The sequence below is a fragment of the Salarias fasciatus genome, chromosome 19 (genome assembly GCF_902148845.1).
Source record: "Salarias fasciatus chromosome 19, fSalaFa1.1, whole genome shotgun sequence".
NCBI lineage: Eukaryota > Metazoa > Chordata > Actinopteri > Blenniiformes > Blenniidae > Salarias > Salarias fasciatus.
In genome coordinates, this window is record NC_043763.1 from 18,212,610 (window position 1) to 18,438,327 (window position 225,718).

A 225,718-nucleotide genomic window follows, 5' to 3' on the forward strand; every position below is an offset into this window, starting at 1 on the left:
AAATAAGTGATTCCACAATTCTTCTTTTTATGCGAAACAATGGCAGCTTATTGACACCAGGCTTGCCTGCAGACGGAGGTGAACCGAAGAAGACAGCTGGGATCTCATGTGAACCAAATGGAAGATTCACAATCATCAAAACCAATCCACTGAAATGATGGGGTAGAATATGTTATTGACATAATTAATATGCACAAATAACACAATTTGACCTGAACATTAAATATTTGCTGCCCAATCAGACATTTTGTAAGAGAAACTGCCCTGCTGGGAATAAATGTATCATAATTGATATAGAGCTCAGCATTGGGAGTATGAATGGACTCCTGTACCTTTGTTGTTTCTACCTTTGATTCGTATAGACGGCAGTAAAGATCCAAATCACAAAGCAATTACCAGCTCATTACAACTACAACATTTCTTGAGGTTTTGATCAGTCCCTCAGCTTTAACACAGATGGTCATCTGTAATTCTGCCCTGCCTTGTGGGAGAAGAAATTACTCACACAGTCCCTCCTGAAGTTAATGAAAAGATGCATCTGTTTCTCAAACTCTGGTAGCAATGCGGGCCTTAATGGATTAAACTGCTGATTTCTGAGGCTGATGAATAATAAACTTCTCCCCTGCATCAACAAAAACATCCTGGACTTGTTTTTCCGAGAGCCATACTCCTGAGAGACGGGTTTCATCACAGTGTTTGATGGTCTCCCTGCCTGCAGAAAACCCTTTCAAGGACCATTTTTTAGAAACACAACTAAGCAGCTTTCAAACTTGTAATTACTGATTCATAACAATTCTTTCAGACATTGCTCCATTTCGACAAATGCTAAAAGATTCCTCAGATAGAAAGAGTGCGAATGATTCCAATTCCAAACAGCATGTTAACACTTTTATTGACATTATCAAAAAGCAAAGGAAAGATCCAGTAGAACCAGAACTGTTCATCAAAATGTCACTCCAGACGAATAAAGTTAAGTAGTTTCTGTCGAGTGTGAATCAGACTGGAAAACATCAATGACACTGGTTTTCTCAAAAAGACACAAGTCCAGCTGCTCGACTGCAAGTTTTTTTTTTTAACCAAAATGTTTGACATAAAAGGTAATTTGGATATTATTTCGTAGCTTTTCGGAAGAGACGGATACAAATGAGGTTATGACATTTGAACCCATTCTTACGCACTCAACCATTCAGTAGATCAGACCCACAGTTTATTTCTGTGTTTTCAATTAAAAAGAATGAGTGGCATAAAAAAAAAAAACTTCTAATTTACTCTTCTTGCGTTTTATTGAAACTTTCGTGTCACTCTCTCGCAGGTCTCTCATTTGAGAATTCACCTGAATACAAACAAAGGTTTATTTGCGCCGGTGCCAGGAAGCTTCTCTTGTGGAAAGGCTGAATTCATTATATGAAGGATGGGGTTTTAATGGAAAATCATAATACAAGTGTCGAGGGCACGGAGAGTTAGCTGAGGTTAATTTCATTCTCTCCTCCCTGTCTGGCAGCAAAACGCTATCTCCGCTCGCACATTTAAAAGGAGGAGTAATTGAATCATTTGTGTAGCAAAGGCATTTGAAGGCCACACATTTTAAAAACCAATGAGCATACAGTAAGAACTTCCAACTACAGTGTTTCAATGAGCTGCTTTCAAATGGGGATGATGAGAGTTAAGTAAGTATGATTAGTTTTCTTTTTTTTTTAAAAAAGGATTACAGCCACACGCGGCCAACTTCAGACGAGTTGTTTGACCTCAGCTGTAATGAAACCAGCGGCAGGTCGACAAGTCAGAATATCACGTCGCGCATTCGTCCGAGTCGGCCCTGACTGTGAATCTACGATAGCACAAACAGCGTTCTTGTGTTTGCAGCATATTTAAAATCCTCTCAATCGTCTTAGGTGCATGTTTTAAAAAGAAACTTCTAAATTAGCTGTAGTGGAACCAAAATAAGGACAGATCCAGCAACTCTTCGGAAATACTGTTAGCTGAACTTTTTTCAGTAATAAAGGAGAAAGTTTGTGACCGATCCAGTTTGAACTCCAGCAGCAGACGCCCTGAGTGACCTGCTGGTCGACACCGCCGTATCGCTGCAGCCGTCACCCGGCAGCAGGTCTCACACACACTCCAAACAGAGGCTGAGTTTGAATTGTGCTGTGACAATGCTGTATGTATATATCTTCCAAAGTGTCACTGACCCTCATGGCCTTATTTGTTTTTAGAGCATTCTGCACAGCGAACCGCTGCACACAATTCAGAGTGTTTACAGTGAAATGGTTTGGAGTTCAAGATGAGACGGGCTGGCAAAGCTGCAGGGAGGGTTTTATTTTCAGCTAAATATGGTTCCCGATGAAAAAGTCACTATATTACTTTTTTATGGGGGAGTTCTCAGGTTTGTAGCCTAAATGCATTGTTATTGTCTGGACTGGGAGTGAAGCAAGCCTGAGACTTACCGTCTAAACACTTCAGTAAATAAACAGAAGGTAAATATTAATGGAATTCTCTGCTTTTTGCACTTCAGTACTAATATTATTAATCACAACAATGTTTTTTAAACATGAGCAGAATGATCCTGATGCACAATTCAAACTGCTTTCACTTGTTTCTATAAGAAGAATAAAACCAATATTGATGATTTAGGAATGAGAGTGTCTGAAATCTTCATTTCGACGGCAACATTTGGAAAACAATGTCTTTTTACACAGAAAAGGCAGAAACGCTGAAAACAATGCAGTTGTCATGCTTGGCCGTGAGTTTTGCAATGAAACACAAGTGCAGAGAACAATATTTGATAACGTTAACAATGGGAGAACACAGACATTCATATGGACAGAATAGGATTTCTATCATAGTTGACCCTCAATTGTGAAACTATCAAGTCCCAGGAGAACATGGAACATGGGCTGGGAATCAAGACACTCTGGAAGCTGCCATTGTTGTTATTGTCCATCTACCGAGTCATGTGAAGAATAAATATTTACTATGGCCAAGGTGCACAAGTGTATTAGCATTTCAGAAAAGCTGCATTTTTCATATATTCGTTAGTCTGGATTATGTGTTATGTATGAATTATTTATTGTACAATATTTAATTCAATGAAAAAGCTCTATTGAGTTCAATTTTTTAATTGAATATATGTATTGTGTCTTGTTCTCTATTTTTTGTCTGACAGCTCCTCCAAAACTGTCAAATCAATGTCAACATGTTTTCACAACATAGCTCAACCCAGTTAACAAATCAGTTTTAGTAAAGAAATAACAGATTTGTGGTGTGTCCTCCTCAAGTCTTTAAGCTTTTCACTAGATGTGAATAAAAATAACTCCACAGTTTGCCAGGAGACATAAAAAAAAGGGTAAATCCTCACACCAGAAACATGATAGGACCACTGGATTAATGAAAAGCTTCTTTAAAGTATATCATCATTGAGCATAAAAGGAAATTTTTATCAGCAATAATAGCTATGGTGCTTCATTTTGCTGGTGGAACACGGTCGCTTTTAACAAAAAGGTGATTTTCTATTATGAATTGTAATATTTTTTCAATTATTTGGAGGGCGGCCATTCATATTTACCATAAAAACACAAGAGCGCTTTTGACCTTCTCTTCCGTTTCTTTTCAAATAGAAGAAGTGCGTCACCTGAAATGTCAAGCCCTTCCTCCAGCTATTCTCCGTCCTCCCAACACATCCAGGCTTTGCCCTGCTCTTCCATCCCTCAACAATAGTGTAGTAAAGCACTATTTTTTCCCCCCCACCACTTTTTTATTGCAGAGACAATTCTGTCAGTAGAAAATATATTCCTTTGCCTGAGTTTTTATTCAGAAACGAAAGAGAGCTGCTGCAGTCGGCTTCCTAAAAGCGAACAGCCTCGACAATGAGCAAGGACTTTGTCGCTGGTAAAAACTCGAGGTGACAGTAAAAGAAGTGATTCAGCCACAAAAGGAGACAGTAAAAAAATCAGAGAGGCTAACTCGACAGACTACTGAGCATTTGTCACATGTCATTGCTGCGGAGCAGCCGGGAAATCGCCGGGTTGTGACGGGAAGCCGGAGTTCAGAGAGCGGAAACAAGGAGGGCGCAGCGTGAAGTAATGATGCAGAGGAGATCAAATCCCTCCGATTTACCGCAGCTGCAAAAAACACAACGCTTGCCGACGAGGTGCTACCGTGTGCTCCCCTGCACCTGACAGAGCGCAGCGTGAGCTCGCCCCGTTCCTCCGCCGGCGCCGGTGACAATAATTAGCTACCAAAGAAAGCGTCTCGGAGAGCACAGACAGGAGCAGAAGATGAAAAAAAACACATGTTTCAAAAGGCTGTGAGGTTGGGCATTTATAACTTTGAATGCGAGAAGTAATTTGATGACTGAGTTTAAGTGGGAGAGGAGAATTATTCCGTGGGAGCGTGAGGAGGAATAGCGATGCCTCTTACCAACACTGTAACGTCAGTGTGTTGAAAACACACTCCTATCTCATGTATGGGATGTTTTACCCTTTCGGCTGTGAACACACTCAGCTGTTTACCTCCGGCTTGTGTTAGGGGAAGCGGGGTGGGGTTTACAGAAAGGTCAGGTCACCGTTTCATCCACATTTCAACATCAGCTCCAGCAAGCAAACAAGCCCCCTCCTCCTCCTCCTCCTCCTCCTCCTCCTGGAAATCCTCTGCACATCCACATCCAGCAGTTTTGGAGGAAACACCAATAAGCATCACGGTTGAACGGCGACTTCTGTTATCAAATAAATAAATAAAGTGAGCGTCTTCATTTTGAGGAGTCTTGCCTGTCAGCCACTCCAGTTGTTTTTTTTTTTTTTTGTTTGCATGATCTCGGAAGTGTTTTGACAGTTGTGGAGAATGTGCCAACGGATGGCAGACAGGGGAGCTCAGTATCAACAATCTGACACTGAGGACTCATCAAAGTGTCACCAGAGTGACAAACCAGTGCGAGCGTGTCTGACTTTACACACACACACACACACACACATACACACACACTCGCTTTCCAGGAACGGGAGCCAGCCCGCGGAAAGGTAGACCGGCCCAGTGACCTATTTCTTTCTGGGACAGTCGCTTTGACAATTGAGTTCTGAGGCTACAGTACGTGCCCTTAAATAATCCACTCCACCGCACTCTGCACCGACAAACGCACGCTGCAGCATTTTTACATGCTGTGATGAGTACAGTTCCAGGTGCTGGTGGCTGATGTCCTACTGAATGCCGTTTGAGGAGAGGAACAAGATGGAAATGAGGTAAAGATAGCAAAAATAAAGTATGAGTGAACATTGCAAATGCTAAACATCAACACTTAGATAAAGTGGTGTACGGATCACTTCTATTAATAAACACTGATTGCATAAAAACTTGTAATGAATTTAGGAAATGGAAAAGAAGATGGTTTTTTGGAAGTTTAGGAAAATCAAATAAACTGCTCTGAGATGGTCTTAAAGTCCTGATACAGACCCCTTGCACAAGTATGACCTTCATGGATTTTATCAGAACAAAACTTTTCCTGCATCTTCGCCACAAAATCCAGTATCACGAGTCTCAAAATGAAAGAAGCCTGGCGCTTTTCAGAATCACACACTGAACTGATAAAGGTAAAACTGAATGACAAGCATGAGATAAACTTCTAATCTCACTGTCCTCTGAGGTTTTGTAAAGTTATTCACTCCTCAAAGTTGAATACATTCAGTGAAATAGCAGACAATTCTCCAATAGGGCAGATATTTAAATATATGAGCATTGAACAAGTTGGAATGTACAAAAGCTGAACAGAAAACGGTTTGACCTCACTATCTCAGAGGAAAACTGTCTAGAAAAGAATATCAAAACAAGCTGAGGGAGAAGGTTCTGCATGGGATTTCAAGATTGTTAATTGAAGTCCAGGATGTAACTTGCGATTTTGGTAAGCCCCTCTACTCATTCAATCAAAATGACAGAGACAGAGATAAACCTAGAAGTTTTGAGTCACATTCAACAAGATTTCAAATGAAGTCCAGCCACATCCAGCCTCTGTTAAAACCTCCTAACGAGGCGGATTCCCAGCAGGTTTGAAATCACCACAGGTGCAACCAATAACTCCTGATGAGCCGCAGTGAGTGGAACAAGAGCCCAGAGTCTTTATGATCCAACAGTCTGTCAAACTGCAGCAGTCAATCCCTCACGCACCAAAAACAAGCAAAACATGTCAGAGATGTTGAGCTGAAAGGAACCAAAACCATGTGAGATCAGATTTCCCTTCACTTCCAAAAAGATCTTTTGGACACGCAATACCATTTTATTACATTCGATCTTCACCAATGAGTGAGAAAAAAAAAAACAAAACAAAAAAAAACAACAGTTCTGCCTTCTTAATGCCTTTTCATGATCTCTGTTAGTGTAAATTCTCACCACAGCCATTCATTCCAAATGTGCCTGAATTAAAAGACTTAAACTTCAAAATAAAGCACCTTCTGCACATATTTGTACAATCTCTACTTATTTATTATCATTTTGAAGTGACTTACAGTAAAGATCTACTCATAGTGTGCATTATCTTAACAAGAAATGGATTTTCCCTTTTGGATCTTGATGATATATCTGCCTGTAGATGTTATATTCAGATTCATATAACTATATAGATTTAAAAAAAAAAAAAAAAAAGGCATGGACTTCATGAGGCTGGATATTAAAGCACATAGTGGCATTTTAGCCCATCAAGACACATTTATCCATTTAAATCGGAGTAACGAGTATCCACACTGAGACCTGGCGCTGTACAGCTGATGATCATGGGACCAAAGGCGTCGTCTCACGATATCAACCCCGCCATCTAAAGTGCTCTCTGATGTGAATACATCACCCGCAGCCACGTCAACTGTGGCACAACCAGAAAATGGAGGTGCTATTTTCGCGCGCGGGTTCGTCTCTGCCAGCTGTATCCATTCGCAATCCCTTAATTGCTTACTTTAGCCCCGCTGCTGTGAGAAGGCAGATGTGTGGAAGTGCATCGCACTCAACTGGCCGCCCTGATTGACAAGCAATTAGAGGCAGAAGCACGCGTCTTGCCGAGGCACCTTTCAGTAAAATGAAATGCATATTAAGCGGCGCTGCTGCCGGCGTCACAGCGAGAGAAACCCTGCCAGGAGACGGGCCCAGAGAAACATTCAACATCCTGATGAGAGCTGATTGTGCATTGTGTTGTGTGATATTACAATGCTACTTTGATGTCGCCCAATCCCAGACATGCCGACATGTGAGCAGGCAAAAGTAGCAGCATGCTAATTATTGCCACATATCCAGGGAATGTGTTCACTTGGCAACATCTCAGCAGTGCTGTGATAAAACTACCGCTCGCTCAGAGGGTTTGGGAGTGCCTGTGTCTCTGTTTTTTAACCCAAAAGCCTCTCAGGCTGCATGCTCAGCGCGCGGTGTCGCACTGCCCTCCGATGGCGCGGCCGGGCATCCCCGCCAGCCGCCGCTCCTCAGAAATGTGTGTCGCTTCGAGAGAGCAGCATTGTTTCCAGTAAAATGGATTTGCTGTTGAGTGGTTCCATTTTCAGAGCCCACTTTATTCCACAAAGATGAAAGCTATAACATGAAAGCACATTACTGAGAACGACGTGGAAATGGACCACACAGGATCCTGCCACTGCTGAGCCTCGACCAAATGAGTGCTTTGACATATTGTTGCTGTGGTTTATGTGTTATTGTTTCCCAGTCACTGCTGAGTGGGACTTGTGCCTGCGAGGCTTGACTGAAGGGCAAAAACCAGCTGCTCAAGTGTCTGATTCGCTTTGCAGGTATGTACAGTGAGACAAGATTGAAAGACACATTTGAACACTGACTGGCGGAGGTGTTTTTGCAGTACTTTTCCATCACTGTTGATGCCTGCAGTCTCCTCTCCTGACAAATACTGTAGATCAGAGGTCTGCGACCCCACAGATCTGGAGTCACACATGTCTTCAGGCCTGCTGGAGTGACTCCCAATAGATTCCAAAAAATATGAGAGAATAAAATTCTTCTTTTTTTGTTTTTTTTTTTTATTTATTTGGACAATAGATTACTTTTTGAACAAATAAAAAAAGCTTGAAAAGACTTGAATGAAAAAAAAATGCATTAATAAAATAAAAGAGATGGAAAAGCCTTCCAGGAAAACTACGTTGTTTTCAAGCATTTCTGCCATCTTCATGTAAATGGATGTCTGTCACGGCCGTGGCCACATTTTCCTCCGCTATGTGTGTGTGAGTGTTTTGATCGTGCAGTTCTCAGGTTGCTACTGCAGCAGGATCTGAGCGTTGCTTCATGGGGTATTTTCACAGCTTCACTACTTCCTGAAAATAGCTGTGCACATTCATTTCCTGTCTTACATTATTGGCCAAACTGATTAATCCAGGTGTGTCTGGTTTAGACTGCTGCAACAAGACACACCTGGATTAATCATTTTGGCCAATAATGCAAGACAGGAAATGAATGTGCACAGTTAATTTCAGGAAGTAGTGGAGCTGTGAAAATGGCCCATTGCCTGCTCCTGTGGAGTCTGATTGGAGAGCAGTTCGTTATTCACATTAGCCAATCCTAATCCTGTGAAGTCACCTGCCAGCTGTACCCCGTGATGCTCACGTGCCGCTCATATAGTTAGGAAAACGCTGTTAGGTATCGTGGCACTCAGTTCTTTGTTGAGTAGTTTTGGTCTTAGTTTCCCTTAGGATTTGTGTTCTGTGTGGTGATAGCTCAAGGTGAGAGTCTACTTTCTCTTTATATGACTTCTTTTACCCAACAAATTGGTCGTAACACAGGGCCGGGTCTACGCAGGGGCAAGAGGGGGCCTGCCCCCCTCAAATAAATGTTGTGCCCAATCAAACTAAATCCCCCAAAATATATTAGCACGAGCACGCACCACACCATCCTCGCTCCGACGCTACATGCGGACCCCCCCTCGCTGAACGCACATTTGTGCCCCCTCATACACTTGCAGGGTTGGGGAGTAACGGATTACATGTAACGGTGTTACGTAATCAGGATACAAAAAAATTGTAACTGTAATCCGTTACAGTACACGCAAAAAATATGTAATCTCGTTACAGGTACTTCTGATAAAAACACGGATTACTGAGCGGGATTACTTTTGAAAATCAGACAACACACATCCGCGCCGTATACAGACATCGTGACACTTTACGACACTTTACAGCACTTTACGGCACAAACCGCCACACCGTAGATCTATAAACAATAGACACCGTAGATATAGATGGACGCCGCATCGACCGCTGTCTTGTACATCTACCCAGACATACAGTAGGTGGCGGTATGCACCTAAGTTGTTGGTCGCCACCCGCCATTGTCCCAAAGAAGAAGAAGAATAAGAAGAAGAAGACCGCTGTCTTGAAGCAGCCTCCTGCTCTACTGATATGTTTAACCGTGAATGAAACAACCCGCGCTGCCATTGACTTTACCCCCTGCTGCTGGAGTCTTGGCTGCTCCAGGGAGAGAAACTCATTCTTTGGCTGGAAACGTAGACATTTTGTATTTAAGTCAGATGAGGACCAGGACTTCTCTGTACGATGTAAATCCTGCCTCCAGCTGTGAAAATGCTCTCAACATCCAGGAACTCATCTGAGTCCCTGGATCTGAAGACACATCTTTCTACAGGTATGAAACACACCTGAACTCACAGTGAAGCTGAAGTGTTATTAGCCTGCTAACCTGTCAGTAACCTGCTGCTGAGAACCACAGCCTCACCAGGCTGAACTCAGAAGAATCTGATGGAGGAAATAATATCTTCAGCCTGGATGGAGGGTTTATTGGAGATTGCATGTTTCCTTCTGTCACTGAGGAATGAATCAACTCTGAACTCTTGAAAAAATACTTCGTATGGCATACCTGAAGACAAACCCTGCTCCTCACTACAGCAGTACAGCGACACAGCAGATTGAGTATATACAGTATAATATAAATGTGTGTTAACAGTGTCAATGCAGCTCCTGGTGCTGCTGCTGGACTGTAGAGCTACTAGAGGAACACAGTCTGAACGGATGGTTCTGATCCTGAGTCAGAAAGAAAGAAAGTCAGATTCTCAGTAGGTTTAGAGGATGTCATGTTGTTGGTATTAATTGGGGCTGAACTTCCGAGTTCAGCAGAGTTCAGAACACTCAGAGCATTTAGTGTTTACTGTGTAGAGTTGTTAATACACTATGAGGACGACACATTGCATTTGTCTTTATTTTTTATGTTTGCTGGTGAAGTAATCAAAAAGTAACTAAAAGTAATCTGGTACGTTACTTTTTAATTGAAGTAATTAGAGTAAGTTACTGATTACATTTTTTGGCAAGTAACTTGTAACTGTACCGGATTACAATTTAAAAGTAACCCTCCCAACCCTGTACACTTGATATGCCCCCCCTGAGACGAATGTCTGGCAACGGGTCTGTTTGGGGGTCGCCTGGTCTCCCTCAGCCTCTGGCTCTCACAAGTAGATTTGCACGTGTTAAGAAAGTCCAAAATGAGAGGATTTTTACTAATCGGAGAAGAGCTGGGGAACTTGGAGTGGATTTAAAACCGATTCAGTCTACAACTGTGACGGTTCTTGCTGATCCAGTGGAGTCCCGGTTCTGACCCCAGACCTGAAGGAACCACCGATCAGCTGATCAAGATCCACATTCTCCATTATGAAGACACACGTCTGTTTTATTGAAAATAAAAAGAATAAAATAAAAGAAATCCATCGGCTGGTCGGTCAGTAAATACCTGCTGGAAGAGTCTAGAATCCAGTCACCCCTGACTGGAACTCTGGCCACATGTCGGTTTCAGACCCCGTTTACACCAAAAACATTTTCAAGTGAAAACGCAAAACTTTCCACAACGGTGCAACTGACCTTTTTTGACAGCTACTCCCAAAGTGGAACTTTTCGAAAACGGTCTGTCTCCATGGGAACGAGGAAAAGCAACACTTTGTGGCAACGTTTGGGTGGCGATGCTAACGTCGTTTTCAGCGTTTACGTGTAAACTTCAAACTTTCCTGAAACAAATAAGCTAAAACTTTGCGTTTTCACCTGAATCGTCGTCGTGTAAACGGGATCTTCCTCTCTTGGTTCTCAGAAATGGACAGTCTGTCAATCAAAAGACGTTTCCTGATTCGTTGCTCCTAACTGAAGGTGTTTTTGTCATGTCCCGCACTGCAGCGGCCTTCGAGTGGTGCTGTGCGGGTTCTGGTTTTGTTTTTCAGGTGGGTGGAGCTGGGGAAGAGGTTTGCTGCAGCGGGGGTTCAGCTCGTCAGCGGGATGGCTTTCAGCTGCTTGGAGCCCTGGCACTATTTAAGTGACGTCCGAGCTGGAAGTCAGCGCTGGATCGTAACATCAACGCCCGTGTGTGACGTGTGTCAGTTCTTTCAGCTTTGTAGCCGCTCGAGTTAACCAAGTTATTCCTTGTTTGCAGTTTGGAGTCTGAATCAGCTCGCCACAGCGCCCAGCAGCTCTCTGCCTCTCCAGGTCCCCACCTGCCCCGGACAGTCTCAAGACGCAGAGCTTGGACCAATTCCGAACCTCGCCACTGACAATTCGGAGTCTGCCCATTCTGACCTGCCGTCCGGACTCGTCGCTTCCTGACCCCCAGAATAAACTGATCTTTGATCTTTCTAGACCCGCCTTCGTCTTGCTGTCTGCGTCTGAGCCTCAGTACAGACCGTAACAGTTTTAGTCTCGTCAGATCAGACTGAACATTTCAGACTCTGGTTCTGTCTCCCTCTCTTCGTGCTGGTTTGTGCTTGAACGATGACCGAGCTGCCGCTCCTCTGTGTGTGTGTGTGTGTGTGTGTGTGTGTGTGTGTGTGTGTGTGTGTGTGTGTGTGTGTGTGTGTGTGTGTGTGTGTGTGTTTGGCCACCTCCCCCCCTCGCCGTGTCTTTTCAGTGGACTGTACATAATGCTGCAAACTGCCTGGTTCTCCAGAACCCCGGGAGAACCCATGCAACGATCTTTAAGAAGACAGGCTAGCTGGCATGTAGTCCTGAAACTATGGGAGAAAAGTGAGTTTGATTTGTTTACATTACGTTTACAATAGCACAGTTGTCATTTGTAAGGATATATCTGTAGGTATAAACAAATATTTGCATATTCATTGCCTGAGGTTAAATGATATGATAAGATGTGTTTTGTGTTCTCACATCTGGAATATAATGTTACGGTCCTCACCTCTCTAAAGCCGGCCACACACTACAGGATTTTTTCAATCTTCCCCGATTCAGACACCACACACTACACGACAGCAGAGGACAGATCGTACCCGATCTTCCTCTCCTGATCGTCTAGTGTGTGGTGTCACTCCGGAGCAGACCACACACTAGCAGATCCTTCAGCCGAGAATCGGCTCCTCATTCCTCCAAATCTCACGTCGTCCGACGTGACTTTGTGCTGTTTCCCTTCATTGCTGTTTTTACATTCATCTCCACTTTCAGTAATAAGTGGAGAACTCATTCGTTCCCTCAGTTCATTCATTCACATTGGTATCGCTCCTTCAGTGCAGACCCCCACCCGCCGTGCGCACGGAGCACGGACTGTCAGCACCTTGTTAGAAAATTTAAATGTTCCAGTACAGAAGAGGGAAACATAGTTTCAGATCATTTTATTATAATTTACATTTAATAATAATTCAGCTTATTAGCTAATCTGTTTGTGTGTTTTTTTTTTTGTGGTTTTTTTTACTTTTGAGTCCCGAGTGCAGCAGTAGAATAAAGTTATTAGCAGACCGTGTCAAATAAAAGCTACTTTTTTAAATCATCAAATATCTTAAATCATTCTTTATGTCCACAGATTTGATAGTTTAAATCAGAGTAAAAACACGTTGAGCTTTGATTAGGAAAGTTTCATTATAGTCCGCTCTGTCTCTGAAGGCACGGAATCAGTGGAAAGTTTTTTTTTTCTTTTATTATTATTTTTTTCTTCCCCATTCTTCCGTGATGGTTAATAACGGAGATTAATTAAAACATTGGGATTATTGCAGGACTGGCGGAGATGCAGATATTAGATCGGAGTTTGGGTCTGAATGGAGGATCCAGTTCATCCAGGAGCGACAGGATTAACCATCACTTTCTGCACGGCTGAGTTTAGGAGCTCTGGCTTTTCTGTTTCACTGTCATATATAGTGAATATATTTCACAGACATATATTCATCATCCAGCTCTGACAGCTGTGAGTGGATGTTTATAATCAGCGGCACCTTGGTGAGACGGAGCTGTTCATCCAATCAGAGAGCTTTATTTCGAGGGTGTGGACAGCTCTACTCAGAGCTGATCGGCGCCTCTCGGAGCGCACCACACACTACAGGATTTGCGATCGGAAATATTGAACATGTTCATTATCTCCGATCTCCCCTTCCGACGCCTCCCGAGAGGCTCCGACCGGAAAAAATCTCTCGGAACACACCGCACACTACACGAAGATCGGACCCGAACTCATTTGCATACTCCCGACAATCGGACCCTGTCGGCCTCGATCGGGAGGAGAGGATCGGGGCAAAATTCGGCCCGATTATCCTGTAGTGTGTGGAGGCCCTTACTGTCTTCTGGATGATTTTTGGTCATTTTTAAGACTACTAAGTGACTGTTTTCTGTGCCTTTTTATGGTTAGAATGCATGGTTAACTATTTATTATGATTTGGAGTCACTGACGTGTATTTTTGTATTCTGAATAAATAAATGGTTCAGCTTTTGTTGTACATTTTGGAGGTGCCTTAAAAAAAGGCTACCGATTCATATCTCTCTTCTTCAATAAAACCAAACACAAGCCGAGTGTTTCAGACTCCTTCTGTCCATCTTCAAGGCGTTTAGCAGGAACAGCAGTTGAATGATGTGCAGCAGTGGAAACGATCTGGCCTGACAAGAAGAGTTTTATTGGCATGAAGTAAATTCCACTCCCTCCTCCACTCAGCCTCATTGTTTAAATCACTATGAGACTCCCCTATCACGGTCTCACCCTGATCCTGCTCCACCCGTCCCTCCACCTCACCATCAGACGTTGGACAGGACGACCCGGACAGCCGGCTGGACCGGGACGAACCTGTCCCCGACTCCACCACAGCGTTGGCCTGCTCCACCTGGTCCAGCAAGATCATCACGGCGCTGTTCATCCCCGCGACCGACTTCACATTATCGTCGCCCACCTTCTTCCCCACAGCCACGTCCTCCACGCCGCGGGGGGCGGGGCCACAACCCGGACACCGTGTCTGCGGGTGAGCTGTCTGAGGTTGGTCATGGCTGCAGCCAGACCCCCAAACGGACGGCAAAAAACCCACCAAGAAACCCGAAAACGATATAAACTAATAAATGTGCTCTGTGATTAATAAACCACAGTGAAAGCGAACATTCGCAATTTAGACAAACAGAAAAAAACAAGCAAAAAGCAACGCCACACACACCACAATCTCACACACTCCGACTACCAATCACTCCCAGCATGCACTGCGAGAGAGAGAGAGAGAGAGAGAAGAGTGATGATATGGAGGAAGAACAGGGAGTTCAGGAAAAATAAGCAGGTTTTTAACCAAAGAGAAAGGTTTTGATGTGGTTGATTCCCTGAGAGGGATTCCCTCTGCAATCTAAAAATTTAAATAATCTAGAAATTATATTGATTTTAAAAATTAAAACCAAAAAAAAAAAGCAAAACAATGAATGTTTTTAAAAGGGGGAATTCATTTAATCAAAATAAATTCCTGATTATATTAACATTTGGTCACAAGAAAGACAAACTGTCTTGGCAGAGTTTTTCCATTGTTCATCTGAGAAAAGGCTTTAAACGTAGCATTGTATGAGACAAATCAAATAAGATGGCTGCTACAGACAACACAGTAAAGCATCCATTGGTTAAAAGAAATAATACTCTGAGGAGTCTATCTAGAAACATACTTTGTACTCCTAAGTATTTTTCTGACACCAGCATTTTTACGTGCAATTGAGCATTAATCAGTGTAGCAGTATTTGTACTTCACGACTACATTTTCAGAACTCTTTCCACCTCTGGAAATTTGTCAAAATAAATTTCTATTTTTTTCATCTTCAGGAGTTGAGCAGTGGCCAGAGGATCCACCTGTCAGCCGTTTCCTGGATAATGCTGCAATGCATGTGATTCAGGCCTGTGTGAGAAAACTGATTTGCCCAAGACTGCCAGCTGAGTGCAGGGTCAGAGGTCACTGCTTGAGCCATTGACAGGTTTGAGGAAAACCCTCAGGATGATTATTCAGGGTTGAAGAAATCAGACAACCTGTATTTGCAAGGCAGTCAAATTTTTTGAAAAATGTTTACCTGCATGGTGTCTGTTTTAAAATGACATGAAAAAGCAATTTTTATTTATTTATTTTTTTTTTTTTTGACAAGTGGGGCTGAGACTGCAGCGTCATTTCCAAACTGAGATCTGATTGGCTGCTGCCAATGTAGGCGGGTCCTGATCGCAGACGGTCCTGATTAGTGATTGACAGACAGAGGGAGACGCTAAAGCTAAGGCTAACAGTCGGAAATCAAAAGGAATGAAGGTCGTCAAAGTTTATCTAAAAAAGAACCGCCGTGCGCCTTTCTTTGAAAGTGAGTCTGCAGCTTTGGTGAGTGAAAGCATATTAAGATAGGCCGCATATAAGAACTTTTACAATTTGTATAAATCTATGCACATGCTAACCAGCATGGAGCATGCGCAGAACAGCTGGGTGTCTCCATGACAACAGACTGTTGATGTCATCACAAGTTTAAATCTCCCTGAGGTTCTCTGAGACCAGGGGAGAACAGGGTCATTCTGTCCGTCTAGCGAGTCCAGCGAGTCGAACAGCGTCTTTTTGGTGTCTTTGCGTGTCTTTTGAAGACTTTTCTGCGGTTATGATTAACCATTCAGTTCTGCGGAACATGAGTTCCACCCAGGCTGACCAGGCCTACAGGCCACGGGTAAGAAAAGAGCATTCAGTTCTTACAAACACAATTACAAACACAACTTAGAAATGCTTTATCGATCTTTGAAGAAACGAGACCAGCACTCTTTTTTTGAGTGTCACATTTCTTCCAGACTACAGAATGCATATTTATCTCTCTGTTTTCCCTCTGCAGAAATGTGTGGATGAGGAAGTCCAGCTCCGGCCACAGGGTTTTGGTTTATGGGCACAGGGATGCCGTGGATGGACTCCAGCTGGCAACTCTAGTGAGATCTCCTCGATTTTTCTCTTTTTTTGTGATGAAATATTTTATTTTATTAGAAAAAACTGCATATAATAAGTTCCATGTATACGACGTGAAGAAAGGAAAGAGTCTAGGTGCTGATAGTCTAGGTCATGAGTAGAATTCCAGCAATTTGCCACCATTTTCTTTTCGATTTCTCTCTTTTGTTGAATCAGAAGATGAAAATTAGCTTCTAGCTATATCTGGTCTGTGCAATACCTTTATTGTGCAATATCCTTGTCAAATAAATAAATAGAACACATGCTTTAATTAGGGCTGTCAGTTTTAATCACATGAATTGAAATTATTATTTCTGTCTTTTTCTGTGATGTGCTGCTGCATCTGAATGGTGATAATGTGGCTTTTCCTTGATTGATGTCTTGCAGAATCAAGAGTTTCCCAGGCCGCCGGCCCCAAACCAGACCCTGTGGATGAAACCATCCACCTGTGCCCACAAGGTCTGGGATTATGGGCTCAGGGATGTCGAGGATGGTCTGTAGCTGGCGACTCTGGTAAGGTCTCCTCCTGAGCTTAGGAAACTCATCATGGAAGAAAAACCTTTTTTTTCTCTGAAATTGTGTCTAAAATCTATTTCTTCCTTGATTTCTCTCTTTTGATGAAGCAGAACACTTGCAGAGACGAACAGAGGCCAGAGCGACAGCAGTGATGGAGCGAAGCAGGGTGGAGCCAGGTGAGCTGACGTTGTTCAATACCAAACCTGCATGATGCAAACACACGTTTCAATTTGATTGTTTCCTCAAAATCAGAGCAGATCAGAGCAGCTTGACTTGCTGATTGTTATTTTAAACAGTGTGTAAAAACCCCTCAAACTCACTACTGTGACTCTACATTTTCTGTTGACAGGGAAAGTGGTTCAGCCAGAGGACCCCGTGGAGCCTGCAGAACCAGTGGTGCCACTGGATCTGGTAGAGCCCGTTCAACCGGTCCAGCCCGTTGAACTGGCGGAGTCCATTGACGGATGTCATGGACGGACTCTTGCTGGCGACTCTGGTAAGGTCTCCTCCTCGATTTGTCTCTTTTGTTGAATCAGAACACATTCTTTAATTAGGGCTGTCATAGGGCTGGACGATATGGCCAAACATTTTATCACGATATAGGTCTTAATTTTGGTCGATACAATATAATTCCGATATCAATATAAATAATACAAAAGCCTCAGAAAAACTGTTAAGAATCATGTACATAATGTACTACCTGTAAAACTAGAAATTATTTATCCAGGCAGCTCCTCCAGTATAAGATAATAATAATTAAAAAAACTACAATAAATTAAATGTTTACCTTTTATTTAAGAAATATGAAATCACTGTCAAATAAACGTAAGTTTAACCTTTTTCAATATAAATAGCTTTAACTTTACACTTAAATACAGTTATGTTATTGTTATAGATTCAAACAAAGGTGCTCCAACCAAGAAGAAAAATAAAAGTGCTCAGAATTACTGCAATAAACAGAAAAAGTGAGCAACAACAAACATGAATATTACTGGGACAGGGAATTGAAATAACTTCCATACACTCACCTTTTCAATATTAATAGCTTTAACTTTTATACTACAACACAGTTTTTTTTTATAGATTTAAAGAAAGGTTCTTCAACCAGGAAGAAAAATTAAAGTTCTCAGAAGTACAGAATTATTTAAGGTTGTAGTGATTATGGTGACACTGCAGTGAATCCCTGTACTGTTTTTTTTCTTTTTTTTGTGGAATTTGTCTTCACTGTTACAGCGTCTTGTAAATTGTAGACAAGCCCTGAATCCAGTAGCACTACCAGCTGCTCATAGAAATCAATATTGTTTCTGATGCTTGATACACACTTTTAATAGAAATGAGCTTGTAGCATATAGTCCACCTGACAACGGTGGGAAGGAGGCGCCATTTGTATGTTACTGACGTTTTGTGAAAGAGTTATTGAGACTGAAAGTCTGCATCTGTCAATATGCTGCCAACTTTACTGGACTGTTCAGTGAATGATATACCTAATTCGTGGCCACGATTTATTATTTCGTGGCCACAAACTAGTTTGTGGAAGCTTGTTCAGTCACGTTTACATCACGAGTTCTCATTTTGGAACTCAAACTTACTGCGGTGGAGCTTAGCTTGTATCATGAGCTGAGGACGGCCAGCTGTGGTGTGAATGCTGAGTGCGTGATCACTCTCTTGTGGCGCTTTCTGTTGGGCTTGAATAGCAATTAATGATTGTGAAACGCATACTGTACTGCACTATATCGAAATATCGGAAATGTGTTTAAAACTCATATCACCGTTGTTGAATAAAAATATACCGCGGTATATTTTGCTATCGAAAATTTGTCCAGCCCGAGGCTGTCAGTTTTAATCGCATGAATTGAAATTAATTAATTTCTATCTTTTTTTTGTGATGTGCTGCTGCTGCATCTGAATGGTGATAATGAGGCTTTTCCTTGATTGATCTCTTACAGAATCAGGAGTTTCCCAGGCCACCAGCCCCAAACCAGACCCTGTGGATGAAACCATCCACCTGTGCCCACAAGGTCTGGGGTTATGGGCGAAAGGATGTCGTGGGTGGACTGTAGCTGGCGACTCTGGTAAGGTCTCCTCCTGAGCTAAGGAAACTCATCATGGAAGAAAATCCTTTATTTTTCTCTCAAATTGTATGTAAAATCTATTTCTTCCTTTATTTCTCTCTTTTGTTGAATCAGAAAACGTACAGAGACGAAGAGAGGCCAGAGGGACATCAGCGATGGAGCGAAACAGGGTGGAGCCAGGTGAGCTGACGTTGTTCAATACCAAACCTGCATGAGGCAAACACACGTTTCAATTTGATTGTTTCCTCAAAATCAGAGCAGATCAGAGCAGCTTGACTTGCTGATTGTTATTTTAAACAGTGTGTAAAAACCCCTCAAACTCACTGCTGTGACTCTACATTTTCTGTTGACAGGGAAAGTGGTTCAGCCAGAGGACCCCGTGGAGCCTGCAGAACCAGTGGTGCCACTGGATCTGGTAGAGCCCGTTCAACCGGTCCAGCCCGTTGAACTGGCGGAGTCCATTGACGGATGTCATGGACGGACTCTTGCTGGCGACTCTGGTAAGGTCTCCTCCTCGATTTGTCTCTTTTGTTGAATCAGAACACATGCTTTAATTAGGGCTGTCATAGGGCTGGACGATATGGCCAAACATTTTATCACGATATAGGTCTTAATTTTGGTCGATACAATATAATTCCGATATCGATATAAATAATACAAAAGCCTCAGAAAAACTGTTAAGAATCATGTACATAATGTACTACCTGTAAAACTAGAAATTATTTATCCAGGCAGCTCCTCCAGTATAAGATAATAATAATTAAAAAAACTACAATAAATTAAATGTTTACCTTTTATTTAAGAAATATGAAATCACTGTCAAATAAACGTAAGTTTAACCTTTTTCAATATAAATAGCTTTAACTTTACACTTAAATACAGTTATGTTATTGTTATAGATTCAAACAAAGGTGCTTCAACCAAGAAGAAAAATAAAAGTGCTCAGAATTACTGCAATAAACAGAAAAAGTGAGCAACAACAAACATGAATATTACTGGGACAGGGAATTGAAATAACTTCCATACACTCACCTTTTCAATATTAATAGCTTTAACTTTTATACTACAACACAGTTTTTTTTATAGATTTAAAGAAAGGTTCTTCAACCAGGAAGAAAAATTAAAGTTCTCAGAAGTACAGAATTATTTAAGGTTGTAGTGATTATGGTGACACTGCAGTGAATCCCTGTACTGTTTTTTTTCTTTTTTTTGTGGAATTTGTCTTCACTGTTACAGCGTCTTGTAAATTGTAGACAAGCCCTGAATCCAGTAGCACTACCAGCTGCTCATAGAAATCAATATTGTTTCTGATGCTTGATACACACTTTTAATAGAAATGAGCTTGTAGCATATAGTCCACCTGACAACGGTGGGAAGGAGGCGCCATTTGTATGTTACTGACGTTTTGTGAAAGAGTTATTGAGACTGAAAGTCTGCATCTGTCAATATGCTGCCAACTTTACTGGACTGTTCAGTGAATGATATACCTAATTCGTGGCCACGATTTATTATTTCGTGGCCACAAACTAGTTTGTGGAAGCTTGTTCAGTCACGTTTACATCACGAGTTCTCATTTTGGAACTCAAACTTACTGCGGTGGAGCTTAGCTTGTATCATGAGCTGAGGACGGCCAGCTGTGGTGTGAATGCTGAGTGCGTGATCACTCTCTTGTGGCGCTTTCTGTTGGGCTTGAATAGCAATTAATGATTGTGAAACGCATACTGTACTGCACTATATCGAAATATCGGAAATGTGTTTAAAACTCATATCACCGTTGTTGAATAAAAATATACCGCGGTATATTTTGCTATCGAAAATTTGTCCAGCCCGAGGCTGTAAGTTTTAATCGCATGAATTAATATTAATTAATTTCTATCTTTTTTTTGTGATGTGCTGCTGCATCTGAACAGTGATAATGAGGCTTTTCCTTGATTGATCTCTTACAGAATCAGGAGTTTCCCAGGCCACCAGCCCCAAACCAGACCCTGTGGATGAAACCATCCACCTGTGCCCACAAGGTCTGGGGTTATGGGCGAAAGGATGTCGTGGGTGGACTGTAGCTGGCGACTCTGGTAAGGTCTCCTCCTGAGCTCAGGAACCTCATCATGGAAGAAAAACCTTTATTTTTCTCTCAAATTGTATGTAAAATCTATTTCTTCCTTGTTTTCTCTCTTTTGTTAAATCAGAACACGTGCAGAGACAAAGGGAGGCCAGAGCGACATCAGCGATAGAGCGAAACAGGGTGGAGCCAGGTGAGCTGACGGTGTTCATACCAAACCTGTATGAGGCAAACACACATTTTAAATTGATTGTTTCCTCAAAATCAGAGCAGATCAGAGCAGCTTGATTTGCTGATTGTTATTTTAAACAGTGTATAAAAACCCCTCAAACTCACTGCTGTGACTCTACATTTTCTGTTGACAGGGAAAGTGGTTCAGCCTTTGAAGCCCATGGAATCGGTGCAGCCATTGGTACAAGCACCACAGGTGGAGCCGGTGGAGCGGTTGGATCCTGTGGAACCAGTGGTGCCACTGGAGCCCATAGAGCCCGTTCAACCAGCAGAGCCCGTTGAACTGGCGGAGTCCATTGAACGGGTGGAGTCCGATGAAGGATGTCATGGATGGACTCCAGCTGGCGACTCTGGTAAGGTCTCCTCCTCGATTTGTCTCTTTTGTTGAATCAGAACACATGCTTTAATTAGGACTGTCAGTTTTAATCTCATTCATTGAAATTCATTAATTTCTCTCTTTTTTTGTGACGTGCTGCTGCATCTGAATGGTGATAATGAGGCTTTTCCTTGATTGATCTCTTGCAGAATCAGGAGTTTCCCAGGCTGCCGGCCCCAAACCAGACCCTGTGTATCAAACCATCCACCTGCGCCCACAAGGTATGGGGTTATGGGCGAAAGGATGTCGTGGGTGGACTGTAGCTGGCGACTCTGGTAAGGTCTCCTCCTGAGCTCAGGAAACTCATCATGAAAGAAAAGTGTGTTGTTTTCTCTCACATTGTATGTTAAATCTATTTCTTCCTTGTTTTCTCTCTTTTGTTGAATCAGAACACGTGCAGAGACAAAGGGAGGCCAGAGCGACATCAGCGATAGAGCGAAACAGGGTGGAGCCAGGTGAGCTGACGATGTTCATACCAAACCTGCATGAGGCAAACACACATTTTAAATTGATTGTTTCCTCAAAATCAGAGCAGATCAGAGCAGCTTGACTTGCTGATTGTTATTTTAAACAGTGTGTAAAAACCCCTCAAACTCACTGCTGTGACTCTACATTTTCTGTTGACAGGGAAAGTGGTTCAGCCAGAGAGGCCTGCCGAACCAGTGCAGCCATTGATACAAGCGCCACAGGTGGAGCCGGTGGAGCCGTTAGATCCTGCAGAACCAGTGGTGCCACTGGAGCCCATAGAGCCCGTTGAACTGGTGGAGCCATTGGAGAAAGTCGAACCGGTGGAGCCGGTAGAACCGGTGGAGAAAGTAGAGCCGGTGGAGCCGGTAGAACCGGTAGAGACAGTAGAGCCGGTGGAGACAGACGAGCCGGTGGAGACAGTAGAGCCGGTGGAGCCGGTAGAACCGGTAGAGACAGTAGAGCCGGTGGAGACAGAAGAGCTTGTGGAGAGAGAAGAGCTGGTAGAGACAATAGAGCCGGTGGAGACAGTAGAACCGGTAGAGACAGTGGAGCCATTGCAGTCGGTAGAGCTGGTGGAGACAGTAGAGCCGGTGGAGCCGGTAGAGAAAGTAGAACCGGTGGAGACAGAAGAGCCGGTGGAGAGAGAAGAGCCGGTAGAGACAATAGAGCCGGTGGAGACAGAAGAGCCGGTGGAGAGAGAAGAGCCGGTCGAGACAATCGAGCCGGTGGAGACAGTAGAACCGGTGGAGACAGTAGAGCCGGTGGAGACAGAAGAGCCGGTGGAGAGAGAAGAGCCGGTAGAGACAATAGAGCCGGTGGAGACAGAAGAGCCGGTGGAGAGAGAAGAGCCGGTCGAGACAATCGAGCCGGTGGAGACAGTAGAACCGGTGGAGACAGTAGAGCCGGTGGAGACAGAAGAGCCGGTGGAGAGAGAAGAGCCGGTAGAGACAATAGAGCCGGTGGAGCCAGAAGAGCCGTTGGAGCCGGTAGAGAAAGTAGAACCGGTGGAGACAGAAGAGCCGGTGGAGGGAGAAGAGCCGGTGGAGCCGGTAGAGAAAGTAGAACCGGTGGAGACAGAAGAGCCGGTGGAGAGAGAAGAGCCGGTAGAGACAATAGAGCCGGTGGAGACAGTAGAACCGGTAGAGACAGTGGAGCCATTCCAGTCGGTAGAGCTGGTGGAGACAGTAGAGCCGGTGGAGCCGGTAGAGAAAGTAGAACCGGTGGAGACAGAAGAGCCGGTGGAGAGAGAAGAGCCGGTAGAGACAATAGAGCCGGTGGAGACAGAAGAGCCGGTGGAGAGAGAAGAGCCGGTCGAGACAATCGAGCCGGTGGAGACAGTAGAACCGGTCGAGACAGTAGAGCCGGTGGAGACAGAAGAGCCGGTGGAGAGAGAAGAGCCGGTAGAGACAATAGAGCCGGTGGAGACAGAAGAGCCGGTGGAGAGAGAAGAGCCGGTCGAGACAATCGAGCCGGTGGAGACAGTAGAACCGGTGGAGACAGTAGAGCCGGTGGAGACAGAAGAGCCGGTGGAGAGAGAAGAGCCGGTAGAGACAATAGAGCCGGTGGAGCCAGAAGAGCCGTTGGAGCCGGTAGAGAAAGTAGAACCGGTGGAGACAGAAGAGCCGGTGGAGAGAGAAGAGCCGGTGGAGCCAGAAGAGCCGTTGGAGCCGGTAGAGAAAGTAGAACCGGTGGAGACAGAAGAGCCGGTGGAGACAGAAGAGCCGGTGGAGAGAGAAGAGCCGGTAGAGACAATAGAGCCGGTGGAGACAGTAGAACCGGTAGCGACAGTAGAGCCGGTGGAGACAGAAGAGCCGGTGGAGAGAGAAGAGCCGGTAGAGACAATAGAGCCGGTGGAGACAGTAGAACCGGTAGAGACAGTAGAGCCGGTGGAGTCAGAAGAGCCGGTGGAGACAGAAGAGCCGGTGGAGAGAGAAGAGCCGGTGGAGACAATAAAGCTGGTGGAGACAGTAGAACCGGTAGAGACAGTAGAGCCGGTGGAGCCAGAAGAGCCGTTGGAGCCGGTGGAGAAAGTAGAACCGGTGGAGACAGGAGAGCCGGTAGAGACAGTAGAGCCGTTGGAGTCGTTAGAGCTGGTGGAGACAGTAGAACCGGTAGAGACAGTCGAGCTGGTGGAGACAGAAGAGACTGTGGACCTCGTGGAGCCGGTTAAAAAGTCAAGCCGATGGAGCTGGTGGAGGAAACTGTTCAGCTGCTGCAGCGGGAAGAGCCGGAAGAGCTGGAAAAAGTGATTTCTGTCCAGTTCGCTCAGCTGGACAGAAATTTGGAAATCGAAAGGAAACTGGGGACGGGGAAAAAGAAGACAGAGGGAAAGATGAAAAAATTCAGAACAAATGTAGGATAAAAAAGAAAAAAAAGAGAGCAACATTCCCTGGCATAATTCGGTAAAACCAAAACAAAAAAACGAGCTAATTTCTTGGCATTATTCAATGAAACCCCCCAAAAAAAGAAAAAAAAGGCACAAATAGGTTAAAAAAAGTGTCTTTTATTAAGGAACAACGACGCTGGAAAAGAAGAGGAATGGACTTTACGTCACAATGGGTGTGTGTGTGTGGGTGTGTGAGGGTGTGTGTGTGTGGGGGTGTGTGTGTGTTTGTGCATTAAGGAAAAAGAATAAAAAAAAAGAACATTATAAATTGACCAAGACTGCAGGATATTTTGTCCACGGTTGTTGCTCATATTCTGCATATATGAGGGGGTACCCAAAAAAAAACGGAATTTGGTCAGAAAACAATAATAATAATGAGTTCCGACTTCTGGCCGTCAGATGTGCTGCAGGTAAGCCTCATGCACATCTGTGAGAAATCTGAGCTCCGAGAGTTACACTGACGCCTGTCAGGAGCTATTTATAGCAACAGAGTGCAGAGGCGGTCTGCGATTTTTTCCAAAATGGCGACATTGACGGTGAAGCAAGAGCAGCGCGTAAACATTAAATTCTGCTTTTTGCTGGGAAAAAACAGCAGCAGAAACACTCACCTTGTTGCAGCAAGCCTACAAGGATGATGCTCTGGGGAAGACTCAGGTCCATGAGTGGTTCGGGTGGTTTAAGAAGGACCAGATGTCCGCGCGTCAGGTGCGCTCAGCCATTAAAACAATGCTGAGCTGCTTTTCCGCTGTCCAGGGTATCGTCCACAGCGAATCTGTCCCTCCAGGTCAGACTGTAAATCAGGACTACTACATGGAAGTCCTCAGACGGCTCCGTGAGGATGTGAGGAGGAAGCGGTCCGCGTAGTGGCGGAGTGGAGCCGGTTGATCCACCACCACAGAGCGCCAGCAGACACGGCGCTGCGCCTCACGCAGTTCCTGGAGAAGAATGAGATGAATCTCCTCTCCCATCCGCCTTATTCGCCAGATGAAGCCTCGAGTGACTTTTTCTTGTTCCCCAAGTTGAAGAAGGAGCTGAAGGGACAGCGGTTTGCAGATGTGGAGGAGGTGACAGAAAAATCGCAGCCGGCAAAAAATGGCACAATTACGCGCGGGTCTGACGACGCATTTGTGAAGTGGGAGACACGGCTGGAGCGCTGCATTAATGTGGATGGAGACTATTTTGAAGGCGACGGTGGTGTTTTATTTTGAAATGTCATAAATAAAAAGTTATAATCAAATTCCAGTTTTTTTTGGGTACACCCTCGTACAGTAGAGTTGTACAGTCTGACAGACAAAACCAAAAGCTTCCTGCGCCCGTTCATTAATTACAGTGAGAATGTGTGTGTCGCTCCAGTCCATCAGAGCAAATATCGGATGTGTCGCTGCTGATAGAAAAGCAACAAAGAGAAGTTGTTCCATATCAAAAATAACAACAGAATTATTACTAAATGTAGTTTATTGTCTCTGACAGGAAAAGATCAGATATTGTTTGGATCAGAAACAGTCGTCTCCAGTTTGCTGGTCGCTCCACCATGTTTCCATAACAAACATGAAAGCCTGAACAGCTGAGCTGCTGGAGGAACGAGTTTTGTCCTTGAAGAGGCTTCTGCTTTTAATCTGTGCGAGTACAGAGCAAACCCATTCATTCAAAACCCCCTGCGTGATCAAGGAGCTTAAATCACTTCAGTTTCTTGAAAGGCAAGAAGCACAATCTGTATTGTGACATTTGGCAAATTCAGTTAACTTTTTATTTGTGTGTTTTTCAAGAGTCCACAAGCCAATTCACAGATACGAATGACTTATTGATTTCACATTTAATGATAGGATGATCAACATTCTGAAACAGGTACCAACTGAAATGACTGGATCAGACTGTAACTGGGTTTTTATTTCAAGGCAGAAAAAAACACAAATGCAGAGATTTAAATTTAAGACGTGAACTCTGGTGGATTAACTTAAACTTTTCTAATTCTCACACATTTTTGTGGTAAAGGTGTGTACATTTTTGTGGTTTTTGCAATGATCAAAGTTGCTGAACACATGAAACATGAAATACATTCCCTTTCACATCTATGTCTTCTTCTGCAGAGAAGCGTCCAACAGGATCCTATTCTGTGAACTCCACTGACGCTGTTTTGTAGTTTTATATCACTTTATCTTATAATTCCATTAAACAACAAATCACATTTCACTCGTCAAGCTGCTCCAAATTTCTCCTGTATTTTACATGTTTTCTATTCAGTCTCTTTGTTACCTAAAAAACATTTTATTGCCTTCCTGGTAAACAGTTTACTTCTTCTTGTAGTCCTCCTCCAGTTTCAGCTTCTCCGTGTTGTTGCTGACGAACGCCGGGTTGTTGCTCGCCTGCACTTTGTCGAAGAACTTGAAGTCGGCCACGTAGCGGCCGCTGGGCGTGCTGAACAGCACCGGCTTGAACTCGTTGCCCCACAGGATCTCCTGCGGGACGTAGGAGGTGCCGCTCTGACACGTAACCGCCGTGGACTCCATGGTGGCGTTGAGGGTGACGAGCAGCTCGAAGTCGCGGGTGAGCAGGTTCTCCACTGTCAGGCCGGACAGGGGGCTGCGCTCGTCCAGGACGTGGTAGAAGGTGAGGGGCAGGATGAGGAACGGGCACTCGCCGCTGGAGTCCATGTGGAAGTCCACCGAGCTCTGGTGGATCTGCGTCTTCTAGCCCTCCTCTGTCTTGTTGGACTGGAACAGCTTCCCTGTCAGCTGGCGCTGGATGAGCAGGCTCTAACTCATGTTGGCCACCCTCAGCATCAGGCACAGCTGGCCCCGGCGCCGGCACACCACGGCCGACTGGCTGAACTTGATGGTCTCCACCCGCTTCTTGGGCCGCGCCAGCTTGGCCAGGAAGGCGCCAGTGATGAAGATCTCGGCCAGGCCGTTGACGAAGATCTCGGCCAGGCCGGTGATGACGAGCTGGGCCACCAGGGTGAAGATGGCCAGCGGGCACTCCTCGGAGATGCAGCGGAAGCCGTAGCCGATGGCGGTCTGAGACTCCAGCGAGAAGAGGAAGGCCCCCGTCAGCGTCTCCGCGTTCAGAACGCAGGGCGTGTGGTTGGAGCTCAGGCCCGGCTCGAAGTCGCCGTTCCCCATGTCGATGAAGTCGAAGATGACCCCGAAGATGAACCAGGTCACGATGAAGGTGGAGGCGAACAGGGTGAGCTTGTAGCGCCACTTCATGTCCACCGCCGTGGTTCAGATGTCGTGCAGGTACAGCTTCACCATGCCCTCCACGTTGTCGATGCGCACGTTGTTGTGGCCGTCCTTGTTGACGATCCTCCTCAGGACCGCCGACTTCCTGCCTGCCATGCTGCTCCCAGTCAGAGGAAGATGAATGAACGGAGGTTTGGCTTCGGCTTCAGCTACAGACGAGCTGACGGAGCAAGAAGAGGAGGAGGACCTTCGTTTGAATGATGCACACAAGCTTAAAATCTGAACAGGAATAGGTTTAGAATTCCTCACCAAGCTGTTGAATTTAATATGAAAGGCACGTCTCAGTTACAAAGCTACAAAGAAATAATGTTTCGATAAAATGCATTCAAGTAAATGTGAAGGTCACCATTTGGACAGTGTTTCCGTCTTTTAAACTGATCTCATGAGCTGGGTGTTACAGAGACGATCTCATCGAGGGTCTTCAGGAGGAGGTTCCTCCACCCTCAAACAGCTTGACCAACTCCACACCTGCTCTGTCTCGTGCCAAATAATCAAATGTTTTTCAGATGCTTTAATATTAGTGTTTATGAAGCATATTTTCTCCATTTAGTTTGTTTCCACTGCAATCACAGGAAATTCTGTTCTAAAATGTGTTTTTTAACAAAATGATCTTTTTTTTGATCCTGATCATTAATCAGTAATTAAATAACAAGAAGTTCTGACAGGAAAAGATGCCCTCCAACCCTGAGAGTTGAATTTTCCACTGATAATCTGATTTAATGACACAGTACTGTGTGATTTTTATCACACAGTAGTCTTTATTACTGTTATTCATTCTCTGCCGCTTTATCCCTTTCGGGGTCGCGGGTGGCTGGAGCCGATCCCAGCTGCTGTGGGCAAAGGCGGGGTACACCCTGGACAGTTAGCCAGTCTGTCACAGGGCTGACATATATAGACAAATAACCATTCACTCACACATTCATACCTCGGGGCAATTTTTAGGGTGATCAATTAACCTACCATGCATGTTTTTGGACCGTGGGAGGAAGCCGGAGCACCCGGAGGGAACCCACACACACAGGGAGAACATGCGAACTCCACACAGAAAGGCCCCGAGCCCCGGCCGGTATTTGAACCCAGGACCTTCTTGCTGTGAGGCAAGAGCGCTAACCACTGCGCCACCGTGCAGCCTATTACTGTTATGTTGTTTGTTATTATGCCAAAATTGTACAATCAAGGAAGACCAAAGTGTATACTGACTGCAGTTCACCTTGAAACTCGGACTACCTTCAGATCTTCAGAAAAAATGAAGAGTTGATGTATGAAAATACAGAATTGGTGGATTAAATTCTGCACAGAGCCGTCACGGCGTCCACATCCCGACAGGACAAAGTGACTCTTGACACAACTCTCTTTCTGTGTCACAGACACATGAAGTCCAGGATGAGCAGACATTCAATGAAACACTGAGAAACAAAGTCAGAAAGCAGCAAGAAAACCAACCAGAAAGGGAAATCAGTTCAGCTGAAGAAGAGAAGAAGGTGTTTAAGTTTCAACACAACTGTAAAGACATAAAAGGAGCTCAAGTATCGACCAGCCAGGGCAGTCAAGGGAGAAAAAAAGAGTCTGGGTTATTAACTAACAGCAATTTAAATGGTTAAAGTGTGAATGAAGCTGAAAAACCAAATAAGTGGTGAGTGGAAAATCAGTCTGAAACGAGTGTTTCTGTATTATTGTTACATGAAGAGGACGAATAATGAGGCTTAATTAGTTCTAATTATGAAGAAAATGATTAAAAATTGAAAGTAAAAGTCTGAGCCATGAAAGAAGCTTAAAAAAATTAAGTATGTTTCACTAATCATTCTTGTATCATAAAAACTGGACAGTAATCATATGATACAAATAAATAAAAAACATGAACATTTTAGAGTTCAAGAAAAGAAGCCTACAAATGCCCAAGTACTACCTTTTAAACCTGAACTGGCTCCATGAACATCTCTCAGAATTCTGACTTTATTCACAGAATTCTTATTGAAGTTACTCCAACTGACTGAATTTTCTTGTTGCATCTTAATCATTTTTTCACACATTTCTGAATAATTTTTCATCTTCTATGAGAGAAAATGACATTTCATCAACCAGATAAAATCTGCTGATTTTAAACTGAAAATCAAAAATCAAACCATGCTCAAATTCCAAACCTGTCTGATGTGGTCTGAATAATTACACACTGTAAAAATAAATAAGTTTTTTTTTCCCATTTATACATTTGCCGTTTTGTGAAGACCCGTTCATTTTCTCTATTTCTTATCTCTAATATTGTCATTATCAATCTGAAGTAAAACTTATATAATTAAAATAAATATATTATATATAAATATAATTAGTACTGAAAGCAGTTCAAGTGTTCATCAAAACATAAGAAGTGAACTTTAAGACGAAGAAATGAAAGAAATGACTCGGATTTGACCGATGAGAGGAGTTAAAGTGCTGAATGAAGCTTCAAAAAGGAGAAAATTATCTTCATAAGAGAAAACAGAAAAGTGTAAAATTACAAGAAAATGAATGACTTTAACCCTCCTATTATGCTCATTTTTTAGGGTCAGCAGTGATGTTCCTGGGTCAGTTTGACCTGGTGCATGTTTATCTATCCAAAAGATGTCCAAAACCAAAAAAATCCTAAAAATCATTGTTAGTCTGTCATTATCAACTCAATTACTAGCTATTCTATCAATATCTAGTGAAATGGTGTTCTTTGCCTCTCACAGGTAGTGGTTCAATTAGGATAATTCACTCGTTTTTTCTGGAAAAAATACAAATTCAAACATTATTTTATTTGTTTCACCTCTTCACTGCTTTCGAAAGACCAACAAATAAAACAATAGTTTCAGATGGCATTGAAACATTACATTTGAATTTTTCCCTGATTCTTCTCTGGGGCTCCTTCAACTGGATTTCCAGTGTAAACCTCCATGTTCAATGGTGTTTGCATTACATGCTGCCCAGTTTTTTTTACCCTATATTCAGCTTTTTTTGGAAGGCATGTATTGCCTAAATGGGCAGTGACCTCTGAACACCTCCAGCCTTTCCTCCACTGTGATATGAGGGTCTGGGTTATAGAGTAGTGGAGGTGGTTCTTCCCACTTGTCCCACACTGTCCTCAGAGCTCCCAGGTCGTCTCTCCTGTCTACCAGCCCTTGTCTTTGGCTTATCAAATCGGATTACTCTGGAGAAAATGTGAAAAGTCTCCAGAGACATTGTGGCTCAAAATCTGGCCCAGCCTGTCTCTGCATCCCACAGACTGGCTGTCGATTCATCCTACGACCTATAGAGCCCAGCCAGGATGAGGAGCCCCAAATACACTCCTAAATGTGTCTTGTCCAACTCCTTCCACTTCTCCCCAAAAACACACCTCAGCCTTTAAAACGGCGATTCCGCCGACCTGCTGGTGGATTCGCGGACTTCTGGGAGCAGCTCTAGTTTCTGTCAGGCTCGATCTGTTTCTGTGTTTCCTTTAACGGAATATCTAAACGGCACTTTTCTATCGGCATATCATAGCATCCAATCGACAGCAATGCTTGTCAGTGTTGTAGAGTTGTCGCTGGTTGCGGACACGGCATGCATTGTCAACAAGCTCACACCTTTGATTGTGTAAATTACACCTTAACTCCTGTGTGTTTGTTTCGGATCTCTTGTACATGATATTGCTGTCGTAATCTTATGATGGTGCAATATTTCCTCTCCTGTTTTGATACTGTCTTCAGAGCTTTCCCCCATTGCGTTTCTCACTCGAGGTGTTGGGGAGGGGAAGCAGGAGAAAATGAGATTTTTTTTCTACATACGCTATTGAGATTTGAGGATTTTTAGATGAGAATCCACCTTAATTATCAAGCCTGCAGATTTTCCTCCAGTGGCACACTGGTTTGTAGTTTCACTCCTCTGTGCTTCCAAGGTGATCCACTGGCTGGGTGGGTGTGGGGCGGAGTGGGCGGGCCTGGCTGCTGTGAGATATGGCGGTGTGTTCAGGTGTGTGACGGCTGTTGTGTCGCCTGACGGTGTGTTCAGGTGTGTGACTGTGTGTTTCACCAGCAGCTGTTAACAAGAGGGGGCCTGGCCCCCTCAAATAAATGTTGTGCCCCCTCAAACTAAATCCCCCAAAATATATCAGCACGAGCATGCACCTGAATATACATTTGTGCCCCCCCATACACTTGATATGCCCCCCCAAACAAATGTCGAGCAACGGGTCTGTCGTAACATCGTTTTTAAAACAATGCCCGCTGAACATGAAACTTTTATGAAGCAAAGAATACAAAAATGATACATTTTCAATTAAGAAGTCATATAAATGGGGCAAGAGAGCAGCTCAGCAGAAACACCCAAAAATTGGTAAATAAACAAATACTGTTACGGAGTCTAAAACAAAAAGTCTGCAGACCCCTAGTCCAGATAGCAGAGTGGCTCATCACACCATCTAGTGGAAGAGGGAGGTACTACGGTGCTGGATCCACTGTGGCTTGTTGAAACTAATAAAATAACACGTAACTGTATCTATACATGGATGTTTATCCTTCATAAAGATTGTTTTCCTCTGGATGTGGGTAATTTTATTCCAGTTACTAACAGACGGAGCAGCGTTATGTCTGATCTGGCTGTTTCATAGTTTACATTATTACTAATGGCAGCTTATGAAATGTTCTGGTTAGGGAGCGCAGCCAACAAACTGCCTTTGACTTCAAATCATAAATTAGAATATTAATAAGAACATGAAGCACAACTGCTTACAGGAGTTCAAATTTTCTGTCTTTCAGGTTTTGGGGAAATATTTCAGACATATCACACTGGAATACAGCTGTCAGACACTTGCAAGAACTGCTGTCAGAATGTGTGTTTTGTCACTATGTGTTCCCCTTTTCAATGAGCTCCTGTGGGCTTCATGATTTTCCACATGATATGTTTGGCCATTTTCAAACCCAAAAAAACATAAATGACACTCTGAATATATGGCCAGGTGGACAAAAAGATTCCAGGTCTGACAAATCTGCATCAATTCTTGCTTCACCGAGGAGAAAACATCCATTGATTGATTCAGACTGCGGCTCCTGGCGCCCTGCAATCAATTCCCTCATCTCTGGGTCGCAGTGAGAATGGCTGCGACAGTGGCACAAGTTGCGAGGGACCCTTTGTACCTGCCACGTCCCGTATGTCTGGCAATTCATCTTTCTGTTGATACCATCATCCAGGCTCATAATTCATTATTTGCCGCCTTCTCTTCCGCGTTTGCAGACTCTTATGTGACGGCAGTAAACGGAATTGTGTGAAAGTCTGCGGCGACACCTCTTTCTGTGTTGTTCCCACTTTTCTTGTGAGTCCTTGTACAACAAGGCGAGCGTGCACCCCGGAGGCCCCTCGGAGCACACTGTGTAAAAATTAAACATCATTTCATTCTGTTCACCAACCCACAACTCTGCTGGAGAGATTAAATTTAGTGTTAAATGAATGGCTTTGCACGCAGGAAGGTAATTAATCATTTGTCGAGTTGTGTTCCTGCCTCTCCAGGCCCCAACTTAAAGCCCCCTGCTCCAAAAAAAAAAAAGAAAATGTCCTGACATTTTTGTAATTACACCTTTTCTCCCCAGTGCAAAGCAGCACGGGAGCTGTTGACAAACTGAGAGCCCACATTGTTGCAGAAAGGATGGACAAAAAAAAAAAAAAGGGCACTGCTTTCATCCATTTAATCCCACTGGTCACAGCAGTGACCATTAAAACCTGGGTATTTCCCAGCCGATAAATTTACGATGAAAGATTTTCTTTATGTATCTTACTACCCATTTGTGCCTCCGGTTCACCGTTCAGATGCCTGCAGCCGCCGTTACCGAGGAGCACTTTGAAGTTAACCCATAAACTTTAATGTGATTCTAAGAAAAAGTTGAACACTGTGTTGTTCAATGTAACCTTTTTATAGTCTCACATTGACAGTCGGTGTACAAAGGTGTGCACACCCCATGAAACTGTTTTCCTTGGAGTGCTGTATCTGTTTCAAACCGTCCTGATTAATCTCCCTAACAAGTGGAAGAAATACATTTTTAATGTACCAATATAAATTAATGGGATGCATTTGTGTGGGGAAAAATATATATAAACTTTCAACATCTGACAATCTTTGACATTATTTAGGTGGAATATTGGACCATTTTTTCACAAGATTCTTTCATTCATCTCATCCATCCATGACATTTTGAGTTGCTCAGAGACTTATTCTAGGTTGAAATTTCAACTTGTGATTCTAAATTGCTGTTAGATCTGAATATGAGTGAGTTTGTCACTGGAAACCTGCTCTGTCTTCACTCAGTCAGCTGGGAGCGGCTCCAGTATCCAGCAACAGCATATTGGATAAAAGGGTGCAGAAGAAGTCTGGATTTATTTAAATTAGATGGATAAAAGAAGAACCTATAAGACATTATGACCGCTAGCGCCTGCATTTCCCTCCCCACACTAATCTACTCTGGAACATCAAAACTTTAACTTTTGGGACACATATAGACACACAAGCTCCTTCATACTTGCTCATAAAATATTCTTCTTTATTCCAGAGATTATTTGAACCTGATGTGAGGCTCCAACAACATGAAAGTTACCAAGTCAAATAGGTTGAGATCTTCTCAAGTCTTTTTATTTAAAAAAAAAATCCCTCTCTTAGCTTCCACAGTGTTTCCCTGCTGGGCTGCAGCGCAGAGCCAATTAAAAAGAAAGAGAATTGTGAAAGCTGTGTTCAGAGGACACTTTGACTCATCAGAGGGCTGTTCGGGTAAATAAACGTGCAGCCAGTGTTCACCTACTGGAAATACCGTTTCACCGCACCCAGCATGAAGGGATCTCGTGTTTGAGGGAAACACAGCGTCAGAAGTAAGTGAAAGCTTCAGATTGGTTTTTCTAAACAAAGACGGGTTTTTCTGCAGCAGATAACGGCGAGAATAAAGCTGTCAGAGACGGCGATGTGGAAACTGGATCTTCTGTTCAAAAGCAGCAGCCGGAAAAACCAAAAACTGGACGGATCTTCAGAAAGTCATTTCAGCTTCACTCGCTGAAAAATAGCAAAACAACTTGTTCAGACAGATTTTGGTCAATTATCATTTGATGGTGTTGTTTACACACCTTCAGAAAGCAGAACATTGAATCGGGCCAGACAATGCTGGTTTACAGTGTTCTTTTCATCATGCAGAAACTCGTGTGTGTGTGTGTGTGTGTGTGTGTGTGTGTACACAACTTCCTATTGAAGAAGAGAGCAGCAGGTTGCACAACAAAAAGAATGAAAACATGAGCCAGGAGAGGCAATCCGATCGACACACAACAGCCATACGCCTGGTTCAGCAAAGAAAGCACAGCCCCGTAAAGATTTAACAGGAAAGATTTGAGGAACATCACAAAAATGGGATTCAGCCTCCAAATTTACTCCATTTAATTTAAGATCAGACATCTGTTAAATTTGCAAATTGCCTCTTAACGTTAAGAACTTGGACCTGCTGCTTGGTGCAGCTGGTGAGAACAGCTTCCTCCCTCTTCATTTTTTAACAAACATTGCAGTAAGTCTAAATTTGAAGTTGATTGAATGTGTTTACAAAGAACAAGCAAGACTGTTGGTTAAGTGGCCAGTGTTCTTTTCAATGAAGCTGTAATATTATATTTGGTGAAATATGCCGCTTTTAAAGGATGTTTGTATCGTTAGTTTTCCCCACAGAAGTGCTGATCGCCTCATTTTCAGACCTGCCGCTGACTTCAGCCTTACACCCAAACAGCGACGGAGACGAAGTCAAACGCCAGCGTTTCCTGACAGCCCAGAAAATAAACCAGGACCTGGTGACTCCCATAGTGATTATTAACGCTGACAAGAAAAGCATTTCAAAGTCTGGGAGATTTATTTTGTTTTGTGGCCACCTGGGTCTCGCGCCACTTCAAATCAAATCGGCCACACATTTTTTTTAAAAATAAAAAACAAAAAAACAAAAACTAAAAACAAATCAACCGTGAGTGCAGCTAATTGAATACGAACACACGTGACTCCACCAGCAGTGCCTCCCACAGGCCCCGCCGATCGCCGGCCTAATTATGAAAATGGAACAGGGCAGCACAAAGGAAAATCACATGTATTCAAACAGGGCCTCTCATTCGGCATGCAGAAATATGCACGGCATAATTAATTTGCCATTAAGGTTGGATTGATGTTGCCTTTGTGATGCAGACAACCGAGCCGTAATTGCCTCGGGTGTTGCATTCACAGCTCTGCCTCGTTACTGAAACAGATGCTAATTTCGCGGAGAGGTTTCAGGTTGACAGGTGTGTGTACGTGTGTGTGTGTGTGTGTGTGTGTGTGTGTGTCGTTCCGCCACGCTGGGCAACGTGGAAGCCAGAGTCGCTCGCAGAGAGGAAAGCGAGGACCTGGAAATGCATCATCATGCGAAGCGGCGAGCTCGTGAGGAAGAAAATGTTTTTGTCTCCGGAGCGTGTTTTTATCATAATCAATGGATGTGGCGGTAATTGGTTGGCGAGGAGAAAAGAGTCATGATAGCGTGGGGAAACAAAGCAGGCTGCTGAATTATTAAGCCGTTAACTAAGTGATTTGCTTTTGGACCTCTTAGTTTCCTTGTTCTTCAATTTATTTGGGTAATTGAAAGACTTTTTCTACATCTTCGGGGTAAAATTAATACAAACCGCTGCTTCAAAAGATGTTTTTTCTTTTTGATAGTTATTAGAGCTCGTAAAAACAAACTAGAAAAGCTGCTAAATACATCCTGACCGCTGAAGTTATTTCTTTTTCACAAAGTCCTGCAGTCCATTTCTCCTGCCGCTTCACATCTTCTTAGCCCGTTTCTTCGGTCTCTGGTTGAAGACGGGCGACGCCCCCATCAGGGAGTCGGGCGAGTGCGAGGCGTAGCTGGCGCCGCCGTCGGACGCCGCCCCGCCCGGCGACGGGGCCATGGCTCCTCCCCCTCCGGACTCGCTCATGGTGGACATGGGCCCCGCCTCCTCGAACACGTCTCCGCCCAGCACCGGGTGGTGGTGGTGGTGGTGCTGGTGATGGTGGCCGGAGCCCTGGCCGTCGTCGCCGTCCTGAGGCTCCACTTTCACCTGGGGCCACAGCGGCGAGTTGCTGGCTCCGCCTCCGGCTGGCAAAGAGAGAGAACAAGACTTTGAACTTTGCTATAATTACATTTTTTAATTTTTGATTTTCTTTGATTGAAGTCTTCCTGTTCAGCGATTGACAGGCGGCTCGCCTGCTGCTCTCCCCGGCTGAATGCACAGTGCACACATCTATACAACGGCGTGCATATTTATTTGCAAACAAACACGCTGAGCTGCTCATTAAATCACGGTTTGTTATTTTGCTCTCGGAAGATGTTTCCACAAGTCGAGCCCGGCTGTGAGAGAAAAGGCACAGAGTGCTGTTGGTCTCACCTGCAGCGTGCGGGGAGTGATCGCCGTCCAGGCCTGAAGTCAGCCTCTCGGCGTGGGCCCCGAGGACCCCCATCGGCAGAGCCTGGTCCCCGGAGGCCAGGTCGGCCTCGGGTTCCTCACTAACGGGGAAGGAGATGTCGTTCATGGGTTCCTCCTTTATCCTCGGGGGCTTGGAGTCCTCCAGAGCTTTCTCTGGGTTCACCAGCCGTTCGTACTCCTCCGACAGATCCTTACTGACCTGAAGGGAAAAAAAAAAAAGTCTATTTTTACCCTTTCCACTAATTTAGCAGCAGGCACTCGTCTCCCTCGCTCACCTGCAGCATGTAGCTGTGGTAGTCCTTGATCCTGACTTGCCAGAAGCGCTGCAGGGCGAGCACGCTGCCGATGCCCACCTCGTGGAAAACCTGCTCCACCACGTCCGGGAAGGGGCTGGCTCCCAGCCGCGCCTCGCGGTCCACGGCCACGCGCAGCAGCCGGGTCACGCGCAGGTAGTGCTCGTGGACCAGGTCGGTGAGCGTCTCCAGCACGCTCTCCTGGGCGCACTCGAAGCCGGCGTGGGCCAGGACCGTGGCCACCGACTGGTAGAGGAGCTGCCTGCAGGACGGCCAGCTGAGCTCCGTGACCGGCTCGCCTTTCCCTCTGGAGGAGGAAGATGAGGGAGATTAACTACGAAGAGCAAAATCGAGACCGGGAATCTGCATCCTTCAATCCGTCTGAAGATGTAGGAAAAAAAAAAATAGACATTTTAGTTGTAGCTACTCGGAAAATCTTTTGAATGTTTTTTTTTTTTTTTCTAATTTCTACATATTGAATTAAACCTGAATAAACAATAACTTTAATAGCATTTTAGTTGAGAGTTTCTTATTAACCGTGAATAAATAACCTGTGAGTGAAAAAATGTGACGTTCCATTGAAGATGGGCGGACTCATTTGTTTGCAAATGCCGAAGATGCTGCTTTATATATGTATTTGATACAAAGAAATAAAATGAGACAAAGAAATGACAAACTGGCTAAAACAGCCAAAATGAGCTTAAGCAAACTAAATTTACAACAAAAACTGCTGAAATTGTTAAAACGGCTAAACAGCAGTTGTGAATTGAACTGCTCATCATTCCAAAATGCCTCTGTAAACCACAGTTTAGGTATAAATAATGAAAGTATATCATTAAGTTTGAAGTGTTATTCTTCATTTTGAAGGTTGAATTTTCAAAATTATTTTTAATCGTTAGAAATGGTGCACAAAGTGAAATTCCGAAGTATTTGAGGTCTTTTTGTAAAATTTCAACAAGCTCAAACCAACGCAACATAATTCATACAAAGGGATGAAAGAAAGAGGAATAAATTGAACTTGATTCTGCTCAGTCACTTTGTGAAAATTACTTAGTCAAGACCACTATGCCTGATTTTTTTTGATAACTGTTCCTGTTGTTGCTTGCTCTGCATGTTCTGTTTGATAATGGGAATTTAAACTAATCTCTGATCAAAATTCATTGCTATTTCTGTTCTATTTTTACTTAAACTCAGGGTTTGAATGATTTGTACATGTTTGTCTTTTTTCAAACTGTAAGAGAATGAGGACTTCAAGCTCAAACTTACTTATAGAAGTCACTCTCGGGGTCACTGTGGCGGAGCTGGAAGGGCTGTCTGGGGGCTTTGCTGTCCGCAGGCAGTAGATCATCTGGCATGACAGGAGGCGTGGGAGGACGAAGGGGCAGGCTGACGTCTGCCTCCTCCATTTTGGCTCCGCCCTCAGAGAACGCCGAGCTCTGACCCTGAGCCTGGGCGGATGCCAGGAGCCCCCGGAGGCGGCGGGCGTGCTGGCACAGCTGGACCGTGTGGATGGTGAGGCTGCACGGCTCCGACGGCACGTCCAGCATGGTGGTGGGCCGCGGGCGCTGCGCTGACGGCTGGTGCAGGGGCGGATCCTGCATTTCCACCGACCGGAACTCACGCTGGAGCAAGTCGAAGGAGCTGCGGCTGGGAGGGGCCCCCGCGGGTCCGGGGATCTCGCCCCAGTAACGCATCATGTCAGCGGGTTGAGGGTGTGAGGCTGATTCAGATTTGATCTGAAGGTAGAAATAGTGAAGTACAAACACATGAACTTATCCAAGAGTTCAGAGTCAATCAAGCACATTACAGGTTGTCTCCACACACAGTGAACATGCAGAAGATAAGTTTGGGATTTAGTAATGACATTATAATGTCAGTAAGTTTTATCCAACTTGTGAAAATGAGTCATACACAAAAATAAAACCTTCACATTTTAACATTTTTCTGATTACCACAAAACTACTGAAGACTATAAGTTTCTCTCAGGTGTCAAACATAAACCCAACAGTACCTCGCTTAGAGCAACTACGAGGAAATCAACCAGCCTCAGTTACAGAAAAAAATAAAAATACATATAATGCCTCCTTTGGCCACTTGGTGGTGCAAGAATACGTATATCCACAGCCAGTTTCTTCAAAGAAACATTAATTATGACAAACATAGATGTCTCTGTTAAGACACCATTAACTATTATAAAAAGCAAATACAGTGGATATAAAAAGTCTACACACCCCTGTTGAAATTCCAGGTTTTCGTGATGTAAAAAAATGACAGCAAGACAAATAATTTCACAACTTTTTCCACCTTTAATGTGACCTGTAACCTGTACAATGCAATTGAAAAAAAACTGAAACCTTTAAAAGGGAAAGACATAAAACAAAAGTGAAAAAACCTGGTTGCGCAAATATGCACACCCTTAAATTAATACTTTGTTGCGGCACCTTTGGCTTTTATTACAGCACTCAGTCTTGTCGGGTAGGAGCCTACCAGTGTGGCACATTTTGATGTGGCAATACTTGCTCACTCTTTTTTGCAAAACTGCTCCAAATCTGACAGATTGCAAGGGCATCTCCTGTGCACAGCCCTCTTCAGATCACCCCACAGATGTTCAATGGGATTGAGGTCTGGACACTGGCTGGGCCATTCCAAAGCCCTAATCTTATCCCGGTGAAGCCATTTTTTTTTTTTTTTTTGTTGATTTTGATGTGTGCTTTGGGTCAATTTCGTGCTGAAAGATGAAGTTCTTCTTCATCTTTAGCTTTCTAACAGAAGGCCAAAGGTTTTGTGCCAGCACTGACTGGTATTTTGAACTGTTCATAATTCCATCCACCCTGACTAAGGCCCCAGTTCCAGCTGAAGAAAGACAGCCCCAAAGCATGATGCTGCCACCACCATGCTTCACTGTAGGTATGGTGTTATTTTGGTGACGTGCAGTGTTGTTTCTAATCTGCACCAAATGTACCTTTAGGAATTATGTCCAAAAAGGCCAACCTTGGTTTCATCAGACCAGAACACATTTTCCCACATGTGTTTGGGGGAGATTTCAGATGTCTTCTTGCAAAATGAGCAAAATGATTGGATGTTTTTCTTTGTAAGATAAGGCTTCTGTCTTGCCATCCTGCCCCATACCCCAGACATATGAAGAAGACGGGAGATTGTTGTCACATGTATGACACAGCCAGTACTTGTCAGAAATTCCTGCAGCTCCTTCAGTGTTGCTGTTGGCGTCTTGGCAGCCTACCTGACAAGTTTTCATCTCGTCTTATCATCAATCTTATCTTATCAATAAACGTCCTGTTCTTGGTAATGTGTTTCATGGTATGTTTAATCCCTTGGAAATTATTTTGTAGCCTTCGCCTTGACTGATATCTTTGAAAAATGAGATCCCTCTGATGCTTTGGGAGCTCACTGTGGATCACGGCCTGTGCTGGAAGATGCGGCTACAAAAATGTCAGGAAAATCCTTTGAACTTTATTTGGGGTTGATCAGAGGCACTTTAATTGGTGACAGGTGTGTGCGTACTCCACTTTAACCTGAGTTTAAATGCAATGGGGTATTTTCACAGCTTCACTACTTCCTGAAAATAACTGTGCACATTCATTTCCTGTCTTGCATTATTGGCCAAACTGATTAATCCAGGTGTGTCTGGTTTAGACTGCTGCAACAAGACACACCTGGATTAATCATTTTGGCCAATAATGCAAGACAGGAAATGAATGTGCACAGTTAATTTCAGGAAGTAGTGGAGCTGTGAAAATGGCCCATTGGTTAATTCTGAACACTGCTACATCCCCAATTACAAAAGGGTGTGCACATTTATGCAACATTATCTCAGTTTTTTATTTCTACTTCACCTCCCTGAAAGATTTTTGCTTGCTTTTTCAATTGCATTGTACAGGTTACAGGTCACATTAAAGGTGGAAAAAGTTGTGAAATTATTTATCTTGCTGTCATTTTTTTACATCAAGAAAACCTGGAATTTCAACAGGGGTGTACAGACTTTTTATATCCACTGTAAAGTGTCTGATACCTGCATATTGGCTACATCAATCAAGCAATAATAATAATAACAATAGCAATATCTATTTCTGGTTCACGATCCATTAGGGGCATGTTAAAATATTAATAAAAATCTTCTGTTTGTTTTTGATGAAACAAGACAGCAGCGACGCAAAATATAAAGGGATATTTGATAGATTAAAAAAGAACACGGTGATATTGATGTAATTTAGGGAAGCCGATTGAAAAGTGTAACGTGTTAATTCGCTCAAGACTGATCATAAAGCGTTGCTAAGAAATCATTACAGCCGGACAGCAGAATATTAATAAAAAAGTTGTCAATGTTGTTGTTTCTGCATGGAGTCTGGTACTGCATTAGCATACATGAGCGCGCTTTGCAAGCAACAACTTCACGAGGAAGGAGCGGAAAAACAAGCCAAAACTGCTTAACACGAATGACTAGCGAGATTATTCAAATATCGTCAAAATATAAAGAGTGTTACTCACTTTCTGAATGAAAATACAGGAGAACCAAAGCAAGTGGTTTACTGTTATCTCAAAAGGAGGCTGAACCGGAAGTACGTGTCGCAGAAAACTCGGAGAAACAGCGAAACACGCTGATAGTTCCACAACAAATTGATATTTTACTGTACGATTATGGTGAGAACTTCCCACCACGCGCTGGAGTCTAAAAATATCTTGATTGAATTTACAACCACTTAAGCCCGGTAAATGTTTATAGCTGACACGTTTACGGTTATTCCAGGAGTGTGGAAACCCCGGAGACATTTAAAGGTAGCACAAAATAAACATGGCCGCCTCCTTACAGACAGACGTTATGGCGAGTGAAACAGAAGAAGAAATGAGCTCTGCGGCTCAAATAGAGGTTACAGAAATCAAGAGTGACCCTGGAGGGGAGGATCTACCTGAAACCGAGCCACCGACAGAGGAGCCTTTCAAGAAACCGGCTCTCTTTGTGGCTCCTTCGCTCGTTAATAAACGCAGCAGCAGCGTCGCAGCTCCGTCAGTTCGCACCGAAGCTCCAGTTCGAGAGTCAACGAGTGAGATCAAAACATCAGGGGAAGACAAAGAGGACAAAGGCTGTGACAGTAATGAGGATGCTGCTCCTGTCAAACCCAAACAGGTGGTTAAACAGAGGACACTCCCTCCTAAAGGACCGCCGGCCGGAAAGTTCCCCCCTCTCCCGTACGCAGAGCCTCCCTGGGGAGGCGCTCCTCCAGAAATCCCGTACGCCCTCGAAATCCTTAAAAACGGCACCATAGTGGACACGGTGCCCCTCACTCACAGGAGCTACTTTGTGGTCGGACGATTACCCGTGTGCGACGTCTCCCTGGAGCACCCCTCCATCTCCCGGTACCACGCGGTGATCCAGTACCGTGGGCAGCCCGGGGACGGGGACAGCGTCGGGGAGGAGAGAGGCTTCTACGTCCACGACCTGGGCAGCACGCACGGCACCGTGGTGAACAAGAACAAAGTCCCACCCAAGACGTATATCAGGCTACGGGTTGGTCACGTGATCAAGTTCGGCGGCAGCACGAGGCTTTTTATACTCCAGGTAAATAAAGCTGGAAGGAGAAGTCAGAAACTTGTTGCAATCCTGGCAGTGAAGGATATCCCTTCTGTGTTTATGTGGCATCCGATCTATAACACTGTGATATAATTTAATCAAGGTAGTTTTAAACATGTCTTGTCTCTTTCATGTGTCGTTGGCACTAGATCGAGTGGTATTGGAGCATTTCCTGGCACTCTGGTCATGTTCTGTGTCATCAATGACTTCTAATGCCCTGTGTGGTAGTCTAATGGCATTTCACACACTGCAGTAATGTGACATACACTGTCATCCATGTGGCATCTAATGCATTAAACCTACAGTGTGTTGTTCTATGATGCTTGGAGCATTATACAGCATGCTGTGGACTTTATTGCCTTGTGTCCATACTTTATCAACATGACATGTAGTGGCAGGATTGAAAAAAACGTGACAAATTTAAGGCACAGCCTTCCTCTGCTTCCACAGGGACCAGAGTTTGATGAGGAAGAGGAGTCAGAGCTGACGGTGACGGAGCTGCGGGAGCGAGCCCGCAAACAAAAAGCAGAGCTGGAGAAAAGAATGATGGGAGATGGCTCTGATGATGATGATGACAATGATGAGGACAACGCCAAGGAAGATGCAGAAGGGGAGAGCAACCGAGGCAGAAGCAAAGGCTCACATGAGGACTCGGGCTGTTCGTGGGGAATGGGTGAGCCGTATGCCTGTAGGACAGATGTGGAGTTTTTCCAGTTGTATTTGTGTGTCAGCTGAACTAAATTCTTCTTTTTATTCCGTCTGCAGCCGAGGAGGCGGCTCCAGAGGAGGACGAGAACGAGGAAAACCCCTTCTCAACAGAGTTTCGTGAAGACCAGGAGGCAGCCTACCTGAAAGACCCCAAGAAGGCTTTACAGGGTTTCTACGACAGAGAAGGTGCGGGGAAGAGTTGCTGTTTGACGTCTCATGTTTGTTTTTTTTTGTTTTTTTAGTTTTGTTACAATGTCCACCTCCTTCTTTCTAGGGGAGGAACTGGAGTTTGAGTATGAAGATAAAAGCCATGGTTCTTGGCTCTGCAGAATAAAGTAACTACGATAAGACCCTTGATGAGTGTGATATTGTGAAGTGCTTGTTAAGCTCCAAAGTCTTTACCCTCCAGGCTGCCGGTGGACGACGCCTTGGGCCGTCAGCTGGTGGCCGAGGTGACCCACACAGGGAAGAAGAAAGAAGCGGCCGTGCAGTGCTGCCTGGAGGCCTGCCGAATGCTGGAGGCCAGGGGGCTTCTGCGCCAGGAGGCAGGTGAGCGCACGGCAAAGCACTGGAGCCTGATTGCCGTGGCGGGGAAAAGAAAATGAGAGCCGTGCGTTTTGTTGTCAGTGTCTCGGAAACGCAAGAAGAAGAACTGGGAGGACGAGGACTACTACGACAGCGACGACGACACTTTTCTAGATCGAACTGGCACCGTGGAGAGGAAGAGGCAGGAGAGGATGAAAAAGGCGGGAAAGATTGAGGAGAAGGTTGAGACTTATGAATCTCTGGTATGTAAACACTGAGGTCACTGAGGTTTTACACATCAGTAACTCTGATGGAGGAGTCAGATTTCTGATGCTCTTTTCATGTCTTCAGATGGTCAAACTGTCAGAGGTGGAGAAGGAGCTGGTAGACACACAGAAAAAGCTCAGCGCTGGCAAAGACGGTGAAGCACCATCACTTTTCATGACGGCATCCTCTGAACAGTTGACGGAACGTCTCACCCAACTCTCACCCTCGCCTCAGGCTCCTCGGCCTCCTCTGCCGAAGACTCGCTGGACGCCTTCATGACTGCCGTGAGGCACGAGGCGGCGATGGACGCCGTGGATCGCAGGAAGCTGCACGTGCACGTGGCAGACTTACGCAAAGAAGCTCAGAGGCTTCGCAAGCTTGTGGAGCTGACGCGGCCAGCACAGATGCCTTCTCTGCAGCCCAGGTGAGGCGGTCGGAGTTTTCAACACCTGTTAGTGAAAAGTATACAGACTTTTTATATAAGACCTGGAGTCATCGAACAATGCCTCTGTGCCGACTGAAGATTTTTACCTGCAGCTTGAGTGAAGCTCACTTTGCCTCTGTTGCTCTCCTCGGTCCAGCTCAGAGCCGGAGAAGACGAAAAAGACTCTGCCGCTTTTTGGAGCCATGAAGGGAGGGAGCAAGTTCAAGCTGAAGACGGGCACCATCGGGGTAGGAGCTCTTATCATCGTCGCCTTATTTTTTTAAAGTTTTCTTCTTTTCTTCCTCTGTTGTTTACCTGTTTTTATTGGATTTCTTTTTTTTTTTTTACCTCTTGCAGAAGTTGCCTCCAAAACGACCAAACCTGCCTGCGGAGCTCTTCAACATGAAAGAACTTCCATCTGGTGTAGAAGAAGAGGAAGAGGAGGAAGAAGATGAGAGCCAGGCTGAGGAGAAGGAGGCAGAAAAACTGGAGGATAATGCAGAAGAATCTTTGTTAGACGAGAACGACCAAGATCAAGCGGCTCATGTTCCTGAACCGAAAGGTAAAGATGTAGTTCAGCTTAACGCCACTGGGTGGCAGTAGATATTTAATATATCCATGTTGAACTTTGACAGTAGGGCTGCACGATATTGGAAAAAACTGACATTGCAATTTTTGTGGGGCTTGCAATTTATTGCAATATATATTGCGATATCAAAAATAGAAGAATTTTCACCAGATGACCTGAATAACTCTATTTGGGGAGAAGGCCACTTGAGCGAAATACGTGGTGTTTCATACCGCTTGTCGAGCATACGGATCATTTTTTTAAATCCCTCTTTAATGATCCACGGTGTTCAATGGCACCATGTCTTTCGCTAGGTAAAAAGTTATTGCATCCGTGATTTGTCGATGCTGTTTGGAGTTCCTATCATACGGTGTTATGCCGGCAAAGGCTTCTGTAATTGTTTTTTGAGAAGAAGTTTCACCTGGGGTCTTTGGTTTTGCACTGGAAATACAGGAGGTTGTGATGGCGTTTCAAATGGTCCAACAGGTTTGACATGTTAGCTCGTGTTGAGGCAACCACGACGAGGCACTGTCGGCGGAGAACGTTTTTTTGTTCAGTATCGTCTGTTTTATAGCCGAAATACTTCCAAATTTCACATGTTGACCTTCTTTTGGGGACTAAATCCTCTGTCGCTTCCTCCTGCATGTTTCCTGTGTTCAGAGTGTAGCCTGAGAGCGGCCCCCCCCCTCTGCTGTGGAGGAGGGAGGGGGGCCGGTGAGTACCGAGCAGGAGGGAGGAAGAGAGAGCGGCTGTGGGGAGCATGGAGCAGCTTGCTGCTTTTACCAAGCAAAACAAAAGTTCAAAATAATAAAAAAATATTGCACATCCTGCGATGTGACTATTGCACATGTGCACATTGCGATGGCGATGTTCAAACGATATATTGTGCAGGCCTATTTGACAGTATATTGACTTTTTTTTTGGCATGGTGGCTCCAGAGTGGGTCAGTGTGAAACATTTGTAGGCCTCACTGCCATGTCTTTTTTTTTTTTTTTTTTTTTTTTTTACACATCAGATCGCAGACAGAGGAAGAGGAAGAGCGAGGAGTCAGCAGGGGCAGCGACACAGAGGTTTCCTGCAAAGCCCAGCAGCAACAAAGCGGCAGCTCCCGTCGTCACAGGTGGAGCACAGAGTTTTACACTTGATGAGTTTATCACAACCCTGTCACCATTATCCCTTGTTTCATTCCCATCATCCTTCAGTCCAACTCCAGTAGCTCATGAGCCTCCCTACTATGGCTTTGGATTGTGTGCAGGAGGCCAAACCCACACACAAGTGAAGTTGGGTCAAGTGAGAACGCGTTACTTGTTGTTTTCTCTTTGTAATAATAGCAGTGATGTAAATGTGCAACACAAGGTCAGCAAATAGGTTTGAATAGATTGCGACGGCTCATTCTTCAGAAAAACATCATCTAGTGATGATTCATATCCACCTCCTTGTTATCGCTTCAAAAAAACAAGTCATTTCCAGTTTTACAGGGTCAGGAAAGACAACGGGAGTTCTGCCCTGAAAAGATTTTTCCGTTAGTGCCAGAAACCAAAGACAAGGAGTTTGGTTGATGAGTAGCCCACAGATTTTCAGAATAACAAGGTTTGTAATGTCATCGAGAAGTTGGGTTCTGATGTGTATGTGAAGTTAGCAAGAAAGTCAATGAGAGGAGTGTGAAAAGTGAGAAACATGGCAGAAGTGACTCAGTCGGAGAGTGTCTCAATAATTCTGAGCAAAAAAATACAGCTCATATATGAAAGGCTGTTTGTCCACAGAGTCCAGGCCAGAGGGCGGAGAAGAGCCGGCGGCGGATCATGACCCCAAAAAGAAGCAGAAGAAGCGGGTGATGGGCCCCAGCAGGGTAGGGACTGACACCCGGGGGAAAGCCAGTGTGGGACAGACGACTGTGAACGTGACTGTCCTCCAACATGTGTCTCCACAGCCACCGGTGCAGCTGTCATCACAGTATCCAGACGACGACCCCGATTATTCAGTGTGGATGCCCCCTGCAGGTGAGCAGGCCAACACACACGCACACACACACACACACACACACACACGCAGCAGGAAATTCAACTTTTTAGCACATTTTAGCTGAAGTTTCATTATTTTTGTTTTCCCTTCATCTTTGGTGAATTGTTGACGCCAGCGGTACGTGCACGGAGGAGCACGTGCGAGCTGGCGTCTGAAGTCAGAACGAGACTTTTGGCGCTCGCCGAGGAATGCAGATCTGAAGCAAAGTGATAAGATAAGGCCGGAAAGAAAAAAAAAAAAAGAAAGGGGAAAAAAATCAGCTCGAAGCCGGCCGCTTGCGTTCAGGCTGCCGCACAGCTGCACTGGCCTGCGATCAGGTCCTCACTGCGGTATGCAAACAGCATCTGAACTCTGCTGCGAAGGCAGGCAGCCTTGTTTGGTTTCCCATCATGCATCTGTGTGGGACAACCACTGCATTTAGGGAGGAAAACGGCCCTGGAAAAAAAGATGACCTACAGTGCAGTTTGTCTTTACGTTCCACATTCTCTGCATTTCTCTCAGCTTCTTAAGATTTTAACTTCAACTTTAGCTTCACTTGTCTCATTTTATTCTGAAAGACTTCTTAAAGCAATGTCCGAGTGATTTTCTGTTGAAGCCATTCACATATTTTCAGTTTTACACTTCAGAGTGAAAATGGATGCGATCACGATTTGACTGACACCCACCGTCAATGGTGGGGGCGGGGCTTAATCTATTGAAACCCCCACCAAAGTGCATGATGGGCCATCAAACATTTGAAAAGGTTATTTGGGAGAACAGAGTTTGCTGCCAAATGTAATTCAGTCTTGTTTTTTTAATAGTATTTGGCACGGATCAGAAAATAGAGGAAAAGTTAGATTGAAAGCTGGGTAAAATCATTTTTGTATGGCACATGGTCCTTACATTTTTCCTCTTATCTGTTCCTCAGATTTATTTCTGTTTTGAATCATACTTGATCTCATTTCATAACATTTGCATGTCATGTCATTCCTGAAGTTTTTCATTGGAATTCTGATAAATTTCAACCATATCATAATTTTTTTATTCCAACTTTATTTCAAATTTAAATTCAAACACATTCACATATATTCTATTTTAAACATTATGTTTTCATTCAAAACTGATGACTTTATTCTTATTGTTCTTTTTTTTTCTGATATTTGACGTCATTCAAAAAAATATTCCTCTTCTCATCATTTCCTCCAGTCAGAATCTCTCTTGTTAATGTTTTCCTCCATGGTTTTCCCCTGGAGTTTGTCTTTTACGATGTTCCGCTGGTGTGTTGTGAAACTCTCGTTCCTTCTTGCAGGTCAAAGTGGAGACGGACGAACGCACCTCAACGACAAATACGGTTACTGAGGGGGAAGCGCCGAGGCAACGACCAGCAGGATAAAGATCGGACCATGGACCCTCCCCACCTTCATCAGCCCACTCACTCTGTGTGTGTGTTTGTGTGGGTTCATCTTAGAGGAATTGTGCACAATAACACCTTTTTTTCCCATACTTGTCCCTGGAGGAAAATCCCTGGCTGTGATGAACAGAAAGTGCATGGTTTGAGATCGGAGCGGACGCCGGGCAGTCGGCCTGCTGGCACCTCCTCCTCCTCCTCCTCTCCGTACCAGAGAAGAGGTCGCATTTAGACTCTGCCTTTCTTTTTAAATAGTAGGAAACATAAACCGAATTGATTCTCATCCGAGCAAAAAAAGAAGAAAAGAAAGAAAACTGCAGAGGCAATGGAGGATCGACTTTTGGAGCAATTTGTAGTTAAAATCCACCTGACGTCCGATCTGCGTCCCTCATGTGTTTAGCTCAGTCGATAGCAGTCATAACCTTTTCTTTTCTTTTTTTTTTCCTAAAAGGAGTGTATGAAGCAGGGAGAGGGAGGGAGACAAAGAGAGAGAGAGGGAGCATTGAAGCAGCTTTTCTGACCATCTGGACACTTGGATGGCTTACTGGATGAAACGCAAGCTGATAATGACTCAAGCTAAGTGGAGTGTGTGTATGTGTGTGTGAGCGAGTGAGTGCACAGACACACACAAAGCTGCAGCCTTCTCAAACTTCTCTTTTTAACAAGATTGTCGGTGTGCGTTTGCCCGGAGCAGGATTCCTCACCCTGTGAAGTCCCACTCAGAGTTGTTCTCTTGGTTTGCTGCCATGCTTCCCACCTTCTTCCCGACTCGTCTTTTTTTCTCTAAGCAACACTCGTCAAGAAATGTAAACTCAATTTTGTTATATAAATGTCTAATAAAAACAAATTGTAAGCGATGCTAATCGATCCCAGTTTTCCTCTCTGCGTTTTTTTCCTCCCTCCCCTGAAAAACAAGAAAAAGTGTTCCCGTCTGCAGCGAGGTTCCTTGACGTCACTGCCGCTTTTCTCTCTGCCTCTGTGTCCACAAAGAGAGCTTTCACGGACACCGTCACAAAGGAGCTCGTGGTCTGGGCCGCAGGATCCTTCCCTGACCCACTAACCAGCGACAGAACGCAGAGGGACACATGAGACACGGCAGGAGATCCGACATGTTGACCTTCATTTCACACTTTAATGAACTATCAAGTGACCAGTGGAACTGGAGAGGCTGCTTTTCATTCATTTATAAGAAGTGTCAAAACACATTCGTCATTTATTTTGCAGCACGTTTTCAGTGCAGAATCCTGCCGTTTAGGTTCTCCGTTTTCTTATACAGGCAAATTAGGTACAGCAGTTAGTTTTTGTTGAGCCAATAGAGAACTAAAGAAAGCCCATCTGGCACTGAAAAAGGTGAAACGGTTCATATGTTGAAGAAATACAACAGTCATGTCCTAAACAAGAGGCCACAGGGCTTTTATTGATTCATTCATGTGCAACAACGGACAAGAACATGTCACAATGTTACATTCACTTCGGTTTTCTTCTTAGTTACAGTGGTGACATTGTGTTTAAACCGTTCGTCAGCTCTTCTCAAACAAGGTTCATTTAAACACAAAAAAGAATGTCATTTCAAGGCATTAAGAGATCTTTAAGAAATACTGGGACGACTCAGTTACGCCAGCGGCCCTCTCCTACCTAGAAAATATTGAGGTACAATATTGGAAACAAAACAAAGTAATAATAATAATGGCACACTACAAGTAGGCTATGCAGAACACAGCACAGGTTACACTTGCTGAATGTGCAGCAAACTATTGTTGCACTTCCTCATTTGCACGTAAAATCTCTCTTTCTGCGAACCAGCAGTGGGATTCATGCAAGAAAAGAGGACGGGAGTTCTTAAAGGGGGCCTACTGTGTCCTGGTGCGATTTTCTGCCATGTTCATGAAGTTCCAACTCAAAGTTGTTTGAACATAAAATAACGAGGCTATCATCACCTTCGGGGAGAATGATGAGGCTGAAGCCAAGATAACCTCTGTCATGACTGTGCACAGTCATCCATTTCCAGCACGCTCAGTGCGTGGCCACAGCTGAGCAGACAATGAGGCTGGCGACAAACTACAAGCACCCATTGCTTATTCATATGATCGCCTGCTCCAGGCATGGTACATCTCAGGTATAGCAAGAGCTTGAAAACACAAGTATCCCCGTTGCTAAATGTCAGCAACACAGCCTGATCAAAGATTTACTCAACAAGTCGTCTCCTCCAGACGCAGGGCGTTCCCGACACTGCAGCAGCCAAGCAGGCAATGAATCAGGTGCTAAATTACACTCAAAGAAACAGGTGCTGCAGGTCACTTGGATCAAATGTCTTCGGAAGCTGGTTTGAAGTGAGCACAAGGCTAAAGTTACCAGAATCAACTCGCTGCAGATTGAGAGTGAAGATAAATAATCTGTTTAACAGTGAATCCTGTGATGAAGCATGCAAAACATCACAACAGGTCCCCCTTCTACTCCCACCTGAACAACAAGTGACAGGCTCATTAGGAAACGCACGTCGTCAAAATGTCAATGATTCACCTGCACTCGTACATGTTTGTTTTAGGCCAACCTTACGAAACACGTAAACCGGCGCTCCTGACCGCGATTTACCAAGATATCAAGCGACTCAGCTTGATGTATTTAGGATATGATGTCAACCAAGAACGTAAGATGTCCAGTGATCTCACTGAAGGACGAAACCCTGGAACCATTTGATTGTCTTACATGCATTTTTTTATTTTCAATCTTAGCCTAGATTTGAACTCTGCTTTCCGAAAGCTTGGTCTTGCTCGTGCACCACCGCCTACCCTGCAGTGTTTGTGTTTTTCACCCAACCACAGAATCCTTTCACAAGACTCCAAGCGTCCTCAGAAATGTTGGGTCCAGCCGCTTTCGCTCTCCAGACTCTACACCCTGGAGGGCGACGGGCGGGCGGGTGGAGGAGGGGTTATACCTGAGTGTGCAACAGTCCACCATACCAACCAAAGTCTTTCACCTTGGTCTCACTGCAGAAGCCACAGAGAAGCAGCCGTCTGGGAATGAAGAAAGAGCGAAAGGAGGGGAGCCGGGGGAACTATCTGGCGGGTTGTGGCGGGACGGGTTTCCTTATGAGCCCGGAGGATCCTCAGATGTGGTCAGGGGGCTGCAGGGGGGCACGGTGCTCAGCGAGCGGAAGGCGAAGATGGAGGGGTCGTAGGTGTATCTCGGAGCGGGGCGGCTTCCGTTCAGGTTCTGCGGACACGGGGAGAGAAGGGAGAGGAGTGTTTATGGAGGTGTCAGAAATAGGTGTTTGGGTTAATCCAGCCTTCAAGCTTTATCCGATAGAAATGGCAAGGATTACCTGCTGCTGTCCTTGACTCACAGCCTTTTTGCTCAGTTAATGCAGAGCCTAACGTCAGCTTTCTCTCGCACTCTGTCACTGAACACCAGCAATAGCTTGTTGGACCATTTTCACACACTTTTTTTTTTCCTACTCTTCACAGCAGGTTTACAGACATTAATGTTTTTCCACTTGCACAGAACCCCCCTCCTCTCTCCACAATCCTCCTGGCTCGACAAAACCCTCTATCTAAAATTAGCCCTGGTCATTTTCTTCCCTGCAGGAAACGACAGGAAATGACTTTGTTGAATTTGGCAGTGAGGCAGCACTTTCTCCAGAGCTGCTGCTGTCGGTGAGTTTGGGAGAAAGTGCGCCCAGACACAGGAGCTGCAAGGAGGCCTTCGACTCAACCAAGTCATCAAAATGCCTCTCCAAGAGCCCTGGTTTGGTCATGTAGGGCCAGTGTGATAAACAAAGCTAGACTTCAGTGCTCTAATATTTAAGGAATTGGTTCATCGTACCCATTTTCTCTGAGTTTTATGTTTATATTGACAATTCATTGCAGGAGAGATTCTGAGGCTTTATGTGATCTAAAGTTGATTCATACGGAAACTTCAATATTATCTGGGGTATAATATACAGGACTATATCATTTTAAATCAGTAGTTTCTATCAACACCCACCCCATACTGCCTTTGAGTGGCTTGGCATAACAATGGGCTTTGGTGTGGTCCACGGCACCACCCCATAACTACAAGTATGAACCTGAAAGACAATATTTTTGTTCCTAATACCTCATTGTGGAGGATCATTGGTGCCTTGCCCTGAAACATTCGTCATCTTGTTAAGCCTACGATGGGAATGGTCACATATTGAAAGGAACAGAAAGTACTGCGACGCAGGGTGGACTAACAAGCACACCTTTGCTAAGTTTGTGCATAGTTCAAGGTTTACATTCATACCTTCAACTAATGGTATAAATGTAGACAACTAAAGAAGAGAGAAGTTGTCTCTCAAAGAGTGGATGGAAGAACAGTGAAGTTAGTGAATAATCCAATCAAACTGAATGTTTAACAGTCTATCGATACACAATATAAAGAATATTTGTTCACAAGAGACATCACAAACATTTCCCCAATGACAAACCACTTAGCGCTTTGTGCCACTGTGTTGTGGAACCAGGAAAACAAAACGTAGAAAAATGCCGTCACTGTTTCAGCTTGTAAAGCAACAAATAGGTATCATCAAAAAACATTGGTAGACATGTTTTGTTGTCACTTTGTGTAGTTTGAAAGCTTCTATCAAAATTAGTTTTTGTGACACAACTGAAGCCCAACCTTTTAAAATAATATTGAAATATTTGCATCACATATGGAATCACGCCAACCAAACAAAGTATGATTCCATTTTTACAATTCAATTAACCTCATAACGCACAGGACATAAAGTTGTAAGATATTAGTTATAGACTAGTTTAGTGACTCAACATTAGCTAAACCAGACAAAGTGGCTGATTGATCTATCAGGACAATGCATCGTGAGGATTGAGATCAGCACAGATGAAAAAAAAAAAAAAAAAAAAACGCATATGTGAGTCTATAGGTGTTGCTATGACTTCAGCCGACACCTACAGGGATCCGGTGCTGACGACTGAGGAGCAGTAACTCAGTGACAATTCCCAACTCCACTTAAAGCTGTCTTTACACACCCCTCCCAAAAAAAAAGAGAGGAAGACATGTAAAAACAAATCACAGCCCCAGAAAAAGTTACAGTCCACCAGATAGATGTGAGCTGTGTGCTAAGATGTTCTCCATATGGTAGCTGCAGGTCCATCCAGCAGTGAGGAGGGAGAGTCATCCATCAGGACGCCTCCGTGTCCACATCTGCACTGAGACGGACGCTCAGGCTTCTGAGGGTTCAAACTCGGTGCAAATCTCAGTGTCTGTACTGGAAGACTGGCTTTAATAAAAAAAAAAAAAAAAAAAATGAATTGTTGGAAAGATTTATTACTGTTATTTCCCCCCCGTGTCTGATCGTTCATTGAGTTCAGAGTTTGTAAAATGCAAAAGTAGAAGTTCTTAAAACCTCAAAGTCACATTTTTAAAATAATGTTTAACAAGACATGTATTTAAGGATGTTAACATACTGGATGTATTCACAGACTAAACAGGTGAGTTGCCAGAAACTCAGCACATATATTTTTTTACTATCTTTAGAAATCATTTTTTATGCACCTTTCTTCAGGTGTTATAGGCCTGGATGTTCTCAAGAAATGTTGGTGACATACTTTGGGGCATATCAGTAAAGGTTAAATCTCAACAGTATTTTTTCTCAAGGACATAACAGGTCTTGTTTAGGTTGACTTGCTTGAGTGCATATCTCCCTGAATGGAAATTAGCAACTGTACAACACACCCTCCTCCTTCGGCGGCTATACTGAAGTGGGGAAAGTGTAGGCATCCCATGGCAACCAGGATGTTTACATGAACAAATAAAGCAGCTGGAATAAAAACAAAAGGTGCAGTCTATATGTTTGACCCAGCTACTAAACAGTAGGAGCCAAAACACTGTCATTAACAACCTTCTGTTTACCAAATGAAAATGAAGAACTTAAGCTGCTATAATAAGCCTCAAGCTTTCTTGTTTTATAGACGTTTCAGAAATGGTCTCAGCCAAAACTCTTTTTTCAGTTTAGCTTGTTTCCCCCACCCCGTTTCCCTCATCTCAATCAATCCTCACCTTCCTGTCTGCCCATTCTTTCTGGTGGCTGAAACCAGACGCCGTCACTCTTGGCCTCTGCAGCCTGGGAAGCTCCCATCAATACACCCTTCTATTCACCTCCAACCCCTGGAGGGGAAAGGCCTCAGCAGCAGCTACAGTGGCCAAAACAGTGTGTTTAGCTTCTGCTTCCTCAGCCACCCCACACACACACACACACACACACACACACACACACACACACACACACACACACACACACACCGTCAACACCACCGACCTCCTCAACCTCCTGTACAAATTCCCATGCTTGAATGCTTGAATACAGCCTCAAAGCCGGGGCCCCCGTCCAGATCCAGTGTCTGTCCTGGATCCCGGCCAGGAAACCGAGGGTCGACAGATAAAAGAGAATGAGAGGGAGGTGGAACACGGGAGGCGCGCAGTGCGGGAGCGACACAAAAGGTAGAAAGAGTCAAACATGAGCTTCCAAATGGCTCATCAATCCAAAGACTTGTGTGCTTGCTTCAAATGTTTATTAAAAAAAGAAAGGAAAAGAAAAGAAAGAAAAGCTCTGAACTTGGACAAACCCAATTGCCCACAGACGTCACTGACAGAGACAACAACACTAGCGGCTACACCAGCGAGAACACAGGATAATGAGCAATATCTGTGTGTATCAGCGCAGCTAAACAGATAGCAGCCGGCCAGGCTATAAATGGAAGATGACTCCATCCCTGGAAATACACCACGAGGGAACCGTGAACACTCCACCTCCTCTTCCTCCTCCTCAGCTCCATCGCTCATCACCGCTCTCTTCTTCGTCTTCCTACAAACATCATCCTTTTTTTGTACACACATTTGCACTTTAGTGCATGAACGGAGGATTCCAATGTACAGCTGGTGAGTGCATACATAAACAAGAGTTTGATCAGGTTCCACCGACACTATCCCACACAACCTGACAATAACGTCACTCTTCTCGCCACACTGTGCGTCCTTCTGGAGTGTCCCGCTCCCTGCCAAGATGCTGAGGATCGTTCCAGTCCGCTCGACGACTACAAACAAAAGCCATCCCTTTTGCACGGTTGTGGCGCTCAGTCAGTATTATGATTACTGGAAGTTGTGTTTGGGAGTAAAAACACTTTGAAGGAAGATCAGTCAGGACGCAATCTTGGGAAAGTACCTTTGTGTTTAAGAAGCTATTACGTGCAATTCTGAGACCACTAAGTAAAAAAACTGGGCTATTAAGGGCTCTTGAGTGAGATCAAACAAGCGGGGGGAAGAAAGCTAAGATTATTCCTCTTCCTTTTTAGTCTTACGCGCCATTGGTAAACAGAGGTTTGGCCGGGTTCTGCTTGCAAATAGGTGCTATCAGGTTTTCAGGTGCCTCGGGCATGGCTCTGTAGCTAGCAGGGCATGGGAACAAATACTGTAGCCAGATGCTGTCCCAGTATGCAGTTGGATGGAGATCAAGGTGCTGGTGAAAAAGACAGGCCGGGCTGTTCACGGGGGTCGAGCAAGTTTGCAGTCTTATCACTGCTGTGATGGACACCCTGATCTCCACTCGTGTGTTGTCTGCCTGCAGGAAAAGGGAAAAGGTCCATGTGTGCAGAAAGAATCTTCTGCCTTTATGATCTCAATCATTTACTTGTTAAAAACAAAAGATAAAAGTGAAGAATGCAAAATCTTGCAGGGCAGCAGGACAACTAAAACTGAAAGATGAAGTTAAACTTGGAACAAAGACACCAACATACTGGCTTGAATGATTGTGTTGCAGAGCGTGAAACAAACTGGGAAGCAGGGATGTTCCTACACTGGAGTGGGAGAATGCAACTGAATGATAACTCACCACATCCCACCTGGGAAGTGGGAGTTTTCTGAGAGCCCTGAGAAGCATGTCTGACGTCGTTCATCACGGCAGTGGCTGTATTTATTGTTCTTGATGATTCACTCTGTAGTCACATTCATATTTTCTGAGCGTCAGAAAGCACAACAATGACAAACAATATGCACTGAGTGGGAACGGCGCTCTCTGTGCCTACCTAGTTCACCAGCTGTGTTGTGTTTCCTCACACCAAATCTGTACATCACCAAATGAAGAAGTATGAACGTATCGTTGATCTCGTCACACACGTTTCATTACTGTGTAGGTTTAAAAGGGCTTTTGGATGCCCAGGATTATACATATGGTGCTTAGAAAACCCTCTTGCTAGAGCAGCATAAAGCTGTCTTTCCTTCGATCTTTATGTGGAGGCAGATTAAACATGGCTGTAAGGCAGTAAGTTTTATAGAGAAACAGAAGACTGCTGTTTATCTCGGCAGTCTGCTGACCAGACGCTCAAAGACGGTCAGGTTAAGTACGCTGAAGACATTCAACATATCATTATGCACCCAGAAAGTTTGAGGACTGACACGCCTTGCTTCCATGAGAAGCATGACGGGTGAAGGACACAACGAGCACAACGAGACTTGAACCTGCGAACGACTCGTCTGCCCTGTCCAATTCAGGAATGAACAGACTCAGCATTTTCAAGGCATGGCAGCAGAGCGAAATATCATTGATGATACATTAAAAAAAAAATAATTAAAAAAAAATCCACAATCTTGTTGCAGAGTTAAAGCTAAGGTTGTGGCACTGGTGTAGCAGATTAGTGAAACTATTTATATTGAAAAGATGCTTTCAATAAAAACTCTTAAATTGTGACATTTCACCTTATCAAAGTTTAAATACTAACATTATAAAAGTAAACTTACCCGAATCTTTATAATCCGTGTTTTCCCCCCGCAATTCTTTTTGAGCAGCATTTTCTGTGAAGAACAGGAAAGCATGATGAGTGCGGCAAACATTAAAACCTCTGCAACACCTTCCAGAAAACCTTGCATTGTACTATAATAAACACTTTGAGTTCATTCAGTGTCTCAGAATACCGAACCATTTCTAAACCTTCATTCTGACGTCCATGTTCATGTGCGGTCAGCGACATACAGTATATCGTGACAAGGAGCAACACAAAGCTGACAGTCAATTAACTCAGGATGATGAAGGAACTGAGGCAAATCCAGCTGTCTCACTAAGCTAAACAGTTGTTCAATGAAGCTTATGCAATATCCTGTTGTCCCCCCCCCCACCCATTCCCCTCCATATCCAAGCAGCTCCAGCACTGTTCTCTCTCTAAAAAAAAAAAAAAAAAAAAAAAAGTGGGGGTGGAGGGACCACACAATCATGGAATTGTCTGGAGCTGGGGAGGTAGCTTCTAAGGGGGAAGGGAGATCAGGAAAGAATGGAAACACAAGACTCCTGCTGTTGTGATGTGGGAGAGAGCCGGTGCGCACTTGCCCTCCTGTTCACCTCCTGCCGGCTCTTATCGTTTTTTTGTTGTTGTTGTTGTTGCTTTTGTCTTTTTTCAATAGCTCTACTGTCCTTTCGGAAGCAGACTGCTTGAGTGGAAATGAAAATACATAAAATTCATCTTCTGGAGAACAGACATGCACTCAATGCATCCTCTCAGCCTCTGTTAACATGATGTGCTCGTCTCTGCTATTGTTCCTTCCTACTCAGATCCTAATCAGACTGCAGCAGAATCAGTCTGTCCACCAACACGCCACACCAGCCTCCATTCATGTCAACAGGTCACGACTCACCGGCTAACAAAGACTTTTGGCTGGGATGTGTTTCTTCATGGAGCACGCGTGTTAACTGGACACTCCTGTAACTTTTGGTGACTTTTCCAGTCAAAATTAAGGTTCCTTTCGCTTGACTTTTTTCTCTTTTGATTAGGCCACTTTAATTAATTTACAGAGTTGCATTATTGTGGTGTTGCTGCGAGTTGTCAGCACTCTGCAGGTCAGTTCAATGACGAACTCACTCATTAAGTTCGGCTGAAGCTTCATCAGGTAATCGGAGAAGTTCCTCTAACACCTGGATGTTAGTGTTTCTTCAAATAAAAGATTAATGAACAAATGACAGAAATAAACTACTGCCATACAGACAATGGGGAAACAACTCTTAGAGAGGAAAGCTAACGACAGCCTCACACATACAGGCCAACGTTAATGTTCCACTTCCAGTAAACAGGAGTGACAACAACACACACCCAGGACAGGGAGAGGAGCTCTACAACTGTTAATTACACAAAACGCAACGATAATAGGCCTAAAAAAAAAGTAAGTAAGTAGATTATCACAAACACTAGCCTTCATTAGAAAGTCCATGCAGTGAATTTAAAGTAGCAAAGGTTTGTTTTAGGTTGTTTTAATGCACCACATATAAGCAGCACCTGCCACATAAACCGTTGTTCCTCCTGTAAATAATCTGACCACAACAATAGCGCAGCCTCATATGAGCAACTGGACAGGGATTAGCAAGCGAGAGGGATTAGCTGAGACTTAAAGAGAACGGATCAACTGTAATGTTGGAAGTGACCATTTAGACGATGCAGATGCAGAGATTTGTAGCTTTTGCAGTTAATTGGTTCAATCAAATGTGCGCAGCCGTCGCTTTGACCATCACAGAAATAGTGACATTACTTTCAAGGGATATTCTACAAAATCTAGCAGTGCTTCTGGAATAATTAGACTTGCAGCAGGCAGCCCAACGCACAGCCAATACACACGCTGTGGCAGCATTTTCGATTAGAACTACCTCCACAGTGGCAGAGAGGATCAGCAAATAATTCTACCTTTCTTCCGTCACGCCACTCAGACATTCAGAAGTGCTACAATAAAAAAAAGGTAAACTTCTGTTATTTTTGTCAAAAGTTTGCTATTGCCAGAGTGATCTCACTTTGTGCATCCAAACCATGTACAAATACAAGATTATTATTACATTTCAGAACTCAAAACACAAAATAAAGTGCAGTCTGTATAAAATTTGACACGTTTTTCTAATGATTTGTTGAAACTGTATGCTGATTGAAGATTAAGAGGGTAACAGGTTAAAAGATTGCCCAGTTTTTCACCCCCACTCTGATGGGGATTAGAGTGGGGGTGCTGCATTGTTTTCCTTGTTTTTTATCTTGCACTTTATGCTCTTATATATGACTATGTACAGCTCTTTTTGCCAACAGTAGTTGTTTTAAAGTGCTTTAGAAATAAAGCTGAGTTGAGTTGAGTAGCCACATTTTAGCTGTGTGCCAGACACTATTCAATAAATATAGACAGGAGTTCTTTGAACTTGAACACTCGCGCTACATTTATGGAGAATTCAACCTGCAACCACACATAGTCCCAATGAATATGACTTGACTTACTAATGTTGGAGTTTGTTAACAAATGTAACAGTGCAATTTGTTTTCAACTACAATATTTATGTAAACCAAATATACAGAACAAAATCCTTCAGGTTTTTCAGCGTTCCTCCCTCACCTTCCGAAAACCAAATCCCCTCTGGTTCTGACACCCTGAAATTGCATTTTTAACAACAACAGATTAACACATCCCTCCATCTTTGGTTTAAAACCCCCAGAGAGCATGTGTGGAAGAAGCTGCACGATGCCGGGGCAGGCTTTGTGGAGGGAGGTGTCCAGCTAAAGGGTTAATGGGAGACTCTGACTGTGTCTGCTGGCTACCTCTGCAGGCCCCCTTTTGTGTTCCCTGCTGCACCTCCCATTCCACTTGACTGAGTGTGCACACACTCTCCCACATGTAGACGCGCGCACACACACACACACAGCAACAACCTCGCAGAGGGAGGATGTACGCATGCAGACTCAAACACACAGGCAGGATGATAGATCTGCGCGCACGCACACACACACTCTCTTCCTTTTTTTTTTTTCTTGTCCTCCTCACCCCTCTTGTTGCCACTGCCCGCTGTCTCTCATCATCTGTTCTTTCCCTCTAAAAACCCTGTGGACATATGGACCCCTGAAACACACACACACACACACACACGCACGCACACACTCTTTCTCGTCCATAGTGTGGACCAACAAGTCTATTGGATTTTAATGATTAGTGGACCAGCTTCTCCATGACTCATTAGTGGCTGTCGTTTTTCTGTTGTTTATTTAATCCTCTCCTTCTGCCTCCACCCCTCCATCGTTTCCCCTCGCCCACCAGCCTTTGTGAGAAACGAGGGCGGACATCTGCCATCCGTGCCTCCCTCTCCTTCATCCCTCTCCAGCCAGACCACCGTGGTGGCGGGCGTCCGGCGATGGAAAGGGAAGACTTTGTTTGCTTGTGCGGGCCGCGTGCACTTTTGTGTGACCATATGCGTGTCTGCGTTTGAAGGAGTCGATGCGTTTTTTTGGACCGAGTCCTCGACCCGACAACTCTGTTTGATCCGCTCGGGGCACTGTGAGCTTCATCTGCTGTTTGGTGCTTTGAGTGAGACGTACAAACTGCTCCAGTGGCAGGATGAAAAAAACAAACACGTCACATGTAACAACTGCATTCTTGTTACACTGGTTGATGCTGTTTAGACATGTGGTGTGACACCAGCAAATGTTGACATGATTACTAGCCACACATCGCCCAGTACACAACACTATGACCAATATGAAACCATGGATGCAGTATTCAACAAAAAGCAGAAGACATCCAGCCACTGATTATTCATTTTTAACAACTAACCTGTTGCATTTTCTCCAAGTCCAGACTGGGTCTCCCTGGCTCCCCGCTGTAACTGTGTCGATACTTCCTGTAAGGTGCTGATTGGTCGAAGTGGGTCAGGATGATGGGCCGTGCCACGGGCTGCACCACCTGCAGCTGAAAGCGCATGGGAGGTGGCCTGAGGCTACGCGGCGGACTGGAGCTGAAGAGCACCGGGCTCGGCGAGGCGGCCAGACAGGCGCCGGGCTCCACCAGCGGCCTGGCCGAGGGCGTGACTGGCGACCGGCAGCCGCAGAGGTCCCGCACCTCCTCGTCGCTGGAGGCGCTGCTGTGGTGGTCGCCGTGCCGCTGCGGTAGGGAGGACACCCACTTCCTGCCGTCGCCGCGGCTGATCCGCTCCAGCTCCTCCTCGGAGGAGTGACGGTCCAGGTTGGCGTCTAGGAGGAGGCGGAGACGCCGCAAGCGCGCAGGGGAGAGGGGACCTTGGTTATGCTGCTGGCTGGTGGCCAAAGGGGTGAGGGCGCAATTTCTCCGTCTCTCTGGGCGAAAAGGAAGAGACATTGACAAATAAGAAATTTCATGAGGGAAGTGTGTGAACACTGGAACAGCATGGACACAGAAAAAGCTTCAGGCTGAGCAGAACAAGTAGCAAACACCAGGCACCAAAACAAGCCAGAGCTGGTCAAAGAAAGTCACAAAAAAGCAACAAGCTTTTGAGATGTGCCACAGTCTTCCCCAGAGAATGCTGCATCTATACACGAGACCAAAGTAGAACTCTATGGAAAAGTAAATCGCTTCATTGGTGACCAAATGGAGCTAAAAAAAAAGAAAGGTCCAGACTGTAAAACACGGTGGTGGAATCATCATGCTGTGGAGCTATGTTGCTGCCTCTGATCAGGGAGGTAGGGATGGATGTACAGTCTTCCGACAGGACAATGAGTCAAAGCTCATGTCTCACAGCATTAGACGAAAAGATGGACTGTTTTAAAGTTACCAGCAACGAGCATCTGACCTTAATCCAACTGTAAAACTTTGAAAAGAGCTCAGAGTGTAACTGTGATATCGGATGAACAAGCAGTTTGAAACGATGTTGTCAAACACTGCAATGACAACATGATTTGCATATATACAGACATGTAAGTAAAAGATGTTATTGTCTTTGGGCTTTGATACTGGTTCCTCTCAATAAAAGTGTTGTTGCTTTAAAGATGTTTCAGTCAATGCATTGTGTGTATTAACTTGACATAGCTCCTATGAATAACAGACTGTGCTGAAAGAAGGCCGAGCTGCTGCGGTGCACCTGCGACTCGCCAAATCCGTGCCCTTGTTGATCTTTTTAAATGTTAAACTTTGTTTCAGAAATGTTATTCACCCTAGGAGCCACCATTGTTATTGTTGTAGATCTACTTGCACATGTAGCAAAACTATTGACTGCAACTGTGGTTTTCCTGTAGTGTGTGTTTCAAAAAGTTTTTCTGGAGGCGCACTGAAAAACTCTGGAAAGGGTTTTCAAAGTACTGCTTTCAGGGATTGGAAAAGCTTTTGTCGTGTAAACAAACAGCCAAAGCACAATGAAATTTCACTGTTTTCACTTGGAAATATTGAGTAAAGGGTGCCTTGATGTTGAGTCATGAGTTCTTTGGCCAGAGTTTCCTCACTCGGCTCTGAACTCACACTCTGTGACCTCAGAAACATCGACCTAGGTGGTAGGTGACTGACCAGATATTTTCCATGCAAAGTATGGATGCACAGTCAAAGGACACAATTTATCGCGCTTCGCTCGGCATTCTGTGATATGTATATTGCACATGGATATTATGATAATGATAAATGTGAACTGCATGCTGCCCTAGAAGAAACTTTGAAATTGCAAGAGCTTCAACAGCTTGAATGCCTCTCCATGGAAGTGCTGGAAACTAGTTGCAGACTAACGCAAGAAGTTTCCAGATCGACAAAAGACATGTGAACTATCCATTAACGGCAGTAATCCAAGCAATAACTGCGTCCAGGATCCATTTTTAGATTATCTCCCTTTTTTTTTTTTCATGGTTTGCAGTAAATTCATGCATCTTGTTCAGATGATCTCCCATTAAAAATCTGTTATTTACATTTGTGTCATCTTTAAAGTTTTCCAATAAATAAGTGATTTAGATTATTGCCTGTTTGGGGCGGCAGTGGGAACATACCTCTGTCAATCTGTGCAAGCTCCTGGTTCTCCCCTTCTGAGTCATCGCTCTCTCCTCCCTCAGCACTGCCATGGTAGGAAATCTGGAAAAAGGATTCAGTCTGTATTGTAGGTCAAGTATTCAATGGCAAATTAACCCCATAACCTCTGCTGTGACCATTTTTAATGTCCAATTTTCCTTTAATTTGATTAAGCCTCATGAATTGTTAACATAAAAGCCTTCAAACAAAACATAGATTCACTCAAGAAAACAAGTTAACAATGCAATCGGGACACGAGGCCGTAGTTTATCTTTCATATTTGAACACAGAAATATTTTCCCACAGCCTGTCGCTTTAAAAATCAATCTCCGGCAGCAGTGACAATACAGATACCCTGCAGACTGTAACGCTAAGAGTTAAGTAATGCGCCTCACACTCAGTAATTACCACTCTGAGGCTTCGCTGAGCAGCTGCCATCTGCGCTTGTGCGTGTGTGTGTGTGTGTGTGTGTGTGCACATCCACACAAACATGCCCAGTGTCCTCCCTTCCACTCGCACTCACACACACCTCCTCTTCTTTCTCTTCAAAAAGAGTGAAAAGAAGGGGGAAGGAGAGCGCTCTGAGGCCTAATAAGGCAAAGACATTATTCAATTCATATTAAGTGGAAATTCCAATCCATAGTTTGGTAGCAGCTCGGATCCGTCTCTATGGAAGTAAATCTGTGCCATCTGATTTTGAATTTGAATTTTTAGACCTGAATTATTTTTGCATCGAAATCTGACTTTGAATTTTAAAAGCGTTTGAATTTCCAGCACTGATTTCTTTTAACTGTGTAAAAAAATTCATTGCAAAAAAATTCAATGTCTAAAAAAATTCATAGCAAAAAAATTCAATGTCTAAAAAAATTCAGTGCAAAAAAATTCAATGTCTAAAAAAATTCAGTGCAAAAAAAATCGACGTCTCGAAAAATTCGGTGTAAAAAAATTCGACGTCTCAAATTCAGTGTCCAAAATTCGGAGTCAGAAATTCGCAGGCAACATCCGGGTAACTACGTCCCTACGGAAGCCCTAAAAGGACAAGATTGATTTTTTTTTTTCGGCGAACCGGAAATCACAGGCTTTCGCCAGACAGCGACGCTCCGCTGCCCCGGACCGCAGACAGAGGTGAGTTTGTGCTGTTAATGAGTTATTTTGTGCTGTTGCCCTTTCCTGAATAACTTATATGATGCACGCAAATCAAAACTATCTGTCCAGAATCTGCACAGTGCAGTAGCCATATTTTGCCTCCTAATACACGGACCTGTGTGTTCTCTTGCTGCTGTCTGTGTTTTAGAGCAGGACGAGCTGCAGCCTTCCAAAGAACGGCAACAACCTCACCAAATTCACCAGGTAGCTTTATGTAAATACTACTGTTTCCATGCTGTTTGATACATGCAGACAGACGTGGGACATGCGAGAAAAATAGTTGAGCAGTGATTTAAAAGCTGATGGTGACTATATCAAAGACAGCAAGCAAACTACTGGAGAAACTTGTTCCAGGAGTTCTAATCAGTGTTAAACTTCAGTGGAGACATGGTTGACAAAGGTTTCCTTCAGTTCTGCTTTCTTTTGTTTTTTTCCCCCGATACTTTTGATTTTCATGTTTCATAATGAAAGGTTAGGAAAAAAAAAAACGATGGCATAAGAACATAGCTCAAAACACAAACACACCCATTCACACCTGGTAGACCTGCATCAAAAGACACATATATGCACACACATGTACACACAACATGCACAGAACACTGATAATGATAAGAAAGAAAATAGTAATAGTTTGAATGTCATGTCCAGTTCTGCTTTGTTAATGTCATAAAGGTGTCATCTAATTGCATTAACTCACTCACTCACATGCTCACTAACTCACTTTCATTTACTCACACATTCATGTTTATTGACCGATGTCTTGTGTCTTTTTTATTTTACAGAAGGAGCTGGATGTCGTGATGAGAATGTGGAACACCCAGGGGATCCAGCCAGGCACTAAAGGACACGATGTGTTCCATGGAAAACCTTTCCTCTGTATCATGAACCAGAACTTCACCAAGCACAGGACAACCTCCAGCCAGTGGACAGAGGGAACATTGTCTTGGAGGACATCTGTCTTTGGAAACCTGACTTTGTCTGTGATCCAGATCTTCACCAGCTCTGCCTTGTGGTCATGAACAAAGTGAATCTTGAGGCAGGTCATAAGGCTGCTGGTAACCAGACTGTACAGACAGCTGAGGTTTCAATGAGAGCACGGCTGTCAGAGTCAGATTAACCCCCACCTACCAAAACTGTTCTCACAACAGCTATTGTTAAAAAATGTAGCCTACTGTGTTGAGCACACTTCCATTTCCAGTGTTTTATACACACCTGTTTTCTGATTGTCTCTTTTTACGGTGTTTGTATGAATTATTCCATGGATGCCTTGGAACAAATAAATGTGTTTAATTTTAATGTGGGATGTTTGCATGTCCTCTAAGTCCAACTATGCTTCACAAATATCCACAGTTTCTAAAAGAAAAAATCCATTATTCCATTGTATATGCTTAACTTACACTGCTGTGCTCAGCTGTGGCATTCTTTAATACTGAAGTAACATTCAAGATCCATGTGTGCTAAGCTTTTTTGGAAAGGTCAAACCATCATCAGGTAATGTTAATTTTTATAGGACAGTCTCAGACAAATGCCTGAATGTAAATCATTTTTGTAGATATTTAGATTTTCACCTCAAAGATCTCAGACAGAGCCTAATAAAGGTTGATGTCAGCTGGTTTATCTGAATCTTACACCTGTGTGGCAACAGTGTGACGGAACAAATGGTTAACTTGAAACCTAAAACCAGGCATTTCAGTTTATGGTACAGCCAAATCTACACCACGGCTAAATTTCAGTTAAGATCCATAAATTTGTGTGAATGGAATCTCTTGTTTTGACTGATTTGAGTCAGTTTTTACGAAGAGTATCTCTTTATAAAGATAAAACTGTCCAGAAAGGATTATTGAATTGTTCTGATATTTATACCCTCAAATGGAGGCTGAATGGACTCAAATATTTGTGACAACCTCTATAGTCAGTGGCTGCATACTGGTTCACTCTCTATAGAGTACATCTGTACTTAAATTCCTCCTCATCTCTCTAAGGCACACACATCAATGGATGGCTGATGCCCTCGTGCACACCACCCATGTGGGCTCAGTCGCACAGCTTTTTGTTATAGTTTAACACACAACCACATCCATGCACACACTGATAACTGACAATCTGTGAAGTTTTTTTTTTACATTTTCTAAATAAACAGCGTTGAGCCCTGCATCCTGGCCTCTTCGCCGGTCTTTGTTGCAGACTTGGAGCTCCTGGTTGTAAAACACACAACTTCACTGCGAGGTAAGGCTGGGCTCTGTACAGGTAGGTAAAACAGTCTCTCTGGTCTCTTCAATGCTTTAAGAGCATCAGAAACCAGTATTCTTGAAATCAGAGATATGAATCAATATAATTAGACTGGGAAATATAAAAGACTGACTTGAGTTTGAAACAGTTTAATACAAAAATAGAATCTTTGTTGACAATGATATTCTGCAATAAAATCATTCAGGAACTGACAAGAGTTTGTCGAAAATAACACTGCATGAAAGTGAATAAGAGAAAACACAGCAGAAGGTGTAAAGCTGGCCTCCACACAGCTCCAGGATGAGGAGGAGACTTTGACAGGGTTTCCTCATCCTTCGTCCCACCAGCATCTCCGTCCACCTGCCACAGTAAAAACAAAAACTGAAATTATAATAGAAAACACCACTGAACAAGCCCTAAAATGCTATATTAATACAATATACAATCAGGAAGCAGTCTTGGTTGTTTCATCAATAGAATAACGGCTGTTAAAACCAACAAAGCAGAACCTTCTTGCAGTCAGCATCAAGCAGAACATTTTTTCAATTCAGGAAGACCTTAAATTTCACTGTGGCTCATTTCAAGCCCCCATTTCTCATTGACTGTGTCATAATTGATTCATTTTAACTTAATTTTGTAAAGAAAAAAAAAACAAGCAAAGAGTATGCCTTTTTTGTTTCACTATGAATTCAGACAAAACATTAGTGAATGTATTTTATTTTATTTGGATGTTTCAGACTTCCAAACACATCTAAAGTTTCTCAAGCAGGTTTCAGTCACCTTGCTCTTGTAAGTTAACATTGCCTGTGACTGATGATTCTGTCAACATAGAATCATTTGAAACAGTGACTTATATATCTTTTTTTGTAATGAGCATAAGGCTATGGCCATACGGCTGTATGTATGCAACTGCAAAAACACCAGAGTGTAAGGTTGTCAGGATGGCAAGCACGGAAACAGCAGTATTTGAATATTACATAAGTACATAAAGCTACCTGGTGAATTTGGTGAGGTTGTTGCCGTTCTTTGGAAGGCTGCAGCTCGTCCTGCTCTAAAACACAGACAGCAGCAAGAGAACACACAGGTCCGTGTATTAGGAGGCAAAATATGGCTACTGCACTGTGCAGATTCTGGACAGATAGTTTTGATTTGCGTGCGTCATATAAGTTATTCAGGAAAGGGCAACAGCACAAAATAACTCATTAACAGCACAAACTCACCTCTGTCTGCGGTCCGGGGCAGCGGAGCGTCGCTGTCTGACGAAAGCCCGTGATTTCCGGTTCGCCGAAAAAAAAAAAAATCAATCTTGTCCTTTTAGGGCTTCCGTAGGGACGTAGTTACCCGGATGTTGCCTGCGAATTTCTGACTCCGAATTTTGGACACTGAATTTGAGACGTCGAATTTTTTTACACCGAATTTTTCGAGACGTCGAATTTTTTTGCACTGAATTTTTTTAGACATTGAATTTTTTTGCACTGAATTTTTTTAGACATTGAATTTTTTTGCACTGAATTTTTTTACACAGTTAAAAGAAATCAGTGCTGGAAATTCAAACGCTTTTAAAATTCAAAGTCAGATTTCGATGCAAAAATAATTCAGGTCTAAAAATTCAAATTCAAAATCAGATGGCACAGATTTACTTCCATACGTCTCTCTTTCACACGTCGAACGTCAACTGCTGAACGGCAGCCTGTTCAAAATCAGACATCTCCTTCTGTTGTCAGTAGCCTCTTTAAAAGTCATTCATGAACTTTCCCAAAAATGAAATATTGCAAATGTACCTGCTCCTGCACATGCAACGCAATAAAGCAAAGCAGAAAGTAATAAAACACAGGAAGCACGCAAAAATGCCCGACAATACAACCGCATGTATCTAACAGTACAGGAAAGGGTGTATTTCCAGACAGATAGTTGAGGAAGGCCCCGTTCCAGCCTCAGTGGTACATGCATGAGCTGTGGGATGGATTCTCAATGAACAGGCCCAGAGCCAGCATACAAGGCAAGGGAAAGAAAAAAAAAAGCCTGAGCTCTGAAGGGCAGGCTCCAGTTAAACAGCATCGATTCATGAACTCCGCAGGAAAACGACACTGAGGAATAACTGTGAGAGGGGGATGTATTTTGGCAGTTATTTGGAGTTATTGTTGGGCAGCTTCCACCAAACAGCTGAAATCCAGTTAAGAGTTACTTCGACAGAGTAGTGAGGACGGAGGGGCGTTGGTGGTTCATAAACTCCTCGTCCTGAAAGCACTCAGAAGGGATGTGAGGTTAGTCTCAGATGTTGAAATCTGGCAAGATGACGGCACATTTTTTCCATGATTCTTAACCATGTACAGCTACAGTGCTGACTTTTGGTACAACCTGAAAGTCGGAGAGATTCTGCAGAGGAGGTAAAAAAAAAAAAAAACACTCTCTGAAAAACAAATACAGTTCAATGCGGCCTTTCACATGCATTTCAGAGATTGACGATAATGGAGGAAGAATCTCAGGAATTCTTAATGTTCTTTTAAGTCTCAATGAAAAAATGTCAATTAGCCATCTAGCATCTCTTATCGTAGCTCAACTATGTCCATAATGGTTTTGGTTTAATCTTTTTGTGAACGGTTAGCGTTTCATCTTGCACTAATCATTCTTTTTTTTTTCTGTCCTACTTCATGAAATACGTTCATTTCTGAACATGTGGATAAAATCGTAGAAGATCCTTTGTTTTAAAAACATATTTCTTGAAACTGTTTGAGGTCAGAAGAGAAGTGACGAAAATATTCTTAACTATACAATATTATCATCTATATCATATTACACTTGCGTTAGTACTGACAGGAGAGAGCTGCTCTAACGAGATTATTGATAGTAGTTCTGATGTATTTGTACAATCTTTTGTCTGTTCAATCAGTCAGTAAACATACAACTTTATATAATTCGTAGTGGACAGACGACCGAGTTGGATTTTAGTTGAATCTCAACTATGAAACCACGAAGTCCCAGGAGAATATGGACTGGAAGCCGTGACACTCTGGAAGCTGCCTTTGTTGCATTGTTGTGATCAACTTACACATGTGAAGTAGCAGCATTTCGGAAAAGTTGCTGTTTGCATGAAGACGGAGCGTTTTCAAAAAGTTCAGTTTTCAGTGTTTCTGAGTACCACTGTCAACGGAAACAGACACCCGAATGAATCGCAGTGAAACTTTTCCATTTTTACTTGAAAATATTCTCACGTAAATGAAGCTGAGAAGTATTTATAACGAGCCTCACTTTACTGTGTATTAATCAAACAACTTTTTTTTTTTTTTTAATGTACCTCTGATACCAGCTGTTGGGAAATCCTATGGACGGCAGCACCCCATTTGCCGAGTTGCTCCAGAATCTAAGCTTCCACTGCTTATGCAAAGCAGATTCCCATCAGCAGACCATCAGAAAGTTCAACCATGCAAATCTCATGTAAGAGAGAGCAGGTTAACTCCTTCAAGCCCTGAGCTGTGCCTCAACCTGGCTGACAGTTAGCTGATATCAGAACATAAGCAACCAATGTTCCTAACGCTATCTCGGCTCTGTGCAGTGTGAGAAAACTTTGCATGTGCTTTTCAGTGAACCTCATCTGATATGCTTTGGTACAGAGAACCACAACAAACACCGCGTCCCTGGATTTCAGTTTATGGTTCGACAGGTCGGCACGGTTTCGGTTTGGAGGAGAGACAAGAGTTTGTGCCGCCATCTTTGACTGGAGCACCGGTTCTCACAGGATTTAAAGTCAACAATTCTGCAATATTTTGAGTGTGGTCTGCACATTGTTACCACAAGGTGAAGACACGTTTATGGGTGTATTTAATCAGAATGTGCTTTACAGGGAAAAGCTGTAATTTCTCACATTATTAAAGCATACTGTGGAATTGTTTAGGTCTTCTCTCTGTGACCGTATTTTTTAATAGGTTTGTCATAGGTGTATTTTTAAAGCTTTTGTTGTTTTTTGAATTACAAGTAGTACTCAGAGTAGACTGAGCAAAAACATCTGGATTTACACAAGATGTCCAAATAATAATAGTCCCTGCATACCTATCTTCTTTCCAGGATCTCTCGGCATTTCTTCTTCATTTTTGCAACCAGGAAAAAAAAAATCTGATTGTGCCAAAGTATTTCAAAAGGTCATGGTACCATTTGTAGTAAATCAATAAAATATTTGTGCGAGAAACTGGAAGACTTTCAAGTCAGGAGAAGAAAATGGATTATTTCTGAAAAATGTCTCCTAAAATGAGTCCTATAAAAACTTACTAACAATACCTGATTATAGTTCTTTTCTTTGGTATAGATTAGATGTTCCAATAATGTCACAGTAAAAAGAAAACATTTGAATAAAACATAGAAAACACAACAGAATAGAATAAGATAGAACAGCTTCATAACTTCATTACCGTCGGCTACATTTATCAGCTTTTCGGCTTTAAAAAAAAAACAGCAACCAAGAAATGCTCAAAACGTTTGATTGTTATTAATAAAACCCTTAAATTAGATTTTCTTGTGGGTTGCTCACAAAACCTTTATTGACTTAACACTTTTGAGTGGCTATAAATATTTGCCTATCGTGGACTATGAGCACTTCTAAAAGGGAACAACAGAGTGGTTAAAAAAAATACGAGAGAGTCAATTTAAAAAAAGTCACTATGGAGACACAAATTCCATTTTAAGAGTATACTGTCTCTGGTACCAGCTACAATTCAAAAAAATGTGGCTAAAGTTTAAAAATTTATAAAGCATGCAAAATATATAGCAGGGACATAGTATCCAGGTAATGACTAAAACAAAGCAATAAGAACATAAATGCTTAGGCTGCCCACGGACACTCCTTTTACCACTACATTTCTTCTGTCTGCATCGTTCACGTACTCTCAGATATCAAAGCGACAAACCGACTCGGGAGTTCTGCGACACCGAAATGCTGATTCACACTTTGCCGTACTCGTGTCATCGTCTCACATCAGGACGTGTTAAGGACAAGATATTATCGTCTACTTGAAGCCATTCAGAGCACTCGCGCAAACAAGCCAAGTGGCTGCCAGACTGCATGGAGAAAGCATAGAAAACTGCTTCTGTGCATGCATGCAACGACGCACAAAGAGTTGTGTGTTTGTGTGTCAAGAACAGTTGAATGAAATCCTTGTCAGTCCTTTGCATCACTGAGCAGCTTGCTAAGCTGGATCAATGGCAATGTCACAGCGTACACACACACGCACGCGCACACATACACACACAAGCAGCCAGTTCACACACATATATCAGCTTTTCTCCGTCCTTCCACCCTTCCATGGACACTGTCCCACTCCATTCACTCGGCCTCGTGTTTAAAAACACACACAAATGAAGCAGGGCTTGAGATGGTGCTTTTCCATTCGTCTTGGCAGATCACCGGATCTTCCCTTCCTATAGTACAGCTATAAGTGATCTTGATCGGTGTAAGCTCCTGGAGATCTGGGCCCTCAGCGTACCTTCAGTCCTCTTTCGGATAACCTGAAATAGTCACTGTGACCTGAGCTCGCTACAGTGCAGCGCAGCACACCTCCAACTCAAATACTGTCCAAAGGAAAACAAAAAATCTGAACCGAACCAGAATCAAAGGTCTGCTCTGATTGATCTGAAAAGTAGCAGTGCAATGTGAGCTGAACTATGTTCACAGCTATCTGAGGGCAGATGCTCTTAAAAGAAAAAGAAAAAAAAAAACTACACAGTCCTGTTTTTCTGCTGGTAACAGAGAAAGCAAACTCACAGTTGAGCACACATGTTGAACAGTAGCTGATCATCTGCAATCTGTAACTAAAGCACAGTGCAGCTGGCTGAACGACTTCTGAAAGCTTCATATGAGTTGTCATGTGGCATTTTCTCTCCCTAAAGGGATCGTTTCCCATAAAGATGACCCTTAACAGAGTCAACAGAGTAACTGGTCCTTGTCGTTTTGGTATACACTCCAACTAGGACTCCGTGTCAATGCTTTGCTTAATTTTTAACAAACATTTGTCAATCACAGGGCAATTTGTGAGCTTTGTTAAAGTCTATTCTTCAATCATTTGAATCTATTGGTTGACACAGTATTAGGTCCCGTTTACACAACAATTCAAGCGAAAACAAATCGCTTTCGTGTTTTCGCCTGAGAAAGTTTCACGTTTTCAAGGCAACGTTCTGAAAACACAGAAATGCTGAAAACAACTGAGTGTTCATGTTGGGCCACTGGTGAGTGCTGTTGTTCGCATGGACAGATAACCAAGCTGAATTGTTATAGGATGACTCTCAATTATAAAACTACCAGGAGAATGTGAACTGGCAGTCATGACACTCCGGAGGTCGCCATGTTATTGTCTATTTACTCTTGAATGTGCAGAATAACTATGCACTCTGGTGCACGGTGTGCACAGTGACTCCGCAATAAGTTCCATGTCAAATAATCACTGCTGAAGCACTGTAGCATAATAAATATGTCATATCATGACGGAAAATGTATTATCTCCCATAAGCAATATCAACATGGGAGTTTTAATTCTCAGACCTGCATTGCAACGAATAGCATTTTCCAAACTGTGAATATTTTTTGAAACTTCTTCTCATCATGCAACTGGAACTACTGACATCCCGAAACCAAAGTGTCTGATTTTTGACCTTGGATTTTCATGGAAACACACGTTATGCTACTCAACTTGTTCACTCTGAAATGTTCACATTATTCTTCAATTCAAACGCTATTCTCTGAATCTAATCTGTAATCTGGATTTGTTTTCAAAGTTAAAACTCTTTTTAAAAAATGTCTCAAGATGACGAGTCTCCATTCTCGACTGCTGTTCTTCCTTATTCTCAGAAATCCCATCAATACTCTCAGTGTGGCATATTGGTTCTTGAAGTTCTGTTTTTAATGTACACACTTCTCCTTCTGTCTCAACAATGTTTCTGTTTTCCAATTTCCTCATCATTTTGTCTTTTTTTCCTAAACCTTAATCTTAAATCATTCCTGGCAATTTATTAGTAGAACATTGTTTCGACTGGCAGCTTCATGTGTAGTTAGGAGTGAATTCAACATTTAATTCCACTTAACTTTCCTCTTGACCATTGTGATCTTCATCTTGCAGCTCTATTCCCAGTTCAATCTTTAATCTCAATTAAAGAAAGCACGCTACGTCTGTTACAGCCGAATGTTGGTCCTGGAGCAGGTCTGCGTTCTCGCCCTTCATAGTCTGATGTCAGGCAGGAATGCTTCCTGCAGAAATACCTGGTAAATGGCCACTCATGGAGGCATCAGTCTGGCAGACTCCCAGCTCACTTTCCCTGCAACACTAACCACTTTCAGCAGGAAGGATCCTTCCACTGAGCAGAGCAATAAACACAAACAAAAGTAGACAATGGGGATGGCACACTTTCCCCCACTACCCGCATTCAGAGCCGGGCCTTTGAAACAGGGGCGCACTTTGGCACAAAATGGCTGCCATGCGACTGTACAGTTGGTTGACGCACAATAGTGTTGTGGATGGAGCAAGTTAGTGACCCATGCAGGATACAATTCACCCTTCCACTCACCAAAAGGAGAGTCATTATGCAAGCCATGCAGGCTCGCACAGCTGAGGAGCCCTCACATGAAAACGGATGTGGGGACAATAATAGCTCAGTAAAACACATATTATGTTCCACAAACGGAGCATTTGGGAATGATCAACCCCGGGACAAGTTTGTGGAGAGGTGGATGTGGCAGATCACCCTGAGATGAGCGAGGACGCATCTCTTGGAAAAGTCCACATTATGAGTGCCCATCTGCTTGCGTGGGAGAATCTTGTTTGCCTGCATGGCCACATGTAGCAATGTAGACCTTTGGTTTCTCCTTGCAAACATCTGGCAGAGTCCTGCCAGTCAGGAGGGTGGGGGGGAGTGAATTCCTTCTAACATGGTAATGAATGGGTTAGAAACAGAGAGTAAGTGGATGTTTGAAAGCAACATGACATGAAGGTTTCCAGAGGGGCAGAGACACAGTTGAAGCCTTTTTAGACACAGGTTCAGGCAAGGCTGCGTGTTTGTAATGTTTAAGCTACGTGGTCAGGTCACGAGACAGAGAGCATTGAAAAAAAAAAAAAGAAAGAAAAGAAAATCAGCTGTGTAAGTTGTGGGGAAAAAAGAGAGCTTACCTTGAGCTGGAAAGGATGGATTTCATTCAGTGAGTGTCTTCTGAGCTTCTTCGTCAGCGTCTTTAGCATTTTTTTTTATTTATTTTATGGCTTTTCTCTAACAACACAGCGACTCTTCACTCTGTTAAACTGACATTGGAGTTGTTGAAAGAAGGGAGCATTTAGGCTGAAAGCGGGCGGTGTGGATGTCGTTGTCAGACTGCGCTAAAAGCGGCTCGTGCGCAGCAAACTTGTTACATTGGAGTTCATCACGGTTTGTTTTCTTTTCCTCTCGCTACCTCTCATTCCTCCTCCTTCCTCCTCCTTCTTCCTCCTCCTCCTCTTCCTCCTCCGCTGCGTTACTCTCAGAGCTTTCACCAAGGGGGGAGGAAAAAAAAAAGAAAAAAGAAACGTCGGGCTGAAGAAATTTCTAATTAATATCAACTTGTTCACACACACGCTCACACACACTCACTCACACACGCACACTCATTTACTCACACCGTGAAGGCTCCTCCACAGCCTGGGAGCGTTCTGCTCTCTGATTGGCTGAGCCGCCGCGGTGATGTCATGGTTTCCTCGAGGAGGAGGGCTGAGGGTTTAAAGCGGTACTATCCGCTGAGTTTACTTCATATCCGCACAACAAAAAACAAACACAACAACAAACAGGGTGACAGCAGTGGTCTACAAGCTTCATGACCGAAACAATAATTTCCTACCAAATCTAATTTTTTCTTAAGCTGCAAAACATGTTATTAATGATTATATTGGAAAAGATGGAAAATCATTTCATGTTTTTTACTATACATATAAAAAACTTGCACTGAAAGTGTCAAAGGTACAATATCGATATATATTATTACATTTTCAACTTTCAGTGGCAATTTTCAGTAATTTTTATCTAATAATTTATTAGCATTTTTAGCTATACTAGCAATTGTTTCCTTTTCTCCTGTTTTTCTTGTACCATTTTTTTCTGTTATCCTGTTTTTCCTTTTGTCTTTTAATGAAAAAGAAGCCATTTTAACAATTTTAATCAGCATAGGCCCCGTTTACACGACAATGGTTTCAAGCAAAAAGGCAAAACTTCCATTGCATTTCAGGTGCAGGACAGCAGTGGTTTAGTAATTTTTTTTTTTTCAGTTTTTTTTTTTCCTCAGTACATGCATAATTAGTTGAACAACAATGGCAGAGTCCAGAGTGCCCGGAATCCTGGGGCTTTGTAGTTTTATAGATCAGAGTCACCTGTAATAGCAGTTTAATTACTACTCCTACTGATATTAATTATTTCATTTGTAGCTTATTTTTCAAAACCATAGTTACATCATGCTTTACATAATGAAAAAAAAAACTGCTAGAAATAGAGTAGTCTAAAGGAATTTTCAAAAATTATTATGAAAGACCTCCAATAAACGCAAAACTGACTTTGTCACCCTGAGAATCTTGAGTAATCTGTTCCACACCAGAAGAACACAAACAGTAAAGGCCTGGTTACCCCTCAATAAGAAATCAGGGGTTTTGCGTCCACTGAATGGAAAAAGTATCAGAGGATCTCAAGCAATTGGCTCATAAAGAGTTACAAGTTCTCATGAAAAGGTGAACCTGCTCATTTAGAGATTTCAAAATGAGTAATGAAATCATCAAATCACCACTGAAACTCTTGAAAAACCAATGAAGTGCAACAAGGATGTACATTATGCAAAAAAAAAAAAATGTTTTCTCACACCAACTGAATTGCTGAATTCTGGCATTTCAGTCACACTTTCTGTCACAGGTGGATAAAAAAGGCATTTTTGGAAAATGTGAATTTGGCTTGGAGGCAGTTTGGTGATTGCTTGAATATGCTGGGATATAGTAAAAATGTCAGAACTAACTTCTTTTTTCACCAAATGAAATTCTATGCAAAATGACTGGGATACAGCTACTGAGATATAAAGAAATATTACAAATGTTCTCCCTTCATTCTTGTGCTGTATTTTTTTCATGTTTGTATTTGTGCCATAAAAGTTCATTACAGTGTGAAACACTGAGCAGCCTGACTGTAGGTGTAACGAAAGAGTTTCATGTTGTCGCCTCTCTGCGTTCTAACTCGCTCACATGGGTTCCTGCCTCACATAAGTGGACATGAAGGCATCCTAATGAGTTAATCAGTTACATCTGTGCTTCTCAGGAAAGGGCACCGAGCAAAACTAGACTTCAGTAACACAGAGACTGAAGCACGGCTGAGAAGCTGCTGACTTTCTCTTCTGCACTGAAGATATGTCTGCTGATCCACAAGGCAGAAATCTGTCTGAAGCAAAATATCTTTTTTAAAAGATAGCAGATAGCAAGTTTCAGTTCTTGGTGCAAGAAAACAAGTGGAAATACAAAAATTATAGATGTCAAAGAAGCAAGATTACCAAAATAACATAACAACAATGAAAAATCTGACTACAAAAGGATAGACGCTGACTCAAAAACATAAAAAACTATATCAGAAACAGGCCAAATAAATAAAAAGAAACAAAAATGACCACAGAAAGACCCGTAATGAACCACAAATAAAACAAATGACCAAGATAGGCCCAACAAAGACCCAATTCACAATAAACCGCAAGGAAAATTTAAAGCAACTTCAAAAATGTGTGAGAAAAATCTCAATCCAAAGGGAATAGAAAAAGATTACCAGAGAAAAAATACTAACAACTATTACAAAGACATCACCTCTGAAGTGAATGAGTTCTTAACAGTGACAGGGATTCAGATTGATAACAGCACCATCATTCAGTAAACGGAGTGATTCTGGCAGTGGGGACGACTGATGATCCCATCTTAAAGGTTAAAGTGTTATTCAGATGATTCTGAGGTGTGACAACCAGCCCACGCATTAGAATCAGTGAAAAAGCACGGTTGACTTTTGCAGAAGTCTGCAGACACTCTGCACCACTTCCGAAGCGCTGCAGCTTCAGGACCAGCCGGCACCCAGCAGGCCTCTCTCACCAGAGACCAGAGGGAGATGTGTGTGCAGAGGGGGAGCATGTCAGGTATAATTGGCCTAAGTGAGGCATCCGATTTCAATGATGTCATTCTCTGCAGCAGCCGCTGACTCCGAGATGTGGATGCTGCAGATGTTGGATGAATGTCTTGCACTGAAGCAAGACGTCATGTGTTTCAGTGCATTTCTCTTCAGGTTGTCTATGTTTCACCAGTCAACCAGTTGAGTTATTTAATATTTTAGATCCAAACTCCTGCAGACTTTCCTCTGCTTCTGTCTGTATTTCAATCCCACCAGTAGAATGCTGTTCCCTTTGCTTCCCTTGTGTGTGTAAGTGTGTGTGTGTGTGATTGACAGAGAGACTTTCTCACTTAACACCTCCGGTCAATGTCCTGGTAAACTTTTCAAGCAACCTCTGGCTCGGCTCCAGGTCAAGCTCATTGCAAATCCAATTTACCGCCGAATATAACCCAACCAGTCAACATTACCCACGACCTGCGTGACCTGAGCCAGTACACACCGTCCCACCTGTCAAGCAGAGGGGGAAGGAAGAGTGCATCACATTTATATTCATATTTTGTAAAGGAGACAGATAAATTCAGAATTGTTTGGGCCAGTCTTGATATTTGTGGCCACATGAGGGCAGTATTTAGCTTCTTTGAGGAGAGGCGACTCAATGGAGGAAGCCATGAAGAGGCATGATGATCAGAGAAGTAATCATCGTTATTCCCTTTTTTAACTTTTTAATCTGTGAAATACTTTAAGTAAGATTAACATCATCACGTTTCATAAAATTGTCTTTATGTTCGGACCGGACAACCCCAAATCCTCGCTAATGTGAGCTGTGGTCATATTATTTCATTGGTCAGAATTGATTGGACCGTTTACAAATTACATGTATCTATTTTGGATGATCAGAATAATTTAAGAGTTACCGATACCAGCAGAAAATGTATTCAGAAATTGTGAAAATCCATACAGAAAGTGTGATCTGGACTTAATTGGTAACCTCGATTGATACTTAATTGCTTACTGAATATTTGAACATTTCTTGTTTTCAAACAGAAGCTTCATGCTCAGATATCCAAAAGTTTTCAGTTGGATTTTGATCAGGACTTCAGGCAGACACTTAAATACAGCCCATCTCGCCCTTTTGCACTTCTGGATTTGTTTGTTCTGCTCAAAGACTCAAGAGTTTCACTTCAAATCCAGTTTTATGACAATATCCATGTCAAATGCACGTGTTAAATAACCTGTTAATCTTTAGATTTCTTGTTTCCTTTGATACTTTCGATGATTCCATTATAAGAGGGTACAGTTTTGTTTCTGGAACTTATTTGGTTCTCTCCAAACAGACTTCTGCACTGCATTTCCAAAGTGCTCTGCTCTGACTTTATGTGTTCATAAAATGTTATCAGTCAATATCGCTCCCACTGATCCTGACACTAAATGCAATAAGCAAGGTCATAAAACGATAATGAAAGCGTCAAATGTGCACAAACAAAGTTGCTTATCATTGAGAGTGATGCTCATCAGGAACCTCATATTCATTTTATATTTCAAAATATTTCTCTGATTCAAAATTGTAAAATGTAATGACTGAATCTTGAAGGCCCTTTGATATCAGCCACTGTGTGCACATGTTGGTGTTGATGTTTTGAAGGGACTGATGTGATGTTACCTCCTGTCTCCTGTGATCTGACATATCCAACAAGCACTAGTGTCTCCTGTTGGCCCTCTGCTGGCAGCTACAGAACTCTACACCATAAAGATTATAGGAAACCCCTGAGAAACAGACAGAGAGAACATACAAACACAGGAAACAGCATCCTCAGAGGCAACTTAGTGTTCAGCATCTCAATCAGTGAGGAACTGAACCGCTAAACTTCAGATTGTGTGACAACCTGTGGCACCAACTGAGGCATAAGCACAGATTTGGTCAAATACCTACATTTCTTTATCACTTGACTTGACAGCAGTGCAACACCAACATGTTAAATTAACTAGCACTAAATGAAAACAGAGTGTTGCAGAGCTGCTGTCTCTCTTTGCTTCTCTGTCCTCTTTCTTTGCTGACTGCTGCCTTTTTAGTAGCTATTTCATTAAATTCCACAAACAAATTCTTGCAATCGGGTTCTAATTTTTGTTTCAGTTCATTTCCAGCTTGTGGTCGGTGATATATAAAAGATTGTGTGTGTATTTCTGTGTGTTTGACTGTGACTTTCTGCTTGTGTAATTGTGTGCAGAGTGCATTGGCAGTCATGAGGAACGATTTAGTGCCAGTACAGTGTGGTAACCTGCTGGAGGAAGCTGAACCAGTCGTTAGGTCTGTTTGTTTGCTCGTCGTTCTGCAACACAGGAACGCACGTCATCCGTACGGTCCTGGCAGGCCGTCACATGGTCATCAGGCAATTTCCTGTCAGAGGGCAAAAGTCAGGCCTGCTTTTTCTCTTCCTCTCTGTGGCTTTTGTCATTTCTCTTCAGTTTGACTCCCATTAATTTCCGCAGACGCTCACTTTTAGCAGTTCTGTGGTTTCAGCCTGGAAAACCTGAGAACTCCACATGAGAAGAAGAAATGGAAAAAGATGAAAAGGGCAAAGTGACAAAAGGAAAAATAAAAAGAGCTTAAAAAGGACTGAAGTTAAATGAAGAGAAAAATAACAAAAAGACAGGAGCTGTTGAAGAGAGTGCACATCAAAAAGGAATAATTTGAAGAAAAGAATGTATGCAAAAGAAAAGAGAAAAATATTAACCATTTTTAAAAAGAAAGAAATCAAAAGAAGACATAAACTCATTAAAATGAAGTTAGAACAAGGCAGGAAGATTAAGACAAAGAAAGAAAACAAAAAATAAGAAAAAAGTACTGAACAAGAACAAGAAAAGATGATGAGAACATAGAAAAAGAGTAAACACATCAGAAAAGCGAGGCCCTGCTGTCGTTTGAAGGGTCGCCAGAAGGTGGGGCTGTGCCTCCAGTACTCATCCTCTCTGACCCAGTGGTGACCAAATATGTCGAAATCCCTCAGTCCAGGAATCTGAGTTCGATTCCCGGGCCGCACAGATTGCAGGGTGGTGGAGGAGGAGGAAGAGGAAGAGGAGGATGAGCTTCGCTGTGATGTCAACATTGTGTTGAGGATTGCTGAAATTAGCTGCTGACGAACCAGCCGGCTGACCTCGGAGCGTCATCGCGGCTGTTTTTAGCCGCCTCGGCCCACTTGGCCTCAGAAGTCCTTGTCTTTCTCTTTCCCCGCTGCCCGCGTCGCCCACGCGCTCCCCTGGATAGCGGCACACGGCCACGGCCTCTCCTCCCGCCTCCGCTCCCCTCCACTCTCCCCTCACCCACTGACCCACTGGCGGAAAGCGTGGGGGCCATCTGTGGTGGAGAGGCTACTTTTAGTCTCCCAGGCTGCTATTTTCTCTCCTCTGTTTTCTAAAAAACACAAAGCCCAGGCTCACTTACGCAATAGTCCATTCTCTGGTTCCCTCTCCCATTGCTTCACTCTGCACATGGACTGGAACAATGATCAAACACAAAGCACAGGCTCTGACAAAAAAAACCCACATCAAACCAACTTTTTATACTGTGCTGCAACTTCATGTGGCAACTTCATTAGTTTTCATTGGTAATTTAGTTCCTAATGATGCGGAATACCACTGATCTTGTTTCAGATCCGATACTGATACTGATACTTTACACCAGGGATTTTCAATGATAAGGCCCTGAAGGTGGAAAAAATCACAATGATTCTATGTATTCCCTCCTTAAAAATCAATAAAATTACAGGAATTCATCAAAATAAATGATTTGAAATGGACAATTTGACCACAGTTTTCTTCCATAAAGGCCTGATTTGAGTGTAGACTGGTAGTCAACCGGTGGACAGAGTGTTTCTCCTGAGCCGCGGATCTCTACAGCTTCTTCAGAGTTACCGTGGGATTCGCGGGGTTGCTTCTCTGAATGACGCTGTCCTCGGTCCTCCAGTCACTTCACACGGATAGGCTTGCACTTGTGCCAAACTCAAAACTGTTTTAACTTCATGAAAAGTTTGAAAAATATTTATAATTTTACAGTTACGTGGCACATTGTGTTGGTCTATTATCACATAAAATCATGCATTAAATTGAGGAAAAGTTGAAGAAATATGAATGCTTTTGCAAGCCATCCACTACATGATGTGAGAGCACTAAATAATACAACTCTTATTTTGTGGCACATACCGTATACAATAAAAAACATTCTGAATACCAAGCTTGATAATTAACAATGTCAAATAAGTATTTGGAGAATTTTGCAACACTTATGAAAACCAATATTCCTGATCTGTTCATGTAGCTATCTATAGATTTCCGATACATCATCACTCAGCGCTTCATGAGAATAATAACTTAAATGCTGTGTGTAAGTGTGTAAAAAGCACATGGTGCATGTTTTAACAAGATGATAAAATGCATGAGGGGATCATAATGGTCTGAAGTAATAACCTGAAACATTTGTGATGACTGTTGAGGAAAAAAAGGGCGCACAGGCAAATAGCTGATGTACGTATTACTGAAGATAACCACAAAAAGCAGCATCCTCCCTTATGTTGCAAATTTGTACCGCATGACATCATTGAGAAAGAGGAAATCACTTCTTCTTCTTGTTTTTTTTTTTTTTTCTTTTTTTTCCAGCTGAATTGTAGGTTTCTATTTCAGTCCGCTTTGTATGCCACTTTTGTCTCGGTTGATCAAACAGAAGAAGTCAATGTGCACACGCAGTGACACCTCCTTTGAAAGATCTCTGCAGGGCTGAGGATTTAATTGTAGATGTGCAACCTTTCCTTTTGGCTCAAAGTTACACCATACTAGCCTCTGGAAAGATGAAATAAAGAAAGAAAAAGAAAACCTTTCCCTGTGCTGATTTATTTCTGTTTCTATTTTGTTCCAGTCATGTTCATTCTGGAAAAACAGAAACAAAACCTGGATTCATGGTTGAAAAGTCACACATTGGGTCTGTTAGTGTGCACGTGCATGCATCTCATGACAATCCAAAGGAGCCCGATTGTGCTTTGATTGCTGGTTGAAGCAGCGTTTATTCCATAAAGTACTTCCATAAAAAAAAAAAAGGAAAATAATATTGGAGATTATGACACTTGCATTACTGAAGGAATTATTTTTACCTATGTTCAGAAAAAGAATGTCAATTAACCACAATCAAACCACAATCAAACCCCAAATCAAGTGCAAATATTACTTATATATTGTTCAACTAAATATATTTACACTAAAAAAATGACGATATACAGGCAGTTTGATTGCGTAACTTGAAATTTAACCTATGCAGTTTGATGGTGATGTTAAAATATTTGCTCCGACCATCATACAAAGATTACATCTTGACCCTCTGGTAAAGAGGATGACTTTTTGTGTCCCTTATGATGGTGAAGTTGTCCTTTTCTCATTTACATTCTACGTCTACTGTTGAAAAAGTATGAATCTAACTAATGTACTGCTTTTGTGTGAAGTAGCTACATTTGTGGCTGTTTCAGTGAGCTTATTCGAGTTGCAGAGCTGCTGTCTCTAGCTGTGCATTCGCAGAAGTAATTTGTAATTAAAATTGGTGAGAAAAAAAAATCCACTTACATGAAAACATAAGCTCTTTTGAAAAGCATTGGTCATCTTTGTTAAGTTTAATATCAGTTCAGCAGCAGCTTGATTCATCACTGTGGAGCAGAGAACAAGAGAGGGCAGCAGAGTGTTTCGCTCTACTTCTCACAGACCTCTGCTTCAAGCAGGAGAGGAGAGAAGATTTAACGGGAAACGTGAAGTGCTATAGCGGCTCCCGTCACCAGATCGGTATGGAAGCTTTGCACTTAGATGACGGATGGAGCCGGCCAAGATTAACAGAGGCGGGGGGGGGCCTCTGGGTGCTACTTCCTCCCTTCCTCTTCTCTTGGCAGTGGCATAATTGCTGAGGTTGCCTAGCGACCGGAAGCATGGAAACAGAAGGTGTCACTTGTTACCTCAGAGCTGGATTTAGCCAAATTGTAAAATAGCCATCGATGGATCATGAGGGGGATGGAGTTACTAAAGATAAGTGTGCAGAAGGCAAAGGGAGAGGGGAGGATCAGAAAATAGACAGAGGTCACTGTGAGGGCCATTGATTCATAACAGCGGTGTGTGACACAGTGCACTGACAGTAACATCGAGGGATGTCGAAGAACATGACTTCATTCTGACAAAAGAAGTTAAAAATATTAAAGAGCCTCATCAAAATTTGCGCCATATGAGCTGAGTGCTACTCATCGCAGTCCCCTCTTTAATTAATTTGCTGGGATCAACTCGAGGCCGTTGAACAGATGGGTGTAAGGTGCATCAGTTCCAACACATAGGAGGAGATAATGTCTGTCAGCATTAATGCAGCCTGCAGAACATCAACCAAACAAAGCCATATCAATTAGTCATGTTCTCATCAAATATTTACTAAAGCAATTAATCACTTTAAATTGCCCCAATTGCATTAAAGGTCAACCTATATGTGCAGTACATTCTGGATACATTTCTAGTCACGAACGCATGCAGCGTTGCACATCATTTTATAGCTTCTGTTGGCTCACTGTGTCAGTTTTAAAGCTTTATTACTGCACTGTTTGGTGTATTTCGAATTTCGAAGTATAAATCACTCAACAAGAACAGGAAGCAATAATCAGCCCCTCAATAATGTCCCATGCTTATTGTTATTCACCTAAAGGTCTATAAATACAACTTCAGCTACAGTGTGGAATCAAAATGAGATGTAATATTCAAGAGAATATTAGCAGTTGCTCATACAGGACAGGCACAAAAGTTGTTTTTACAAGCGGCTCACAAACTATTCTTAAACAGATTTTCCAACTGACATTCATGAGTTCATGTTTTTTTTGAGTCACTGGAAGGAAATACTTATTTGGAAGAGCATGCATGATGGTATAGTTGACGTGATGGAATTGTGATGTGGTTAGTTTTCTGGCCAAATATTGGCACAATTCTTTTTACTGGTTGATAATTAGCTTTAAAAAAATCCCGAAACTGTTGTTGACTTATAAAGATAATTTTGCTGAGAAAAAATATGAGCTTAGACAGCTTTTCAGTGGTCAAAGATCAATATTGTTGGTTTGTCACGGAAACAAAGCTTTGAGAATCAACAGGATGTTGAGGAGAGACAGAGGGTGGAAGATGTAATGCATGTATTTTTAGCCCTGTTTTTTGAACAGTCAATGATGTGGTTATTATTGTAATATCTCTATCTTAATTGTTGGCATCATCTTTTCCGAACACTACACAGACAGTTCCTGTTTTGTAATTATGACGACAGCGTAATGATATGCGTATTTAAGATCAAACCATTACATTTCCATGGGGAGGTTGGTGACTGAAACTAACCACAAAACAGCTAAAAAGTTAGATAAAAAGTTTATATTCTTCCATCATTTCAACAAAAAGTTCTATTATCCTTTTCATATCCTCAGGAAACACAAGGCATTGTACTGATAATGGGCAATATGTTGTGTCCGATCGTCCCCCAAGAACTCCAGTTTCCTCCCACAGTTCAAAAACATATATGTCAGGTTTATTGGTGATTCTAAATTGTCTGTCGATATGAGTAGGAGTGTGTGTGTATCTCGGTGTTTGCTCTATGATGGAGTGGTGACCTGTCCAGGACGTGTCCATCGCTCACCCATTGTTAGATGGCTCCAGCGTAACGTGACCCTGAATGAAACAAAGCCGTACAGAAGATGAGTGGATGTTGTTGATAACAGCAAACAAAGTTTAAAGTGGTCTGAAAATGTCCTTGCTACCCCATATGTATAACCCACAAATCTCGATTTGATTGAGCACAATCAATTTCATGTTTCTTTCAGCACACTTTAATCTGCATTGATCCTGAGCTGATCTGCAGCTTCTCACTCTCATATTTACGCAGTTAAGCAAATGTACCCAGTGCAGCAGTCGTTTATTGAGTTAAAATCATTTCTTCTGCTATTTATATCTCTAGAAAAGTTGTGAACACTCAAATCATCGCCCTTGTTCTAAGTATTACAATTAGAGGTTGTGACCTTTTTATATATTTTTTCTCCACACTTCCCAGGTAAAGCAGCAAATGGAAAATCTATTTTTCCCAACTCTTCTGCCTTCCATCATCTGTCCACAGGATATGGTTCAAGGCCCATCCATACAAACACTGATTTACTTCCTTTCTGATTGGTGCTTTCACATACTCACAGCCTATTCTTCTGCTCCCCTATCCTTATCTCCCCCATTATTAGCCTCACTCCCCCACCACACTTGTCCATCCCTCCACCTCCTCCACTTTTCTATTCATCCCCATCATTTACTTCTCTCCAGATCTATCCCTTTCACATTTTTTCCCCCCCTCCCTCCCCTTGAGCTTCCACTTGCTTTTGTTCTAAAGGCCCTTCTCTTCCCTCCAACTCCTCTCTTCCTACCAATATACCTCCATCTCTGCCTGCCTCCATCTCTGGTGCGTACACAGCGGATGGCGGCGGCCCACTCAGTCCTCTCAGGGAGCAGAAGGTTTGTCCACTCCCACTCAGGCTTTGCGTCATGGAACACAGAGAGATGGAGACAGAGGAGAGAGAACAGATGGGAGGAGGACACACTGGCTGCCTGTTTTATAACATTACTCCTGACGACGCCGCGGTCATCGGCGAGGCTATGTAAAGTAGCGAGCTGTTGTGGACTCATCAGCAGAGTCTAAATATAGACCCAATATGGACAAGCAGGAACTGACACCTTTTTGGTGTGAAATCAGGGGACTTCGCTCCACACCTTGTGTAAAGTAAAAACCTTTCAAGGTTACTTGTAGAACATGTGTGAGAGAGAGAGAGAGAAAGAGAGAAAGTCACAGTGCAATGCGTGGCTCCCTTTTTGTTTTATTTTTAGGACTTCCTCCCATCTACCGGACACAACCTTTTCGGGCCATAAACGCATCCTCGCAGACCTGTTGCCTGTGTGGAAATCCAATCCCAGGGCTTCATTACTGCCAGATTGATGTCGCCATGGCGACCTGATGCACATCAGAGCGTGACATCATAACTGACACAATCGCTCCCATTTACGCAAGTGGAAAGACAATCCAGACCATTATTGTTTTTATCTGTGCCGAGCTCCTGCCTGTGACTTTAAACAAGCATTGCATAAGAAGCTGGGGTTTTTTTTTGCAGATGATAATAAAAATGCAGTTTTTTTTTTCTTCTCCTTTTTTTCCTTTCATAAATGGCACTGAGGATACTAATAATACAGCAAATGCAAATGCTGTTTGCTGGATTTACACACGAACAAAACAAAAATGAGATTTGTAGCGCCGTGTAAACAAGAGATTAGATCTTCTCGCAGGAGAAGCTGAACATGAACAGTCAAATCTGGGTCAGACTGAAAGAAAGGAAAAAAAAATCCACCCTGAGCAAGAGATTTCCCATGTTCTTTATTTCCCCCCTCTCCCTCCAATGGTATCAGACAGCTGGATTAGGATCCGCAGACAAGTTGCTTGAAAGGCTCCTGAGAGGAACCCAGACTGGTGTGATTGCGAATCTTTTTTTTTTCTGGAACAGTCTCACTGGTAATGAATTAGAAGACCGAATTTGAGGAGACATTCGCATTCAGTTTGCAAAGCGAGTGGAAATGTGGGTGTGTGAACATCATGAAATAATTCTGAAAAGTCCATGAAAGCACCCACCTATGAATTGTTGTGCATCCACAGTTTAGCTTGATTTCAGCATTGTGTGAAGTGCCGAGGTAATTATGAGCAACAGAATTAAATGTATAATTAAACACGCTTTTTTTTGCTTCTCGCTTCAAACACAAATGCTAATTGACTTTCTACAATGAATTTCCAATTAAAAAAATATAAGCTTGACAATTTGGCTTCTTCTACAGAAAACATCTCTCAAGCTTTGTTGTATATTGAGGGAGTAAAAAAAGAAACACTACTTCTTTCCGTTAGTCTCGGTCTATTTCAATATTTGAAAATCAGCTAAAACAACTTTGACAGTTCTGAATTAATTTTGTTTCCATTTAAGTTGGACCAAACTTTGTAGACTTGTGACAATCGACATAGGAATGCTCACACAAACACTCAGTTTTTCTTCTTTTTTAAATTATTTACAGGAAAGCCAGTCAGTTTGAGCAGTCTGGTTGCTCTCCGTGAAAAGATCAGCATTTTTCCATTTTTTTCAGTGTTTTTTTTTTTCTCTCTCTCTCTCTCTTGCAGCAGGGGATCATGTTAATGTGACTTTATGTGACCTGAGGCCTCTGAGTCACAGCCGGGCTGAGCTGAACTAAACACTTACTAAACAATTACAGCTTTCTGCACTACGGTGTGTCATAGCCGCTGTCCGTGGTGCTGAATCTGGGACCACCAGGGATGAAAGAGCTGTCTGGTATAATTACCATCCAATATGTGCTGACAGGTGGAATTCTTTCAAGAAAATGAGACTTGCAGCACCAAATGCAGATTTTTATCTTTCCCTTGTTGTTCCCTCAGTGACTTTGATTTCAAGCTGTTGTATTTCACCTGTTGAAACCTTTTGCGCGGAGATACCAACAGGAGGTATTTAAAAACAACTCAAAGGAATGTCTTGACTTTTATCCCTGTGATCAGATTGAAATAAACAAAAAAGTCTTCCACTGTAGATGAGAGGTTTTCAAAGCATTAGCAAGTATGGAGCAGAAACAGTTCAAAAAAATGCAATCTTTATTCATCTTTGTCACACGTACTCTACTCGCTCTCACTGGAGAAGCTAAAAGTTAGTCACATTCATACCTGAAAGTCTCCAACAGGAAGACATTTCATTGTGTTTTTGTGTGAACTTGTTTAACCTTTGTCTTTTTTGCATTTAGCGGCAATAACTTCGAGGCATAGTGTTGAGGTAAGAAATGCAATAGAGACCCGAACATGACCTGAATATCTGACATGCCCTAATTTGTCAAGGCGTTAGCTGATTGTTACTGTTTACTGATTCTGCTGTTGTGTAAATCATGCAAAAACCCACACTAGTTAAAATAATGCAGTAACTGTCCTAGAAGGATGTTCCATTGTCCTCATTTCTAACCAGTATATTTCCAGCTAACTTCTGGGTTTTTTTTTGTTTTGTTTTATTTTGTTTTTGTTTGAAGCTCCAGTTTCATTGTAGAAACTGTGTACCTGTCAGGGCGCAGTCACTACGTACTGCTGCTGACATGTCTTTTCATTTGTAGAGAAATTGATTTCGCTAAATCTTAGGAGGTCAAATCCCCAACATCTCCAACTGAATGGCAATTCTTACTGAGTGAAAAAGTTGTGAGCACTGTAAGTTCTTTAGAGATATTTCAGAGTTTTGTTGTTCGGCCTGAGTGTTTTTCCTCTGGATGGCCTGGCTGTCTCAACAATCCATAGATACAAGGCTTTAGAATGATCGGTGATTAGAAATCAGCCCTAAAAGTCAATGTGTGTGTGACTTTGTGTGTATCTTATTGCTACTTGTGTGACAGATGGGTGAGATATCCAAGGTGTATTCTGATATTAGCCAGGATTTACTTGCCTCGTAAACCAGCCCCGCCCACTCCTCATCCACCTTTGGATTTTGGAGTTGAGCTCAGTCTGGGTAGGAGCCCATAGAAGGGGATTTCACTCGGTCGTCAACGGCTGAGCCAATCAACTTTGCCGCGTTTTGTTTTCAAATTTTTTTGGGTGAATTCCGGTGGCTAAACCGGAAGTGACGCTATCGCTGCGCGTAGCGGAGATTACGGACTTTAACCATCGTCTGAAGGCTGCAATAAATAAAATTATAGCCCAAATACCAAGTATTACAACAATCAAGCAAGAGCAAGAGTCTGCGCTTGGTGAGTTTCTTACAGGAAAAGACGTTATCGCGTGTCTTTGCGTGTGGGGAAGCTAGAGCTAATGAGCTAATGCTAACTCTTAGAGAAGCGAACACATTTTGATGTCGTATTTGTTTTGAAGCGCTGATTGGCTGAAGTGCGCTGTCAGTCAAAGGACTAACAGACACCCCCTGCAAGAGGTTTCTATGGGCTCCTATCCAGACTAAGCCCAAGTCCAAATCCAATGTGGATGAGGAGTGGGCGGGTCTGGTTCACGAGGCCAAGGATTTACAGCCCAGGTGAAAATAATTCGGACAAATAAGGACAGGGTGATGTTTACTGCTGCTTGTTGCAGGGTTTTTAGATAAGATGCTGCATTTACCCCTAACTCCCTTTAACTTAATCCACATCCTGCAAAGACAATGTTCCTGTTGTTGTGATGCTCTGGAACATACAACAGTTCTGCCTCAAAGCAGTTTAATCAGGTCAAATGAACTTAGTCGTGTGCCTTCTAAGACATTTCACTCCTTGTCCAAGTGAATTCATCAGTTCATGCTGTTTCCTTGTCTAGCCTGGAGAGTCTAATGAAATAAGGCTCATAAAGAAAACAAAGAGCTTTTATACTTTAGCCCAAAGGTGTTCCTTTGGAAAATTACTTTCCTTTAATTCTCAGAAGCTGCAGGGAGGTGGACACCTTTCTGAAGTATTAAATGAAGTTTTTGGCCTCAGACCTACTGATGAAGACCTTCAGATCCTCTGCAGCCTGAACTGACTGAACAATGAGGTGATCAACTTTCACATGAAGCGTGTGGCGCTGCACACCAAATGTCTGCAATTTAGCCAGATTTAAAGCTAGTATATAAACCAAAAAGATGGTCATCCTGAGAGGAGGAATCCATCTTCGGTCCCAGCTAGTAAAATTAGCATTGTAGTGAATAGGATTGAAATAAAGATTACACTCCATTAATATTCAAACGGCAGTTAGCCTTATTTAGGCACGTCCCGTTTCATTTTATTCTCCTAACGGCTGAACAGATGAGCCCAGAGGATACATGTTAATGACTCTGAAGTGATGAATGATGAGGAAACCTCCAACACTTATAAATAGAAAAGTTGTTCCTCTGTTTTGGCTGTTGTCGTCCTACAGACCACAGACCATTTGCTCCTTAATGAATGGTGAAGATTCAGACATGGTGGAGTGAAAGACATTAAAAAAAAAAAAAAAAAAAGTTATTCATTCCTTTCTTTTTATATAATAATTAATGGGGCACCGCGATGACGCAAGCCATGGAGTTGTGAACCAGCGTGTGGTGTTCGGTGCTTCCGACTCTGAGTGTGTGTGTGAGTCATCGTGTCACCTACTGCGATCTGTTTGGTAGGTCAAAAGAACAGCAAATGGCTGTTGTGACAGCTAATAATATACGAGCCGAGGTTTGTTTGGTGGAGGTGGAAGGAGGCTTTCTGTTTGCGCAGGTGTGTCTGCTGGGCTCTGCACATGCTGCTCAAATCATTAATAATAACTAGTCATTAGCTAATGTGGAGTCAGCAGCAGTTAATATATTTTTATAAGCCTGGGCTCTGATAGTAATCACATTAGTGAAATGCACTGCTGAGTTTATTTAAGACACCATTTTCCACTAAAAAAGATTGCTTCTTATTGTAAAATTATAAATAATTTAGGACTGTCTCCATCATATCTTTTGAATGACAGCACTTAGTACCGTCGTCATTGGAGCAAAAATAGATGACAGATAAAACATTTTAGTGTTGATGGGAGGTCATAAATGAAGTGTAATGCACATGGACAGTGCACACATGGAGCAGAGTGGCAGAGCCGCCATATCTCAGTCTGAATGTTTTACATCTGATTCTACCTACCGTCTCTGTTTGGGACATCGCCTCAAATGGTGCATGAATGGGTGACTTTCAACAGAGTGAAATCCATGTATGCAGTGAGCCTGATCTACTAAAGTTTTGTGATTCTGAAATGTATTACAGTAAAGTAACACGTCTTTAAATATACTCACTCCATATTAAATAGCGTCTCACAAGGACAGACTTGGTCGTGTCCGTATGGAGTAACTACGGAGATTCACTCCACCACAGCACAGCTGTGTTACGCTGGCTGTGTCCCCCATGTGTCTCCGCTGAGCATCTTGTGGATCGTTCATTTTGAAAGGTTCTGAAACAAACCTCACTTGATGGTGAAAAATGGAGAAGATGCATTCAGGGTTTACTAAAAATAAACAGTCTGACAGATTGAATCAGGCTGACTGCAGCCGCATATTCACATGTCCTGATGAGCAAAATGTTCATCTTGTGCTGATAATGAAGTTTCATTTCCCAGTTTGGCTTGCATACTTAGCTCGTATGATTATAAACACAGGATGAACATGAAATGTGACTTGTTTGTGTGCAGCGTGTTTCTACTTTTTGGCAGGCAAATTTTCATTTGTGGTTACTGAAAAGTTTCATATGACTGAAACATAAATGTACACAGTTTTTAAATTAAATGCTCAGCAAGGATTTCTGTGTTTCCTTCATACATTCTGTGCTTTCATGAGTTTGATTTGAAGTTAATGTTTCAAAATGAACTTTTAACTTTGAAATTTAAAGCTTGTTTAACTCTGATAATTCGGTGTCTGCTGTTTGGTTTTGTAGCTCAGCAGCCACCCATGATCACACCTGACTCCCTTCAGAGGAGGAAACCTCAAAACTTGCATGAAACTGAGCGCCGTACCTGTTCATTTGTGGAGAACATCCGTGTGAGAGGAAGTTATGAAATAATAGGTGGCAAATGAAAAGGAAGTGCGCGTGTGATAGAGTGAGGGGTGTTCGCACAGCGGAGTGGGAGAAGGAAAAGAGTAGCTAACGTCCGGAGTGGCTGGGGAGAGTGCTGAGTGGGTGGGGGTGGGGGAGGAGGAGGAGGAGGAGGAGGAGGAGGAGAGCCGAAGCTGGAGCTTGTGGTCTCAGCCTCCTTCTCAGAATTATCCCTTCCGTGACGCAAGCTCTTCCACACACATCCTGACAGCTGCTCCCTGCCTGGTTACAGCGCTCCTCGGCCTGTCCAATAACATCCATGCTCATTTCCGCTTTAATGCGCGGCCTTCCCCCTCTGGGTTTACCAATACGGCTCCACTTAGCCTCATTAGTCCATGTTCACTTTGCTACCTTTTTGTTTTCATCTAATCTGTGCACTGGTGGGACCGAGGTGTCGCACACACTGGATCTTCCTCTTTAATGAAGATAAGCTGTGGAGAGAATAATCCATTAGTCTTATTCCGCCGCTCTTCCTGAGTGGCGACATGGACCAAAATACACCGGATGCTTGAGAGGTAGCTGAAGGGCCCTCTGTGATTGCAGAGACAAGCTACCCCTGTTCTCTCACCATTTAGAGCTCTGCAGCAATATAATAATGAGTTTACTTGTTTTGTAGCAGTCCCTCAGTTCTACACTTCACAGTCCATGTTACCTGTACAGACAGTGAACCGGTCAAAGGCAGGAAAAAGCATAACCTCTCAGAAGGACCTAATATGTGTGCAAATGTACTTTTAAGAGCTTTGTTTCAGAAGGTAAGTTCCTGTGAGATCAAGCCAAATGATCAAGCCATAAATTAAGCCATGAATTTCATGCAGACGACTTGAAAACTCCAGTCCAGTTCTACCTGCAACTGTCTGTGATTGCATTATCATATAAAGGTGGTGAGGCAGGAGTCAAATTACGAGGATTTGATGCTTCATGTCAGCAGCCACAGGTCAGGAGTGTGCACCTTGTCAGAAGGAAAAATGTTCGTAAAATGCTAAAAACTGTACAAAACAGATGAGTTAGTTCTTCTTACATGATTCAAAGAAACTGATAATGAGACAGAAGCTAAATTATTTGGTTCAGAGAGGGTGAAGTGAGGGGCTATATGAAGGACAACTATAAGTTAGTCGGAGAATTTGAAATAAACCTGGGACTGTGCATAATACAACCAAGTAAAAATGAATTATGATGATTTTTTTGGAGGACACTGCAAATGCGTTTCATAATACTTCCAGGAATTTGCCCACTGAGCACTTTCTTAGGCTTAGCATACTCCTCCGGCTCAGTTTGGTGGATTCCATGACTCATTCACAACCTTTCTGCAGATTTAAACCTACTCAACTGCATCCGAATGTGTTCAGCAGGACAATGATCTGACCACTGGACCTGAGTTTTGCTTTCTGAAATTCATATAATATCAAAAAATAACCAAGGCCTTATTTGTTTACATATTAGAATATTTTATTTTGAATTTATGGATGGATAAATCTCTAAGCCACATGCAAATAAACAGATTGTGTTTATGTGAGTACCTTTTTTCCCAGTCTTTACAGTGATTATTATTAGAGCTTAAAAGTGTTAACGCACAAGAGCTCATAGTTATAAAAACAACATCCTCCTTGGAGACTTCAACAATGAAATCTGCTTCACAATGATAGGAAGAGCCGACATCGAAGGATCAAAAAGTGACGTCGCCATGAACCCCTGGAAATAACTACTTGAACTCTTTCTTCTAAAATCATTACCAACATGAGAAGTACAATCTCTGCTGGAGTCGATGAAATCTCCAGTAAAATCCTGAAAAGTATTTTTATATCATGAAAATAGAACCTTTCTCTAGTCTCTTTAGTAGTGCCGTAATTGGCTAAAATAGCACAAGTTATACCAGTCTTCAAATACGGTCCCCGAATAATTTGAGCAATCATCTCTCCTTCTCCAATTTGCTGATCACTCTCCCCAAAGTCCCCCAGGGTTCCGTATTAGGACCACGACTGTTTAACCTGTACTTAAAAAAAAACAAAAAAAAACTTTAATTCCTCGTCAGTATTACACAGACTATTATTCGCTGATGACGAAAAACGTATTGTTTTCCCATAAGAATCCACACATACTTGAATGAACAATAGATCGCAAAACTTGTGAAACTGGACACCTGGTTAAGATTCAACAAACTTTCTCTCAAAATCAGCAAAACAAACTGCAATGTGTTTCATACTTACAAGAAAAAAAAAACAAGATATTAAGCAAATTTGTCTCAGCATATATGGATGTAGTATTGACAGGGCCAGTTCTTATTGTAAGGATATCTGGCCAATATCTTCTATCTCGTGTGTTATCACGTGAAATGTTGGGACTGTTCCTCCTACCTTAAGCTTTAGTTCCCTGCTTCCTTGGGGTAACACTTTCACTCAAACACCTATGTAAAGTTAATATATGTACTGCATTTTATGTGGTGGTGTGACTAAATTACATTTGAAAAAAAATTAATAAAATTGTAAACAAAGAAAATGGTGAAGAATGCTCCATTTTCACCATTAAATTACTGAAATCGAAGGTGAAGCCGTGCTGTTGGAAGACAAACAGATTGTTTTGAATGATTATAACAAGAAGAGAAATACAATAGCTGTCTCACTTACAGGGACACAATGCCTTGTTCTAGTATTTGGATTCCTGATTTGGTGTTTTTGCATGCTGACAATTCATTAACAGCTTAGAAATGTGTAAAGGAGAAAAAAAAATGCTGAAGAAATTCCATTGCACAAACCAGTGTAGAATATCTGTTACAAGGATATAATATCTAATGGCCAGTCAGTTGAAGTGTTGGTGCACTGCAGGGTTTGGATGGTTAAGTGTTAATACAATTTGCACGTTCAATCTTAGACTTAAAACTTTAATAAGTGGCTTGATCAAGCTTATCGTGATGACAGACTTAACCTGGACAATTTTCCCACTAAGATGCTGCAGGTTATGGTCTGGTAACAGATCTAACTCAACCAAATCGTATTCATATATTCACAGATGGACTGACAGCTTCACTGTCCTTTCATCAGCATCAAGGTGTGTGATGTTCACACAGGCAGGTAAAACGTCATGGGAGTGAAACCGATGAGAGGCGTCATCATGTTCCTCGTGCAAAACTCTCTGCTTTGGATCACTATTTCTCTGCTGCTAGAAGTAAGGCTATTTAGTTTCTACTTTCTCAGGGCTTTGGGGGATTTCCATGGTGCCGCTATCAGTGTCGGACCCATTCATCTGCCTTCAAGAGACTGGCTCCCACTCAAGTTTTGGGACATTCCAAAAAGTCCTTGATCTATTTTCCTATAGCTCATTCATGAAATGTGAGCTGCTCGCCTCGGGCCATCGATGTAGCGGCCACCAACAACTAGCATCTTTGTGAATATTTTCCACGGCTCTGATAACTTTGTGTGTTCACAGAGTTAAAAATAAAACGAATTGAAACGAGATGAAGCAAAACGTGCCTGGGTGAAGCTACAAAAGAGACTGTGTGTGACATTTCAAGAATGAATGTCATCATGTGATCACATCCACTGTGAGGCCAGCTTAATGGTCTCATCTTGATCTGAAATGTTGATCATTTGCTCTCATGGCAACGACTAATGTCTCATTTCAAAAAAGCCAGAAACATGCACCAGAAGGAGCTCATGATTCCCCCCCCACCCCCCCCCCCCCCCCACCCCCCCACCCCCCCAAAACCCACACACACACACACACACACACACACACACACACACACACACACACACCAGCAGCGGCTGTTTGTGTAGATATGGATAGAACTGGGGAAAAAACAGTTTGAAAACATGCTCCACCATTCAGCAGGTATAATTGACTGAAGAAATAAAGAAGGTGATCTGAATTCTCTTCATGAGATGCATCAACCCACTTACTGATTTCCCCATAGTTCCTTGGGAGAATACTAAGAAAGACATACGTAATTAGATAGCCTTCAGATGATACATTTGCTTTGTAATCACAAAATTCAGTCTTTCTATTTGTGTCCTGTAAAGGACATTTTGTGTTGCTAATGAATCCGATGATTTGCCTGACTGCGAGCTTTTCGCAGACTGCTTCATGCAGTCATCTCTTCCAGGATCTGAAGCTGGTGTCAAATTACAACCTATTGATTCTTCACGCAAGCAGACTCCGCTCAGTCCAAGTGAACATATCACCAGACAAGACAAGTGGTTTAACAGACAGTGAAGCACAAGGCAATGCTCTTTTCTGTTCTCTTTTGGGGTTCAGGCAATTATTTGCCCCTGAGCTCACTGGGTTGACAAAAAAAAAAACAAAAAAAACAAACAAAAAATAAAAAAGTCAAAAACTGTTCCTAGATCAAAATACACTCAAAGAAACCTCCATTCAGACCATAAAGTAACAACCTAAACAGTTGATTACGAGGCTGTGCCCTCATGCTGCCTTTGGGTTTTTTCCAGAGCAAAGATACCAGGATACAAGCACATTTCAGACAAGCGAGAGGAGACTGACAGTCTAGTGAAAGACACCAGAGGTTTCTGTAAAGTTATTTATAGATAATGTAGCCGAGCCACACCCCCTGCATGCAGTGCTCCATCTGAAGACACCAGGGAGTCTCCACTTTCTGATTAAATCAGCCCAGACACAGACCAACATGAAAATCAGTGTGAAGCTGCAGAAACTAGCAAGACTGCCTGTCTTTGGCTACATTTATTTAACCAGTGATACGCAAATATACAGGCTGGGCCTTTTTATCTGTGAAAACAAGAGAATTTTTTTTATTTCTTGTGGCTATTTTTGGTATTTCACATCAGTTTTCACGACACTGCACTGAGATTCTGGCTTTGACACTTTCTCGCCTCTCCACAGGAACAAATGTCAAATGCATTTCCAATGAAGCAGTTACAGGTCAGGCGTTTTAGTACCATTCTGCCCCATTGTAGCAGTGCTGTGAAAAGCTTTTCAGTGACATACACCTAAAAAAAGAACTGCTTAAGTTCACGATACAACCATCTGAAATGGTCCCGACAGGTGTGCTAATAGTTTTACAGCAGCGGTAAAGATTTTCTTTTTCTGTGAGTCATTCAGTCTGTTGACATGGAGATTTTTCCTCATCGTGCTCTTTGCTATCACTAAAATAAAGATGAAAAAGGACATAAAAAGGAAATTCCTTCATTTTGTAAGGAAAAATTCTATCAGGTTACATTTTTATCCACATAAAGTAAGCACTGCTGTCTAATTTAGCAGAAATTATTCCTGTCAACAGATTTGTTAAAATCTTTTTTCTTGTAAGCTTTTCTTTTTCCGTTTGTCCAATCACTTGCTTTTGTTTCTAATATGTTCAAAATAAAGATAGATAAACATGGACCTTCTTCAGACAAGGGTTTCAGACTTTTTTTTAGAATAAATTATGCAAATCTTGATGGAATTCAAATTGGAATCCATACCATAAAATGAGGAAATATGTGTTTGTTATTTTATTAAATCTTTTCTATTATCAAGTCAAACTGGTTCGCGCAGTAAATCAGGAAGGTGACGGGGGTATAGATATGTTTCCGTTGCTGTGAACCGTGACACAATGAGAGAAGATTGCTCTTCACAGCAGGAGAGCACAGCTCAGCCTCTGGCGGTCTGTGGTTCAACCTGACAACCGACTCAAAGGAGGTTAGTTCGTTAGTTCCTCTACAATCATTGTCATAGGGACACCATATGGGACAAGCAGATATTTCCTATATCCCAATGGTCATTCAAGATAGGAGCAGTAACTGGCAGTCAAGTCGTAAGGAAAGCGAGCCAGTGCCACCAGCCAACTGATTTTCACAAATCTTATTTGAGCTTCGAAAAAAGGGTTTAAAGTGGCGATTGCATCATGGGTGCAACATTAGGCCGATTGCTTTATTATTTTTGTCCATGGGGTCTCAGTGGTTCAGACGAATGATGGGCTATTACTCTTGCTGGAATAATGTCTTTTCTCTCTGTCGATGGACAGGTAAATGTTATCTTGGTCACTTGAAGCTCACCTACTCTTGAAAGGAGCTAAATTCTCTGTCACACTTCAGAATAGGTGCATTCACTGCACAAATAAGTGTTGCTTGCAGTCTGTGGGAGAATGGTTAGGCACAGAGAATAGTTAAGAAAAAATTGAGCGAAAAAAGGGCGCAATGTAGCAGTGCCTTTTCTCACTAGAATATTCAGCCTTTAAACTCTGACTTGCTTGACTTTTGAATATTTCATAAAACATTTTTTTCAAAAACTCCTTTCATTAAATCTTGTTTTTATTAACAATTCATGATGTGCAACTTGGAATAATTTATGCCAGTAGCATATTAAAATGACCAAGACATGCATGAAAAATGAATTAATGACTTTGTTTTCTGACCAAAAAGTTTAAAACAATTTAAACAAACAGTATAAATGTATTTAAAAAGAAGAAGTACATACCTGGTCAACTCTGTGCGAAGGACATGTGTTGCACTGCATGAGGCAAATACAGTAAAACTGCACTTTTTTGTGGTCAGTCTTTACTCTCACCAAAGAAGCGCACACGAATTTAGGCACATTTGTTAACTATATTTGAGAGGAATGAACGTCTTGAGTACGCAGGTAAATAAGGTTTAATCTTTAAATCCAGCTCGTGAAATGTTTAAGCGATAAAAAGCGTTGTGTTAATATTTTTTTTGTTCAATTTAATATAGCGAATTTGGACGGACTGCGCCTTTAAGACGACCCGGAAGTGTTTGCGTCTGCACCGGAAGCAGCGCTGCTCAATGTGACCCGCGCTGGCTGATTGCGCTGCGTTTTTATTCTGTTTTGGATAATTTAATAAAGTCTCCGAGATGTTTTTGACCACAGTGAACTGTGAGTATTTTGTCCGCTGAGTGAGCGTTTTTAAGCTGAGTGGCGCTGCGTCCCTCCGGTTCGCTCCAGTCACTGACAGCGGATGATGTTGCCCGCTTCAACTCCACTTTTCTTGTCGTTAGACGTGAATAAACATGCTCTGGGTTTGACGAGGGTCCAGTTTATGACACCCTTCGCGTGTTTGTTGTTCATTTTGACGCGTTACTTCTCAGCTGTGCAACGTTTACCATTTGCTTTATCTTTGTATTGTTTGTTGAAAATCTGGTTGACAGATCACATGTTGTCTATATGAACTTGACCTGGCCTCCTTCATCATTGGTGGCATGGAAGTAATCACCCTGTGCTCTTCTGGTTACTTTGATAGCGTCCTTTATCTTATTTGTTTTTTTTATCATCTTCCTCCAGCTATCAGTCCACATATCGTCTGCAGGGATCAGTTTAGATCCGCCCAGCCAATCAGAGCTCAGTAATACTATGGTCAGTGAGCCAGATTTCAGGTATTTATGCCACTGTGGACTTGTGGAAAATACTGTTGGGAAAGGAAATCAGCGTCTCCGCAAATCTTGGAAACGTTTACACTTTTGTAATAAATAACTTGTGGAAATTTTCACAAATTGCCTATTAGTGTAGTTTCCCAGTGGAGAAGTGGTGAGCTCTCTCGCCTCAGTTTGAGAATGTTGTGGGTTCGTGGGCCTTTCTGTATGGAGTTTGCATGTTCTCCCTATTTCTACGTGGGTGTACTCCAGTTTCCTCCCACAGTCTAAAGACATAAATGTCAGGTTAGCTGGTGATCATAATTGTGTGTGTTTACTTTGTGATGGCCTGTGACCTGTCCATGGTGCATCCTGCCTTCGCCCATAGTTAGCTGGGATAGGCTCCAGCGCCCTACAACTCTGAACAGGAGGGTCTCGGCAGGTATAGAAGACAAATGGAATGATTTAGAACAAACCGTTTGGCTCTTTCAACCTGACCGTCATGTAAACCATTACAGAAGTGGCTGATTGTGCTGGTAGGGTACAGAAATGTTCACTTAAAGTAGTAATATGTGCTAATGAGTAATATTTTTTTTCTCTGCTCTTTCATAGTTGCCAAGGCAAAATCCAAGTAAGTGTGAAGTTTAAATCTAGAGTTAGCTTCATAATTATATGCAACAGTTACTTTCAGTAACGTCTACTGGTCTCGTCATCCTCCAGGACCATTCTGGTGCAGATGTTGAGCGCCGCCGGTACAGGATACACCTTCAACACGAAGAGGAACCGTCTCAAAGATAAACTGGTGCTGCGTAAGCACGACCCGTTTGGTAAGATGCCGGTTTGCAGCTTAGCCAGGACACAAACATTTGTGCACAATTGATCGATGACGTTCTGCAATGGGTCCCTGCATTAAAGGGATTTGATCATTCCACCGTTACACATAAAGCATTGTCCTGAATAATTCCTAAGAAGGCAGTCCTGTACTTTAAGACACTGTGATTCGCATGATGAGTTTTCATTATTAGTTCCTCATCATTTGAGTTATAATAAAATCCACTGTCTGCAGTGTAGTTAGAAAATTAACACGATAATAGAACTGTGACACTTTGTGCATCTGAAAGCATCATCAATCAAATTTTAAACTGTCAATCTGGTTGCCTTAACAGCAACACTGTAGTTTTCTAACAAAACTACCAGGCCTGATCGCTGGTAGTGAAAGATCTCACTCTGAATATGATCGATGCTGTGGTGTGTGTATAAGGGGTGAAATACGAAGGACGTTGGTTTTTTACTTGCTTCTTGCTTTCTGTTTTCACAGTGAACAAGCACGTGCTGTTTTTTGAGAAGAAGAAGATCAAATCAATCTAACAGCATATGGACAAAACAGACTCTGAAGGTTTTACAAAACCTTTTTTTTTTAATTGTGATGGATTACAAAGCGTTCATCAGTCACTGTTTCTGATTGGCTGGCTGACGTCTTGTCAGAAGACTTCTCCTCCATCAGCCTCCCACTGCAGATCAGGATGATGGAAACCGATGGTCCCGATTACCGACGATTAACGAACTTCTGATCAAGTCAAGAAGTGATGGTATTTAAGAAGCAGTCGTGGCTTTGTGCAGTTTCCATCTGCGATCGTGTATCAGTGATATGTGAAATATTGAAATCAGTTGTTTTGGAGTAACTCAATAAAGAAGGTACATGTGATCGAACTCTTCTCCGTGGATTTGTTGATCAGTTTAATTATATGGGGGGGTGAAGGCCTACGAGGCTCAACCCCCCTCCTCCTCGGTGTTTACTGCTCTGCAAACAGCTCAGCCGGCACGTCGCGCCTGAAGGGGAACGACGACTGCGTGCCGACAGCCCGCACGCTCAGCCCCGCCACCTGATTGGCTCTGTGGGCCATCTCCTCCAGAGGCAAGGCGGGATAATTAGCCATGTAAAACGCCAGCGCTCCAATAAAGCTGTCTCCAGCACCCTGAGGAAAGCAAAGAAACAATAATCACAACACTGGCTTTATTAAATTCCACCTGCGGTGCAAAACAATTTCGCCGTACACATGCAAGCTGCCATCGCTCAGCGGGACCCCTGACGTCTGAGTGGGCAGACTGATCCAACTGGTGTGTCTGCAGGGTACGCGCACATACTTAAAGAACATGTTTTATCTCTTTCAAAGTACTTTAAATCCACTGAAACTGAAAATGGGCCTCATTATTTGGACTGTCATGCACTTTAACAAACACGCAGAAGATTCCATGGGTAAATAATGTTGAACACTATAATATTTGACCAGTTTTAGTTACTCAGTCCTGAATAACATAAATGTTTATTTAGTAAGAATCCATGGAAAACATGTTTTTCCAATACTTGATGCTGCACTTCACTTTAGTTTGGATTCAGCCAGCTGTGAACAGTAGGGGGTGCTGTGGCATTTGTCTGCTCCTCTGAGCTTCCTCCAGTTCAGAGTGTTTCTCAGTCATCCTCCTGCATTAAAACATGTGCATTAAAGCTTTAATCATCCTCACACACTCGAGTCAAAAGCCCATGACTTCTCTTAAACGTGGAATCGCTGCTCCACGACGGTGATTCACAAAGTTTCAATAATGCCAACACTTTGGAATACTTTTCCAGCCAACTACCCTCTGACCACAGCAAAGCGTTTGTTGGCAGACAAAGACGGCGCACATTAAAGAGGTGTGATGGAGCACAGTGCGGCGTCAATACCGATAAACAGTTCAGGGCAAATGTAGTGGAAACCTGTGCTCAACTTTTAGGTTTGGAAACTTTTCTGCAGATTGTTCATATTGTGTCAACATTGTTTCATCAGGTGTCAATAGTTTTTTTTTTTTGTTTTTTTTGAGATGGATGGTAAATTGTGTATGACTGACCAGAAAAAAGGATGATCTGAAGATAGTTTCATATACTTATTGTATAATTGTACTTAAGGTCTGTGTAAATTTATATTTATCCCAAAGATCTGGGATATATTTTTATTTCTTTTTGAATCACTGGGATGTAAATGGCTATTATAGCACATTTGTATGTGTGCGCATTATGATATTAGACTAGTGTGAGCATAATTCACTTTTTTACATGTAATGTTTGATGTCTGCACGCTGAGATCTGCCGATGCCTCTGCTCCCACCTCAGTCACATACAAGTCTCTCATCCATTTACATTTTTAGTGTATTTGCTCTTCCATCATGACAAATTAATCTGTCCTGATGGTTTCATTGCCCTCAGCTGAGACTTGCAGGCTTCCACTTATCCTTCTTTTTACCTCTTAACAAATCTGTGTGTGCACAAACACATCTTAGACACTCAAATATCAATGATCGAGCAGAGATCTGGGTACAATTCCGAACACTCACAAACACAAGCTGTTTTGTTAGTACTACAGTTCCGTCAGTGAGACAGAAATACTATCAATTCCTCAACAGATGTAAACAGTTTGGACGAAACATAAAAATAATGCAATAAAAAAAAAAAAAAGTAAAATAAGTAGAGCAGAAAACTGAGAAATGGAACAATTGCTAAAGCTAAAACCAGGAGAACCGGGAAAGAAAAAATAGCTAAAGCAGTCCAAATAGCTAAAACAATTAAAATTGCTTTAAAAAACCCCTCAAACTGCTTAAACCACTACAATGAAGTTGAGTTAAAAATAATGAATTAAAAACTAAAAATATCTACAAGTGAAAACTGAAAATCTAGTAAAATGTTTCCTATTATTAATTGTAGTTCGAAAACTTCATAAATGTAATGTAATACTTGTTATATGTAGAAAATAATTTCATCTAAAGTCTACGTCGTCTTCATTCTGGATGCAAGAAACATGTTTGGTGACTTCAGATGAATTTCATTTGGTGAAAAGTGGTAAAAGTGACTCTTGAGATCATGAAGTTTGCTGAAGGGTGCCGTGTATCACACCAGTACATCACGTCCCATTAGGATCACAGAAACATATCATAAGGCAGTATTACATTACCGGAGAAACCTCGCTGGCCAATAATCTGTTGTTAATTGTTAATTTGTGTTTTTTTTTTCCCCACTAGATAATCATAAATAGAAAAAGAAAAAAAGAAAAAAGCGTGGTGAAACTAAAACTCCCAGTGGCTCGGCTAATTGTTTTCCACAATCAGCTGAACAGCACATGGCTGCTCGGCGGCTTCACCAGGCGCTGCCAGCAGCTCCGGCTTTGGCTGCTATCGCTGCGAGTACATAAATCATCCCTCCTCCTCCTCCTCCTCCTCCTCCTGTCTATTGATAAAGATGGAATGTGCCGTCTACGCCCTGGAGGGGTGGGGGGTGGGCAAGTGGTGAGGTCTGACGAGGACTGGATGCCGAGGGAGCGGGTGGTTCGGGATGATGAGGAAGGAGGGGAAGGGGGAGGGAGGGGGGGAGGGGGGGGGGCTCGCTGATGGGAAAAGGCACAATGGTATGTGGCGACACGCTCATGTCTAACCACAAACTGCCCCCCCGACGCCAGTTCTCACAAGCCCGCTCCATTACTCATCACCTCGGCTCTCAAAGGAGTTCACTGCAACTCTTGTTCAGAGCACCTCTGTGAGACCCCCCACCCCCCCCCACCCCCACCCTCCAACCCCGTCTGATTGCAGCCGTGGTTTGATGATGATTTGAGCTCATTGACGTGGTACCAGTTGCATTTCAACTGCTGCTTTTACTCCAACCAGCATATATCATATCGTGGTAGGACTGGGTTTTTTTTTTTGGTCCCTTCCCCCACTTCAGTGCTCGCCAAGAGTCTCCTGGACTCCTGGAGATGGTGGAAAGAGTGAGATCAGACAAGAAACATTTCACAGGCCTTCTGGAAGTTCCATGTTTAAACCTGTTGTGTGTGTTTATGTCTCCTGTCTGGTAAGCTGCAAGGCTGCAACCATCCAGTCTTTAAAATACGGGCCCACCGTGTTGGAAAGGACACTCTGGGTGAAGCAGGTCCGACTGGTTTTGGTCCAGGAACCGTCGTTCAGATCACACATTTTCCTGTGGCGTTTCGGGAAAGAGGGTGATGGGCAGTAGTGCGCTACAGCCGATAAGAACGAGTCCATTTCAGTCGTCAAAGCTTTAAAAATCAGTGATTTCTTTCTCACCAAAAGCCACCTTTGTTTTCTTTCATATCAGACAAACATACACATCGCAGTAATCTAGCAAAACCCTGCAAAACCACTTGCCTTTGTCTTGTCACAGTGCAGCAGGGTGGGGCGGGAACAGGTTTCTCACAGTTAATGTTAGCATCAGGAAAACCTTTCATCCGCAGCTCTTTTAATATGTTGAACTAAGTGTCATCACCAGTATCTGGCCTTCAATTGTGCTCATGCAGAGAAAAAGTTGCCAAAAACACTTCAAATTTCCCGTAGAATACAGCGTTATGATTTCAGATATATCCTACATTGTCTCAGGCTTTCAGTGTTGACCCAGGTCATCGCCTCGATCACTGTTTCTGTGCAAAATTAAGATTCATCCAATTTAAAAACACAGAAGAGAAGTCAGTCTGAAGCACGTGAAACCTGAATCATGTTACTCATGGAAAACATGCATGAGCAAGGAATTTAGCATGTTCTATTTATAATCTCAGTAAATCCTGCCCACATATGCCTTTTCACATAAAAATATTGATGTTGAATAAAAATTGGACAGAACGACCCTTAACTTAACTTTTCGTGGTGGCCTCTTCACCACTGCTTGAACAGAACTCGCTAAAGTTCAAACCGATTTTTTCTGAGTCACGATAAACTTGTTAAACGTAAGCATTACGCAACTGGCACAGCGCGGAGGACATTAGAAATCTGACTGCTTTATCATAACTGATAGAACCGATTTATACGGATTAATGTCAGGTTAAAAAAAAGCCACTATACATAAGATATGAGAACAAAAAGAACAACAATGTAATTACACTGTGAACAAAATGGGACTTGATTTTTCCAGGAATAAACTTCAGCTCCACTTGACTGTTTGAGCCACTGTCCAACCTTTCTGTGTCTTACTAACGTCTCCTTCCGTGGAACTGGCATGTGACGCTACCGGATCAAGTGGCTGAAGCTCAGCGAGGTTGACAAGCGCTACCCCCTTCAGCCTCGCCGCCGCCGCCCTCGACACAGTTTGGTGAAGGTTAGATCTGGAGGCCCGTCAATCAAGTGACACAAGCGCTCGCCGTGGATGAGCCGTGATGCTCTCGCCGGTCGGCCCCGCTCCGCCGCGCCCTGACCTCGGCGCCGCTGGTACTCACGCCGAAGTTGGAAATTTAAAGTGGCAGACACCTCTGTGAGGAGCCGCAAATTAACAAAGTGCGCTTTTGGAAAACTCCTCTTTGGCTTGATGCGTTTGTACGGTGGCACGGCGGAGAGCCGGTGGAAAATAAAGGATAAATTACCTCGCGAGGAGTCGACTTGGGCAGATTTAGCGCAACAGAGACGAATCTACTGCCTGTGAAAGCTTTCCATTTGCTGCTGTAAACACCTCTATATGCAGTGGGCTGTCGCTGAAAACTGCGGGGAAGTGACCTTTTTAATGCTACTTACAGAAGCACAAGTGCTGTGTGTTTGGAATAAAGAGAGCTGAACGGTTAACACAGGCAGCGGTTACTGCCACAGCTGCGCAGACAAACAAAGAAGTGCATACAGACGCCGAGAAGTCCATCAACAGAAAATCCAAACACAACCGAAGCGCCCACACGCTTTGATTGACAAGTGATCTTTGCAAAGTGCAGTGCTGAGACACTACGGCGAGCGCCAAGCACTCGAGACAGACACACACACACACAAAAAAAAAAAACCACAACAACAAAACCTATAGAAAATACAGATCTCAAAGTAGAATGCCACATTGTACTTCTGTCACAATCTGCTGCACACACTAACTCTCTAAAGCCTTCCCATCATGTGATGTTCCCAGCTGCAGAGTTCTTTCCATTTCCACTTGTTCATAAAAGGTTTAAGTGTAGATTTAAGTTAATTAACTGATTCCGTTGGGGAAATAATTCCTCTGCATGCGACCCATCCTATTCATGATGAAGTGCAGGTATGAGAAGAGGTGGTTATGCAGTGTGCTGTTCACAGTCAACGTCCTTGTCCTGTTAAATCAGCGGATAGCAGGATGTCGATTATTGTATCATGAAAAATGTTGTCTCGACCAGCTCTATGGTGGTGATGTATTTCTGTCCTCCCCCAAGTCCCGTATACAAAAAGAAAAAAACAAAACAAAACAAAACAAAACAAAAAAAAAACACAGTTTTTGATACACTTTTGACTTTTATTTTCAATTATCAGCATTGTTTGATGATGTTCTGGGTTCTTATTTGACATACAAAATGGATAAGCATAAAACTTTCTGTTCATTTCCTGAGCGCTCACAGACATGGATCGACAGAGCAGTACCGCCAGTAACCGCAGGAGCAATGCTGAGATAAGCAGTAAAAAACTGAAGTTCTGGAAGAGTGGCTGTGTGACACCTTGAGATATTTAGCAGCTTCACAGACCAAACTACCTCCAACGCTACCTCAGATTGATCCTATTTTTCAATATCAACATCTGTGTGACCTCCTAACATCACCATCAGAGTTATTGCTGATTATATTCTTCTTCTCTCCTTAGTATTGGTCAGCGCGTTGATTTTGAGCCACAATCTCAAGTTAAATGACCCTCATTTCAGCTCATTTCAATACTTTGGACACACTGAAGTATAAAGACGGTCACATTCAGCCCATTTGAAAAGCACATGTGCTTTTGTAGAGTGTAATGGAGCCTTTAGTGTGACTGGCAAATTACTAGAATATGATAATTTTACCATTTAGAAAACTTCCATTTATGATGATCTGATCTGATCTGATCTGTCACGTGATTCACCTCTGCTGGCAACTGCTAACTGATATCAAACTTTTATATTTTTGTTTGCACTTGAGGGAGGCTCTTCAAGCTTGCATGATTTGATATTTTCCCCTGAATAATTTGATGCTGCTACTCTTTTGTGCATGTAAACTCATACTGATTTATATTCCTGTTCTGATGTACAGTGAGGTCCTCTGAGGTGCACTGTGTGACAGATCCCGATTCTGTAACCGAGGCTTTTCACCCGGAGGCCTCCGTTCTCCACTCCTCGCCCTGGTGTGACAGATGGAGCTCTCTGCAGATGGAGTTTAGTGCCGTCAGTTGCTGAAGCCTACAGCCTTTGTCAATGAAAGGCACCCCAGGGAGAGCAAAGAACCAACTGAGGGGCAGCGATGACTCACAGCGGGCTTCCACGCCCGGAAGCTTCCAGTAAAGACTCACAGACAGCCGGTAACGGTTCCTCTGAAGCGGCGAGAGAGGAAGGCTTCGGAGATCAAAAAGACATTTAATTGGACCAATTAGGCCGCTCGCATCTTTGATCCATCCGCGGCGCTTTGTCTGCGCCCCTTTTCGTGTGCAGCACTGATCGGCATGACTGTGCACTGGCAGAGAGGCCGGGCAGAACATCTGGGTCGCAGCAGCAGCTGCTGCAGCACGTGCGATCCATTAAAACCCGGTGATGTGGCAGCTTTTCGTCTTGTGTCACGCTGACCTGAATCTTTGCAGGGTCGAGGAATGCGTCGCTCAGGAGGTATTCCCTTACCATCGCGCTTCCAGGAAGGAGTCGTGCATCGGGGTCGTCCGGTCACCGGAGCAGACTGGGAATAATTTGATGGTCCAGACTCGCCGTGCACCTCTGTAATGTCTGGTTTAGAGAGCACTGTCTACCTTTCGCCCGACGCAGCGGACCTCCCGGAGCAGCGGAGGCCACCCAAGACCTGCCGAGGCTAAAAGGCTGCGCCTGTGTGTTAAAGTCTAATCACACTGTCCACACAAAAAACAGCTCAGACTGTGATCTCTGTTAGAAAAGTCTGCACTTAATTAAAAGGGGATACAAATGGAGAACGGGGGGGGGACTGGTGAGGTGGGGGAGACCCACAGCGGATGAGTGGATTTACTTTGTTATTCATCCAGACTCCCGTCCCTGACTCAGCCCGTAAATGCTCCTGCTGTCTCACTGTGAGAGTTGCAAGAGGAGAAGGTGATGAAATCATGAGGATGGATGATTTAACAGTCATGTTGGCAACTTAAGGCAGATCAATCGACGGTACGCGCTCCAGCTGGGACAAGCTGCAGCAAAAAGTGATGAAACGGTAAAAAAAAAAAAAAGAAAAAAGGAGGCTTTGCTTTGCGATTCGTGCAACATGCAGCTGAACCGGTTTGCTGAATTATGAAAGAGCGTGATTCACTGTGTTGATATTGAAAAATGCTGAAATAGGGACTTTGGGGACTTTGGGTCATGATCTGAGGCCTATGACCATGTAAAAAAAAATGCTGCAAGAGAAATCCAATCTGGTCCTCATGAGCTTTCAGGGGCATTCCCACCACTGCTGCTGGAGCGGGAAAACGTCCTAGTCAAAGCAATAATAACACAAGATGTAATGATAACGAAGAGACTCGTTTTACCAGAACTAGCTGAGATGAAGGGAATAACAATTTTGGTAACAACCTGTTGTTTTTCCCCCCTTGCTCCGGTAAAAAAAAAAAAAAAAAAAAAGAGTCTTACTGGAAGGGGGGATTATGATGTCCAAAAGAGTTAAACACAGGAGAATTTATGGGCCCATCAAAGAACACAAAAGGGTCGGGTGAAAGAGAGAGGGGGGGTGTGATCGGGGGGGGAACCACAGCTTTGTGCTGACTGATGCAGGCCCGAGAGGTGAGTCATGGGTGAGGGAAGGGGAGAAAGCTGGTAAGAGCCTCTGGGGACTATTGGGAAGTCAAGCCACACTAATAAGGGTAGTTATGTGTGTCGACGGGGGCAACCGGGAGGACGTAGATGGAGCAAACACCGTCAGAGTTTTGATCTCAAGTCCTCTTTACAGCCTGCTTTTCATTCTTAGTGTTGATCTTGTGCTTGAACTTTTTTTTTTTTTTCCACTTTAACCTGCACAGCAACTCGGAAATTATCGCACAGTAAAAGTCCCCGGGGTGGCGGCTTCAGCGAAAGAATCCATTACACAAACAATTAAAGCCGAGCAGGTTTGATTAAAGCAGGGAGGTGATTAACACCGCTGTGTGATGACGTGCTCGGTCGGTAGAACACGCAGCACCGCGAAGCCCGCCGCGGCAGGAAACGCGGGAGCACAAGGAGCCGTGTGTGACGGAAACAAGCCGTAGAGGCCGGCGAGAAATGACTCAAAGCCAGGCTCGGCCTCTTCCGAAGGCGGCCGTCGGGGAAGGGGAAACAGCTGGCGGCCGCCACATCCCCGGCCGCCTCACACCGTTCTGCTCGAGCAGCAGAGACGGGAACGAAAAGTGTGAAGGCTTTTTCTTTTATTTCCTCTGTAAGTGGAGGAATAAATCTTTCCTCTAGTGTCTTTGACAGTGACAAGTCGGTTGGATTGGCTGAATTCTCATTGAAAATACATTTACATTTTACAAATGTAAATGAAAAGCTCAAAGCAGCAATCTCTGAGATATTACAAAACAGACCAAAGTCAGATCTTTTGAAACAGTGAGTGGATCCGTGGTTCTTACCGTTGTGTCCACTGCGGTGACCGCAGTCGCTGGGACGTGTTTCGATGTGGACTCCTGTGCCTTGAATACCACACAACCCTGAGGTCCCAGAGTGACGATGACGGCCCCGCAGCCTCGCTTCAGCAGCTCCTGACCTGCTCGATGAGCATCGCTCACCGTGGACACCGAAAAACCAGTGAGCAGCTCTGCCTGTAAGGAAAACACAGGTTTCTTTTTACAACCTCTTCTTTTTTATTTTATTTTCTGCATCAGAAAGGCAGCATAATCAAAGGTTAGGAAATCGAATTAGAAATAAAGAAGAGAGAAACACCAGCAACTAATGTATGTCTAACATGCAGGATATCGGAGCAATAGTTTCACTTTCGTTTGTTTTCAGCCTTTAATGAACAGAGTTAAGCAGATCACAACCGTTTGTGTCCAAAGCATCCTAATTAGAAGCCTATTGCTTACTTTCTTCAGCTCACTGTTCTGTGTTAACAGTTTGGCTGTGAGTCAGCTCTTAATTACACGTTGACCGTGGTCAGACAGACTCATAAAACACATCCCGCCTGTGAAGATTTGCTGGATCTGTCAGCAGTCTGCAGGCCAAACACTTTCAAAGAGTGGATCTTCTGACTCTGCCGCTTCATCTGGGTCCAGAATGACTAAAAGAGTGACAAAGCAGGACTGAACAGCTGATGTTTGGGAAACTTCAAGGAGACTCCGAACCGCAGCGGTTCGCTGCAGAGTAAACAGCTGTCTGGATGGAGATGAGTTGCAGCTTCAGTCTTTGGAGTTAAGAGTAATCTGCGTGGAAATAGGCCGATTTCCTCACATAATGAGAAACACTCTAAACCAACGTGGCTTTCTGATTTGCAAAAGTATGAACACAAGCACCAAAACGGACATAATTCTGAGCGCTTCATTAAAATTGTACATGGATACAGTTTTAATGAGTGGTGCGATGATGTGCTTTTATCCTCCCTGCTGACGTACGTCGCCACTCCCCACGTTTTCACCACAGACGACGATTTTAAGTGATTTTAAAGTGACGTCATGAACACGAGGGAGAAGAACTTCAGTAGAAAACAACTAAATTATCTTACGAATGAACATTATTAGACCAAACAAACTCCTTGCAGCCTGAAGAACTTCTTTTTTTTCTATGTTGTTATTTAAATAAATAGAGATTAGAAATACTCCACATAGAACACAAGTCACAGGGGAAACGAATAAGACAGGGTCATCTGTCGGTGTCAGACACCCTCAGCCTGCTGCAGATGTCGAAGGACCTCAGCCGCCTGGAAAAACAGAGACGGCTTTGGCCCTTCTTGCAGAGGTGTTCAGTTTATTGTCCATGAACACCCCCAGATATTAGTACTCCTCCACAATGTTTACTCTGACCCTCTGGATGGAGACGGATGACACAAACACCTCCCTCCTCCTCAATCTCGCCACAAATAGACGCCAATTAATGCTGTAGCTACTATCAATGGAAGTGGGCACCCACACAAGCAAAAGCTGCAAGGTAGAAAAGAAGAGTAACAGGTGAAGGCTTATATAATCTATGCAAGAGGTCAACAGTCTACAATATGCAAAACACTGAACAGGTATGATGATGTGCATGAGAAGCTGCTGCTTTAAAAAACAGAAATAAATAAAAAGCATCACCGAGCATCTGGATACTTCATAAAAACTCTTGATTGTCAAGAATAAAAGTCTGTTTACAGACGCAGGTTACTATGAATACTGACCGTTCCTGTTTTAGCTTCTAAACAGCGGTCAGGAGACGTGGAGGGATTTCCTCTGCATGATGGCTTCAGTGCTCTGTCGGCCTCACCGCGACTCTTTGCACTGAAAAGTACTTCCAGCATCAACTCACGATGGCATCGTTGCCTTTCCATGCAGATCGGCTGGGAGACGACCAGAGGAACTGTTCAGCTGCTGCAGCCAGCTTATGTCACTGACTCATAATGCAACTAAATTCAGAGCCCACCCAGAGGAAAAAAAAAGTGTCTTTTGTATGTTTATCACATCATATGTTCATCAAGAAAAAAAAATCACAGTTTTTGAGTTTATTGATAACCTTCTAGCCAAATTATAACCTTATTTGTATTGTCTCATAAAGTTTCACCTGATTTGTGAACATTTTTTAAACATTTTCTCTCAGTAATTCAGCGAGGCGGCAATCATGCAAGCCCTCAGACTAAATACACAACATGTGATGAATGCCACAGTGCAATTTCACAGGTTCTCCTTTCATTAAAAGGCAGTATCTGCTGCATCTCCGTCCTTCCGGGTGAAGGTCTCTTGCCTCTTTCGCACCGTTCTACCTATTCTACTCTTCTTTGCTGGAAAGCGCCCTAAAGCACATTCATCACTGCTGACACTGTGCTATGCAGACAGTTTTTTTTGTTGTTGTTGGCACCTATAGAGTATATGCACCTATTCATTCTTGTTATGCTGTTTTTGATGAAAACAGTAAATAAGAAATGAAAGGTTTCAGACGATTATGTATTGAATTTGCATTTGAAATGCATGGCACTCTTCCTGTTCTGACTTTCCTCATGCACTTGCAGGTTCACGGTGACGATGCTTTCAAGGCGACGGGAGCGTCAAAAACAAACCTGTATCCGTCACGCTCACGCTCGGGTGTGATCCGTCCGTCGCACGTCTGCAGCTAATGCGGCTTAATTTTTGGGGACCGGTGAGAGGGTGGGGGTGGGGGCGGGGGCGGGGGTCAGGGTCGGGGAGGTGGTCCTCAGGTTGGACATCAAAGATGATCCCACATCACTGTAGAGCACTTCAGAGTAGCATGTGGGCCGAGGATCAAAGAGCGCCTGCACTCTGTCATCCTGAAACCACCTCTGTGGTACAGTGAGACCACCCACCCACCCACCCACCCACACACACACACATGCACGCACATACACACACACCTGTGCAGGATGTGTCCCGGCTAGAATCCCGGAGCACAGGGAGGTCAGGGCGCCGCTGACACTCGTAGCGCCAACCTGGAAGGGAGGAGTGAGGACTCTCCAGCCCCTCCCCTCCCTCTCCCCCTCCACCTGCTTTTTTGTGTCTGTATGTGTGTGTGTGTGTGTGTGTGATCTGTCAGAGCCAGCAATGACCTTGGACAGTTCAAAAATAAAACCGCAGAGTGTATCGGTGCTTTCAGAGCCCGCAGCCACCCCGGTGCTGTCGGATGCCAAAAGAGAAAAAGAGCCGTTTTGTTAGTCATCAGCTTCACACCAGGGCAGGGAATCAATCTACCTCCCTCTGTGTACAAGAATATGAGAGCGTTGAATTACCTCTGTGTGTGTATGCGTGTGTGTGTGTGTGTTTACCGCACATACACACGCATGCACAAACACAAGCAAGCCCCTATTGTTGCATGAAGAGCATAAATATGTTGACGGGGTGGGCGGACTTAGAAAGGAGTTTGGTTCAGGTATACGAGCAGGAAAAGCTGCCGTCATTACAGATGTTCTGCGTATTCAAGTCGTTCTTTTTTGCTTTACATGCAGGATGATTTTCAATGTTCTCACACAGTATTTATTCTCGCTTAAAGAGTTTTTATTTCCCACTCATTTGGTTTTTTTTTTTTTTTTTTTTTCCTCCAAAATAACCTCAGGAAGGAGGTTTCTCTTCAGTGTATTTAACAGCTTTTTGCCAATTCGATGGCTTTTGGAAAACAACAAATGAGAGTTTTTGCATCTAAACTAGGCCGTAGGTATTAACTGCTTTATGGAGCGTTGACTTAAATTCCAAAGCACAGCTTAGATCGCTATTTAAGTATACATTCTAACGTTATTGCAATACCTTTGTGTGCCATTTACACAAGATCAAATATGCTGAAAGGCATAAAACTGATCAAAATCATACACAATTTCTCTATTTTTGTCTTTATACGTCTCTAAATTGCACACATTCCTTATTAGTTTATTCATCGTATCTTCAAATTTAATACTTTTTGGCAAAATTTAACCAGCAGGAAGCATGTTGGTGTTGACTGTCAAAATTCAGTCATGTTTTATATGTATAATTATTTTTTAAAAAACAGAAGAAAAATTAAACTGGAAGGAATACATTAGTTATTAAATATGATCATATGCCTGATTAAGAATAAAAAATATAAACAATTTTTTTTCACCTCATCAAAAGCTTTCTTCAAATGAAATGTTTTCTTCATGTCCAGCAGTGACATGATAGAAATATGGAACATCGCAAATAAAATAACCATGAGTTAAATACATTCTTCTGGAATAAAAACTCGCTGTCTCTCTGAGTATGAATGCCGTCTGCTGAAGAGCAGCTGAATAGATGCTTCAACTTCCATCGTGTGGAAAAGTATGTGTACGTTGCAAACATTGGTAAAATACTAGCACTGAAATATTTAATATTGTGTTGCAGCTGAATAATGTTTTTCAAATGATTCAGAAGGTTGTAATGTTAAATAATATCAAAACAACATTGCATCTTTTAAGACCATGATTCACAAGGATGTTTAGATTGAATTTTATCCACTTTTTGGAGCAATTCAATCATGACTATGTCAAAGCTCACTGATAAAATCAATTTAAGAAAATATATATTTTAACATGATACTGAGGCCATTGTCGATTCACACTTTATTTTCTACTAGAGCCAATTTGCAGCACAGTGAAACATGGAAACACAACAACGATCACACATGCATATGCACATATGTGCCTGCGTGCGTGTGTGCATGCAATCTTTCAATAACTTTGTGACGTTTATTGTGCCTGATGGTTCAAAACCGATAGGCAGCGATGCCTGTTGATGAGCAGAGGGTTTCATGACTGGGCCTCCACGGTCCAACACGCTCACCGCGGCGCTGTCGTCAACTCTCCCTTTCATGTTCCCACACCTGGCTACAGCGGCGCCTCTGCACCCTGCATCCCCACATCAAAAAAGGCCTCCGGGGCAAACTCTCATCCCCTGGATCCCTGAGGGAGGTGTTGAGGGGGGGGGGTGAACTGACTCAGCCAAAGAGCACATCTGCCTCGTTGTTTTCACTCCAATTCCCGTCTGTCATCTCACAGTCAAGACGCAGTTTTTACTGTAAAAGGGCGGCGGCCTTGTTATCTCCTTACGCCAGAAAGTTGACAGCTGAAGGCTGCTGCAGGTGAAGGGTGGAGGTGGGGGTGGAGCTGGAAGTGGGGGGGGGGGGGGGGGGGGGGGGGGGGGGGGGGGGGGGGGGTTCAAGTGGGAGGTTGTGACCCGGTAAGCACAGGTGAGTCAATGTGAAAGAAGAAGATACACGTACATGTGGGAGCTCGAATGCCTTGTCTCTGTCTTTGCTCCACCGTGCTGATTGGATATCTGTAAATGATCTGATGAAAATCAGTGTTTGGAGGAGGAGGAGGAGGAGGAGGAGGAGGAGGAGGACGGAGCGTTTTCTCCAGCCTTTCCAAAAACACAAGAGCGAGGTGAAAGGCAAAGAAATAAAACAGATTTTTCTTCCACATATGAAGGCACTTTGACAACTATTTAATAAGCGTAAGCAGGACGAGAGACGAGCAGTTGCTGAAAATGGGCATTTTCAACTTTGCTGTGTATAGTTTCAGTTTCCCCTTGTGAATGTGAGCTTGTGCAAGGAGGCATTAATGCTGCTGTGATAAATACTGTGAGCTGTGAGCTGTGTGATGTGTGTGTGTGTGTGTGCGTGTGTGCGTGTGTGATTCATCACCTCAGACTCATTACAGCAGAACACATCAGAGACTCGGTAGAAATCTGGATCCAAGTCAGGAGCGGCAGGCGCTGGGTTGAATATTGTCTTCACTGCAACAAGAAAGCAAGCGGTGATCCATTTTATTGGCTCGCAAGTGTCAAACCTCCTAATCCACAGGTCACTCAGGATAACATGCAGTCATTAACAAGGCTTAAAAGAACCGAATTGTTCCCCTGATAATAAGCCCGGCTCTGGCTGTCAGCTTGCTTTCCAAAGGATTCAATTTTTGACAATGTCCCCGAGTGACACATTTTTACAATTGTGAGATGTTTCTTTTCTTTTCTTTTTCTTTTTTTTTTTTTTTGTCTCTCTCTATTTCTGAGTCTTCACTGCCAATTTCTGGCAATACCTTAATTAAACTTTCAATGCGAACAAAGGCTAGTGGGCTACCGCTGGGGACTGCTCTTGCGAGGCAGAGCTCAAGTGGATAAGCTTCTATAAAAAGACACCTTTTAAACAATTAAATTAGCATTCCCTAGAAGAAAAAAAAAAAAAAAAAAAGAGGCCCTGGTGAAAAGACCCCGCATCCCAGAGAGCACCCCCGAGTCTCTCGCTGCTCCAGGATTGTGTGTGGACGTGCGCGAGAGCGCGAGCTTGAGCATAATGCATACATATAACCCCGTGTGTGAGTGTCGGTGTGTGGGTGAGATGAGTTGTGACCCTCTCTGTGTGTCGAGGAGCGGCAGAGGGGGAAGCGAGAGCGGGGAGTGTTTGTCAGAAGTAATCCTCTGTACGTGTTGCACATCACTGTCTGATGCATATTCATGAGCGGAGAGCATTAACGCATCTAATACCATGATTTCTGTGTATGTGTGAGGATAAGCCCAGCTTGACGAAGCGATTAATTCTGATATCTCTGTGTACAAAATAAAGCCTCATGCGAGCGCGAGCGTGCGCGCCGGGGAGAAATATATGTTCAGCGTTGGTGACATCAAAGTCTGTTGTGCAAAAAGAAATGTGTGTGTGTGTGTGTGTGTGTGTGCGTGTGTTTGCGTGGGCACATAAGAGAGCAGCTGCGTGGGTTTGCACAGGGCTTTGGCCACCTGGCGCTTTGAGGTGGATGCTGGGCTGCTCGCGAGTAAAAGTGGAAGTAATGTCTCCATTTTTTTTTTTTTTTTTTTTTCCTCCAGCACACTGGTACTGTAACCGCCCGCGCCGAGGCCACGTCGCAGGAAAAGTGACACCAGGGTTCTTTTTCCGACGCTCCATCTTCTCTCCCTCTCTCTCTCTCTCTTTCCGCAACCAATTTACACCTCATCTTCATCACTTTGGTTTTTCTAGCAAAAGCTCTGAATGTGATGGATGTACTTCCTCTGACAGCTTGTCCTCAGGGCCCCTAATTCCTGCTTTATTTAGGAAGCAGCAGTTATTGGATGATGAGGCTTTCAGAGCAGGTGGGGGGGACGAACACACACCAAGAATGCTTATTTTCAAGTTGAACTTTTTCCATTTCTTAGGTTTTACACTGAAGCACTTGTTCCCAACTAGGGGTCCTCGACCCTCATTGATACGACGCCTGAGATCAGAGAGATCACAGGAGGCGCCTGAGGCTTTGCCTGCTCTAAGGCTTTCAAATTAGACGTGCAAATTCAAATTCAACCATGATAAGTCAATTTTAGAACAGACCTGAGCTGCTGTCGCTTCTCGTCTTCCAGCGTTTGGCTTCACTGTAATGTTTTAGCGTATCAGAGATTAAAGAGGGTCTGCAGTTTGTCTTTGGGGCATCTGTGGGGCTCCAAGGAAAAAAGGTTTGGAATCCACGGATTTATTATCGTGTAGTTAGTTGACTGTTCGCCCGCTCACAAAGCACGTAACCCCGTCACATCTGAAGACCAACGCAGTCACATGGCACTTATTCGTGACAACATAGATGATTGTTCTTAATTACAACGCACATAGCAGGCAATCACTCAGTGGTAAACAATCAGTGAATCTGAGTGTGGGCGTGCGTCTCAGCAAAATAGGTCAGAAGCCACGGTGAGAGAGTATCTCTTAATAATTCTCAGTTTGACAAAATCCGTACTGACCATATACCAGGCCTTTGTAGGCATCATGGTGTTTTTATGGCCTCCAAAAAGTAGTCAAAACTGTCGACAGTGATGACATGTTTATACTTTTTTGAAATCGTATTTTACTTAGATTTTAATTTTGACACATTTCAATACAAAAACCTCTTTATTAATACCCGAATACATGATAATTCATAACCTTCTCTCCCTTATTTACTTCTTGCTCCCTGTTTTCCACTCAGAGAAGCAATTAACAGCCTTTTCCTTTTCCTCGCCACGTTCTTCAGTCGCTCACATGCATGTCAGACACGTGACTGTAATTAGGTGCAGCAAAGCGAGGTGCATGTAAACCTTCTCCTGACTGTGTGACTTTAATTACGCCGCTAATTGAAGTAATTCTCATAGCATATGATAAGTAGTTTGGTGGCATCAGCAGACAGCCAGCAGTCATAACATCCATGCACTGGATGCCGTGCCAGGAGGGATGAATCGACAAAGTATCATTGAAACATGCCAGAGGATTTACAAAGGATTACTCACGCCGTTGTCTCACTCAGGCTATTATCAATGACTACAATATTATTTATCATGGAGGACAGGCCGACGCAGTCTTTCCTTTCAGCTGCCATCTGTGGCGTGACCACAGTGTTTGTGTCACAAAGCCTTTGAGTGTGAAGTATTCACCGCCTTGGATGTTTTCTGCCTTTTTAAAATGGGAACCACCGATAGTGTAATATCTATTTGAGCTAAAAAAAAAAAAAAAAAAAAAAAAAAAATCTTTGAATTGATGAGCTAATTAAAAAAAACAAGTAGCATGACTACATGATTGATTCTACAAATATTCACTGTTGGAGCTACGTAAACTGACTTATAAGTGTCAGCAGTACTGTTCTGTTTCTGTCAGAATGCATGATGGGAATCCAGTGTCAAAATCTGATTTCGAAACTGAAGTCTTGGCTTTCACTCAACAACTTCCACCTCATTTTAAAATATTTCTTGTTGGACCTTCCCCATGGGAGTCATACTGAATCAGTTGTGATCTCTCCTTGATTAGCTGTATATATTTCATCTCCTACCTTCACGAGTGTTGCAGGACCTGCTGCTGGCAAGCTTCTTAATGTACGATGATTCACGGGAGAGTGATGTGTTCGTGTTGATATGCCGAGTCCGATATCAATTCAGCTTAGCATATAGTCATGGTGACCAAAAAGCTTCCAGTTGACCTCAGAGTTTCCCACATACCTTTAGGCACGCTCCAGTCCAGACTGAATTTACACTATTTTCCAACAGTGTGTTTCATTTTGCCACTATCCCATCAACGCTCGGATCATATCCATCTCAGCTGCTTAAGTTTTGGACTCCTTCAGAGAAGACAGTGATGTGTTTATGGCATCTATTCCAGAGGATGTTTGTTGTAACCGTCATCTGATTTTACTTTGAGACAACCTTTTACAGACTTTCTTGAAGAATGCTCTTTATCCTCGTTGCGTAATTGTAGCTCGTAAGAATAGATGACTAATGACTCTAGATTCCTCAGCTCATTCATCTCCAGTATCCTCTCAATGTTAATTCTTAGGTGCTAAGAAAGTATTAGTGGTTCACCATTTAAACAGCTACAACAAAAACACTTTCCCTTGATATATTCGGTCAGAAGTCTAACTCTCCGAGCCTCTTTTAATTTAGATGAGGTTCTACACATCCTGTCCGAAGAGCTAAATAACAGCAACATTTAAGCGCAGTAAAGGTGGAAAAAATGTCCAAATGATTTTTGCATGGTCTCTATCATCAATAACTGCATTAGTACTTGCAGGACTGGACAGATTAGAGCTGTCTTTCCCCTTTTAGCTGCCATCTGTGGTGCGACCAGAGTATCTGCGTCAAGTATGACCCTTCAAAGCTGAAGTCAAAATGCAGAGGCAATAAGAAGCTAGGCTGCTAAGGACTGATAATCCTTCACACACCGATGCATGAAGGATTCCTCCGAATCTGTGAGTCTCAGGTTGCTGTGTTTCGCTCTCCAGGTGTTACTTAAACCATGCAAACGCACACAGCTGCTGGGACAGATGTGGTAATGCCGGGATGTGCTTGCACTGAGTCACGTCTGGCAGCGGAGCAAGTGGATGCTTGTGTGTGTGTGTGTGTGTGTGTGTGTGTGTGTGTGTGTGTGTGTGTGTGTGTGTGTGTGTGTGTGTCATGACTCTTGGTTTTTTTTGTTGTCGGCAGGTTGAAACTCCGGCTGCGACGGAAGAGAGCTGCACAAAGTAATGGGGGGAGGTGGGGGGGGGGAGAAAAGAGCAGCAGATCTCGTTGCTGCAGTGCATTTTAGGGAGGAAAAGGTGAACGGGAAAACAAGAGTCGAGCGAAAACAGAGGAAGACAGAGATCACTCACACAATCTTGCATGCACTGCATACACACAGAAAAGAAATGAGTCATCAGTGAGTGTGTGAAAGGGCTTTAAGAGGCTCTAATTGCATCTGGTGAGAAATATAATAGCAGCTTCTTGCTCAGACAAGGAAGGAAGGGGGGAGGAAGAAGGGGTGAAAACGGAAGAATGCAGGAGCGAAACTGCACAACCCCTAGCATTTCCTCCGCTCACTTATTTCCATTAACTCCTCAATATTAAAAGGTAGGTGGCAAGAAATTATGTGTGCGCGTGGTTTCCCCGTCGAAGGGCTACATACGTGGAGACGAAACTTTTCCCTGATAGGTTATCTTGACAAGTGTTTCTAAAGAGCTGGCATTCGCAGTACGTGTGGCTCGATGGTGACATTTGCGTAATTTGAGCGGCGCTTCACCCCCGCGTCATTAAAAAAATCCCAGCCGCCAAACCCATTAACACTCCGTTCTCTCCAGAGAACGCCATTTACGCAACGGCTCCGGCCCGGCAGCGTCAAGGAGAGCTGCCGGCGTTTGCCAAGCCTCCCCGCTCGCCTTGCCTTCTTCTTCTGGCGCCACATGCCGATGCCTAATCCGGCGGCGCGGTAGAGGCGGCGAGGAAGGAGGCAGCGGGAAGGGGGGCTCGGGGAAAAGAGGGTGGCGCTCAGCGAGGCCATCTGGGTATCCCATCTGCAACACGGTTACGGCTGCGACTCTTTTTCGTTCTGGCAACCCGCAGCGAGCGATCGCGGACAACAGGCCCTGATGACAGGGGCGAGAGGCTCCCCAGACATCTCGAGTGACGCGCAGGGGCTGCTAATAATAGGACGCCGCTCGAGATGATTAGCTCAGTAACCTGGTTATCGAAGAAAGGTAGAGGGAAGAGAGTGTTTGACGCCACGGGCCTGCATGGAGAAGTGTGTGCAGACACGGCGGTCGAGGGGAAAACGTGGCAGCAGAGATTCGACAAACAAATTGAAAACATCACTTCTGGCCTGTTTCGCACAGTTTACTTGGTATAATGCAGAAAACATCGTCCAATATTGTGAAGGTTTTTTTTTTTTTTTTAACTACAGGTATTTTCTCATCCACGGTGTTCTGATACAAGACAAGAAGGACGAAATAGGACAAGATCAATCATCTTACAGCTAATGGAGGCTGTGATGGAATCCAGATTGAAAGAGAGTTGATGTGGACCGAGTGTAAATCCGACTCATTTGGAGATGATTCAATGTGACTCTACAGGTCAAGGGAATATTTCACTAAAACACACTTGGAGCAACAAGAGCCATCCTCCATGTACCCTGTCCTTAAATCTGATCAAAAATAATCACAAACATCACCGGCAGTGATAATGGCTGTCTGGTGCTCTCTCGCCTTTTATAGAAACTTTTATTGTTCAATTCTTGCACATGTGCAAGATCACTTTGGAATTGAACCACCAACATTGGCATTAAAAGATAAAGTGAGATAAGATAAGAGTGATGGATTGAAGAGATTGTTATAGTATTATTTTCAACCTATTTGTGAGTATTTTCACATGTTTAGTTGCATTTTCAAAGTGCTTTACACTGTGAAGGCAGATCTTTCTATGTTTGGGCAACTCAACATTCATTATCTGCATGAATGTTTTTCGTCACCAACAAAAAAAGAGCTTCGGACTGAATCACGAGACTGGAGGAGTACCTGTTCAACTACCTGAACCACAGCGGCCGCTGTTATCAACGACTAAGTCATCGGCTTTATTTATAGAATATTTATAAAACATCTTATTCATTTTGACTTCTTCGCATTAAGCTGCGTTGAGTCTTTAATCTAACCGTTGATCTCCTTGTTTTTCCGTGTACATGGTTCGAGAAGTAGTTTCTATATACTTCCTCCTAAACGGCTCGGTATAACAACCTAATCCCAGTTGGTTTTAACTGGATTCAGCATTACAAATAAAAACACTCCCTGAAACTGGAGCCTGTTTGAATATATTCCAGGGCTGAAATGCTTCAACAATGATGTTTAAAACAAGTTTTTAAGCTATTTGTACAAAAAGGGTTTTCCATAACAGTTAGATGCTTTATCTGAGATTAAAATCTTAATAATGGGAAAAAGTAGAAGCACACTGCCTATCCTGTCTTTCTACCCTTTTCTCTTTCTTTCCCCTCAACACGGTAAGATATTCAAAAAAACCCCACCAAACTTGTCCAAATACCATCTCATGGTCAAAGCAGGAGGCTCAACTGGGTCGTGAATACAGATTAAGACCGAAGCCATGTATATATTGATATCTTGGCGACAATACGAGGGTTTGGAATATAGCGGGTGCACAGATGGCGTGCGGAGAAGCGGATTATGTTGCACGAGTGGTTTGAGAAGTTTCTATGGACATTTTGATACTTCTGCGGAAACAGTTTCTTCCCTCGCCACTGCAGCAGTAAGAAGCCGCACTGACCAGCCTTCATTTCACTCAACAACCATCTCATCGCCTGTTGAGTGGTGCGATTGCGGTCGTCTCCTCAAAAGTGAGAATGCAATCTTAAAGTAGACTAAAGAAAACTATATTCACAGATAGACAGACAAGAAATGTACTGGAAAAAAAAAATCTCATCTGTAAATTGCATTCTTGCACAATATATGTGAATAAATACCTGTGATTTTCTGGTCAAACAAAGAACTACTTGAGCCTTTAAAGACTAAAGTAACAACAGCTGGTGCAAATAAACACAGTTAATGGAATGCAAATGTAACCACCTGTTCTGTCTCACGTATATAAGAGTGGCATTTTAACTCCTCTCAAACTTCATTGCTGTTTTCTCAGAAACAACTGACTTTCTGACTTCAGAAGCTCAGGGTCATGAGATGTGGTGAGCCTAATCGGATTCTGAGCAATATAGATAACAGCTCAAAGTACAAAAATAGCACTTAGGCTTGAAAGAAGTCCAGTTTATGACTCTGATTTACAAGTCAAGTGATTTTATCTGGTTCATCGTGCAAAGGTCTGTTTGAAGGACAATCAAGAGTTCAATCTAGGATTTAAGATTTCTGTGATTCCGGGTCTTCGGGTCTGGTTAGAGGTGTAAGAGGCAGGGTAAAAAGTCTGGGTTGGTTTTGCAGAGTCTGATCTAATAAAATAAGCTGTCTGGTTTAAAGAGTTGCAGTTTTACTGGGAAGGATTTTTGACAGGTTTAAAGAACCCAGATCTGGTTGAAAGACTTCAGATCTGATCTAAAGCGTCGGGGTCTGGCTTTGAGTCTGATGAGATACAAAACATTCGTCTGACAGATTAAAAGAGTCAAATCTGCTTTAAACCGTCTGTGTCTGGTTAAAAGAAATTGGGTTTGCTTCAAAAATACTTTCAACAAGTCGGAGAAATCTGGACCCAGAAAAAAAAGCAGCCCCATTCCAAAGACTGGATCTGGTTCAGGACTAATATGAAGAACCCAGATCTGAGATAAAGGATCAATGTCAATGTTTACATGCATCTGCTCTCAAATGACAAGAACAACAACAACAAGATCCAGTACAGTCACCAACTGACCTTTGTGCTCACGGGCCATGCGCAGAGCCTCCAAGGACGTCTGCGGACTGATCTCCAGCTGGCACACGAGCACTTTAGCGCGACTGATTGCTGGAAGAGCGCGTCGCAGCTCCTCTCCACCCAGCAGCATGTTGGCTCCGGCCACGATCACGATGGCGTTCTCACCTGCCCGAGTGAGAGCATCGTGAAAACTATGAAACCGACTGGAAACTCTCAAGTCCAAAACTATGTGACAATATGAGAAACTGCTGGAACTTGGTAAACATTGGCTTACACAACCTTTTAACTCCAAGAGGGAAAATTTGATCTTTCTTCACCATCAATCCAAAGTAATATACTACAAACATTAAAATCCCTTGAAAAAAAAAAACATAAGAAAGGCAGTGGAGTTCTGGGGTTTTCCCACCGACTTCCTTTTACTGATTTGTGAAAATATATTTAATAAGACAGACATACATATTAATACATATTCAATAACTGTTAATATTTCATTAGTACTCTTACATCTTTCATCTGTTTGTTTACTGTTTTTAATACTGTGTGCGATCATAATTATTACTGAAAACCACTTTGAGTCGCCACGTTGCTTCAGTGTACCGTCCAAATAAAGTTGCACTGCCTTGGTTGCGTTGCAAATATTGTTGGTCATACACTATTTTTAGATGATTTTTAGCAGTGATTAATGGACATATTTTGTTTTCACAATAAAACAGCTTTTTATTGCAAAACAAATTAATGGATGAACTTTAATTTCCTATACAATGCATTCTCTACATATTTTTACATGAAAACTGTGGCAAATACAACTTGTATGATTTTTTTTTTTAATACTGCACATGTGAGTCTTTAACAAATTAAAAAAATACTCTATTCCACACAGTTTTTAACACTGAAACCCTTCTTTTTATTGGAGGATCTGATTCACAGTTGAATAGATTCATTGTTTTCCCCTGAAGCACATCGTGAACGATACCACAGCCTCAATGAACCACTCTGAGCCGCTCGAAGCCTCATAGTTTTACTCCTTGAAATTGGTAAAAAAAAAAAAAAAACTAATGACAATCTCCAGAGCACATGTTGTTTTTCATGACAACACCTTTCTGAATAAAACAGGCTCAGATTTCACCAGATATGGTTAGAAGCACTTGTGTATCTCATCATAGCCGGTGATTACAAACTCTTGAGCGGTGGTGAATCAATGGTGATACGACATGCCGATGTGTGTTATTGAGCAATTGTGTAGTAAAAGAGAAGAAAAAAAAAACACCCTGCAGAATCCTGATAGGCTATGTGTGCTCTTGGCTGATCCATGATACAATTTGAACAACTCTAAAGAGCTTTTAACATCTTGGCGGGGGCAGCAAAGCGTTTACGTACCTGCATCGTTGACGGTGATGGAGGCAGCTCCCGTGGCTGCATCTGAGGTCTGCCCAACAAAGTCTGAAAATGAAAGAAACCATGAAACTAAAAACAAACAAAAATATATATATTTTTTCCTATTCTGCACAAGGAAACTATTTTGTTCTGTTAGTGATAAAAAAAAATCTGCCTCTGGAACTAAAAATCACCCAATCAAAGTGTCTTACTCAGAACTTTAAACGCATTTGGTTTCCTAGAAGCCAATTGATTTTAAAATCTGACTTTATTTCAGATTAAGACAGATGGCTTCACTGTCATCAGACAAAACAATAAGACCAATTTACCAATGTATAAAGCACAACTAAAAAAAAATTCAAGAAATTATATTTAAAAAACGTCGCTCAAAACATGAACTTTTTTCAATGTACGGTAGAAATGGAAACCAATTTGGCATGCAATGTTAAAATCCATCGATCTTACCTGTATGCACACCATTGTCCTTGAAATTCTGGATGTAATTGTCTCCAAAGAAGTCTTTACCAACCTAGAAAAGATTGAAGGCAAAACGATTACAACAAAGAGGGGTGTCAAGCAGGGTCAGACTTGGTTAGCGGCAACTTTTGAAAAGTGGTCTACTCAAATCTCAGTTGGGCTGAATTTTCGTGTGCCCTGCCAGCATACTGGCATGGTGCCGCCGCCGAAAATGTGCAAAAACGAACACACAAAGTCAACAAACGCACACACGCGTGAACACACGACCAGCTGCGCCAAGCCTTGAAGACACAATAACCCCGCCTTTACGCCTCTTCATAGCCCACCTCGCATTCGTTTTCCTTCCCAGCTTCCCCTCTTCCCCTGATCCGCTCTGGGATGTCCACATCTGTAGCTACTTTGGGTTGTGGAAGGGGTCCCCACCTTGCCCCGAGGCACCTACTTCGAACCCACGCTTTCCAAAAAACGTGCCAAAATACGGGCATTTCTAGCTCCCTGTGTTGATGGGCTTGGATGGTATTGGCTGCTTGGCCCCATTCTCTTTGAAGAACGGCCTTCCGTCTTGGATGTTTTTGACAAGCCCGGATGTCTATTTTTGGGTTCTCCCCATGCCCGGAGAGCTCCTCCCGCACTGGGTTGTTATCGATCGGGCCTCTTTGTTCTGACAGAGGTGGGGCTTCGGTGCTTTACTGCTCAGGTTGAAAGGCCGCGCTGAGCCTACTGATTGGAGACTCTGGGTTGTATGGTATGGGAATAGGCTTGTTTGAAGGCGCTCAAGCGTGGGTGGGCGTATGCATGCAGTATGGTATTGATCAAGTGAAAATGAGGCGCAGAGAGTTGATGTAGCGAAATGACTGAAGTGTGAACGAAGCTAAAAGGTTTTTTACGAGTTGTAACAACTTGTCGAGCTCCAATAGTTGATGATTATCTGAGTAAGACATGGACGAGCCAGAGGTTGAACAAGCAAACGCAACTCTGATTCCAAGTGAAATGCAAATGCTGAAGCTAGAATCCAAACTAATGCCCACCGGAACCCAAACTCAAACAGTGCAGCAGCAGTATTTGGCTTAAAAACTGTGTGCAGCGTCATACCTTGCAGACCATTGCGGTTTTGACTCCCAGTCTGGCAGCCTGTACGCATTGGTTGGCCCCTTTCCCTCCAAAGCCGATGAAGAACTTGTGTCCATGGATGGTTTCCCCTGCTTTGGGGAGCCTTGGTGCCTGACTAAGAGGGGGGGAAAAAAAACAAAAAAAACAAGTTTTATAAAAATGCATATCTCCAGAGAGAACATGGGATGAAGAAGGAAAGTAAAAGACTCCTCAACTTTGCTTGGATTTCAAAATTTAAACCCTCGTTTCATGTCTTCAAACTGTCGATAAAACTTGGAAAAACTACCATCAAACTTTATTGAAAAAAGTTTTACTTGGCACTGCGAGTGTCAAAATGTGAAGACAACCCTTCAGGGCCGAATCCTTTGCTTGTTAAGTTCTTTATTTATGTCTGGAAGCAGCGCAGAAGCACACAAACAAAAGCTTCCTGCTGTGTCTTCTGAGGATTGGATCTTTTGAGGGTCTTTCACAGAAAAGGTCAGTAAAATGCAAACAGTAGCCGGCGTAAATGTAGCAAAGGTAACTTTTTTCCAAAAGTGTTTTTAAGAGTTTTCCATACTTAAACACAATAGCAGTGAGAGAAAACATTGAGCCCAAAATTGCCTCATCACTTTAAAAAGAGTACTTAGACATTCGGTCATGTATGCCAGTGACTCCAAAATTTGCAAATCCGAAATGATGCAACCAATAAATCCCAGAGATGTCTCAACTTGATGCCGGCTGCAAGAGTAATGCTTGACTCATTGGGGTTTGGTCAGCTCACGCCCCTCCTCTATTGGCTGATAGATCACAGGTGGGTTGCCCTCAGGAGAAGCTGTCTTGTTTCCCAGATTCCTCTGATCACACAACCGCAGTGGGCAAGTGAGTAACACGAGGCAGAGACAGCAGACAGCTTCGTGCTGTAATGTCATGACTACGTGGTTTGGCCCTGGGCAGCGCTGGCCTGGGGCCAAAGGGTTTGCGGGTGGCAAAATGTTGTCATAAACTTGTTTTTCACCCTGTTGTTGCTCTTTTTCTTTTCTCCCCCCCCCGCCGCCTCTGTGCGAGCGTTGTTTGTGGCAGGTGTGCTGTTACAGTAAGTTCACTCAATCCCAGGATTTCCAGTAAGTGAGACGCCGGTGGCAAACACTGGAGGTGGTTATAAATGCCGCTGTTTTCGCAAGGCCGTGTGAAAACACTAAAATACCCAAGGCAGTGGCAGGATGTAGGGTCAGCGAGGCTGAAATGTGGTTCCAAGGAAACAGAACAAAGGTTGAACACATGAAAAGACACGCACGAGCAAACACATACGCCCTCTTCTCCTATACATTCATCTCCATTTTTTTTCCACCTGTGTTCAATGGACAGAGAAAATCTAAATCAGGTCAATAAATTTATATGAACATCAGGAGACCACTTTTTTTTTTTTCAGGTGAAAATCAGTGTGATAGGCATTTGTTATGTCTCAGTTCTGGCTGCAGTGAAACAGCTTGAGTCAGAAGGATTAAATTATTATATTTGGCCCCAAACATCACAGAGACAAATTTTCCAGACATATTGATGGTCACACTGAATGGTATTACATACAGGATTTATCCTTCAACTCCCACATTAAACAGGTCTGCAGGACTGCTTTCTTCCAGCTGTGTAATGTCTCTAAAACTGGGAACGTGTTTGCCCAGAGTGACACTAAGAGACTAACTCATGCATTTGTTTCTTCTGGGCTGCAATCATGTCATTTCCTGTTATCGGAATGTCCACCTCAGTCTTCGAAAAGTATCTGACTAAATCCAAAATTCTTTAGACTTTTCTATTTATTAAAGCTTACATGTCAACCCCTTAGGTTTTGACTGCTGGGAGACCTTCACTGTATCAGGTTTCTCTTTTCTCCTTTTCCACTCTCCATAGATTCACATATCATCTTTGTATCTCACTAACACTCTGTCTTTGTAGTCCGTGCTCTCTCCGTCCTTCCTTCCTGCATCATCTCCAATATGTGGAACTGCAACTATTTCATCTGCGACTGCTGTTTGTTCAGCTGTTTGTCTACAGCGCAACATTTCTCTGGATGAGATGATCTGATCCTTGCTATATTACTAAGCTAAGCTAATTCATCCAAATATTAATAGGCTGCATTTTGTCAGAGGGAAACACAAAGTGCACTGTGGAAACACAATAATACACACGAAAAAGTATACGTGACAATGGTGAGTGCCCAGTGTTTAAGCCGGTCACTGACAGATATGAGAAACTTATGTGCATCCTGTAATTTAATGGTCAGATAGCTAATGTGCTCAACAGCCAAAGATGTTTAAGCCCAGAGGATGTTTTTATAGTTCTATAAACCTGGAAGGGTCATTGCTTTTTAACTATTTGTGTATGATGTGTTTGATGTCCTCAGAAGGCTGAGGCTCCTCTACCTCGGTTGACCGTTTTTTAGTCCCAAGGTGAACTGCTCCTTCCTCTTCCTCACAAGGAAGAAGTGTGGTGTTGTAAAATACAGGCACACCAAAGAAGCATGGGAAACTGCTATATATAAATCTGAATGTAAACAACTCGATAAATGATTTCCGTTCTAGGGAAATTCACATGAGCACTTCTGGTTAGCCCAAAGTTTATAGGCTCTCATAATACAAATACAAAACATCTGCTTCTAGCATAAAAGATGCACATACGACATGAAGGATCAACTTCATAAGAAGATAAAAGGGTGTGTAGTGAATAAACGCAGTGTGAAGTGCTTCAGTTTTGTCATTTCAAGGTACCCAGGGGTGCAAAAGGATCAAAACACCAGAGAGCATTGCAGTTCAGGAGAATCATTCAAGCCGGAGTGATGCTACTCAGTCAGTTCAACCTAACGTGGATTATTCATGACTATGGCGGATTGATATTTGCATTAAATGAGGCTTATTTTTCCAAACCACAGGGTTCTTCAGTACTCTGTTTTTTCACATCACCAGAAATACGATGAGTGCTTATGAAAGTTTTGTCAACCTTCTGAACAGTTTTGCTCCATGATTGTGACGTGCAGAGAACAATATCTCACTTCGATAGATCTATTGAGCCAGAAAACAGCTCAATGTGTTGTCAGACTTAAGTTGCTTTTGAGATCTGGGCCTCATCACCACTGTGTAGACTGATTTATTACATTTTTAAGATCTGTACCATTGCCTACCAGAATGACTCTGTTGAGTTTCCCGGTTTTTGTTGTCTTGTTTTCTTTTGCATGGATTTTCCCAACATTCTTATTTCTATTCAGAGTTTTTATGTTTGTTTGTTTTTTTTTTTGCTTTTATCACTGATGCATGGAGAGTAATTCATCTTCCTTAGATATTGAAGCATACAAAGGAAATAACAAAAGCAATTCTAAAATAGGAATGCACATATGCATATGTCCAAACCTACTGAACTGCTCTTCAAATGGTTTTCTCTAACATGTCACTGAAAGCAGTACTGCCAATTTCAGCACAACTGCAGCTATAGCAACTCGCCTTTTTCTGAGCTTTCTCTCTAGAAGCGCGCAATGGAAGTCAAGTGGCTGACAGGAAGGATGTTGTAGGTCTGGAGGCTGAAAGGATCATTTGTCTGTGTCCTTCCTGCACAAGTTCTGCCTTGCTTTTTCATTACGGTGCTTACAAAAATGATTTGTGATGTTCGCTGGTTTATGTTACGATTGCACGCATTTAGTGAGATATGCAGAGGATCTGAATAAACAATGAATGCGACCCATTGTGGTGATTCTACAGTTTGAACGTCATGACTTCACGTTTGGCTGACAGCCGCCTGAGGCCAAATCACTGACGTGTAAGATAAACAGATTTCCAAATTCTTGAGTAAGAGAGAACGAGAGAGAGAGAGAGGGAGGGAGAGAGAGAGAGAGAGACAGACAGACACTTGGCTATTGTTGTCTGTGATGACTGCGTCAAACAAACAGGGCAGTTATGTGCTAAAGTGCAACCTCGAAGCGTTTTCTCCCACGGAACCAAAAGGCCACAGCAGGTGTTCAGTGACGTGAAGTGTTTGCTTTGGGATGGGCGGGTTCTCTGCCCCCCCTCCAAGCATCTTTCTTTTTTTTTTTTTTTTTTCCAATCAGCAGTGGGGAAGCAGGCATGAACACATGCAAGCTGAAATACTGTTCTCACAAGTCTGAAACTTCTTCTGGCTGTTCCAAACATGAGGGTGAGGTCAAGTTCTGCTCTGTATTGATCAACATTTCGTCAAAGTATGCTTGTCACCTGCTTTTGTGTGACGGCCTTCAACTCATATCCACTCCTGTGTGTGTTCTGGAGTAATTTTTCTTGCTCACAAAGGTCCCTTTAAAAGGATGCTCTAGTAAATCTACGCAAGGTGAGGCAGAACAGGCCAGACGAGAACAAGTATGCTTCTTGTGGACACGCTGAACTGCGTTGCTCACAATGCCGTTCTAAGACTGTACCTAGGTGTTTATTTTTGACCACCTGTGCTGCGCCATTTGTTGCAAGTGAGCGTACGTTGTCATTATTCACCCGGCGGTCTGAACAAGCCCGTATCAGGAAATGTTAACAAGCCACTTGCCGAGCTGTTCAGGATCTGAATTGGTTGGCTCTGTGCTCACATTTACGCACATGCAGAAAAAAAGGCTGAAGGGCATGCTTTTGAGGAATCAGTTATAGAAAACACTGGAACATGTTGAAAAAAAATAACATAGCTGAATGACTTCTTTCAGCTCCAAAAACCTGGATCACTTGGAAGACTTCCTCGAAGTAACCATTTTTACAAGTAAACCATAAGTAAACCAAGCAGTGGTGGCAGTGAAAGCCAATGAGTGTGTCATCTATGGCTAAAATTTCATACTTTGATTTACTGCTTTCATTGTGATTCATTCATGGTTAGCTGACTGAGGTATGGAAATTTGAAATTCCCAAAGTCACAATCACTTTGTCAATCGGGGAAATAGCAATGAAGGACCAACTAAACACATGATAATAGAGGGAAACTTGAACATCCAATCAGCCTAAAATACGGAGACCCTGAGGAAAAAAAAGCAAAACAAAAAAAAATCCAACATCATTTGCACAGGTACAACATGCATCGACACACCACTGTGTCGCCCCAACCTTACTTTTACACTCATTAATCAGCTCAGTACAGCAGCCCATTGAAACACCGTAATCTTCTGAACTATACAAGGAAATACCAACTAACTCAACAGGGTCTAACAGTTCAAGTTCATAATAAACAGGTGAAAATGTCACCAATGGCATTCAAGATGTAACATTAGAAGATAAGGCTGCTGAGGCTGCTTAAAGAAATGCTACAAATGCCAAATGAAGACATGCACTTTTTTTAAATTCAATTAAGACATCAAAATCCACATTTTCTCTATTGTGCTTTGGGTGTTACTAATTTTAGAATTTGGATACATATATAGATATATAAAAGAGAGCAGGCAATAAAGAATATTTGGTCACCATCGTCATCTGTAGATATCGTTACTCAAATGATGATGGAGGTGTTCCCTTGTGAATTCAGGATAAATAGTAGCCTCTGTTTAAAAAGGTGCATGTTGCCCATGTATTATACTGATATTGTTAAACTGCCGATATATTGTAGTCTACATTATGAGTAACTAAAATCACCACCTAATTTAGACATTAACAAAGGTTTGGTTGGTGCACCTCTTCAAACTGAAGTCAACTCTGCTGCAAATCCCACAAATGTGTGACCATGGAGTCTCGTGCTTGTGTGAAAACTGCCTGTAGGAAACGGTGAACGCTGGAATGACATTAGATTTCTTTCCACACAGTGCTTGACTCCAGAGGAAGCCCCGTTTGCCACAATCTTTGTAATGTCTTGCCAAATAATTGTTCTGTTCCTTCAGTGTAGATTCAGTATTGGTTCCAAACCATTGTGTGGCTGAAGCATGGTGTAACCCCCCACCCGCCTTCTGCAACCTTGGAAAGGATATGTCTTTTTTTCCCCTGAAAGCACCCTAACCAGTATGATAAGTACAATATAAACTTTTTTTAGGCTTCATATATTGTCATTACAACCAAAATACAAACTACAGGTAGCTAGATGAGAGTTATGCATTGAATTAATGAAGAAATATAAATGTTTAAAGTGATTTATTTCAGTTTTCATTGTAATAAAATCACCGCTTTATTTTTGCATAGACTTTTACTTGCAGTTGACTTTAGACAGGCCTGAGTCAAAATACGAACCAGAAGCAATGAGTGTGTGTGGAGAGGAACCGTCCGGCCCTTGGTTTGTGAGAGGAAGTAGAGTTTAACTGAGCAGGTAACACTGAAGCAGTGTTTCCACTCAGTGCAGTGGAGCAGCAGGGGGCACTGTACGGCTTTGACAATGGGTTAAAAACCCTGATCGCTGTGCGCCTCCTCCTCCTGCTCCTCCTTATGCAACTGCAACATATTGTAGCAGACAATTAAACATAACCTCTTACTACCTACTGACATGCCGAACGGCGTGGATGAAGCGCTCAGGAGCAAACACTGAGGGAGAGCTGCTGCACGTACGGCATTGGTGAACACGCGCGCACGCGCGCGTGCGCCTGTGTGTGTGTGTGTGAAATGTTCTGCCACAAAAATGCTGCCTGCTCAAGACAACAGGATTTTTAACTTCAAAGCCATGCATATCACTTTGAAGGGCTGCAAATGTATTTTTCTACCCGCAGTCTGACCTCCATCCAAAAAGCCCCAACACCACACACACACACGCACACACACACACACACCAAAAGCAGACCATTTTCCGTCAGCTTATTAGGGCCTTAATTGACAACTCCTGCCCTTCAAAGAAGAAACTCTGGCTGAATTGCTAATGAGCGACTGAGTAAATACTCCTCCTCATGAAGGGGAAGGCATGTGTTTCTGATAAGTGGGGACTTGTGGAGCAGTCTGAGGGACAACTCCAAACTTTTGGGACAGCACGGAATGTTTATTCAGATCCTCATTTGCCAGTTGACAGTTTTTCTCCAGGGTTCATATTAAAACACCACAACCTGTTGCACATGCAGGGCGAAGACAGCTCACAGACAGAGAGGATGCTCATTTCGTTAAAAAAAAAAAAAAAGGAAAAAAAAAAGACAAAAAGTGTCTTTTTCGGCTTTTGTCAGTGATTGCAAAGGTTGCGGTAAATGAAGGTGACAAATTGTTTTTCAACTAACCCATTGTGCACGAGCTGATGACTAACCATTTGTGGGAATGGATCCTACTTGGCTCAACAGATCGCACCACGAATAAAGATGATGCAACGCTGACATTTCAGAAAGCAGTAATTATACCAGATCATCTGCATGCTGTTGAGTCTTCCAAACCTCGGCTGGATTCATCAAGAGATGGCCACACCTATGTCATTCTAGACCACAGATCAGCAAGTGATTAGGTACTGGGCCAATGCTTGAACGCTGGAGCACACAGTGACTGCTCCTGTCATTTCCACAAGGATTTCTGAGCAGCAACTCGTCCAACAGCTTTGAGGAAAGTCATTTCAGTGTGCATGGCGACCCTCAAACCTTTCTGAAATTAGATTATAAAAAAGATGCTGTTTCCAGCTGATCCTTCTCATGCAAACAGTTCCTCAGTCTAATGTCCATTTGTGGAACTGCTTCTAATGTTTGTTTCAATGTTTGTTTGTTTAAACCAAAGTTCAAGGACAAACACAGTGAGACAGAAAGACAGACAATCACATGCACTCACATCTCCACCACCACAGTCCACACACGCACAGGGAGAACATGCAAACTGCTCACAAAAAGGCGGCAGCGCTGTGGTGACATAAATCAATGATAAATTCATCTCGACAGATGTTGTGACTCTGCAACGTTTAACTTGAAGAATAAGCAAACGCCAGTGTTTGAAGTATGCTTCAAAACAATGGTATATCTTTATGCAATGCACTTCTTTGAAATAAGTTTTCTTTTTTACACTTTTTGTATTTTGTTTCTTTTTAGGGATTTTTTTGTCCAATTCAAAGAGTCTTTCTTACCATTCTGTGGGTACCCAAATCCGACAAACCCTACTGTGAAAAAACAACAAGTCCTTTAGTGTTGCAATCTAACGGCCTAAAAGCTGGGAGAGAACCTAAACACTCTCAGACCATAATGTTCTTTGCAAGACACACACTAAAAAAGCAGCACTAACTTCAGAGCACTTCCTCTATTCTTGTGCAGGCAGGACTGGGCAGCACATTTCAAGAACACTGTGGAAAACACCCTGATGTCCACATGGCATATTTTCCACAGGTTAAAATAAATTTGCTGAAGGAACAGGGTGCCTGCTGCAGTTAATATTAATAATAAAGAGAAGTGTGTTTTACGTAAGGACAACTGTCTGCATCCTGTGTGTCTGCGGTTATGAAATGTTTTCATGTATTGTTCTCCATTTGAACATGCTTGCAGCTACAAATCTCAGGAGAAGAGCAGATTATCAAGCAGGAAAAACCATCTAACAACGTTGTTGTGAAAATCAGGGTGTGATTGATTTACCAAATCAATCCAATAACAACCCATGAATGCACTGAAATTCTGTGCAGCGTAATTTTACACATTATTGTTGCCTCATCTTGCGATACATTTGGTTTGTGTAAACTAATGATCAAGTCAATGCGGGTTTAGAAAGCTCATACCGGCATTGATCAAATGATGTGCATTTTCTGCACAACAAAATTGATTATTTATCACATGGAGGAAATTCAGTAAGTCAGGCTTGTTGTGTTTGCGGCTTTCTGCTGAGGTCTGTGGTGCATGGTGGCCTCTTTAAGTCATGGCCTCCTCACCATGATGGTATGCAGACTAAAGTTACAGTTTTATTAGTGTTGTGGGTGCTATATTACTAAAGTGTTATTGCTTCCTGCTTTATTGTTGTTGGTTTTCTTTTGTATAAATGTAATGATATTCTTGAACGACACTGTTTTCAAAAAAAAAATTACAAAAGAGTGATTCTGAAGTCTTATTTTTTTCCATTCCCAGAGGTTAAAATAAAGATGAAGTGTCAATTATGAATTAATTTAAAGAGCATTGTGTAAACTTCACATAATATTGTATGAATGCTTAATTTTCTTTTCAAAACTTTATCATCAGCAAGTGAGGGAATCACTCATTTAGAAGCCAGGCAAACAAGTTTTTTGTCCATTTTTTGAAAAACGAGCCACATTTCTCCAGAGATATTTTCTCCAATTCTTTAAGAGACACATATATGGACATATTATTATGATGCATTTCAAGTTTTACAAAGGTTTGCTCCACTTTCCATATTGAGGAGCATGACATGGGGCGACATCTTCTATATGGAACTCTGTCATGCTGGAGAGAGAAACTCTGCTCTTTACTTTGTACGCTTGTGCTCAAAAGGCAGTGGAAACCTACCCAAAGTACGGCTTCCTCTCAGGTCCACCTGAGGAAGCCGGACAGTTTCCTGCAACCAGATTCAGCTGGACATTTCTCAACTCATAAAATGTGGGATAGATCTGCACTCACAATTTTATTTTTCAAACAAAAAGAGGTAAATAATTGCTGAACTGACTCACCTCACCAAGTCAGTCATACAGGAGCCAACCACCACAACGTCAAAGGCCTCTTCACTCATGATCTGCTGATCGAGAAACATACTTGTGTTAGCTGTGAAGAAAACTAAATCCCTTTTCATATTATGAAATAACCCCCCGGGGATCTTTGGATTCTTCAACATCAATCAAGCATCTCCCGTGAAACTCTCTGATAAATGAGGACGTTTATCTCAGGCACAGCAGGGGCATTTAAGGCAAAGTATGTAAACTAGTTTCTCAGCAGCCTCTGAACAGAAATCACTTGATTTTTATTTATCTCCCACATTAGCATGAGCTTGACTGAAACAAGGAAGAAGGTAAAAATAGCACATTCACCGCTTGCTCAGTTGGACAAATTCCAATCTCACTGGAGGTGGGAAAAGTGGGGATGTGGATGAGGGGGGGGGCATTTCAATGCTACACCATGAGAATGCTCCACAAGCCCTGCAAAGTCTGTAATTAATTCAATCCTCAGCTTGTATCGGAGCTAATGCTAGTGTGTTAATCTCTTCAAATCTCTTTCCTAGGCAAGTAGAAGACTTGGAAAGCTTGGCCGCTGGCTGTAGGACAGCTCAATTCTCTCTCCCACATCTCGCAGGGTATATTGTTTTCCCTCTGCAAAGTTGGCCTGGAACCTTCCCCACAACAACAGCATGGGAGCAGCACATCTGGCTTCTTGAAACCCCCTTTCAAATTATCACATCACAGCGAATCAACCTGTACGAGTGTCTGAATGTGCAACATTTTTAGTTCAACAATCCATCCACTCATACCGCTTTATCCAATTCAAGGTGGAGCCTTTCCCATCAGACAAGCTCGATGTGACCAAATGAACCTTTATGGCCTGAGGTGAATGAGACTGAAGTAAAGACAGAAAGCTGGGTTCACCCTGGACAGGCCACCAGTCCGTCACAGCACAAACACAAAGATAGATGCACACATTTACACTTACATCTAAGGTCAATTTTAGAGTCATCAAATAACCTTAAATGCACATTTTTAGACTGTGGGAGGAAACCGGAGCACTGGGGCGAAACAGTAATCAGAAGAACATGCAAACTAGACACAGAATGGCCCCCAGCAAGAATCTGACTGTGAATACGATATTCTCCCTGCGAGGTGAGAGTGCTCGCCATTACACCGTCATCCTGCTCTGGAATGACACAACTTAACAATTTCACGAATGAATCATTTAAAAAAAAAAAAAAGGAAAAACAAAATCAGCAATAGCATAAAATCTGATTGTTAACTGTTTGGACTGTCAGACAGAAACTTGCTCCGTGGACATGTGTGTTAAGAACAAAGATCTCATCTACAAGTAACAATGCACCGTGCCCAATTCATCAATAATCGATTTAACAATGAAATATAAAACTGGATTCAAATCTTTAATGTTAAAGAACAATCTCGCTAATTAACAACAAATAATTTACATATTATGAACAGCCACTCCACAAATGTCTGTCTTTTCTGATCAAAGTTAGTTAAGGTACCTGTGTCATCATTATAAAATCATGTCTTATGTTTTCTTTGTCTTTCTTTTCAAACAAAACTGTACTTAAAATGTGAGTTATGTAAAATTAGGTTTAAAGTTCATTTGTGTGTTGTGGTAGAAACTGATTCCATTTAGTTGCCAGTATGTGTGTGGTCGACCGTCAGACTGGGAGCTGCAGTATCCTCAGGATCACTACTTCTAAAGAAAACATTGCAGATTCAAGTATAAAATACCAATCCTCCAAACTTGGGCCTTTAATAAATGAATGCACTTCTTCATGTCTACATTTGGAGGAAATTCAAATGTAAAATCACAGCAGCACACTATGTTTTAACAAGACAAAATCCTGTCACACTAGAGGGATTGAAGTTGTCACAAAATATTACATTATTGATTAATAATTACATTATTACCTTATGACCATCTATTTATCCAACAATTTTTTCAGAACTTTAGATACACTGTAATCACTGCAACTCCTCATCCCTCCATGATTCAGACCCACAATTGCTTAGTTTCGCTATTTAGTTAGTTATTTCAAATTCCAAACATCATATTTCCCTGACCATTTAGTCCAGTAAAACTAAACTGCAGCTGGATGCTGAATAAGTCGTCATGTCTTTGAATAAACTACACCAGTAACTGTTGGGTGATAACCCAGAGAACATGCTTCTACTGAGGTTGTTTATACTGGATAATTTTGACTCTGAATCATACCCAGGAGTGTGGATTTTCCCAGTTGTGAATCAGCTAAACAACCCTTGTGTGGAAAACACCAGCAGTCCTGATTCACTGATGTAATTTCAAGCTTCTGAGGTCTTTTTTCTATCATTATTTTGTAGATGGATGTGTGTGGAATGGATGTGTGTGTAATGTACTGGTATGTCATCTCATGGTGCATACGTGTTCTAACATACCTTTTCTTTTCTTAATCTTGTTGTGCTACGAAAGTATACAGAGAGAGAGCTGGTTGAATTAGAAGAAAATTGAAATTCTTTTTCCTTACTCTGGTTTTGTATCTTCGCAAATTGCAGCTGGACAAAGTCTAGCAAAATTTTCCTACGGAGGCAATAAAAGTATTATCTAGTCTTATCTTGTAAATCAAAGTAAATTGTGGTAGCTTTTTGAAATGTCATTCATTCTCGGATGATCTGTGATGATAATGTAAAAAGAAAGGGGGGAAATCCATTTCCTTTTTCCCAAAATACACACTGCAGAGAAACTTCTTGAAGTTTAAAAACAGTAATGAGAGAATTGTTCACTTGCTATAACGTGCATACGTGAATTTTTGCGTCGTGAGTTACAATGATAAAAATGTTTGTCATTATAGAAGGAAATGTGTTTAACTATCTGATAAAAGCTCAATTACCCCTATGTGAGGTTTGATACAACTCTGTGCAGTTCAGTATTATGTCTAGAAGCCGTAAATTCTCGCCACAAACCACTTGAATCAAAAAGCCATTGTGTATCCTTATAATTAGCTGGATGCCAAAATAAATAAGGCTTGTTAATTAGACATGCTTCAGAATAATTACCTGGAATTGAAATGTGTTGTTGTAGAGTGGAGTGAACGACTAACCAGCTGAGAGAGGGCTGGTCAAAGTGCAGGGTCCCAGCTGACTGACGGCAATGCTGCTGCCTGAATCATTATATTCTTAAATCACAGAAAATACACTTATAAGCACAGCATTTTTCTTACATACAATATACAAGACTACTTCAAGTAAAACAAACATTTATCGCACTAAAACCTTGGTTTGATTTGGAAAATGAAATATTTTAATCAACAGGCATTATTAGAGACGGCTATAAAAGGACTGACGAAAGACCCCAAACACCATGTACCGGAAAGTTTGGATTGCTTGAAGTAAACATTGGAATTAAAGCTACAATTCCGGCACTTTCAGCTCTTTCAGGTACTTCAACGCACGTAAAGTGGTGTAAATGAAATGACGACAATGAGATAGTTATGTACTGTGCGTGCTTAATGTTGAAATCGAGCCAAATGGACGCATCTGACTGCAGTGAGCTAGCAGTTGCTAACAATATCCAGACAGAAATGTTGTGTCTTTTCGTATGGCAGAAAGCCCACAAATTCCAGGATCGATTGTTTGCGAGGTGAAGTTGTTCTCCAACCTGAGACTGTGTTGCATATAAAAACATTTCCGTAGCACCAGGAAATCTACGAGCGAACTCGTATGATAGCTCTCCCTGGCAGCAGCTCAGAAGAAACCTGAGCTCTCATCAATATCGACTATTCTATCAACCTTATAGATGGATTTTAGACGCCTAAAATATTATCCACGTTTGTCGTCTGTATCACTTTATCAAACCAAAGTTGTAAATGTATTGGTGTGTTGGAGCCGAGACCACCTGACCCAAGATCGAGTCACGACCAAGACCTTGACAATGTGGGGTCTAGACCTTGGCCACTCTAAAGTACTGCAATTTAAAGCGCTGTTGGTCGCTTTGCACGAGCTACTAAATTTGTTGCATTTTACCACCAATTCAATTTAGCACGGAATGGTCTATCACACAGCTCTATCAATCTTGTGCATTTTGACAATTTCCCATAAATGTAATGGTCGTGTAAGTTGAAACATCAAGACTGGAAACATGTTTCAAAACGTCACCCACCTGTGGGCTACAGTTTGTCAGCTTCATGCAACAGTGAGCTTGATGGTACAGAGAGTAAAAGAAGAACCCCCCCACCCCACACACACACACACACACACACACACACACACACACACACACACACACACACACGCAGTCTCGTATTTCTATCCTTGTGGGGACCGTCCATTGACTCCCATTCATGTCTAGCCCCTAACCCTGACCCTTACCCTAACCCTAACCCACACCACAACAAAGCCTAACCCTAAAGAAATGTTTTTGCACTTTTACTTTTTTCAGTAACAACAACATGGTCAAGAAAACACTGTTTCTCCTACTTAGGACCGGAAAAAGGTCCCCACAAGGCACGTCGTTCCACGTTTTGCTATCCTTGTGGGGACATTTGGCCCCAACAAGGATAGAAATATGAGAACACACACACACACACACACACACACACACACACACACACATATCCGGGCAGCCGAGTCTGTGGGGATTTTTAAATCCCAGCTGAAGACCTATCTCTTCTCTCTGGCTTTCAACTAGGTCTCAGCTTGGTTCTAGTTTGTCCTTGTGTTTGTGATCAAGATGTGTTTTATTGTTTTTATTAATTTAGATTTTTACGCACCTCTTATGATTGTTTTTACTGATTGCACTATGTACAGCACTTTGGTAACACTAAGCCATCTGTAAATGTGCTATGCAAATAAAATTGACTTGACTTGAGAGAAGAGAAACTCACTGTATTAAAGTAAGTCTCACAACAGTATAAACTTATAACAGCTTAACTACAAAATGGTCAACAGTGATCTGAGACAGCTAAAACTATTAGACTAGACTATGAGTCTAAAAAGTCATAACTGTGTTGCACTCGATCAGCCAATGCGGAACTCAAAGATTTACTCTGATTGCGAAAGACACCTGTGAAAACCTATGCATTGAGATCATGTCAAGTTCACAATAAATAAAAAAATATCCACACATCAAGAATCAAGCAGCTTTTATAGCAACTGAACTATCTTTAAAAAACTTTAGGCCTCTGTTAAGAAACTTCTTTAAGCTTTGACCTGCCTTAGTGTCATGGTTTTGACCCAGATGACTGCACCAGATTTGACAGAGTGGAATTTAATGCCTTACAGTCAAGGTCTGGATTAGTGAATAACAGAATTCCAGTTTTGCATTCCTTGTAAACACAATAACGGCACATTTTGTAAATAAAGCAGCACTTAGTGTAATGCTTTATGTTTTGATGATGTTTATGTTGAACTTTTCCTGGATGTCCACAAACTCCTCAGTGCAAAGAAGATGAACAACATGTCTCCTGAGGTGGCGCTGCACCGGATCTCACCTGAGCTGCGTCCGCTGCTCTGCAGCGTGTTGAGAAACGGCCGTGTGGGACTGGACTCCACAAACTGCCTCCGGGTCACAGATCTCAAAACTGGGTGAGGTGAATGTCGTGTACTACATGTTTACTTTGATAAAGATCTAAGTAGCAGTTATTTCCGTGTCAAGGAGTCACAGTGACAAGATGTGAGAAAATCAATGGACCCCAGAAACACATCAACAGCTGCAAGCAAAGTCAATAGCAAAGCAAAGCATGATCAGTCTTTATTGAATGAAGTTGTAAGGTAGAAATTAATAGAGATAATAAGGTTTTGATAGATTTCTGTGAATATTAACCTCAAACCTACAGCAAAGAACTTTCCTCAATAATACTTTACATAGATATGTAATTTATATCAACATTTAGGTATAAACATTGCAGAATGCTTGGAAGTAAATTCTTAAATGGTGTTTTCAAAAGCAGAGTTTCAATAAAGAGTTTATTACCGAAAATAAAGTGTAAATAATTCTTCTCGTTAGACTTGTCCTGTATTATTGTTGCGTCTGTGTCGGTCAGTTTAATGCAGCTCAGCTGAAATAAGTTAGATGCAGGATGATGCTGTGTGTTATTTTGTGCCATTTTCAATTAATCCAATTAGTGAACAAGTGACATAAGTTCCAAAATGTTTGAATATTTTCTTATATTGAATATAAATGCCAAAAAATTATTCATGTACTGGTGAATTTAGTAATTAAAATGCCTTCTGTGGAGGGCACGTCTATAAGTTAAGCTCATTTTAATTATATTTGATGTTTCATTGCTTTTGATGAGCTACTCTTCATACTCTGCTTTAATTCCTGTATTTTTTTTTACTGTTAGCTTACATTTTTACTTAGTTGCTATCATTAGGTCTGCTAACTCAGTGAAAACATAAAACTATCCAAGACTTGTAACAAAGTATTAATAAGTTGTTAGTGTTTTTTTTTTAATCTGCCCATGTATTTATTTTATGATGACTTCTTACTTTCAGTGCTACATGAACACAAATATCTCTGCATTTTATACTCTTTACATCCTTCTATCAGGCTTATCTCAGGGCAATTCAGAGTTACAGTTAAATAATAAAAGCAGCTGACTGGAGCAGTTGTCCTGCAGAGGTTGAAGAATTGGAGTGAATTTATGAGTTTTATTGTTTTGATTAAATAATTCACTTTGTAAGCTGCCACGTCATATATCATATATCACCTGACTGTAATCTTCTTCAAGATGTGAATGACTTAATGTTGGAAAATAAACCCATTGCTGTAATTACACAATCATTTTTTTATATATATATATATTTGCAACGATTAGAATCCATGCCTTGAGAGTTAATCTCTTCTCAAATATAGGTTCTTAAATTTCTAATTCCAAATGTCTAATTTTGTTTTTACCAGATGTACGTCCCTCACTCCCGGACCTTGCTGCGATCGCTTCAAACTGCACATTCCCTATGCTGGAGAAACCCTGAAATGTAAGTAAATGAGTCACAGCCTCTGTTTGGCACGTTGTGTGTTGATGGTGTACCGAGCTAATAGCCGCTGGGGCCCAGAGGTTGTTCTTATTGCTGGATTTAGAGAAAACTGTTTTTTTTTTTTTTTTTTTTTTTTTTTCTGGCAGGGGGAGGGGGGGGATCTATGAGTAAACATCGCTTTGCTTTATTAAACCACAAAATAGCAGTGGAAAAGGCAGCGCGGGTCAGCTGAGGTTTTTCCAAAGACAGTCGCCTGTGTGTTGCTGCACACTTTCCAATTAATTAAAAGCGAATACAAACAGAGGAGGAACAAGTCTAATCGCACTGATTGCACATTTAAGTCCATTTGGATTTCATCTCCTACACTTATTTGTTACCTCTTTGTGCCCTGACAGACTTTCAATTTGCAGGTTGCAAGCTGTTCCCGGGTTAATTGATTCATTGTGTGGAGCAGTGGGCCCCGCGCAGCGTCGCAGGCTGAATAATTTCATCTCACATAAAATGTTTTCAAGCCTGATTAGTGCTGAGAGATCCACTTGGGCCTAACAGCTGGCTTGGTTTTAAGATGAGTAGGTGGTTTAAGGTCGACACCGACGCGCATGCAAAATCACAATCGAAAGTGTACTTGAAGAGCCCGTGCACTGTACGTCCAGATGAATTCATTCTCATGAGCACAGAGCAAAATGGATCGGCAAGATTCCTTTCTAAATGCATCAGTTTGAATTTGTGCCACTACAGTGGTGAAGTTGAAGAATTCATTTTTAGTTAGTAGTTGTTTGAGATGTCTGCGTTCAGTTTGGGTTTTAGTCTTTAGTCCCTCAAGAGTCAAGAACCAGCAGACCTGATGTTGTTTACTAGCAGAGGTTTGTATTTGTTACAAAGTTCCTCTGCGGTTTAGCGACGGTCCAGTGTGATGAGACAATGCCGGAACGGCGCTAATACCTCTGTTTGATACAAACTTCAAAATACAGTGTAACTGCTCTGTCTCGTGGCACCGTGGGAAAGTCTTTAATCGCAGTTGCTGTGTAAGAAGCAGGACCAAAAGCACCTTCAGGAATTCATACAACTACAAAAACAAGACGACCGCCCTTCTCACGATGGCGACGCATCATTGTTAAAATGATACCAGTAAGCATGCTGTTGTTTCTGCCACTGAACCTTTACTGGAAGGATCTTTTGTCTTAATCGGGTCCCCCACATCAGAGCCTTTTCCCCTTGGAGCGTGCCTCCATAAATGCCTGGCGACGGATCTGTCTCACTGTGATAATAATCATGAATTAGGTTGGTTTTAACTTGCTCCTACTGGAACTGTGGTGACTCAGGAGAGTCATGTCATGAACACAGGAAGCTCCTGTCAGTCATCGACCGTCAGCAACATGTGGGCTGCAGCTTGTTTTCATTTGTGATGCTATCTCAAAAATGTAGACTGTTCACTGGAATTGAATGGTTAAAATAAACGAACTGGTGAAGTTTATAACTCATCCTTATGCAAATGACACAAAACTTAGATCATTCTTTGAAAGAAGTTTTTTTTTTTTTTTTTTTTTCTTGAGTGGAACAGGCTGTGACACAAGACTGACAGATCAGCCAGAACCAGTACAAGCAAGTGGTGATATGATGAGTATTGTTTGATCAATCTCAAGTGTGTACAATCCCATCAGATATGTGTTAATGTAGCCTAACAGAAGTATGTTAGAAGAAGTTTGGATTTGCTTGTCTTGCAATATGAGGGGAAAAAACTGAAATGCAAATTAGTGTTTTGAATAAATCTGATTAAAAAAAAAAAAAAAAGGAGAAGCAATGTATCATTACAATATTAGCCCAGTTGGAAAAACATCAAGATCTCTAATTGTCTAACCTTGAAATTGTTCATTTTGCTTATATTTATCACTTTCTTAACATAAATGGACTGAGATATTGTAAATTGAAGATCACACTGCTTTAGCCTGTTGACTGCACTTACAGAGCCGTTTTTAGTCGACACCTGCTACCGTGGTGAGCAGTCGCTGCTAAAATGTCAGATTTAACTGCAGTTTATTTAACTGCAGGCTGATTGTGGTTGACTCAACTGCAATCTATTTTAGCTTCTGTTCTAATTCTTCACGAAGCAGTTCCCCACAAGCCTTCGAAGACTTTACTTTTTTGCGACGGAAGTTCGCAGCAGCACCTTTTTTTTTTTTTAAAACCGAGCTCGAAGTGTTTGAAGTGTTGCGAACACAGAGTTAGACAACCGCGCACAGTCATTAAGCAGTTCAGGTTGGACACCTTGGTTGGTCTGCACCTATGAAGCCCCATACAAAAAAAAAAAAAAACTGTGATGCTGTGTGTTCTGACACCTTCCTAGAACTTCTCACCCCAAAGGCATCGATGAGCCACCTGAATCTCATCAAAAGAAAGGAAAGACCCCACGAAAGCTTCAGTTTTGTAGCTTCTTTGACATAATTATCTATCCGAGGTTTATTAGGAATAGTTACAAGCTAATTACATGCATAACTGGCATTTTTTAACTCGAGCTTTCTTCTTCTTTTTGCGTGTGGCTTTTAAAACGTCGTATTCTTTGGGGATGTCTTTACTTTAGTAAGTAACTCAATCTCTCACGAAACGCATCAATAATGCCAGGAAGGTATCATGGTTCAAAAGTGCTTCCGTTCGATATGATTGCATTTTGCAGAAGCCTTATGAAACGTATCCTGAAGGTAAGCGACGTTATGCAGCGTATCTGACATAGGCTGTGGACATTTTTAATTCACGGAGACAGGAAAGCGGCGAGAACTAAGAACGTAGCATTAAAAAAAAAAAAAAAAACAGCTCTGGCACGGCACGCCACATCCATGCAGCTGTTGCACCAGTCGCTGGGCTTTCCTGAGCTCTGGCCCCAGGAAAAGGGTTTGTTTAATCAAGGATGCAGAGCCGCAGGTTGATCTCCGCCACTCGGCGGACGTAAATACCGATAGCGTGCAAACAGCATGGCACACTCTGCACACAGCAAAAAGCTCGAAGAATCCAAGCTCCGCCCCCCCCTCCCCCAATCCTTCTCCCTCCGCCCGCCTGGTACCGCTCAGCAACAATTTGTGGCCTCTGCTCTTACACACGTTGTCCTCCTGACTTCAATAAAACATCTGGCTCAAAACACAGGATTCTGTCGAGAGGGCGGGCGTCGTGTCTTGCTCCGTAGTCACAGCCGAACAAAGCAGCAAATGAAATCTGTTTCTCCATTTCTGACCTGTGGAGCTCGCGCTCCGGAGGCCTCCGTGTCCCTCCTGGAAGCAGGCCAGCAGCTTTCTGACAGCCTTCCAGCGGGTTTGCAGCAGGTTCGCTGGGACGTTTCCTCGTTTGACTCCTCAACCGCTGGAAAAAAAACACTTCCATGTGTGTACGTTGGTCTGTGGAACAACAGCAACAACAACTTAAAAAAAAAAAAAAGCAGAACAGAACAGTCTTGCAGCCACACAAATAGAATTGTGTAACATAATATCAGAACATTGTGAACCATAAGCAACGTGTTATGTGGTTATGATTTTTGCCTCGGTGAGAGCCTTTCCCAGTCTGGCTCATTTTATTCTTTTATGGCCGCCCTCTGTTTCAGTCCTCTCAGACTTTAGATAAATTGCCTCAAACTGGATGTAAGCGTTGCCCTTTGTGTACCATCATAAAAATACCATCGCACTCCTCTCCAAGACAGACCTGTTTGGCAGGATGTGAATGGCTTCAATGGTAAATGTCAACTTCAGTGATTACAGTAGGTGGTTAGATTGGGGGAAAAAAGGAAAAACCCTGGAGCTCAAATGCATATTGAGCATTTGTAGTAAAGCAGAGCTTTTCTAACAAGTCGCTTCATGTCATATTTGAACTGGCGGGTTTAACATAATGTGAAATTGTTCCCACCCCAATTGCACAAGAAAGTCGTTTTATGAAAACATAAAATTCTGCAGATTGAGGAAGTGTCACTGAAAGAAACATGCTTGTTTTTACCACCTAATGAATGGATGCAATTGCATTTTGGACATGTTTCAGCTTTTTAAAGAGAAGTGTCTCACATTTTTTCAAAATGAAGCTATGTTTAACTTCTCAGTGTAACTCAAACCCTTGTCCTTTCTTCCAGGGGACATCATATTCAACGCACGGTATCCAGAATTACCTCCAGATTTTATTTTTGGGGAAGATGCTGAGTTTCTGCCAGAGCCCTCAGAGCTGCCAGTGAGTATTTTGGAAGAATGGAAACCGCTCATTATTTGCATTGAACACTGATTATTGATGGTAATACATGATTATTTCCCCCCACTTTGAGCTGCTGGCAATGCAGTTTGAGGTTGATGTCAAATTATAAAGTCCTTCCACACTTGGAAGGAAATAAGCTTTTTTTTTTCTTTTCCCAGAGACACAATTATCTTGTGTCTCTGGGAAAAGAAAAAAAAGCTCTATAATAGGATCTATAAAAAAAAATAAGATGAATTATGAAACGTCACTTATGGATTATTTACCATCCTTTTAAAATCGTATTTTATTGAGTATGAATTTTGAAAACTGAGTTTGAAAATCCAATCTAACAACGGTTCAGAGTTGGTATGTGGTGTTACCGAGCTGGAGATGTTGCGGCTGTCATTACATGAGCTCACAGCTCTGTTTTGACTTAGAGATTCAATCTGATCATCTCTGCAAAGTGTGACTAACTGGAGACTTAGCTGAAACAAGATGAACGTGCATTCCCTGTTTTGATTTTGGCTTTTGTTTTAATCTGATATTTTGCAAAGAAATAAGTGAATATTGTAGTTTCGTCACAATGGCGTAGTCAGCTGCAGCCATTTGTGGGCTCACTACCATAGGGAGGTCACCGCTGATGAGCCAAACGGCATAAAAATGACAAAAAGGCACCCCGGGTGGGAAACGGAATACTTTGTCACTGACCGATGAGAGCTCTGCTTTTTGTGGGTTAAATACTAAATGACTGAGTGATGCTGGTGGTCACTATTTGGGGGGGGATGAATCAATCCCACATGATGGAATCCTCATTGTCAGGCATGGTGTCATTCAACTGACGGAATCTGAGGATCACACAACTGTCTGTTTCCATGTATACACTGAATACCATGCAAATTACTCACGGCGCGATCACTGGCAGGCCGAATTCCATGTGACTGATGGTTTAAATCGCCACTATTGAGTGGATCTTTATTATCAACCAACATTAACAACATCTTGCTGTAAGATGAACCTCTGACCAACCAGACTCAAACCAGAGGTTTTTTGTTTTTTTTTTTGCACGGTGCTGCAGAATGCTGTGGTTTGCTGTTTTGGTTCAGGACGCCTCTCACTCTGCACAAGCCACAGACAGCTGGATCTAGAAAAACAGCCCCAGCCCATCACACCACCTCCTCCCTGTTTGACGGCTGATGCCACACACCGTGGAAGCATCCTTTCTCCTTACTCCAAAGATTCTGTGTGATGAGCCGGACGTTCTGAAATTTAGATCCGCCAGTCCATAATGCTGAAACTCACCCTGTCAAACCTGCAGCTTCTCTTCACAGCTGAAGCGGCGGGCTTGCTTGCGACGACCGCTTTTCAGCTGCACTTGAAGCTGTTGTCCTGCGAGCCACCCATCACGCAAGCTGTTAACTCTCGAAAACTTGTTTTTTGATTCTGTTGTGGCTTTGGGTTCTGCCAGACCGCTTCCTGCCACAGTTTCAGTTTCTGAAAGCGTTCTGATGGTGAAGGAAACTGTTTTCACTCACACCTTGACTTTCTTTGCAATTTCTATGTAGGAAAGACCTGCATTTTTAAGTATTGACGATGGTCTCTCCCTCGTCCATTTTTAAATACCATTTTTCTCACCAGCTTTATAGCAACACACTGCTTTCTGCAGTCCAGTGCTGTTCAGCTGATGCTCAATCTGGTAACACAGTGTTCCAACACTGCTTGCAGACATGGGAGGTTGATCAACATTCATGCTGCAGAATATGTTTGGGATGTTAACCCATTTCTTATTCCTGAAATGTAACTTATTTTTTCGGTTTTGAGCAATCTTACCTGTTCTAAAACTTATTGCCGTTCTCCACTTTGTCAAAGCTAGGCGTTATCACTCCAGAAAGTGTGAGCGTGTTGTCATGAGAGGGACTCCAGACAAAGTCAGGAACAGACAAGATGTTGACGCTAATGCTAAATTACGCGCACTGGGAGAAACAGAAGCTGCATCGGGTTCTTCAAACGGAGGATTAATTAAACAGCTGCCTAAACAACTGCTAAGATATTTTTAACCGTGATTCATGTAAGACTACGTGAGCTTAGTTCCCAATTATGAAAACATTCCTGAAAATTAGCATAGCAGGTTCCCTTTAACAAACCATTGACCTAAGAAAATAATATCTATCGGTTATCACTGAGTCACGACTGTGTTGGGTCATTAGGCCTAAGTAGAAATTTGCACCCTGCTGGCTCCTCTGGAGCTGCAGCTATTTAGCTGCTACCATGTAGTTATCCACGGCTATTTTTGACCCAGCCTAGCACCGAGAAGCTAAATTCCCCTGCTTGTGTCAGAGTCTGGGAGGAGAGAGGGGAGTATTGCTCACCGTCTCATAAATCCAGCTGTGCACATAGGGGAAGTACCTCTGCTGAGCCAGTGCTTGGCAGCCCATCTCTTGTTTATTTTCTCACTTGTGCTCTCGCTGTGCTTTTGCAGTTCGTGCTTTTATAATCCTCCTTCGTCTGTCTCTCAGACCGAGATCCACTTCTCCCACCCCCTCCTCTTTTCCTGTACACTTGCAGTAAGTACTTCCCCCTCTTAAAACAAAACAAAACAAAACGGTGGAAAAAAAACAAAAAAAAAAAAGAAAAGCCACGGACCCTAAGAAAATTCCTTTAAAATTTCCACAATTACTCCAGGGAAGTTTTTTGAACTGAATTTTCAGGAACTTGTATTTATTTTAATAAAATACAGACATTCAGTCGCTGACCGTCAGTGATGGTTAATCTGTGAGAAGTAGAACTCACAAGCAGTATGTTTCTGGCCTTTGTTACCCAGCGGGGGTAAACATTAGGCTAATTTTAGGTCCTCTGTCAGTGGCTGGTTTAATTCTTGATGTCTCAGCAACACATTGCTCTTGTTTACCGCCAGCCAAGGGTATCATTAGCCTCTCTGTTTAGGCTTGTGTTTTTCCCTGCTGTCACCAGGCCTCCGAGTAGGTTTGTTATCTGCTGCTTCTGTTTAGACATTGAGATGCATTGTTGCCGCACGGGTAAAACATGACGCTTACGACACATGGCGGACGGTCAGCATGGCGCGGCTGCTCCGGAATGAGCATCAGAATGAATTCATTTGTCAGGTCCGTGATGCAGCCCGGTGTCCCCGGTCGTAGATTTTAAGTCTTCGCACAAGTCTGGGGGCTATTTTTAAAAAGACACAATTCGGAGAAGTCGTCAAAGTCAGTGCAAATGAGAACAACAACGACAAAAATCAATAAGAAAGCCGGTAAGCTGAGTCTCGCTTCACTCACTGCAAGCTAAAACTTTCAGAGTAATGAGTTATTTCGCAGTCGCTTTCTGCATAGTGTCAAAAAGACGGATAATACGGCCGGGCGCCGAGGACCAGCAGTACCTTCTAAATCCAGCAGTGACAAACCGGTATCCTCTCCAGGCCTTTCTCCACCCGGTTCGTTTCATCCTGTAGGATCGGGCTCAGAGCACGCCGTTGAATCCCTCATCCGTCTTCACTCCTGGATGCAGCTGAAATTCATGTTCCTGCGACTGACCAGCTCAGTTTATTCACTATGTCACCCAGCAACAGAGTCTTATGTGGTGTGAAATGTAGCTTCTCCACACAGAAATGTTTGTTTGCAGGTTGTGCAAACTAAGGGTGGTCCAGCAGATCAAGCAAATCACTCTGTGTTTTCTTAATCAACTTAGTTCCACAGTTTCAATTTATTCAATAGTAAATATTTAGTGTGAGATCCACACATTTCAGAATTCTACCATGTTATGTTGCAGCTTAATGAATGAATGCTATTCGCACCTAGTTTAGTCTGAATACATTTTTAATAAGCTTTTCAAATGTAACAAATTGCCTTGACATGTATTTTTCAGTTCATTCAATCAACTCATATGATCAGTCTGTAATGGTATTCATTAGATTGTGAATATTTCATTCAGCTGCATTTTATTAAATTATCATTGTAAATAAAATCTGCCTGTATGGTCTGTTTTACATGAGCTGTTCGTGTTTTGCTTGAGAAGCACACACATTCACATATCTATTACTCTTTTTTTTTTGTCCCGTCCCAATATTCAGGATTCAGGTACATATAGTTATATTACACCATTTTTTTTCTTTTTAGTTGTCATGTCCTGCTTGTCTTCCAGAGTGGACAGACTCCATAGACCGTAGTAATGCCTGATGCCTGCACTTTTTCATAATTGCTAAAGATGAAACAGTGGCGCAATTATTTCTAAATTTAGAGCCAAATTGAAATCTAATAATTAAAATAATGAAGAAGTAATTACAGGTATGTCAGTAATGGAATTATTATCAGTAAATGTCAACAGTTTTCGGATTAGTATTCATTGTCTTCCAGGGGAAGCCTGCCCTTCGTCTTCTTGTCTCTATTTGAAGGTGTAGTAACTCACGCATGAACTACCTCGGCAGCAGCGGCTACAACAGAATCCTCCGCCCTCCGTGATTATTAAGAAAAGCCCTTTCAACATTTAAACCACAATGGACGGGGGATGAAAGCGACTTAAACGCTCCAGCTGGATGATGAGAGGCCGCATGTCCCACAAATAAACCTTTTACGGCAGAACGTTTCCATGAGCCACGGAATACGAAGCGCCGCTCTGCCGAGGATTTACTGAGGCTGACTGGAAAGTGTAAATGTAGCCTAAATGGTAACCAGACCAGCGTTAATTAGCCGCCGGCGCAGCTCCCCACCTCTCCTCATGAAAGGTGGAGCGTAAGGTCTGCTCATAAACGGTCACTCCCGTTAGCCCTCGCACCAGCTTAATGATTCTGATTATGTTGCGGTCGTGGGTAGTCACTTTCCGATTTAATTAATTCAGTTTATTCTGAGCAACACGCGAGCCTTTGTTCCTCTTCGAAGGTGGAGAGAAACCCTGATTAAAGCAGCGATTGGCCCCCGTAACTGTATCCCGCACTTAACCACTCCGAGACTCGCTGACTCACCTTAAGAGTTAATTGATACCGCTCAGGAGTGGAAAGGCAACTTATCAGAGATTGATTAAATTGCGGTGAGCATGCCGAGATCGTAATTGAAGCTGTAAATAGTACACAACATGCTGTGTCGAGTTTACCATGCGAACTGAGAATGAATGCCAACCTGTGGCAGCGACTCGCTTGGCTGGCCTGCTCTCTTCTGTGTGTGTCTTTACTGCTTGTGAGTGTTCTTTTTTTTTTTTTTAACTCTGTTCCCAGTTAATTTGTTGCATTAAGTTGAAAAGCAATGGAGTCCAACAAAACAGACCTTCCATGCAGGCTGTTGCAGTAGCTCGCATGAGGTGTCGTCCAACTTCATCAAAACGATAAAATGTTTATACTTGTCATCACTGGAAGCATTTAAAGCCAATTGCACTAATAGACAATCTGTACCCAAATTTATTTTGCGACACTGTGGTCGTTTTCCTGCCAAAGTTGTTTGTTTGACAAACAAACTCGGTTTATGGGAAGTCGCGTTGGCTGCGCGGCCACAGATCGAAGTCGTCCTCCAAATGAAGCACATCAGTGTCACTTTTAACCAGAAATGAATCAAAATAATGCTCTGAGTGGTCCCTTCAATCGTTGCTTTTTTGTGTTAATAAAAAAAAAAAAGAAAGGATTCTTTCTTTTTGGTTTAAAAGCAGGGCATTTTCTCTGCTTTAAAAGGGATTTTCGGTGCGATCAGTCGTGCATCCAGCAGTGTTGAGCAGCAGGTGTTATGTAGAGGGGGGGGGGGAAAAAAAGCAATGATCATTTTTTTCTTGATATATGAGGAAGGCATTGTGTTTTAGGTTGCTTCCTACGCAAAGATCTTTTCATAATGTTATCAGTAAATAAATTTTTTGGTTTCCACTTTGGAAATTTCATGAAGTACCTGCAGCAGGGCCTGTATTTAAAGTAATAGTTATTAAAGCTTATAGGCAAACATTTCACATCAGAAACATTTTTTTTTTAATCTTTATTACACTATGATAGCACATGAGTTCAGAGAGAGTGTGGCGTGGAAAAGCATGTGCTCTCCAGACTTACTGACAGGAACATCACTGAGCAGGTCGACCTACTATTTACTGGGAAAGAATGAGCAACGAGAAGGAAATGACAAAGACAGAAGCAGGAAGGGAGTCAAGGTGGACGGCAATACTTGTTAAATTCTTTTGCGTAGATGGTCTTGCATCACACGGCTATTTTCTGTTTTTTCTTCCTGGTTTTGGCTTCATTGTCTGTAAGCGCAAAGGCGGAGTAAAGGAAGGGGAAAAAGAGAGAGAGAGAGAGAGAGACGGAGCAAAGCCGCCTTCTGTAATCACGTTCCAGCATGTCTGGTTATGATTGTTATGATGGCGGAGTTTACCTGTTTATGTTTCACGGACGTGTTGTTCTGTAATCTGGAACCCATTCCCTCGCCGTGCGCACCCACAAGAAACCCGGCGAGCTTTAGGTACCGCGACACGTGACGTCCGCAAAGCACATGCAGGTTTCCTGCGGTTCGGCTCGGGTAAATAGAAATCACCAGCGCCTCAGATCTGCCCGATGCTGATTTGTGTAAACGCCACAGAAAAGCCGGCTGGGACAGGACAACCTACTGCGGGACAAGATGTTTTTGGTGCTGTCTGCAAGCGTAGCAACACTGTCGAGATCAAGGCCTTTTTGGCTTTATTGCTGCTGTCTTGATGCAGACTTACATGTCAACAACAAAGAGCACAAAATACACTCTTTATCTTCTTTATCCTCCCGTGACATAAGAGGAAGCACATAAGAGCAGTTACCTCTAATTGCGCTCTTTCCTTACCCTCCTAATACTGCTGTTTGTCTCCCCCCCTGCCCCCCTTTTCTTTGTGCATAATGTATCATTTCTCTGGTCTAGACTTGCCCAGTGATGCGTGTAGGCACTAAAACATTTCAGGAGTTCCCCGGCGTTTTTTGCGTCCTAGACCCCGGGTTAGACTCGGCGGTCCTCTCCACAACATTTCTCTTTCCTACAACATGTTTCCACTTATCCGTGCCGCCTCTCTTTGCTGGAAGGTTCAGTGGCGCCCTTTGTTCGTCACTCTGGGAATCTCAGAAGTTGTGTCTGTTGCAATGTAAGGATTTGTTGTGCGAGAACTTTCTATACTTCGTTTGTGCGAACTGATGATGGAGTCCATAATTCTCTTCCAGTTACATCATTCAGTCAGCTGTGTGTTAAACATTCATCTGTTTGTGTTCGGTGATTCCTCTTTTACCTGTTCTTCTAGGGCCATATAATGTGCCACCACTCACCCACAGTGTCAAAAAATCAAAATGAAATTAATCCAACTTAGTATTTTTAGTTTTTAAAAGGTGCTTGACTTCATTGAAATAACCTGACCTACGTAACCATAATCTGATTGAGGTATTTCATGGCAACCACAGCAAAAGGATTCCGGATAAGTTAACTAGTTGATATTTTTTACTTGCAATTTTCGACCACTTGATGTCATTGTATGGCAGCAGTTTACCACCAAAAAACCTGTATTATTAACATGTTCAACTTAAGGATACCGATAAAGATACCCAAAAGATAACGCCACACAGCAGAAACTACAATAGAATCATTTATGCAGCAGAAAATGAAAGCTAAACCTCTGAAACAGAGTTCGGAGTGTCTGAGAAACTTGTGAAAGCACAAGTTTCGACTGGTGAAAAGCAGAGAAACTGTTAACCGCGATAATGAAAAACAAAGAAGCTAGTCATAGGCTACAGTGACCAGCGCTGGAGGAACAAATTCACACATTGCTTCTTGAACACCTGCTGCTGACTGAGGCTTATCGGCAGATCACTTGACCCTAGACATGTCGACAAAACAACTTATACACCGTTTTCCCTCTCACTAATGTTTTTTGTTGTATTTTCGTAACCAGAGTTGTTGGTGTGTTTTTTTTATTCAGAAGGAAGGTTTAGTGAATTATGGCAAGGTGCATGATTGGGGTATTTCTAAATATTCAGGACACGTGCAAACAGGTCAAATGAAAATCGGCTTATTAAGAATTTAGTTTCCTCTGCGTTTATTTGACACCTGCAACAGGATCTCGAGCTGCTCGAGTGCAGACAGTCTAATTCAGTCAATGACAGGACAACAGAATCCATTGGGATCAAATTGAAGACGATGTTTTGCTATTCACTTTGGATAAACGATCTGTCGACAAATCAGATCATCAGAATGTGGCTGCCTACAGTCATGAGCTTTAGCTGTCACTTTTTCATTCCCAGTGATTAGCCAGTCTTCGCTTTATACCTGCAAAACTCCTTTGATCGACTGAAAGATTCAGTGTAAGTAGTTTGGTGGGATGTCTTTTATCGTCACATTACTGAGGGCGGATCTCTTTTTTTTAAGGTGACTCCATCAATCAAAATGACGAGAAGAATGCACAAGCACAACTTTCACTACAGCTCCTTCAGCCATGAATTGTATTTTTGCATGCGGATGTTCCAGAGGGGGAAACGTGAGCTCGGGCACACCTGAAATGGACAAACGCCTTGGGCTTTAAACAATTGGGAAACTTTATTTGTATTGTTTATCCGAGAATAACTCCCACAAAGAAAATGAGAGTCTGAAGTCAATCGAGGACAAGGAAACATTTCCGGGTAAATGTTACCTTCTGGTAAAGCTGAATGCCAAGCCTTGGTGAGCACTTCCTATCTGCCGTTCCAGCCCGTCCCCTGTTACTGTTCAAACAAAAGACCTCAGATGGCACGTAAAAGGCGAGATTATGTCAACGTGGGCACAGTGTACCAACTGTTGCTGCTGCTTCCTTCCTGCTTCAGGGAATAATGTGTTCTAGCTTTTATTGGAGTTTATTATTGGCAGCGTTCACTGACAGGTCTGGGAATGCTTTTAGTGGGCAGGGTATTGTTTGCTACGAGAGATTGCTGATACAAAGTTGGGAAGAATAGAGGGGGGGGGTCTTGAAATTTCTTAACACAAAGTTAATGGAGAGGAGAGAGAAAAGAGACACAAGGTGCCCAGACCATGCATCAACTCCGTTTTGGCGGTAGGGTAAAGCCATGTCGAAACCACATCAAAAGTAGTGAGAAAAGTGCTATTTCTGTCAACAAGTTGCACTGTGTTCGACTTGAACTGCACGGATCACGGCAGAGAACAAGAAAAAAATACATTGGGCTGAGAATGCCAAGTGTCTTAAACACATGACAAGAGCAATTTAGCGTGATCTTAGACTTGGCACTCTCCGGGGGCGAAACAGGGTGTGAGCCCACACTTGAATTAGAGACTAACAGAGATTAATTTAATACTTGGGAGTTTTTTAATGCCTCACACTTTCAAGTCTACAGCGATTTATTGGATCAGGTTGCCAGCATCTATAAAAATCACATTTAAGACATAAAAAAACAAATATCTGCTCTTGGCCTATATAATTATCTTGCGTTCTCAGATGCCAGTCCCTCTCTCATTGGCCTAAGATAAATATTGGATCGAAGATGGCACAGACGGATGGCACAGGAAGACATAATTCTGTCAACTTGGGTCTATTCAGTGTGAAGATGCCCAATTTAGGTGTACATTTTGTTCTTAAAGGAAAATACTGTTTTGTTGAGTTCTACCCCGACACATCGACAATACCACCCTCAGTCACTGCCACATGACATAGGTGGCCTTTCTTTTTTTTTTTTTTATGTGATAATGTGTGTGGCCTTGAGTTGAAGAACACTAGTTTTCAGGTTACCGCTTGAATGCAAATCCCTACGATGAAGGCGCACTTCATGCAGACTTAAAAGCTCCGGTGTCCGCCACCTCCGTGGCTTTCTACGCGAGCCTGATATTGACCGTGTTGAAAGTGGAGCTTCGAAACAGCTGTGAGGTTTTCCTTTTGCAGCGGCCGCGTTCAGACTTCATGGCGGTTCAGCTGCTTCACCTTACGCTGTGTAACCATGGCAACCACCGCAACTACAGTGACAGGAAACGGTAGAGGAGCTGATGTCTCCTAATGATATACCTGCAGACAACACAGATGAGTGAAACGAGACGATCGTGGCATGAAGACTTCAGCTCGGAACAGTTTCGATTCACCTTCAATATGTTTTTATGCTAATTTGCAACAGGTTTGCTTCCCTGTGTTTGAATGGACTGCCTCACATTCTGAATGAACTGATCAGCTCTTAGATTTTCTTATAGAGACCACCCAGCATGTATGGATGAAGGGACATATATCCAACAGACGACTTTCAAGCACAGACTCGCCTCAGCCTACTGTCGTATTAGATTAGTCAGATCATAACAGGGTTTTAAATGTTTGTGAAATGCTGAAATTGATAACTTTCTTGATCTCAGTATTTCAAAAGCAAGAGTGGATCGCCATACAACTGATGCGATTACTGAGTGTTATCCATGATGAAACCATAGAGCCTTGTAAGTACCCTACACAGATCACGTTAATTCTCTTCCACACTTTAATGTCTTTAACACTTAATTAACAAATCACCATTAAGCTCTAATCTTTAATATTATCTCTTAACTTTTTCTATTACCTGATGAACCGTCTCTGGAATATCAAACCAGCTTCAACAGAGTAGTTGACTTGCTCTGAGAGAAGAATTTACCCTCTCTTTCGGCAAAACTGTGAAATGAAATAAATTGTTTTAGTGAACCAGATCATGTTTTATCTGCTGATGTCTCTTTGATGCTCTCAGGCAGAAGTTCTAATCTGCGTCTCATGAGAACAAGTCCTTTCTCGTTGTCCTCCATTCCCCCTGCCGTCTTTTTTTTTTTTTTTTTTTTTTTTTTAATCAGTCGCTGGCTTGTTTTCTTTATCAATGCCTTTTATTGTTCTCTTTTGATACTTTTATTTCTTGTCTTATTATATTTCTTCGTGCTTTTCTACTGTTTGTGGATAAGTTCACAGAGTGATTGGTGGCTGTTCGTGCAGATTATATATAAACACAACAATGGTCTAATAAATTGGTTGGAGTCTATTTCTGATAAGGACATCTTGCGTTCAATACCGAAAGTGTAGCTTTTCAGGTCAGGCACATGTGGATGGCAGCAGCCTGTGGTGTTCAGGCTCAGATGATCCGGATAAACTTTACTGGCGCTCATAATTCAAACTACAGAGCGCCGGTGTTGCCAAGTAGCAACAGAAGCAGTATTCACGTGGCGTGCAAAGCGCATATTTGCTTGCGTCGCTTGGATTAAAGTATGTCTCCAAGCAAATATTTCAAAAACTCAGAAGCTTAGCAAAAATAAAAAAAAAGTACATATATTGAAAATATACTATGTGTTATGGACATTTCTTTATTGTGTGTATTGTAGTTTTCAACTCGCCAGTCTGTTCGACTCAGAATGTCACGTTTCCTCAGTTTACTTTCAAGGACGAACTGTCAACGCTAAATATCACGCACTGCCAGTCGATCCTATTAGAAAAGGTGTAATTTAAGTAAATTAATCAATAGGCAGGGAGAAGTAGCATTTTCTTTTAAAAGGCGTAGAGTTTGGTAATTTTTGTCTCTACCAACGCTGCTATTTTGACTCTGTTGTCAGTCTTGGCATGGACACACCTCTGCATGAATACCCAAAATGTTAAATCCTAATGCTAATCCAATATATTTTTAATATGCAGTTTTTAACATTGATATTGAATCAAATCCTAATATCTTAAGTTAATACGATTATGAATTGCTTCTCGTACAGATAGGAGGCTCTTGTCAAAAAAAGGAAGGTATCAGTGGTTTATTTATTAGAGGCAGGTTTTATCATCAGCCAAGGTTTGGCTTATTCATTTGACACAGGTTTAGCCAGTGTGTTGTGACAAAGTAATTGGATTATAAGGTCCAGGTCGAACATGGGAGCATTGTTGAGGACTACGATATCAACCCCCTGTGGATAAAGCCCTCAGAAAGACGTTCCTTCCATGCGCACTGATCTAGAGGACACATTGATAGATTTTTATGTTCCTCCTCATTTCATCAAATGTTAAATCTCCGCTTTTAAAAAGCTTGGATTGTGACTGTTGCTTCTTTTGTGGGTTTTTTTTCAAGTATCAAATCTGTACATTTTCCGCAGGGCTTATCCTATTCATGAAAAAAAAAAAAAAAAAAACCCGGCAAAAAGCACATAGATTTGTTTTGGCACACACAGCCTTCAGCAGAGCGTGCAAAATCAATTCAGTGAAGAAGTCTGTACAGACTCCACATGTTTGCACACAGCCACACACTCAGTGCAACACATGAACATTGCTTTTTGGCTCAGTGCTTTTCATTCTCTCTGCCTCCGTGTTCGACCGATGCTTCGCCGCCGCATCGGAGCGCTACCTCGTTCACTTAAAGTCAGAACACTCAGTACAATACACGGAGACTGGGGCACAGGCCCGTTCGCTGGTCGGAGCTGTGAATTCACAGCCATCCTCGCAGCTCAGCTCTTGGAGGGTGGACACTGAATCTGTGCAGAATGAAATTTTTCAACAGCGACTGGATGCTATGAATTATTTTATTTTGTGGCCCATAGATGCTATATCCTGCAGGTATTGGTGATTATCGGTCTAATGCTATGACACAGTGATGACTTTTCTAGAAAAGTGTTTCATAAATGGGTGTACTGATAATCAGAGTATAAATCCTAGACATTTTGGTGACGTTCTGTGTGCAGATCATGACTTGAATGACTTTTGCTGAAATTGTAATTCATATGTATCACACACGCTGAGTGATTTGTAAGGCTGGTGACCTCTCCAGGGTCACCTTTCCTTCCGCCCTATATTAGATGTAATATGCTGCAGGAATTATAACCATACCCTGGAAAAAGAAGCTGTAAAGTGTAGGTGGATCAATGGATGGGTCGTGCACAGTTTTCAGCCTATGACACACTCGTAACCTGTCCAAGATGCACCCTGCCTTTTACCAGTATTAGCTTGAATAGGCTCCAGACTCCATTAAGCAGGTGTGGATGGAGAGAAGGACGAGGCAAAATGAATGACACCACATGTGCAAGTCTCTGTTTGATCTGGTTACAAGCATCCTCGCCCTTCAGCAATAATCTGCTCCACCCAAGAACCGCCCAGTCCACACTCAACCCTCCTGTCATTGGCCAATAAATAGCTGCGCCAGGGCAGTTGAGGTTAAGAGCGAAGCTTGAGGACATGTTGCTGTAATTACTTAGGGTGTGCTTCCTGCGCAGTACTGTCCTAACACATGTGTCTTTCGAGTCGCTTTTTCGAAAGGGTTGTTATTCCAGAGAAAACATACTTTATTCACACCTCAGTCACTTCTGTGCATCACAAATATAAAAAAGTTGTACCACATCTGGCCACACATCATTTGTTTTTAATGTGTGAAGTTCAGTTTCTCTTTATTACAGCTGCAGTGCAAACAAAGCTACAGTCTCAGTCCGGTTTGCATTGGCCTTGGCCTACTTGAGTGAGCTGTGCAGCTTTTTTTTTTTTTTCTTTTTTTCTTTCCCCACTGCTCATACTCCCACCTCTGATCCTTCCTCTCCGCCTCTCGTCCTCCTCACTGGAGTTTCACTGATATTTTGTGTCACACTCCTGACACAGCACTTCCGCAGTCTCTCCTCGGTTTCAGCCCGCTCCTGCCCCGGAGCACCGGCTGCTGCCACTTTTGGACAATGCCCATCCTTGTTTGCGTCGCCCCCTCATTTCGGGAATCCCGGCGTTGCTGGTAACTACTGGTGGATCGGCATGATGAGGTCACTGTCTCTTTTTAGTCTGCTGTTACCATTGCACACCCCCACTCCTTCCACTGGCATGCTGAGGGTGGGGGGGGGGGGGGGGGGGGGGGGGGGGGGGGGGGTGCTGCAGTCTGGTCTAAAACAATAGGAGCTTTCTCCATTGGCCTGATATGGTCTGCTGGAGAGACGGATGAACTGGCGGTTAAGGGAAGCAAGCGAATGGAAGCCAAAGACGCCCTGCTTCTGACACCTTAATGTAATGGCTATTAATGGTAACACCACTTGCAGCACCTATTAATTCCAACACCCACTCAGCGCACACTGAAATGACTCTCCATTGTGGCTCACTCATCATTTCGGTTGACCCGTGTTTAATTGGCCTGGAGAGCTGTAGCCAGACGGGAAGTTTACATATTCACTTTAAATCTGCAGTTATGTCATCAAGATGTTGTTTGTCTGGTATTTGTATTTCACTTTCAGAATGAGTTGAGAAAAAGAATCACTTTCACTTTTCAAAGAGTGGAATCTTGAGGCACTTATGGTTGACCATAGTTGATTCTGTGGTTCAGATTATGACCCTAGAAAGTAATTTTGAGGAAAGTCACTATCACTTTAAATCTTAAAGTTTCTTTAAAACTACACTTTTAACTGTAAGCTATAAGCAAATGTTTAAATGAATTTATTATTTTGCTGTATTTTTTGTGTGTCTTTGATCTTGATTTGCATGCTCCGTCATGAAGCTCTAAAGGCATCAACTCTCCAGAGCTCAGCCATCCATTCATCCTGATTAGACCTGGCATGTTCTCTGCTATTTATTTTTGCCCAGTGCCATTCTCATTAATTACAAGCAGTTCAACCTGTGCACATGAATAGACAGACGTCTTCTTTCCAGCTGAGCAGAATCTGGGTTTGGTAGATTAAAACCAATTAGGTGTGTTTGGTCGCTTCTGTTCACTCATATTTGACACATGGTTGAATTTGTGTGAATTTGATTGACTTCACAGGGTCAAGATATTTAATATAGTTCAGTTTATTAATGAATTAAAGCAGAGATAGTATGCAGTCTATACTCATTAAATACTTTTTGTCAAGATATAGGCACAGCTCAACACTTTCCAAGAAGATTTCAGGTTTAAAAACATGTGAAGTATTTAAGATGCAGAATAATCTGCTGAAGCGTCCAGCCCACTCAGCAGTGACCGTCATCCCGGCAGTGGTCGGGACTATTGCAGGATATTGTCTGAGTTTTAAACTCAAGGAGTCCAGAAACACATTGCCTAAGAGCACACAGGGCCGCCCTTCTTATTGGAAATGCTCCGTTTGCCGGTAGCTATGAAGCAATGACTGCAGGTTCTCAGAGAAAGTGGAGTAACGTCAGAATAACAACATTTCCACGACAATCTCCCACATTTGCTGTGACAACGCAACTCTTTGAAATAATTTAATTATTCTTAAAGTATCTGTCTGGAGTAAAGGCCGATTCTTTTGTCTGTCTCTATGTTACAGATAACTGCAGTTGGACAAAACTGTTAATTTTGTGTCAGGAGAAATTTTTGAACGCCAACCATGGCGTAGGAAGTGGCGTACGTCACTTTCAGGGCCCGTTTTTAACGTAAGCAACGTATATAAATGAGGTCCCAGCTCTTTGAAATCTCCACGGCCTTATTCGTATTTAAGAAGAAATGTTTTTAAATCAGTTGTCGTCCTTATTATTAGCTGTACACTAAAGGCTTTATGCTCTTCAGAGGTGAAGAATTGAATCGATCATTTTCATTTTTAAAATACAAATTTTTACAAAATTTCAACCCGGTGGCCTTTTCAATTAAAATAACTTTTCTTCTCCTGGTAATTTACAGATTTCACACTGCTGTAGGTAGGAGAGGCTCCACTCAGTACTTTTCCATCCAGGTTTTTCATCCCTCTTTTGGCTACAGGACATCCTTTAGCTCAACCCTTTCCTTCGGGTCTTGTAATGGGAAGCGAGATTTGTTCGGAATCGGCTATTAACAGACATTCCTGTAATTCCTAGGAAGAGAGTATTTTTCCATGATCCAGCTGTTCCCAGCTACGAGTCTAACTTCCCTTCTAATGAAATCTGTTCATGTAGCTTCTGTAAATGGTCAGAAAGCTGGTATTCATCCCTATGTGTCATCAGTGGATCTTTTCAGGATCTAATCACTGAGAGGCATTTAAACCTTTTATCTGTGCAGGAACACAGATGTATTTGCGATGAACTGCTAATCCTCTCAGTTCTACCGACCCCCCGATTTTTGCATGTGAACTCATCGAACCCTTAAATGTAGAGGAGTGGTGTGTTTTCAGTTGTTCTTACACTTCCTCTGTGATCTCTTCTTCAGCACCTTGTCGAGTGGGACGCCGGGAACCCAGAATGTTTGCTCCAGCTGGTGAAGGAGCTGATCCAGCAGTACCATCAGTACCAGTGCCAGCGCCTGCGCGAGAGCTCCCGGCTGCTCTTCGAGTACGACAGTCTGCTCGAAGATCCCAACTACGGACGCAACATGGAGATCTACGCTGGGCGTAAGAACAGCTGGGTAAGGACCCGGCCAGAGACTGTTGAGTTTGTGTGATAATGATTAAAAAATACCTCCCGAGTGCCTTTATTCCTTCAAGGTTATATTTTTTTCTGATTGGCAAGACAGGTAATGATACATGAAGCCATCTATTTGGAGCTCCACCTGATTGAGGCCGTTTTCATGGGAATGCTTCATGCCTTTCTGTGACCATTTAGAAGATTAAAACTTCATTTCTTCAAGGCATTTCTTCACCAATATTGCGTCAAAACTATCTGCTTTCTCATCAAGTTGGCGCTCTAACCTCTCATTCCCCGTCCTTCTTATTCAAGTGTAATATTTCCAAATACTTACCTTATGTGCGTATTTCTTGTTTTTCATATTTTTTTCCCCCCTCTCTCCTTCTGCTCCGGTCTCACCCCAGCCGGTGGAGGCAGATGGCCGCCCACTTTTTGAGTCTGTTTCCATTGGAGGTTTCTCCCTGTTAGAAGGGAATCTTCCCTCCCAGCAGTTGCCGCAATCTCACTCAAAGGGGTCATAGTTGAGCGCCGAATTACCCTGATTGATAAATGCACACTGCCATAAACAGACAGAAATTGTGTGATGGATCAGACCGAAATAATTTATCCCCAAAATTGAACAGGTCGAGACTAGTACTGGTTTCACGGTTACTGCAGTGAGATTCCAGCGTCTGAAATAAAATGACTCGGTTTTTCCGTGAAGGTTTCAGGAAAAAAATGTCGCATCGCATGACTTGGAGAAAACTGTGCCACCTTGTTGGTTTCTTCTGCGTGTGTGCGAGCCCCATGTAAAGACTCATTCTTAACAAAACAATGGCAGTCCCTGGCTAACAATACATGATCCAATTTTCTGCCTCCACCACAGGTTGTGCATTTAGATGCAGTTGTTGGCCAGGGAACGTCACACTGAATACGTTTGTGTCGCGCACACAATGCTTATAAATACACGTCCTGTATAATTCCAAATGAAATGGCTAATGAGCACAATGGGAGAATTAATAAGCCAAACTAATGGCCTGAATCACATGTTACAGTGAAATCTGCTGTTTGAATAAAGCTTTAATGCAACAGGGTGACAGGTTGTCAATGTGGAGGAAAGTCACATATATAGAACAGACTCCTGGTTTGCCAGCATCTTTTTATTTCTTTCTGTCTCGGAATGGCATATTTCTGTGTTTCCACTCTTATTTCTCTTCTCTTTTAGTCAGAAATTCTTACAGCAAATCTAGAACAAATAACGAAAAGTGGTCTTCTTTTTTTGGCCATCTTTGCAAAACTCAGTCGGCATGATCCATTGATCGATTAATTATTTAATCATGTTTTCTGCAGCAAATAAACTTGACCAGCATCTGCAATAAATAGCCATATGATTACATGGATTATTGTATTTTATTTATTTATATGTTTAGTTTTTTTGTTTTACTTTTTTAATAAAATAGCATCAAAATTAGTTTTTAAGTGTTTTCTGTTCTCCGTTTTTCTAAATTACTGATTTTCGTTTATATTTTTAATTTAAAGTAGTTTTGAATCCTTTCTTTTCTTAGTCATTATTTAGTTGTTTTTTTTTTGACATATCACACATTGTCGTTTTAATGCAGGATATGACTTGTGTTTTGTGTTCTGCCTGTGTTCTCAGACTGGAGAGTTTTCTGCCCGTTTCCTCCTCAAACTCCCGGTGGACTTCAGCAACATTCCTGTCTATCTAATGAAGGTCAGTAATCAGCGTTTCAGATCCAGTTCAGTTGTCAGTAACAGTTTGGACATATGACAAATCACCTTGCTGCAGGTATTAAATATATTAACTTTGAAATTAAATATTGTTAATGTCCCAAAGAAAATATTTCTGCCAACGTGATGGATGGATAAAATGAAGCTTCATTTAGTGGGGGGGCACAGGGATGGTCTTCCTGTCCTCAAATGGCTTCACACTGCCATTTTTCTGAGAGGTTTCCTTCACTCATTCACACCTTTTTTTGGAGTTATTAAGACCTAATCCAGGCGTTGCTGAGGATGGATTCATCAAGAAATCAGAGAGTAAACATTTCAGGTCGAAGCGATGTTTCATGATATTAATAACCTGTGACAACTAACCGGTGTGAAATAGAGAGGAAAGAAAAAACAAAGCAAAGCATCGTCTGTTATTAGATTCCAATCCATTATGTTGTCTGGTTTTAGCCAGTCACTGTTGGAAATAAGTCAGTGCACCAACCCTGTGCCAAACCACACCTCGTGTTGAGAGAAGCACGCCCAGGCGCGTTAGCTGTTTAAGTACAGGGGCTGATGGTTGTGGTTACTTGTTAAACCTGATACATTAGTTGAGTTGCCAGCGCTGCGTGGGTCAGTCTAACTGGTTCACTTGTTCGGTTCAACTGATGTTGCATCAGCCAGTCTCGAGGAAAATAATTTGAAATGAAATCCAGGATTTCATCAGTTTTTGAATTTAAAAAAAAAAAAAAATTAAGAATCGAAAATCGTCAAAATGAAGCAGCAACAAAACAGATTTGATGAAGGGACCAACGTGCATACAGCGCCAGAGAGATTATTTAAAGGTCAACCAACATAGTTGCTTAATGCATCACTGTGATTGCAGCTTAAATTTAGATACTATCTGACATCCTGGATTTTGCTTGGAGGAAGATGCAGTTAGTTTAGGATTAATGAAGCGTTCCTCCCCAGTAAAGAGCAGATTGATGGAATAGTAACTGTGAACACAATCAATAACGCCGCTGCTCAGTGAGAGATAGGAACTGTGTGGCTTCCTATATGTATGACGTAAATTCAACTATGGTATTTTCAGAATAAAACATGATAATGCAGTATTCGAAACCCCCCTGGAGCACCAGACGTAACATAACTCTAGCATCAAAAAAATAAGCCCTGCTTTCTTTTTTAGAATTTTTAACATCGCCTTGGTGCCGGTGCTTCAGTTCTCGCTCAGGCCCCACATCAAAAGCATGCAGTCATGGCTGCATGCAGACCCACAGAAAGTCACTCATCACACGAGCCTCCTTCAGATATGATGGCATTCCTGGCTGTTGCGTGTGCGTGTGTGTGTGCGCGCTTGTGTGTGTTTTGATTATGCACAGGGATAACAGTAGGGTTTATTTTTAATGAACTTCAGTGCAGCTTTGTGTGTGTCTGTGTGTCCGTGTGTGTGTGTGTGTGTGTGTATTTGTGTAGACTCCAGTCTTGGGGGCTGTGAGTTGACTAATCAGCAAGCCGTCACTGTCGATCTGCTCTGAGCCGTGTGGTGTCTGGAGGCAGCTTAGCCCCAACTCTCTCTCTCTCTCTCCCTGTCCCTCTCTCTGCTCTCGCTCTCTCCTCCATCCCTACATCTCTTTTAACCCCCCTCCCACCCCCTGATCTATCTTCCCCGCACGCTGGAGGCCCCAGCTCGCTGGCCTTTTCCAGCCTGGCCTCTTGTTTGTGCAGGAAAATGATGGTAAACATAAGGGAAAAAGCAACCATCATCAGCCTGTGTGCATCCCCTCCCTCCACGTCTGTCAGACCTGGAGCCCTGAGATCCGTCTCTGTTTGCAGGCTCTTTTTGAACGGACTCATCCAAAGTCACATTTCACAGCCAGCAATGGTGGAAGTTTTATTTATTTATTTTTTCCTTCTCTCTCTGATTGTCTGGAGGCAGGAAAGTTTCCAGACTCAGCCCTCAGGGTTTCTCTCTTGGTAGCTTTTTTTTTTTTTTTTTTTTTTTTCCTCAAAACGAGGCAGGCACACTGTCACTTAGAGAAACGAGGCACACACTGACACCTTTAACCAGTGGGCGGTGGTGGTAGTGGAGCCAATGAAACAATATTGTCAAAGAAGGACTCTCTGTAATATTTAGTGATTTTATTAGAGGCGAAATCTTGGATGTGGATGAACATTCCTGTCACTCTAATCATATCATTTTCTTTGCTTCTCCTATGTACGTACACACACACACACACACTGGCAGTATTATGCTGTATTTGGCAGCTGGGGTATACATAGTATCACCAAGGGAGCGCTTGAAGACTGAGGAAGAGTATCGACTGGCGGAGAGGAAAGTAATGAACATCAGCCCACACCTTGTCCACCTACGCATTACAGAGGAACGGGATTATGCAGCATATAGGCTGGACTCTAAGAACATAAATGTACTGTACGCCGAGCCAATGACCTGAATTCTCAGTTTGACAGTTGTCATGCAATTAGCTCTGTCAGTGTGAGTGCAGTCTCCAGTCAGTTTTTCTTTCTTTCTTCTTTTACCCCCCATGCGTTGCACATATCCGCGCCGCTGTCGCACACTGTTGTGGAACGGTTGAAGTGCAATTAATGAATTCCTACAGTTAAGCCCCTGACTGAGCACACAGGCATGCCCTATATGTCCCTATATGAGGAAACACTGATCCTCACAAGTGTGTTGAAGTGAAGATCATCTGTGCTCTGTTCTTTAATGGATTACACTTCCTACGTGTCGATTTGTGGGTAAATGCGATATTATCCCCGGCTTGTGGGTCAGCGCTGAAGCCGAGCAGGAATGATTCAGTCTCGGTTGATTAGGTTCGAGATCCTCCCATGTTTGTTGGAGTTGCAGATCCCAACAAAAGAACATCTTGAGGAGGAATGTTTGCTTATGTGTGCGTTTCTCTATTCATTTGCAGATTCAGAATTTCACTTGTTTAAGTTGCATTTCTCAAGACTAGTTCATAATAAGCGTAACGCAAGCAATTCAGTGCCTGATATTTAATAAGAGAATTGATCACCAGCATCTCAAAGTGTCTTTTCAAGCAGACATGTAATAGACGGCGCAGGAAATAAAAGCTCTCATCAAGTTAAAGCCTATTTTTTTATTTGTCCCTTAAGAATGCTTTCATTCTTGTCGACTTTGATTCTATAAGGTATTCAGAAATGTCCTCATTTTTCCAAATTAACAGGACAGTGTCACACAGTTAAAGCAGATCTGTCACCATCCAAGAAGTAAATCTGACAAATAAATCAGCCACATTTTAGAGTTATGCACAGGAGGAGCCACCGAAAAGACACTGAACCCCAACAGTGTCTGAGCGCCTTGCAGGGCAGCCATTAATCCTGATGAGTGAGTGGGCGCGCAAATAGGTGCATGAGGGATCATATAAAGCTCGTTGAGACTGCTGAAGCCATAAAACGCTGTAAATAAGTAAAGTTTTCATTTGTTTGCCGTCTAATGAATACTCAGGTCTATGAATCCTTGATACTGTATTTCATTGTCTGAGCAATACCTGAAGCAACGTGCCAGCGCCGGCTTTGTGTTTTTTTTTTTTTAACACATGGATGTTTTGGTCTGAACGCCCACTACGCCTTCAAGATGAGTTGCATCCTACTTAATAGAGGTTCTTTGGGAGAAAAAAAAAAAATCAGTACTTCAAAAGTCAGAGAGGTGACGCTTTTCCGACAGAATACATGCCATCAGCCAGGTGCACTAGGTAGAGGTCAGACTGTTGACCCTGATTTGAATCAACCCCGCCATCAATTGGGCGGCCGTCCTTGCTTGAGGAGGCAGGGTTTGGCAGTGAAGCGGAAATCTGTTCAGACACAGGCTAGTCCGCTCTGCGGATGAACGCCGAGATGTTGCTGGTGGGCACGGGGCTGTGGAGGACGACTGTTACCTGGAGCGAAGCATCCGCGTGGACTGAGCTCACCACAGTGGACATGTTTACCTTCCTGCATGGACTGCCCTGCCTCGGGGAGGAGGGAGGAACACTGGGCTTACAAAAAAAAAAAAGAAGGAAAAAAAAAATCATTATTTTTAAGGGGGCAGCCTGTCACAGTTCAAATAAAAGAGTTGGAAGGACACTGAGATTGGAAATGAAGGGAAGTGAAATGCACACAGATAGATGTTGGCAGTTTTCTCCCCCTTTAAAGGCCAAGTTGCCCTCTTGGGGCAGTCTTTTACTGTCTCATCCTTTGATCGTACCTTGACCTCTTGCTCGTCACCCATACGACACAGCTTTTTCTTTACTCATCCCCACTCATTTAGCACCTGGCCTTTGACCTCTCACTCACACTGCATGTTTGCGGTGCAATAAGACACGAGCGCAGCTTGTTTGTTATTTCAGCCATGCCTGTTTTTTTGGCCTAACCATCCCTTTGACCTTTACTTTAAAAATCCCCTTTGCTCATCTGCCTGCCCGCCGTTGCTTATAGACTACATACATGTGCAGCGGCGGCTTGCCTGGAAGTGTCCACACCGATCAGCGCGGAGTGACGCCGCGTTCGTGACTGAACCCTCTGCTCTCGCTTCAGTTGAGCTTTGTTTCCCCCCACAAGCACTGACCCATGTCACTGGCTCCAAAGTGACTGCAGAGTGTGTGTGATTTGTGTCTTCGTGCATGCGTGTTGCGGTTTGCTGCTCCAAAGCAGCTGTCATCGATCTAATAGGTTGTTTCAGGTGACTCAAGCAACACGAGGCAATTAATCCGCGGCGTTGTGTGTTAAAATGGAAGCACAGGGGTCAGTGGGAGTGTTTGCATGCTGCACCGTCACACCATTGAGCCGTGTCATGAAACATCCTGCTAAAACCACTGCCTCTTGAATCTTTTTTTTCCCACAACACAACAAAAACAGTACCTTTTCTGCTAACCTCACGGACCTAATAGCTCATTTGAAACATTATCAATAAATGTAGACTGACCATTAAATAACAAGATAGTTTAAGAAATTACTGTGAAATACTGTTCCGATGAATTGTTTCTGATGAATTGACCGGTGAAGCGTTAGTTTTGTGGCATTCTGTCAAGCAGTTGTAATCTCATTGGTTGGTTTGTTGACCAGCTTGACCGATGGTCATTTTGATCCTTCAGCCGGCGTTGTAGTTTTACAGGCCGATGTGGGCTTCAGTGATCAGGCGAGGATGCGAGACACTTCACTGACCAATGGCTCATTCATTATCAGATCAAATGAACATCAGCATAACATGTTAATTACTAATTTGTTCAAGTGTAGTCAACCACGATTGGCCGTGTTCCCTTCATCCAGAACGGAAAAATGTTTTCCCCGAAATGTTACACTTCTTCTTGAAAAGCCGGATGAAGCGTTGTACCTTTAAAACCTGTTCGGTCCTCGCGGTCTTTGATGCAAAGCCTTCATCTCTCCCCGTTTGCTCGCTGCCGAGTTGACCCAAGGCCGGGTTGCATCGAGCCCTGGGCGTCCCTCTATCCTCATTTTGTCTGCACAAGCTTTGCATGCTTCAACAAGAGCACTTGCATCTAATTATTTGTACTCTAATTATTTTTGGTCTTGCATCCTCATACCCCTCCCCCCCCCCCTCCCAACACACACACACACACACACACACACACACACACACACTCACACACACTCTTTAACCTTCGAAGCTTCACAGGCAGCAACTGACAGGGGAGGGTTCAGGGTGAAGCAGAGCCGTGGGCTCTCGCTCTGTCTTCTCATTTATTTTGCCAGCGTCACAGACTTGATTATTTTTCTACTTCCTGTTCCTCTCCCGTTTGGTTTTGGGCTTTTTTATTTTTTTTTTTTTAGTTCTTTTACCTCTCCCATTCACATATCAAGTCTTGGATTTGCCTTAAGCAAATGTAAATTCAGGCATCGACAATTAAAAATTGAATGTTCATTTTAAAAAAGAAGATATACTGATGCTGAATGTTGATCCTAAATGAATATCCTTTCCATCAGTGTTATATGTGGGTCTTGAGGCTTCTTTAAGCTTCCCCGCTTCCCTCTGAATCCTACTTGTAATGCTATGGATCACCTTTGGTAAACACTTCAATGAGCAGGTGAAAAGAAATGTAAATGTCCTCCTCATGATCCTTTTGAGAACGTGTTACTGAAGCTGCTCAGGGTCTTTTTCTTGCGATGCTATGGTTTTCACCTTTGCAGCCTGTCGCCTCACCTCTTCCCTCTGTTAGGGGCACAAGTGGAGGACTCGAGGACAAAGAGGGGCCCAGGTTCACGGGAAAGCGTAGAGCGTCGCGGCCTGGATGTTAGCACAAAGGAGTGTTTTCTTGAGGGCCCTCTCCATCGGTGCAGTACGACAAGAAGCATATCATTTGCTTGTGGTGAATATTTCAACGGTGCTTTCACCTGGGGCCTCTTTTAACACGCCCCCACCAGCCGAAGAAAGAAAAACACCCTAATGACCTCTGAGCGCCGGCCTGTTGACAAGTTCTCCAACCACTTCAGTGTTAAATGGATTATGAAGCATAGCAGGAGCATTAGCATTAGCATTAGCTTGAGGTCAGCTTTTGATTAATGCATGGGCCCGATCATGTAGGTGTTTATTCAATGCAATTGATTTTACCCACCCACTGTTTGACTCTTTGTATTTGTTGGTTAAGTGAGGATTTAAAATAGATCAAGGATGTTAACAGTGGTCAGTCTTTCACAACCAACAAACCTAATTGCAGCAGATAATAGTCGTCGTTTCAACTGTTATATTGGTGATGTTATCTAGTCATTCTTCAGTTGTAATCAGACCTGTGAAAGACGCTGAAGAGAAAAATATATACTATTCCATAGTTTGCTTGGATCTCCTAACATCAGATGACATAATTTATATAAAACGATTAATTAGTGATGTAAAAAAAGGTTGCAATTGGTGTAAATCAGTCTGCACATTACCTTGAATCAGGATGTCGGGAATGAAGTAATTGTGGTGCATGTTAATGTAGATTCTGGGTAATTTTGTGGCTTTTTCGGTAGTGTCACAGTCGAAAAACGTAAACCTTAACCTCTCAACTTGTAGCAGCTTCACTAAGAAAATGGTCCAGGAAGGCCTTAAACCAGCCTTAACTGTAGACTTTACTAAATAGAAAGGTCTTAAACCTGGTCTTGAAAGTAGAGACTGTCGGCCTGTCTAACTGAAAGAGGTGTGATGATCCATGTGTTTCTTTCTTTTTCTTTTTTTCTTTTTTTTCTGCGTCGTAATCAAGAATGTTGCTCACTTGTCTTTAACAACATAAATGACTCAGGATTTCTCTCATTATTTGTTGAGTCAAATCCTAAGATTTGCTCTCAAACACAAGTGATTTAGCTAAGAACCTTTAATAATATGTGCACCACTGCTTTAGATAATGTTACTCCGCTGAAACGTTTATCTAAATCCTATTCATTTATTGTACCACCTTGGATTACTGGGGAAAAAAATAAAAACCCTGTAGCATCAACAGAGTGTAGGAAGACAGAATGCAGAAGAAATCAAAGCTTACAGTACTCTCTTGGTACATTTTTTTTTTCTTTTTTAAATTAAAATCACATCATGGTGAAATGATTCAACAAAAAATATTTGTCAGTACTTTTCATGGACAGCCAACTAGAGCCCTGGTTTGTGATTAAAAACATGTTTCGTTCAACTCTGCATCTCTTGAGCTTGCTATTTTTTTTTTCTCATAAATGCTGAGGTTTGTAACCTTTTAGACGGTCAAGTTTAAGGACGTTCGATTGATGACTGACTCAAGGATGAACTTAACTCGCAGGTCCATGACATTATTTCCGTTAGAAATATTTATTTGTGTGTCTTCAAGTGCTGATGTACTGCTGACGGCTTGTCTCCACTATGGTGTTTCTCAGGACGTCGTTGTATAAATAATGTTATTTCCTCCCTCTGGGCTGTATTATAAAATGGTACAATGCTTCCCTCTGTTCTTACACTGACAATACTCAAGCTTTCTTTGACTTAAATCCTCCTGAATCAAGTATCTTCTTTCCATTGACGACAAAACATTTGTTTTCATCTATGAAATAGCAAAACTTTTTGTTGCTCTCCGTGTTGCCACCCCAACCACAAGCAGGATAGAAGTTAGAACTTTACACATGCATACAACACGTCGTGTAACTTTGCTTGTTGGTTTTCCCGCCATTCCAGTTGAAAGTCCTTGACCCAGCTCTTTGTCTCCTGGTGCTTCAACTGTTTGGCGCAGATTTTCGGACGAGTTCACCTCCCGTTTTGAGTTTGTATTTGTTTTCAAAATCGAAGCTTTTCACTTTAGATGTTGTACCAAAAAAGTTTGCGATACACCGTCTCGCTCCAAACCCCCTCAAGGTCACCAAGGCTGCTGGCTTTGGACGTCCATCCAAATGTTCCTTCAAGTTTACTTATCCGTTTATGCCAGAGACATCCTGTTCTGGTACAATGAAGGCAAAACAACAGTAATTAGATTTAAGGGGTTGGCATGCACATGAAAGCACTTTGGTTGTGTCGTTGGTTATGTGGGTCACTCTGTTTTGTTTTGTTTTTGAAAAGCGAATTTCAAAATTCTTGACGATGTACAAATCGTTCTCATCATTCATATTATTTTTAATAGTATGAGACGTGCATATGAGTTTTGAAGAAATGATTGAAATTTTGAAATACCAAAAAGTACAACCACGGAACAATGGTACGTCGTTCATCGCGCTGTTTATTTCTGCTGATTTTTTTTGTTTTCCTTAGCGATTACACAGAACAGGTTTATTCTTTCACAACACATATCTCAGCTGCCAGTCAAATCCCTGTTATCTAAGACAGACAATTCCCCTGCTCCATGATGTGTTGTCTTCCCCAATAGCCATCAAACAGCAGTCGAGGACTTCCTGCTGAAAGCGCTTCGCGGCCCAACTGCCTGGATCTCCACTGAAGATGCTAAAATTGAGTGTTTAGTAAATATGAGCTATGATTTCTTCAGACAAATGGTTTTCATTTATTTCCTAATAAATCATTGCAAATTTAAAAATCTTACAAATTAAAAACAAAAGTAAAAAAAAGATGGGCTTTCTTTTGCCATGATTCTCATAGTCTCATCAATATCAGCACCTGGTTACTCATTTCAAATCACTTCAAGTCAATAATTTTTCCTAAAGCGAGAAACCAAAAACATTAAGAAGGACATTGCTGCTGTGGTTACCTTAACTCTCTTGTTGCCACATAATTGCTTTCTCAATCTACTCGGGAGGCCCTTTCGTTGTTGTGGTTTTTCTGTTTGAGGTCCCGTCCCACTCCTATTGCATGGCAGTTGGGCTTTTAGAGAAGTCGTAACTGAAGATAGCTCCCTGCATCACATGATGGAAGTCTTTTGCAACTCTCCGTGCAGAACTGGAAAACAAATATGAGGATGCTAAATGTGCGTTTTATTCTCAATGTGTTTGGCTTTCGTGATTGGAGTTTTTGAAGAGGCTGGAGTTCTGCAAAGTAACAATTTCAAACACTCTTACCGGCTTAACACACTACTGACAACTGTTCACACAGCATTATGCTGCCACCACCATTCTTTATAGAGTACATGATGTCCAAAAACCATGGCACAATTTGGTTAGAGCAATTATTTTAACTTTGTTTGGTGAATAGAGTTCATGTCTTCTGGATGACTCGGCTCAAAATGGCACTACCATCACCAAATCCGGCCACTGCATGACCGACGTTCGAAGTTAAAAAGAGGGCAGCATCAAAATATCACCTACTGACCACTTCCATTGCATTATAATTTTGTCATTTCATTTTCAGCATTTTGTCTGCGACGTCGGGAGAACTCCTCGGCCTGTGCGTGACTGCCGAGCGTTTGGTGCCAAAGTGAGTGGTTGTAATTTGTGGCCTTGCCGTGCCCTTGCACGGTAAACACTGACTAAGAGCTCAGGAATCTTAAGAGCTATAAAATAATTGCAGGTTACTCCCATAATGCTTAGAGCGCGCTGCTCCTTTGCCTGTGCTCTGCCTCTGCTGCATCATCTCTCGTTCTGTTCAGCCTCACGTTAAAACTGAATTTTTCCACGCTGTAGTTGTAAAACCTTTGGCTCATTGCAGTAGCTCCTAAACGTGCCAAAATTGATTTTGTGCATAACGTGTTATTAAGGCTTACCAAATACTGTTTAATCTATTGCAACTTACTGGAAGTGCAACTTACTGGAATCCTCAGAGATTTTTTTTTTTTTTTTTAATAACTTGAAAAAAGTTGAAATTCTGACATGAACACTTACTGAAATCTGTATTTAGGTTGAATCTTGCGCAGTTGAACCAGTACAGGATTAAAGCAGTATCTCAGTTTCATGTATTTCAGAGCGTTTGATTGTCTCATCACAAGGTTTTATTCTTTCTCAGCATTAATTGAGAAACATATCGCAGAAGATAGAGTTCTTGAATCCATCTTAAAAATCAAAATAGACACAAAGAGCATATTAGTACTGTCGGCAGAGTAAAGACAGCTTTGATTGAATATGTTCCTAAATTCTTATTAGAGCTTTTGATTTGGTAGATTGGAGGAAACGGCAGTTGTAGGCTTCTTATAGGGGTGCAAACACAAAATGTTGTTTCCTTCTAACCCTGAAGCCTCTTCGCCTGTGAAGACTGCGGCTGTCTTGGAAGCTCGGGGTCTCGGTGCCTGGCCAGCGCTGCAGTCTGAATCTCTGTCACCTCCACTGTAAATCTGTAAGATCACAGATGGATGATCACCTGGAAGCCACCAACCACATGCGATGTTTGATGGGCACTTTTGACCACAGACTCAGGCTTACCCAAGAATGTATTTGTCACTTCTGACAAAGCATTAAATGACTGTTGGAAAAAAAACCCAACATGTTGTCCACACTGTGATTTGGAGTTCCTTCACTCTGCATGTCCTAATATCTCTTTTTCCGTGTTACATTTCTTGCTTCCAAGATGTGAAACATGAAGTCGAATCTCCAACTGGGCTCTGTATAACATCAGAGCATATCAGGAGTCTCTTACCACCGGTGCACTACTTTCTGAAAGATTGTTTGAAAGTGTTGGAATATCCGCACAAATACTGAGACATGGCATTTTGCAGGAAATCAACTTGCCCAAAAGACATCATCAAGTAATTGCCAGTTTGCGCTTCACTAATGTAGTGTACGACTGAAATCTGAAAAGGCCAGCCAATGCTTCCATGCAGATAAACAATTATGTGGCTTTTAAACGGTGGATGTATTATAGCTCAGTATGCTCTCGGAGATGAATTTAAATGTCATGCATAAAAGGTCTAAAACAGAAATATGAAGTGACAGTGCGGAAAGTGTTAAAATATTTCCTGTGTGCGTGCGTGTGTGTGTGTGTGTGCCTCAAGATTTTATCACTCGGACAAAGGTGTGAATCCAGATTGCAGCGCTGAAGAAAAGTACATTTCCAATAAGTTGTTACCAGTCGGTAATATCTACTTCTCAGTAGCTGTGAGTCCTCGCTGTTGACAGGAAATGCACACCCTCTCCTCAGTTTGCTGACGCAGCAAACTGAAACTTATGTGTTGCAAGATGCTGGAATCAGTTGCAAAAGAGAAGGATACAGTGAGGCGGTGGGTTGTGGGCCATTATCCAACGTAAGTGTTACATCAGAGTGGAGGAAAGCGGTGGCCTCTTTGACTCAGGCCAGCAAAAAAAAAAAAAAAAAACCCTGTATACACTGAAAGTGCTCATTGTTACTGCTGCTGCACTATACAGATAGTACACCGTTTCTCCGAGGATCACTCAACTAGATTGATATAGAAAAATCATGGTTACAAAATAGGATTTATAGACTCGGTATCGTCTATGACAGTATTGACTGACAAAAATCAAGGGCCACACTTTGGGATGTGATCTGTCGTGCTCACAGAATCTCTTTTTTGAGGAGCCCCGCTGTGTTACTGCCAGATGTTAAACCATCTGGCAGTAACACAGCGTTCAGACTTCTGAGCAAAAAAAAAAAAAAGTTGCGCAGTCAGAAAGTTAGAGGAAATCTGGAAGACGCTTGTTCGTGGTAATAATAATGTGCTTTCATCTCCCTCGTGTTTCGGGGCGGTCATGAAGAAAGTGCAGGGCAGCCACCCAGTGTCCACAGCTCCAAATATCAAAGGACACCTGTGCAATAGCGTGTAAGCAAATAATGATTGGGGCTAGTTTTGATCGTCAGCACACACGAGTGGCCTTTAAGGCCGCCCTGGAAAGGCACCTGTTGCAGTAAAAATGTTTCGGGCAGAGGCAGCTGCAAGCGCACTGCTTCTCTCAGAAGAGAAAAAAATTGAAATGTTGGCTGTATGTTACGTTTATGTCAAGAGTGGAGGAAACATGAAGAAGCTCTTTCAATTGACAGTTTGCTAACATTCACTGGCACAAGTTTTGAGGTTGGAACTCTTGGTTGTTCAATGAAACTATAAACCAGGTTTATATAGCAGCCATCCATCCATCCATCCATCCAGCCTGTCTACAGGCGGAGATGAAGGATTCTTTCGCTGAGGTATTGTCTATCATTATATCAAGAAAAATAGAAACACTCTCGATGAAGCCACCATCGTACACAACAGCCCAACAACACGGGCTTTATTCATTTGTGGATGTACTTGAGAGACTTTCAGATACTTTAAATGACCACAGATGTTCATTATGCTTATCGGAACTGTGTTGAGAAAATCTCTGAGTTGTGTAAACTTCTCTGGAAGCATCACTCCTCCACTGTTCTCGTCAGAGAATGGTTTCCTGTGAACTTTCGATGGGAAGAAAGATCCCAGCCTTGCTGTTGTGTTACCATATGGTGTCAGCATGCAAACCTCCTCAGTGTAATAATTCATCGTACGGATCATTACGGCCTCTGCTCTGAGAAGTCTGGTGGACTGAGGTCATTTCACATGACTCCATAGTCTGACTCGGGCATTTTACCTCTCATAGATATGAATGCGCATGCAGACGCCTGATATACTGTAACTGTCATTTGAATGCCTAAAAATAGAAATCCCATGGAAACCAGAAAGAACTTGATCCACGTTCTTGTAAATATCAATTTGTGGTAAGTGATGTCCACACCCTGAAACACCCACAGATCCAAATGTAAATATTTGAGCCGGTGACATAACCATTACTGTTCCAGTGGCACTCTGCTGCTGTCGGGACTTGTTTTTAGGTTAGAAGGACGCCATGGAAGCATCTAAACAAAACAACAGAAATAAAGGATCCACACATTTTTTTAACAATAATTGGAGTTAAGCTTGAATGCAGAGTTAGTGAGTGAAAAGTTGTCCCACCCTGTAGATGAGCCTCATTTCAAATGCATACACAAGGAAGGAAAACACCAAACATAGTACAGCATGTACAATGCTGAAATACAGCAGTATACCACTTATACCATATAAACAAGACGTGTGAAAACTGTGTGGGCATGTGGAGGCTGTGCTTGATACACATCTCCCTCACCCTCCTGTGTTGTTGCATTAGACAGGGCAGGACAACCTTGGCAGGAAAATCAGGCAGAACTTGAAATCATGCGGCGGGATTATATGCAAAGTCTGCTGCAGTTATAAAACTGCACCGGCTAACAATAGCTAACAAAAGTGGATAATGATTGGCCTTTTTGATAAAAGCTGAAACATAATTGTTATCCTTTGGCTTTGTACAGGATTAGAAACCCTCCAGTTTGACATCTCGTATGTAGAAGCGTTTCCAGCGTGCTGTTAAAAGGTTCCTTTCCCAGAGTCCAGCTGTACTGCATGTTTATTGTAATATTTCACTGATTGGGCATTGCTGTCTTTATTTGATGGGTGCTGATGGAGTAAAGGACGAACTGATTAGTGTGAGCCCAGACAGAATATACAGTCAGATGATCTGTTTTTATTTAAGAGCAGATCAGTTTTTTTTTAAGTGGAGTTCAAATGTTTGAAATTGCAGAAAGCGATTTAAACTTGGAATTATTGCTTTTTTTTTTTCGGACTTCATAGATAAGTATATCTAAAATTCTGTGGAAGGATGCCTTTGACTTTTTCCCCAAGGCAACTGGGGTTATGGTAACTAGTTTATAAATAGCCAAAAAAAACTAGTTTTTTGGCCTCTAACTAATCTCAGAGCTACAAAAGAAATCCTACATTCTCCCGCCAGCTGGAGTTAACAGTACAAGTACAATATTTTTGCCCAAGTGTGGGATCTGTGGGTTTACGGAATGCTCTTCAATTTTCCCAGGCCCTGCAACAGGTTTGGCTTGTAACCACAAATTTACTGAAATTATATGGCAACTGACTTCTGTCCATTGTTTTGTTGTTCCAGCGGAGCCTCCAGGGTAGGGCAGTTTTCTCAGCTTTTGTTTCCTCTCACTTCATCTCCACCTCTAATTGTCATCATTGCTCCTCCTCTGTCAGATATATTTTTTTTTTAAATATACGTGTGTGTGTTTATTTTCATGCCCTGGTTACATTGAGGTGCATGTATATTGGCGACAGGGTCAGAGGGTTTGGTTGTTCACCTGGATCCAGGTGGCACCTGCTTTGTGTTCCCCGTCCTCGCCTCCGCCGCACTTGCGTCTGCTGACCCGTCCCTTGTAGCGTCGGCCTCGGTGGCTGCATCGACAGACGGGGCTGTCAGAAAGGTTGCGCCCCCGGGTCGAAGGAGTCAGGCCTCGTCCCGTCACTGGCGCTCGTGACACACGACCGGTGGCGCCGAGCGCCGTTGCATGACGAGCCGGCTTAGCAACAGCGGGGAACACGAGCCCCTTGACCTTTTCCCTTCTCCCACCTTTTCCCCCTCTCCTCGGGTTTCCGTCGCCTGGCTCCACACAGCAGCACCAAACCGAGCTGCGTGTTCTTCCCTGGAAGTGAGGATTCGTCAGAAACACCTTGGCGGGCTCCCATTTCACTGATGATCACGATGATGATGATGATGACACACATTTGGCCTATTAAGTCTTTCCGTATCATATCATAGCTAGGTGTGGGACCATATGCAGTGACTAATACCACCGAATGCTTCTGACGCTGTTGAATTGATAATTGTTTGCACATATTCCTGGCTGCGTCTGAGTCACCTATTGCATCATGACGTCGCAGCAGACAGGAAACATGGAGCGCAGACGTTCTCATCTCCATGATGATGACACCCTGGGCATTTGTTTGTTTGCCACTGGTAATTAGTCCTTCATCTTTGTTGTGCTTGTTTATTAAATGAATAAAACTCAGTGACTGTGGCGGCTCTTTGTTAGCCCTGACTGGTCTGATATGAATGTTGGCCTCCCCAATAATTAAAAATGATTAATTTGTTATTTTTTGTTAAGGAATTAAATGGGGACTGATAGTGCTGCCTATGAGAAACATTCTGTAAATACCTGCTGAGGAGTTGTTTTCTTCTTATGCTTTGCTATGATTTATGCAAACTTTTGGAGATGTTGTCACATTAATAGCGATATTACCACTGTCTGGTAAAATGGAATGGTGACTGAATATACCTATAATTTATTAATAATTTCACAAATAAACACACCAAAGTATTCTTTTTTTTTTTTTGTATCAATTTTGGACAGTTTGGAAACGGCTTTCACAGACAAAAGAGACTGATTTGCATCTGAAAGAAAAGTCGGTCTGCTGGAAAACCAGAGAATCAATTTGAAAATCACCATTGAAAGGTTGGAATAAATACTAACAAAAAATATTAATTAAAATTAAATGGTTTTTCTGTTTTTGCTTCAGCAAAATGCTGCTATGTACTATAATTTCATAGAAACAGAAAAATAATAATAGACAATATACACTTTAATTAAACTTTAAATATTGGAAAATATGACAAATAATCAATAAATGTATTTAACTTAATTGAAAAAAGGCCTTTGAGATAAATGTAGACCTGTTAAAGGGTAATAAAAGCAATTTCAAAATAACTTGAAAAGTAATTCAGTCTTTAATGGAAAAAGGTACCATATAGATTAAACTTCATAATCTGTTAATACTAAACAAGCGCGTAAAATGATTCCTGTGTTCTGTCAAAGAAAGGAAAATGTGTCCATAAATTATCAGGAAAAAGAAGGAATATTTATACCTCAAAAACGACATGCACCGGAGGAAATTTATTGCAATTTGCAAATGCTGATGTTTTGTAAAAAGTTGGGAATGATTTTATTGACGATTTTAAATGTCATTTGAAAAGAACCCGAACTGTAGCCAAACCTTTGTAAACTACTATCAAACATTTTCTATTACGTCATTGTTATGCGAGACAAGAATGCATGATAAAGACATGAGTAAGAAGGAAATTTTATGTTTTGCTCCTCCTTTTATCAATGTTTCTAACATCCCAAGAGTACAGATGGATAGATGAAGAAGCCAACGCCTCCATGAGGAAACGATGAAACATCACCCTGGCTTTGAGGAGCTGTAGTGCTTGAAGCTTCTGTCACCCCCGTTTGCAGGGTGGGAGTCGATGGCAGGAGCATGATGGGAGGACATGAAGGACCACTGCAGAGCGAGGGAGTCAGGGAGAGAGAGCACAGCCTCAAGTGTTTAGGTGCTCCGAGAGCGCCGCTGCTCCAGTGACCCCAGTGTGACTCCTTGATAACAAAGGTCACGCCCGCCTCCCGTACGCTACCCCCCCACCCACCCCTCCCCCCTCCCCCCTCAGCAACTCCACCATCCGCTTCACCCACAGCCCTCCTCCAATCGCCACCCACACCGCGTCTCCGCGCGATGATTCCCACCCACCTGCACGTATCCCCCCAGCTGAGCATCAGAGGTTTCCAGCTTTGTGTTCTCAGGAGAATACCCCCCCCCCCCTCCCTTCCCCTTCCCCCCCAAACACCACCTACCTCCTCCTCCTCCTCCTCCTCCATCACCCTCCTCGCCCCCTCCCCACTCTTCCCCACGCCTCCATGGAATTACTTCCATCTGGCCTACTTTCCGCCCTCGCTCTCTATCAAGTTGTGCATTATCTATATATTATTTTTCTCCAACACCTCCAGATGTTCTTCCTCCTAATCCTTTGTTTTGTTTTGTTGTTTGTTTGTTTTTTTTCCTCCCCTTTTCTTCCTTAACTCCAGTCCTGCTATCAGTCAGTTTTCATTTAGCTCTCAAATCTTTGCCTTTCCTCATGTCTTCAGGGTAAAACCGCGGCCCTATATGTTGCCTGTCCATGTTCATTTATTAGTCCCGGCCTTTGCCGTTCTTAAAGCTCCACAATATACGAGGCCGTCTCTACCGAGGTTAACCATCCCCCCCACCCCACCCTCCACAGCGTTGTATGGGAAATCTGAAGCCGAATCGGAAGACTACACGCCCATATTAATTGCATGTTAAACAACTAATATTTTTCAAGCTAGTGGGCGAAGCTGCTGGAGCCCTCTGTAATGTCACGCAGCAGTTGTATCAGACACATCAGCTTTCTGAGGGGAACTACAAAGAGAATACGTGGGATATTTTAGTCTTACAGCTCTCGTGGGGTAGCACAGATTACAGCTGTGTATTAACACAAGCAGTAAAGATCACGAGGAATCTGCGGCTGTCAGCAGTCCGTATCAAATTGGTTCGGTTGCTGCCTTTTGTTTAAGTGGCCTCTACTCTGGAAAAATATTGAAATACACAGTCCACCTAAAATAGGTTGTAATTTTAGTGATGATACAGGATATATCAGTTGTGTTGCCTTTTTTCATTGACACCACTGATCACAGAGTTCGATCACTTGATCGCCCAGCCCTAATTGAATGTTTTTTTAAATGTTTATTCTAAACTTAAAAACCAGACTCTTTACCCGGTACGGATGCTGTATTTCTGCAAAGACAGAAAGCGTAAGTTATAGATCCCCTTGGAGAAATGACTTGTCTGATTTTGACTCATCCTGTTTGCAGTTGACCGTAGCCACATGCAGCGTGTTGCCACAGTGCCTGAGGAGCTGTTGGGGGTCAAGTTCCCCACAATGGTCATCAGTCAGCAGGAGGATTCAAACTGGTTAACCTCTGAGTCCAAACCTGCGTCTCTAACCTCCAGGCCAGCACTGGTTCACTCCCGTCATTGGTTCATTTTATCAATGACTGACCCGTCAGCAGATTGTGTTTTCTGTCAAGTTTCCAAATAGCCGTCATGGAATAAGTCTTACATCTGCAAAGCTTTCCAGAGATGTGGTTTGTGTTCTTGTTTTACGCCGTCCTTCCACTGAGCGCTCGCCATTCTTCTCAGAAAGCCACAAACCAGATGACCTGGGACTTCGTGATCTCTGAGGCCCACTGTCGCATCGGTCCCAAATGTGGACGAGAGGCTCGTCTGGTTCAAATGAGTGGAAAAGACTCATTAACGGTTCAGCAGGACAGAAACACCCTGCAACACTGCCAGTGAGGCAGCGCTAATGCAATTACAATTGTCAGCCCCGGAAAATGCCACAATAACCAAACAAGTGTGTTAAGTCCTCTGCTCCGAGTGAGCCCTGTTTCCAGCCTATGCTGACTCTGAAGCCTGATGGGATTATGGGAATGCCTCTGCAGCGCTCGCAGGGCAATCAAATCACTTGCAAATTAGAAATGTAAGGACACTGGACAGAGTCTTGTCACCATCCAGTCAGATGGCAGTTGACTTACAGGTCACTCTGCATTGTGTCATCAGTAGGAACATACATGCATTCATGTGTTTCCTCACACACATACACACGCATGTTGTTATTCACATACTTGAGTCACCCCTCGTGGCTTGAAACCCCAGCATCACACGCTTGGGATTTGTTCATCGTGCGCCGCTCAGGCAGATCATTGCGCTGACATGTTATCAGTGACACAGTATCAGTAACTCTTGGCCACGGTCAAACATATGACTCGCGCTGCTGTGATATTTCACCAGTTTGTCTCGGTGGCTCATCTCGGTTGGTCATCTGCCAGCCGTCGTCACCAAAACGAGAAAAGATTTTGGCTGGTGGCCAAGCGCATGGGGGGGGGAGCATTTTCTTGTTTAATGAATTAATCAGGTAGTTTGTATTGTTAAACTGGTAACCTGCATATTTGTCAGTGAAGACCCTGCTGGTTGTGTTCTCATTCTGGTTATATGACCATGACTCACTTACATGTGTCTCTTTCAGTCTGATTTCCAAGCTGAATGGGTTTTTTTTTCTTTTAATGAAGGACAACGTTGAATAGTTTTTCCACAACACATTCCTTATGTGAAATATTTCCAGTTTGTACCGCAGTTTGTATCTAGTGAAGACTAATAATTTTAAGAATTCAGAATTTTAAAATTAGAATTATTCACAATCAGAATAGTTGGGATTTTCTCATGCGCTTTACGTCCTGGCACTCTAGCTTCACAGCCATATGACCTTGGTGAGTCTTTTTCTTTTTTGGTGAATGGTGCAGTTGGCCCAGGAAAGCCATATTTGGCTCACATCTCTTGTGCCCCATGAGCAAACGAGCAACAGAAGCGCCAAACACTTCTGTTCTTCTCTGCATTACTGCTGTAACAAAACTCATTAACTTGAGAACGTTCTGACAAGCAGATTATCGTTTGTGGGCACACCCATTATACTAATCGACTGTGTACACTACGCTATAAGGCACACACACACACACACACAAACATGTTCATGTTCTTCGCTTTGCAAACACACCCCGCGCACAAAAGCCTTTGTGACTGTGGCAACAAGGCAGTGTTTAGGTGTGTTTGGGTGCTGCTCTGCCCTCACGGTTCCAGGTGGAGCTTGTGTGCTCTGTAATCTTTCGCCCATTGTCTGCCTGTCAAAGAAAAGCCCTGGCGCAGGGTACAACTATGTGGGGACACGGTTTTTCGAGTTAATAATCCACCTGCCCGAAAGGCTGTGTGGGCCGAGAGCCTGTCGGAGAGGAGAGTCTTGAAAAGTCTGAGTGGAGCTCCCGGTACGTTTTGAGTTGGAGAGACCTCCTCTGCCCCCGGACGGCGTTCAGCTCCGGACCTCTCTCAGCGATCACGTTTAATGTCATGCGGTGACGCATTCTGGGGCGACGATACCACCTTGACCCTCTCCGTCTGCCCCTCGGGCTGCGACCGCGTCAGTGTCTGTCAAAGCTTTTAAAGGGCTTACACAAACACACAGCTCGCAATGTCAGACAATCATTCAAAGTACTCCGCTGAAGGACTGTTCAAGTATTAATTAATGTGTCCCACCAGTTCACTCTTTATGGTTGTCGTTCAGCTCCATTTGAAACTCTTGACTGTAAGGCTCGATGGTAAAATTTTTTTCATCCCGCTCTCGAATGATCCTCACAGCAGTTTCCTACACAGGTAATGAAACGGTCTCTCAATCGGATGGCAAAATGAATTGCGCGGACTTATTTTGCAATCTTTTACTCCGTTTTTTTTTTTTTTTTTTTCCCAGTATTGACCACTAGCATACGCATAAAAAAGCATGATCAGAAACCACCATGTCCACAGTTATTACATTACCTGTCTTCAGGTCACTGACATGTTTATTTTTTTCATTCTTAAGTGCTGTTGCAACTTTTTTGTTTGTTTGTTTGTTTGTTTTCTAATAGCTGCAACATGTTGGAATAAAGCTCTGAAAATGAAGCTTCCTGTCCCACGGCTCAGCAATTGGATAATGGGACTTATTTAATGGGGTGTGCCACTGTGTGTCCTTATCCTTGCAAAGCAGCAGAACAACTTAGGCAAGATCCATTATTGTTAATTTGTTGACTGGGAGTTGCAGTTTTGCGAATGGAAAGTATTCAATCCAGCGTAACAAAACGTCTTTTCTCAACCTTTGCTTTTTTTTAATGAATTCCCACAAAAAAAGAAAATGAATGCTGGTTCCTTTGAGACCATCTTGTTTTTGATTTTAGGTGTCCATGATCTGCAAAAGACCATTTACACAATTTTTATGAATACATTTTTAAGTATAAGTAACCTGATTTTACTTTAGATGTGTAACAGCATATTTTTGGACATTAAATCTATTATAATTTGGTAAACCAAGAATTGTTTAATGGAGCATAGATTTAAAGAGCAGCTTATCTTAAGAGGCTATATGATGCATTGAACTGCTTGATGTTTAAATAATTCTCATTGTCAAAGACCCAGAGGGTTCGATATGTCAGCATGATGAGAAAATATTTAAGAGATAGTCAATGGGCCCTGCTCCTGGTTGATCATCTGCTCTCAAAAATGCAGCGGGGGTTGACCTGACCTGATCCAAAGGCTAATTTCATCAGTACTGCATGTAAAATAACATCCACCGTGGCTTTGAGCACAGCGACTGTTCAGTTTCCAGATACTCTCGGTACACATTTCAAAAACATCCGCTGCTGTTGCTTCTTTGCTAAATGCTCTGTAGTCAAAGTTTTAATGGCAACCAAACTCTCCACGTTTTTTTCTGTCTCCTCAGCTTCTGACATATTGAGACTTGAAGCTGCATTTGCAGGTTTGATACCTTTAGTTTCATTTGTTCTAGACTACAACAGAAAGTTGAGTCATGGCGACTGTATTTTATATCAACATCAACTGTGTTTTCTGTGGAACAATCCAAATCATTTTGTTGCTTGCTGTCATATTTTTATTGACAGGATCACTGCTAAATTTCTCTTCTTGGTATTTCAATCTGTCAGTGTGAGAAAAAGCCTTCGGATTTTCTTTTCGTATAAAAAATAAAATAAACGAATCTTAAGAAAAGTTACCGAGATGTCTGGTCATAATGAATACTTGTTCAATTTTGGAACTTTTAAGAACAACTTCACCACATTAGTCATTGGACATTTGATGATTTTACACCATTTCTGCAAGCAGAATTTCTTGGCGAGTGTAAAGCACTGAGAAACAAGCACAAGAGTTTTCCTTAATCATTAACTTCCACAACAACCTCGCCAGGATGTATTAGTTTTCCGGATCTCTTGGTGGTTGTGCATGTGCGAGGCGCCGTGTCCAGCAGTGCAGGGGCACTCAGAGCTACTGGCCTCGAAGCCGGACACGTCCTCACACAACAACCCTGCTGTCAGTCAAAGGCGCCCTATTACGCTGAGCATGACATTTAAAGTTGGGCGAAGAAGGCGGACAAAGTGCCCTTACCTCCTCCGTACGAGCCCCGCAGTGGAGCCCCTTGTTGTACGAGCGCTTCGCCAACGAGTGTGTTTGTGTGTGTTGTGACTTTGGCCAGACTTGGCCTGGCATAAGGACAGCTGTCACATTTCCAGCCTGTCACATGCGACGCAGAGGAGTTGCCAGAGGCTGGGGCATCGGGAATCACAAGGACGGACACAGCGAGGGAATGTGTGTTTGTCTGAGTGTGTGTGTGTGTGTTCATGTGGTTGACAGAGTAAGGACGTAAGATGTAGGGTGGTGGCCATGTGGAAGGCTTTGACTTGGAGGCACCCTCTAACCCGAATGTCCGGACACGTCCGTGCTCTTTGCTCCCTTTCTTAAAACCGGCCCTTCAGCTCCTGAGTCACGTTCTCTGAGGGCGTGTACTAAATACTGCCTCAGCGTCCAACCGCTGCTGCTGCCGGACATCCTCCGTCCATGGCGGTCCTTCCGCTGAGGCCATTTCAGTGCTCATTATCCACCAATGAAGTAGTCTCTTCATTAAGGTGCTGCCTGTGGCCCGTGGAGCAACGGCTTTTTCAATATCGCTTCTTGTCACTATTTACATAAGCAGCAGTTGCCCCGGAGTGTATCTGGTTAAAATGGAGAAACATTAATGGACATTTAGAAGGGCTTTTATTCCATTACAGAGGAGAAAACGCTCTTCTGTTTTATTTTAAGTAATGGTTTCAAGACAAGTGGGTGAAAAGGTCAACTTTTGTTCTTTTTGGGGATGTCTTTTCACAAGCTTCCTGGAGGGATTTGCTGTTTTTCTGAGCAAAGAAAAGCTTCAGAGGGATTTTTCTTTACCCCGAATACTTCTAAATTGCCAACACACAGCAAAAATATCCCTTCTGCTACACTGTGTATTCCATAACCAAAACCAGCTGTCAAGTAAATCATTTGTATTGCCCCCCTCCACACTTTAATTTACTTTAAATGTCCCACTTAAGAAGAAACTTTTTGCCCCACAAAATTGCGTCATGAAATTTGAGCAGTGCTGCAAAGACAAACATCTTTGTTTTGTCCTCGGTGTTGAAGAGCTGAGACTTCGTCAGATGCCATGGGTTTGTGCATAACGAAACGTCCGTACATACATATTCGCTGATCTGCACAGTGGGAAAAGCACGAGAAAAGTGAAATCCATTTACCTTTGTTCGCCCCACCGGGATAAACCTGTATGTACACTGCATGTTTCTGTTGAGTGGGTTTTGTTTTTTCACGGATTTCAGCTATTTATGTTATAATAATGTTCTTTCCGTTACAGTGGGTTGATGTTTGTGGGTAACCATTTACAAGTTACTTGGCAATAGCTTTTTATTTCAATAAGAGTTGAGTTGTTTTTTCCCGAATGACATAAACTAAGAAACATGAACCTGTGACGTATTGCATTTCAAACCAGCGGTACGACACTGACTGGACCAGTTCCCAGAATCCTGAATGGATTCAGCCCAGTTGGTACAGTGAGAAGTTCAGTGATTCATGACAAGTTATCTTTTCCTGTTGCAGCATTTCTCACTGAAAACATCAGCTTGTGACGCTTTCTTAAGAACTAGCCCGACAATGTTTTTAAAAATAATTAATCCAGTTGTTTTCAGTCATTTGCATTCTTTCTGAATCTTTTTTTTTTCCAGATAATCTGGTGTTTATGGTGATTTTGATGTATCATTTTACATTTTTGTGAAAATGTACTCTCTTCAAGTATTCATGTAGCAATGCTGCCGATGAGCAATATAATGTTCCCGGCACATAGCTGCCTGATCAAGCAGGAATGAAACAATCTCCAAAGCAGCAATGTAAATAAACCCTGATAGCAGGAGAATCTGTCATTCTGTGTTTATTAAACAGTTCTACAGCTTTTCCTGGTAGCACAAAAAAGTCTATTGATATAGTACTGATTGTGCATGCAGTCTCATGTGAAAACAGTTTTCACATTTCTAAATCAACTGATATCTTGGTATTTTTTTTCCTGCATGCACTCCATGAATGTACCGCTGCATCATGGCCAAACGCACAGTTGTACATCATATAGTGTTAGTAATACTGGTATTGATGGTTAAAGCCTGGTTTTCAGTTCAGTTGCACTCTTGAAAGTTAATGATCTGAAAGTTTGACATGCAGTCCTGAACTAAATAAGATAAAACAACTTTCTTTCCCCCCCATCTGTGGAGTTCAGATGGCCTTTAGTTTAAGCTTATTTGTTTCCTTGATGCAATGTGACTTCTGACAGCTTTTTGTTGTCTTCTGGAACTGGATGAGTCTGAATCATTGGTCAAAAAAAGAAAAAAGACCCTTTCTTCCATGAGCGCCTTTGGTCTGACCGAATGTAGAGACGGTCCGCTGCAGCCCTGCGCAGCGCCGGCCGCCCCTTGTGTTCTTATTTTGGCCCTCTCACCTTTATGTTGGTTCTCATCAGTCTGTTTACGTTCTCCCAGTCCGAAGCAAGCATGTATTAAATCACCTTTCCAGATGGGAACGAGACTTGACAGCTTCAAACCGGAGCAAAACAATCTTTTCCCAAACCCCGGCCCCCACGTCCCCACGCCTGTTCCTATCTGTCCCGTATCGTCAGCGGCTGGGGCCGCGAGCGCTGCTGTGAGACGGGAGAGCGGCCCTTGTTTACTGATGCACACTATATTGATGCGAGCTGATTCCATCAGGCGACACTTTTGGACGCCACATACCCTGCCGTCTTTCTCTGCCTCCTTTCGACTCCCTCTGTCTTTAGCCCCTAATGAATCCACTGCGACAAGGCAAGACTGCGTGACAGTCAGCGGAGCGTCAGCCTTTGTTGTGACTAATATCTGTTTATGTTACGCTATAAATCTGCTTCGGATTAAAGAAGTGTGTATAAATGACCCTTCCTGCACTTCTACGCCTTTGATAGCCGTCGTACACTTGAGTCCGTCACCGATTAGTATTGATCTTATTGCCTCTGGTTAATTCACAAGATCCTTCTTTAATGAAGTACAATGGTCCAGATCATTACATTACATGCAGAAAAATTAATTCCACTCTACTTGGGGAGAAGATGTTCACTGAAGGAATTCAGTTTTCCGCCCACTCAGACCCATTTTTCTCAAGCCAGTGGTCAGTTTTGGTTTTGCTATCGAGCACACCAAAGCGTGCGTAATTAGTTAATCGGCCTAATCACATCTGGGGCTGCCTCCACTGTAAACTGGTAGCGTAGTGCCTCTGTCCATCATGTATGGTGGTTAGATCCTCTCTCACCATGGCGGGCTACGATTATAACAAATGGATGAGTTCAAACCATCTGTAAGACATTTGATTAACGCTGCCGAGCCTCCATTGGTAGAGAGATAAAGAGACGGAGGCCGGAGTGGTATGTGATGTGGAATTGCGCTAATGACAGTGTCGGGGTGTGTGGCTATGCTCTAGGAAAAGGAAAAGAAAAAAAAAAAACCTATCACAAAATGAGAAATTGGAACCTCAGAGAGACGGATGAGGTTCTTCTAGCGAGCGGCTCCGGGTGGCCTCAGCACACGTCTCACACATGGTTTGATTGGTGCTCCTAGTCATCGGCTCATCCTCATGGTGCGGCTGCTGAAGCTAATGCGGCATGAAACAAAACAGATGTTTCATCTGGTGTCTTTGCTTTTCGCTCTTTCTGCCTGCTTCACTATTCTGTGGCTCACTCACTTGTTGTGTCACCCTTAAGAGTAATTCACTCCCCACTCTGGGTTTGCTGCTTTCTCTAGACGCTGAAACATTTGAAATCTTTCAGCGAAGTTTAACTAGTGTAATTTTAATATCACAAAAGTTACAAACAGCTCTGGTTGTTTTTCTTTGACAAAGCACAAGAACAGCGTTCTGTGCAACATTAAACCTTCATGAGTGACGACTCACTTGCCTGAAAGGTCCGACCGATCTTGTCTTTAGTTCGTTCATCACTCACTGCGGTCAGAGAGGCAGCCGTGAGTTCAGAGGCTTGCAGGTTTGCATTCCACCGCTGACAGGTTTTCACTGTGTGTGTTCTCCTGAGCCAGTCCCGTGACCCCCGTCTGCTCCCGGTGTGTGTGTGTTTAAGGCGAGCTCTGAATAGGCTTGGTTAAATGCAGAGAATTAATTTCCTCGACGGGGATCAATTAAGTATGCCATCTTTCTAAAAACAAATCGTACTGCTAAGGGTAACTTCAAAGAGCCGTGAGCTGTACAATCAATTTCAGATCCTGACAACATTTCATTGAAATGCCTTTGTGTACATAAGACAGTTTCCACACTCTGTAAGCCACCAGTGTAAGTGATCCAGTAACGTGTCGTAACCTTAAAACAACTGTCAACTTGCAGCATAGCTTGTTGTTTGCGTCGCTGTTTTCCATTGCCTCTCAGGAAATATCAATATGACTACACTTTTAAGACCAGTCAGCTCATTTCAACTGATCGGGCACTGGACAAGAAACTAGCCTCGATACCGATTGTAAGTTATCCCGCAAAGCACCAGAGGAAAGTTTTGTTCAGTTGTTGAAATTTCCAAATAAACATCAGTGAATCAGAACTGCCACAGAAAGGGATGCAGTTGATCTTAGATTTTGAATCTCTTAGAAATGATTTATCAATCGTCAACAGTCTCATTCACTGAATAACCTTCATTTGTTTTTGTTTTTTTTCTTTCTAAGGACACAACGATGGACCCAGGAGAGGATATGGCCCTTCTCTCAGTGAGCTTTGAGGATGCTGAGGCCACCCAGGTCTTCCCCAAACTCTACCTATCCCCCGGCATCGAACAGTAAGTAAAGTAATTCCTCAGCTTCTAATATCATTGATTTATTTATCCCAGTAAACGGATCGGATAAAGATGTCGGGGTTTTGAACTTGCATAACTGTATTTCTTTTTTTCTTTTTTTTTTGTAGCACTTGGTCTCAAATAAGTTGATATTAATAGAGCTGTTTGTACAGAAGGAATTGTTATCATAAGGGATTTCAAGGTGGTTAATCATGCATTGGTTCAAGAGCGCCTGGGGACATTCTAACAGGTGATGGAAAGGTTTGAAATGTTCATAGATGTGGCACATTTTGATGGATTGAGATATATTTGAATTCAACAGGCAGTGCAGTGAAAGCCTTTTCTGAATCCCCCGTGTGTCAGTTGACACACGGGAGCATGGTTTGTACAGTTTGTACTTTATTTAGCAGGCATTAACAAACCAAAATCTCTACTATCAAAAGGAAAAGTGCATTTTGCACTTGAAGTTTGGACGAAGTGTCAGTCCTTTGGCCTTATGAGTACAAAGTGGAACTTTTAACGTCAACATAATTCTGGACAAATACCAAATACTCCCCATTATCACAAAAACTTCATCTTTTCCATGAAGCATGGTGGTGGTTGCGTCATGCGTTGGTGTGGATAACATCTGGTGTCAGAAGTCAAACCCGTTTGGAAATAGTAATGGTAAATACATTTTTTAAGAAAAAGATGAAAAGGCATTTAAGGTAAGTCAGTGTTTGAATAAAGGCAGACTTCACAGTCAACACTAGATGACACCAAAATAAATTTAATAAATCCATTTGCCGAGTTTAAAAAAAGAGGAATACAGTATTCTACACACTTGCATTCACCCCTTTAAAGGTACGTCTGTAAACACAAGTTGTTCTCACCTGTTTGGTGACGATGCTTGGAGATACATTTTGCTGCTGCGCTTAAACTGGACGCAATTCTCTGCAGGCTGGGGTTTTTTGAAGCAAAGCATCTGAGTTTGTTGCAGCCTTGCGAAGTCAAGACACCTTGAAAATCAGACAGAAGGGCCAGCCAAAGGTAGCCCGCTCTGCCCATGTCGAGAATGCGAGATGCGATTGCAGCGTTACGGCATGCGTGCGACATTATGTCAAGGCGAATAATCCCGCATCCCAGCGTCTGGACTCATCAGTCGCTTTTTCCAAAAACAATAAGGGAAGAACAAAAAAAAAAAAAAAAAAAAACGAGATGGATGACACACAGCGTCTGAGCTATGGATGACTGGATGTCTGCAGACATCTGGGGTGTTAACTCTCTCCCTCCGTGTGTGTGTGTGTGTGTGTGTGTGTGTGTGTGTGTGTTTGTGTGTGTGTGTGTGTGTGTGTGTGTGTGTGTGTGTGTGTGTGTGTGTGTGTGGATTGTTTTTTGAGTCTGTGGGCACTGTGTGAATACTGCAGCAGTGTGCACATTCTCTTTGTGTGAATCAATTTTTTTCCCCCCCTTTGGTCTTGCTGGATTCTGTGTGTGCACGCGTGCGTTTGTCAGTTTATATTTGTGTGTGTGTGTGTGTGTGTGTGTGTGTGTGTGTAGATGAATGCATGTAGGTTTTCATTCTTTCCCCCCCCCCAAATGTTATTTGTGTATTTGCTTACACCAGGATTTGGACCGGCTTTGCTCTCAAAGTCGAGTTTTTGTAGGTGTGTGGATGTAGATCAATGTGCACGTTTTTAACTCTGTGTGTGCGTGAGCGCGCGTGCGCGTATGTGTGCACTTGCTTCTCTGCGAGACAGAGCCAGGTATGGGCCCACTCTGACCTCGGGGCCCCTCGGTCTGGGCTTCCGTGCTCGGAATAATCTAAGGCTGATGTTTATTTACAAGCACACGCCCCGTCGCACCAGGTTAAGAGACCGCTGCTCTGCCCCCCCCCCCATGCCCCCACCACCACCACCACCACCACCACCACCACCACCTCCTCCACCCCCCTCCCTCTCTGTCTCTCTCTCTCTCTCTCATCCTGATCTCTGCGCACATTCGTTCTCCATCCTGATCTTGCGCGCTCCTCTGTGGTTTCATCTTGCCGTTATCAAACCGGTCTGTCTCGTCCCAGTTCCGCACGCCGTCTCTTTCTGCCCGTACCCCACGTGCGCGTTTCCCTGGGTTTTTTTCAGTGCGGTCCATAAGGGCCTTATCCTCACACGCAGTGCTACTAAATACTCTAATTACAGAGCGCACCGAACAAAGGTCACCTACCTCCTGCTTGTCCTACATAATCCTAATAAATTCCACTCTTTGCATGTGCAAGAGCTTCGGCGAAGGCTTGGGAGAGTGGGAGACCTTCACCGTGTGGCTTCATGCTATGGAATGAATGCATGGAGGCTTTTTTTAGTTTGGTATTTAAAGAATAAGGTCAATATGTGCAGAATTGATACAAAATGTACTGCACACTCATTTATGTATGTTTATAGAGCGTGCACATGGTTAAAATATTGTTGTTGATACTAACTTATTTCTTCTTTCATATTTTAAGGTTATTTTGATCTAATTCAACAATTTGTATTAATTCATCTCGGTGATCTTCATATTTTAGCTGCATTATTGTTCATGTTTTGGTTGTTTTTGAGATGTGTTTTTAAATCTGTCTTGGTTTTTGATAACAGCATTTCATAGCATTTTAAGTTTAATATCTTGTCTCTGTTCTCAGTTATTTTATTTTTAAATATGCACATGTTGCTTTTATTCTTATTTTTTCTGTTCTTTTTTTTTGTCCTTTCATTGTATTTTGTGTATGTTTTGTCAAACATTTCAGCATTTTGTGTTCTGTATCTTGATCATTCTGTGTTAAATATTCACATTTAATCATTTGATTTGCTGCTTTTTTTTCTGTTATTGTTGACACGGTGACTTTGTGATAAAGTGTGGCTTCATACAAATGTTGGCTTTGCTTTGAATGTTACTATTCTGTTCCTAATGTTCTTGTTATAGTTGAAACGAGGAATCGGCTACAGTTTTGTCTCCTATTTTACCTAAATTTACCTCTAATACAATGCCGTACTGTGATGTAATACCTTTTTGTTGATGTAGCCACGTTGAGCATTGAACACAGAGATTGCGGCTCTTCACGTTGTGCTCTCGGCCATATTACCTCTTGTCTCGTTTGAACAAAAGCTGGTTTTGATTGACACCCCTCGGCACAGAGAATCCACTTGTTTGAAGAGGCTTTCATCAAGTGCGCTGCCGAGGTGTTAAAATTACAGAATAGGGCGTCCGTGCGTGCGATCGCTGCACACACCGGCCAGTATTTTTATTTATTCATTTTTTTTCCTATATAGAGCCATGCGTTAATGCATGTAGGGAGACAGACCTCGGTGACGGAGGCCATCACAGAGGCATTAGAGCCTCTCCTCCTCTGCCAGCTGCGTGAGGAGATCAGACAGAAGGAGGCTAACGGCTGCCGAGTGGAGAGAGCGGGAAGCCGAGTACCTACCGAGGATGGAAGGAGTTGTAGAGATGCCCCTCGGAGTGGCGGTGGGGGCGGAGGGGGGGGGGGGGGGGGGGGGGGGGGGGGACTTTAGATAAAAATGGAAAGTGCCATGAAACAAACCCCTTCGGTTTAAACCCTCTAAGAAACGCTGCAGATCGGCGGAGGCTTAGCCGCGCCGCGCCGAGCCAAGCTCTCATTTACCACCCTTCTCCTGCCACTTAATGCTGCCGCTTTGTCTCCAGATATTTGCACATATGCATATCAAGGCCAGCCATGAATATGTTCGGCTCCGTGTTTTTGTGCACCTTTTTGTCAGCTGTGTGGGAGTGTGCTAATTCATGACCCAGGGCGAAAATGTATATCTCCCTCACCGTTGTTTGAAGACAAGCGACTGCATGTGTGCGCGAGTTTTGTGCCGCATTCACCGCGGATGCTACTTAATTTAGCATGCCGAAGTGTGTGTGTGTGTGTTCCTGTGTGTGCACGAGGCAGCCTTTAGCTCGTATGCAGATCCGTTACCCTGTTAGTGTTTTTCCGTGTCCTCGCTGACCCCCGTTAGCTGCCCATTATATTCTCTCTGGCTCCAGCGAGCGGGAAAACTCGTTTTTTTGTTTGCCCCTCACGGTCTCCCCCTTTTTCCTTCTTCTCGCAAGCGCCCGATCGAGTGGAACGCCGGAGAAGTTCAGAACCCGACACAGGCCGCCGTTAACGTTCGCACAGACGCACAATGTAAAAAATCCACATCAAAGCCAATCCAGAAATCGTTTAAATCAGCCTTAATTTGCTCAGAGTGTGAGTGTGGCGGCAGACTGACACTGCTGGATCGCCGTGTTGGTGCAGGGTGTCGTATCAGCTGCATCTATTCAGTGTCAGAAACATTTCCAGGCTTCTTATTGCCTCTAATGTTTCTGTCATTCTGCCTTTTAATCATCCCATCATTATTTTTTTGTCACTTGTGCTGTCATTTTCCATTTGTCCACATATATTTATCCTTCTTCTCTCCACTCTTCCATCCTGTAGTTATTAAAAAAAATCCCCCCTAATTCTTTATTGAACATTCTCATAAACCTTATTCTTTGAGTCTCCCTAGCAATAAAGCATGTTTTTAAGGCAAATCAAGGCTTACAGTGGAATTACAATGATTAGTATTCTGAAAAGGCATGGTCATACCTTATGTTCAACAATTTAAGTCTGTATTTAAGTATCAGAGCCTTGCAACCTGTGGAGTTTCCACCAGCCTTTTACAGCAGATGCTCATTGTTCCTAAGAGGGAAACAGGCCTGGGGAAATAAATGCCTATAAAGTTACAGGATCAGGGTGCTGAAGAAATTTACCCTTTTCAACCAGTCTTCAATCAGGATGTCAGAATGAAGTGATCGGTTATGTGGATACCAGAAAAAAAGCTCATCAGAAATCCCAGGTATTGTGTTAATGGACCACAGGGTAAACTTTAATGAAAGGTCCGAGGATAAGAATGGCGTGACACTCACCACGAACAACGCTTGGGACCGTTGTCATTAAATGTAATTTAGAATTGTACCGTTTTACAACATAGCTGTTATTATTTGTTCTCTGTTGACCTGACATGAACCTGAACAAGACAACCTGGTTATAAACGCAGCCTTGTCGCAGCTGGGGATGATGGAAGTGAAGTGAAATTACACAAACTCATGAACATTCTCAGTAGTCAAAGACATCGGAGGTCACGTTGTCCTGGTCGTTGTCAAGTTGTCATAACAAAGATCTCCCACGCCGTCAGTTTCACATTCACAGTGAGGTAATCCACCTCTCTCTCTCTCTCTCTCTCTCTCTCTCTCTCTCTCTCTCTCCTGTCATTTTATACCCGAACTCTTTCTATGATACCTAGAGAATGTGTTTGAACAAATCAGATGAGTATGCGCGCTCACAGCAAGTGCCATTGATACTGTGATTAAGCCCAAACTTGCTCAGCGTTATTGAAACCTTCACAGAGTTTGTAGTGGAAAAAGGACCCAGGACATTCAGATAAAGGAAGTGGTTAAATCAAGTTTTTTTTTGTTTTTTTTTTTGAGGAAATTAACCAAAATAAATTCAGTTCTTGGGAAGTTGCATTTTCAAACGGTAATCCGTGTGACCGTTTGGCCGGATTCCTGAAATGCTGACTGGCTTTTGAATCCAAAGAAATGGTCTTTCTGAATCCTACTGATCTGAAGTGTTCCATCCGGTCCTGCCTGTTCCCGCAGGTCAGCTGATCCGCAGAAGCAGCCAAACCTGGCTTACGCTCAGAGGGGACGGTGCTTTTTTTCAGTTTGAGCTCCAGAAGACTTCACTTTAGACAGACAGGGAAAAAAAAAGGTTCTGCTAAGAGTCGAATGGACAAGACAAGTCAAAATGCTACATTTTCAGAACGGGATCAAAATCTTTATGATTGGTTCTGAAGAGGCGCCGTTCCCTCTGTCCTCAGGGCCCCCGTGGAGTCGTGCACGTTTCGATGTGTCTCGACGAGCCTGGATTACATACCAGCATCCAGCATACCAACAGCATGAGCGCCGCTCTCTCTGCCCCTCTGCGGTATCTTTTCTCAGGATTAAAAAGTCCGAGCAACGTCTGCCCTGGCAGCGCATAGAGAGTATTGTTTCTTGATGCCACACCTGTCTGGACTGAGGATTAAGTCCATTATAGAGATTTGGCACTTGCTGCCAGCACTACTTCTACTACTACACGTCTCACAGTTCAGTTCAGGGCAGTCCGATGGTCTGAAAATGAAAAACAGAGACGGTAACTTTCATGTAGTTTTGAGAATAAAGGGATTTATCAGAAAACTGTTAAATACTCATGTTAGTTAGATAGTCTGCTACACTGACACCACTTGGAAATTTGATGAAAATCCGCGATCAGTCATGATGCTGTCTCCTTAACTTTTCAGCCACATGTGACTGGGATATGTTCCTTGCAGATTTTTATAAGGTGCCTTTGTGCTATCCTACATCAGATACGGAGCTTGAGCGCTTTATACCTCACGGGAGAATGCAGCGGTTCACCTGTAGGTTTTTGATTTGCAGAGTTGATTCCATTTGCCACGATTCATCCGTGCGGTCTCCTGCATCAGTGTCCAGTCTGAATACACCTTTTTTAAACTTCAGTCCACACCAACTCCCCCTAACCCAATCCAACCCTCCAGTTTTTTTTTTTTTTTTTTTTTTAACCGATACGTCTGCCGCTTGTCTCTCTTCCCTCAGCTTTTCTATCACTCTCTCTCCTCTCGCTGATCCCTCTGGCTGATCCTCAAAGGGAACTGAGAGAGTGAGTGGGACTTAAAAGAGAGAGAAGCGCCGCGCTCTACCCAGCAAGGTCGTCCCTCGCTCGACTGGAGTGGAAAAAAAAAAAAAAAAAAAAAAACTTGGTGAGGAGGATTGGGAGGGAAAAAAAAAACACACAACACAGGGGGAAAGGAGAGATCTTCTCTCTTTCTCTTCCTCTCATTTTGTCTTTCTCTCCGCTCTGCTCTTTTCTCCCATCACTCCTGAGTTTGTTTGATATCTCACTTTCACTCTCCTTCAGCCGCCGCTCGGATCTGAGAGCGGCGAATGCAGACTCGTAAGCCCCCCTGAGCTACAGCGCCATACCTCTATTTCTATTCCCTCTCCCTCTGTCTTTCTCGCTCTCTCCGTTACTTTGTCTCTCTCCGTCTTCAAACAGACCATCAACCGTAATGTTTTCCGCGGCGGAGGGGAAGAGAGATGTGTTGAAAACACTCTGACAAACTCCCACGATTTCACCGGTGTCTTACAGTGTTTGCAGATGTTTAGCATCAACTCCTATTTGCTGCTTTCTCCGTAGATATTATTGATTACACTCCTATTCCGACGGCTTTGAGATGCACCTGCTTAAGATTCAGTGTTCATTTGTTATATAATGCTTCACAGGACGCCTCGAAGAAAATACATAGTGAAAGGCATCGCGTTACGCTGCGTGTCTGCTGTGCTTCTTCCCTCCCATACTCATTTAAACTAGCTGTTAGGTGTTAAATACATGTAGACGTTTAGAGAGCCCACAAAAAAGCAAGAGAATGTTGGCTTTGGGGGCGTTTTTGGATTTGTTGTCAAGCCAAATCATATCTGTAATGGCTTGTGTTGCAGTGGAGGTCGTGGTATGATAAGACCTCAAAAGAAAAAAAAAAGTAGGATTCCAGTATCCCAGTGAAACGGGATGGTAATGAGAGAGGGCAGCGCCGCAGTCACTGGGATCGTGTTGGCTCGCACACGCAGGCAAATTAAAGATCCAAGTGGCCACTGGATCACGATTTCTTACAAGACGCAGATCAAATGCATCTGTCCCCATGGATTCAAGCAGATTACAGAATCCTTCTGTGGCTTCAGGCAGCTCTCCTTTTACTTCGTATTATTTAGTAATTTGCGGCAGTAAATGGAGGATTTGTATTCCAAAAGGTCTGAAGATCAGGGACTGCTAATTAACGTGGTCTTTGTGGATCCATGGGGCAACTTCGCTCGGCGTGATCCTCCTCAGATTGTGAATATCGAGCCTACAGGGTTTTCTAAATGCATGAACTGTTCATCATGGTTGTTTCCTTGTTGGACGAAACAGAAAAACATTTGATCGCTTATTGTGGCCTTTTCTTAAAAAAAAAAAAAAAACTCAAATAATATGAGAAATGGATTTAAAATATTTGTGTAATCATGTTTTATTTTTCATTTCATTCTTATTCTATGTGTTCTCAGTTTGTGAAATCTCTTTAGATTTTTTTTTTATTGTTGGTCGTCGGTGCTCAGGTTTTCCACTCATGTAGGTCAGACTGAAAATGAACAATTTCATTTCATCAGGTTAGATTAGAAATTAACTATAAAACATCAATGAATGAAACACCAGTGAAGCTGTCAGGAGGAAGTCAAGGCTGGTTTTAATTATTACATGTCTATAAATACGTGTCGATTTCCCCCTAGACAGGATCCTCCAGGAGAATCAGGACTAATACTTTGCTCACTGAAGTAAAGATTTTCCCAGACAAACCTGTTGATATCTGATATTTACGTGAGAAGTGATAGTTTTCATCAATTTCAATTTGGTAAATAAAATAACTAATTGTCCATGTGAAAGATGATCCTGATGATGGATTCTACAATGGAGCCGTTAAGATAAAGTCCCAGTTTTGGGATAAACAGCTACAAACTGGAGCAACCAGCAGACTCAAAGCGTACCTGATGTCACTGTTTGCCTGAAGGAAACACCACTTCCAGCTACGTTTAGCAGTCAAACACTCTTTGGCGTGACTTGTCAGGCTTTTTACCTGTATTAGAAAGATCTATGTATAGATTTTGACAGGTTTCCGAGTTTCACCACTCTTTGATTTTAGGACCTTCATCTAAAGCTGAACCTCTGCCAAGCCTTTATGCTTCCCCCAATTTTTTGTGTCTCGCTCTCCGATCGTTTTATAACCAGACTCGTCGCTCTTTTCATTTTCACTTTTTCTTCTCGTTTACCTGATTGTGCCGTGCCCATGAGATGAGTTGGATACATCTCTCCTTCCCCCAGAAAACCTGCTGCATTGCATAAAAGAATCGAGTGGGCACCGTCTCTGCCCCCAAACCAGATTTAGGAGCCCAGAAAAATCAACACAGAGAGACAGTTTTAGGCTGCAGTGCACTAATGTTTGTGTATCTGCATTTGCCTTTAGGTGCCTGGGTGTGTGTGTGTGTGTGTGTGTGTGCGTGTGCGTGCGTGTGTGTGTATGTGCATGCCTTCCTTGCTTGCTGGTGTGTGTGTGCGCCTGGCTGAGTGGGTGTATAGCTTGTGTGTGTCCCTTCTCCAGGGTCTGTCGAGGTGTTTTAAAGCCTTTGAAAATCTTTGCATTTGGATCAGATATTTTTCAAGGTTTTGTGAACGTCTTGTCACACTCGGATATTGTCAGCCTGATTAAAAAAAAGAAAAATGAATCCAGCGCTAACCCGGCAAACCCACCTGACAGTGAAAGCCATCGCCGGCGACACTTTTACTCCCTTCCTCCTCGTCTCCTTCTGGACTTGTGCTTCATGCGTTTTGCTTCAGTCTGCAGAAAACGAGCTCTGTTCCTGGAGCAGTGCGTCCTCAACAGAATCACTTAGTGTCTGCTGTTAGGATTGATTTGATTATGGGTCGGGAGGGGTTTGTTTTGTCCGTGAAATGATTGATTTTGACGTACATTCATCTTCATGCGCATCCAGAAAGTAAATACATTTTGTGTTTGTGCCTCACCTGTACAGCAGTCAATCATTGGGAATCACACAAAGTAGATCGATAGAGGTAATACAAAGATAAAGGTGAAATTAACTATTTCACCAAACTCTTGTGCATTGGAAAAGTGCTGCAACACCAGCAACAAACACTGGAACAACCTGTGGGACACAGCAAAATGACTCTTTACTCATCGAATATACCTGAAAGAAGACTTTTAGGTCTGAAAAGGGAATTCCTGCCTCTTCTCTGAGCTCTGAGCTGTGGAATGTTGGTAAAGGCCACCTGGTCTCAAACACCGCAGCCACTCCAGCAGGTTCAACAGGCACGCTTTCTTCCCCTCTCCTCTGCCTTCGACGACGCCTTGTTGGACTGCAGAGCGTCTGTGCCTTACGTCTTTATTAAAAAGATTTTATCCAAATGAATGATGAATAGAGCATCTGAGTAATTTCGCCACTGCCGAGCCAAGACGGTCACATCACAGGAGAAAGGTCATGCACCGCCATGGCTACGGGCCAAACGCGCCTCTTGCAGGCACAGGAAAAGAACGGGACCTTATTTAGCCCAGTCAGCCTGCTAGCAGACTCGTGTGGGGCCTCTGAGGTCCCTCCAGGCTTTAACAAAATGAAGAAGGCAATCAAAATGGAAATGTTGCTGCTTTGAAACTGCATCAGAATCTCCGAGCAATCCTTCTTGGCCTTATCTTTCACTTTGATAATGAATCATGGCTGCCCTCTTTCCCAGTCGAGCCTTTATCTGCTCTCACGCTGTCATTGCACTGCCACGCACACCCTCTCTTTTTATCTCTTTCTCACACACACACACACACACACACACACTCGCACACACAGCTACACATAAACAAACTGCTTCGTCACCATCCACCTGAGTCACCGAGGATAATCTCTCCGGTTGATGAAGTCAGAGGCAGTCCCGTCACTGTACGGCATGAGTGTCTGCATGTTTACATGCATGTATACAGTGTAAATATGTCATACAGTAAGTTGCATTGCTCAGAGGGTTTGTGCGCGTCTACATGATGACTCCTGTTTGTGTGTGTGTGTGTGTGTGTGTGTGGGTAGTGTTAAGAGTGGTGTCGCCACTGAAGACAGAAGCGGGGACTCTTCAGGGTGCCGATTAGAAAGTGAAACGGCGTCATGAGTCGATCGGTGGCCCTCCCACTGGAAGCTCATTTCAGAGGGCTTCAAACCTCTGCAGGTCTGAGAACACGGCCTGAATGACACTCCAGACTCGGCACACTTAACATCACCACGCTCATGTGTATGCAGACACGTTTTGGTTATAAGGTATTCTCCCTCTTTCTCCGTCAGTCATTATTAACCCCGCGTTTCCATCGTCTCACGACGGTCAGTGTTCTCTCGGCCCACCAGGGGATCTCCGCTGAAATCACACATGAAGGTCATCCCACGAGTCACGGAGAGCGATACCGCTCAGCCTGTGAGCAGTTTCTCTTCAGTGTGTCTCTTGGAAAAGTTTCATCAGAAGGAAATAACCTTTCTGGTGTCGTGCTTTTCAAGTGTGTCCATTTCAAAACAATATATGTGAGTTTCAAGTAGCATCTCAGATGTTTAATGGCCAGAGGCCAGTGCCTTATCAGTCTTCCAAATCTAAAACGCGCCACAGTTGCTCAGATGTGTATAGCATTGACACAAATGAACGACGAGCACTCCGCCATCCAGTTTGTGCCTCTGTCCGCATTTCCATCTGAATGATATGGAGCTATTCTTAGATCTGTGGGTGGATAGATGGGCATCATTTTAGATTACCATTTTCAAAGGCTTTTTTTCCCCGTCGCTGTAAGCCATTTTCAATCGACCATTTGTTGGTGCGCGGCAAAAAACGCGCGGGCTAATGCTAATTATGTGCACAAAGCCTACTGTAAATGGCGGCTTCGGAGTTGTGGAGAAAAAAAGACTCTGACAATGGAAACAGTTTCATGACATGCATCGCTTCTGCGTGAAAAGAGGTCCTGATTAATATTCTGCCGAGCGTCAGTTGTGCAGAAGCTGTTAACATGTTGGAATATTTGCGGAAGGGTCTAATTGTTTTCTTCAGCTAAATTTAGTAACATCAGAATATAGGTAAAAACTCCTGACTGTGACTCCAGTGGCTGTTTTTAGCCTTTTCTTGGTTTTCCGAACACACCTCTGAGGGCCCGGCGCTGTCCACTCATCATTGAACTTATTGTCAACTCTATTGAATCATTCCTCTTCCCATAAACCTTTGTGGTTTTCGGTCTTGACAGCATCATGAGGTTCTCCACCTTCCTCCTCTGTTACTCCCACAGCCTCCCTTGCTGGAGAGGGAATTTACAGCCTTGTGCAATCCTCAGGAGTTCTTGTATTTTTTTATTTTTTATTTTTTTGAACATTTGCAGCCTTTATCTATGACCGAATGTGGAAAACATCCTCTCACACCATGGTGAGAACAGCGCTATTCTCATTGCAGATGGATAATGTCATCTCATAAATGGGATTGTACCTATGATCTGGAAATCAGTTAGATTTTTTTTTTACTTGAGCGTGTTTGCTATTCTTGTATCTTGAGACACCGTGATCGTCTAAAGAAGGAGCCTGAAGGACTTCCTCTCAGTATATACATGATCCTTGACATTTGACATTGCATGATGTACATCGTTTATGTTGGTCATCCGTGCTTAACGTGGTAAACGGCCAAAGCGTCGCTAAATGTCCTGTGACTGTTCAGCTGTAACGAAGAATTAAATAAAATAGAACGCAGCGGAAGATACCCCTCCTCCCCATTTGTGTCTCAAAATGAGCATTAAAAGCCAATAAGCAGTTTCTTGAGACCTTTTAACCCATCCTCCGGGTATTCCCTCTGTTGTTGCCCCAACATCAGGGAAAAGAAAAAAGAAAAAAGAGTGACTACTCCACTCAGTTAGTCACTGGAGAGCAGATTTCCCGATTTAGAAAGCATGCATTCATCTCTAATGGTGCCGGGCTGCAGGATTCAACTCCAAGCATGTCAGAGTAACGATTGAACGAGTGAAGGGCGAAGAGAAGGAAGCAGATTAATTCAGTCATTTCAGGTACACAGCGACTAATGGGAGAGAATGCTAAACAGTTTCCAGCCTACAGTTTTTCACCTCCTCAGGTTTTCTTCTCTTTATTTACAAGCCGAGCCAACTGTCACTGTAATAATTATAATGTACACTGAAGCAGTTGAGCAGTCGATCAATAAATCTCCATCTTCTCTAACCTGAGTTGGTAAAACTTCCATAAGATTTGGTTGTTCCACAACCATTTGATATAAGGTTCTCCTGTTATCAGTTCTAATACAGATTTCATTGACGTGTGATTACACCGAGAAGTTCCAGGCTAATTGCCGTCGTTCCCTCCACGCAGCGCTCTGGGAGACTCCTCGGCTCTTCACATCCCAGCCTTCCCCAGCGGAGGATGCCTAATTGATTACGTCCCTCAAGTGTGTCAGCTCCTCACCAACAAGGTATTGTCATTTCCTTCCTGACTTTCTGCTCTTTCCGTGAATGTTTGTATTGTTCCAGAGTTCGGAACTCCCCGATGCTTCAGCGTTTCGAGGGCGCCGCACTCTCCACGTTCGTGTGCGACACGTGTAAATGAATTATTTATTGCGTGTTTGTGTCATACGGTTGCAGCGGCGGGACGTGTTTTGTCAAGGTGTGTGTGTGTGCGCGCGTCCGTGCACGTGCGCGTCTGGCATCTGCCGGCGTGGGCGTGCTGGCCGACCTCCATCGGCTGTCTGAGTGCTCCCTGGCCTCCGCAGGTTGACAAGTAGATGCGCGGTGCGGACACGATGTAATGCAATTTCCCTCCAGGCGAACACCCATCCCCCGCAACCCCCCTCACACACACACACACACACACACACAAAAACACACACACTCGCATATATACAAAGCTGCCCATAATCTGCGGCCCCCCTTCCCCTTCCTTTTTACCTGGAATGTGACCAGCGCGCTCGGAGCATCTGGAGCGCTCGTGTCCCTGACTGACCTCTGCGTCTCTCTCGGGCGCTCGGCTTCTGGCGGCGTCGGGGCCGCTCCCACCGCCGCTCCGCCGAGCGGAGGCCGCCGCCCGGCCTGGGAAAGGCATGTTGACAGGCGGTGTCAGCAGCAGATAAAAAGGGAGCGAGACTCGGGAGGGAGGGAGGAGCCTCCGTCTTAGAGAGCCGCTGCAAAATACTTCTCCGCCACTTTTTCATCAATTCACTGAGTCAGAAGCCCAATCAGAGGTCGACTCCGCGTGCTTTCAAATGAGAGGGGAGTAAAAGTCTGTGGTTTGGTTAACTGGAACGTGAAACATGAAACATTTATGGTGCAAAAATCAGTCATCGCTTGAAAATGTAATGAAAATTCCTTTATTGTCTCCAACATGACATCAAAATGTCAATCGTCATCACAGTCACACAGGAATGTTACGATGCATTGTTGCTCCGGCCGGGCGAGTTCAAGTATTGATTTAAGACATTAATTGGATAAAATAAACAGAGAAAAACAAAGGGAGGGGTGAGAATTAAAACTGGACTGGCTTTAGGTTTGGCTTCATGCTCCGTCTCAATCAAGACAAAGTATTCCAGGCGGGGCTGAAGTCTTGTTTACAAAGCCTTCTGCAAATCAGCATCGCAATACTCGGAGTCACCGTAGCGGCAGTGCCGAGATGAGAAGCCAGCAACAAATGACTGATTTATTCAAACAGCGAGGTTTTTTTTAACGATTTTGCAGTCCAGCGCCTGGAGAGAAATCCTCTGCCCTTCTTCTTCTTGGTATTTCACCAATGTGTTCATTCAGAGCGGCGCCCGCCGGTGCATTGATTGCCAAACGCTTGCAATGCATTGGACGCAAAGAAGAATAAATTCAGTGGTGTTTACACGTTTTATGCCCTTCGTGTCTGTTTTCATGTGTACATAGAGCATAAATGAGCATTATTGAGCCTTAAGACTGCTGCATCGTTCAGCTTGGCTGCAACCAGAGAGAAGAAACGCAAATACTGTATGTTAAATACAAAGACTGTGTTATTTCACTTTCCCATACCGAGTTTTACACTAATAAACTAGATAAAAAATTTACATTAATTAACAAAACGTTAATAATTTTGTTTTGCAGAATAAATGTTTCATAAATATTCGATGAAAGCATTAGAGGAAGCTGTGGGAGCTGTACATCTCCAAATGTTTTTCAGATTTCTTACAAAAAAAAAACAATAACCAACGGCTCAACATATAAAAAAAGACATTGTTCCAACGTCTCAGCGACTCTCGCCATCCAGGCGACGACCAGCTGTGCAGTCATTTTGTTCTTTTAACACCATCGGTTGTTTCCTCCCACTTATTCCAGATGCTAGGACTGCATCGCCACGGCTATACTGCCACATACCTCAGCTGTGACTGAGCGGCGCTCCGACGGGTGACGGTCGCACATGGCGCCTACATCGCTCACAAAAATCACCTGTCAAAAACCCATTTCACAGCCTAATTTGATAAATCACTCAATCAGGAAAATTAGGATTTGATGGTTTTTAGTCACTTTTTACTTACTGGAAATAAATTTTCTGTATAAATTATCTGTCAAGGATTTTTTTCTTTCTGTATTTAGGTTGCGATTTTCCCAGAATTGAAGGCTTAAGAGAAGAGAATAGCCACTTTAAAGATAACGACACTGTTTATGCATGACAAAGCTAACAAGCTCAAGGTAACTGTGGTATTCATTTCATAAAAGCGATCCGTTGTCATCACGTTACTGACAAAAGTATTGATGTTACATTATATCCAACACTAGCAATTATTAATGCTTCTGCTTCGCTTCTCTCTTTTATTGTCTTTCAGTGTTAATCTGTTCTGAGAGCACAGGTATTAGCAGCCGCTTGGCGTTCATCGCCGTCCCCATTCAGACATACTGTGATTAAAACAATCAATGTTCTGGTGGCTTTGAAATTCCTGACTGCCGTATAGAGATTGTAATGTCACTGCTGGCAGTCTCATAGCATCTCCACTCCTCCTGTGAAACACACAGTGGGAGGAGAGGCACTGTCAACAAAAACAATAGTAATCGTCTGGTGGTGAGACGCTCGACTGCACTCACGCAACTTTGTCGAGGAGGAAATATTATGTTCTTTTTCTTAGGCATATTTTTTCCTGAGCTAGAACTCCTCAAAGCAGCGTTTAGCGGCTTCCAAAAAAAAAGAAAAGAAAAAAAAAGCCAGTTTTATTTGCCTCGGCTCGGCTCACCATCCGTCTGCAACAAGGCCCCCTTGGCACCGATTGGACGTCTTCCATGAAGTCTTTTTGAACAACACTCAGCCCATGTATCTGCAGCTTGGGATTCATAATTTGACACCAGCCTCATCATCTTGGAGTCTGCTGCTCCTGCAGAAAATGATTAGCAGAGATTTGGGACGAGCCGATATGAACCGAGCCACAGTAGCAGACCTGAGTTTGCGTCTTCTCTTGAAATTAGGTAATTAAAAACGTTACATCCTGCTTTGGATTTGCGATCATTGATCATTTTTATCTTTCGTGTTACTGAGTGGGAGGGTGTGAAACAAAGCAGGTGATCTCATACCGTCAAAACAGGAAATATTTAGATTATTAGATGAGAGAACTTGTCTTTTTGCAAACAGTTTCTATATTCAATTTCCTCAAACATTGTTCTGGTGTAAAATCCAGGCAGCTTTTATTCATCAGTGTTTGTGGCCTCCTTCTTTCGTTCACGCTTTATGAGAGCTGTTTCACATGTTCCAGGCATTTCTCAGCGACGGATTGACCTGGCAGGGGGGCTGCGTGAGACGATTACAGACACAATGACCTGGGATACAGTGTGACTGAGTTACAGATTGCGGCACAACACATCATCCGAATGATGGGAAACAGACACTGACTGGGAACAATGGAACAATCAGGAGTAGACGGCAAACTCGCAAACAACCGATGTCTCTTTTCCTGGCAGTGCTTCAGTTTCCATGTCCCAGTTAGAAGTGCTTCTAATGAGGCCTAATTACCAGCAAACACTGAAAGTGTACTTGTCTTTAATTATTGTTTTACAGTGCTCGATATTTGAATGTAGATCGGAGAAGGCAAAGTTCTGTACGATGAATGAAGCAGAGACGGGAGGAGGAGGAGGAGAGAGATTTGTTAATTGCGCTGTACTTCCGGTGCGATTGCATCACTCCGCTCACACACGCATGCACAAACACAATGGGTGGATGCGCGGGCGGCGGAGGAATCGTGGGCTGGGCGGGCTTCGAATACCTGCAGAGCGAGATCACCTGCCTTGCTTCACACCAACCGCCGAGCAGCCAATAGGAGGGCACTTGGCTGCAGATCGAACTGACAGCGGGGGCAGGAAATCCTTCCGCAGCAGGGGTGTGAAAGTTCAGTGATCCACAGTTCCCTCAAAACACACACACACACACTCATAGTCCAACTGAATAAACAGCCTATTGACTACGCGGCCTTACAGCTTTTCAGAAAGCTAAATTGCCGCCTCCACTGTTCCATGTAAACATAATTGAACAGGAGTCTGAGTCACAATGCGTATCTCCGTTTAAGAGTTCTCGCAGAGATGAGACCCGTCGTACACACGACTGCGTGTCGGAGATTACTACTTTCCTCTCTTTCACAAAACGCCGTCATTCATACACGGGTGATGAGTAATCACAAATATGCCGGAGCACTGGGAAAAGGCAATACCGTCTTCAGCACCCACCGTGATGCATCCTGTCCTGGAGTGAACCGCTCACTTTTACTACATACTTCTGACTGCTGGAGCTGGAACCACTCATCAAGCGATCAATCATCGATTTTAATAGGCCACGCAGATGCACTGACAGCAATACGACGTGACACCATCCCCTTATTGTTGCCCCGAAACACCGCAAGCTCACTTTATCCTTTTTTGTTTGTTTTTTTAACGGCAATGATGTATATTCTCTGTGTATTCATCCATCATATAATTTTTTCAAACAGTCCAGATTATGGCTCTGAGTAAAGAAAGAAACTGGAATAAGATTCCTACACAAAGATACATTGACAGGTTTGTTGTGAAAAGAAGAATTGTGTCTTCAATGTGACTGCCGCAACACGTGTAAAAATGTTGGGAAAGGCAAGCATCTGAAAGGAGTTTTTCAGAAGTGGAGACGGGCGAACATTTGCCAAACTGAAAAGATACTAAAACTTGTGGAGCAATAAACATAAAAGCCGTGGATGATTGCACCATCCGTGGTCCATAAAGTTATCAAACTGTTCTTGTTTTGGTCACATTGGGGATTAGAATCTTTGAAAATGTGAATATTAACAAGACAATTTGCGTCATTTCAGCAGCTTTTAGATTCTTTTTCACTTTTTAAGCGTCAACATCGGTCTTCAGCGTTGCAGTGGAAGCGTCTGGAGTGTCTAGCGTTAATTGTCGTGGTGTGATGAGGGTTCAGAGCAGAGACGTAAACATTTCGGTGCGTTTCCTCTGCTTCTGGCCCACACTAATCCTGTCACTGTGCTCTGTCTAGGTGCAGTATGTCATCCAGGGCTACCACAAGAGGAGGGAGTACATCGCCGCCTTTCTCAGCCACTTCGGGATGTGAGTCGGTTCTCTTTAATTTACTGTCGCCGCGAAAAGTTTTTTAATCTGGGGCTGATATGGACGGACATTGTACATTCTTGGTTTGAGTGCAAAATGAAATTCCTGTCGTATTTCCTGATTTTGCAGTTGCATGCATATACACACTCAAAATATAGCAAACAAATGAAGAAACACCTCTGACAACTCTGTGTGTGTGTTGCAGGGGCGTGGTGGAGTACGACGCCGTGGGATTCACCAAACTCACCCTGCTGCTCATGTGGAAAGAGTTCTGCTTCCTAGTGCACGGTAAGAAAGTAGACAGTTGCTGGGTTTCTCTGTGCCGGAGGAGTTTCCACTGACGCCCCCCTCCTCCCTCCCTCCCTCCCTCCCTCCCTCGCCGCCTCGCAGTGGACCTCCCGCTGTACTTCCCCAGGGACCAGCCCACCCTCACCTTCCAGTCGGTGTACCACTTCACCAACAGCGGGCAGCTGTACTCTCAGGTGCAGAAGTCGTATCCGTACAGCCCGCGCTGGGACGGCAACGAGATGGCGAAGAGAGCCAAGTACGTGATGCTGCCTTCATGAATCCTTACAGCTTGGTGGTAAAAGTAGTTTTCTAAGTGTTGATGAAATAACTCGGCCAAATCAACTTTAAAAACTCTTCATTAAAGTCCACTGAAGGTCTGCAGTGTCTAATCTTAGGTCTGTTTGAAGAAGCTGAAGAAGCGAGGGACACAGAAGTCAGGTTTTTTTTTTTTTTTTCTTTTGTGGAAAAACACCCGAGGGAGCTCGTAGAATTTCCTCCCTTCGTACCACATGGTGGACGATTTCACAAATTCAAGAGTTTTTAATTCTTCCCGTGTGACGGAGAGACTCAACACCGATGCGCACGCCGGCCACGTCGCGGACCGTTGTTTACTCGGCCCGCTTTGATTCTCGCCGCTCGTAGCCGCGGTCTCCTGGGTTTCCCTCGGCGGGGTTAACATGTGGGGAGCCGGTGTCTCGCGTCGACGTGCGCTTGCTGGAAGTAAACAGGCCCCGGCCTTTCATGTGCACTTTGATACACGGCGAGGCTGGGGCTGACCCCGCCAGTCCGTCAGACGCTTTGAAGCAGTTGAAACACCGTTACTGTCACATTTTGATGTTTTATTTGCTGTATCTCCCCACCATCCACCGCCTACCCTCGACCCTTGCCCCCCCCTTCCCCTCCTCTCTCTCTCTCTCTCAGGGCATACTTCAAGAGCTTCATCCCACAGTTCCATGAGGGAGCCTTCGCCAACGGGAAGCTCTAGTACTCTCTAGCTAAATGACATGCCTGAAGGGTAGCCTGCGGGAGTGTGTCTGTGAGTGAGCGCGTGTGTGTGTGTGTGTGTCACCGTGTACCTGTGCACCAGTATACCTGCAGACTTCCATTTGTGAAATATACCGACGCCGCAGCCGTACAGTGAGAATAACAGCGTGTTGATTGCACAAACACGGTGAATCCCTCGCCATCTGACCCTGAGATGGTCCAGTCAGGACGTTCAGAAGAGAAGCCACGGCTTCTTCAGTTCAGACATCAGAAAATAGAAAGATTGATCTCAACAATCAATCCTTTCATTCTGTAAAGAACCTCCAAACTGACGGGATCCTGGTGTGACAGGCTGCACTGTACCGTTTGGCTTTGAACTGGCAGTAAATACTCTCGACTTGTTTTATTGTGCCAATGTTTCTCTGACTTCAAAGAAGTGAACCCGCAAGTCCGGACTCACAGCAACACTCCGCCCTGACGACCTGTGATGTAAACACACATTTGTATACTTGTAAATCGCCAGGAGCCGGTGGGACAATGCAAAATATTTTTGTTTATGGTTTGTTTGCCTCCGTCAGGCACAGGATCGCCGACGTTCATGCGATCGGGGACTTTTCCTTCGGTTGTTCGACATGCTGTGTGTTATTTCTTTTATCTACTTGAAGTCTTTTACTGACATGTTGACAGGACTGGAAGTAACTGACTAATGTGTTTGGACACGATTTCTAATAAATAAAAAGAATGTCTTTCCCTCCCACCCGTCTATTTTATTTATTACTCAAGACTTCTTTTTTTTTTTTTCTTTCAGATTTGTATCTGAGTAGTTTCTCAAACCGTATCGTCTCAGTGACAAAGAGTTGGGGCGCATTTTGAGATCTTGTGATTAAGATCTAAAGAGATAAACTAAAGAGTTTATCATGAAGTGAATGGAATATCAGAGGAGTAAGTGGAGACAATATCCCGCATAATCAGCATTCTGATTCAGATTTCCTCTTCACCAACCATCCAGCTGTGTGGTAATTCTGTTGTGCTGTGTGAAGAATCTTGGAAGGACTTTAAGATCAATTGGAGACGACTGAATGATCGTTATTGGCATCGGTAACTCCCAACTGAACCTGAAATCAGAATCAGGGAATTCTGTTAAAAATAGCTGTGAGATGATGAAAATGTTCAGCTATAACAAATTGAAGCTTTAAACTGCGTAACGCTGATTTATCGAAACCTTGTGTCTCTCGCTCTTTTCCAAATCGCAGACATTCTGCTGTGCTTGTGTAACAGGGAGGCACAGCACAGAGTAGTGTGTGTGTGTGTGTGTGTGTGTGTGTGTGTGTGTGCGTGTGTGTGTGTGAGGCACAGAGTGTGCGCCTGCTTGTTTTCATCATTAAATATGAGGGTCAGAGTTAGGGGTCCTTCCTGGCCCAAGGCGCAGCCTTTTGCTATATTTATTGTCGGTAATGCAGCAACTGTCAACTCTAATTGAGAACTATAGGGTGAATGTATCTGGGGCATTTAATAGCATCAAGGCTCTTAATAAAATAATTAAAAAGCAAGATTCTTTTTGTCTTTTTCCCTGCCCTGCTCCATGTTTCTTGTGCTAACCTTTCCCGACCTGCTTTCAGAACATCTCCGCTGTCAGCCGCGGGACGAGCTGCTCCTGTTTCGGAGGGCTGCGGGGATGGAGGGAGCAGCGAGGGGGGGGTGGGGGGAGTAAGTCTGCGGATGGTGAGAGTTCAAAGGAGGGGTAGCGGGATGATGGGTAGCATCTTTAACAAGCGCGAGTGGAGATTAGTTGAACTTGACAAAGACGTAGCAACTCGGCGCCCAGAAGGTCCTGATTGATTCTTGATGCGCACGACTCTGCCTGAACTGGAGGGAAGCTGAACGTTAGAAACACAAGAGAGGCCCCTGACTCCGGACCACGACTCTGCAGAAGGTAAACTACACCAGCTTACCTTCCCGAGAAGAAGCTCTCGCTCTTGAACTTTTCCTCATTCTGCTGATTTTGACCAAAGTTGACATAAGCCCTTTAAGTATCTTGTAAACAATCCCCTCTGAAGTGGCTCAAACTGTGTCACCGCTGCGACGCCGGAGTCACATTCAGTTAGCCTCCTCCCTCGAAAGTGTCGGCGCCCAAACGTGGCTCACCTTTTACACGCTTTTAAGCAACTTACGGTGGATTTATCCGCCGTTAATGATCCCGTGAAGGTGCTGCGAGGTACCTTTTGAAGATGTGCTTCTCAGCCCCCCTGAATCACAGTGCAGAGGTCTGCCAACCCTCCCAGCTAATACTCCAAATCCACTAATCCAGCCGTCTTTAAGAGATCTCAACAGCAGTCGGATGGAATAATTAAAGGCTGGAATAATTAGCTTGGAAATCTTTGGATGGCGGATGATTAAATTGATGAAGCCCCTTTTTTTTTTGTGGCCTGGCAGAGTTCACGCTTTGCTGGACCAAGACTTGATTTTAGAGATTTTTGGGGAGTCAACCATCTCCTCAATCCTCAGAGATTTTACGGGTGATTGAGCAGCGATTCCACTTCCTGCTAATAGTTTTTCTGTTCTGATTATACGACTTGAGGTAAGAAGAGATCCATTCCCACTGGTGACAAGGAAGCCAACCTAATCCAAGACAATTACCCGCCGCCCAGTAGGTGGTCGGCAGATAATTGAGGATGCGGCCCGTCCATTGGGGAACAGGTGTCCTCAGCTTTCCGGGAGCTGGCAAACATGAATATGAGCATTAGATTAACATTAACCGTGCTGGTGACAACCCTATAAGCAGCTAGCTCGGAGGCAGGAAGGACCTGCCAGCCTGGAGAACTGACAAGTGTGTGAAACAGGATCACTTGGAGCTCAAGCAACAAGCACCTTCCCGGGCACGAACCCAGCTCTCGGCGTCACTCACCCGGCTTCACCCCGGCAAGGCGGGCGAGTCGCCGGAAACTTTTTGAAGAGTTGGCGAAACTGCGTCGGGAGGTGGACGGAGGAGGGAGGGTGCGCGAAAGTGATTGAAAGTCCTGAATCACCACCTCGTGAAGCGGGATGGTGAATAATGAGGTAATCAGGGGGAAACGAGGAGCGTCCAGGAGGCCTGGATATGTCAGAGAGCAACAGAGGCGGACATCATTCCACATTGTTTACTCCCTTCTCCTGTCACTGTATCTGAAACGTCCAATCCGTCAGCCTCGTGACTCCGTTCTTCTTCCTTTTTCACCTATATTTTTTTCCACCCCCCCCCCCCACCGCCGCAGCCTTTGGACTTTACTTTAAGACAAAAGACAAACAAGTTTGCCAAGCGAAAGACGAAGAAGGCGGTGAAATAACAAGCTGTTGTGACTGTGGGGTACTTTGTGTTTTGTCTGGAAGTCCAAATTCGGAGTGACATATGGTGAGTCTTTCGCAACCCCCCCACCCTCCAGCCGCCGCCCCCCCACTCATCTTGAGTGTATTTGGAAGGAGGGGTAGTGGAGGTGGATTTCAGGGGCTGCGCGGCATTTGCAACGCAGCGTAGGGTTGTTGATGCGAGCCATGTTGAGGATGATGGAGCTGAGAGGCTTAACTAATTTTGGAAAGAGAGAGCAGGAGGAGGAGAGCGGAGGGGGGATTTGGGGCCTTTTGTTGCAGCCTGTTTGATCTGGGAGTTTAAAAAGAGAGAGAGAGGGAGAAATGGCCCAGAGATGTCGTGAAAATGAGAGAATTACTGCGCGGGTCCCTCACTCTTCCCGTTTCTTTTATTTTTTTTCACTTTACTTCAAACTCGAAGAGCACCAGAATTTGGTTGTACCCCCGTGTCAGAGCGGCAGATATTTTCCTCCTCTACCCCGCTTTCGTCTCCTTGCTTACAGATAATAGCTGGATCTGGTTAAACCCTGATTGTTAATTGCTAATTACTCCTCGTACACGAGAAGCCAGGAGAGCGTGGCTAAGCTGATCAAATGAGTCTTCGCTCTCTCCCGGCTTGTAGGTTTTTGCCGTTTTGTCTCATCCTTGTGTTGCTGGGGCGTTCTCGATGGGCTTGTTTTCACCGGCTTTTGACAAGATAAAGACAGATTTTTGTCAGAGAAGAGGGGGGGAAAGTGGGAGTGAAGGAATGGGGGGGGTTGGCTTCCTCCTCTTTTCCCCCTTGGGTGTGATCAAGACACTTGATTTAAACCTTTCATGGGTTAACTAAAGCCCATCCCGCAGGTGTTTCCTCTCTGGAATCCAGCTCTTGGTACCAGTGTGTAAAGCAAGCTGCTTGGCCTCGGTTCAACACGCATGATCGTTGTAAAAGATGAGACTCAATTCGATTAAGAATTCTGGCATCACGTATTTTCTTGGCAGATTCTGAGCTGTAATAGACTTTTTAACGATAATGTTTGGCAACAGGAGCTCATTTGGAAAGCATTACCTCAATGACACCTCATTATCAGATGCTACTGTGAAATTAGCGGGGACCTATTATGCTCGCTTTCAGGTTCTTTCACATCCCAGAACTCTACAAGGACAGGTTTGTCATGAGTCACAGAACGGAAACTCGTTCTGGACAAAGGCTTTTCAAGCAACCGTTCGGTTAATCTTCTGCCTGAAACAAGCCGTTTTCGCTTCCTTTCTTTTTGAACATTTCATTAAAAGCCTCCTTTCTTTCAGAGTTCTCTTGACCCATTCACTGCTCAAATTTGACACCAGCCTCATCATTTCATTATGACCACATGCCGAACATTACTATCAACCCATTGTGAGTGTCTGTACACTTAAGGCCTCAGTATACTCCCCCGTCGCCGCCACGGCGTTCCTACGCCGGCAACCCTACGCCGCTACTGAACATATCTTGCTCCTGCGTCAAGGGAACGCCCTCCTCTGCCAAGCCGCTAGCAGTCACAACAACAATGCGGCTTCCGTAGCTCCGGCTTTACCTAGACATAGATCTATAGACATAGATTTCTAGACATACGTATCTAGACACGCGTGCATTTACCGAACATATATCTGCATATATGACATATCTGGTGACACCGGGCTGTGGTGGAGGAGAGGCTGAGCAGACCGTGATGAAATATTGGTGAAACTAATGAGCTTTTGGACGATTAAAGCCGTTTTCGGAGCGGCTATACACGTAGCCCCGTCTGCTAACAGTGCTAACACTGCTAACAATATGGGGATGTGCGCCGCTCAATTTTGGATCTCAATTTCTCCCGAAGCACTGTTCGGATCAGAAAAGCATTTCGGGTGAGTTCTACTTTATTCTATAAACAACGCGAAAGCGGACCAATCACAGCCCTCGACGTTCACGTCACCACGCGTCGAAACGACGCAAAGTCACAATTTTCGGGAGGCGCACGTCAAGTCCCGACGTAGCCCGACGTAGCCCGTCGTAGGGCTACGACGTCTACGTCGTAGGAACGACGTAGCGGCGACGGGGAAGTATACTGAGGCCTTTAAGAGACAAGCAGTCAGACTAAAACTTGAACTTTGACCTCAACCTTTTCAGAGTGACTGAATCTTGAAGCGTGTCGCTCGGGCCGCTTGCACTTTGACGCCATCCACTTTGTGTTATTTGCAGCTCTTCAACAGTTTTTGGCTTTTCTGTTAAGTCACTTTAAAACACCATTAACCTTTCAACTGAGGGACCAAGAGTCGGCGCCTTATGGCATGAGATTAATTAATTGTTCAGATTTTGAAGCGTTTGTAACTTCACACCAGTCTCTCAATACAACTCAAATATAAAGTTTGTGACAAACTTTTGCAATGACTTGTTCAAACCAGTTAGTTTGTAGACTTCGGTAACATTTAAGACACGAATCAGGAAATACAGAAATGCATTAAAGAAATATGAGATTGCTTTGTGCTTTGTTCCAGAGACTTTACCCTCTTTGATTTATTCCTCTTGCTCCATGGCTTTCTGATTTGCCCCTCACAGATTCCTCCCTCTCCCCGTTTTCCTCCCCCCCCCCCACCCCTTCCCATCCTCCACCAGCTACCTGAGGAGCTGTCAGTCTGGATTGCGGCGCTGTCGGTTCAGCCTGTCAGGCTGAGGGACGCGTTCTGATCAGCCGTGGACACTGATAGACCTGTCAGGTGAGATGACAGCTGCGAGTGAAGACGCGCGCAGACAGGTACATGTAATGTGACAAGACCCACCCCTCCCCCCCACCCCCACCCCACCCCCGTCCACCACAACCGCCACCACAACCGCCACCCTCTCTCTCGCCTCCTTCCCTCCTCGACCGAAAAAAAAAAAAATATCCATAAGTTGGACGAGTGTGCGAGGGATGAGCGCGCTGCCTGACGAGCGGACGGGAAACTTTTCCTTTGAGCCTTAGCGGATGTGATGTGGCCACGTGACGGCGCGCAGCCCCGCCATCGGTTTGGCATCACTTCGATGTTCGGTTAGTTTCTGCACAAATGGCAGAGGATTGTTTGTTTGTTTGTTTGTTTGTTTTTTTGCACATTTTCATCCGATTGTGTCAGATGGAGCCGGTTCCAGCTGACTGAGAGAGAGGCCAGAGAACAATCACACACACTTACACCCACCAATTAACCAAACATTCATGCAGGAGGTGAATCCAACCCCTTCCTGACCGCGATGAGATAAATTAAAGAGGACGAAACGTGCGTGGCGGCGGTGGCCGTGTTTCACGTGAAGCAGCGCGATGGTAGAAATGGCACTGGGCGCGTTCTGCGGCGGGCAAACTGCTTCAGTGTATCCACACGTCAGGTCTCACCCTCTTCACAACCTCTGTGCAGCTGTAAACTGTTGACCTCTATCTGCTCCTTTGGCCCAGTGGGTCATGTCCTAGAGGATTGTGGGTAACGGGAGGGGGAAAAAAAAAAAAGAGAGAGAAAATCAGGCGCAAACACAGCGGCAGATGAGATGAGAGCAAAAAAGGAGGGAGGGGGGTGTTAACGGTGGTGGTGGTGGTGGTCGTGGCTGGGGGTGGGGTGGGGTGGGGGTGTGGATGGGGGCGGAGGGGGTGGGGGCTGGCTCGTGCCAAGTGACACAAACCCCCCTTGGCAGCCTAATTAAATTTTCCACTTTTCCACACTCACATTAAGCCTCCATTGAGCCGGAAGGAATGGACGCACCGGAGGAGTCGACCCCAGGAAGAAGATCAACCACCCCCTCCCCCCCTCCCCCCACCCCCCCTCCCTCGCTGCTCCGCCACATCTCTGTTTGACTGACGGCAGACAGGAGCGCTGCTGCTCCGGACCTCATGTACCTGACTGCTCTCCGTGGTGCCCTCTTGTTCCTCGCCTGCTCTCCGTGATGTCTGTCATGTTATTTAAATTCACACACGCGGCGACTCTTGCCCTCGTTTGCAAAGCCATGAAGCTGGTGTCAAATGACGTGTGTAATGCTGCTCATGGCTACCCTCAGAAAAAAAAATACTCTTTATACTATAAATGAAATGACGGTTTCCTAAAAAACTATGGCAGAGCATTGTGTACAGGGATGCAAAAAAAAAACTGCTATTAGAGTTCTTAAAATGCTGTAACAATTCCAAGTTTAAGGAGTGTTTTCTTACAACTTTAGCTTCTCAAGACCAAAAACAACTTCAAAGTGTGACTCTCAAGGAAAACTGGAACACGCTACACGTCTTTCAGTTTGTAGTAAATGTGGTTAATTGTTCCATATTTTAAAAAAGAAGCACAGAAATTAGGATTTCATTCGATTTGAGCATGTTGTAAATAAAAAAAAGAGGATTTTCGAAAGCTGGCTTCTCAAAAGTGAGGCCTATCAGATGGGGAAACTTTGGAGGGATGCTTAAACAACATGTTTCAGACATAAGCAGCTGAACTCGCTGTTTTTAAAATTTATTAAGATTTTTTTAAGATTTATTACAAAAGTGAGCAAAACAGCAGTCATTTAAATCTCAGAAAACATTAATGAGGTGAGTTTGTGTTCGAATGACTCCTTATGAGCTTCATCCAGATGTTACACATTTTAGACAAGCAGCAGCCAAAAACACAAAGATGTCGGTGTTAAATTACACGTCCATGATGCTGCAGGGCAGAAGGCTCCACGCTCCGGTCAGTCTGTCATTCATGAGAGTGTGTGTAGCTGACGCTGAGTGGACGGACGGAGAAAAAGCCTTTCGCAGTGGATTTCCTGAACATATAAACGGCCCTGAACAGAGAGTTACAGCGCAAAAAGAACGCAATGTTTCGATGTCTTCCGCTCTTGATTGGCAGGTGTCTGCGGTGGCTGCTGCTCGCTCGTCCATCTTCAGACTCCAAATTTATCCTTTTCTCCCCTCCCGCTCCAAACAACTGACAAGATGGCAGCAAACTTCAAAGCATCCCCTCAGAAAGCTGCTGGTATGTTTGTCTCGTCCAAGAGCACATGATGTACGCTGCTGTCCAGAAACGGCTCGGTTATTTCTGTTTCCATCAGCTAGGAGGAGATCGGCCTCGGGGAGAGAACGTCCACTGTTGTTCAGCAAACCGCTGACATATGTTACAAAAAAAAAAAAAGCTTAAAATGACACTAAGGTTCTGTTTGTCAAACATATGTTACACAATGCATTTTATTTTTTTCATTTCCAGTAGGAAAAATAGATTTGATCCCGCAGTTTAGCTCTCTTTGAATAACTTGAAATGTCAGCAGACAAGAGGAAAATGGCAGGACACCTTTGGTGAAAGAACTTGAGACGCTGTGAATGCGGCTTTGACCTATTGCTGTTCGGCGACACCGGCGGCGTGGCACAGCGGCTTCCAGCCTTCCTGGGGTCCGCAGCCTCCCAACGCAGCAGACAGGAGAATATAGGAAACTGTTTATGTTACGCAATGCCTGGGTACAGCGCACATCTGGACTGCTGATCAGAGCCCAGTTAAATTGCATTATAGTGTATTTTTAAAAGGAAAATATTTTTAATTTACAGTGATATTTCACACGTGGACACTGAGTAATGTGTTTTTCATTCACACGATGCACTTGCAAGTGTTTTTGCTCCCCAAAAAAAAACACTTGAGGTGTAGTTTTCCCTCCTTTTCCTCCACATGCAGAGACCCTGAGAGATGGCGGGCCAGCTCAATTCCCCGTAGTTGCATGTGATTGACTTGTTCTAGTTTTGATTCCTGTGCAGAGATGTGTTTGGGATTGGTTATCTAACCGGCTCGGTTTGATATTTTTTTATAGATTTTTTATTATTTTTTTAAGGATGCTCATTTTTAGTTGTTTTTAAACCCTCATCTCCAACACAGTTGGAGCCCGTAGGCTGGAATGTAAATGCGAATCTCTCTTTACCTTCACCCACAATCAGCTGGGATTCACAACGGGCCAAGGCGAACCTGAACTGAATGGAATGAAAGCAAGGACGACGGATAGTGTCTCTTTCTCTAGATGTCCTTGCTGGGTGTACCTACATCGTTTTCCTTTAGATATTTCTTGTATCACAAAGACAGTGTGCTGCCGACATTCTGAGTGCAATCTATCGGTTGTGTCCCGTACTACACAAAGTATTCTGCTGGAGTTTGATCAGAACATGCATGAATATTAAATGAACCAAGACATACAGCAAAATCAGTGCAAAAGGAGAACGTGTTATCGTTCACTGTCATCGTCTAGTAAGATATCAAAAAGGTGTCAGTGGATCCAAAAGCTGATCACTGAATCTCCTCATTTGATTCTCAGCATTCCCTCTGAGGACCCGGATAAACGGCGCTCCCAACAATGTGGATTATTCTGCAGTGGGAGATAAGCCTCGGAGTGGCATGAGAGATTCTGGCACGCAGAGGAACAAAGATTTCTTTATGTTTGCACGCAGACAAAATGCAAGTTTGCATCTAAAGACAAGCCAGCGGTAATCTTCCTGTAAGTCGCAACAGGACAAGCAGTGGAGTTTTCCAGTTCTCCCTCTCTCTGTCCTCCACATGTTTGAAAATAACTGATTGCATCTAGACTGGAAAACTGTTTTCCAAGTGGTGACGGTCCCAGACAAACACGCTTGATTTGTTTCTGCGGTGTAGTAAACAAAAGCTTTTGATTTTACTGTGACAAGTGCAGTCACGCACAGAAAGTGACGCGTTTGTGTTTCCAGATATGTGGAAGAACTTTGATGTCAGTCAGCTGAAGAGATCAGAAGTCTGGAAACTCAACCATCATCACCTGCAAATTTAACTTCAGGATGAAGTCACTCATCAGCCTCCTACACTTGTAGTTTGACGGGAGATTTCTGTGAAATGCGTCGCACAGAGCAGCGTATACCGGATATCAGATTTAAAAGTAGATTCAACATTTTCTTCGACTCGTCTTCAGATGGGACGGGGTTTATGTTCCTAAACTCTGCAGGACTTCTCAACCCATTAACATTCCGCGCTGCCAAGCCCTCGGACCAGCATACTCGTAAATTACTGCGACGCCGCTGTTGACGGACCGAGATAAACTCGCCCATTGTGTGTGAACTGCTGCTGCACCAGGACGCGTCACTCAGACACGCCACGCGATTTGGCTGCTCTGGGCCGACGACGGGGAAAACAACTCCAAAACAGAATAATACTCAAAGCTTAAGTCCAACACACACGCTCCTTTCCCCCCGGTTGCTCGTATCTGGCGTGATGGAGCAGAAACGGGGAGGGGGCGACGTTTGTTTTTCTTCCGTCGAAAAAAAAAAAACAAAAAAAAAAACAAGCCGTCCAGTAAAAGTGGAAGGAACGACGGGGTCCTGTTTACGGTGGACCGCTCCGCTCCGCGCCCGTTCAGAACTCCCCCTCCAACCGCTCGCTGTGTTTTCTTCCTCCAGACCCCGTCGTTTGTTCTCTTCTTCCACTTCTTTGTCTGGAGGTGCCGTGTGGACGTGACGCACTTCCTGCCATTGTACAGGAACTGATACCTGCGAGCGTCTGAAGTTACTGTCACTGATGAGAAGGCTCAGGTAATCATCAGTCTCTCCACTGGTCTGTTTGTCCTTGGCTGCTCCATTCCTCCGCTCTTTGAGCGTAAATGCCAGAATGAAGGTCTTCTCCATCTCCAGGACCGGCGAAGGTGACATGACAACAAGCTGTAGCAGGAATTGAGTCAGATTACGTCACTCGGCATGTTCCTCGACTGCAGCGGTCATACTATGCTCTTAAGTTTCCACTTCCTCCGTGCCGCCTCATCGCGGCTTCGTCCATGGCCCTTCTTCTTCTTCTTCTTCTTCTTCTTCTTCTTCTTAAATCAACTGGAAATATTTCACTTATCAACTGCAGACGGGAAAAAAAACACTCAAGACGTGATTTACTGATGTCGAAGAGTCAGCAGTGACGTGTGGGCAAGTTTCAGGTTACAACACTGGAACCACACTTCAGGCCAGCAGGAAAGTCTCCGACACGGCTTTTTAACTCAATGACTTATTAGTAAAGTTCAAAATTGTTTGAATTCTGAAGCAAATTAAAGAGAACTCTTCTATATTTTTGAGACGTGGGTTAATTACAAAAGTGTTCACTCAACCAAATTAACAAGCTGATTTAAACTTTTTTTTAATATTGACTTTTTATGTAGCCTTTCAGATTATCAGACCCAAGTTTGCACTTTGTAACTTTTTCCCATTGATCCAATTTTTTAGATGGTAAATTCAGAGGAAAAGAAAATTCTAAAACATAACAATGTATTCAAAAACATCTCATCCAACACCCCTGAGCAGGCAGGCTCTGTAATTTGACACTTGCTTCATAACATTGTGAGCTCCCGCTACGCCTGGAGAGGGGGAAAATATATTTAAATCAATGTGGAGCCTTTAGATTCTCGGTTTCCTGTAAAATGTAACAATGTTCTCTGGGATTGCATTAAAAGGAAGTGACGAGCAGTAACTCATGAGAAATTAGTCTTTTTTGGAGGCTCGAATGGAAACAAACCTTCTAAATGAATGTCATATGTTCCATTTAGGTGTTTGTGTCACTCCGATGCCGTCAAGCATGTCAGTTCTGATAGTTACTTCAATGAATATCCTTCCAATGTTTCTCTCTTTAGCTACAATTACATAAAAACATGCTGATTTAGCGTTTGTCTCACACAGATCCACTTTTTAAAGATTTTTTCCTTCCTTTTAAGAAAATAACAATTGTAATTTGACAATGACAAGATGTGTGAGATGCCTTTGCAGACAATTAAAATAGTAAAGCTGTCACACAACCTCAACCAAACAACAGTCTGGCACAGGCCACACCAGGCGTCACCATGTATGTTCCTGCAGCAGCTCCTGCTTTTTCTTTTTTTCCTTTTTTTTAATACCTGAATCATATTGAAGGACATGCAGCCAATGGATTCCACTTTTTCGTCTCACAATCACACGATCTGCAGGTCAAGAACGCTGAAATTACCCGCCCGTGCGGCGGTGTTCGACCGCTTCTCGCGAGTCACCACAGCAACCCGTAAATGAAATCAGTGAAGGATGGCCACTTAAATTCACAGGAGCTGCCTGCCAGTCTGGCAACAGGAGTCTTCTTTTTTTTTTTTCTTTCTTTCTTTTTACCGACATGTTCTTGCACATTGGAACATCTTGATAAGGCCTGCTGATTAGTTTTAGCATAACCCCATATATCACCTGAGCAATCCATATAACTGGAACTCCATAACAGTGAAACCACTTGTGCTAATAACCCAGTGAGAATCTCTGCACGACGTGTTTTATGCGATCAGCAGTTAGATTGATGCAGCTTACTGACACATGCAGCGCACCCAGCAGCCGTGCACTGCTGCAGCGCCGCATGGCAAAGACAGGCTGCACAGTAAATGTGTTATCGGGCCACCAGAACAGCGCTCAATCCCTGTGTGTGTGTGTGTGTGTGTGTGTGTGTGTTTGTGTTTGTGTGTCACTGTCTGCGATTGTTCTTTACCCCACTCTCCGTGCTCCTAGTCAGCACTTTGGTTCCTACGCGTGTCCTACTGGCCGCACCTGAGCCGCGAGATTAGCCGCGCTGATCATGTGAAGCTATTATCCCGGCTAGGGCATTACAACATGACAGGAGGATGACGTTCAGGGGAGAGCAAAACAAAGGAATGCAAGGGCAAAAAAAAAAAAGAAAGAAAGAAAGGAAGAAAACTGAATGAAGCAAACATAATAAGTGCGTCTTCAGTCTCCACCTCTCTGCTCCACTCAGCTGTTTTCCTGCTCGTCATTTAGCGAGAGGTGACTCAGTGAGACTGTCAATGCACCTGTGAGTGGGTTTGTTTGAATGTGTGCTTCAAGGTAACGGGCAGAGGCAGAATCACTGTGTTGGGAATAACCAGCGACGAGTCACGTGTTCCCTCGGCAGTAACGCGCCGGGTAATAACACTGTAACAACCAGATAACCACTATCATGAAATAGCAACGCAGGTACGGTCAGAGCGTCACGTCTGTCATGCATAAAAACATTTGGAGTGCTCTCTACAGTCAGCTTTCTCAATGCACTGCTGGTTACTATTTCACTAAACTCCTGTTTACTGGAGAAGAGTGTCAGTAATCTTTAAAGCTGCAGAGCTGCTGCTTCCCTCTGCAGTGCTCACTGTCAGCTCTAGTCACAGATCTGAAGAGCTGGATACATTAATAACACACTCAGTAACTCTAATCAAGGACTAGTCTTCAGTAACTTGTGTAACACTGCACTCAGCACATCACAAAACTCGAGAGCAGCAAATGAAGTCAGTCGGCTGACGGTTCTTCAGTCAGCGCAGCCAAATCTGGAAATGAAAAGGCCTCATTTTAAACCCTGTCATTGCAAACATGCACTTCAATGATGAAATATGTGAATTCAAACGGAGTATATACATCAACATATATTACTGGATTATTAATGTAGGCCGTGTTTCAGTGCGGCAGATCGTAGTGACATGGTTACATAACGGTGGCATCCTGCACGAGTGAAGTGCAACATCAATTAC

The 225,718-nt window shown here is 43.1% G+C and overlaps 6 protein-coding genes, 1 long non-coding RNA gene and 1 pseudogene across 11 annotated transcripts; 3 read left to right on the forward strand and 5 right to left on the reverse strand.

The window, feature by feature from the left end:
- Positions 1–26,543: 26,543 nt before the first annotated feature.
- On the reverse strand, positions 26,544–27,590 carry LOC115406943 (ATP-sensitive inward rectifier potassium channel 15-like; annotated as a pseudogene).
- Positions 27,591–34,109: 6,519 nt separating this feature from the next.
- On the reverse strand, positions 34,110–41,812 carry supt7l (SPT7 like, STAGA complex subunit gamma). The gene is made up of 5 exons (XM_030116294.1): positions 41,726–41,812; positions 38,486–38,955; positions 37,202–37,526; positions 36,888–37,125; positions 34,110–36,598 (listed from the first exon to the last, which is right to left on the reverse strand). Exons 2-5 carry the CDS (start codon positions 38,914–38,916, stop codon positions 36,282–36,284), a joined length of 1,311 nt encoding a protein of 436 aa, XP_029972154.1. The 5' UTR covers positions 38,917–38,955; positions 41,726–41,812; the 3' UTR covers positions 34,110–36,281.
- A 217-nt stretch (positions 41,813–42,029) lies between these two features.
- slc4a1ap (solute carrier family 4 member 1 adaptor protein) lies at positions 42,030–49,550 on the forward strand. Its single transcript, XM_030116293.1, has 14 exons — positions 42,030–42,794; positions 43,257–43,479; positions 43,572–43,700; positions 43,789–43,849; positions 43,924–44,063; positions 44,142–44,302; positions 44,391–44,460; positions 44,541–44,730; positions 44,888–44,978; positions 45,088–45,292; positions 46,314–46,418; positions 47,062–47,147; positions 47,229–47,298; positions 48,609–49,550. The coding sequence occupies exons 1-14, from the start codon at positions 42,030–42,032 to the stop codon at positions 48,656–48,658; spliced, it is 2,346 nt and encodes a 781-aa protein (XP_029972153.1). The 3' UTR covers positions 48,659–49,550.
- Positions 49,551–50,096: 546 nt separating this feature from the next.
- LOC115406336 (uncharacterized) lies at positions 50,097–75,469 on the reverse strand. The gene is made up of 5 exons (XM_030116295.1): positions 75,002–75,469; positions 63,464–63,545; positions 61,299–61,816; positions 57,480–57,533; positions 50,097–51,920 (listed from the first exon to the last, which is right to left on the reverse strand). Exons 1-5 carry the CDS (start codon positions 75,068–75,070, stop codon positions 51,795–51,797), a joined length of 849 nt encoding a protein of 282 aa, XP_029972155.1. The 5' UTR covers positions 75,071–75,469; the 3' UTR covers positions 50,097–51,794.
- LOC115406337 (uncharacterized) lies at positions 66,991–68,353 on the reverse strand. The gene is made up of 2 exons (XR_003933523.1): positions 67,853–68,353; positions 66,991–67,217 (listed from the first exon to the last, which is right to left on the reverse strand). It is a non-coding gene; the product is annotated as an uncharacterized LOC115406337 (long non-coding RNA).
- Positions 75,470–99,319: 23,850 nt separating the features above from the next.
- Positions 99,320–101,322, forward strand: mrpl33 (mitochondrial ribosomal protein L33). Its single transcript, XM_030116519.1, has 4 exons — positions 99,320–99,449; positions 100,535–100,553; positions 100,643–100,749; positions 101,241–101,322. The coding sequence occupies exons 1-4, from the start codon at positions 99,428–99,430 to the stop codon at positions 101,288–101,290; spliced, it is 198 nt and encodes a 65-aa protein (XP_029972379.1). The 5' UTR covers positions 99,320–99,427; the 3' UTR covers positions 101,291–101,322.
- Positions 101,323–101,342: 20 nt separating this feature from the next.
- Positions 101,343–150,224, reverse strand: rbks (ribokinase). 3 transcript variants are annotated; one of them, XM_030116516.1, is made up of 10 exons: positions 150,109–150,224; positions 146,769–146,928; positions 136,577–136,638; positions 127,055–127,187; positions 125,951–126,014; positions 125,489–125,551; positions 124,112–124,276; positions 116,154–116,245; positions 110,462–110,650; positions 101,343–101,898 (listed from the first exon to the last, which is right to left on the reverse strand). In XM_030116516.1, the coding sequence occupies exons 1-10, from the start codon at positions 150,132–150,134 to the stop codon at positions 101,716–101,718; spliced, it is 1,137 nt and encodes a 378-aa protein (XP_029972376.1). In that variant the 5' UTR covers positions 150,135–150,224; the 3' UTR covers positions 101,343–101,715. The 3 variants fall into 3 exon arrangements, with proteins under 3 accessions (XP_029972376.1, XP_029972377.1, XP_029972378.1); XM_030116517.1 differs by lacking the exons at positions 146,769–146,928; positions 150,109–150,224 and adding an exon at positions 139,625–139,696; XM_030116518.1 differs by lacking the exons at positions 146,769–146,928; positions 150,109–150,224 and adding an exon at positions 139,625–139,683 and having other exon boundaries at positions 136,577–136,641.
- babam2 (BRISC and BRCA1 A complex member 2) lies at positions 138,158–213,230 on the forward strand. 3 transcript variants are annotated; one of them, XM_030116515.1, is made up of 13 exons: positions 138,158–138,163; positions 138,869–138,870; positions 142,011–142,150; positions 143,469–143,545; positions 147,648–147,742; positions 163,749–163,943; positions 165,579–165,653; positions 192,294–192,403; positions 205,424–205,523; positions 210,554–210,624; positions 210,830–210,912; positions 211,015–211,168; positions 211,834–212,646. In XM_030116515.1, the coding sequence occupies exons 3-13, from the start codon at positions 142,014–142,016 to the stop codon at positions 211,895–211,897; spliced, it is 1,161 nt and encodes a 386-aa protein (XP_029972375.1). In that variant the 5' UTR covers positions 138,158–138,163; positions 138,869–138,870; positions 142,011–142,013; the 3' UTR covers positions 211,898–212,646. The 3 variants fall into 3 exon arrangements, 2 of the variants coding, with proteins under 2 accessions (XP_029972375.1, XP_029972373.1); XR_003933533.1 differs by lacking the exons at positions 138,158–138,163; positions 138,869–138,870 and adding exons at positions 139,908–140,005; positions 213,192–213,230 and having other exon boundaries at positions 142,004–142,150; positions 211,834–211,960; XM_030116513.1 differs by lacking the exons at positions 138,158–138,163; positions 138,869–138,870 and adding an exon at positions 139,908–140,005 and having other exon boundaries at positions 142,004–142,150.
- The last annotated feature ends 12,488 nt before the right edge of the window (positions 213,231–225,718 follow it).

Excerpts from the sequence above, each read along its gene's own strand:
- supt7l (XM_030116294.1), bottom strand. The coding sequence starts at position 38,916 with ATGATGCGTTACTGGGGCGAGATCCCCGGACCCGCGGGGGCCCCTCCC. Across the intron at positions 37,527-38,485 it reads CCCGAGAGTGACTTCTATAA|AGGGAAAGGCGAGCCGGTCA; the intron begins GTAAGTTTGAGC and ends TTCCTCCTCCAG. Across the intron at positions 36,599-36,887 it reads TCACTCCCCGCACGCTGCAG|CCGGAGGCGGAGCCAGCAAC; the intron begins GTGAGACCAACA and ends TCTCTTTGCCAG.
- slc4a1ap (XM_030116293.1), top strand. The coding sequence starts at position 42,030 with ATGGCCGCCTCCTTACAGACAGACGTTATGGCGAGTGAAACAGAAGAA. Across the intron at positions 42,795-43,256 it reads CGAGGCTTTTTATACTCCAG|GGACCAGAGTTTGATGAGGA; the intron begins GTAAATAAAGCT and ends CTGCTTCCACAG. Across the intron at positions 43,850-43,923 it reads TCTTGGCTCTGCAGAATAAA|GCTGCCGGTGGACGACGCCT; the intron begins GTAACTACGATA and ends TTTACCCTCCAG.
- LOC115406336 (XM_030116295.1), bottom strand. The coding sequence starts at position 75,070 with ATGCTAAAGACGCTGACGAAGAAGCTCAGAAGACACTCACTGAATGAA. Across the intron at positions 61,817-63,463 it reads GCTTGCACAGATTGACAGAG|AGAGACGGAGAAATTGCGCC; the intron begins GTATGTTCCCAC and ends CTTTTCGCCCAG. Across the intron at positions 57,534-61,298 it reads ACTTGGAGAAAATGCAACAG|AAAATGCTGCTCAAAAAGAA; the intron begins GTTAGTTGTTAA and ends TGTTCTTCACAG.
- mrpl33 (XM_030116519.1), top strand. The coding sequence starts at position 99,428 with ATGTTTTTGACCACAGTGAACT. Across the intron at positions 100,750-101,240 it reads GCGTAAGCACGACCCGTTTG|TGAACAAGCACGTGCTGTTT; the intron begins GTAAGATGCCGG and ends CTGTTTTCACAG.
- babam2 (XM_030116515.1), top strand. The coding sequence starts at position 142,014 with ATGAACAACATGTCTCCTGAGGTGGCGCTGCACCGGATCTCACCTGAG. Across the intron at positions 165,654-192,293 it reads TTCCTGTCTATCTAATGAAG|GACACAACGATGGACCCAGG; the intron begins GTCAGTAATCAG and ends TTTCTTTCTAAG. Across the intron at positions 210,625-210,829 it reads TTTCTCAGCCACTTCGGGAT|GGGCGTGGTGGAGTACGACG; the intron begins GTGAGTCGGTTC and ends TGTGTGTTGCAG.
- rbks (XM_030116516.1), bottom strand. The coding sequence starts at position 150,134 with ATGTGCACAGCTGGATTTATGAGACG. Across the intron at positions 127,188-136,576 it reads TGTATGACTGACTTGGTGAG|TCAGGCACCAAGGCTCCCCA; the intron begins GTGAGTCAGTTC and ends CCCCCCTCTTAG. Across the intron at positions 126,015-127,054 it reads AAACCGCAATGGTCTGCAAG|GTTGGTAAAGACTTCTTTGG; the intron begins GTATGACGCTGC and ends AATCTTTTCTAG.